Below are 231,401 nucleotides of genomic sequence, written 5' to 3' on the forward strand. Positions count from 1 at the left end.
AAATGGGTATTCCCCCTCAGGTTGGGAGTCTGGTCTCCTTCCCTAGCCCATGTCTTCTCAGCCCTGTAGAAGGCAAGCAGGTGAGGATGGAAGGTGCCGTGGGGTCCACAGGGGGCTGGCCGGGTGGCAGCTGACAAAAAACAGGAAGAAGGGCTGGGGGAGTGGCTGTAATTACGGGGCATTTATTATTAATCAGATGAAATTGCTGGAAGCAGCTGGTGTAATGTGTGTAGTGATACAGACTCTGCATGCCCCCAACGCAGGCACACTCGAACGCACACTTACACACATACCACACACTGCCTGAGTCTTGTTTGTTTTCACAGTTTTCTTCTTGTGAAGGTGGGATGGTTCCATATGTGTCTGTATGTCTGTGTCTATCCTTCTGTGTCTTTTCACGTCGGCCTGTATCCTCCTCTCCCTCTGTTGTCTCCTTTTCCCACTGTCTCTGTCATTCCTTGGTCCCATGTGTCTGTCTCTGTCTTCCTCTCTTTGGGCCTGCGTATCTCTTGGTGTGTCTGTATCTGTTACCACCAGCCAGCCTGTCTCTAACACCTTGTTTTAGTTTCTGGCCATCTCTCCCTGGTTGGTGGTACCTCTGCCTCTCTGGGCAGGGTTGGATGACATGGAGTCCCTTTCTCATGGGTATGTGTTTAGGCACTTGATCATGCCTTTGGCAGACACATCTGGGACCTGTTTTGGCGGGGAGAGGAGCAGTTGAACCCTGAGAATCTTCCGGGGTCTTGTAGAAGTCGAGGGCTCTGTTAAGTAAGTGAAGTTCTAGAAGCAACTGTGACTTTCAGAATAGCCAGCTTTCTTACCAACTACCAGTCATGTGATTTTGGGCAAGGTGCTTTTGTTCTCTGAGCCTCAGTTTTCTCATCTGCAAAAACTGTGTGTTAAGTCCTCAGCATGATATCTGGCTCATCAAGGACCCTGAGCAAGTGTTAGCTGTTCCTATTATTATTGGGAAAGGCACTGTGCTGGTGGGAGAGAGATATGCAGAGGCAAACTGGTATAGCAGAAGGGATTTGGAGCTAGATTTGCACTCATATCTATGCTGTGGAATGGATCAGCTGTGTGGTCTTGGGCAAGTTAACCTCCCCGAATCTCAGTTTTTTCAGCTGTCAAATGGGAATAATAATAGAACCTACCTCACGGAGACGTCATGAAGATTAAATGAGATCATGCATATAAAGTGCCTAACAGTTCCTGACACATAACAGATGCTCAATAAATCGTAGTGGTGATGAGGAGAAAACAGTATGATGGTGGGTGTTTATGCCCTGCTGGGGGCCATGTGTCTCTGTGTGAGTATGCATGGGAGAATGTGTGTGACATGGAGGTGCTTGTGTCTGTGAACTGGTTGTGTGGGGATTTTGGATTGTCTTTGGGTGTGTATCTATGTGTGGTGTCAGGCCTCTGGCTTCTGGCCTCCTTTTGTCCCTGTGGTTCAGAACCTAAGGTCTGCAAAGGGTGCCGCAGGGAGTCTGGACCACTCCCAACTTTTTCTCTTCTAGACACTTACCTGCTGCCTGCCTCAGTCTCTCCTTCTCACAGTGGGGTTGTGAGTGTGAAATGAGCTCTGAGTTGGACTAAGGTCTCCTCTGTGGCCTCTGATTTGTGCCCTTTGCCCTTCTAGAATCCAGCCTTGTCACATCATCCCGCCCCCTTGGTTTTGGAAGTCTCAGGAAGAGTTTGGTCTGGAGGAGGAGGACGTTGATGTGCTCCGTGTGCGGCCAGCGGTGAAGAGGTATGTGCTGGGGACCCAGGGGAGGCAGGTCAGTTTCAGGGCATCTGGCAGGTGCATTGGGGCTGTAGGTCTGGGGATGTGAGTGAAGGAGGGCCTGAGATCCCTTCCTGCTCTCCCGTCCTCCTTCCTCCTGAGGCTTTTCATGACAGGCCTGTAAAGGGGAAGAGACTTACCCACAGTCACACAGGCAAGGGCAAAGCCAGATCAGAAAATTGGGTTCTGCACTGGAGCTGAATCTGGATGTGGGACTAAGTTTCGTCTCATTGTCAGGCTCCCTCTCTGCCCCCAAAGCATCTCTCTGGCTTGACAACAGGGAGCAGCTGGGCTTGGAGGAGACGGGATAGAGGGTCAGAAAGTCCAGAATCTGCTGAGGCCAGCCTCGGAGGCTGGGCCTGACTCTCCCCGCCTTTCATTCCGGCCAGGCAAGGCCCCCGGATTGGCAGCCCCCAGGGTGGGGGTGTCCATGGGATCGAGGCGCGCGGGAGCGGAACGGAAGGGCCTATTGTCCGAAACCCGCCAGAGGCCCACAAAGGCCGGCCGGGCTTTTCATCTCAGCTCCCAAACAGACTGGCCATTTTCCTGGCCTGGGAGTTGGGGGTGGGGGGGGCTGACCCTTCAGAACTAGGAATGGGGTGTCGTTGAGGGTGCGGGGTGGGGGGGGGTATCCAGGCTGACAACGTGGCCATAAAAGGGACAAAATGGAGCTGGGGTTCTGAAGAGGAGGAAGGGAGGCTCCAGAAGGCTGGAGAGAGTTAAGCTTCTGTCTCACTGTTCCCAGAAGACCTAGGGACTTGGAGTGGGGTATCTGACAGAAGTTCAGATTTACCCAATAATAGGGGGCACACCTGGAAGGAGTGTGATGGCCGGTTGGGAAAGTGAGCTGCTCAGCTGTGAGGGCCGTAATCCTCCCCCCCGATTGGGGACATCTTAGGGAGCTGGAACTGGGATCGGAGAAGAGAAGGCTAGTGGTCAGGCAAGAGAATGGGCTCCCTGCAGCAGGAGGGACTGAGGCCGGACAGCAGGAAGGACTTTCTGCCAATGAACAGTAGCTCAGATGCCCTGACCCTGTCCCTGGGGAGCCCAGAGGATCACAGAGAGCAGGGGAGCTGGAGAATACCCCTGGGGGCTAGGGCTGAGGCAGCTTCTGTGGGGGCAGACGAGGAGGCCGAGAGGGAGGACTTGGCAGTTCTGTCCACCCTCCCGCAGCAGCACCTCCAGCACCACTTTAAAGACAGCTTTTTAATTTAACAAAGTGGATGAAAGACTGTTTTTGGAAAAAGAAGATATCTGCTGTCTCCCAGGCTAGCACTCAGCCCTTGCAGAGAACCTGTCTCTGGGTTTCTTCTTGCTGTCGGTGACTCCTTTCCTCTCTCTCTGTCTGTCTCTTTTGTTTGTTAGTTTGTTTGTTTCTGCTCTTCAGCCCCCCAGCTTCCCCTCGGCCTCCCCATCACCCCACCCCATCCCCCCCGGCCCCATTCACCCTCCGTGGGAGTGTCATCCTCAGCCTCTTATTTCCGTGTCTCAGTATCTCCTTCTGTCTCTCCGCTCTCAGTCTCTCTCTTCCGGGGCTTGTCTCTCTCTCCTGATTCGTCTCTGTCTCCCAGCCTGTCTCAATCTCTGTCTCCCTTCCCCCCGCTCCTTTCTCCCCCAACCCCTGCTCTAAATGGGTCTATTTAAAACACCCGACGCTGCCAAGTCAGAAAAGCGTCTCCTGATAAAGCGCATTAGGCGGAGGGAGGGAGGAGGAGGGAGGAGGGAAGAGGGAGCGGCGGGCAGATGGATTGATCCAAGCCGGTAACCCCATTAATCAGGCATTGTGGATCCCCCTCCCTCCCCCAGCTTCAGCCCCTTCAGAGCTAAAAGCCGCTTAAATATTTATCACCCCTCCCCCATGGGGTTGAGGGGAGGGGTGTGTGGCCCTCGGTGTGAGTGTCCCCAGCCACCTGGTCTCCCCCCATGCGCGTGTACACATGAGTGCATGTGCTCGTGCGTGCACACCTGAGAGGCCCAGGGCCCAACTGTCGTCTTGCCCTCCCACCGCTTGAGTGGCCTGCTCCCCTGAGCAGCCTCTGGGGACCTTGGGGTTCTGGCCTGGCTCCTGCCCCTCCTGAAGAGTTGGGCATGCAGAGTAGAGACCCTGGGCCCCGTTGGGGGTCCTCATGCCCCACAAAGTGCAGGACTGGGAGGCGTTGCACTGTCATTCTCAGGAGGCAGGAAGGGGGAGCTTCGGTTCAATGTCCAGATTCCCCCAAACTCCCAGTGCAAGAAGTCACCTGGGGAGTAGAGTTGGGGACTCCACGTTTCTAGAGTGCACGAAGGTCCCTTGGAAGGCTGGTGGAGGTTCCCCCTTTCTCCTCACAGGGCAGAAATACGACCTGGGGGTGGGATGGGGGCTTCCCATTACCCTCAGACATGCGGGAGGGCAACCTGGGCCGGGAGGGGGTCCCCATCACCCCCAGAGAATAGAAAGGTGTCCGCTCTCTGGGGGTGATGTGGGTTGGAGCCCCCATGGCAGCAGAGGTCAGCCCTGAATGAGACGGGCAGGGGTTTGTCCCAGTTGGCCCGAGACAACTTGGCCCTGGGCGGGGGAAGGGAGGCCGCGGCCGGCCCTGGGCGTGAGGAGGGGCCCCTGCCCGGAGCCGGGAGGGTCCCTTCCCTCCCCTCCCCCAGCAACGAGTGCCACATCTCCTCCTGACTCAGACAATTAGATTCAAAGGATGACCTCACTGCCTGCCGTCCCTCACTCGCTCCCTCCGCTAGCTCGGCTCGCTCGCTCGCCGCGCGCTCCTTCCTCCCCTCCTCCCGGCCCGCTCGCCCGCCCGCCGGGACTCTCGGGGGTGGGGTGGGGGGGACACGCCTGCTCCCCGGGCCGCCCGAGCCCCAGCCCCGAACCCCGGGGGCCCGATGACCGCGGGCGGCCGGGCGCACCCACGGAGCGCCGGAGGCACCGACTGGGCGCCTGCACGGGGACCCAGGTCAGTGGCCGCGCAGCCGCAGGGCCGGAGAACTTGTCACCCCCGCTCCCGCGGCAGAGACGCCCCCGCCCGCGCCGCCCGCCAGCCCGCCTCGCCGCTTCCCGCTCCTTTCTCGGCCCCCGCCCCCCGCGGCTGCTCGGCCCTCCCTCTGCCAAGCTGTCTCTCTTCTCTTCTCTTTCTCCCCCCCCCCAGCCCCCCTCCTCTGCAGCCGGTGGGAGGGACTGGGACTTCCTGAGGTCCCAGGGATGGGGCCGGGGCCCAGTGGCTGCAACTGGACCAGGCCTCTGAGCGAGGAGGGGGCTCTGGCTGTGTGCGTTGGCCTGGGGGAGGGGACCAGCACCTGGGTGGGAAGGGGGCTACTGAGAGAGAGGCCCAGGGTGTGGGGGACATCTAGACAGAGGGCATGAGCTCCTGATAGCTTTCTTTTCTCCCATCCTGTGGGCCTCTCGCCTGGCTTCATTTGTCCCCACCTCCTAGCTAACTTCAGTCCCCGCGGCCTGGCTTCATTTGGCCCCCACAGCCTATGTTCTTTTGGGCCCTGTCGCCTAGTTTCCGCAGACCTTGCTGCCTGATTTCTTTTGTCCCCACGGCCTGCTTTTCCTAAGTCCCCATCATCTGGCTTTATGGGGTCGCCCTGCCTGGTTTCCTTAGGTTCTGCTGCCCGGTGTTTGCTCCCCTGCCTGGCTTCCATGGAGCCCTCTCAGGCTCACTTTAGGATGGGGCATCAGGGCTCAAGCTACACCTGGAGTGGCAAGTGGTGAGGATGTCAACAGCACTGCCAATTGTTCTGCAGTTGGGGCCCTGCCAGCACAGCCTGGATTCCTTTCTGCCTGGACAGCGACACAGCGTCCTCTCTTGTGATGGGAGGTGGGGCTGCAGGGTCCAAGGACACTTTAGGATTCTTGTCCTCAGTGGTTTGTCAGAGGAGCACTGGCTTGGCCAGTGCTGTCCCCATCTCTCTTTGGGGTCTGACAGTGATGACAGGGCTTTGGTAGGGGCTGGGGCTTGAGGTCGCGGCCTCATCTCCTTCCCCTTGCCTCCCTTCCTGCAGCCAGGCCTGACATTCAGGTGCCCTATAGACAGTTGTGGGCACAGAGAGGTTTTGAAGAGGCCTGGGGTCACTCAGCAGGTGGCTAGGCTGAGAGCTGCTGCTTCTCCTCATCCTGGAGAAGAGGGGGTGAGGAGGTGAGGCAGGAGGGCCCTGGGGGCAGGGTGGTTTCTGGGGTTTGCTGGCTCCTGCTGCCACCAGTGCCACCATCTCTTCACCCGGGGGCTCCCTCACCCCTCTGCTCTGGCCAGGATCTCCCCTCATTCCCAAATACTGGCAAAAGCAGGGTTAGGAGAGGAAGGAGCCGAGTAGGGAATAGTCCGTTTCCTTGATTTTCAGGAACTTTCCCTTCCTGCTTTAGGCCACCCTGAGCTTTATCCTGTCTTCCCCCAGGCACAGGCCAGGCGACCCAAGGTCCCAGCATGGAGTGTGTATCTATTTCCCACTGCTGAGTGTAGGGGTGTGAGGGCTGAGGGTGCCGGGGCGGGGGGGCGGGGCTCTGCGTTTCTGGAGGTGCTCTGTTATCTGTGTGGAAGGGTGAGTGTTCTGAGTGTGTGCTGGTATCCATATGTGAGACCAGGACTGTTTTGATTGAGTGCGTGTGAGAGAGTCTGTTGTGTGTGACTGTGACTGTGATTCGTGTGCGCGCGCATACCAGCGTGTGTGAGGCTGTGGCAGCGGGTGTCCACGTGGGAGGCCGTGATGAGTGGCTGTGATGGGAGACTCCAAGTGCCTGTGTCAGCGAGAGGCTGCCTGGGTGTGTCTGTGAAGCTCTGGCTGTGTGTGGTGGAGGTGGGGGACTTTGGGAAGCTCTGCCAGTGGTAGTGAGAGCCCGAGCGTGCGTCCCATCTTGGGGTGAAGTGAGCACTGGGTGTCATGTACCCCTGAATCGCTGGTGTGTGTGTGTGAGCATGTGTGCGCGCATACTCATGCCTGTGTTTACCCATCAGGAACAGATTGCTCTGGCTTCCCCACTGTGCGGAGGGGAGGAAGGGGGAGGAAGGATGGCTTGCTTTTGCCCAGCAGACCAGAAGCTTCCTCAGAAGTAGTGTGTGCAGTGTGCGTGCATGTTGGGGGGCAGGGAGAACAGCACACGTGAAGACCGTTGACGTTTCTGTTCCCCTGCTCACCTCTGGCTCTGTCGGAAAGACCATCTTCGGTTTTTTTCCTTACACATCAATGCTTCACATGCACTGCCCACCCCCAGCCCCCGTGTGTGTGTGTGTGTTCGTGTGCGCACGTGTGCACGCACGCGCACGTACACACAAGCTTGCAAGCATCGACCTCTGTGTATATATTCGAGGGTGTGTCTGCACCATAGCAGTGATGGGGCCAGGGGTGGGGTGTAGTGGGAGATGCTGAGGCAAATAGATCTTTGTCCCAGCCCCCAAGTCTGGAAAGCCATTCTGTCCATCCTTCTGTCTCCATGGAGGGCTCTGCAGCCTCCTTCCTGCCCCTGCCTCATCTGCTGCGAGCCCGCTCCCCTGTTGGCGGAGGGAGGTCTCAGTCAACCCTGTTGCTCTGCCCATCCCCCGCCTTTCGTGGAGTTCTTCCAGCTGTCTAACCTCCTGCTGCAGCGTCTGTCCCTCCAAGAAGGCCAGCCCCCAAGCCCCCACTCCCCCTAGACTTAACCCGACTGGTGTGTGGGCCTTTTCTGGATAGAGGGATCCTCCTGATTCTTCTAGAAGCCAGAAGGGATTCTGGACTGGGGTTAGGGGATGAGGGATTTGGCTCTTGTACCTCAGGTGCTGTGAAGCTATCCAGAGCCCATGTGCCCAAAGGGAGGATATGAACTTATCTGCCCCTTCCTGCTTCCCATTTGAGAGGCAGGGGGCTGGATCAGATGACTTTAGAGGGAGAAAGCCCAGACCTTTTGCACCGAGAGTGCTGCTTAAGTCCAGGCCTGCATATGTGAGCATATACAAGCCAGTGCCCAGGTCACCAGGCAGCATGCAGGGCCCCGAGTGGGGCTCCACATGTGCGCACGGCTGGTGGGATTCAGACTCCCATCTCCCCAGGACACCTCCCAGCTGCCCAGCCAGGCCTGTCACGGGAGGCCCGCAACACGCCCGCACACACGTGCAGCAGGGCACGCACGTGCTGATCTCAGGGTCCCCACGGTGCAAGAGGCTGGGGGGTGGGGGGTTTGAGCGCTCAGAGTCCGGGCTGCTGCCAAAATCCATCGGAATCTTGTCCGCCCCCCCCCGCCAGGCCCCCATCTCCGGCTGTGGAGGTCACAACAGCAGGTGCGGATACCCCCCTCCCCAACTCACTCACATTGCCGCCTCCTTTTCCACAGCCTCAGCCAGAGGCTGGAGCTGGGGGACCGCTCCCCCTGCCTCCCTCCTGGCCCCCCTCCCACTGGTGCTCAGCTTCTCCTGCCCCCTTCTGCGGGGGAGGAGGGGGCATATGTTTGGGTGGGGTCCTTTCCCCTGAGCATGGGGGCTTGCTCCCGGAGCGGGTGGGGATGGGTAGCCCAGGAGGAGATACGGCTTGAGTCCTAAACCCAGGCATGGCTTCTGGGTCCTGTGCCACTTAGGGTGGGGGCACTGAGAGCTGAGAGCAGGGCCAGGTCTGGATTCAGAGAGAAAGGAGGAAGAGACAGGGGGAGACACCGCGGGGAGCAGGAGGCTGCCCCATGGCCAGCCGGCCCCAGCCCAGGAGCTGGCCCCTGACCCAGGCCCGCCCCCTCCCCCATGGGGGGCCTGCTGGGCCAGCTGCCAGGGGCCAGGCCTCCCTCCTTGGCCTCCGCCCCACCCCCGGCCTCTGGACCGCTCAGGCCTCTGCCCCCCCCGCCACCGCCCACGCTGTCCAGGCTGCCTAGGCCTGGTGGGATCTGGGGGCCTCCTGGCCTCAGCCCCTCCTCCCCATCCTGGAGCTTCCCGCCCGCCTAGACTGTCTCTCCCAGCCGCCCCCTCAGCCAGCACTGTTCCTCCCTGTCCACCATGTCCTTGTCCCTGCCTTTGCCCCTGCCCTGTCTCTCACTTTCCCTCTCTGTCTCCAAGTGTAGGTGTCTCTCTTCCCCCACCCTAATTCCTCTGCAGGTCTGAGGCCCCTAGAGTTTCCTAGGCCTTTGAATCAGCGGGTCGTCCTGCCCTGGGTTCTTGCCTCATTCCCAGGATGCATCTTCTAGGGCTGTGGTAGGGAGACAAGAAGGGGATGAGGCCCCAACACAGAGTGCCTTTTCCCTTACCCCGGTGGATCCTGGAGTCTGGGGTTGCCAAGGGAGACTGGAAGCTATGGAGATGTCACCTTGGCCCCTGCTGTGGGCCAGATGCCCTCCCTCAGAAGGATGCTTCTGACCTCACCTCAGCCCCAGGCCGAGGGGGGTGGGGTCCAGGCCAGTGACCTCCGCTGGATCTCAGTTTCTCGGAGGTACCACGTGGGGCCTCCCCGTTCATTCATTGTCCAGGCCAGATTGAACCTACCTGACCCTCAACACACCCACACCAACCAGCACCCTGAAGCCCGAAGCTCAGAACACGCTATTGCACATCGACACACACGCGGTCGGAGCTGGGCCCCAGGCAGTGGTGCCCAGAACCCCCAGTCCCATCCTGGATGTGGCAGGGGTTCCCCAGGGTTGGGTTGAATAACTTAAACTGCCTTGTTTCTACAAGGGTGAATAGAGGCTTTCCCAGACTCACACTTCCCTTTCTTAGGTTTTGCCTTCAGCTGGGCAGGGGCTGAGGGTTGAAGTGCAGGGCACCTGAGCTCCTGCTGGGGCTGGCACGAGGGGTCTCAGGCCCTGGATCCTAAGCAAGAAACTGGGTAGTTGAGGTCCTTGATCTGGAACACATCACTGTGTCAGTGTCCCTGCTGGCGACTGTCAGCCTCTGTGGTGTCAGCATTACTGAGGGCTGGTGTTACTCTGCGTGACTGTCCATCTTACTGACTCTGCCAGCATCCCTGTGTGACTGTGGATGTCACTGTCATTGTTAGCCTATGTGACTGTCAGTCTCATTGCATCTTTGATTCTGAGGTTACTGTCATTGTGACTGTGTCAGTGTTAACAGGTGTCATTGCCTTGTTTGTTGATGTCATTGTGTGTGACTGTCACTCACTGCATCATTGTCACTGTGGTGACTGTCAATATCCCTGTATGTCATTGTCAACAGTGCAACTGTGTCATTTTCACTGGGTGTTGTTATCAGTGTGTAATGTCTTTGTGTCATGGTGGAACGGTGACAGTAAGTTGGGGGCCCAGGGTTGTCTCTTGATGTGTCACCTGTGTGTGTGTGTATGTGTGTGGCAACACTGTGGGGTTCTGTGTCAGGAGAGGTGCTGGGCTTCTGCTTACAAGGGGTTTGGGCTGCTGGGCACTTGCTAGTGGGGTGCCCTCTGTTCCCTCCTCATTTCTGGGTCTGGGGCTGGCGGCCAGGCTGGGCCTCTGGAAGGGTCTGCAGGGAGCCTGGGCCAGTTTGCATAGCCCTCATCTGGGGCTTTATGGGATTTATGCTCCAGCTCTATCCCAGAGCCATGGGGTGTGGACCTGGAAAATTCCTGGGAAAGATGCTCTTTGCCCTGAGATGGGTGGCCTGAGGTGAGCTAGGGTAGGGCAGAGCTGTAGCTTGGATGCCTCTGGCCTCAGCTTCCCTGCCTGGGAATGGGTCCAGCGGGGACTCGGAGGGAAGAGGGAAGTGAAATTGGCCTGGGGCCCCCTGGACCTGCAGGTGGGGTGGGATGGGGGTTTTGTCCACCCTTATGCCATGGGGGCTGGGCTCCTGGATTCATAGGCAGAAGCCCTCCAGCCCCCAGGAAGCCCTGCTCTTGTCTCAGATCAGCCAGCGCTGCTGCACTGACGGCATCCTCTCCTCACACTGCAGGAGGTGGGTGGGCTTGGAGAGATGCTCTTGGTGGGCACAGAGACCCTGTTGGGGTCTCTGTCACTCTCTCTGGGTCTCTCTCCCTCTGTCCTTGAATCTCTGCCCATCTCCTATGTTCCCTGTCTCTCTTCCTGTGACTCTTCTTCCATTTCTCCCTGTCTTGTTCTTTTCTTGTCCCTCAGGGTCTCCGCTCACTGCTTTCCCTCTCTCCTTGCCTCTCTGTTCCCCCCTCCCTGGGTCTCTCCCTTTTCTGGGTGTCCCCAACCGTGCAGCATCTGTCGTGGTACCCCATCCCCCCTCTCTGCAACGCTTGCTCTCAGCAGCGCCCGTCTCCCATGGCTGCAGCCCCGTTGGCCCAGGGCCCGGCCCTTACAGTAACTCATCGGGCTGATGGAGGCGACTTTGATGAAGAAGCCTCCCCTCCCCCTGTGGGGACCCGGGTGTGTGTGTGTGTGTGTGCGCGTGCGTGTGTGTGTTGTATGCCTTACACTCGTGCCAGGCCATCTCCTCACCCGCACAGCCCTCCCAGCTGGGACCAGGAAGGAGCAGGGAGCACAGGACCGCCCTGTCCCTCTACTCCCGTTCTGTGATGTAACCTCTGTCCACTCTGCCGGCCCGCCTGCCTGGTTCCTCTCCCGTGTGGTGGGCAGTGGGCTGGCTCTGAGGAGACGGCATGGGTGGACGGCAGAGAGGGCTGGGGAGGGTCTGAGGGCGCCCTGCAGGGGTTGAGCTGGGGAACCACATAGGCCTCCAGCCTCCTATCTCCCTTTCTCCAGCCCCAGCTCTGAGTTTAGCACTGGTTCATCCTGGGTTCGGTTGCTCTGAGTTTAGCACTGGTTCATCCTGGGTTCGTTTGCTCTGAGTTTAGCACTGGTTCATCCTGGGTTCGTTTGCTCTGAGTTTAGCACTGGTTCATCCTGCGTTCCTTTCTTCGCCCCACCACTTGCTGACTGTGACTTTGGCCATTGTCTTACCCTCCTAGGCCCGAGGAGTAGCTAAAGATGGGGGAGTGGCAGAGGGTCAGGAGCCAGGCCCGGTGGTAGCAAAGGCCTCAGGGGTCACAGATGTGGGAGGGGGAGCTGAGGCCAGTTGGGGCCTAGAGAGTTGAGCTGTGCCAGGGAGGGGCAGCCGGAGCTCCTGTGGCTGTAGCTGGAGGATCACCAGGTGCAGAGGGGAGGGCTCACCTTGTGAGGGGTGAGTGTAGCAGTGGGTAGGCAGGAGCCCTTCCCATAAAGGAGGCCCCGGAAGTCAGATTCTCTCCGGCTCCCCCACCCGCCGCTCCAGGCTGACAGCCACACTTGTCTCCCCTGCTGTAGCTCTTTCTGCAGTGTCTCTGGCTGTTTCTCTGGCAGTGTGTCCGGCTGTGCGTCTGCATGTCCCTGGCAGTGTCTTGAGTGGTATGGATACTTCCTGACTGAGCATCTGGCTGTGTCTCTGGCTCTCTCGCTGGCAGTTTTCCTGGGTGTATGCCTGTTTGTGTCTATCAGTTCCTCTGGTATTTCTCTGCCTGTGTGTCAGGCAGTTTCTCTGGCATGGTTTCTGACAGTGTCTCTGGCTCTCCGGCTATGTTGCTGATGGTTTCTCTGCCTGGGCTGCTTACTCTTCCTCTGATATGTCTGCCTGCGTCTGGCTGAGTCTTTCACAGGGTTTCTTGCGGGTCCTTTGGTTGTGTGTTGGCTGTTCTCTGGCCGTGTTTCTGGCCGGTTATCTGGTTTATCTACCTGTTTCCCTGGCTTTGTCTGATCGTGCCCGGCACAGTCTCTCCAGTCTGTGTGTGGGCTCTTTTCCTGGGGCTCTGTCTCTTGTTTTGGGCAGTGTCTCTGGCTAGTGTCTTTGCTGTGTGTCTGGCTGTACCTCTGGTAGTGGCCGTGGTTGAGTGTCTGGCAGTGTCCCTCTCTGGATCTCTGCTTCTGTCTTGTTGACAGTCCCCCTCTCTCCTCAGACTGGGGCGGGAGAGTCAGGTTGGGAACCTTTCCTGCAGGAAATAGTTATTTCCCTGCCCTCAGGTGTGGGCATGTGCTGGGGTGGAGGGGGGTGAGGGCAGCTGGACCCATCCCAGGAAGCAGGACAGCAGGTAAGGGGGCCACTGGATCCATCCTGGCTTCTAGGAACATGTCCTGAGTGTGCTTTGTGTACCCACGTGGGAGTGTGTAGACACTGATGCATATCTGCTGGGCTGGGGCTCCCAGGCGGGCTGGGGCTCCCAGGCTCCTGGGCTGAAGGACGGGCTGTGGTCCCTGACAGGGAAAATCCCTCATCCTTCTCATGATCATTAGTGTCCACTAAAGCAAAAGCCACATCTGACCTGGTCGCAATGTACCACTGCCCTGGTACCCTGCTGCTCTGAACTTCCCAGAGCCCAGTGGGGCAGGGCTCACTGGGGGATCGGGGTGGGTAGGGGGAACATGGCAGGGGCAGATCCGAGGGGCTCTCTCCCCAGGAGCCTGGCAGGGGGCCTTTTATTCGAGGCAATTTGGAGAAGTATAGACCTCCAATCAAGTTAGAACATCACCCTTTCAGTTTGTGATGTTTATAGCTAATTAGCTAACCTTACCAGTGAGTTATTTTTTTCCTAGAAAAATGGCCCTAGCATTACCAGTGATCTGTAACCCATCCTGCCTCTAGCGGCTGTAATGAACAACAACATCGTAGGTTGCCTTCTACCATCTTAGCAGACCTCTGCCTACAGATGCCAGTAATGTTTTCTGTTGCTTGAAGAGGATCCTGAGCCCCATTAAGAAGGGCATTTGGGGTCAAGGTGCCCTGGCCCTAGGGCTGGGATTTCCCAGTCTTGCCTGAGAGGAGTGGGGGCTCCCCAGGAGGCTCCTGCCGGGGCTGATGCTGCCCCTTTCCCCGCTGCCCACTCTTTCCCAACAGATGGCTGCTCCTGTCCCATGGGCCTGCTGTGCCGTGCTTGCTGCTGCCGCTGCCGTGGTCTACGCCCAGAGACACAGTCCACAGGGTGAGTGCTGGGCGGGGGAGCTCCCTGCTGACCCCCTCTGGGAACTGAGCGTGAACCCTCCCCGGCATAGCTGTACTCAACCCACCCAAGAGCCACCTACTGCCATAGGCTGGCATCGTCACATATGAACATGAGTCATATAACACTGATATACGGGGTGACCCACTGATGTCATCCCATAAACACAGTCCCCCAGTCACTCCTGGGTGGTCTCATGCTGATGGTATCTCTGGCTTGAGATGATCCGTCCCTCTGCCCACTAGCACTGATACAGGGTACAGGCAGGTGGGATGGGAGTTGGGGGCAGCTAGGGGCAGGGCCCTGTCCAGTATCTGGTGAAATGGGGTTCCCTCGGATTTATGGGAGTGCAGTGGGAGGCACTGGGACAGTGGGTAAGAATATTTCCCCTTATCCCAGAAGGAATACAGGGACAGAGATGGTAGACTGAGAACAAGGTGTGGGGATGGTCAGGGTGACAAGTGGGAGAGGGTGGGCACATCAAGGAAGGGGCCCGGTCAGTGAGCTGGGGTGGCTGGAGGGGGCAGGGATTGCTCAGGCTGCGCCACTGGCAGCCTCCTGCATTTCCCGCACCACCTGTCCAGTGAGTGCTGAGTCCTCACAGTCCACAGGGCAAGGAGCTGCACCCCTGCTGGGAAACTTTACCACTAGCCCTTCTGCATGTGAGGCAGCATCTCAGGCAACCACATCAGTACAAGGTCTGACCTCGAAACTCCTTGAACGAGGGAGGCTCCAAGTGTAGGGAGCTCCCCGCTTGGTTGTGTCCTGCCCCCCACCTCAGTTGGCTCAGGTAGAGGCAGAGAAGGTGGGGGCACCTCTGGGGCCCAGGCGCAGAGCAGACCCTAATGGCTGAGCTCCATGACCCTCAAGGCTGTGGGTTCAAGGAGGGCAGTAGGTCGAGGCTCCTGTGGCCTCTTCCTCGTGAGCCCAGCACTGAGGCCCAGAGAGAGCCTGGCCTGCCCCAGGGCTGCTCCACAGTGGGCAGGGACTGAAGGGACCACCAGGCCAGCGCATCGACCCCCACCTGCAGTCGGCCCGCCTGGGGGTCCTGTGCTGACCAGACCAGCCTAGGCCCGCCAGCGGTCTTCCCCGTTGGCCTCGCCCCTGCCCTGTGTGTGGGCATAGGCTGCACCTCTGAGAGTGTGAGACTGTCCTTGTGTGTTAGACTGTGTTCTTGTGTGAGTGAGACTGTGTCCCTGTTTGGGTGTGTTTCTCTGTGTAGTTATATCCTTGTGGGCTGTGCCCTGTGTGTGACATAGTTGATGTGTGACCGTGGCCTTTGTGGGGTTGTGTCCTTGTGGTTTAGACTGTACCCCATGTATGATAGTTTGTTAGTTTCTCTTGTGTTTCTGTCTCGTCGTGTGTTCGTGTCCCTGTTAAACTGTCTCCCTGTGTGTGAGACCATGTCCCCATGTGTAACTGTGCCTCTGGGTGACAGTGCCCTTCCTGTGCATGCATGTGACCTTTTATCAGGTGTTACTGTCCCTGAAGTGGGACAGTGTCCCTGCGTAGCTGTGACCTTGTGGATGGTTGTCCTGTGTGTGCTTTTTCTTCTTTGTGGTGACTGTCTTCATCCTATGTGTGTGGTGACGTGAAGTTGCTTAGGACGCCTGGGGGGACTGTTTCCAGCATGTGGTCCCCATGTGAGCCCATGTGCACAGGTGTGAGGGAGCTGTCAGCTCTATCCCTGTGTGTCCTCGATGTCCATGACCTCATCCTGTCTCTGTCTCTTATCCTGGCTTCTAACAACCTTTTCACAGCTGATTCCTTTGGAGCATTTGTCACCGCATCAGGGCCAAGAAGCCCATCCTCCCCCTGCTGCTTGATTTAATTTCTGAAATGGACAGCACATCAGTAGGGGCACCCACGGGGTGGGAGGAAAGCTGTCCAGAGACAAAGGATTAAATCACTGCCATCTTTGGAGCTGTTGCATGGCTGTGTGTATTGCTATTGCTGTGTTAATTGTAGCAGTTGTGACACTGTGTGATTGTCATGTCACATTACCCCCTCTGCCTCTGCGTTGTGGCCTGTAGTTGTCACCTGTCATTGTATTGTCATTTTTTCATTCCTGCCCTGCCCTTACATGGTTGGTTTGTCACTGTTAGGTTGTGTTTCCATTTCCTTTGTGAGGCAGACAGGGTTCCCCACGTGTTACCCCACTGCCATTACATTCGTTGTGCTGTTGGGTTGGTTTCCTCATCTTGCGGCTGTACCTGCCCCCCAGTATTAAAGGGCCATACCGGGGCCGTGTTAGTTCTGAGCTGCTGTTGGTCAGTGTCCATGTGTTGCTGCTGGAACCGTGACGGCCACGCCCCCTCCACGACGGTCAGTTTTCAGCCTCCTCCTCAGGCCGCTGGATGCAGAGTCTCTGCTGGGGTGGGTGGGGGGGCGTGCAGAGAGAGGGGCTTGGCATGTTTCCTGGAAGCTCCAGGTTTTTGGAAGGGAGGCTGGAGGGGGGGTTTCGTGGCTAGGGCTGGTGGACTGGGGGCGCTCTATGGCTTGAGCCGTGGACACTGGGCCTCTGGTCAGAGGGAGGCCCCCAGTCAGTCTCTGGTCCAGCCTCACAGCTGTGGCCTCCAAGGCCCCCCGGCCACCACCCTTCCGCCTGTTCATCCTCTGTTCGGCTGGTCCCAGGCCCCACAGACGAGTGGTCAGGGCTGGCTGGGTTTCCTGCTTCCCTCTCCTTTGATGGGGACAGAGAGGCTCAGAGAGGGGCGAGACAGAGACAGGCAGCGGGGGAGAGAGCTGGAGATACAGAGAAATCCCCGGCACAGGGAGAGTGACCAAGGCCGCAAACAGGGACAGATGTTTCAGCACAGAGAAAAGCAGAACTGGGAAGGGGTCTATAAAGGAGGGAAGGGGGCGGCTGGTGGCATGGGGCGGGGGGTGGGGGGTGGGGATCCCTACCCCCTGCAGCCCTAGTGGTGTTAACAAGTCTAATTAAGAGGCCACTGGCCCAACTTAATTGGCTCGTGAAGAGGAATTGCCTCTGAAACTCCCCGGGCTCGGCGGGGTGGCTCTCTGGAGGGGAGCCGTGAAGGAGTGTTAACAGGGATCCCGCGGCCGCCCCACCCCCCGCCCCCTCCCCCCTCGCCCTGCCCCTCCCACCCTCACTCCACAGATCTGGCCGGGACCAGGGAAGCATCTGTCCTCCCAGGCTGGGGGGGGCAGGATGAGGAGGGTAGATTCACATCTCCCGGCGCCCGCTTCTCTGGGGCTGTCTGTAGAATCGGTGCCTCTGTCCCACTCGCCTCCCCACCTAGCGCCGCCTCTGGACAGGTGCTCCCTCCCGCCCTTCCACTCCAGTCTCCTGGGCTCCGTCCATCACGCCTGGGTTGCCGAGGCCAGGGCTGGGGTTTGCTTTTGGCTCTGACAGGCCCCTCCTGGGGGCAAGAGAGGAATGGTCAGAGAGCTCCCTCAGTCCCAGCACTCCCCGACCCACACCCCAAGCAGTTTCTGCCTCACGATGATGTTGACAGCTGCCAGGGGTTCCCTAGGGCTCCTGGCCTGGACCCTGCCCGTTCTCCCTTCTCCTGCTGCCGCCCCAGCCCTGTATGGTTGGGAGCGGGGGGCTTGTCAGGGGCTCAGAGTCAGGGAGAGGGAGAGAGGCAGGACAGGAAGACAAGGATGGGGAAGATGAAGAGATGGGAAGAGACAGAGGGAGGAGTTCGGGAGAGGGGCCCCTCAGCCCCAGCTTGCCTGGGTAGCAGATGTCAGTGACTGGGGCTGGGCCTGTTGGTGGCAAGAGGTTGGGGTCATGGGGGTCAGGAAAACTTTTAAAAGGACCTGGGGACTGGAGGTGAACTGGGTCTTCTCTCTCAGCACGCTACACAAACTCTCTACAGATACACATACACACACAGTCCCCAGACGTGCACACGCACGTACGAATTTGGAGGCACTCACATGCCTGTACCCTTGTACGGCCGCACAGGAATTTTGCATACCCCTCATCTCCCCAGGACACTCACACCGTGAGACTCAGAGCCTCTCGGCCTGGACTCCTCACTTGCGCACATTCACGGGCTCTCATCCGTGCACGTTTGCCTGGGGGTGCTGGGCGGGGCTGTGACCTGTGACTTTTGCCTTGTGCCCTCCCCGGCCCCCACAGAGACACCCCACGTGCAGTACGAACGCCTGGGCTCAGACGTGACTCTGCCGTGTGGGACGGCGAACTGGGATGCATCTGTGACGTGGCGGGTGAATGGGACAGACCTGGCCCCTGACCTGCTCAACGGCTCTCAGCTCGTGCTCCATGGCCTGGAACTGGGCCACAGCGGCCTCTACGCCTGCTTCCACCGCGACTCCTGGCACCTGCGCCACCAAGTCCTCCTAAATGTGGGCTGTAAGTGTTACTCCCAGCACCCCTCATTTGACCTCCCACTTCACTCAAGGGCGTTGTCCATGAGGCCCAGACCCTTGGCCTGGTTCAAAGCCCCTTCCTGGTGGTAGTGGTGGAGGCCCTGACCCTTGCCCTCTGATCCTGTTTGAGCCTGCTCTTCTGACCTCTGAGCCCAGTCTCACTCCGTTTGCAGACCCCTGGCATTTTGCACTTGTATCCACCCCCACTGGAGATCTTTGAGATCCTGAAATCCTGTTCCCTATGACAAGATGGGCACAGGAGGGCTGGCAGGCATGGCCCACCTGGGGCTTGGTGGGGAAGGATCCTAGAGTCACAGCTCCGAGCTGGAGTGGCCTCACTCCACTGTGTCCTCTCACAGGTTCTGGCCCTGAGGGCCTTAGGGAAGAAAATGGGGTATACGGTTATGCAGGTAGAGGTGTGGCACTCTGGGAAGCTCCAGGGAAGAAGGAAGGCTTCCTGGAGTGTGAAGCACACGGAGGCTTGGAGGATTTGGAGGATACACTGAAAAAGTTCTTTCTGGCAGAGAGCTGAGTGCGACCATAGGTTTCAGAGGCTGGGAGGGCATGAAAAGGCCACTTGGGTTGGTATAAATGGCAGAAGGGAGCTGAAGGACGGGACGGGGTAGATCATGATCCTAGAAGCTGGGGAGTGACATGATCAGAGTCATGTTGTTTAAAGGTCCCTCTCTCTGTGCTGAGGGGAGGCAGGTGGATGGGCAAAGGCAGGGGCAGGAAGGAGGCTGTTGCTGGGATGCAGGAGAGATGAGGGGGACCTAGGACCGGGGCATAGAGTTGGGGAAGTTGAGAGGGGGTGATTGGACCTCCAGGAGCTGGTGATGGATTGGAGGTAGGGAGGACAGGAGAATAGAGAGGGGGAAGAGTCAAGACGGCTGGTGGTACCAATCGCTGCAACAGAGACAAGGTTGAAGGGTCAGCTGGAGGAGAAGATGGCATGTTCTGTTTACACGGTGTCTCAGTTTGGGTTTCCCTAGAATCAGGTGAGAATTTGCATACAGGTGGTCTGTTTGGCAGGTGACAGAAACATCATAAGGGAATGGGAAAGTGATAGAAAAGGTAGTTAAGCTAGCCAGTAAAGGGGGAGTTATCTAGCCACTGCTTCTGGGCAACTGGCGCTTAACCCGCCGGGGGAGCCCTGGGAGCCAAGGCAGAATGTGTGCCTCAGAGTTCTCCTGCCTAAGGAGTGCGGGGGCTCAGATGCTTATACACTAAGGGGTCGGGGTGGGGCTGCTTTAATTCCCAAGCACTTTTGCCCTGATGCCCTGACAGGCAATGCAGGTTTCGGTGGCCAAAGGAAGCTCTGAGGCAAATAACTGCAGAAGCGGTCAATGGGTACAGGTGAGGGATCTGCGGCACCACCATCTGCTATAGACTTGTTGGGTTGTGGTCCCCGGGGGACAGCCGGGAGTTGATGGCTGGTAGCCAGTGAATCTGAGGGTCTGGGACTCGGGGAGAGGCCTGTGCTGGAGATGGGAATTTGGGGGGTTGTCAGCATTAACTCCTTGGGAGGTGGTGAGATGGCCAAGGGTGAGATTGTGGGATGAGGAGAGAAGAGGACCCAGAACCCAGCCCTGAAGACCATCACCATAAAAGGGGTTGATGGAAAAAGCGAGCCACAAAAAGAGATGAAAGATCAGAAGGATCCGGCAGGAAGGTAGAAGAAAGAGCAGGTGAGTGTGATTCAGAAGAGGCGTTTGGAGAATCGGGATGGTGAGGTTATCAGTGTTGCTGATGGTCATCTGGGCAGGCCTCTGGAGCTCAGCCAGAGGCACCAACTGACAGAATAAATACTCTGAAAATAGTTTCTTCTTGAGCCAAGGATTCAAGCTTCTCTGGCCTCATCCTACTTGGGTGATGCACCCCACTGTCTGAAGATGGTTTCTTTACTCCTGGGAGCTACTGAGGGGAGGAGATGCTTGAGGGACCTGGGAGCAGGCCCTTTCCCCACTATCAGGAGACTGGTGTGGACAACCGTGGGAAATGTTAGGCTGAAGTGTTGCTCGGGGTCTGCCACAACACTGACCCATCAGTGGGGCTAGAGGAGAGGTACAGGTATGTTTTGGTAGGGATGTTCCTTTCCCCACGGAAAAGCTTTTTTATGTGTTCAAACTGGAGAGATGGCAGTCATCACGAAACGCCTTAGTTGCAAACCGAGGGTGGAGTGACCCCTGTCGGCCAGCTTGAGATATGCAGGATCAGCCCACCAGCGTCCTCCTTGGCCCACCACAGGGTGCATTAGAAGTGGACCACGCAGCCTAACCCTGGGCCCTTACACGGGGAAAAAGGCCATATATTGAGTGGCATGCAAGGAGTATGAGGCCAACTTGGTACAACTCACCCATACCCTTGTCTTCTCAGTTCGAGTCCCAGAATTCCTCAGGATGGACAAGGCTGGCTGTGATGGCTGGGCCTTGGTGGCTCTGGGCCCTCATTCCTGATGACTCGGTTTTCTTTGAGAGGTCACTGGAAGGGGATTGGGTCTAGATGTAATGCCTGCAGCCATACCCACAGCTGCCCTTTGTGACCAGAGCCCAGACCTGTTTTTTTATAAGTTTTTTTTGGTTTTTTAATTAATTAATTACTTTATTTATTTATTTTTGGCTGTGTTGGGTCTTCGCAGCAAGCAGGGGCCACTCTTCATCGCGGTGCGCGGGCCTCTCACTATTGCAGCCTCTCTTAGTTGCGGAGCACAGGCTCCAGATGCACAGGCTCAGTAGTTGAGGCTCATGGGCCTCACTGCTCCGCGGCATGTGGGATCTTCCCAGACCAGGGCTCGAACCTGTGTCCTCTGCATCGGCAGGCAGATTCTTAACCACTGCGCCATCAGGGAAGCCCCAGACCTTTTATATATAGTGCTGACCACTCCCCAGGCCCTGCCTGTCAGAGGAGAGCTGGCCATGAGTTGGCTGTAGCATTAGTTACAGATACTTATCTCTCATTGCCTTGTTTCCTTCTAAAGAGTTGGTCAGAGGAACAGGGGACATTAATCATGATTGTTTCAGTCACTTTATATTAGTAACAAGAGACTGGGTTTGGCAACACTCAATATCAAATTATCCTTCTCGCCAGTGCTCAGAGAACAGGACAGAGCTACCCCTGGTTTGTGGGCCATTCAAACTAAAAATTATTCAATATTTATCCTAAACATACAAGATTTTCATGTCTCTATTTCCAAGGGAACCTGATCATAAAAATATTCCGTTGAAAGTCCCCTTAACCAGGCTGATCCCTGAACTGCTTCCTCCTGACCCACCTTCCTGCCCTCAGGCAGATGGTCACAGCCAGCAAGGAGGCCCCTACCCGGGGTGATGAAAGGACCCCCACATTAGGAAACAGGATCACAAGGTTCCTTTCAGTAGCATCCTTTTGTTTCCTTAGACACTGCTAATTCCATGTCATTCTGATTTTAAGCTGAAATAAATCAGAGATTAAGTGACTAATTTTAAATAGACAGTTCTTTGTCCAGTTTTAAAATATTTGTATTTGATGGGTCAGGACAGGAACTCCCGAACCCCTGGTTCAGCCTCGCTTCCTCCTCAGCTCTGTTTGGTGGGGAAGGAGAGAGCAGCCTGTGGTTGAAGAAGAAATTGGGGAGGAAAGATGGGTAGAAGGCGGGCATTTAGGAGTCCAGAAGTTGGGGTGCCTCGAGGGGTGTCACGAGATAAGGTTAGGACAGGCCGTGGGCCTTGAATGCCAGGCAGGAGGAGGAGTGTGGGTGCGGCCCGGGCGGGGCTGGAGCTGGAAGGGTCACCCCGCCCCGCCTGGCCTGACCTGGCCTGGCCAGGGGTGTGGGCAGCCTGCCCCTCCTCCTCTCTGAGCCGGCGGGCAGGCCTCGTGCATGCCGGGGGCTCCAGCCCAGGCGGGCTGGCGAGATGAGAGGAAAAACATGCGGTTTGGTGGGCTGGACATGGAAAAACAAGCCAGTTAGGAAAACAAACAAATCCTGGGCCAGCGGGGGTACACGCACGCATGCACACGCACACACAGCCCCGCGTGGGACTCAGGGACGCCCTGCCACAGGCTGATGCTGTCACTTGAACATCTCAGGAGCCCCCATGGGGGCAACTCAGGAAGTCTGGGCATCCAGGAGCATGCCTGTATGTGAAATCATGACACATATGCGTATGGGCTTTTGCTCACACACAGCCTCTAACCTGCTCTCACACGGTGTTCAGCTCATACGTGTGAACACACTTGGAATTCTGGGCACCTTCCCACACCCACAGTTCGCAAAATGCATTCACACTTATGTTCCGTCTCATACGCAGTGTCTCAGGTTTGTAGTCCCGCTGTCACTTTTTCACACACAACAGCGCATTTACACGCATTTGCATGGAGGACCTCAGCCACACAGCCTCACACGTGTAGACAATCCCCAAGTCACACAGCCTCACCCCGAGCCCCACACAAATGCAGTCACCAGGCCACGCACAGCCAATCGCAGTGACACTGCTGCCGAGTCCCAGTCACACACAGGAAGCCTCTCGGAGTTACGCACACAGCCTCACAATGGCAGTCTCTTACAAACAGCTTCTCCCCTGACTTGCAGCGCGCTCCCAGCAGGCCTCCTCATTGCATACTGTCCCACAGCCTCACACTTGGTCTCTCTCAGCACCCCCACCTCCGCCCACCCGGCCCCTCAGCTGGGCTCCAGCTGCAGCAAGTCACTCCTTTTCTTCCTTTTCTTTGTTTTTCTTTCCTCCTTTTCCCTCTGAGAAACCTGGTCCCTGTCAGGAAACCCAAGCCCTTCCCTACTCAGGGCCCAGGGCCAGGCAGGAGTAGCCAGATGACAGACAAAGCCCTGCCTGCCCTCCCCACCGCCCCCCATGACCTGCCCAGTCAGAGAGGAGAACTGGTTTGCGGGGGGATGTCTGAGGGGAGACTGGTCCGAGGGGAGAGGACGGTCAAAGGGAAATGGAGGAAACCGGCCAATGAGGAGGCTGGGCGGGGGCGGGGGCCTGCGAGTCCAGTGCCATGGCCCGCTCTGCCCTCCAAAGAGTCCCAGGTGGCAGGGAGCTGACTCTGCAGGCTTCAGTCCCCGCCCCGCCCCCCGCCCAGTGCCCTTCTCCTTTGAAGCTGGGGGTAAGGGAGGGTGGTGGTAGGAGGGGGCAGTGGAGGCTTCTCAGCCAACCTCGGAATGTCCTTTCCTCCTGGGGTGGCTGCCAACTCCGGCCTGGCCCACAGGCCCCCACGAGGCGCTTCCTGTGTCCTTGGCCACCCCCCACCTCCACGCCTCTGTGTCCCTGGGCAGATAGGCACGGCGTACGTGAGGCGTGCAGGATGAACACGGAAGAGACACAAGATGGACGTGGGGCCAGGAAGGCTTCCCGGGGGAGGCAGGCAGCAGCGGGCAGAAAGCAGGCTGCCCCTCGTGCAGGCTCAGCTGGCCTCCAGCTCTCCCCTGCAGGCCAGGGGCTGGAGCCACCTCTGCCCACAGCGTAGCCCACGCCACCTGCCACATACAAGCTCCCCTCATGCCTCTCTGACCCCTTCATCTCTCCTGCTGCAAAGCCAGACCGGGCCCTGGGGGTTCGGCCCCAATACATACATACTTCACGTATACTGGACATGTACATGCAGTCACACACAGTCATCCACAATCCCGTGCACACTGTGGATGGAAGCCCACGGCTCCCCAAGTATCGCCACGGCCACTCAGCAAGTGTGGACATGCACTCCCCCTCACCATCCCTGGCTTATTGAGCCGCCCCCCTCCCATTTCCTGTCCACCTGTCAGGCAGAGGGCGGGGTGGGGGGGCACAGGAGGGAGGTGTCAGTGTCCCTGGAGCCGTGGACGGACATGCCTTGCCTGGGTCAGATCACAGAAGCTGCCTCCTTCCAGGAACCTGAGCCGGCTGTCCTCATGCCTTACCGAATGCCCGAGGGTGGGACAGCTGGGCTAAGTGCTCACGGCAGCAAAAAGAGTGGTTAGACAGCAGAGAGGACTTCCCAACTATGTGTGTGTGGTCGTGTTGGTGGGTATCCCCGTCCTGAAGTTTAGTACCAGCTCTGGCTTGCTGTGTGGCCACAGGTAGGTCCCCATCCCTCTCTGGCCCTCCGCGTTCCCCAGAGTAAAGGCAGCTGCTGACCATATAAAGGGCTTCTTTTTTCTTTTTATAAATAAATTTATTTAGTTATTTATATTTGGCTGCGTTGGGTCTTCGTTGCTGCACTCGGGCTTTCTCTAGTTGCGGCGAGTGGGGGCTACTCTTCGTTGCGGCACGCGGGCTTCTCACTGCAGTGGCTTCTCTTGTTGCGGAGCACCAGCTCTAGGGTCATGGGCTTCAGTATTTGTGGCACACGGGCTCAGTAGTTGTGGCTCTCAGGCTCTAGAGCGCAGGCTCAGTAGTTGTGGCGCATGGGCTTAGTTGCTCCACGGCATGTGGGATCTTCCCGGACCAGGGCTCAAACCCATGTCCCCTGCATTGACAGGTGGATTCTTAACCACTGCGCCACCAAGGAAGTTTCCTAAAGGGCTTCCTTAGGGGTCTGTGATGGAGAAGCTGGGGGCTGGGGCTGGGGTGAGGTACACACCAAGGGAACAGCAGCTTCCTCTCTGCGCACACATGCAGTCACACATAGACATGTGCTCTGAGAGCCGTACACATAGACATTCCTACATACGTACCCACATTCCATCACACGTCACTCATTCATGTCACACACAGACACATAGGTGACATGTGTGCATATGAACAGCCGCCCAGTGCTGTCGTTCATGTGGAGCCACCAGGCCTGTCCTCGTGTTTCTCATTCTCTCCCGAGGGGAAGCCTGGGATGTCTCTTCTCCAGGGAGTGCACCCTGATCACCCCACCAACCAGAGGACCCGGTCAAGAACCCCCCTTGGCCTCTGTTGCACAGTCTTCCTCTGGAAATGGACGCAGTGTGGCAGGAGATTTGGGGCTGGGGCCGATTCCCCCAGACATCACCTCCGTCCTGTGATCGATGAGCTGAGGCCTGCAGCCCCCTGCTCCCCACGTTCCCGCCTCCATTGAGCAGGTGGGGGGGCTGTCTCTCCATACAGCCCTTGCTTTCCTTTAATTAAACATCTGGCTCTCTGTGGCCTGGGAAGCCTCAGACCCTCGCTGACAGCACCCTCCCCCCGCCACCTCTGGCATTGCTGATGGGTTGAAGGGGGAGAGCTGGGGTTCTGGGGCCCACCTGTCCCCACGCTAACGCAGGGGACTGGGGGCTCCAAGAATGTCCTGACCGTGCTGTCCTCACCCCCAGTGCCGCCGCGGGAGCCCGTACTCAGCTGCCGCTCCAACACTTATCCCAAGGGCTTCTACTGCAGCTGGCATCTGCCCACTCCCACCTACATCCCCAACACCTTCAATGTGACTGTGCTGTGAGTAGATGCACCTTTGACCTGGTTCCAACCCTGACCTCTGACCTCTCCCCCGGCCCCCCATCATGCCCCCCAGACCCTAGCCCAGCCTTGGGCTTGACCTTCCCCCAGCCTCTGCCCTACCCGACCTTGATGTTGGTAACGGTGCCTGGGCTTCATCCCTCCCCAGGCATGGCTCCAAGATTATGGTCTGTGAGAAGGACCCGGCCCTCAAGAACCGCTGCCACATCCGCTACATGCACCTGTTCTCCACCGTCAAGTACAAGGTCTCGATAAGTGTCAGCAACGCTCTGGGCCACAACGCCACAGCTATCACCTTCGATGAGTTCACCATTGGTGCGTGGGGAGGGGGCGGGTCTCTGCTGCATACTCCAGTGGGAGTAAGTGGATGTTTGCCAATGTGTATATGAGCGTTGGTGGGGGTGTCCACATTGTGTGCCCAGGTATATGTGGAACGTATAATGTGTACACATATTGCGTGGCATGCATATACCTGTGAACATCTGAGTGGATGTCCTTCACCTGCTGGGGCCGAGAGAGCTCTCCAGCGGCTCTTCCCATCCTCTCTCTGGCTCCCAGAGCATGCAGGAGGGGGAGGGGGGCAGGCTGGGCCAGACCCTTGCGCAGCTGCAGCCTCCACCCCCCCACACACACGCTAATGGCTTCCTTACGGCCTGTGATGAATGAGGTGTCAGAACAGGAGACAGGACTGGGACAGATATCGCCCTCCCCCAACCCCCATCCCAGCCAGACCCTCTACCCGCCCCTGCCCCATCCCAGCCAGACCCTCTGCCCGCCCCTGCCCCATCCCGGCCAGACCCTCTGCCCACCCCTGCCCCATCCCAGCCAGACCCTGTGCCTCCGCCTGCCCCCCACCCCCAGCATGGCTGGATCCCCAGCCAGTCTCTCGCTATGTGAGCTGGGCTCTTAGATGCTCTCATCAGATTCTCAGCCCACTTCCAACCCAGATCTGCAACACCTGTGGACTGTCTTTTAACTTTGACCCACAAAGCAGCTTCAAACCCAGCCTCTTCCAAGCGAGGCCATGTCTCAGTTTGGAACTGGAAAAGTTGAGGTGAAAAGCCAGGCTTGGGGAAGTATATGATGCTGGTACAGGCTGGGGTGACCCAGGTGATGATGAGGGTAGTGGTAGGGCATGACATAGGCTTAGTAATTGGGATGCTGGTCATCATGAGGACGGGGTTGATGATGGGATGAAATTTATGATGTTGATATCATGAGCTGGTGACAGTGGCTCTAGTGACCGGCATTGGTGATGACAGGGACGTGAAAGGTGGAAGCAATGAGATGGTTGTTAACGGTGGTTGCCAAAATTGACACCAGAGAAGAGCGATGATTATTGATGTGCATTGGTTGACATGGCGGCTGGGGTTGACGAAATGGGGTTGTTCCAAGAGATCAGTGTGGTACTGAAGCTGTGTTTCCTCAACAGTGAAGCCTGACCCTCCAGAAAATGTGGTAGCCCGGCCAGTGCCCAGCAACCCTCGCCGGCTAGAGGTGACATGGCAGACCCCCTCGACCTGGCCTGACCCCGAGTCCTTTCCTCTCAAGTTCTTTCTGCGCTATCGACCCCTCATCCTGGACCAGTGGCAGCATGTGAGTGCCCTGCCCAGATCCCGAGAGCCTGAGTCAGAGCCACACGGCGTGGGAGGCCCCTGTATCCCTGCTGCTAGCTGTTCCAGTGTGAAGCCTGAGGGCAGTCAGAGAGGCTTTCCGGGGGGAAGAAGGGACCAGGTGGGCCTGGAAGGATGGATGGAGCTGAGGGAGATGACCTGATCTAAGGTCCTTAGGGGTTCCTGGTGACCCCCATTAGGGCAACAGGAATGCATCTATCGTTGTGGCTCCGCATGGTAGTGGAGAGAAATGCTGGGAGGCAGATGGCAGGCAGTGTTTCCCTTTTCTTACCTCCGGCTTCAGCCCTGATCAGACATCTCCCTTTTACACTCTGGGCCAGGCTCTGAGCCTGTGCTGGACCCAAGGGGCAAGATAGTCTCTGTCTTCAAGGACTCACAGATGGGCTCAAGGGGTCAGAATCAGGCAATAGAGTCAAGCTCAATCCAGGGTATGAGCTCAGGCCGTGATTAGTGTCATGGCTCCAAAGTCAAGTCCACCTTAGAGGTCAGCTTAAAGTTATGGGTCAGAAGGTGGTCTGGACTGGGAATGAAGCAGTGGAAGGGGGGCAGTATGGGGTCAGGCTGTGGTCTGGGATGTTGATCAAGCTACGAGAGTGAGCTCTGGGGAGCAGCCAGGGGTTTGGGGCAGACTTGAGTTTCTCTCTCCTTGAGGGCCCTGGGCCCATAGGGCTGTGGGTGCTACGTGGCCTATGAGGTGTGTGGGCTAGGTCTGGGGCTGGGAAGGTGCGCCCTGGGGCAACCCAGGCTGGCACCCAGGGTCAACCTGTGCCCCCACCGCATCCACCTGGTTCCAACCTCATCTCCTGCGCCTCTCCCAGCTGGCCTTTAAAACGCGTAATTCGATTCCAGGGCGCCTGTTCTGGTTGCAGGCCTGGCTCCCACAAAGGCTGCTTACATGCTCATATGTTCCCTGACAGAGTCCGGAGTCCCTCCCGCCTGGCCAGCTGCCCGCGACTAATGCATTGCTAATAACCAGGGTCTAGTTTCACAAGCCCCCCTCTCCTGCTAACTAGCTACAGGCAGCAGCCCCGCGCGTCGCAGTGCACACGCCTTGCAGTGGACCTGGCACACTGCCTACCACACACACACGGGAACATGCACGCACACACGTGGCCCCCAGCAGGAACCGTGCTCCCTACGTGCGTGCAACTAACATGCCAAGGCCACCCACTGGCCTGCACCGTGGGCAGAGCTGACCCCAACGCTGACGCGGGCAGAGCAAAATATGTGGGCTCTGTAGCAAGAACATGCATGGCCTGTGGCACATGTTATCCCTGCTCCATGTCACATTGGTATTGTGGTTGGCTAGATTTATGGCTCTTTTGAACTTGAGTTTTGCTCTGAACAGAATGGACTCTCCCCAATCCTTAAGCTTGGAGAGAGGCAGGTGTATGATTGGGAGGGGGAGTGGAGGGGAGAGCAAAGAAAAACATCACTTGGATTTTCAGGAGGATGTGAGAGATACAGGTCAGGAATTACACAAGAATTGGGCACTGTGAGGTCTGGCAGGGGCTGTCTCAGCATGGACGAGGGGGAGGCGAGTACTGGGACCCAGCATGGGTTCCCTACATCTTCTGCTCTGGGCCTAACTCAGCAGGAAGGCTGGGAGGGCATGTTTGATGTCTGCTGCCACAGACTGGATGGAGGACTCCTAGGTAAGGCGGATGCCAGCAACTAGGGAATTCCTGACAGTTGTGGAGCCATTCTCTTAAGGGGGTGGCTTAAGGGATCAGTGACAACCTAACAAGAAGGCCCCAGGCCTAGGAGATGTGGCTTCCAGGAGGGCACTGCGCTTCTAGGCCACATTCCTAGAGGTATGGTTGGTTGCCCACCAATGAGGTGGTAATTTGATCTGCTCCCCATGGCCCTCTCCCTTCGGGGAAAGACAGATGTGGAGATCCGGGGGACAGAATCGAAGGAGGAGGCCCGAGGGTCAAATCCTGGGAAGAGGGAGAAGGAGCCGAATGAGCTAGGGCTCCTTAGCCAGAAGGGGTCTTTGCAGAGCTAAAGGGGACTGGGGGACCAGAGGTGGAACTGGGCCCCAGCTCCAAGAGAGGAGGGTCCCTGGGGCCCGCCGATCTTCCAGGGCTGGGAGTAGGACTTACTGAGCCCAGATCTGAGCCCAAAATGGCTCTCATACTGACTCTGGCCTTTACCAGTACCTCCTATCTCAGGCTCACAAACCCTGGAGGAACTGGGAGGCTTTCCCACCCCACTTGGACCCAGCTGCCCACACATGAATCCACATACACACACGCACATGGGCTCACAGACTGTCAGGTCAGGTAGCCCAGACCCTGGTCTTCTTGGGGGAAGAGTGTAACAGGGGCCAAAAATGCCCTGAAGCCACATGTGGCCCAGAGCGGGCCCCCTCCTCCGCCCCTGCCGGCTGCCCCTGTTTACGAGGCGCCTTAATGAGGCAGCGGGTGCCGCTGAGATGAACCAGAGCCCAGCCTGGGCCTGGGAGGGGCTCCGGACAGGCAGGCCAGCCTGGAGGGTTGGGGGAGACCCTCAGGATGGGGCCGGCCAGGGCAGGGGTGGGGTGGCCACGCCTCCAGGAGGAAATGGAGCAGCTGTCCTGCTGTCCTGCCGCCCCAGGAGCTGCCCCCCACCCCTTTTCCACCTCAGGCAGGGCGATGACCGTAAGTGAGGCCACCCTGAGGGGGAGACCCAGCTGGGGCCAGGCTGGTGGGTGGGCCAGGCTGGTGGGTGCGCCAGGCATCTGGGAGCCCAGGCTCTGAGCTGGAACCCATGATAACGACAGAGCTGGCTGAAGTCTCTCTGGTGCTCACCATGTGCCTGGGTCCTCATTACAACCCTGTGAGAGAGCTCATTAACGCCATTTTACAGATGAGGACCGCAAGGCATGTGGAAGTTAGGTGACTTAGTCACCTAGTTAGTAGGGGATGGAGCTAAAATCTGGACTCGGGCAGCCTAGCTCCATGCCTGCGTTTGTAACCTTCCCTTTAAACAGCTCCTTGATGGAGTTGGAGAGGGCGGCACATTACACCTCTCTCACCCCATTCCTCTTGTCGCCTCCAGCTGGAACTGAGGTCGGGAGTGGGCTGGGGCTAGTGAGAGAGCTGGGGTGACAGCAGAGTGAAGACAATGAGCAAAGTCCTCCTTACTCTCCCCTCGGGGCATTTCTCATCTCCTTAAAGATCTCCTCCCTCGGGACTGTCTTTGCTCCCTGTGGGGGCGTGGGATGGGGGTGGTGTCTCCTCCCAGAGAAGTCTTCACTCTCCCAGGGGTATTCTCAGTGTCCTCCCCCCAGGGAAGTCCTCATTCCCTCCAGGGGTGTTTTCACTCCTCTCTCCCCACAAGTGTTCTCACTTCTTCCGGGGGTGCCTCAGTCTCGTGACCCCCAGGGTCCGCTGTCCCTATACACCCCCACCCCGTGGTTTGGCTGCAGGTGGAGCTGTCGGATGGCACAGCGCACACCATCACGGATGCCTACGCTGGAAAGGAGTACATCATCCAGGTGGCGGCCAAGGACAATGAGATTGGGACGTGGAGTGACTGGAGTGTGGCCGCCCACGCCACACCCTGGACTGAGGAGCCGCGACACCTCACCACCGAGGCCCAGGCCCCCGGTGAGCCCGCCCCCTGGGCTCCCTCCTGCTCCTCCTGGGACTTGGAGCATCTGCCCCAGGGGTCTCCACAGTCTGTGTGGCTGCCACACTCCAGTCGGTCTGTCCAGCCCCTGCTGTTCCTTGTCCTTGCTGTCTGCACATTCTCGGTAGGGACCTCTGGGTGCCTTGGGGAAGCAAAGACCTGCCTGATGGGTGAGGCAGGGGCTGTCTGACAGGAGAGGCAGCCCTGGTCTGACACAAGAAGCAGGAGCAGTGTGCCCGTGGACCCCAGATGGAGGTGGGACTCCAGCCCCGGCCCGGCCCAGCCCGGCCCTGAGTCTCCCCCATGTTCCCCAGAGACCACGGCCAGCACCACCAGCTCCCTGGCACCCCCGCCCACCACGAAGATCTGTGACCCCGGGGAGCTGGGCAGCGGCGGAGGACCCTCAGTGCCCTTCTTCATCAGTGTCCTTGTCACCCTGGCCCTGGCTGCCGCTGCCGCCGCTGCCGGCAGTCTCCTGATCTGGTAAGTGGAGTGAGGCTGGGTGGTGGAGGGGAGCCCGAGGGGACCCCGACCCCACCCTCTTCCCTCAAAGCCTCCTGCCCTGTCCCCCCAGAGCCCGGCATCCCGTGAGGACATGCCAGCGCACCTGCAGAGGAGCAGGAGGCCGGAGCTGAGCCCGAAGACCCCGGTTTCTATTTTGCACACGGGCAGGAGGACCTTCGGCATTCTCTTGAGACACAATTTGTAGAGACCCCGGCAGGCCCGGGCCTGCCGCCCCCCCAGCCCCGCCACACCACGCCGGCCCCCCTCCCCGCTCAGGGCAGGGGGCCATGCAGCTAACCCACCCACCAAAGAGCACCCACACCTCCGTCCTAAGCCCTGGGGCTGGGCCCTCCAACGCCAGCGACTCCCAGGAGCCCTTGGGGGCCTGAGGGGAGCCCCTCACATCACAGTCTCGCCTCCTGTCCCAGCGTCCTGTCTGTTCCAGGGTCTCTGTTGCCACCATCAGATTATAAGCTCCTGATGCTGGGGGTGCCCGGCCATCCCCTTCCCCCGGCACCCACACTTTTCAGTGCCCCGCCTCCGCCCCTGTTTTGTACGACCCTCCCCTTTTCCTGCTCCTGCCCCGCAGTATTTAATGCCCTGTCAGTCCCCTGTAGTCTGACTCAGTGGTAACTTGCTGTATTTGAATTTTTTACAGATGTATATACGGGGGTGGGGGGTTCTCATTAAACGTCACCATTTCATGAGTCCTTGGACCGGACCCGCTTTGGGAGGGTAGCCCTTGTCCAAGGACCTCTCCCCTTCCAGGCCTGGAGGAGGGAAGCAGTTAGAGTTGGAGAGAGACAGCCCTCCCCAGACAGGTGGGGAGAGGCAGTTCAGCTCTCAGGCAGGTGTGTCCGGGGACGGGGCTTCCCGCCTCTTTGGAGGGTAGAGCTCCCTGGAGGCCATGGGCAGAGTTTTGGGGAACGAGGGGCCCCAGTGAGGCAGGTCCCACGCGCGGCGGTGGGGGGAGGCATCCAGTCAACCCCGGAGGCTACTGAATCCTGGCAGGGCCAAGGTCTGTCAGGGGTCATCTCCGGAGCTGCCTTCCACGGGTGCCCAGGCCTGGCTTTACCCACGGGGCAGAGGTGCAAGAAGGGAAGGAGGCCGGGCTTCATCCTCCGGGCGGAGGGGTTGTCACCCCTGCCATTCAGGAGACACAGGCCGGGGTTCTAGCAGGTCAGGCCTGGAGCTCAGCCAGGGCTGAGAGTGCAGAGCGCAGAGTGGCCAGGGCAGGCAGGGAGGTTGCCCGAAGGAGGCCACTTGGCACGTGACCAGGCATTGGCCGCGTGCTTCAGGACGGGAAGCACGGAGTACGAGGTTTACCCCAGGTTTAGATTGCAGTGAGGACTCAGTGTGAGTGGGAGGGGAGCGGGCTTCGGCTTTACAGGGTACTCAGTCTCTGGGCCAGCGCCACAGCCTCTGCCCACACCCTTCCGGTCCCTAAACCGGGACTCCAGGATCCCTTTGATTTCCCCTCAGAGGAGAGGCCTCTGGCTGCCTCAGGTCCAGCCCCCCTTGTTGGAGCCGCCTCCCTGCAGCTCCTTGGCTGAGAATGCCCGGGGCTGGGGCCAAGTTGGCAGGCACCCCCGGCCTGGGGGTGGGGGCAAAGGGTTAGGCCACAGCCCCAACCTGGGAGCCAGGCTTGGCCACGCTCCAGGCAGCTGGAGCAAAAAGAGAAGTGGAGTCGAAGCCAGAACACACTGGTCCACGCACAACCAAGCCCCCGCCGCCCAAGCAGGCACCGAGCAGCGCACCACCACTGAGCTGCTGCCCCCACGTCACACGTGCACTCCGGTTCAAACCCTCCTCCTCAGACCAGGGTCAGGAAATGGGCATTCCTTTGCTGGTCTCGCTGCCAGCCTGGGATGATGCCCTGGGAGGAGGGGTTCACAGTTCCAGGAGTACTGATGAGTCAGGCCTGGACAGGACTCCGGGCGGGTGAGGGGCTGAGAGCGAAGGTGGCTGGCTCTCCTCCAGGCCGGGCACTAAAGGACGAGAGGGGTGTTCCAGGCGGGAGATGCCATGGAAAGCAAAGGCCGGTGTCAGGGTAGAGAGGCCTGTGGCGTTTCGAGCCAAATAGCCTAGCCCCAGCTGTGGGAGCACACTGCTCATCCACAGAAAGAGGCTCCCAGGATGGACATCCTGAGAAGTGGCTGTGGACCTGTCTCTGTGTCCTGGACCCCCAGTTCTGTCTGTCTGGTCTCTGAGGTGTGGCTCGGGCCTGAAACCTGCACTCCAGGTCCAGCAGGGGTGGAGGGATAGTGGGTCCCCAACTCTCACGAAGGACATTGTATTCCCGGGGTGGGTCTGAACCTCCCCGTCCTTGCGGTAGGACGGCTGAATTAGGGAGTCTCTGGCCTGTGCTGCCTTCCTGCCTTGAGAGCCCTGGTCAGCCCTGACCCACCCGCTGCCCACCCAGGGCTTGGGCATCAGCAATCTGGCCTCCATTAGCAACATGGGAAAGCAATTACGTGGGGCCTGGGGAGGAGATGGAGGGGAGGGGGACTGCTGGAGCCTCAGAGGCCGATGGAGAGGAGGACTGGGCCATCTCCCTGCCCCCAACCCCAAGGGAGAGACCCAGCCCCATCCTGAGCCCTGAGGCTGGAGGGGCAGTGTCATTGCCTCCGAGCAGACTGGACCTGAGCCCGGAGGTGGTCATTCCTCCTTGGGGGTCCTGGCCCTCGAGCTCACAGAGGCTCCTCGCCTTGGAGGGTCTTGGCTGCCGTCTGCTGCTGCCTCTGCCTGCTGTCCCTTCCACATCCGTTGTAGCTCATCGTGGTTCTGGGGAGCTGGGGACAGCTATAGGCATCAGTTCTTGGAACTAAATCAGAACCTGGAGAATTAAGACACTGCTGTTGGGGGTTGGGGGCACTGCAGGGGGAGACTTGGATCCCAGGCCCAAGGTGCACAGCAGCCCAGCCTTTCAGCTCCCTACAGTTCTCCTTGCTCCTTCAAGGGGCACTGGGGATGGGAACCCTCCTCTGTGCCCCATTCCTATAACACTAACTTGTCTCTGCCCCATCCTCTTCTCTCTGAACCCATTCCTGTCTCTGTCTCCGTCCCATGCCTATCTCTGAACATGTCTTTGTCCCGGTCCCTGTCCTTGTGTTTCTCTCTGTATGTCCCTCTCCCATCTCTCTCTCTGTATGTCCCCTGTCTCTGCCGCCCTCTTTGTCTCTCTAGCCGTCTCTTTCTCTGTCGCCATCCCTGTCTTTGCCTCTGTCCCTCCTTCCTATCTCTCAGTCTTCTCTTTTTCTGCCTTCCTCCCTCGGTCTCTCTGGGTCTGTCTCCATCTCAGAGTCTCTCTATCTCTCTCTGTGTGTGTGTATCTCCATCGCCAGCTCTGTGTCTCTGTTCCTCTTCCCTGAGTCTGGCAGTCCTTCCCTCTCTTTGCCTCCCTCTGTGTGTTCCTGCCCTGGTCCAGACCCCAGCCTCTGACTGCTGTGCCTCTCTGGCCTGAGCCGGGGGCTGTCCTGGCTTCTGCTGCCCCCTCTCGGCCGCCTGCCTGCCCTTCGGTCTCCCGGGCAGGCAGCTGTCAGCACATGCATCCCACATCTGCCTCCCAGCAGCCAGCCAGGAGAGGGAAGGTGGTCGGGAGACAGCAGGCAGGAATACCTCCGTGCAGCCTCTGGCTTTGAGAACTCCCCAGAGCCGGTGAGCTCACTTAACTCCCTAGGCTGGGACTCTGAGAAAGTTCATTGTCACATGGTGAGAACGGAATGCTTGGCTCCAAACCCAGCCCCGTGTCCTGCACCTGTGTGTCTCTATGTCTCGGGGCCCACATGTTCACTGTGCCCACAGGCCGGAGCTACTGGATGTGGACAGGTAGAGAAAGGACCTTCAGGTGGTAGCACCTGCCTGCGGATGTAAGGCTAAAGACCTGGGGGCAAGAAGGACTGGAGTGTAGTCCTCACACCCCTCTCCTCTCCTCTGCAGAAGAGGGTGGAGGGGAAGGAGGTCTGAGGAGAGGAGTCGGATGGAGCCAGTCTGAGGAGAGAGGCTGGAAGGGGCTTTATCTGACAGAGCCACTCTGATGGGGAAGACTAATCTGAAGTTGAGCGGGTCTGAGAGGGCCTGCGTGACATGGTTAGTCTGAGGGGAGACTGGTGTGGGACACCCTGCTGAAGAGATCGTGTTTGGAAGGGCCAGCCTGAGGGGATAGGCTGATCCAGAGAGCATCTGAAGGGTCCAGTCTCAGGAGAAGCTACTCTGGAGGCACACAGGTCCCAGAATAGGCTCACCAACTCGTCCTAGTTTACCTGGGACTTGCCCAGTTTTAGCACCAAATACCCCTCAGCCCCAGGAAACTGAGAGTTGGTCAGCCTATTTGAGAAGGCCTTGCCTAACAGCGCTGGCCTGATAGGAGAGGCCTACCTGGGAGCAAGTGGATCCAAGAGGGCTTGTCGGACGGCACCGGGCTGAGGGGAGAGGTTGTTAAGGCTAGAAGCTTCTTTGCACAGGAACCAGGCCCTGGAGGGGGTGGACCGTTTGGGTCCTTCCAGAAGGTCAGTGGCTTGGGGAGTGGCCACCAGGGGGCAGGGCAAGCTCTCAGGAGAATCAGAGCCAAGGGGCCCAGAGGGAGCCAGACAGTGCGGGGCTGTGTGCAAAGTGTGCTGGCAATAGCGTGTGTCGCTGCGCCATCACGGGCAAGTTTGTGTGATGGTGCACGGCCGTGCAGTTATGCTTTTGTGTGACTGGGTGAGCAGGGGCATGTCTGTGATGTGTCAGTGTGTGCCCAGTGCGGCTGGGCGGAGGCCTTGCCTGTGGCTGTGGTGGAGAGAGCAGGAGCCTCCTGGGACACCAGGACAGGGAGGCCATGGCAGTGACGCAGTCAGAGAAGTTCCCCTGGCAGGGGCTGAGATAGGGAGGAGAGGTAGGACCAGGCTTCCCCTACCTGTGCCCGCCCCTGCCCACCAGAATATCCCTGAGAGTCCAGACACTAAGGGCTTTGGTCACACACAGGGGCAGCCCCCAGGCCAGTCTGCACGCCTAGGCCCTGCCTGCCCTCCTCTCCAGCTTCTCTCCTCCTGCCCCCTTCAGCTGGCACTCCTTCAGCTGGATACCTCACCCTCACCCCACCCTACCCCGATCCCCGATCATTGTTTCTAGCTCTCCTATCACCATGCCTTGGTTCATGCTGTTCCCTGCCCGATGCGCTCCTGTGAAGCGTTTGAGGTCCCTCTGATGCTGCCCGCATGAGACACTCCCTGCTCATTCCCGCTTTACCGTGGGCTGGGCACCCACTGTGTGCTGAGGCCTAGTCCGGCGGGCCCCTGTCTCACCTCTGAGACCTGAAAGTGATGGGGGCAGTGCTGCTAGGATCTTGCCCAGAGGAGGGCTCTGAGGGGGGAGGTATGGACAGAGCAAGTCTGGGAATCTCTGAGACAGGACGGCAAAGTGACGCCACAGTCACAGAATCACTCCACTCCATCCTACCCCCCACCAACAAACTAAACAAAAGCCCAAACAAACCAAAACAAAAATGCTGTTACGAGCTCAAGTCCAACCAAACAAGGAAATTCTTTTCTTTTTAATGTATTTATTTCATTCATTTATTTTTGACTGAGTTAAGTCTTCGTTGCTGCACGCAAGCCTTCTCTAGTTGCAGCGAGCGGGGGCCACTCTTCGCTGCGGCATGCGGGCCCCTCACTGCGGTGGCTTCTCCCACCGTGGAACACGGGCTCTAGGCGCGCGGGCTTCAGTAATTGTGGTGCGCGGGCTCAGTAGTTGTGGCGTACGGGCTTAGTTTCTCCACGGCATGTGGGATCTTCCCGGACCAGGATTCGAACCTGTGTTGCCTGCATTGGCAGCGGACTCCCAACCACTGCGCCACCAGGGAAGCCTGGAAATTCCTTTTATAAACCTTAAAATGTGATAGCCAAGGAAAATAACAGAAGATTCTGGTGCAGTGAGTGAGTGGTGTGTCTCCTAACCCCGTGCCCAAAAGTAGCATTGAGAAAAGGCAAGTCAACAGAACACCAAGAATTCTCACTAATATACTGTAATCTGAGAGATGTGGACTGTCGCGTGAGTAGGTAGCCTTAGGAAAAATCTGGGGGAAAAAACCCTTTGTAAATTGAAGCCCCTATGTTCCTCCACGAGACCTCTGGAGAGGCAGGAAGAGCTGCCTTGGCTCGGCATCTTCCAGGGTGCTGGGCTGAGGTTAGGGCGGCAAGCCAAAGCCCACAGGATGGGATGTGCCCCACCCGCCAGCTGGAGCAGCATGTCTAACAGGGCCTCAGAGGAGAGGCAGCGCTCAGGCCCCATCAAGGTCAGCAGGCAGCCCCAGCCAAGCCACCCTCGAGAGGCTGCAGAAATGGGGCGGATGGGTGTGGAAGCAACAGTCAACTTTTAAACGGTAGCTCCCAGGGGAAGATAAACTGGTCCAGACAAGATGGGAAGGGGCTCAACTCCAGAGCAAGGAGAGGTCTGCTAAATGTGAGCCATGGCAGATGTAAGAGGAAAGGAAAGGGCATGGCCTCTAGGCACTGAGACCACAGACGCCACAGTAGGTGGGAAGGAAGGAAAGGAGGAAGGGAGGGAGGGAGGGAAGGAAAGGAACAAGGAAGACAGAATGAAAAAATAGATAAAGAGCCCAATCTAGAAGAAAACACAACCAAAGGAATAAAAGCAGATTCCTGGCAAGTTCTTCAGAGGCCTTAATAATAGCATGAAATCAATAGAACAAGAACTCAAAGACAAGATGATAAAATAACAGAATGAGATGAAAAGGGAGATCACGGAACTAAGGGAAAATAATAAAGGACCAAAACAATACCATTACAGATGTAATAAATAAACCAGGAACAGCAAAACACAATGAATACGACTGGACACCAAAGTAATGTGTAGGAAAGGCTTGAGATATCGAGTAAATGTGATAGGAAAAGGTAAAGATATTAAAGCAATTAGAGTGACGTTAATAGATAGGACAAAGACAAGCTACCATAAGCATAACTGTTAGCAGCCCTAAAGTTGAGGTTCCAAAAATGGAACAGAAAAAGTTATTAAGGTATGAAACACAGGAAAGCTTTCCCTGAAATGAAGGAAGAACTGAATATTCAGATTGGAAGTGCACACCATATGCTAGAAGAATTGATACGGAATAGCACTGACATTAAGACACACTGATTTAGTAACCAAACTTAGAGGATAAAATAAGAATACTTTAGGAATCTAGGCAGAAAAGGCAAGTCATCTCAGGGGGAAAATTCAGTCTGATCTCAGATTTCTCCAAGATAACATTCATCAAACGAAGATAATGAATCAAAATCTACAAAGTCCTGAGGGTAAAAAAGTATCACCCCAAAACATAACCAACCAAGGGGTTGATCTCAATCATGAATTTGGGGATGCAGAACTCATAAGCCCTTCTGGAAAAACGACTCAATGACAAAATCCAATCAGCCAAGAGATGAATCAAAATAAGGGGCTGAGAAAGGGAAATTCATGGTAAAAGGACTTAATTCCATTTAGATTAAGATTCAACTGTGGGGGCTTCCCTGGTGGCGCAGTGGTTGAGAGTCCGCCTGCCGATGCAGGGGATACGGGTTCGTGCCCCGGTCTGGGAAGATCCCACATGCCGCGGAGCGGCTGGGCCCGTGAGCCATGGCCGCTGAGCCTGCGTGTCCGGAGCCTGTGCTCCGCAACGGGAGAGGCCACAACAGTGAGAGGCCCGCGTACCGCAAAAAAAAAAAAAAAAAAAAGATTCAACTGTGGGAATTTTAGTTGCAGAACAGAATGTAAATATTATAAATCCTGATAAAGTAGAAACAACACTGGCAACATAATCTGGAATGGAGGAGAGGAGGGCGAAGGAGGGCAGAAGTACGAATCACATTTTCCTTCACAGTTCAGAGCAACTAATACGCGTATAAAACTGAAACATAATTGTAAAAAATCCTACTCCAATCTCTTGACTGCAATCGTTTTTCTTGAGAGGGGTCTTTTAAGAATGAATATTTTTTTGAGGTGAAGGAATATTTAGCTGAAGTTCAGCTATTCCTTCATTTTCACTTTAGTTTCTTTCCCCTCTATTAAATTCAAGTAACAGTACACTTTGTACTTTGGTTAAGAAAATAGCTTCTGTAGTATGTCTCATTCATTTTTCTATCTGTCTGGCTCTATTTCTACCTCTCTCTCTCAGTCTCTCAATGCTTTATGCACACAAATGTTAATACTGACCATTTCTGGGTGGTGAGATTTTTGAGTGACTTTTTGCATTTTTCTCTGTATTCTTTTATATGGCTTATAAATCATTTAAAAATAATAAGTATGTAACTTGTTTCAGTTTTAAAAGACTATCATCTATCTATCTATCAATCTATCTATCTCTTTTGGTTTAAAATAAATCACCTAATCTCGAGCCTCAGATTCCTCTTCAATCTGCGGATAACAAGATTTACATTAGAGGATGGTTTGAAAATTGTGAGATAATATACCCCCCCCCACCCCATGGTAGGCTGAATAATGGCCCCCAAATAAAGCCACATCCTAATTCCCCAAACCTGGGAATGTTAATTTACATGGTAAAAGGATTTTACAACTGTGATTAAGTTAAGGCTCTTAAAATGGGAAGATTATCCTGGATTATCAGGTGCTGTGGATGTAATCACAACCATCCTAATAGAAACGGAGTCAGAAGTCTTCGGAGTCAGAGGGGAAGGTGATGGAATGATGGAAGCAGAGGCTGGAAGATGTAGGAAGGGTCCGCAAACCAAAGAACACGTGCAGCCACTAGAAGCTGAAAGGGCGAGGAAATTGATTATCCTCTCAGAGCCTCCAAAAGGAGCCAAGTCTGCCCACACCTTGACGTTAGCCCAGTGAAACTGATTTCAGACCTCTGACCTTCAGACTGTAAGAGAATAATCTGTGTTGTTTGAAGCCACTAAATGTACGATAATTTATTAAACAGCAATAGAAAACTAATATCAGACATTCCTATATTCTGTTCCTTTAGCCCAAGTTGACCTCCCCACCCATCTCTTTCATCCCCCCAACTCCTACCTGTTCAATATTCAAGTTTCCCTGACATTGCCTACCTTCCACTGCTGCCCAGAGTGCGTGTCCCCCATCACAGCACTTGCCACTCTCTGTTACAGCTGCTCACGGATAGGCCTCTCTCCCTCACAGCTCATGCCTGCGAGGACAGGGCTGGGGACCAGGCTCTCTGCCTACCAAGCCCAGCAGAGAACCCAGCTCAGTAACTATTAAATGAACAGATGGGTAAATGAGGGCTAGGTGAGTAGTTGGTACCATACAAATAATCATGACACTTGTTCCTTGGTGTCAGGATCTCTTCCTTCCCTCTTTCTACCTGGCTGTCTCCCACCAGCCTCTCCTCCACATAACACACACTCTTCCAATCTCTAGAAAACTGATCTGGGTCTTTATCTCTGACTTCTTTCCTCGGTCATTGGTCCAAAACACATTTGCTAACAACTGTTGAGTCTGCTGGTAGGTTTACCTTTGGGCGGGCATGTCTGTGTGTGTGTGTGTGTGTATTATGGAGACCTGTGAACCTCTTTAAGTGTGTTTTCCTGGATATGTAATATGTGTGTAGTGAGTGTTAGACACATGTGTCCCATATGGATGTGTTTTCATGTACATGCCCGTGTCTGTGGCTAAGCTTGTTGTTTCTGTATACATGTCTCTGCTTGTATGCTGTGTGTCTCTGATTATGGGTTATGTGTCTGTGTGTTAGTGTGTGTCTGTACAAGCAGGAAAAGATACCTTTTGATTGCTGCCCCCTAGAGATCTGACCGCCTGAGGCAGGTGTTGGTGTGCCGGCTTAGCTCGCTGAGTTGCTGCCTGTCTTCTCTTTCCTGTCTCAGGCAGAAGGCTGGGCCTTTTTTTCTCCCTGTCTCCTGGGGTGAGGATCTCAGACCCAAGGCTGAGCCAGCCACAGACATCTTCCTGACTCTGCCTTCTGAAGGCCTAAGCTTCTTGAGGGGATTTTGCTAAGGAGAGAGGAGAGGGGGCAAAGCCATCCAGAGAGTCCCTCCAGATGAAGAGGGGGTCTGCGTTTGCATGGGCAGATGGGACCCATAAACACTCCCTACAGATGCCCTAGGAGAGGGGTCAGGGTGGGCTTGGGAAGGGAGGCTCCTGGACATTGAGCTCCAGCCTGGGAATCTCAGCAGAGACCATGTGAATCACACCATCAGATACCCAGGACCTCTGCACAGTTAGAGAGGATGGGGTGAGGAGGGGCCCCCAAAATGACCTTCCTACTGCTCCAGGGGCTGGGACCTTGGAGAGGAGTTACATTTAGTTTGGTTTGGTTTGGTTTTACCACTTTAACCATTTTAGTGTATAGTTCTGTGCTATGAAGTATATTTGCATTGTTGTGCAACCATATATTTAGTTTATAAAATATAGTTATATATTTGGCTTATATATTTATGTAAATGTATATAATTTATATATAAATATATATTTCGTGTATATAATTATTTAGTTTCTACAATAGAGAAACATCACCAGTTTTGCACACCTGAGCACACCCACCTCTGGGCTCAGTGTCACCAGAAGGAACACATACCAGTTGTGGGGAGGACTGTGGAGAGGGAGGGGACATGGCCCCAGGGGGAAGGGCAGGAATGTGAGGCCCCTCCTTCGGGAGCTGGGGTAGCAGAGGAGGTGGGGCTGGGCAGGCTGGGCTTTGAAAGCCAGGCTGAGGTTCAGGGGCTTCTGCTGAGAGTCAGGGGGCCCTGGCGGCTGGGGAGACCTGGCCAGGTTTGTGTTTGGGAAAGATTGCTCTGGGGGCCGTGCAGAGGAGAGGAAGGAGGAAGAGAATGTGGAACCCATGGTGATGAGAGCAGCAGCAGGCCTGAGTGAGGCGCTTTGAGTGAATGACGTGTGAGGCCTGAGAGCAGGTCGAAGGACTAGGGCTGGGGCAGTGACTACTGAGCTTTTTCTGGCTTTTTTTTTCATTCTTAAAAAAATTGAAGTATAGGGCTTCCCTGGTGGCGCAGTGGTTGAGAGTCCGCCTGCCGATGCAGGGGACACGGGTTCGTGCCCCGGTCCGGGAAGATCCCACATGCCGCGGAGCGGCTGGGCCCGTGAGCCATGGCCGCTGAGCCTGTGCGTCCGGAGCCTGCGCTCCGCAACGGGAGAGGCCACAACACTGAGAGGCCCGCGTACAGCAAAAAGAGGAAAAAAAAAAAAAAATTGAAGTATAGTTGCTGTACAATATTATATGTTATAGGCATACAATATAGTGATTCACAATTTTTTTTTTTTTTTTTTTTTGCGGCACGCGGGCCTCTCACTGTTGCGGCCTCTCGCGTTGCGGAGCACAGGCTCCAGGTGCCCAGACTCAGCGGCCATGGCTCACGGGCCCAGGAGCTCCGCGGCATGTGGGATCTTCCCGGATTGGGGCACGAACCCGTGTCCCCTGCATCGGCAGGCGGACTCTCAACCACTGCGCCGTCAGGGAAGCCCAATTTTTAAAGGTTATGCTCCGTTTATAATTTTTATAAAATATTGGCTATATTCTATGTGTTGTACAGTATATCCTTGTAGCTTATTTTATACCTAATAGTTTGTACCTCTTACTCCCCTACCTCTCTGTTGTCCCTCCCCACTTCCCTTTCCCCACTGGTAACCACAAGTTTGGAGAACTGTGCTTTGAAGAGCACACAGTCTTCCCTCTCCCTTCCCTCTCCACCCCACGTCTTGATGAATGTGGGGGTGGAGAGGGAAGGGAGAGGGAAGAGTCACTTGCAACCCCTGTTGATTTGGAAGATGGTAGGACTGTTTATTGAACTGGTGAGCACAGAAGGAGTACAGACTCTGGGGAAGTTGATAATAACCATGGCTCAGACATTCAATCACTTGCCTGCGGTTACATAGCACGTAAGGGGTAGCCGAGGTCAGATGTAATCATGTCAAGTGTAAGGCACGAAACCATCTGGCCAATTGTTACAAGAATGCGCTCTGGGGTCAGACAAACCCGGGCTCCTTTTGACCTGGGACAAGGTGATTAATCTCTCTAAGGCTCAGTTTCCTTAAGTGGAAAATGGGAAAACAGCACCTACCTCATAGGGTTGTAAGGATTTTATGAGATGATGTGTACAAAGAACTTAGCACAGTGCCTACTATGTTGTAAACACTCCATAAATCTTAGCTCTTAATACTGTAACAACAACAGCAGCAGGGGAGGGGAGGGTAAGGGAGAGGAGGGGAGGGGACGGGAGGGGAGGGGAGGGGACGGGAGGGGAGGGGAGGGGACGGGAGGGGAGGGGAGGGGAGGGGGTGCAGAGAGCACAGCCCACCAAGGAGGCTGAGGAGGGGCCAGAGAGGTGAGGCAGCCAAGCAGCATGCCGGAGCTGGGGGCAATGCAGCAAATTCGGATTTTAATCCAGGCTATCACTGCTGCTGTGGAGCCTTAGAAAAGCCCCCTGATTGCCTTGAGCCCCGGTTCCCTCATCTGCTGCATGGACCTTGTCTGTATGAAGGTGAGGGATATCTGTGATGCATGTACAGCTCTGGGTGCTTCATAAACAATAGTTGTCATTTTAGGAGGAGGAATAAACGTTCCCAGAGAGAGTGGCTTCGTGGAAGACAAGGAAAGGTAGGGTTTCAAGAAGGGCCTCACTGCTCAACAGCCTCACTGCTGCCAAGAAGTCAACAAAGATAAAGGCAGAAAAGTATTCATTGGCTGTGACAAGGAGATGAAAGTGACCTTGGTGAGCCAGCTTCAGGGATGCTGAGAGCAGAAGTTGGGGACAGCGGCTGAGGAGTGATGGGAGGCGGGGAAGTGGAGCTGAGAAAGCAGGTGACTGCTTGGCAGGGATGAGGAGGAAGGAGTAAGTGGGGAGGGGGCAGCGACAGGCACGGTTCTGAGATGGGAACCACAGCACATGGCAAGTTTGCCTGTCCCAGAGTGTAACTGCTTTGTGTCTACCCTGCCCCCACATGCTGGCTCCAGCCCTGGGCCCCTTTGTTCTCTACACAAGGCCTCTCTGTCTGGGCACAGACCATGGTATGATCCCAGGGCCTTGGGTGCTCCCTGGGCCCCAACCTGGGTCACCCAATGCTGAGGCCAGGCACCTCCTCTCTCTGCCCTACTTTCCAGTGTGGCCTAGGAAAAGCTGAAGTGGTTCACACCTTCTTCCAGGGCCTTAGCTTCCATCCCTCTCCTTGCATGCCTGGATCTGTACAGCCCAGGGGGGATGGGGAGTAATGATAAAAATAGCTATCAATTATATCCTTTCTCCTGGTTCCTTCTCACCAGTATTTAAACATGCCTGTGTAAGAAACACATAAGAAATTTTTAGAAAAAAAAGAAAACTTCCTCTAATTCTACATCCTTCTGTATCTATTCTCCTTCCACCTAACTTTTCCAGTCAATCATCTATACTGCATCCACTTCTTACTCATGAAACCACTAAAATCTGGCATCCACCACAAACCCCATCTCTACTGTCCACTGCAACTATTCTTGCCAAGATAATCAACAACCTCCTTGTTCTTAAATCCAATGGTCCCTTTCTATAAACTACTGGACCTTCTTTGACATTTTGGATTGCTGACCTTTCCCTCCTTCTTGAACCTCTGTCCTTTCTTGGCTTCCTTAAAACTATGTTCCCTCCCAGTTTTCCTTCTCTCTGAGAGCTTCTTCCTTATTTACGCTGAATATTTATCTTTTCCCCTGCACCCATGAACGTTAGTATGGTATCCTCTTTTACGTTTTGTTTCCCTTCTGGTGGGAACTCATATGGTTATCAGGGGAGTCACCATCCTATGACCCCACCGCCCACCCCCTCCACAGGTCGCTGGTGCAGGGAATGGCATCTGACCAAAGCCAGGCTGATGAGAGCCAGTCCCTAGAAATTTTGGAGCTGGAACTGAGAAGAATAAGCCTGAACTGGAACTGAAAGAGATGAGCCAACATTTTGTTAGGTACCTGGATTTAAGCTATAAAATTGAGAACTGTCAGAAGCTGGGTTTGTTATTATTATTATGTGGACTGAGAAAGCATAAGAAGCTTGTCAGGAGAGAAAAAAGGAGAGAGAGAAGGCAGGGTGGGGACAAAAAGCAGGGCTTGTTCAATTCCTCCGGCTTTTCCAATGTTCCTCCATCCTGATTTCTGGGACCTCTCAGTTTCCTAATCAGGGCATCAACATCAGTGAACGGCCAATAACTCAGCGTCTACGGTTCAGCAAGGTGCATAATGATCTAGCTCCTAGCAGTCTGAGGTCAAGAATGAAACACATTTTGTTATCCAAGTTAAATAAGTTAACACTTACTCTGTTGTCCACTAACTGCTTGCAGACCACCATTTTGGATCTACCCTTCCAGGCGCATGTGATGGTGCCTCTCATCGTAAAATGAGTTGAATGGAATGCAGGTGAGGCAAAGGCATCATTCAAGGGCAGGTTGAAGAAGAAAGGTTTCCAGTCCCGTTACTCCAGCCTAAGTTGCCCCATGAAGCCAGAAGCCATAGTCAGAGAGATTGAAAGAGCCTCCAGATGTAGTGCTAAAAAAGGGAAACTGCTCCAAGAGCTTGCACAGACCTTGCATCTTCTTGGCAAACCTGAAGATTCAGAGAGCATGGTCCTACAAAATTCTAGTATTGATTATGGAAGTGGAAGTCTGTGTATTCACGGACGTTTTCAACTTTTAAATAGTTTTTCTATATGGGAAAATTCCCATTTTAAAACCTGGCCTCCTCAGTACAGAAGTCAGAACTAAAATTCCCAGCACCCCTTGCAGCTTGTCTATAGGCATGCTACTTCCCCTACGTGAGATTTTGATTGGAAGTGAGCAATGTGAGCAAGGGAAATATCACCAAAGTTCACCAATATTTCTGGCTCTCCTCTCCTTCTAAGCACCAGGAGGATTGCACTTGTGGCCACGAGATTTGTTTTGATCAATGCCATGTGAGCAGAAGCCAGTACACATTTTCCCTCACTCTCTTGGGCCACAGCCAACTCTGAAGGTTCATATCAAGAAGGTGGCATCATTGTAAGATGGTGGAGCTTCCAAAAGTTTAGATCCTTGAGTGACCACAGTGAGCAAGACTCTTCCTCCTCCCTTCACCCATGCTGGAACTGTAGCTGAGTAAGAAATACATCTTTGCTATTTTAAGCCAGTAAGATCTGGGGGTTGTTTGTAACTACTGCGTTACCTAACGAATTCTGACTGATGAAGAAAGGAAGCAGGTTGGACATAGGACTTCATTTTCATATAGCGCAAGTATCTAGCTTTTGGGAATGGTAGTCGTAACAGCATTGGTTTCCTAGTGGTTGCAAAACTAAGTTCTTACCACAGAAGCGCCATAGAGCTTAGTATTTGGAGTGGTAATGACTGTGATTTCCTCATCAGGTTGTATGGTGTGGTTTGGGTGTTGTTCCTAGAAACTTATCCTCAAGTCCATTTCCCTAGCCCTCCTAACAATTCTGAGCTAAGTAATATCTTTTAACAAATCCCTTTTATGCTTCAACTATCCAGTGGATTCTATTATTTGTGATAAAGAACTCTGACTGATAAAATTACTATATTTAGTAAATCACATGTTCCATCAATTATAAGAGGCAAGTTATTTGAATTACTAAATGAATAATATGAATTACTAAAAAAAAGAGGCTTAAAAACGATTACATGCCATTAATTGCAAGACATATTCTGATTTCAGAGTTGTTTAAAGTAGAAAAAAATGTGCCTTAGGATCAATGAAATATAGTATTAGCCAAAGGAATTCTCCCCACCCCCCCCACAGATGAAACTGACAGATGGATGATTTTAAAAGAATAGTTGTAAAAGAATTGTATCATCTGGGAGGAAAAATAAAACCGTACCCAATCCTCATAAATGCAGAGATCTGTGATTGCTCAATTCCAGGAAAATCCCTAAGGCACCACCAGAAAGTGTGGTGCTAATCAGTAGAGTACCCCACAGAGAAATCCTCCACAATGGTGCTCTCAGAGCACTGGGTAAGAAATCTTGTCTTTGTGGGCAAAACCTGGGGCAGCCAGATTGGCTGATGGAGGAACTCTGTAGCCAAAGAAGTGAGTCAACACACAGCTGCCAAGAGATTTCCTAGTCCCATGATTTTCATTGTTATTCATGGCCAAAATATCATAAACAATGTTCTGGATAGTGACCACTACACAATGCTTTCTTTTTACTCCATTTTATTCTCTATTTCTTCCATCTCTAAATATCAGGAGGTTTTTGGGGGGCGTGGGGAGGAGTGGTTTAAAGGTAGTTCAAAGGCAGTTCAAACAAAGGTAATGGGATTATTAGAAGCCATGTTCACACCCTATAGAGACCTGACTAGAACATGAAGGGACATTACCCAGGGAACCTATATACGAATAATATTGGTCCTATGATATAACCTCCAGAAGCAGTAGCTGGATGTGTCATTGAGCTGCCCTCCACTGAAAAGGAAGTGAATTTATTGGCATATGTACAGTGAGATGGTTGGATTATATAGGTGAGGACATTTTTGGAATCATACATATAGGGAAAAAATGTGTTTGTGTTGGGCAAAGGATGGACTATAGTGAACAACTGCCATTCTGCTTTTTCAGAATCTCTCTTCTCCTCCTCCACTCACCCCAGTGTCCATGCAGTTATGATGTGGGTCATATTAGGCAATTTGATCCTCATCGATCCCTTGGCCCCAGTTGATTGGTCCAGAGTTAAGCATCTTACTAAGCTGAGCCAATCAGAGTACTTCCTGAGAAATCTGCAAACTGCAGCCAAGAAAACAAAGCCAGTGTCTTGTTGGATGCCTAGACATTATGATTTTAAGCTATGGGATTGTCTGAAGTCTTATTTTTCACCACGTGGACCAGAAGAGCATTGGAAGCCAGAATGGGGGTGGGGATGACAATGCTGGGGCAGGGCAGGGGACGGAAATGAAGGAGACAGGCAGAAAGTAAGAGAGATAAATGGAGAGAGAACCTAATGGCTTTTGTGTCTATTAGTTCCAGTTGTTCTTGAGGCATCCTTGTCTTTAGGTTTCAGGTATCTGATTATAAATATGTCTTTTTGTTTAAACCAGTTCCTATTCTTCTTGGGTGAGTTCTTTCACTTTTCTGGTTTGACTACTACTGTTTTGCTGAAACTCACACAATGTTATCTTCAGCCTGGACCTCTCTCCTGAACCTCAGACCTGTTTATCCAGCTGTCTATGGAACATCTCAACTTGGATGTCCAACTCGTACCTCAAATTCAACATATCCAAAAGAGAATTCATCACCTCCCCACCCCAACCCTCTGCTGAAACTTACCCCTTCTCCTGTGTTCTCTATCTTAGTAAATAGCATCACGGTATCCCTATCACCAAGCTGGGAGTTATCCCAGACTTTTTCCTCCCTCTTACCCCCCATATCCTATAGGTCTAGGTCTCTAAGTCCTGCCAGTTGTAACTCTCCAATATTCTCAATGCTTTCCTGTTCTCTCCACTCCTATTCCCCTACCTCATTTCCATGCCCTGTCATTACTCCTTGCCTTTACTCTCAAATGCCTTCAATCCCTCCTTCTGCCCAGCAGCCCAAATCATCCTTCTAATTTCTGGATATGATCACATTTACTCCTCTGTTCAACATTTCTTCAGTGGCTCCCCACTGTCTTCAGGATAAAATCTGAACTCCAGCAGCTGGGTCACAAATTCACTCATATTACACTCAGATGTGCAATATTATTAGTCTTCTCTCTTTCCTAGAACTGATTTGATCTTGTTCACAATGCCCCCACCCTGCTGGGTAACAGGGGCAGGGGAAACTAAAATTAATCCACTCTGGTAAGCTCAGGCAGGTCTAAAAATTTATTTTAGTCAGTCTCTAAGAAATTCAGTAGGTTTGGATGACTCAGTCTTTCAGGTTATTTTACCCTTCCCTTTCTTGTTTTCAAGATAGCACTTGGTTTTATAGGGATCTCATTGGGGGAAGGGGCTCCTTACCCATGTGGTCCTTGGAGTTGTGTCACTTGGTATTTGCTGAGCTATGGTTGGTCTGGTATAAATAGTGAATTACAATCCTGAGAGGTAGCTGTTACTAAAACCATTTTACAGATGAAGAAGCTGAGGCTAAAAGAGGTTGAGTAACTTGCCCAAGATCACAAAGTTAGTTAAGTGGCAGAACCAGTAATCAACACCACCCTGATTCTGGTTGGCACTTGGATCTGCATCTAGAATTCCAGAGATAAGTTAACATCCGATTTGGGAGCACTGAGAGACTTCATGGTATAGCTTTAGAGCTGCGCTTATCCATGGGAGAATATGTCCAGTGGAATGAGAAAAGGGTCCATTCAGAACACTTAGGAATCACTTGCATATGAAGTAGGGTAGGAAGCCCTACCTGATAGCTCCTGCCCAAGCTGATCTTTCTCTTAGGAGAGCTTCTAGGATGGAGAGTCATGCCTGGTCCTATTCCAGCCAGGGCTGAGCCATCCCTCGGAATACCCCATTCCTCTCTGTCCTAGGCTCCCCCATAGCAGGGTAAAGTACAAAGCCCTGACCAGTACTGGGTGGGAACTCAATAAATGTGTCAAAACAACTTATGTTGGCAGAGCTGCTCACACCTCCTGGGGCCAGGGAATGTGGAACCAACTACAGACCCTCTGAAGTGGGGATGCAGAGTCCACACCCAGGTGGGAGTGGACGTGCGGGAGTATAGGGGACTTCCAAGACCAGGAGGTTCGGTCTCCTCCCAGATGTTGTATCCCAGTGCCTCCCTCCAGTTGATGGGGACAGAGACCTCTCGCAGATATGGAAGGGTGGTCTCCTGGTAGAGGGGTAGGGCGGCTCTGGCCTTTCTCAGATGTTGGGTGAGCAGATCTTCCGGGGGTTGAAAGTGCAAGAAATCCCCGCAAGTAGGTGGGCCCCGCCCCCTTCCCCCCCGTGGAGGGATCCACACTGAGTAGCCCCTTCAGCCCTCTTCCCGCCCCCGCCCCCGCTTGCACAAGGGGCGGGCCAGTCTTCACCCCGGCGCACAACCAATGGCAAGGGAGCCTGGCACGGCCAGCCAATTAAATGGCGGCAGCGGCGAGGGATGGCTCCTCCTCCGACAGGCCGCCGGCCGCTGGCCTCCGAGAAGGCGGGGCTCCTTCCCTGTTTTTGCTGCCGGCCGAGCCTGGCCGAGCCCAGCCGGGAGACCAGTCGAGCCCAGCCGAACGTAGCCGAACGCAGCCGAGCCCAGCCGAACCCCGCGCCCAGACGGCCGCCGCCGCCCGAGCGCCGCCGTGCGAGCAGGCGAGCGGCCTCGGCCGCGGAGGAGGCGCCGCCCCAGTGGGAGGAGGTCCCCGCTCGCCGCAGACCGCCCGCGGCAGAGGCCGCCCCGGTCGCGCCGCGGCGGGAGCGGCCGGCGGAGGCTGCGCTGCCGAGGGGGAGGGTCGGGGGGAGGGGACGTCACCCCTGCCCGCCTCCCGCTGCTCCCCGCCCGCAGGCTCCCGAGCAGCAGTCGGCGCCCTGCATCCCGCTGCCCCGGACCCTCCCGCGGGCGCGCACCGGGCTCAACTCAGGTAAGAGGGGCCCTCCCACCACGGGCATGGGGGGCGTTGAAAACCAGAGACGGAGATGAAGAGACGTAGACACACACGGAGACACAGAGACACAGCCGGGGAGAAAGAGAGACAGACACAAAGACACACACAAGAGACGCACAGAACTACAGAGACAGACCGCACGGAGAGGGGATAGAGACACGTCCACGGGGACAGACGGACACACAGCGGGGAAGAAAGAGAGACGGAGACACAAGAGACCCATACACACAGAGACAGGGAGAAAGAGACACACAGAGACTGATACAGAGATACACAAAGAAATAGACTGGGAGAGAAACGAGACACAAGAGAGACCCTTATAGACTCAGAGATGGGGACACAGAGAGAGACAGATATAAAGAGAGCTACAGAGAGACAGACAGGTACACACGGAGGTGGGTATACAGAGGCAGAGGCACAGATCCAGGCAAGGGAACCAAGGGACAGAGTAAGGGCCAGAGACACAGACACATGCACCTGACCTGGAGAGACAGTCTCACAGAGAGGTGCACCTAGGTACACTGTCTTAGATAACACAGACCCACACATGCCTGCCAGGCCTCCACAAAGTTCCCTCTGTGTGAGCTGGTGCCTCTGGAGGTCTCCTGGGCTGGCTGGCTGGAGTCCTGAGTCGGGGGAGGTGCCCAGGCCACACCGAAGCTGGTTACACTGCCCATCCTTCAAGGCCTTGGGCTTCCTCAATCCCACCCACTCACACAGTTCTTCTGAGGGCTGGATGTTCAGTGGGCAGGGCCAGGCCATATCCACTGGTCAAAAGGAGAATGAGTTATAGGCTGCCTAGTGCAGCTTCCCCACAGTAGCCACACCCCCATCCAGGTGCCCAGAGCCAGCTGTTGGCTCTGTGGGGTAATGAGGCCTGCCGGGAGGCCAGAGGCGTGGGAGCGGGCTGTCTTCCCTACGCCTCTCCTCCTAGGCCTAACCCCACCCCTTCCTCCTCACCACCCTTTGCCTTTGCTCTGTACCCCCCACAGGCTCAGAACTGCAGGCGGACGTCTTCACTGTCCGGGAATCATTGAGTGTGTGGACAGGACAGCCTCCTTGGAACGCCGGCTATACCGGAGTCCCGCCTCGGCATGGGCCTTGCCATTGAGGCAGCTTCTCAGTCTGTGCTTGTCTGAGGGTGCGGCCCGTCATGGGGGCAGCCATCTCCCAGGGGGCCCTCATCGCCATCATCTGCAACGGCCTCGTAGGCTTCTTGCTGCTGCTGCTCTGGGTCATTCTCTGCTGGGCCTGCCACTCCCGCTCTGCCAACATCGACTCCCTCTCCGAATCCAGTCCCAACTCCAGCCCTGGCCCTTGTCCCGAGAAGGCGCCCCCACCCCAGCAGCTCAGCCATGAAGGCAGCTACCTGCTGCAGCCCTGAAGGCCCCTGGCCTAGCCCGGAGTCTGGGACTTAAGTCCACCCCACTTGGAACCTGGAATTGGGATCCCAGGGTCCAGCCAGCCTGGGGTCCAGAACTCAAGAGTCCAGCCTGTCTGGAGCTGGACCCAGCAGCCCAGAGTCTGGTCGGCCTGGCTCCAAGAGGGGCTCTGCTGGCCCTTGGTAGACAGGCCTGGGGTGGGGGATTCATGAGTTGGTGCTAGGGCCAGGGCCATCTGGACTCTGCTTCATCCCAGCGGTCGGGGCTGGGTCCACCGCCCCCTAGGCCAAGCACCTCCAGGCCCTCGAGGTTGGGGAAGCAATCCATGGCAATAATGGGAGGGTGTCCAAGCTGGGCCCCTTCTCTGGTCCTCCTACTGTTTGCTGGATAATAAATGGAACTATGGCTCTACCCTGAGATTTTCTCCTCTTCCTGGGGGCCTTGCTGTAGCAAAATGAAAGGTTGTGGGTGGGCTTCCAGACACAAGTTTATTTGCGCAAAGTAGGAGGAGGTAATGGTGGTTGAGGGCCAAGTCCTGGGGTGAGGTGCTGGGACCAGGACTGGAGCAGGGTGCTAAGGGCAGGTGCTGGGGCCTGATCAGGGGTGCGGTCACACACATACTGGGTACTAAGGCTGGGCTGGGGTACCAGGGTCAGGTGCTACAAGTACGGGGTTCAAGACATCGGCCAGGCCCTAGGTCCAGGCCCTTAGGTCTTGGGTTTTACTTCCCTCGCCAGGTTCAGCAGTTTGTCCAGTTTTGCGATCTCCACAGCTGGACCCTTCTGCACTTCCTGGCCCTTGTTTTCCTGGGGAGAAGGGAAGTACACATGGGGGAGGAATGGTGAGGGATGGGCCACCTCTCTCTACTTCCCAGCACCACCTCCTGAGCCCAGCTTAGGCAGCTGTGCCATGCCTCTCTCCTGCCCAGTTAGATTCCGGACCCCTGCTTGCCACCCCCAACCCCCCCCAGGATCCTTCCCCATCCCAGGTTGGGTGGCAGGGGCCCAGCTGAGGCCTGCAGGAGACATCCAGCTGTTTCTGAACCTCAGATCAACATAGGATCCTTATGCTGGGAGGAGTGGGGGAAGCCAGGAAGAGCTGTAGCCCAGGGCCTCTACCTGTTGGGAGCACCCTTCCCACAGGAAGGTCCCTGGCTGAGTCCTAACACGGAGGTAAGAGGTGTGTGTTTGTGGAGGGAAAAGAGTGTGGACAAAGCCACAGGTGCCCTCACCTAGTACTGTTACCTAGCACTTTCAGGTCACGTTGGGAGTGGGGTACCGTTTGGGGCCAGGCCCGCTGTGTCAGACATACCCAGGGTGGGGGCAGGTGTCAGGAGACCCAGGAGGGCTGATGGGATATCCTGTGTGATTCCAGATGTCCTTGGCTGGGACTGTCCCTCAGAAGAGCGGGTCCTGAATTTGTGACCCCTCACCCCTGCCTACAGGGCACTCTAATCCTTTAGCTGGTAAGCTGGGCCCTGAGAAAAAGAGAGCTGGGACACTGGGGTATGTGTCACTCAGGCCCTGAGAGCTCCCTGGCAGACCAGCACCAGTGCCATCCTCCCTTCTGTCCAGGCGGTGGGGTGTGGGCTAGGCTGGGGCAGCTGCCATTTCCTGCCTTCCCTTTGTGCCTGGGCCCCTGCCCTCTCAGCCACCTGTGCCCACTGCTCACTGGCACCTGCCCCAGCCTTGCCTGCTGAGGGCCCAGCATGGATCTGGCCCGGACTGTGAGGTGGGAGGAGAATGCAGGGCCAGCAGGCCCCTTCCTGGCCCCATCTTGGCTGCTGACACCCTGTGGAACTCAGATTTCCTCCTGGCGTGACCCCTGAGCCTGTTCCCAAATCTGTCTCCCCCTCCCCGTGCGGCCCAGTGCCTTGGCCACTCCCCGACTCACCTCTACATTCCTGAGGCAGAGGACAAAGATGTCTTTTTCTCTCTCACCCCCCCTCCCTCCCAGATTAACCTCGTGTTCTCTTCTTGCCCTCACCTCATCTCCTGGGAGTCAGGAGATCTGGCTTTTAGTTCCAGCTTTGTCATTAACTCCCTATATGACTTTGGGCAAGTTCTGCCCAAACTATTTCTACCTATACAGTAGTTGGGGAAAGCAGGCCTTGACCTTTGACAAGTTGGGCTCTGACACCAATCCTGGGAAGCTCCTTGGGCTGGGAAGTCGGGCCTCTGTGGCCAAGCCCTTTTGGGAAGATCAGGGAGACTGCAGCCTGCAGAGAGGGGCGGTAGGGATGCCCAGAGGACTTCCTTTGGCCCGAATCACTTGGCTGCTGATAGCGTCAGGTGGTGATTTCACAGGAACTGCCAATCCACCCAAGAACTAGCCCCCAGCTGTCACCTGCTCAGGTCCTCTGATTCCCAGGTACCCGTGTCCTCAGGTCCTCAGGTCCTCAGAGATACAGATGCTGAGCCTTGCTCTGAGAGGAGTTGGGACTGTGGGAGATCCTTGCATCCCTGGGTCAAAGTGGGCGGGGCAGGCCCCCACCCAGATCTACTGCCTTCGAGGTGTGAGGGTCATACCCCAGCCCCAAGGGGTCACCACCACCCCTCCCACGGGGCTGTCCAGCTCTCCTAGCTCAAGCCTGGGTTTCTCTCCTCACTAAATTAAGAGCAGATTTTATCTGTTCCACAAATTGTACTGCCTTCTTCCCCCTCCTTGAGGCCAGCTAGCTGGGCTTAGCAAAGAGTTTTAGACCACACCCAACCCCCGCCCCCCATCCCATCCCATCCCACCCCCAGCCCACCACAGCCTCTGGGCCACAGCTGCAGGCACTCAGCAGCCTTCTGAGTATTTTTAGCCAAGTCCACCCCCTCCCCCAGCTGGCTACAATTACAGGCCCGGCCAAACTCCCAGCCCTTGCCTCCCTGGCCCTGGTGGGGAATAGGCCAGGCTGGCACGAGAGGGTTAGTGCCGTGGGCAGGTGTCAGCCGTTGAAAGAGACAGGCCGCTGCCCTTGCCTCAAACTGCAAGTAAATGCCTCAAACTGCAACCAGGGGGTACAGTCATCAGGGCAACATGGCCCAGCTCCGGCCCAGCCCTGATCCTGGCCCAGAACCTGGCAGGAAGCAAATTCTGTTTTCTCTCCTAGCACCCAAATGGACAGGACTGGGCTCTAGGTTTTTGGACGCTGGATTTTTAAGTTGGACCTTTGGACTCTGGGTTCTAAGGCCTGGGTTCTTAAGTCTGAATTGGGACTCTGAGAGCTAGACTTTGAGGTCATGGCTCTGGGCTCGGTGGCCTGTATTCAGGGCCCCTGGGCTCTGGGCAGGGTCTCCGGATCATTAGAGATTCCAGAAAGGAACCAGAGCTCAAAAGGAGGACTGCCTAGCTGCTGACCTAGTTACCCTCCTCATGACTCATTTCCTACTTCCCGTGTGGACCCGGAGCTCCCAGTTCAGAAGCCCTGTGCAAGCCCAGCCAATGAAGCAGAAACTAAGCCTCAAGCCCCTGCCTGCATGACACCAAACAAACCAATGACGCCCGTGTGCTTCCCCCAGGCTTCGGGTCCTCGTAGTCACCTGCTTACCTGATGTCTCCACCTGGGGGCCCCACAGGTAACTCAGATTCAGCATGTCAGAACTGATCTGTCTCCTGCTTCTCCTGTGTTCCTCACTTGGGCAATGACACCACCCTTACCCTGGGTCTCCAAAGCCAGAAACCTGGGGGCCACCCCCGGCTCCTCCCCTTTCTCTCAACCCCCTGCCATCCTGGAGACTTTCTCTCACGGCAGCCCGAACTCCCCAAAACCGTACCTTCGGCATCTTGCGCAAATTGGGTGAGAGCTTGAGGCAGGTGACGTGCCCACGTTCATCGCCCACGATGATGATGGGGTGGATGGGGTTGAACTGCACGTGGGTGAGCTTGTTCTTTTGGGCCACCACAGGCTGGTTGCATATGGCTTCGTACTTGTTGACGGACAAGTCAAACACGTGGGTCTGGGAAGAGGTGGGTGTCAGCACACTCGGGGAAATGAGACCCCTGTCACCCACCTCAGAGTAACTGCCCCTGAACTTTCTGGGGAAAGTCGACAGAAGCCTAGGCAGTGTGAGAGGCAATTTGTGTCTCTGTTTTTCCTGTGGTTGAGGGAATGGGGATAAAACGTTTAGGAAAAAATTTAAGTCTATGCAGAATTAACACTAAGAGCAGCTGCCATTTATGGAGCACTTACTATGTACTAGACTCTGAGCAAGCATGTTACATGGTTGCATCATCGAATTATAATCCTCACAGCCACTCTATAAGGTAGGTTCTGTTATTATCCCCATTTTATAAATGAAGAGAAAGAGGCTCTTAAGGCTAACTTGCCAGTAAGTGGCAGAGCCAGGTTTTCTACCAACTAATATATGTCAGGTGTTCAGACAGTGCATGTCATAAAGGTGCTCAACAGGGACTTCCCTGGCGGCACAGTGGATAAGACTCTGCGCTCCCGATGCAGGGGGCCCAGGTTCTATCCCTGGTCAGGGAACTAGATCCCTCATGCATGCCGCAACGAAGAGTTCGCATGCCACAACTAAGGAGCTGGCGAGCCGCAACTAAGGAGCCCACCTGCTGCAACTAAGACCGGGTGCAACCAAATAAATAAAAATAAAATAAAATAAAATGAAACTGTTTAAAAAAAAAAACGGTGCTCAATAAATGTTTGATCTTATTTTTACCGCATCCTAAGTCCGAACCATTAGCAACTCTTGCCTAGACGACTGTGGCAGCATCCTAACCGGTCTTCCTGCTTCAGCTCTTGCCCTTCTATCATCCATCCTTCATGCAGCAGCCAGACTTACCTTTAAAAAGTCTAAAATCCTCCAATGGTCTCCCTGGGCACTCTACATAAAATCTAGAGTCCTTACTCTAGATTCTGCACTGTCTGTTCTCATCTCAGGCTCTCACCCCTTCGCCTACTAGACCCCAGCCACCCTACCTGCCTGTTTCTTAAACCCTTCCAGCTAATTCTCCCTTCAGGGCATTTGCACGAGCTGTTCCTCTGTCTGGAATGCACCCCTGCATCTTCACCTGGCTGGCTCCTTCTTGTGACTCAGCTCTCAGCTTGAATGTCACCTCTTTAAAGAAGATTTCCCTGACCACTCTATCTAAGAGACCACCAAGTCCTTTCCTTTTACATCACTCTCTCTCGTTTTAAAGATATAACAGTTGTGTGAAGATATAACTCACATACTATAAAATTTACCCATTAAAGTATACAATTCCTCTTTTTTAGTATATTCACAGTTATGTAACCATCACCACAACCAATTTTAGGACATTTTCATCACCCCCAAAAGAACCCTCATACCTATTACCAGTCATTCCCCATTTTCTCCCAACTCCTCTAGCCCTAGGTAACCACACATCAACTTTGTCCCTATAGATTTGCCTATTCTAGACCTATATAAATGGAATCATACAATGTTTGGTCTTTTGTGACTGGCTTCTTAAACTAAGCATTTTTCAAGGTTCATTCATGATATAGCATGCATCAATACTTCATTCCTTGTTATTACTGAATAATACTCCTTGTGGATATAGCACCTATTGTTTACCCATTCATCAGCTGACAGACATTTGGGTTGTTTCTACTTTTTGGCTGTTATGAATAATGTTGCTACAAACATTGGCGTCCATACATCATCCTCTTTTAATCTCTGCCTAGCACTTAACACTATTGGGGGTTTTGTTGTTGTTCCTTTTGTCTCTGTCCCTTCACTGGAACGTAAGTTCTGTGACAGCAGGAACCTGAATCACCAGGCCCTGGCCCACAGCTGGGAACCACAGTTGACCCTTGGTTACTCATTTGTTCAGCAAATAGATGACTGACTCGAGGGTGATGCCTTGATCACTATATTCTTTTCTGGTAGGTGCTTCTCAGTTTATATCAAAGTCCAAAAGGAAAATGTACTGCATAAGAATTTTCTCACAAACCGTTTCTGAGCTTTCACCAGCTCTCATCATTGCATAGACCCCCTTCCACCGCCCCTTCTCAGACTCAGCTTGCACACTCCCAGGGATGGGGACCTTGCTGCCTTTTAGACACTATTTCAGTCACAGATCAACTCTGGCTCAGAAGTTTTTCCCTACATCAAGTTGGCACCTGCCACCCTGTAGCTCCCTCCCCAGGGCCCTCAGAGAGGATAACTGCTCCTCACGGCACCTTAACCCCCAGAGTGCTCTCTCCTTCAAGGTGAACAGACCCACTCTCTCCTCCAGGTCCCATGGGATGAATGATCCCTCTTTTGACAGGGGCCTGGGTGGCCTGGCCCTTGAGGATACACAGTCCTTATGTTCTGCCTTCCCCCACCTGACCTGGGCATGGCGTGGGCTCTCCAGGAGGGAGACCTTGAGACAGCTCATCCTACCTTCAGTAGGGGGTCAGCTGGGTCAGGAAGGGGGCACTCACCCTCCCATTGGTGGTGACTGCTGCAAACACGGTGGAAGAGTATGGGGCCCAGGCCACGTCGCCCACGGCTGAATTTAGGTCATAGATGAACATCGGGGTGCTGCAGTGGGGAGGGGTGGAAAGCTCAGGGCACAGAGGGCTTACGGTGCCAGAGCCCCGCCGGCCCCAGCCCAGGGTGGCGCCTGAGGGAGGCGCCTGAGGGAGGGCAGGCCCCTCACTTGATGGTGTGGTCCCAGATCTTCACAGTCCAGTCGGAGCTGCAGGACATGAAGACCTTGGTGTGGTAGGGGTTCCAGGACACAGTATCCACTGCCATGCTGTGGGCGTCATAGGTGCTGAGGAACTGGCTGGAGTAGGATTTGGAGCACTGCGGTGAGGGTAGGGAAGCGGGGTTCAGGAGTGGGAGAGGTCAGCAGCCACCACTTCCCTGGGGGCCCTGGAGGGTCAGGCACTGAGATTCCTCTTCTGTCCTCACCCCACATCACTGTCACAGCTGAGCTGGGGCCAAGCTCTCGGCTGCATTTCTCACCCTCAAAGCAACCAGAGAGAAAGGAGGGGCTTAAGGGGCTGGGCAGGGGAGTCTTCCTGGAGGGTGAGGGAAGTCTGCCCAGAGGATTCCAGGCCTGGCAGAAAAGGCCTTCCCTCCCTGAACCCAGGCAGAGCAGGTGTAAGGGGCCCTGGGGGAGGTGTGGTGTCTCGCCTGTGTCCAGACCAAGGCCTGCAGACGGGCAGACAGAGCGCTGGATCCACCTGCAGGGACAGAAGCCTTGCAGCAGTGATAAACATCCCACCTTGCCCCAGTGAGAGCAGGTACGGAGCCTGGAGCAAGTCCCAATCTCACGATTTCTCATTCGGTTTCTTGCCCTGACCAGCAGGCCCCTCACACCCTCCCTCCAGGAGACTGAGCGGCCAACTAGCCTCTTCCTCTCTCCCGCACGGCCACTGGGGGGGTGGGTGGGGGGGAGGGGACCTCTTCTGCATTCAGACCAGCTCTGCCTGGGCCTCAGGGGCTCCCGGGAGGCGGCCTGTAATTAACATTCTGAGTCTCTGAGCCTAAGAAAAGATTGCGGCAGAGCTATTTCTGGGTGGATGAAGGTTCAGAACGATGTTCACCTACTAACACTGAGACTTGGCAGAAACTGGCCCTGAAGTTCCATCCCGCTGCCGGCTGGGATGAACCCGGTATTCAGAGATAAATTTTCTTGTTACCTGGCCTTGGAAGCTCAGCTCAAGTTCAGATCTCCTCCAGGAAGTCTCCCCAGAATGTTCCAAGCCCCCCAACCTCCACTCTCAGCTCTACCTCCTCCACTCCCAGGAAGGGAGAAGGACCCAGAGGGAAGGAAGCTGGGCTGGGCCAAAGTCACCCCCTAGATTCTCCATCCCCTTTCCTGCACTCGGCCACTCTTCCCACCACCCAAGCAGGTCAAGAAATGTGTTCTCTTCCCACAAGAAGCCTTCCAGAACTGATGAGCCCTAAGATCTGTCCGAATAGGGTCTGTTGAGAACGATAAGCTCCCAGGTCTACGAGTCCCTGTAAGGAGCTGGCATTGAGGGCAGTGCTGCCTCACCTTGTAGATTTTCCCCTCTTCCGTGCCCACTAGGAACAGGTAGTCGATCTCTTTGTGGAAGTCAAAGGCAGTGCCACAGCCTTGGGAGAAGAGGGAACAGCTTTAGGCCAGTTCTGGGAGGGAGGCCCCCAGCACCTCCTCTACCCAGGATGGCCTGAGCCCTGGTGCTTGTGAGGGAGGGCTGGGGCCAGCCAGGCAAACAGAAACCGGGCCTCTGGCCTGCAGCTTGTCCCGGGCAGTTGGGACTCTGCAAACGGGCCAGGGCTTCTGCAGACAGGAATGGGGCCTGGATAAACAAGGCAGGGATTGAGTCAAACAGGGTCAGGGTCAGGGTAAACAGGGACAGGGTCTGCAAACAGGGATATGGTCTGTGCAAACAGGGTTATAGTCTGCATAAACAGGGGAGGAATTGAGTAAACAGGGAGAGGATCTGGGTAAACAGGGACTTGATCTGCATAAACAAGGATGGATCTGCATAACAGCACCCAATCTGCATAAACGGGGGGCGGTCTGCAAAGGGCCGAGGGCTGGGTGCACTGGGCCAGGCTTTCTCATCACCTCCGGTCAGGCACAAGTGGAGGCACGGTGCGGCAGAAAGAGGGAGGACCAGACACCTCATGGGCTGGGGTGACGTGGCCAGGCGTGGATGTGAGGGGCTGGGGCTCTTACCCACTGTGTGTATCTGCAAGCCCTCGACATCCTCGGTCGTGCTGTCCTCCACCTTCAGCTTGATGACATCTGTGTGAACCAGCTCGCTCTGCAGTCACACAGGGAGGGGGAAGCACATGGGTGGGGCTGGACCGGCAAGGTTGGGGGTCCCTCTGTCATTCATCTCCCCCCACTCCCTATCTCCACCCCTGCATGGCCCTTTCTGGGAAACAGGCACCTTCACGAGCGTCCAAGACACGATCCTGCCATCAGATGATACAGAGAAGAAGTTAAGGTTGTGGTCCATGTCATCCTTCTGCCACTTGACCTGAAACATCCCAAACTGTGAGCTCTAGGGTGTTGGGTTAGGGCCCCTCAAGAACCCATCTGAGGTCCAGAAGCCACTTCTGGGAGCCCATATCCCAGAGTCCCCTGATTTCCCCACCCTCCCTCCTTCCACTCATTCCTCTCTCCCTGAGCATCCTGAGGCAACAGGCCAGACGGGGCACTGCCCAGTGTCCGGGCTCAGCACTGGAGGTGCCCGGTTCCTCCCTGGGTTGAGTTTTAGGAGCCGTTGTAAGAAGGCAGTGGCTCTGGGTTTGACCTCCTTACAGGGCCTGGGAAGGACAGAGCCCATCAACCAGCTTCCTCATTTACAAAACAGGAACCATAATAGCATGGGCTTGTTGTAAGGAATAAATGAAACAATGAATGTGAAGCCCTTAGGTCAGAACATTGCAAATATGAAGTGTTCAATAAATATTATTAGCTAATATCCTCAGTATTACCATCATGCTAGGAATCAGGGTGGCAAGGCTCTTGGGGGGCTTTTTCCTACTTCCTTGGGCGGTGGGGAGGAACAGCCTCCCTCCACCACCCTCCCCATCCAGGCTTGGCCTTTCTCTAGGCGGCTCTCTTCTGTTCCCAACTTCACTTCACCACTAGCCCCTGCTTCCAGAATCTTGCTCCCAGATCTCAGATGTGAGCTGCATTTCTCCATCTGCAAATTGGTGTTAATAATCCTGACCCACCCATCTTCTCTGGGCTGGAAGCAAACATATGCGAAAGTGTTTGGGAGACAGAGCTGTTGTCTTATGAAGATGACACGCTTGAGGCTCAAGTTTCTGTTGCCAGATGTGGAGGCCTGGCCAAGCCATGTCCGGGAGAGCTGGGGCAGGGCTGGGTGCCCAGATCTTCCCACCCTCCAGTTCCCTCCAGGCCTCCTGTGCTGGGGCCACTGTCCCTTCTCCCTGTCACAAGGAGAGGCCCAGTGAGGGAGGACAGGAACCCAGGGCTGCTGCCTGTAACCACAGTTGTCACCTGGCCCTTCAGGGGTGTGTGTAGCGGGGAGGGGATTGCTCTTCCAGGGCCACGCCCCAGGCCTGGCTGGTCAGAGCTGCAGGAGGGCAGACCCAGTCCTGCCTGGATCTGTCTGGGCAGGCTGCTCTTTTGTGCTTTCACTGGGGGGCCTAGAACACCACAGAGCTTGTGAGGCACAAGTCAGAGCAGCCCTGATGCTGAGACCGCTTCCTCTTCTGTGTTAAGGGAGTCCCTTTAAAGGGGGGAGGGGACAGGGGGTGTCAAAGGCCAGGCTGTAAGAGGCGCGAGGGAGCTGCCAAGGGAAGTGTTTAATGAGCGGCCCCCAGCGTGCACGGAAATTGTATTTCACACCCCACTTAGCAGCCTGATGCCCAGTTGGGGGGTGGTGTGTGTGTATATGCAAATGAGCCATGTACGTGTGTGTGTGTGTGCGCGCATGTGTGTGCAAGTCACACACGTGCTCCTGGGGTCGAGGTGGGAGGGTAGGAATAAAGAGGGCCGAGGCGGGGGCAGGTGGAAGTGGGGTTAAGAAGAACGCATGAATGCCCAGGAAGCAGGTGGTAGGGAGGAGACGGAGGCCTGTTTCACCGACTCCTTCTCTTTTGCCTTATCTGATTAGGGCAGGCATGTTTGACCCCAGGGGTCTGCTCATATCCTTCCTGCCCCCTTCCCTTCCCCGGTGTAGCACAGAATACACACACACACACACACACACACACACACACACACACACCCTGCAGAGTGTTGTGGCTGAGCCTTCACAGCGGGGCCTGAACAGGGCTGCACTACCCAGATGGGCTCCCCTGGGAGGAAGCCTGTGCCATGGAACAGGAAACCAGCCTCCTTCAGACAAACAGTTCTCTCCCTGGCTCCAAAACCTTCCATGGCTCCCCGCTGCCAACAGAACAAAGTCCTTCTGCCCCCAGCCTGGCATTTGAGATCTAAAACAACCTATCTCGTTCCTCCCAAGACACAGTCCCGTTGAGAAGGACTTAGACTCTGATGTCTCTGACACCTCATTCGTCAGCCTGGCTCTTCTTCAAGCTCCAGGATATACAGCCAACTGCCTGTAGGACATCTCCTCCTCTGGTTCCTTATATTAACTTCTGGCCAGAAATCCATGGATTTCCTACTGGGTCCCCCAAGCCGGAGTCCCAGGCACCGTCACCAATTTTTCCTTTTCCCCATATCCAATCAGTCGTTTCCTGTTCTTGATTTTACTGCCTCGACAGCTCTCAACCCTACCTCCTCATTTTTATCTCCACTGCCCCTGTTGTAGCTCAGGCTTCAAGATCTCTCATGCTGTGGCCAGAGGACATCTCCAAGACACTACCTGACTGTGGGACTTCTCTGCCCCAAACCCTCTGATGGTTGGGCAGTGATTTTCAAACTCTGCTGGGACAAACTCTTAGGAGCCTTGTGAAAGTAGCTCAGGGGATGCGGGGAGTGATAACAGGGGACCCTCAAGCAATCAGGACCCTGACCCTACCAGAGCAGCCCCACTCTCGTCTTATTAATACATCGGGCTTCTGTACTGACACTTCATTTGAGACCATTAACATGCAAAGTCCAAGCTTCCTACTTGCTAGAGAAGCACACTCACGACTGAGCTCCCGTACGTTTCTCAGGAGTCCCTGACACTGAGCTCCGTGCAGTGTGTTGTTGCCCAGCAGGCCCCTCTGCTTGATGCCCGTGTCTTTCTGGTGCACGCGTGACCCCTTTGTACCCTTCTTCATCTAACGAATACTTCCTCATTCTTCACGATTCAGCTTAGGTGTTGCTTCCTTTAGGAAGACCTCCCTGGCCCTCTGGCCCCTGGTCCCCATCCCAGACAATCTGGACAAACCTCAGCGCCCTCATGAGCCCTCCTTAGCACACTCCGTATCCTGCTCAGCTGTGGCTGCCGTATCCAGACACCAAGCCCTGAGCATCCTCAGCTCCCAGAGGAGAGAACAGGCAGGAGCTGATGAATGAGTGGATGAATGAGGAAGCAGGGAGGGAAGGAGAGCGGAAGAAGAGAACAGGAAGTCATTAAAGGAGTGAGAGGCAGGCCCCTCCCATGTCGCAAGCTCTGATTCCGGCCAAGAACTCTGAGTCTTCGGTTTTGCAAAGGCAGCAGCCCTGTTTTCCTGACAGGATGGTGGGAGAACAGAAGGCTACCCCGTCCAGTGTCCCTGGCACCCGCCCAGTGAAGGGGAAACTGTGTCTCCTGCACACGCTACTTCTCTCTCCAACCTGCGATTTGATTCAGAGAACAGAGCAGAGTGGGAGTAGGGTAGCTGGCCTCGGCCCCTTGTCCTCTCCTGGGCTTGAGGAGGATAGTCAGGCCACCCGGAGATGCTCCGTGCTTGGCCCTGGGCTGTCTGCCCATGCTGGGAAAGCCGGGCCGGGGCTGGTGCTTGTTCAGTTTGATCAAAGCGAGCCTTTTCTTCTCGCCCTGGGCTTTAAAGTCTCTGCAGACACCCTCCCCGTGTCTGGAGACTTCCGCGGGCCTGGACCCAATGAATGGGGAGGTGGGCTTTTCAGAGGAGAGAACTCCTGAGGCTGCAAGTCTGGCTCCTGCTTTGGTCGAGAACTGTGGGGAGGGTGTTTAGGGGGAGGGGGTGCCCCAGCTCTGGGTAAAGGATGAGGCTGAGAGGCCACAATATCCCCTGTGCCTGGACAGCCTTCCCTCTGCTCAGGCCTGTCTGGGAGCTGAGAGCCAGTGCCTGGGGTAGGTGTCCACATGACTCAGAAAGCTCAGGGCCAGACAGGCAGGGGTGCAGAGCCCGCCTGCAGACCCTGTCAGGGCAAGGAGGAGAGGAAGGTGAGAAGACAGATCTCAGCACTGCCTGAGGAGCCCAGAGGCCTTGGGCAACTTGAGGCAGAAATCTACGCTTAGATTCTCCCAGGCCTGCCCATGGGGTGAGGGTACACAGCCTCAGAAGGAGGGGGACCTTTGGAACACAGTGAGGAAGGGCCTGCAAAGCCAGAGCTAGGAGACTCTGAGAATGAAACTGTGAAATCCACTCCCAGCGCAATAAAATGGGAGACGCAGAGTCAGGGTGAAATCTAGCCCCAGTGACTAGGTAATGGTCCCATTCTCTGCCTGTCTGGAGAAGATGGTTGTTACACAGAAGCCTCAGGGACAGACGTCACCTACCAGGCCTTACAGCCCCACCAAGAAGGCAGAGAACGGGCAGTGCCTACCCCTATCTGGTAGTTCCCCAAATCTAGCCCAGATGGCAGAAGAGAGCCGCTGTGGGGAGCTGAGGAAGATCATAGACCCTGGAGCCCTTGACACACTCAGCAGAGGCCCATCAGGCCCTGGGGGCTTCCCACCACGGGCTCTGAGTCACTGACCACTACACCTAAGAGATCCGAGATCCTTAGCAGACAGATGGGCCCTGCTTGATGGGAGCTCTGAGGCAGCGGACCGCAGCTCTTACCACAAACCCTCTTGCCTCCTGATGCCTCCCCTCTGCCCTTCTCTGCCCCTTCTCACACCCAGCTCCTTGGCCTCTAAGCTGGTAGCTGTCATCCCCGTGCCCTTGCCTGTGGCCCTCTCCTCCCCAAGGCCCCTCGTCCGGTGGCTCCCAGGCCCACACGCTACTCAGTCCCACCCACTTCTCCCGCCCTGGTCCAAGGCTGACCTGCCACACGGGGTCTGTGTGCTTGGACTTGGCTGAGCTGCGAAAGGGGGACTGGGAGGAGGGCTTCTTGAGGTTGTAAATGGCCACGTTGCCGTCGTAGTGGCCCACCACCACTAGGTAGGGGTGGTCCACGTGCACGTCCAGACACAGGATGCCGCTCTCGCTGCTGAAGATGTATTCGGGGAAGCTGGGGTTCTTCAAGCTATAGAACAGCAGCATGCCCCGGCCCTGCTTCATGAAGTCATCTGCCGCAGGGAAGAAAGTGGCGGTGATTGGACAGTCCCTGCTGGGGAAGCCCCGGCCCCTCCCTTACAGGGTGGACAAGCCCTGCCCTGTTCTGCCTCTGACAGAGAACGTGGGAGACCTCTTGGGGCTTCATCTTCTCTGTCCATGAGACAGAATCATGCGACTTGACCCACCCCCTTCTCAGGGTTCACGAGAGGATCCAACAGATAAGGTGACCGGGCATATCTGAGGGACGGACAGTCATTCTCCTTAGTCTCCCTGGGGTACAGGAAAGGGGGGGCTGCAGGCTCAAAGAGTTGTTAAGTGAAGAATGTGGGTGCACTTGGGAAGGAGCAGTATCCTCAGAGAGGGTTCAGATGCCCAGCCCATCGCCTGCCCTTAGGTGCTGGGATAACGGCCATGTACCCCTCATCCCCAGCCAAGGACAGGGGTTCAGTCTGGACTAACACGGAATTGCCTGTAGGAGTCCCACACTAGCCACCTGTGGGCATCTTCCCAGACCCTCTGGTCCCACAGTCCCCAGCTGCAGCCTGAGCCCTAGCTCTAAGCATGCTCCCAGATTCGAAAGGTCCCAGGCCAGCCAGTCAGGCTTCCATAGGCCACCGTGCTATCCCTCTGGCCTGGGCACAGCCTTCGGTGATCAACAGTGGACCGCTCAGCAGACGCCCTCCTCCCGGCCCGCCCCATGGCAAGGGAACGCCTCCCACACTCCTTCATTCTCTGCACGCTTGGCGCCCATCCTGATAACGCCGTCACTGAATGGAATACAGTCCCAGCCCTCCATTCCCGCTCTCCCGCCACCAGCCCAGGACCCTTCCCAAGCTCAGAAGAGCCAGAGCTGGAGAGGTGGAAGTCTAGAGCAGCCCCCTGTCTTGGAGGCCCTATGCTAAGGCAGCCTTTTAGCTCCGCCGGCCCCCCAGGGCTATCTCCTCTGCCCCTGGCCACTGCAGGCCTGGGCTCTCCTCCCAGACTGGCCAGTCCTGAAGTGAGGAGCCCATGGGCGGGAAGAATAGGGAAGCAGCCCCAACTTGGTGAGTTTTGCTGAGTCATTCTCTCTGTCTTGTGTCTAAGGCTGCCCCTTTCTTGAGGGAGCAGGTGACTGGGCTGGGCTCAGGGACAGTCTGGGCTGGGCTCCCTGGGCTCTGGGCATGAGCCCAGCTATGACCAAGTCGCAGGTATCCTCACCCTGGGCACTCTGCAAGCACAACGGATGCTTCCTGGGAGCCAGGGTTAGGGAGCAGGGAGCAGCCAGGAGCCAGGCTGGCCTTAGGTGGGCAGAGCTGGAAGCTGAGGCCAGCAGGCCTGTCCACCGGCGCAGCTGTCTGTGGGGGAGCCCACCTTCCCTTGCCGTGGCTAACTGCCACCAGCTCTGGGACTCCTGTCAGGAACCCCTCCCCTGATCAATTGCACTGGAGTCTTCCTGTGCAAGGAGGGGGCTGCCCCTGGAGCGGAAGGTACAAGGGTCCAGCTTGAGCCACGGGGAGGGCACGCAGTGGTTCAGGAAGGAAAATGCTTCTGCTCTGGGGAAAGTGAGGAAAGCCAGGTTGGGTCACCCTGTGCCCGGCACCATCTCAAAGACTGGCCTTGAGGTGGGGGATGGGAGCTGGCAGTACCTCACCCCGTAGGGCTCCAGGCTGGGCCCCAAGGGCTGACTCTTGAATTCAGGGAGAGATCTGCAGTTGGCTGAGGGGAGTGTCTTTCCCACCCAGACCACGAAGGGCTTGAACCAGGCAGTGTGACAGTCACTTGCCGTTCTTTTAATTCATGACCCAAATCCTGAGCACCTGATCTGGGCTTCCCCCTGGGCTGAGCCTGGCAGGGACAGACACACCCCACTGGAGACGTGGGCTTGCCCTCAGTGGCCCCTAGTGTGGTGACAGGGAGCCAGACCCCGCGGCTGAATGGGTAAGCCCTCGCTGGGTAATCAAAGTATTAAATGCCAGGCCAGAGGTGAGCTATAGATGCCCTTGATGTCCAATCTGGCCTTGATGTCGGGCAAGACTGACAGAGTGGGAGTGGGCGGGCCAGAGGGCGAATGAAAGGCCGGGTGGCTGGGTGAGTGATGCTCAGGCTGAGGACTCAGATGCTCTCCTTATGGAGAGCATCACACTTGCTCTCACTGTGCCATGGTATCTGGCCCCTTGAGGGACAGCAGTGATGACTCACTTTCTCTAGACACGTTTCCAGCACCCCATGCCTCTGCACATGCACAGAGCCTTCATGACCAGTGGAACCAGGAAAGGAGGGTTGGAAACCCTAGGTCGGCTTAGTAACTCTGCAGTGAGGACATCTCTGACCCACTCACAGAACCACTGGGACTAGACACTGAACTATGGCCCCCGGATTTTATAGGTGGGTAAACTGAGGCCAGAGGGGAGAATGATGTCCCCTAGTGCATTAGACCCATTGCTTGGTGTTTGCCACACCCAATAGCCCATTTATCGCTGCAGTTACTCTGCTCAGGGTAGTGGCACTAATCTGATCTTTACATGGAGGTGGAGAAAGGAGGAAAAGGGGACACCAGACCTGTTGGGGTGGTGGGGTGACTGGCACAGCCAGTCCTTCCAGAATCTGGACTAGAGAATGAGTAAGGGCCAGGGCAGTCAGGCGTGACGAGAGGAAACTTCTGGCAGAGAGAAGTGTGGATTCCACGAGGCAGGGACACAGAGAGCAACCAGCCACACAAAGGCCTGAGGTCCTGCCTGCGTTCCCAGGTCACATGCATCCTGACAGTAAGTCTCCCGTTCTTAACCTGGCCCTAGGGGTCTCTGCTAGTTGCAACCAAACAAGCCCTCCCGACATAAAGATCACAGCTTCTCGGGACTTCCCTGGTGGCTCAGTGGTTAAGAATCTGCCTGCCAATGCAGGGGACACGGGTTCGATCCCTGGTCCGGGAAGATCCCACATGCCGGGGAGCAACTGAGCCCGTGCGCCACAACTACTGAACTACTGAGCCCACGTGCTGCAACTACTGAAGCCCATGCACCTGGAGGCTGTGCTCTGCAACAAGAGAGGCCACCGCAATGAGAAGCCCACGCACCGCAATGAAGACCCAATGCAGCCAAAAAAAAGGATCACAGCTTCTAATCATGGCTAGACCATGTGTTTCCTGAATTCCAGTTCAGGGCTTTGTCTGCCAAACCTCACCAGGAAAGCAGAGAAAAATTCTCATTCAGCTGGGGCTTCCTCTCCACTCTGTCTTATTCTCTCTTTTTTTTTTTGTGGTACGCGGGCCTCTCACTGTTGTGGCCTCTCCCATTGCGGAGCACAGGCTCCGGACGCGCAGGCTCAGCGGCCATGGCTCACGGGCCCAGCCGCTCTGCGGCATGTGGGATCTTCCCGGACCGGGGCACGAACCCGTGTCCCCTGCATCGGCAGGCGGACTCTCAACCACTGTGCCACCAGGGAAGCCCCCACTCTGTCTTATTCTATGATCTTCTCATGCCCATCTCCAGCCCCCTATGAGACCTCACTGTTCCACTCTCTAAGTGTGTCCAATGTGACATCACTTCCCTAACCTGCAGCAGTGCCAGCATAATAGCATCATCTTGTCTTCTAAAAGTCCTAAAATGACATCACTACTGAGATCACCAGTGGTCTCCATGTGATATCGTTGCTCAGGCTACCAGCAGTCCTAGTGACATCATCGCCCAGCCTGCCATCATTCCCAATACGATGCCGCCAGCCAGGTCACCAGCAGTCCCAGTAAGACATTGGCATCAAGGTCACCTACAGCGCGTCAGTTCCCAGTGAGAGGTAGAATCCCATCAGGCTCAAGACTCACAGAGCCTTGGACCCTGGGCCCTGGGGTACTTTGTCTTGAATCCCACAGACTACCTGGCTCCCCACAGTAGGACCGGAGGGCCCAGTGACACAGATGGCAGCCCCCAATCCCACACTCCATTACATAAAGAGGCAGGAGCCCTGAAGTCTGGGGCCAGTGAAGGAATTCCAGGTTATTCTAGGCCATAGCATTTCAGTGAGTGTGTGTGGCTGGGTGAAAGGGAAAGAGGAATAGAGGAAGGGAAAGGGAGAGAAAGACAGAGGGAGGGCGGAGGGGAGGTGGGGAGAAGAAACCGCGTGGTGTGTGACTCCAAGACAGGGGGAGAGGCCGCTGGCCTGGTCTTAGCTCCACTTTGCACTTTTGCCCTTCTCCAGGAAGCCTTCTAGACCGTCCAGCCTCTCCTCTGTGAGTGCCCACACTACCGCCAGGAACTCCTCTACCTGTACCACATTATTACAGGTGGTTGTGAGCAGGCCTTTTCCTTAGCCTGCCACCAAAGGATGGAGTGAGGGAGCATGCCCTGGCATGGCCCAGCAGGCTTACTCTCTCCAGTGAGAGAGTTGCCTCCTGCTAACCCTGCTCTGCTGGATAATCTCTAAGGCCTCCCTGACTCTGACCCTCAATGATCCACGAGATTTGGGGGAGGAGAATCAACTCCCTAATAGAGCCTGATCTGGCAGTTCTCAGAAAGCCATGGTCTCAGGGGACGGGTGGCTTAATTCCACCATAGACCAAAGCCCTCACTGCCCTCAGTTCCCTCTCCCAGGGCCCTAGCAGAGTAGTGCCCAGTGAGGAGCATGGATGGATGCCTTCTTGGACTGGCAATCACCAGTGTGGGCCTCCGCCCCACAGCTCTACCCCTGCCCTACAAGGAAGAGCTCTAGATCACTCTGGAGAGTTCTGGATGTCAGGAGAAGCCTGGGCTTCTGCTCAGGATTCAGGGAGGGCAAGGCAGACCGAGGGCATGTTGGGGCATCTGGCTAAAGCCAGGTCAGTGGTCAGAGGGAAGTAGATGCCAAGCTGCAGAGACAAGGATACCAAGCCAGTGTCGGTCAGCAGGCCTCCTCCTCTCTTCCTGTGGCTCCCAAACGAATCCAGCCCAGGGCTGACTCTAAGGCAGCAGCTGTTTAATGACTCCCTTATTAAGGCATGAAAAAGGCACTCGGAGGGGGCTGTGGTAGGCAGAATAATGCCCCACAAATGTCCATGTCCTAATCTCCGGAGCCCATAAATATGTTATTTTGCACAGCAAAAGGGATTTTATAGATGTGATTAAATTAAAGACCTTGAGATGGGGAGATTATCCTGGATTATCCGGGTGGACCCAGTGTAATCACAGGGGTCCTTATAAGGGAAGGAAAGAGGCAGGAGAGTCAGAGAAGGAGGTGTGACAACAGAAGCAGGTATCGCAATGATGCAATTGCTAGCTGGAAGGAGGCCACAAGTCACGGAATATGGGCAGCCTCGAAACTGGGAAAGTCAGGGAAGTGGATGGTCCCCTAGAGCCTCCAAAAGGAATGAAGTCCTGCTGACACCTGATTTTTGCTCAGCAAAACCCAGTTTAGATGTCTGACCTCCAGAACTGTAAGATAATAAATTTGTGTTGTTTTAAGCCATCGTGTTCACGGTAATTTGTTACTTCAACGATAGGAAACTAATACAGTAGGCTTTCAGGGGAGGTTGACCCAAACTCTACTTTTAGGAATCAGAGGGAGAGGCCACTCAGGATGGCTGTTCTCTTGCTCTCTGCGCATCCCCTGATCAACCAGTCCCTGCTTCACCTACACCTTACTCACATGACCATCTAATTCTCTTAATCATAGGACTTAATCAGTAACTACCTACGTGCTTGCCCCCTGCCCTAGCTGCTGGTTTCCCTGGCGACTGATGAGCCAACCTGATGCCAATTCCCCTATAAATGGTAGCCTCCTTCTCCCCCAGCAGCAAGGATTGTGGCTATGTCCTGTGTGCAGTCTGCCATACATGGTGTGGGTGTTGCTCCAGGACCTTTTGCTTCTGACTTGTAAGATTCCCTATCCAATAAGCTGCGGGTGTCTCTGTCACTTTCTCTGGGCTCCTTCTTTGGTCTCACAGCTGGGCGGTTACCAGGCTTGCAGGCCTGTGGGGTGCAGCCCAACAGCCCCGCAGATGGTACCTTTTTCTGGGGTGGTTTGGAAGCAATCCCTCTAGAAGTTGGGGGGATGGAGGCAATGATCCCCAGCTCTTCTGATGACAACAATGAAACCCTCCCTCAGTTTCCCACACCCCAGCCCTGCTATCTTGGACTCCAGGAACAGATATGCCCCTTGGGTTAGGATTTTCAGTCTCCAAAGGCAGGGGACTGGCCCAAGGCTGCCCCCAAGAAAGTACATCAGTGCTAGAGTGCTCCAAACCTCCAGTGTGGCCCACAGACCGTGGTGCCAGGCTTCCAGGTAGCCTTCCAGGTAGCTGGGCTTTTCCAAGAGCTCTCACCTGATTAGAAGCCATATTTAAACAGTGTGGGAAATAAGAGCACAGCCTTGGAGGCAGAATACATCAAGCGGGACATTTAATTTGATTTAGGGAAAATGAGGCAAACCTTTGAGAACCTAAATAACTAACCAGTAATTAAACTAACAATGGGAATGCCCTTGCACTACAACCCGGTGAGCACAGTGGCCTTTATGGACTGTATTTACAAAGAGACCTGACAACATAATTAGTCCTGTAAATTTTACACAGCCTGCAGCTGAGGAGTGATGGATTTTGTGTGTGGAGGATGATCGGGGAGAAATGAGGTGGATGAATTTCCATTTTCAGTAAATGAAATTAACACTGCTTAATTAGTGAAGCTGACAAATAAATGATCAGGAAAGATTTAAATCCCTACAAGGGCATCCCTGGCCTGGGCAGGCTGACGGACCGGCCAGGAGGTGGTGGGGCAGAGTGGGAATGGGTTTAGCGCTGGGACTCAGGGCCTGACTCTGGCCCCTTTTGAGGGTGCTGTCCCTCAGAGGCTGGGCTGAGGGACAGCTGGCTCTTCTGCCTTTCTAAGATGTGTCCTGCTGGGAGGCTTCCTCCCCGTCTCCTGTGTGATAGCCAGTCAGGACCACAGAGTGTCTAGGATCTGTTCCACCATCCCTGCCCAGCAGATCACGAGGAGTCCCCATCTCCCTGCTGTGAACTGCCTAATGGGCTGGAAAGCACCCCTTCAGTGCAGCAGGCTGATATAATTGCACCCCAGCTTTGCCCCGTGGGCCAACTCTTCCTAGACTACCTCCTTTGCCTTCCAGTGTTCCTCCATCTGCTTTCACCTGCTGACAGCCTTTCTTCACTCTGCTGAGACATGGAGCCTGGTCCTAGAGGGCACCCCAGTCTCTGCCCTATACGCAGCCTGACATGTCCACCATCTGGTACCCAGCAGCCACGAGGGGAGGCGGGTGTGATCGCTTCTGTGCTGTTGCAGGTAATTGCCCGGGCTCTTTTCCTCACCTGCTTGCTCCTGGCCTGGCTCCAGACGACCAGCCTTGGCCCCAGTCCTTCCTAGGGTGCATGCCTACCCCTGCGCAAGTCTTATTTGGCTGGGTCAGAGAATCAACATCTGGGAATTCCAGGCAAAAGGAGCCCTGGGCTGAGCTCATCAGGGTCAAACCCAACAACAAACCCAAATTCTCACTTTAGAGTCTGGCCACAGGAGGCCGAGTCTGATAATGGGAGGTTGGCTGCTGGGAATTCCCAAAGACAGTGTGACGGATGCTGGTGAGCCAGCTGCCCCTCACAATGACCCCGTCCAGTAACTAGGGTGCCTTTTGCCTGCCTCAGCTTTGCCCCTCTTTCTTCCAGGGAGGCACCTGGGCACTTGAAAGCATGGGACTCCCAGGAGCGACCCCAGGAGTGAATGCAGGGGCCCCTCTGCATTCCAGCCCAGCCTGGCTCTGCTCAGGCCTCTGCAGATTGATGCTGACACGTACAAGGCTCTGGAGAATAGATGCCCGTTGGAAAACTGCTCAACAGCTCCCATACCAGTGACAGCAAATACCACCGCCGCCGCCACTGCCGGGCCCAGCTCTCTAAGAGAAGAGGTAGGGGCCTTGTCTGATACCCCTCTGTCCCTATAGCCCCCGCTCTCTGCTCAGGGCCCCGGAGGGTCCTGTAGGAAAGATAGGAGACAGAATGCCAGACAAGTCAGCAATGGTTGTCCTTTATGTGCGAGTGGTTCCTACAGCTCATGGGGCACGTTTGCTGCTTTTCTTCCACGCATGTCTCATGACGGCCCTGGGACAAAGGGCCGGCAGGTGTCAGCCTCTCCAGGTCACCAGTGAAAACACCAAGGCTGAGAGCAGCTTCTGGCCCCAGGTCACACCACTGGGAAGTGACCCTCCAGCCAGAAGGTCTGCAGCTGATAGCAGTGCCATCCAGGCACGTGGATGTGGCCAACAAAGAACAAAGAGACCCTTCCTGGGTGTGTGCCTGCCCAGAGGAGGCCTCTGGGCCTGTTGGGCTTGGGGCCATCGATTCCTGTGGGGTGGGCTACTCTTCTCCACCGCTCCTGGCTAGGGCTGCCCCCATGGACAACCTCTATATGACCCCAACCAGCTGACGCCCCTCCTGGCCCTCGGCAAGAGGAGGATAGGGCTAGAGCTGAAGCAGTTTCTCCTCCCACCTGCTGGGGAGCACCCCACATCCCTACCTCAGTCCTGGGCAGAGAGCCTGGGCTGATCAGCCTCAGAGAGAGGTCCACACCCACTCCTGGGAGGGCCTGCTCAGCCCCCTGCCCTGTTCCCGGCCCAGTAGCTGCAGCAGAGGGGGAGGAATGTGCTAGTTCCCTGCCAGAGGGGGTGGGCGCTTCCCTCTTGGCAGTAGCCCATCCTCAGGAGTGGGGACACAAAGCGGGCATTTAGGGCATCCTCAAAGGCGGCCCAGACCATGAGACTGGGCGCAGCTCCAAGGGCTTCTCCCTGAGAGGAATGACAAACACCCACTCCTCCTGGCCCTCCCCTCCCTCCCGACACCGGTCAAAGAATGGGCTGGGCGGACAGGCGGTCTGAGGGGCAGAGACCAGGAGCTTGTATGCCTGCCAGCCAGCAGCGGCTTGGAGAATGGGAAGGTTTTTCTGTTCGCAGAAGCTAATCCTACATGTTGTTCGCCTAGGGAGCTGCGGCTAACACGAAGTATGGGGCCCTCTCCCGTTAGGAAGAGGGAACGCCCAGGCCAGTGCAGAGGCAGGGGCTTCTGCAGGGACCAGGGAACACGAAGGGAAAGCAAAGTGCCACACGGTTTCCACAGCACTGCCTCCTGCTGTGGGGTGATGGAAACTGGCGGGGACGGGAGCATCCCGGAAGGCGGTGGTCTCCCAGGGTTCGGGGCCAGTGATGAACATCAAGCGCTTGCCCTCCTTCCCCACCCTGCCTGCTCCAGGGCCTGCTCAGGAAACTCTCCTCCTTCAGGCCTCACCACCAAACCCCTCCCCAGGTCTCGTCCAGTCTACCTTCTCATCCTTCTCAAATCTACTTCTCCATCTCCACTCCACGCTGGTGGTTCAGATCCTGCCATCTCTCCCTGGGATGCCTCCCCAGTCTCCTAGCTGGTCTCCAGCCTCCAGTCTCACGCCTGCAAATCCCCGCTGCAGTGGTTGTGTCCCAGCCCTTCTCAAATTCCTTCAGTATTTTCCCCTCCGGAGAAGGTCCAAGCTTCCTGGAATGGCTTACCAAGCCCTTTGGGGGCTAACCCCGGCCCCCTCTACAGCTTCATTTCCTCCCATATCTCTCATGCCTCCAGACCTTTGCATATGCTTCTCCCTCTGCCAGAAGCCCTCTCCCCCTTTCTTTACCATAATAACTCCTTCGAGGCTCGTTTTGGCCTATTCCTTCATCCAGCACTAATTGCCAGTATGACAGTGGGTCTTCTCCATTAGACTGTGAGCACCCTGAGGGTGCTAGACTTGGTCATCTTTGTATCTTTCACACCTGGCAAAGAGCCCTGCACTGAGTAGGTACTTCGTGTTTGCTGGTTGAGTGAGAAAATGAACAAATAGCCAGATTACTTACAGGAGCCATGTCCCACCGCAAACAGATCATTGTACTTCGGATTCCTGCAAAAGAAATAAGAACCCCTTGGCCCAGGAAATGGACATGGCTCTCCCATGTACAGTGGTGCCTTAACTACACTGTAGACATCTACTGTTGAGCTTAGAGACCTGGGACGATCCCATAAGAATCCCAGTCTCACTTTTTTCCGTAATGCTACGCGTCACCTTCAAAGTGATTAAGCGCGGTAGAAGCGCCCTGCTCAGGGCTTGGCACGCAAGCAGGCGCTCAGGGATTCCAGGTTTTCTGCAATGTCTGTACTCACCAGCAGAGGGCGGTGACGGCCAGGCGCTTGGCTTTGTCACTTTGGAACTTCCAGAGAGGCAGCAGCGTACCCTCCTGGTCCCGGTATTCGTCAGCAGGATCCTCGTAGTATTTAAAATCTTAAACACACACAGGCTGAGTCAGCCCTGGGGCTGCCACTTTCTGTCTGGACCTCCTTGGCCAAAACAATTAACCTCTTTGTATTTCAGAGTGGGAATAGTAATAGTACCTATCTCAAAGGACTGTTGGGAGGATTAATTGCTAATATATGTGAAGTACTTAGAAAAATACCTGGCACAGAGTAAGCTCTCTACAATGCTGTTGTTACTGTCATTGTTGTTTTTGGAGGTAAATTACATTAAAGTGGCTATGTCCTCAAGGATAATAATTCCAGGTCTGTCCATCTTCATATCCACTGCCAAGCCCCGCTGGAGCGAAGCTGCCTGGCTCCCTCATGGGTCCTTGAAGCTCAAGTTCATCTCCTGCCCTAAATTGTCTCTACCTCCCGTTTCCTCTAACTTAGGTAGAAGCCCCCTCCATCCTTCTACTTGTCTAAATCAGAAATCTTGGTAAACCTTGACTGATCTTTTTCCATCATTTCTCATGTTTTCCTTCTGATTATCTTTTCAGTCCATTCACTTCTCTCCAAACCCATAGCCACTTCCTAGGTTCAGGCCCCAAAAGCCATCACCCAGACTCTTACGCCACCCTCCTAGCTGGTCTCTCTACCTCCGGACACTCCTCCAGTCCACATTCTGCAGAATAAACCACCTCCCCTACTGCCCTGAAAACCCCTCGATGGCTCCCCTTGCACAGGGGCTCCCTGGTCAAACCGAGGCTCCTGGCCACTACTTCCATGTCATTTCCAGCCAACTGTTCACCTACCCTCTGTATCAAACAGTGTCTAAAATGTCCTGCTCCTCCTGAAAACTCCCACTCACTCTAGATCCAGATCAAGCTCCCCCTGCTCTGTGAAGCCTTCGCTTGCTTGCTGAGCAGAGTTCTCCTCCTCCTCCGTCCCAGCCCTGCCTCTCGTCTGCTGAAACGTGTGTCATACAGCGTTGCCTCTCTTTATCCTTTTGCCTGTCTCCCCCCGGCAGACGGCTCCTGGGGAGCAGGAAGCACATTATTTTCACCTCTGGACCCGCAGTGCCTAGCACAGGGCCAGCCACAGAGCAGCCACCTGATGACTGTTCAAAGAAGGCAACAAAATAGATCAACAGAAGGGAAATGGTTCTCGGTCTTCTTTCCAACCCATTAGAAAATGATCCTCTTATCCAATGTGGTCAAGGACATCCCCAGGCACGGCCCCAGCCTCTCTCACAAGGCCCCACACTTCGAGGTTTGTGGACTACATTCAGCCCTCAAAAATGGCTCAGACAAAAAAAAAGAGTGGTCAGAGGCATGAGCCTTGATCACATCAGAGATCCCTGAGCTCAGACTATCTTTGAAAAGACTTCGTTTCAGACAGGAGATTAATTGGTAACACTTCTCTGTTTTCGCTTCTTCCCAAAGGGAAAAGTGTATGCAATTTTAAAAAATCAAGGTTCAATACATTTTTATGTGACTGTGTTCTTATAAATGAAAAAGGTTCACCAAGGCCAATTTCTCCATGGGTATTAATCATGTTTGCAGCTCTTTGGTGGGCTGATTGCAGAGTCTGGGTTTCAGGAAGCCAAGCTGTGTGAGTGACAAATTCATTCACAGCTGCCGTGTACTTTGACAGCTTTGAAAAGCACTCAAGGTCGTTTTCCAGCCTGAATGATAACAAGGGGGTTTGTTTAGGCTGCTGGTCTTGGCAGCCCTGGGTTCTCTGTCCCATGGGTGAGCAATGAGCATCAAGTCACCAAGAAGAGCCCTGGGCTGTCAGCAGAGGAGACCAGCCAGCAGTGGGGAGCTGCCAGCTCTGGGGAGGCAGCTGCTCCAAATAAATGCACAACCTCTTAGGGAAATACAAGCCACTTGGGAATGTGCTGTTCATGCCATGGGAAGGATTCCGTTTCCCTGGCTCTGTCAAAGACACCAGAATTTCCCAGGCCCCCAGGATTTAAGCGTTTGTGAATCAATCTCTTTCTTCACCTCGTCACTAATTAATCACTCACATAGACCTATTGAGTGTTTATTTGAAATGCCTCTTCCAGCTCAGTGGCTCTGTGGCCTCGTGCTAAAGTGCTCAGGCTATGGATCCAGGGGGCCCGTGTTCGAGTCCTGATTGTGCCGTTCACACCTCACACTAGCTGTGTTTTCGAACAAGTGGTGACATTTCAGCCTGAATGTCTCATCTATAAAATGGAGATAATAGTGGTTTTCACCTGACAGTGTGGCTGTCAGGATGAAATAGAATAATACATGTAAATTGCACAGTACAACGCCTGGTACATAGGCCATTCCCAGGGAAGGCTGGTGCTTGCTGTTCACTGTTGTAACTGCACCGCCTGGTACACAGGCCATTCCCAGGGAAGGCTGGTGCTTGCTGTTCACTGTTGTAACTGCACCGCCTGGTACACAGGCCATTCCCAGGGAAGGCTGGTGCTTGCTGCTCACTGTTGTAACTGCACCTTTTTCTCCAACCCTGATGACGCATTCTGGGTAAGGTGCAGTGAGGTCCACTCTACCCACACTGGAACCTCACCCTCGCCTCTGCCGCTGTATTCTGCCCAGTGGTACCCTCCTCCAGCCCTGCTCTCCTCGGGCTGTGTCCCTGCCTGGACAGTATCTTTGAACTCTCTGCAGAGAAAGCTCAGATTCCCTGCGCGACATTCGAGGCCCTTCCTTAAGTGGCCCCGACCACTTCTGCAGCCTGAACTCTCACCACTTTCCAACAGAGCCCCCGTCGGGGTCACTGAGCCTGCTGCCCCTTGTTCCCAGAGTCCTTTCCAGTTCACGTTCACCGCTGAGTCACTGCTCGTGCTGTCTCCTGCCCAGCACATCTGCCCTCTGCTAATCTCCCACTCAAGCTCTGCTTATCCCTTGGCATCCAGCTCAGCCCTCCCTGAAGCCTTCCTTGACTGCTGTCACTCCTCACTTCTCCTCCTCCATTCTTGAGGATCCCCAGAGCAGTTTCTGTCTGCATTCTAGCACTTCTATGGTCCCTAAGCTGGACAGAGTAGAGAACAGAATTAGGTGGCTTAAGACCTAGGTTTGGGTCCTCTCTGCCTTTCACTAGTCAGGTGGCCTTGGCCTTAGCTTTGTCGTGTGTGAAGAAGGGATAAAAATCTCTGCTCTGCCGCCTCCCAGGATTGTTAGAAAGATGCTGTTAAATCACTAATGTGCAGATTTTTTGCTGCACCATTGTCAGATCTCATCACCACACCCATTTCTTTCTTACGCCATTGTTCCTGTTTGACCTGTGTTAAGTCTTATCTCCCTAGTGACATCCAGAGAAGGGATTACTTTTTCTCCCCTTGCACCTGTAGGACCTAGCATGGGACACTCAAATACTCGTTTTGTATGAGGGATTTTTAATACAGGTAATAATAGTAGTTGCCAGCACTTTCAATCTAACCTTGAGCAACATCATCATATGTGTTCTGGTTGACCATCCGCTCCATGATTTTAGCAGCTCGGGTCAGTTTGGTGATGTCATCACTCTGTGGAGATACAGGAGCCACAGGTCCTAAGTCAGCATCTGGAAGGTCATGCCCTGAGCCACAGCCCTGACTTACAATTGGTTCAGCAATGCCTCTTTGACACCACCCACCCCAGATAGCTCTGTAAAGGTATCTCTTTGTGCTTCAAGGCCCAGTTCTCCCCAACATCCTCTTCTGGGAACGCCCAGCTCACAAGTGGCACAAGGCGTCTGCACTGCTATACTTGGCCCCTGAGCAGAGCCTGCCTCCTGCTCTTTCATCCTGAGCTTATTCTGGGGAAGGCGTATCTCTGAGCACAAGACAGGGCACTGAAGAGAGCCCAGGAGGGGTATTGGAGGGGACAGCAGACAGGGTAGGTAGGAGACTTCTTTGGTGGGGACAGAAGTTTCACCAGCCTGAGCAACAAGGGCTCCTGTTAAAGTTCTCAGAGATCTTCTGGTCCAACTTATTTAGTCAAGAGTTGAGGAGGACACGGAGGCCCAGGGAGAGGAAAGAGACCTGTGTTTACACAGGGAGAACAAGGCAGAACTGACTCCTAACCCAGGGCCCTGTCCACGGCCCAGGCCAAAGAGAAAGCATGAAGTTTCATGTCAGGGGGAAATGACTCATCCTGAACAAAAAAACCAAGATCATCATTATGTGAAATTCCATAACGTAAACCATTTAACAGGTTAAAAGAGGAGCAAAGACTTTGGAGCTGGCAAGAAGGGCCTAAAGAGTTTAGGGCAGGTGGCAGGAATGAACCAGTGGCGTGGACAGCCCTCCAGAGGGGCTCCAGAGGGCCAGGCCCATGGCTCTCAAACATGAGATTTCCCAGGACTGACAGTGTCAGGCAGTGGTTAAGAGAACGGGTTCTGGGACCACACAGACCTGCATCCCATCCCATCCCATCCCACAGATTAGGAGCCGAGTGGCAACTTTAGGTAAATTACATCTCTGTGTTTTAGAGTACTCTGATACAGTGGGGATGGATAATGCCACCTGCGTCATGGGGTCTTTGTAGGATTAAGTGTAATAAGCACCATGGTGTTAGTAACCCAGTGTCCGGTGGTAATGGTGATGGTGGTGTCAGAAGAAACATGCGGCCCAGTGTGGTGGGGGATTACTTACAAAGTCACACATGGGGGACTGCCTTTGAGACTCTCTCATCAGTTTTCAAACCGACTCCAAGCTTATTTCAGAAAACCGACCAAGGACATTCACTGGAGTCTTATAATCACAACTCTCAGAGTTCACCTGGTCCCAGCCACTACCCCCTATTCCCTGACCCAAAGCAGGAATCCTTCCCCCTCAGCAGCTTTCTGGCAAATATCTCTCCCCAAGTCAGGCAGTATCTTGTACGGTCAGACAGCCTGTTAGCTGAAACCTACTTCCCTGAGTCTTATACCCATGGTCCTAACTCTGTCCTCCAGCTATAGAGACTTGTGTGCCAGATGCTAGGTCCTCTGATGTAGGAGGACAGCACCTCATTCCTCGAGTCAGCACTCCTTCAGGCGAACCCTCCCAGCTCCATCAGCCATGCATGGCATATTAACAGCCACCACCTGTCAACCAGTATCAAGCAAGTACTATTTTAGGGGCTGTGCATATATTATCTTGGGTTCTCACGACAGTCTTGCAAATCAGGTATCATTAGGCTGTCTACAGATGAGGGAACAGGTTTTAGAAAAATCCAGCTCCATGGCAAAGCCAGGATGTACACTCAAATCTGTGGACTCTAGGGCCTGTGCTCTCAGCCCCACACAGACAGCCAGTTTCTACCCAGCCTGACCACCCTTTCCTGGTCCTGGGAGACTCAGGGATCCACATGTGCTCTGAGGAGAGAGTATGGTTCTGGAAACTATGCTACTTGAGCAGACACAGCTCTTTGTTGGTTCTGACTGAACTTGTGGCCTCTGAGCCCTTTCCCCCTTTGCTGTCTTAATCTCACAGATAAGACAAACTTACATTCAGTTCTGTGCATTTACCCAAACCATTAGTGAGACAGAAACCTGAGATCTACCACTGCAGACCTTCCGACAGAGTATCATGAAGTTATTCTGCTTTCTCTCCTCCCACACACTTGAGTTTTATACCAACCTAATCAGATCTGGGTCTCTGAGAAAGGGGTATCACTCTGTTCATGTGCTGGGCCTCAGCAAAGGGGAAGGCAACTGCCACCCCCAATCTGCTCTACAGATAGCCTGGCCCAGTACTTGGGATTCCCAGTTACAGGTCAATTCCCTTGGGGGGTGGTTGAATAGAATACTGAAGTATTAACTGGCTATGTTATACCCCCAGTGTCCTGTTCCACTGTATTTCTTGCTTCAGAGGGCTGGAATCTGCCTGCATCACAGCCTTTCATGTTAGCCAAGCTGGAAGAACCCAGTGTGGTCCTGCCTCCCTAGACACCAACTCTGGTAGGGCTGAGACCCAAGGACAGTTTTCAGTCTCAGTCACAGGGATCTTACTTCTGGTCTGTGGGTCCTGGTGACTGCAGTTAAGATTTCTTTAACCAAGGCCCCAGAGCCCATAGCCAAACCCCTGATGGACCTTCAAGCGAAACTGGACCCAGGCCAACAGTCCCTCTGAAGCCCCTAACCTCTAGGGAACGGTGCAGGGAAAGTTAAGGGTCTGGACAGGGCAACCTGCAGGGCCGGGACTTATCTTTCACCTCAGGGTTCCAGTACTCAGCACGGTCATGACCACCAAGTGCTTGCTCTGTGATTAAATGAAACTGAATTGGGCAGTTCCTATTAAGCCAGGGCTGGGAACCCTCAAACCTCGCCTAAAATGTGACTTTTCACGGGCATGGAATTGAGTGGAAGTGGGCATACTTCAGACAAAGGAAGAGTATGATCTGGCTTCTATTCTGGAGTGGAGCAGAACCACTTCCCTGAGAGCTGTCTGGGAGCTCTCCGAGGTGCTGAACTTGACCCTGGCTTCTTGTGGACATTGTCCTTCCCTCCCCATTGCACATCAAACTCATCCTGATCTCCATAATGGGACTCTGGCTCCTGACCCATCTCTCTCTCTATTGAAGGGACAAATGTGGCCCCTCAGTATCTCCCTGTGGTGACCCTCCCTGCAGTGACCTATCACTGTTAACTTCCATGATGATCTCCAAACCTATGCTGGCTACACCCACAGTGAGCTCCCAACCATGACCTCTATTATGACTCTTGCATAGCTCTTCATGGCAAATCCAACACAGGGTTGCCATACCCATTGGGTTGGACTCTATGATAAGCTGTGATCAGCTCTGACTTGGCTCCTGGACCTGAAGAATTGAGTGCAAGTAAACCCAAAGACTGAAGGTCCAAGAGAAAATCACCCTCCCAAACCCCATGAACTTTTGGCCAGGGAGGTGGTGCCTTATCCTCACATGCCACCCTGCCCTGGGAAGACTCCCAAGCTCTTCCAGGGTGCACATCAAGGCTTTTAATAACATTCATGTCTTCTGTTGCCCCCTAGCCCAACAATCCTGAATTCCTGCTAGCCTCCAGACCTATATAAAATTGGGGTGATCTGTGGAATGCCAGAGGCAGTTATAGCTCTCCTCACACCTTCCCACAAGGAAAGAACTGTTCATAAGTATCATTAGCATCCTGCCTTAAGCGTCTGTGAAGTCCTCACAGACAGCCAGGCTTCTGTCTACCCAGGAGCCAAGGTACCACTCAGTCATTCTCTGTGACTGAGCCATAGGAGGCCTCATCAAACCTGGGACTCCATAGATGTCAGCTTCCTCATCGCCATCTTCCCCATTTTTTTAGCCACTGGGGTCTCGGTCTTCTCCTTCTCTGTATTCTTTTCCTGCTTCCCAAGCTCTTCCATGTAGGCATCATAGATCTTCCACTAGGCAAGGGAGAGATGAGAAGGATCATCTTAGGGCAAAATCTCCACCCAGCCAGCTCCTCTTCAGCCTTTAGGGCTTGAAGAGTCGATCTTCAACCCATCACAGGTCTTCATAGTATCCTCTACTTGGCCCACCTTAATTATGTATTCAGTGTCTGTCTTCCCTGCTAACTCTCAGCTCTAGGACAGGAATGAAGGGGCTCTCAGAGCACCCCGGGGCTGGGCTTTCCACCGTGCAACCCAGGGGCTCAGTTGTCAGCTGGAGATCAGTATCGTTCCAGCCTACCACCTCTACTAGGGCAGAACAAATGGGCAAAGATCAGCTAGCTCACAGTTTTCTTAGTGATTTATGAGACTCTGAACTAGGAAATTTAAAAAATGACTCCCCCTGTAGGGATGGGATAAACATATTGGCTCAGGCTGGCTGTCTACAGCCCTGATCAAAACTTCTCAGCATAAAAAGATAACCAAAAGTAAGGGAACCCCTGCTAACTGGCTCTGACAGTAAGAGAAGCCCAAGGATAGTAGCAGAGGAAGCAGCATGGATCTGGGGCTGGGCAAATGCCCCAGGCCGCACTGTGTGCTCCCCAGATCTGAGCAGCCACTGCTCCCTGGAGGTCAGATAGGCACACCTTACATTTAATAATTCACCCATGGGCCAGTTCTCCACACTGCACTGTACTTCGGTGTTCATTCAGAGCCCTCCAACAACCCTGTGAGGCTGCTTGTCATCCTCATTTGACAGACAAAGAGATTAAGGCATTAAGGGTGACATGATTTGCCTAGGATCTTGCAGTGTGAGCAGCGGAGTTGGGTGCTGAGCTCAGGTCACCTGGCACCATATCCTGCCCAAATCAGCATGGCTATCCAGAAGGATTTGAGGTGGAAGGAGCGTCTGCAGGAACACTGAAGGCTGCTGGATGGGCAGGGTCAGAGTGCTAACACTTCAGAGTCAGCCGTGAGGTGCCACAGGCTGTAGAGAATCCGGGGGAACGAATGTTCTCCCCAGTTTGCAGGAACTTCCAGAAGCCATACCTGTTTCCCCCTTGGACAGTCTTGCCCTGGGCTGATATAGAGCTCTCTGGGTGGAGACCTACTGTCTCATGTGCCTGGAGTTCAGAGACTAGACAAGGAGCAGGGAGGTGGGTGGATGAGGAGGGCAGATTTCCAGAGGGATCTCTGACCACGCCAGTCTCCCTTGTTGCCAAGGGAGATAGACAAGGATACAGAGGGGGAGGGAGTGATGGCTTTTAGATTGGCCCAGGGTCTCACCTGATTGGCTGTGGCTGAAAAGTTTGTCCTGGGAGAAGGCTCCGTCTGGCATTCTCGGTCCTAGAGAACAGTGACAACAAGTGACCCACAGAAAGCCCTCAACTCCTTCTCACTTAGCCCAATGGTATATCCTCAGGAGAAGCATTTTTGTTGGAGCTGAGGAAGGGGTGGGACACAGCACTGGGGAATTAAAGAATGGCCTGGGCAAAGGACAAAATGACATGGTGAAAGCCTAAAATTTCCATCCAGGGCTCCTTCAGAAGAAGCCTAAGCTAGAAAGTAGGGGCAGTGAAGCCTGATTGTGCCAGTTTCCACCAGGAAGAACTCCAAGAGGGGGATGAACAGATCTGCAAGAACTCAGCCCTTGGCCAGCCTCCAATGCCGGACCAGAGGTCAACCCCTGGCAGGCCATTGAGCTAATATTCCTCACCTCAAGAAGGTTTCCCCCTAATACTTGGGTCTCTGACTCCACCAGGGGAATGCACCCCCTCCCCATTGTGTATCACCCAGATTACTGAACGTCAGCTTGGGGACTACAGAGGGTGGTTAGGAGCCGCCGAAACCCCACCCTGTAGATTTCTGCCCTCTCTTCAGGTTGATTTGTGGAGAACACTGCCTTACATATGTGAGTCTCTCACCTGAAACCCTGAGAGATTCTTTCAGCCTGATACTCAGGGTCCTCCACACTTATGAGCCAGGGAACTACCAGCTCGTCTATCACGGAGACCATCAACTTCAGTCAGACTGGCTCCTAATCTTGACTCCCTGGCACATTCTGGCCTCCCCTTCCTTCCCCAAATCCTGACCTTCACTTCAAGGCCCAATTCAAGTTTCAGGCTCTCAGTAGAGCGATCCAGCCTCCTTGTTACTCCCTCTGAACTCCTGCCTGGATGACTTACTGGGACCTGAACACATGCTCCCAGCTCCCCTGGAAGAGCGAAACTCTTCCATCCGCCCTGTCACCTGCCAGGCTGAGGGCTGCTGGTGCTGGGTCAGGCCTGCTCCCTCCCCGCTATGCACAGCATGGAGCTTCGAGGGGAAGGGGCTCGGGGGCGGGGAGGGGCGTTGCTCTACCCGGAGGGGGTTGTTGCAGGTCTGTGAGGCCCTCTCACTGAAGTTTAACTTGTTGGTGAGCTTTAGTTCCTTGGGCTGCTTAGGAGTCATTGATTCTTCTTTGGCCATTTTCTCAGGTGCCTGGAAAGAAAGACCCACAGGACTAGGACTCAGCTGTGAGAAGAAGGTGGTGCAGGATAGGGAGTGGGGAGAAGTCGTGTCCTGGGATAGGATGGAAGTGGGAGAGAGTGATTATGCCAGAGGTGTTGGCACCTGAGGTCTCTTGACTTCTCACCTTCAGCCCCCAGCCCCGGTGAGTCACCCCTGAAGCCTCCAGCCATAGCTGGAGCGGGGAGGGGTGGGATGGAGAGCAATATTATACTGAACCTCAGCGGCAGGCACATCTGTTTGACTCCCAGCTTCAGCTTCCTTGGGCTCTTCTTCTTCAAGGATTTCTGTTTCTGAAGTCACCACCTTGGCGGACTCCTGAGAACCTTGGTAGGATATCGGTGTTGAGCTCAAAGTCCAGCCCACTCCCCCATCCCCTGGGGGGTAAGGCCTTCTTCATTTCTGCCTTTCAGAGCTCGCCTTCCCCAGGGTTCTCCTTGGCCTGAGCCTCATGGGTTAGCTCCCAGACATACCCAGGACAGCCAGCTGTTAGACTTTATGTAAGAAAAGGCTCTGCAAAGTTCTGGCTTAGCCATCTCCTCCCTAGAGTGACCAGAGAAAGGGGACCACGCTCTAGGCTGCAGCCCCAGGCTGGCCCAGAGGCTCACCTGCTGCTAACTCATCGAGGTAGTGCTGTCGCCGTCCTTCATCCGAGTCTTTGGGGATCAGGTTTCCGACTTGGCTGAAGTGAACTGCCAGTTGGTCCACAGGGTCAATTAGCTTATATGTGCCTTCCTAAGAAGAAAGGGGCTGAGTCAGACCAGGGGTCCCTTAAAGGGCTGGAATCAGAACACAGTTTGCCTTTGTTCTGAAGGCCTAAGATAGTCCATCTATTAATAGAATTATAACTTACTAAATCCTCAATTAACCTGAAGTTTTCATTGCATTGCCAGTTTAAAGAAGAGAAAGCAAATGAAATAAAGTTTTTTTAAGTTCTCATGAACACTTTTTTTGCTTTTCTTTTCTTAAAAAAATTTTTTTTTATACAGCAGGTTCTTATTGTTATCTGTTTTATACATATTAGTGTATATATGTCAATCCCAATCTCCCAATTCATCTCACCACCACCACCACCACCCCCACTTTCCCTCCTTGGTGTCCATATGCGTGTTCTCTACATCTGTGTGTCTATTTCTGCCTTGCAAACTGGTTCATCTGCACCACTTTTCTAGATTCCACATATATGCGTTAATACACGATATTTGTTTTTCTCTTTCTGACTTACTTCACTTTGTATGACAGTCTCTAGGTCCATCCATGTCTCTACAAATGACCCAATTTCGTTCCTTTTTATGGCTGAGTAATATTCCATTGTATATATGTACCACATCTTTATCCATTCGTCTGTCGATGGGCATTTAGGTTGTTTCCATGACCTGGCTATTGTAAATAGTGCTGCAGTGGACATTGGGGTGCATGTGTCTTTTTTTTTTTTTTTTTTTTTTCACATTGTAATTGTTTATTCGTCTAGCTCTCCTCCAGACCCCAGGCCATTGTCTTAATCACCACCCTGAGCACGTGGGTGTTCCATAAAATTCTTAGAGCGCAGAAGCGAATGAAAAGTTATGTGCAGCCAGAGGGTGGATTTTCCTTTGACTTCTGCTTAAGGAAAAATCCTTTTTACGATCATCCCATCATCAATCTAAACCGAGACAGGCAAAGAGCAACTGTGCAGATGAAAAGTGCCGGCTACAGTCCGCAGATCTGGCTCGGCGTACGTTTCCGAGTATCTACTAGGCGGCAAACGTCGGGCTGGTCGCCAGGGCGCAGAAAAGAAGCTCGAGAGCACAGTCTTAGCTTCATTTCCACTCCAGAGCTTCACGTTTCCCAGCTTGGTCTGTCTTCATGTTAAGTTGTTTTGAAACACACACGAAAGACGCCCGACGCTCTCTTCCGTTATTTTTCCCTTTTCAACGTCTGGTGCCCAACCCCCGCCATCAAAGAATCCCAGCGCTGGAAGGAGGCCCGCCTCGGGGCCCGGGGCCTCAGGTCTGCACGAGGAACGGGAGCGGCGGCGCGCGGGGGTTGCATCCGGACCGGCCTGAAGCCCCACCCGACCTGCACCTCGTCTCCTGGGAATAGAGTGCATCGGTGGCCCCGCCCCTACCTGCGCGCGACACTGCAGTGAGCAACAGCCTCCCTCCGGAGCGTGACAGCTAGACATGGCCCGGACGAGGGGTACCCGCGCCCTCCAACCTTCTCACGGCTTTGCTTCTGGCGCTCCGCCTGGGTTGACGCGGCAAGCGCATGTGTCTTTTTGAACTATGGTTTTTTCTGGGTATATGCCCAGTAGTGGGATTCCTGGGTCATATGGTAATTCTATTTTTAGTTTTTTAAGGAACCTCTATACGGTTCTCCATAGTGGCTGTATCAATTTACATTCCCACCAACAGTGCAAAAGGGTTCCTTTTTCTCCACACCCTCTCCAGCATTTGTCGTTTGTAGATTTTCTGATGATGCCCATTCTAACTGGTGTGAGGTGATACCTCATTGTAGTTTTGACTTGCATTTCTCTAATAATTAGTGATGTTGAGCAGCTTTTCATGTGCCTCTTGGCCATCTGTCTTCTTTGGAGAGAAGTCTATTTAGGTCTTCTGCCCATTTTTATTTATTTATTTATTTATTTATTTATTTATTTTTTGCGGTACGTGGGCCTCTCACTGCTATGGCCTCCCCCGTCACGGAGCACAGGCTCTGGACGCGCAGGCCCAGCGGCCATGGCTCACGGGCCCAGCTGCTCCGCGGCATGTGGATCTTCCCAGACTGGGGCACGAACCCGTGTCCCCTGCATCGGCAGGTGGACTCTCAACCACTTCGCCACCAGGGAAGCCCTGAGGATTGTCTTTTTGTCTTGTTTATAGTTTCCTTTGCTGTGCAAAAGCTTTTAAGTTTCACTAGGTCCCATTTGTTTATTTTATTTTTTAATTAATTTATTTTATTTATTTTATTTTTGGTTCTGTTGGGTCTTTGTTGCTGCACGTGGGCTTGTCTCTGGTTGTGGTGAGGGGGAAGCTACTCTTCGTTGCGGTGTGCAGGCTTCTTATTGCAGTGGCTTCTCTTGTTGCAGAGCACAGGCTCTAGGTATGTGGGCTTCAGTAGTTGTGGTACACGGGCTCAGTAGTTGTGGCTCGCAGGCTTTAGAGTGCAGGCTCAGCAGTTGTGGTGCACAGGCTTAGTTGCTCCGCGGCATGTGGGATCTTCCCAGACCAGGGCTCAAACCCGTGTCCCCTGCATTGGCAGGAGGATTCTTAACCACTGCGCCACGAGGGAAGCCCCCATTTGTTTACTTTTGTTTTTATTTCCATTATTCTTTTAAAATTTTATTGAAGTATAGTTGATTTACAATATTATATGTTACAGGTGTACAATATAGTGATTCACAATTTTTAAAGGTTATATTCCAATTATAGTTGTTATAAAATATTGGTTATATTCCCTGTATTGTACAATATATCCTTGTAGCTTATTTTATACCTAATAATTTGTACCTCTTAATCCCCTACCCTTATATTTCCCCTCTCCCCTTCCCTCTCCCCACTGGTAATGACCAGTTTGTTTTCTATATTTGTGAATCTGCTTCTTTTTTGTTATATTCACTAGTTTGTTGTGTTTTTTAGATTCCACATTAAGTGATATCATACAGTATTTGTCTTTCTCTGTTTGACTTATTTCACTTAGGATAATACCCTCCAAGTCCATCCATGTTGTTGCAAATGGCAAAATTTCATTTTTATGGCTGAGTAGTTTTCCATGGTATATATATACCACATCTTTATCCATTCATCTGTTGATGGACACATAGTTTGCTTTCATATCTTGGCAATTGTAAACAGTGCTGCTATGAACATTGGGGTGCATATATCTTTTTGAATTAGTGTTTCTGTTTTTTTCAGATATATACTTAGGAGTGGAATTGCTGGGTCATATGGTAGTTGTATTTTAGTTTTTTGAGAAACCTCCATACTGTTTTCCACAGTGTCTGCACCAATTTACATTCCCACCAACAGTGTACGAGGGTCCCCTTTTCTCCACATCCTCACCAACATTTGTTATTTGTGGTCTTTTGATGATAGCCATTCTGACAGGTGTGAGGTGATATCTCATTGTGGTTTTGATTTGCATTTCCTGATAATTAGTGATGTTGAGCATCTTTTCATGTGCCTGTTGGCCATCTGCATGTCTTCTTTGGAAAAATGTCGTCAGGTCTTCTGCCCATTTTTTAACAGGGTTGTTTGTTTTTTTAATGTTGAGTTGTATGAGCTGTTTATATATTTTGGATATTAACCCCCTTATTGGTCATATTATTTGCAAATATTTTCTCCCATTCAGTGGGTTGTCTTTTCATTTTCTCAATGGTTTCCTTTGCTGTGCAAAAGCTTTTAAGTTTAATTAGATCCCATTTGTTTATTTTTGCTTTTATTTCCTTTGTTTTAAGAAACAGAAAAAATATATATATTGCTACAATTTATGTAAAAGAGGGTTCTGCCTATGTTTTCCTCTGGGAGTTTTATGGTTTCCAGTCTTACATTTAGGTCTTTAATCCATTTTGAGTTTCCTTTTATATATGGTGTTAGAGAATGTTTTAATTTCATTATTAGTTTATATGTAGCTGTCAAAGACATATTTTAAAATACATTCTTCCAACTCTGAGCAGCTCTGAATTTACCTATCACTGGCTCCTACATCCATGCCAAGGGATCCTGTCTAACCAGACCTCAGAGAGGTCACAAACAGTCATCAAACACACCTGGCCTGGCTTTTTCTCCACTCTATTAATGGATGCCAAGGCTGGATAGATCCTCCGAGACACCAAGTCCCCAGTCCCCCTGTTCCATACAAGAGGATCACAGAAATCTAGAAAAGATTTGGGTTTGGCACTTGTCAAGTCACTCAAGGCACTTGCCCAGGCAACTGGGTTCATTCCTTCTTCAACAAATAATTTTTGAATAGACACAGTGTGTCAAGTATATTCTATGTTCCAGAGATACAAAGCTTAGCAAAAGCAGATATGATCCCTGCTTTCAGACAGCCTATAGTTTTATTCCTCTAGGCTGCCCCCTCACTGATCAGCATCCTAGTCCTAAAGTTGACTTTGAGACCAGGGGTCACTTCCTTTTTCAAAAAAGTTCTTTCCAACCCTTTTCAAGTCATAGAGAAAATTATTACATTTGTATGGCACACTGGGGTAAACTCACCAGAGAGGAAACCAACCCATGGGTTGGTACCAGACACAGCTATCCCTGGAGGACTGCAAGAATCACTATTTCTGCACATAGACTGGGATGTTCTGCCTCAAAAAGTCACCACAAAGCTCTTCTTCTCTCAGTAGCTCAGATGGATGGGAAGACGGGACAGTGCAGTGGTTAAGAGCGTGACCTATGGATGTGGGCAGGATTGGATTCAAATTTTGATTCTGCTCCCTATTATCTGCATGATCTTGGGCTTAACCACTCTAAGCCTTAATTTCTTCATCTGTAAAATGAGGATAATAATTAATTTGCAGGATAGTTGAGTATTGAAAATAATGAAAGCAATCTATTAACACAGAGTCTGACACATGATAAGTGCTCAATAAAAATAGTAGCTATTATTATGACGACGATGGAGGGTCCCACGGGAATAAATTATCCATATAGTTGTCATTTGAGATTTCACTGTCATCCCGTCCCCAGTGGTGACTAGGACCTTCCTCTTCAGTTTAGGGGTGGAATTCAGATCCCACTGTTTCTGTGCAAGGAGGAGAGGCATGCCTAGATCCGATCCATCTGCCTCTTCAGGCCAGCACTTTAAGGGAAAGTAATAGCTTTGGAGACCTAAAGCTCTTGGATCTCAGTGAAGGACCAATGAGATGGAGGTCAGCTCTGTGGGAGGATGCCAGGCAGGCCTGGGAGGCTGTTAGAAGGTTTCATGAGGTGAGCCTACCTGGGAGCCTATGGCTACCCAGCTGACAGTTGACTCACAGGAATCTCTTCTAATAACTGAGCTTCTCAGGGGGCAAGAGAGGTGCACTGACACCAATCCTCTGCCTGTAGTATGCCTCCCATGGCTGGCACACTGAGTCCTAAAGAGACTCTCTTTCAGAGGTCAGGAGAACAGGAGCCCATAGGGTGTATCACACTCCAGCATAAGCTTAGGGGGGCGAGGCAACTTCTCTCTGCCCATCCCATCCCCCGCCCCTTTACAGGCTGTCCAAGGGATGCCATTAGCACAACTCAGGAGTGGAACCTCTCAAGAAATACACTGGATTTGTCCTAACCTCTTTGTGGAGGGGGCTGACTACTCAGTCTTGAACAAGAAGCAGTGTGTTAAAAAAACAGTTCACAAGGGAATTCCCTGGCAGTCTAGTAGTTAGGACTCAGTGCTTTCACTGCCAGGGCCTGGGTTCAATCCCTGGTCAGGGAACTAAGATACCACAAGCCATGCAGCATGGCCAAAAATACTTGTACATGAATGTTCATAGAAGCATTGTTCATAATAGCCAAGGTGCAGAAACAATGTAAATGTCCATCAATTGATGAATGGATAAATAAAACATGGTAGTCATAAAACTGAATATTATTTGGCAATAAAAAGAAATGAAGTACTGATACATATTACAACATGAATGAACCTTGAAAACAGTATGCTAAAGGAAGGAAGCCAGTCACAAAAGGTGACATATTGTTTGATTCTCTTTTGTTTTTTTAATGATTGTTCCTACATATTTTTAAATTAATTAATTAATTAATTAATTAATATTTTTTTTTGTGGTATGCGGGCCTCTCACTGTTGTGGCCTCTCCCGTTGCGGAGCACAGGCTCCGGATGCGCAGGCTCAGCGGCCATGGCTCATGGGCCCAGCCGCTCCGTGGCATATGGGATCCTCCCGGACCGGGGCACGAACCCGTATCCCCTGCATCGGCAGGCGGACTCTCAACCACTGCGCCACCAGGGAGGCCCCTTAAATTAATTTATTAATTAATTTATTTTTGGCTGTGTTGGGTCTTCGTTTCTGTGTGAGGGCTTTCTCTAGTTGCGGCAAGCGGGGGCCACTCTTCATTGCGGTGCGCAGGCCTTTCGCTGTTGCGGCCTCTTCTTGTTGCGGGGCACAGGCTCCAGATGCGCAGGCTCAGTAGTTGTGGCTCACGGGCCTAGTTGCTCCGCGGCATGTGGGATCGTCCCAGACCAGGGCTCGAACCCGTGTCCCCTGCATTGGCAGGTAGATTCTCAACCACTGCGCCACCAGGGAAGCCCTGATTCTCTTTTTATGAAATGTCCAGAACAGGCAAATCTGTAGAGCTGGAAAATGGATTAGTGGTTGCCTAAGGCTGGAAGGAATGGAGGACTGGGGAGTGACAGCTAAGAGGTATGGGGTTTCTTTTGGGGGAAATGAAAATGTTCTAAAATCGATTGTGGTGATAGTTGCATAACCTGTGAATATACTAAAAGCCATTGAATTATACACTTTAAAATGGATGATTGACTGGATAAGACACAATGATCTTTTAATATATTTTTCTAATACTAGAGAATATCTGCTAATGCAGCAAATATCATAAAATTCTTAAACACTAATAATTAAAAACTAAATACCATCTTTTAAAAAAATAAATGGGTGATTTTATCTCAATATGTAAATTTTATCTCAATAAAACTGTTTTTAAAAAAGAGAAAGAAACTGCTAATAGTAGTTGTCCCCAAGGAAAGGGACAGGAGAGGGAGGTTTAATTTCCATTGTATTTTCATTGCTCTTTTGACTCTTAAAATTAGTACCATGGGTTTCTAGATTTCTATTATATATTCAAAACTCTGTATGTGTGTGTGTGTATGTATAGATATGTATATGTATATATATATGTATACTTCTTTTTTAAAGAAGCAGTGTAATGTTGCTTTAGAGTCAATCAAACTAGTTCAAATTTTGCTTTGAATCCTGGCTGTGTGACTTTTGTAATTTGTTTTATCTAATTTATCTTTGGTTTCTATAAAATAAAGATAAAAATAGTTCCTATATCAAAGAAACCTGAGGATTAAATGAGATATCCTATGTAAAAGTTCTAATATAGGACCTGACACTGGCACACTGGCTTCTGGAGACCCAACAGTTGATGTTAGTGACAAACACACTGTATACACTGGAAAAGTATTTTTCCTACCAAATTATTCACTTCAGGATTCCTGAAAAGAGTGGCTCTTCAGGGCACTTTAGCGAGAATGAAGGGAGATTCATAAAGAAACTTCAAAAATCTCTGGAAAACTCCATGTAAAATCTCAGGGTTCCAGCCAAAGACCTCAGTTTAAAGGTGATCTCTATGACAGCTGAGAGGCTTTTGCAACACAGCAAGTCACCAAGGCAAGAAGCACCTAGAGGCCCCTGCCCCAGAGAGGATGACTTACTTTGAAGCTGTACCTGACGATGTTCTGGGGTGCATGTGGGTTGTTGGCTGTCAGAATCCGGGTGAACTCCTCCTTTAGCTCCTAAGGGAGAGAAATACCAACAGGGTCAAATGTAGAGGGCCCCCACCCCCTCTGATGATTCCCCGGGGTGTCAGCAGACATCTCACAACCTAAGTTCTGGGCAGAATACATCTCTGAGGCTGGAGGAGGTGGAAGGAGCGAGGGTAGGATGTTGCTTACTTACTGCATCAGTCAAATCCAGCTGGTCAGGGGGTCTAACTGTGGCTTTGGACTGGGCCCATTCATCTGTCCCTTCCCCTCCTTTGGTCCCTGAATCTTCATCCTGGACAAAAACCTCATGTGAGAATCCAGAGTGCCTGACCTGCTTAGACAAGCAAGCAGTGCTGCAGAAAGCCCTTTCATTCACAGATCCTCCCAGAAGCCAAGCTCTGTCCCAATACATAGAACACGAAACATGCGTCAGACCACTCACGGAAGAGCCCGAAGGAACTGCTCAGGCCAGAGTTCTCATTGCCTGGAAGATCATGGCCACCTCAGCCCTGTGGCCCTGGACTTAGCTGGAATATTGTGGTGGGTCTTTGGCCCCAGTAGTGGGACCAGAAACGCTGGTTCCTCCTTACTGCTTCCCATACAGCCTGGATGCTAATAGCCAGGACCAACTGTGAAATGACACCCAGCTGTTCTTTAAGCTACTTCAACTCTAATTCACATTTTACCTTCCAACTTGCCACCTTAAGGTTAATCTTACAGCAATACTCCCAGTACTTGGTAACTTTAAGCCTCATAGTCCCATCAAAACCTTGGAGCAAAAAAATCTAGAACTAGTTTTCCCCTACCCCAATAGACAGTTAAATACCTTGCCAAAGTGACCCATGACATAATAAAAAATATTCACCCTCACTGGCAATCAAAGATATGCAAAATAAAACAATGCAATTTTTTCACTATAAAACTGGTGAAGGGTGGTGACCACCTCCTCACGAGAACATGCAGAGGATCTCCTTCATCCCTCTCTAGAAGAGAAGAGGAAACACAAAAAGAAGCACCTGGTGCAGAGCCCAAATTCCTACTTCATGGATGTGAAATGCCCAGGATGCTATAAAATCACCCACCATCTTTAGCCAACATGCACCCACAGTAGTTTTGTGTATTGGCTGCTCTACTGTCCTCTGCCAGCCTGCAGGAGAAAAAGCAAGGCTTACAGAAGGATGCACCTTCAGACAGAAGCAGCACTAAAAGCACCCTGAATCAAAATGAATGGGAAACCATCCCAATCAATACATTTTGGATACAACAAACAAACAAAGCAAAACAAAACAAAAACTGGTGAAAACTAAATCCAAAACAAACAAACAAAACCAATATTCAGCGTTGGCAAGGTTGTGGGAAAATGGACATCCATAAATTAGTACAACCTTTCTAAAGAGCAATTTGGAAATATTTATCAAAAGCCTAACAAGTATTTATACTTTTTGACCCAAATTTCTATGTATAGGAATTTATAGTAAGAAATAACAGAGGATATGCCTAAAGATTTAAATGCATGAATGTTTGTTGGAGGATTGATCATAATTGTGGTAAAGAGGAAATATTTAAATGTCCAACAGTGGGGCATGGTTGAACAAAATTATGGAATGGCCTTAATGAGCACATGGTAAAATATTATGCAGTAATTTTAAATGATGCTATGAAAGTATATTTATTGGCAATGGAAAGTACTCTAAATATATTATGTAAAAAACAGATTGTAAAATAACATACAGTTTGATTCTATTTAAAAATAAAGGGGCTTCCTTGGTGGCGCAGTGGTTCAGAATCCACCTGCTAATGCACAGGACACGGGTTTGAGCCCTGGTCCGGGAAGATCCCACATGCCGCGGAGCAACTAAGCCTGTGCGTCACAGCTACTGAGCCTGCGCTCTAGATCTTGTGAGCCACAACTACTGAAGCCCGTGCACCTAGAGCCCATGCTCTGCAACAAGAGAAGCCACCGTAATGAGAAGCCCACGCACTGCAATGAAGACCTAACGCAGCCAAAAATAAATAAATAAATATATTTACTAAAAAAAAAAAAAAAGTAGAATCCGCCGGCCAATGCAGGGGACATGGGTTCGAGCCCTGGTCTGGGAATATCCCACATGCCACGAAGCAGCTAAGCCTGTGCACCACAACTACTGAGCCTGCGCTCTAGAGCCCCTGAGCCAAAACTACTGAGCCCACATGCCACAACTACTGAAGTCCACACACTGCAATGAAGAGTAGCCCGCGCTCGCAGCAACTAGAGAAAGCCCGCGCGGAGCAACAAAGACCCAATGCAGCCATAAATAAATAAATAAATATATTAAAAAAATAAAAATAAATACATGTAATTTTTATATATGCATAGAAATATCTGGGAGGATATAGCATCCTACGTTAACTAAGAGGTTTCCCGGGGTGATAGGCTTAAGGGTGATATTAGTGTTCTTTTTGCTTTTCTTTAAAAATATATAGCTAATATTTCAACAGAAGAAATGCTATTAGCTTCTCGCTGAGAAACTGTGTGGTCTCAGCACTTACTCTCTTCCTGGCTCCTCTGCCCACGTTGACGCCCTGAAAAAAGAACAGAAACAGAAGGTAAGTCATAAGTGAATCTCCATGGGAATGTCAAAAACAGTATTACGGGGGGCTTCTGCCCAGGGACCTCAAAGACAAGGGACATTGAACTTCCCCAAGTCTCACAAACAGTGAGACTTGGTAACAGGTGCCCAGCCAAGGAAGTTCTATATCTGAGGCAACCTGATTCCAGCATCAGTGGGACTGACCCAGGAAGAGCAACCAGGTGACTTAGCGCCTGGCATTTCTTATTTGCAACTAGTTCAACAAACATTTTTTAAAACTATATACTAAGTGCTCAGCTCCATACTAGGCATTAAGAGGATTTTGAAGGCAGGTTATATCCATAAACATTTGTTTATGATGAAGGTTTGGGTACTTTGTTTTGTACGCTGCTGTCTCAGAATATAGTAGGTGTTCAAAATACTTATTGAATACATGAATGAATGTCATCAAACCCATTAGTAATCATGACCCTGGGAAAAATATTTTTCCTTAGCCTGTTTCCTCATCAATAAAATGCATAAGATTGGATATGATGACCTTCCAATTCTAACATGCTAAAATTTTATGTTCTCAAGAGCAGCATGCTTGATTCATCTTGATAAACATTTCTTGAGCATCTACTTATGGTCGGGGAATAACCTAAGCAGTGGGACAAAGATGACGAGAGATGAGGTCCCTACCCACGTTTGCTCAGGGTCCGTGGAGGACCGATGAGTGTGATCAGTGCTCCTTATTTACTCACTCAGCATATGTTCTTTTGAAAGTCTGCTCTGTGCCAGCAGTAGAGACGTGTGACCAGGGTGCTATAGGAATGCACAGAGGCACCTACCCAGCCTGGGTGCACAAGAAAGTTTCCCCAAGGTGGCTATTTCTTAGCTCAGTATCAAAAGAAAAGTATGGGTCGTCCAAGTGGAGAAAATGTTTTTCAGAAAGGCTTTTCAGATGAAGAAAGCAGCATGTACAATTGCAAGAGCAGAACAATAACAGAGATAGTAAAATGTTCCCCCAAACAAACAAACCAAAACCCTGCAGTATATGCACTGAACAAACAGTTGTTTCAGATGATGGAGCAAGAGGGAGATCAGTGGAGGCTGGAGATGTGAGGGAGGGGCTCTTGGAAGAAGGAGGTCTAGAGCCCTGAAGGAGGGGTCAAGCTAGCAGAGAAGCCAAAGAGCACATGTTGGTGGCAGCATGGCACACTGGGCAGAGACCTCGGCTCCCAGCTCTTGCTGACCACCTGTGTGATCTTGGGGAGGTCTCTGGGCCTTGGTTTCCAAAATGCAAAGTGAGTGAGTTAGATGGAAAGGGCCTCACAACTCTTCCGTGGCAGGGTCTGTGGGAGAGGCTTTGATGGTGGAGGGGAAAAGGATTCCAGGGGGAGAGAAGGGCATGTCTCAGCTTGGGCAGGGATTGTTGCTGGTAGGGCAGGCGGCAGGATTCAGATTTCTGCCAGGTTGCCAAGGTTTCCAGAGATGAGAACCCTTCTCTGAGGCTAAGCCACATGAGCCAGAAAGCTGCCTTCCTTTGAAGAGCCTCTGATCCCTAAGGTAAAGAGATGGAAGCGTCGTAACATCCAACAGCTTTCTGGCCCACAGCAGAGTACTGGAGGGCCAACCCCAGCCCAAGCTGCCAGCCTTAAGTAGGAAACGAGATCCAGTTACCATTGCCCCCCGTAAATATGTCTGTAAAACATTTATCTGGCAATAAAAGAACTGACAGGGCAATTTGAGTGTAATTGTTTTTGGCAGTTGGAAATATTTCAATTAACATACTATAAAAGCCACACTACAATAAATGAAAAACAGGCCAGTGAAATCAGCTACAGTCCTGACTTCCCAACCATGGCAAAGGAGATTGAATGTCAGGTTGCCACTTTGGGCCCTTGGTCTTCCAGAAGGAGAAGTCTGAGACAGACAAGGCTGAATTCCTGAAAAGCTTTTGATGGTTCTTCCCCGAAGCTGTCAAACCGCAGAAGAAGAAAGCCCAAAGTCCCTCCTCTGGCCCTCAGAACTCTGTCATCCGGCTCCACATCTCCATTCCAGCCTGCTCCCTCGCCACTCTGAGATGCAGCCCAGCAAGGCTACTCACATTTCCTGAGCTTGGCCTCTGCTTTCCCACCTCTGCTTTTACCTTTCCTCTTGCCAAGGATGCCACCTTCCCCTTCTCTCTCCCTGCTCCCACTATCTCTGCCTAACCAAACCCTACCCAACTAGCCTCCTAGTCCATTATCTAACCCTGACCTTTCTCCTACTTCCCTCTATTCTTCCTGTCTTCACTCTGAGCAAGGCTCTGCCCCACCTCCCGTCACCACCATAAGCATTGGCTGTTGTGAGATGAAGGATGAAATGTAACTTCAAATAGACACTCTGTTGTCTCTGGGTTTTGGTGTACAAAAGGGGATAGTATTATGAAAAGAAACATAATACTGCGGTGCACATCAGAGGCAGCTGGGAGACTCCAGCAAGGGAGGTCCCCCATTCTAATACACTGACCACATGAAGATCCTCTACTCTTGGATAGGTCATTCCACTTATTCTATTAAGTCAAGGAAGGAGTCTATGGAGGAGTGGTGCAGGAAGAGAAAATGCCCCGGCGAGACCATCACGGCAGTCAAAGTAAACCTGGTGATCAATGGGATAACAGATGTCCCAGCCTGAACTCCTTCATAGTAGAGCATTTTTCTATTCTCATTGTTACAGATTTTGGTGTGAGCATCCTGGGGGCAGGCACTGGTAATGACTCAGCTGCCTAGAGTTCTCTTACAGGACCTGACATTGCTGAGGGCTCCCTCACTCCTTCTAGAAACTTCTTCTCCACCTCCATTTCCATGTCACCAGCCCCTCCAATAGTTCTTTCTCAATATCCTTGACCCTTCCAAGAATGTGTGCTTCACCCCCTAGTCTTCTATTTCTACACACTCCCCTTGGGTGCTCTCATCCCCACACATAGATTCATTTTCCACTTTGTGATGAAGCTCAAAATCTATTTCTGTAGCTTAGATTTTCTAGAACCTCATGTTCAAATTGGTGACAGAGTACTCAAACTCAGTATCTTAAAAACCAAGCACATTATGTTCTTTTTCCACCCCAAACTTGCATCTCCTCCAGTATTTCCTATCTCACTCAAGTGTACCACCATTCCGGCACCCAGGTTGGAAACTGGGAGCCATCAGATACCTGCCTTTTATTCACCCTCTTACTAGCGTTATTTCAAAGTCTAACAATTCTGTCACTTTAACTCTTTATAACTATCCTCTCCATTCATACCCCCTTAACTCATGCCCTTACTCCCTCTTGCCAAACTATATTTGATTTCCCTAACTCCAGTTTCTCTCCACTCTGATAATTATATCTGTCACCATTTTCAGCTATTGAGCACTTACTCTGGGCCAGTCATTTACTAAGATCATGTACATGGTCTCACTTAATCTTCACAACCACCTTATGGGGACGGAGCTATCATTCTTCCTATTTTACAGATGAGGACCCTGAGGCATAGTGAGATCAAGCAACTGACCCAAAGGTGACCAGAATTTGAACCAAACTCTTAATTACTATAAGTGATCTTCCTAAAACATAAACTTGATCACTCTCCTGCTTTAAAGCCTCTAAAGGGCTCCCCATCACCCAAGAGTTGAATCCCAAAATCCCTAACACAGCATCCACGTCATCTCCAATGCTTTTCCTGCCACAGCCATGGAAGGGCGCTTTGAAAATGAAAATTCTGGTCAATGTAACAGATGATCATTTTTGCCACTGACTGGGCATTTATCTGCACTTAGACTTGTTTTGGTATATGACTTACTGCACAGTATAAGCAACCCATTTGTCCCTTAACATATTTTAGGGGTAAGTAAGGAGATTGAAAATTATTAAGCTGCTCCCTAACATAAAGATATAACATTTAAAAAACAAATATGTGGGCTTCCCTGGTGGCACAGTGGTTGAGAGTCCTCCTGCTGATGCAGGGGACATGGGTTCGTGCCCCGGTCCGGGAAGATCCCACATGCCGCGGAGCGGCTGGGCCCGTGAGCCATGGCCACTGAGCCTGCGCGTCCGGAGACTGTGCTCCACAGCGGGAGAGGTCACAACAGTGAGAGGCCCGCGTACCGCAAAAAAAAAAAAAAAATAATAATAATAATAAATAAATAAATAAATAAATAAATAAATATAAAAAACAAATATGTGATCAGATGTACCCATGGGGCCCAAATATGGGCTTTGAAGTCAACCATACCTGGGTTTGAGTCCCTTCTCTGCCATCTGCTAGGTCTATGACTCTAGGCAATTACTTGTCTTCTCTGAACCTCAGTATCCTTATCTTTTCTTTAAATTTTATTTATTTATTTATTTATGGCTGCATTGGGTCTTCCTTGCTGCGTGCGGGCTTTCTCTAGCTGTGGTGAGCAGGGGGCTACTCTTTGTTGCGGTGCGCAGGTGCTAGGCGTGCGGGCTTCAGTAGTTGCAGCATGAGGGCTCTGTAGTTGTGGATCACGGGCTGTAGAGCGCAGTCTCAGTAATTGTGGAGCACAGGCTTAGTTGCTCCGCGGCATGTGGGATCTTCGCGGGCTCGAACCCCTGTCCCCTGCATTGGCAGGCGGATTCTTAACCACTGTGCCAACAGGGAAGCCAGTATCCTTATCTTTTAAATGGGCATCATAAAAATACCCTCTGAAGACAGTCACAGGCCTGTTATGAGGACTAAATGAGTCAACACACATAAAATGCATAGTGTGGTGCCTGGCCAGAGTCTGTGCCCAATAAATGATAGTTTGTAGCATTATTATTCCCATTTATAGACCCTGCTCTGCCATCAGCCACAGGGGATCTGTGTGGCCCTTTGCTTACTAGGAAGCACTTGCCCTAGGGATGACTAAAAGGCTTCAACAGCTCACATGTCCACCCAAGAGTTCAATGCTGAAACTTGTTTGTTCCTGGAAAGAACAGATCTTCGAAGTGTGCAAACCCACAGACACTGCATCCTCCTTCCTGGGGCCCAGGAGACTCCCGTTTACCATTTCAGTTGTCTTGGTCCTTATTTTAAAACTCACTAACAGGTTTCCATTAAGCTAAATTGAAACTAAATACCTCACCAGCTTGCAGTTTCCGTTTCTAAAAGGGTAAAAGCTCTTAGTCCCAAAGGAACAGTAATTCACCAAGAAATCTTCCTCCAGCTACATCAACTGCCCTTCAAATCCTTGAGCCTAGTGCAGTGTCTCAAGCACACAGAAGGTGCTCAATAAGTATAGTTGAAAGAGATCTCAAAATTTTGAAACACTAGATGAAGGTAACAGGCACTATCATACACTGCTGTGGGTATGCCAACGGACACAAAATTTTTATAGTGTTATTTGGCAATACCTTCCAAAATTTCAAATGCAGATACCCTTCAACTCAGCAACTCTGCTTTCTTGCATTTTTCCTATAGAAATACTAATACATATGCATAAGATATATGTACAAAATTGCTCACGGAACCATCTTTGTGATATTTTTACAATGGGAAAAAACCTAAATATTCATTGATAGGGGCCTAGTTAAATAAATTATGGTATAGCCATTCAATGGGATATTATGCATATTTTTAAAAGAATGAGGTAAATTTTTATGTATTATTATGGAAAGCTCTCCAAGCTTTTTTATTGTTAAATAAAAAAGCAAGTTACATAAACAGATGACCCATCTGCTTACTTTAAGAATGTGTGTGTATGTGTATTTGGATATACATACAAAATTTCTGGAAGAATATATAGATTCTGTTGACAGTAATTGGGTTCAGGGAATGTGACTGGGAAATTGTGGGGAAGGGAACCAGTACTGTTCACCTTATACTCATTCTCATGGTTTTAATATTTTAAAAGTGAATGTTCATTACTTTTTTTTTTTTTTTGGCTGCGTTGGGTCTTTGTTGCTGTGCGTGGGCTTTCTCTAGTTTAAAAGTGAATGTGCATTACTTTTATAATTTAAAATGCTAATTAAGAATTTAAAAAATTAATACAGTTAAAGAGGGTTTTTTTTTTTTTTTCCTATTAATGCAGTGTTAGCACAGTGCTCAGAATGCTGACAAAGGAACATGAGACCAAGCTCATGGCTCCTTGGAAGCCCAAGAGGGAAGAAGCCAACGCTATGGGACTCTTCCCAGAAAAGGCTACAGAAGGCAAGGCGGGGTAGGGTTTAAAATCTGAAGCTCTAGAGTTAGCCTTGGCTGGATTCCTGACTCTGCCATGAACTACATGTGTGACCTTGAGCAAGGTATTTAGTCCCTAATCCTCATTCTCTCATTTGTAAGGTAGAGAAAAATATTAGTGCCCACCTCAGATTTGCTGTGAGGATAAAATAAAACAATGCATGATGAGAACCTTACTCAGAGCCCAGCACTCAGTAAGCACTAAAGTAACAGTGGCAGTGTTATTATTTTACTATTCTATCATGGTCTGCTGTACATGGCAATTGAGTCTCATTCTGAGGGCATTTATTGAATAGCTGAAAAGAGTGTTGTCCGGGTCCCATGAATCCTTATCAGAAAGGAAGCTATAAATCTCAGGGTGTCACAACAGAGGGATGAAAATAAAAATACCTTCCCTTAGAACTTCCCTGGTTGTCCAGTGGTAGAGAATCCACCTTACAAGGCAGGGGATGCGGGTTTGATTCCTGGTCAGGGAACTAAGATCCCACATGCTGCGGGGCAACTAAGCCCATGCGCCACAACTACTGAGCTCATGCACCTCAACTAGAGAGCCTGCGTGCCGCAAACTACGTGCCCTGGAGCCTGCACACCACAACTAGAGAAGAGAAAACCCACAGACCACAACTAGAGAGAAGCCTGTGAGCCGCAGCGAAAGATCCCGCATGCCTCAACGAAGATCCCGCATGCCGCAACTAAGACCCAACGCAGCCAAAAATAAATAAATAAATATTTTAAAAAAATACCTTCCCTTCATACAGCACCTTTCAGTTTACTAAACACTTTGGAGTGCATCATCTAATTTGGCCCTTATTCTAATCTTCTGTGGGTGGATGTTGAGTTTCGTCAACTTCTTTTCTGAATCTATTATGATTTGTCATATGGCTTTTCTCCTTTTTTTCTGTTAATGTGAAGAAATATATTGATTGGGTATTTACTGTTGAGCTAACTTTGTCTTACTGGGATAAACCTCACTTGGTCAGATATATTATTCTTTTCATATATTGCTGGAACAGATATGCTAATATTTTGTCAGATTGTTTTGCATTTATGTTCATGAGGGGTATTGGCCTATCCTTCTCTTTTCTTGAAATAGCTTTGATTTTGATATCAGAGTTACACCAACATCATCAAGTAAGTTGGGACTCGTTCCCTTCTCCTCTATTTTCTCTAAGACTTTGTGTAAGACTGGTGTTATTTATTCCTTACATATTTGATAGAATTCATCAGTGAAACCATTTGGCCTGGAGTTTCTTTGTGGGAAGGTTTTAAATTATGAATATTTCTTTAAGTAAGTATGGTCTTTATATTTTCCATTTCTTTTTGTGTCAATTAAGGCAAACTGTGTTTTTCAATAAATTTGTCCATTCAAGTTGTTGAATTTATTGCCATAAAGTTGTTGATAATATTCCTTTACTATCCTTTTTAATATCTGTACAATCTGTAGTGATATCTCACTTTTCATTCCTGATATTGGCTGTTGTGTTTTCTTTTTCTCTTGATGAGCCTTGCTAAGTTTTCTCAATTTTATCAATCCTTTCAAAGAACCAACTTCTGACTTTGTTAATTTTCTCTATTGTTTTTCCTCATTGTTTCTATGAAACAATGAGATAAATGAATAAATTAATAAAATAAATAGAAGTGATGAATAGATTTTACTTCTATTATTCTGGATTTAATTTGCTCATCTTTTTCTGTTTTCTTAAGATAGAAACTTAGAACACTGATTTTAAATCTTTTCTGAAATCGGCATTTAAAACTATACATTTTCAGGCTTCTCTGGTGGTGCAGTGGTTGAGAGTCCGCCTGCCGATGCAGGAGACACGGGTTCGTGCCCCGGTCCGGGAAGATCCCACATGCTGCGGAGCGGCTGGGCCTGTGAGCCATGGCCACTGAGCCTGGGCGTCCGGAGCCTGTGCTCCGCAACGGGAGAGGCTACAGCAGTGAGAGGCCTGCGTACCGCAGAAAAAAAAAAAACTATACATTTTCATTAAGTACAACTTCAGCATGACCCCCCAATTTGTGATGTTATATTTTCATTACCATCCAATTAAAAACGTTTTCTAGTTTCCCTTGCACTTTTTTTTTTACATTTAGAAGGGCATTCTTTAATACCTATTTGGGGATTTAAAGGATACTGCTATTTATTTTTAATTTAATTCCATTTTGGTCAAACTATTCTTAGTTTGCTGAGATTCTTTCTGACATGGATGAATGTTGAATTTGAATTGAATGAAAATCTGTAAGATATTAATCTTTTGAAATGTATTGAGACTTATTGTACATCCCAGTGTATGGTCTATTTTTTGAACATTGTGCAGTTCTTGGGTTCTATATTAATTAGGTCAAGTTGGTTAACAGATCTACATCTTTCAATTACTGAGAGAAGAGTGTTAAATCTCCAACTGTCATTGTATATTTTTCTATGTCTCCCTTTAGCTCTGTCAGTTTCTTTTTTTTTTTTTTTTTTTGCGGTATGCAGGCCTCTCACTGTTGTGGCCTCTCCCGTTGCGGAGCACAGGCTCCGGACGCGCAGGCTCAGCGGCCATGGCTCACGGGCCCAGCCACTCCGCGGCATGTGGGATCTTCCTGGAGCGGGGCACGAACCCATGTCCCCTGCATCGGCAGGCAGACTCTCAACCACTGCGCCACCAGGGAAGCCCGCTCTGTCAGTTTTTGATTTACGTATCTTAAAGTGCTATTAATAGGTACATACTCTTTTGTGATTTTATATCACCTCTTGAATCGACACTTTATCATTATGAAATGTCCCTATTTGTCTTTGGAAATACTCCTGGTCTTGAAGCCTACTTAGTTCTGATAATACTACAGCCATGCAGCTTTCTTATGCTTGCTATTTACATGGTGTGTTTTTCCACTCCTTTATTTTCAAATTTTCTATGTCTTTACATTTAAACTATATTTCTTATAAGCAGCATATAGTTAGGTCTTGCTTTTTTTCCCCCCTAGCTTGATAAACTCTGCCTTTTAATTGAAAGTGTTGGTGTGGTTGTCTTTACCATATTGCCCTTTGTTTCCTATTTTTCACCTGCTTTTACCTCTGTTCATCTTCTGTCTTCTTTTGGGTTAATTGAGTGTTTTAGTATTTCATTTTATTTTCTCCATTGGCTTTTTAGCTGTGCCTTTTTGTATTAATTTCTAGTGGTTGCTCTAAGGTTTATAATCTGCATCCTAAACCTGTTATAGTCTAATAAGAATAAATAAGATACCACTTCATATTTCACAATGTAATAACCTTATCACATCTTAATTCTATTTACCACCACAACTTCTTCTTTGCCCTGTTGTTGTCACATATTTTATTTCTATATATATTACAAGCTTCACCTTACAATGGTGTTATTTTTGCACAGACCTACTAGAGAATGGACTTGAGGATATGGGGAGGGGGAAGGGTAAGCTGTGACAAAGCGAGAGAGTGGCATGGACATATATACACTACCAAACGTATAATAGATAGCTAGTGGGAAGCAGCCTCATAGCACAGGGAGATCAGCTCGGTGCTTTGTGACCACCTAGAGGGGTGGGATAGGGAGGGTGGGAGGGAGGGAGACGCAAGAGGGAAGAGATATGGGAACATATGTATATGTATAACTGATTCACTTTGTTATAAAGTAGAAACTAACACACCATTGTAAAGCAATTATATTCCAATAAAGATGTAAAAAAAAACAGTCATATGTCTTTTAAGAAAATTAATAGAAGCAAAAAAAATCTAGTATTTTATCTTTAGTCACATATTTACTATTACCAGTGCTTTTTGGTCCTTCCCATAGATAGAGCTTCCATCAGGTATCATTTTTCTTCAGCCTAAAGAATGTTGGTCTGTACTACTTGTAGTGAAGTTCTGCTGATGACAAATTCTGTCTGCTTTAGTTTATCTGAAAATGTATTTATTTAACTCTTCTTTTTGAGGGATATTTTTGTTGGATATAGAATTCTGGCTTGACAGTAGTTTTCTTTCAGTGCATAAACTATGACATTCCATTATCTTCTGACTTCTCTTGTTTACAATGGGAAGTCAGCCACTATCATATTATCCCACTCTATGAATTGTGTCATTTTTTCTCTGGTTACTTTCAGGATTTAATTTTTATCCTTGGCTTTCAGTATTTTGACTGTGAGGGGACTACATGTGGTTTTCTTTGTATTTATACTGCTTGGGGCTCACTGAGCTTTTGATAATACTATATGTTTTCCAACAAATTTAAGAAATTTTTGACCATTATTTCTTCAACTATTTTTCCCCCTCCTCTTTTTCCTTCTGGAATTCCAACTACTTACAAGTTACAGATACATATATGACATATTACCACAGGTCACTAAGGCTCTTTTTTTGTTTGTTTGTTTTTGTATTATTTTTTGATTTTTTGGTTGCATTGGGTCTTTGTTGCTGCACGCAGGCTTTCTCCAGTTGCGGCGAGCGGGGGCTACTCTTTGTTGTGGTGTGTGGGCTACTCTTCTCATTGTGGTGACTTCTCTTGTTGCAGAGCACAGGCTCTAGGTATGTGGGCTTCAGTAGTTGTGGCACACAGGCTCAGTAGTTGCAGCATGCAGGCCCTAGAGTGCTCGGGCTTCAGTAGTTGTGGCACGTGGGCTCTAGGGCGCCCGCAGGCTCAGTAGTTGTGGCGCAGGGGCTTAGTTGCTCTGAGGCATGTGGGATCTTCCTGGAGCAGGGATCAAACCCATGTCCCCTGAATTGGCAGGCAGATTCTTAACCACTGCACCACCAGGGAAGTCCCTCTTTTTTTTTTAAATTTTATTTATTTATTTTTATACAACAGGTTCTTATTGGTTATCTATTTTATACATATTAGTGTATACATGTCAATCCCAATCTCTCAGTTCATCACCCCCCACCCCACCACCCCGCTTTCCCCCCTTGGTGTCCATATGTTTGTTCTCTATATCTGTGTCTTTTTTGTTTTTTAATCTTGTTTTTCTCTGTTCTTCAGATTGGATAATTTCAATGGATCCATCTTCACTTTCACTATTAGGCCCAGCCAATAAATTTTTCATTTCTGATATTTATTTTTCTACTGTTTCCATTTTTGGGGCTTAGATTCTCCACCCTTTTTTTTTTTAAATTTTATTTATTTATTTTTGGCTGTGTTGGGTCTTGGTTGCTGCTCACAGGCTTTCTCTAGTTGTGGCGAGCAGAGGCTACTCTTTGTTGTGGTGCGTGGGCTTCTCATTGCGGTGGCTTCTCTTGTCGTGGAGTGTGGGCTCTAGGCACGCGGTCTTCAGTAGTGGTGGCGCGCGGGCTTAGTAGTTGTGGCTCACGGGCTCTGGAGCACAGGCACAGTAGTTGTGGCGCACGGGCTTAGTTGCTCCGTGGCACGTAGGATCTTCCCAGACCAGGGCTCAAACCCATGTCTCCTGCATTGGCAGGCAGAGTCTTAACCACTGTGCCACCAGGGAAGCCCTCCCCATCCTTTAAGTCAATATTTTCTTTTAGTCCATAAATATATTTTCAACAACAACTGCCTTAAAGTCATTGCCTGCTAATTCCAACACTGGGTTATCTCGCTGGTATCACTGTGCTCTCATTTGGATCTCTCTCCCTGAGCCATGATTAAGAAATTGACCCAAGGCAGAAAGCAAGGATAAACATGTGACTCATGTTGGGTGTTTTCCTTCCCTTAGGAATGGGGGAATGCCTAAACCAGTTGCCTCATATATTGTGTCCAGGATTACAGTTGTTCATAGTGGGATGGCAAGTCCAGCATGAACTGCTCCATCATGGCCAGACTATGTCTCCTATATCAAGGTCTTTAAAAGTTATACATAAAGTATGATACATTTAAAAATTCATTGCAGAAATGTGCTATTAAAAAACAAAAACAAAAAACTTTTGTAAAGGACAGAACCTTTTGTAATGTAAATATCTGCCCTGAATGGAGGCAATGGATTGGAAAAAATCTGAGGCCCTTTCTGCACAATGTATGAGAAAGATTTATCAGAAGCAATGTAGAAGTTTTTTGGAATAAAGGAGGTTATACCTTGCATGGGAGGAGCCAAGGAAAAACAATACCTCCTTCTAAGGGAAATTGCCCTGCTCACAGCTTTGGCTGCTTGGAGAGTCATAGGATCTTATCCCTCCCTGATACAGCCTAGCATGAACAGGTAAGCTGGGGACAATCAGATTTCTTCTCCAAGGGTTTGAATTGGGACTACAGCGAGAACTGGTGGGTGGATGGAGACATTGATGGAGATCCTTGTGAGATAGAAGAGGCCAGAGTGGCCATGATGAGCTGAAAACACATTAAGTTATGAGGAAGCTGAAACCATAGAAAAGTTGGCTGCTTGGGAAATGAAAATAGGGAATGAAATATAGTTGCTAAGAAAATTACAGAGGCCATAAGAGATATAGAGAAAGTAATTAGTACCTATATCTGTTTCAGAACCAATAGTTTTCCAATTCTAATTCTAGGTATTTGTAATACCTACCCACAATCCCCCAGATACACACCTTCCCCTTCACCCTTTCCACCTTTTACTTGAGGTAACTTGAGTGAGCCTCTATTCTTTGCAACTTACAGAGCTTAGCTAAAACATATGTGCCTTAGTTTGCCAGGCTCATAAAAGGCAGGAGAGGTAGGATGGGCTCAGGCATTCCAGACAGAGGGAACAAAATCATTAACAAAGAGCCAGAGGCCTGGAACCAAGTGTCTGTCCAGGGATTAGCAGATTTGTTTTATCCATTTATATTCCAATTTGTTCCAAAGCAAGATTTTGAGGCTGAATGTATGACACATGGAAAAAATAAGTTAATGAGAAAATGGATGTGAGGTTAGAATAGAAATAGGAAATAAGCTTAACATCAGGAGTATGGATGTTAACAGAATTTGGTGCTTTGGCTAGAACAAAGGAGGCATGAGCTGCTTCTTCTGCAGGTCCAGAAGGAAAAGTTAGGGTTCAGAGTATTACAGTACATACGTTTCCCTCAGTCACTTATTTACTCATCAACTAATTCATTCATTTGTTAATCATCTACTAGGTACCAGATGCTAGAATGACAACTAAAGAAGAATAAGGATTGAGTTAGTCCCACTCCAAGGTTCTCCCATCTAGGAAGTGAGATAAATGGAAGACATAAACACACCATACAAACCAGAATACAGCGACTCTATGAATAGGACAAAGTGTTGTGAGATACAAAGAAGCAAAACTAAAGTTTGATCAACAGCCATGTCCTTTGCACGTTTCTTCCATACAACTCTGTCTCAGCGACTGGGAAGATTGAACACTCCATAACAATTCCTAACTGGCAGAAAACAATTTCATATGGCTTGTTCACAGCTGGAGCCAGAGAACCAAAATTACTCTTCAGCATCAGCTTGCAGGTTGCAAAGCCCAGGGATAAGCACAAGACACCTTTGCCATTATTATTCAAGTACCTGGCATATACTGAGTACTAACAATGTGCTAGGCTCCATGGTAAACGGGGGAGGAGACCAAGTTCTGGCCTCAAATGCTCACAGCTGTTTTGTAATCTGATAATTGTGCATGACAAACCTCAGACCATAACTCTCAAAATAGCATGACTGTAGTCATAACAAAATGGAACAGCCATTGGCAAAATCTGTTTTCTAGTTATCACTTCCAGAAGGAATTCTGTAACACTACTAGGGGAAGAGCAGAGAAAACTCTCTCAACTTCCTGTCACTAAGCCTCTAAATTATCATCATCTGCATCCATCCCTTCCTCCTTTCTCCTTTTCTGTTACAAAGTGTTTCACCTCTTGTCCACAGCTGATCCTCTCCCACCTCCTCAGACACTTGGCTCTAGTCTTCATTTATCTCCTTCATCTTCAACTTCCCTCTATCTATGCCAGGCAAATGCCTCCCCTCAGCATTTAACATATTCAAGTCTTAATTTCATCTCAAAAAAAGAAAATCCTTGTCTACGTGGTCTTTACTACCTTCTTAGCTCAATTTAGTCTGGCTTTTATCTCTAAAATTGTTCTTTCCAAGGTCCCGCAATGACTTACTAATTATTAAATTTAATGGTTGTATCTAGTTCTTACCTTCATTAGCAGATGCAATATGACTGACCATGTAACCTATAAACACTAGAAACTCCCTATAAACACCCTCCTCCCCAGAAGGACATTATTCTTCCTTGTAGTCTTCTAACCTCTCTGGGGTCAGTCCTTCTTATCCTACGTGTTGGACTTTTGTCCGAACTTTAAATCATGTTGTTCCTCCTAGAAATCTTCCCTGATTCCCCCAGAATCAGTGTTAGGATCTCCTCCCACATGCTTCCATTGCACCCAATGCTACTTCCTCAACCACATCCCATCATTCATTCAACCATCGTTCACTGAGGGCTTTGAACGTGATGGCCGCTGTGTTAGGAGCTGAGAATACAGATGTGAGCAAAAACATCCACAGGCCCTGCTCTCAAGGTGCTCACAATCTAATGGGAGAGACATACAATCATCCAATAATTACACAAACAAGGGAATAATTACACCCTGGGATGCATGCTGTGGAAGAAAGGATCAAGGGCAATGAGACTATGAATAGAGAAACTTAACTCTCTTTTCAGTAACAGGGCAGGGGGCATTAAGGCGGTTGTGAGCACTGACGCTGGGGCTGGAATCTTAAGAGTGAGTACATGTGTGAGGGAGGGAGGGCACGAAGAGTGTTCCAGAAAGAAGGGACAACACATAGAACAGACGTACAGCAATAATTGGAAGAGTGTTAACAAGTTAAGGCTTAGAGACCCAAGCAGGCCTCAGCCCATACAGGCTCCTGAAGGGTTATCTAAAAATTTGGTCCCTCTCTGCAGAGCAGTAGGAAGTCACTGAAGGGTTCTGAGGGAGGGATGACATAATCAGATTGACAGCTTGAAGAAATCACTGGGTACAGTGTAGAGAATGGATTGGAAGGGACACGAGTGGGCGAGGGGAATACTGGGTACAAGGCTTTTACAGCCTTCCAGGTGAGAGATGATGGTAGGCAGGGCTAGCAGGGCGGCAGTGAATAGGAAAAAAGTGGTCTGATTTGAGAGATTTAGGAAGTAAAGGGGCACAGGATCATATCTAGGGCTTAAAGAAGGTAAGAGGATGAGGAAGGAAGAATGTGAGGGAGTGAGGATGACACGGAGGAGAAGGGTCACAAGAGCAGGGATCTTACTTTGCACAAAGCATCAACTTCCCTTAGATTCTGCTCACCTCCTCCTGTCCTTTCTTCTGTGGATCCCAGGACCAGTCATCAGACTCAAAATCTCTGGATCATCTAAGACTCTCTTCTGGCCTTGCACTGACTCCTGCCCACTTACCCCTACCCTACTCACACCTCATCAAGATCAATATTTCTAAAAGTATTGTCCCAGAAGGGCTTCTGAAGAGATCACAAAATGATCCAAAAATGCAAGCCTTTTCTTTGGCTCCTACAGGCAACTGAAGCAAAATGCCAGACTTTGATTTTTTTTTTAATGGTAACTGAGTTTTAAAGGAGTACTAAAACTTGTTAGTCATAAACTAAAATTAGCCTTTAACTGGAGTTCACAGAAGACTCTAATTCAGTCGTCTACTAAGAAGTCTGCCTGCCAGGCAATGTTTGGCAATGATGCAAATCTCCTCTTGCATATACACATGCAGCCAGTTGGAATTCTTGAAATTTTCAAGAAGCACACTTTTTTATTGGGATATTAGCAGTGATGTTTTGAGCTGGTCATGGTTTATGCTGCCTGACATTCATGAATTTTAATTACAAATTATGATTCTTGGAGCTTCATCATGATCAATCTAATATGCCATGATTATTTGATTAACCCTCTGGAGTAGAGGGATACATGTCTCTAACCTTATTTCCTGCCATTTTCCTCCTCCCTTCCTTGCTGATCCAGAACATGTGTAAGCAAGCTCTCATCTCAGGAACTTTATACTTGCTATGTCCTCTGTCAGGAATTCCTCCCCCCCAGATATCACATAGCTAATTCCTTCATTTCCTTCAGATCTTTCTCAAATGTCACCTCCATGAGGCCTCCCCTGACCGCTATGTTTAAATCATAATCTTCTGGTTCCCTGAACTTCCTAGTCCATTTCCCTGCTTTATTTTTCTTTTTGACACCTATCACCACCTTATAAACTATATATTTTACTTATTTGTTTATTGACAATTTATCTCCAACTAAAAGATAAGCTCCATGAGAGCAGGGATTTGTGTTTGTTTTGTTGCTATATCACCAATACCTAGCACAGTACCTGGCATATAGTAGACGCTCAATAAATAATTGTCAAATGAGAATATTTATATCATCAGAATTTTTGTCCTCTTAATTTCCAACACCCAGATCTTAAGGCATGGGTACATGTGGTTCAAGTGTGAACCATTCATAGCCCTGCTACCAAAGCAGATATAAACATAAACCCAGAAAAGTATGCTTCTACAGTGACGTTTCCTTGTTATCACTCCCCACCAATCTTCTCATCCCAGGCTCAACCCTTTCTATCCTTCAAACTCACTCAGATCAAAATTTCCAAAGAACAATTGGAAGCATTCAGAATTCATATTCAACTCATTTTCAGAATTTAATATATTCCAGGCATTGTGCTAGGTTCAGGGGAATCAACAATGAATGAGACAGACCATCCTTGCCATCAGAGTTTATAGTCTAGTGAGGATACCACCTTATCCTGCCTCTGAAAAGGTGACTTAATCTCTTATAGGAGAATATGATGGGCAAACTGAGATGTGATGTATGAACAGGAGATGGAGAGATTTGGGGCAGGGTGGCATGGAGCAGGTGGCAGCAGACTGAAAAGACTGTACCAGGCAGGCAGCGGAAACAGCAATTTCAAAGGCCTAGAGGAGAAAGACAGTGTGGATGTCACTTTCCAGGAAGTGAGGGCAGTTCAGGGTGTGCGGGGACTGTGGAATCGTCACAGAGCAACGATGCGATATGAAGTAGGGTAGGTAGCAAAGGCTAGACCTGGCAAGGCCTTGTAGGCCATACTAAGCAAGTTGGACTTTTGGGACTTTATTCTGAGAGCAAGAGGGAGCCAGTAAAAGGTTTGATCAGCGATACAAACAATGGAGTTTAAACGCTTCTCTGCCCCCTAACAAACCCAATCCTGACCTTCCCTCTCTACTGCGGGCATCCAAGTCATAGCTGCCCACTCCCTGAAGCTTTTATGCTGCTCCAACCTGCATGTCTCTCTCCCTCTCAGCCCCAGGGATCCTATCCTCCCTTATCTTTATATGCCTGTGTTCTGTCTCCCCAATTGAGTTCCCAGACGACAGGTACTTCTCAAGGCTCTCAAGGCAGTCCCACACCCAGCTCACCACTGACACAGACTGGGCCTCAATGAGACAAGAGGGTGATGAATACAACCCAGCACAACCCAGCTTGTGCTCACACTACACACACCGATATTTACCCCGTTCTAAAACAACCCTTCCCTCCAAGGGGCAGTGCTGATGTGTGCAAGGCCAGTGGACCTGGGTTTCTGTCTCCTGTCTGCTGTCACCTCTCTCTGTTCTCAGTTTACCTAGCCTCTAATGTCTCCCCTAATGGGCTGGAGAAACTGATTCCCAAGCTTGTTCAAACTGCTAGAAAAATCTAATCTGGAGTGACAGAAAGCAGATCAGTGGTTACCTGGGGTTGGGAGGTTGGGGAGAATGGACTAGAACGAGGTGCAAGGAAACTTTTGGGGGTAGAGGAAGCGTCCTACATCTTGATTGTGGTGGTATATAGGTTCGTCAAAACCTGTCAACATGTACAACTAAAATGGTCCATTTCATTGTATGTAAACCAGACCTCAGTAATGCTGAATTTAAAACAAACTGCATGTAAATTAAAAGTCGGTAGCCCCAAGCCCAGTACATGAGCTTCAAAACACAGTTCAACCCCGACATAAAACTAGGGCAAGGCCATACGGGAATAGCAGCTTCGCCATGGTTGCAGAGATCTAAGAATGATGGGTGCACCTGCTATGGAAGGCCAGGTGAAAGAAGCAAAGGAGCCAAGGCTAGTAATACGGAGGAGGCCAGACCCAAATATGTAAAGTCACAAACAGCATGCATACAGATTTGGTCTCCAAACCTCAAAATACCTAGGCCTGAGATAGTGCTTATTTAAGAATAAGTAAGTAGAAGCCCTGCCTCACAAAGCAAGAAACTGCATATTAGTCCCAAGATGATAATTCATAAACGGTTTGGAAAAACTGATTCTTGAAGGACTGAGTGGCTTCACCACAGAGAGCTCCTCGAGAAGCTGGGCCTTACCTCTCCTTCCAGGGTGAAGCTGGGTGGGTTAAGAGGGGTGACTCTTGGGTTTCCTGTGAGAAGAGATGACATCTGTCCAGGTGGCAACGAGGACAGTTTGGAGGGGCCAGTTTGGAGTGAGGCGTGTGTGAAAGGGGATGGGAAAGGGGTCTCTGCCCTCTTCTTCTTTGCCTGAACTCTCTCTCCTCACAAGTCTCACAACACAGAAGATCTGAACCATACTCCCACACACAATCTGTTCTGCGTCTCCGGTACAGTTCTCCTGTACTCTCCTGTGAGTTCCCAAAGGCCAGTGTCTCCACCTAGCCCAGCACTGAGCACCAGCAAAGGGCAGGAGAAATTATTTATTTGCAACAAGACTGTGAGGACGATGAGGAACATATTGGTAGGAGTGGGGATGGGGGTTTAAGGAGGATGGGCCCGTCAGGCTGGGTCTGTGGAGTGAGGGAATGGAACGGTGAGAGGAGGACAGGTGAAAGAGTGGTAGGAAACAATGGGTCGGGGGCAGTGTGGGAGAGGAGGCTAGGATTAGTGGGAGAGAGCAGGACAGGGTCAGAGGTCACTAGGAACACAGGCCAGGAATCACAGGGGAACAGAAGTCAACAGGGAAAGGAAGGGGAAGGGTCAGCAGCAGAGGTATGATCAGTGGTCATTGGCAGCGAAGGTCAGAGGTCGTCGGAATAGAGCAGGTCGAGGTGTGTGTTACCTGCCTACGAGGCGGTGGTTTGTGGGGCATCTTCGAAGAAGCAGGAAGCACCTCAACACTTGGAGCGCCTACAAAACGCTCCCCCGCCTGAGGACAAGAAGTTTGTCCGTCCCCTCAATCATGCACAGGAAATCCGGATTCTCTTTCACTTCAATTCCCAGTCTCAGGGGCTCTTTGGGGACAACCCGACGTTGTGGGTCCCAGCGCCCTCGCAGAATAGAAACGGCTCCTCCCTGACGCCGTTAACCAGCAACTGACATGCAGCCAAGGCGCAGGCGCCTCTGATGCCCCCTCCCTGCTCGAGGGGAAGGCGGGGCTGGGCGCTCGGGGAACCACCAGCTCCACTAAGCCCCGCCCCCTAAGGCCAAACGACCGGCTGCCGCGCCTTTCGGAACTCCCGCATGTGGGAGGGGCTAGTGAGCCCAGACACCGCCTCCTCATGAATAATGCAGGATCAGGCGGTGTCCCGGACCCGGAAGTGGAGTTGCAGAGTCACGGCAGTGGCTGAGCTGCTGACAGGAGGCGGCGGCGGAGGTGGAGGCGAGGCAAGACCTGCGGCTCTGCAGGGCCACGGTCGCTGTAGCGCTAGGCAAGCTGACGGAGCCACGCCGGCCTCAGCCCACCTGCAAACCTCCCGCCTCGTGCCCACCCTCCATCTGCCCGACTGGTCCGGGGCGGCCTAGTCTGCACCACCGACCCGGCTCCTGGGGCCGCCGCCCCGCGCGGTCCCGTCGGCGTCTCTGGCCGCGCCCGACCCCCGGCCGCCTAGCCCACCGGCACCATGATGGAGGAGATCGACAGGTTCCAGGTGCCCACCGCGCACTCGGAGATGCAGCCGCTGGTGAGGGGGCGGGCGGCGGGCAGGCCAGGGCCGGGAGGGGACGCTGCCTGAGGGGGAGGGAGGGAGTCAAGCCTTGGGGACTGTGCGGAGGGGGCGCCTCGGATGGAGTAGAGAGCCGTGAAAACGCATCGCCGGGGGAGGGGGACTTGCAGGACTAGAAAACCGTGGGAGGATACGTGGGATGACAGCAAAGGGGCCTGTAAGGGCGGAGAGCACTGTCAGCGGAGGCAGGCCAACGGAGTTACGGGGAGCGCCGTCGGATGGAACCGAGCGGGGGCACAATGGTGCACACCGTTAGTGGAGGGAGGCCCATAGCGGGGAAAGGAAGGGAACTGTCTTGGGGCACCGACGGTGGCAGGCCCAGGGGACTGGGATGAGAGGTAGGGAGGCGTTTAGACCTAGAGGCCTGTGATGCTCAAAGCGGGGGAGGGGGCCAGGAGCAGGCTGTCTGAGGGATGGGAATAGGTTTGTAGAGGAGGAGGGGCCTCCTCTACAGTTCACTGGCTTTGGATGGGAACGCAGGGCCTGGGCAGAGGATGAGTGGGGACAGGGGATCCATGCAGGACCCGGGAATTCCGTTCTTCTCCGGAAGAGAGTGCAGTCAATCTAGGCTGGGGGTGCTGGAGCCGGGAAGGAAAGAGCTCGGTGGCGAGATGGAGAATCCGGAGCGCACATGAGAGAGCTGGGGAACCGGCAGGAGAGGGGGCGGGGCCGCACTGGAGCCGCCTGTGCCCACCGGTTCGGAAGAGCCCCCGGCATCCTAGGCCTATGTGCTTGGAGTCCTTGCTGGGCGCCGATCCTGCCGCCTGTCCGCGGTCCCGGAGTCAGGGAAGAATGATGTCATCGCTGCCGGCGCGGAGGGGATGGAAGGGGGAGGGCGATGCACGGAGGCCGGCCTAGGGGAGACCATACCCATTGGCCACCGTCCCGGGGCGTCTACCTGACTGGCTTGTACATCCGCCGGGCGAGAGACGCCGAGGCCTAGCGGCGGCGTCTTTCCAACTGGGAGAAGGAAAGGGAGAAGGGAGGGAGTGCCCGGCTCTGTTCGCTTTGCTTTTCCTTCTCCTTTCCCCCTTGGAGCCCAGGTGGGAGCTGGAAGGAGGCAAGGCAGGCCAGGAACCTGAAGGTGTGGATGCCCTATTCTATGAGCTCAGCTAGAGCTGAGCAGAGCTCTCCAGGTCTTGAAGCTCTGGGGCTCCCTAACCCTCTTCCCTCTGTGTTAGGCGGAGGTGAGGGACAGGTTCTGCCCTTGGGACCCCCGCCCCTGGCTGACAGATGTGCCTTGTGGCTTTCTGAGCAAGTAATCTATCCATTACAGCAGCCAAGACAGACCTTGGCAGGGACCCATGACCAACTCTAAGCCACACCTTTTGGGGGATGGTAGAGAGAATCATTAGAGGCCACCTAGCCAGAGATAAGTGTCTTTTTTCCCCTTTTGTGTCTACTTAGTTCTAGAAGCCCAAACAGAGAAGCTCTACAGAAGTGTAATATTAAACTGGGGAGAGAGATGCTGCTGGACTTTTTTCCTAGCCTGATGCCATCATTGGGTTATTTGAGGGCCAGAAAATCCTGGTTGAGAAGTCTGTCCCATGAACTTGAAGAACTCTGGGCTGGGCTAAGAGAACGCTGCTTTCTGAATTATCTTTCCAGCCGATCTGGCTTGTCAAACTAGATTGCCCTTCCAGTTGTATGTATCTAATCAAGAATCAAAAGGGAGGGCAGATGAAGGAGAAGTTCCAAGTGAATGAGAAGAAAGCAATGAGTTGGTTGTTGCCTTGCATCTGGGGTTCCTAAGGAGGGAGGCAATAGCTGTCCATGGAGAGGGGAGAAGGAAGGGGTCACCAGGTTCTCTCAGTTGTCCCTGATGCCTCTGTTTTTGCCTGAAGTTTTCAATGATGGTTTGAGCGAGTAGTGTCCTCAGAAGACTGCTGGGCTGCTTCTGATCTGTGTGGCTCTGAAGTAGAAGTGCTTACAGCTAGGAGGCACTTATCAGAAAAGCTGTGACCACCTTCACACCCTTTTCTTGAAGGCTAAAAGAGCCATTCTCTGCAAGAGGATACTTTGTTGAGGTTGAATGAGAGCCTTATGGAAGTGGCAATACAGTCATCCACCATTTGGGGGTCATAGCCATTGCCCTGCAGATCTCTGCCTCTCCACCACTGTTCCCAGGTCAAACTCTAGAGGATCACCAGAACTCCTTAAATGCTCTTTGTATTGTTGAGACCAGCAGAATCTTGTGTGGAGATTTTGGGGCATAAGGAATCAAGTTGGCATACTGCAGAAGAGAAGGGCAAAGTGGCCCTTTAGGGGTGTTTGGGTAGACCTTAAAAACCAGGGTCTCAGACTCAGCTGTGACCTATTTCGTTTTTTGCCATTATTTATTAAGACCTCTAGGAAATCTCTCTTCTCTGGACTCAGTTTCCCAGTTATGAAATGAAGACAAACTATTTCTTTAAAGTTTAAACAATAGGGCTTCCCTGGTGGTGCAGTGGTTGAGAGTCCACCTGCCGATGCAGGGCACACGGGTTCGTGCCCCGGTCTGGGAAGATCCCACATGCCGTGGAGCGGCTGGGCCCATGAGCCATAGCCGCTGAGCCTGTGCATCCGGAGCCTGTGCTCCGCAACAGGAGAGGCCACAACAGTGAGAGGCCCGCGTACCGCACAAAAAGAAACAAAAACAAAAAACAAAGTTTAAACAATAGCGCCTCACTCTTCCAAAGAATATCATAGTGACTTGATATAATCGATTCAGCAAATTCATTCACCAAATATTTATTGAGCACCAGCTCTGTTCCAGGTACTGTACTAGGTATTGGGGACACAGTGGTTAGCAACATAGACACAGACATAGCCCTGCCTCCTGGAGCTCTCAGTTCAGCAGAAGTTATTGTTCTTGCTCACCCCTTCAGTGTGAGTCCCTCTGAGGGCAGAGGCGGGGCTGTCTCCTTGAGCCCTAAGGGAAACAAGGCAATGCTTGTGTCGGTATCATTGCCCCTTTCTGGACCAAGCTGTACCGATAGTGGCCTGTCACATGGGCTTGATCATCAAATAACGCTCTCCCATCCATAGTGGTTGGAAGAATCCAGAGGCCATTCCTTACTTGGAGAGATGAATTCTAGGTGGAAAACATCTTTTTAAAAATTTACTTGAAAGAGAAACTTGCACTTGAAAAGGAGGCCTAGGGGGAGTGGCAGGAGCTAGGAGAGAAGGCGCAGCCAGCAGATCTGGGTGTTTCCAAGATGCTAATTTAAGCATTAGCTCTCAGCTAGTGGGAGGAAGAGGAAGAGATCCCTGCTCTGTTGTTGCTGCTGCTGTTGCCACAGCTGCACGGAGCCTCCTGTCTGGGGTGGGAGTTTGCCTGAGGGGAGTTGCCTCCCTACTTTCCTCATCACACCAATTATTTAATTGGCCTGGCTGCATCGCAGCAGCTGAACCAGGCCTGGGCCTATCCCTGAGAGCTCCCCAAGGTCTCTTTCTGTCTCCTTATGAAAGGAATGAGAGCTCCTCTGGGAGACCTAGTCCCTGGGTTCCACTCCTCCTGTGTCTATCTCCCACAATCCTGAGTGTTTCTGAGCACAGATTTTCGCAAAGACAGGGATAGGCGCACCTTGTATGTCAGTTCTATGGCCAAGCCACACACCTTACTGATCTAGGGAAGCTCCCAGCTGTCCAAGGCTCTCTGTTGAGCAATTGTGTTGAATTTGGGCTATTGTTTGTATGAGCAGCAGGGATAGGCTCTCTGGCCCTACTGTCTGTCTGCTGGGCTGGTTGGTACAGCCTCACAGTCTATGTCTTCTCTTTGGCTGTAATGGAGAGGAAGAGATTTGGTGGAGGGTGGGGGGGGGAAGAAGTGCATATGGCACCAGACAGGGTCTCTGTGCTCTTGAGAGAAATACTAGTCTGGCCTCACTGAAACCCAGGTTATCTGTTAACTCAGTTGTATAGTTCACGAGCATATGCTCAGTTCCAGGTACTTTACAGATAAAGATAAGTGAGTTCTCTCCAGGGGGTGGCTAGGAGAAAGATGGGCTCAAATGGCTACAGGAAGGTTTTAGATACATGTTAGGAAAGAGTGGTGATCACTGTAGGGCATTCCTAGGACACCTTGCTTGGGAGATGAGGAAAGCTGAGGTTCTGACCCTTTGACCACGTGAGCTTGGAAAGGAATTTCAGACTCCTCCTGACTCCTTGCACTCAGGGATGGGGATGGTCAGGACATTAATTTAGTGAGCGGGTCATAGCGGCTCCTGAAAGTGGCAGAGGGAACATTGTAAAGCTAGCAAGAAGCCACTATGGAAAATTGACCTACATCTATTCTGTGGTCTGGGAGCCTTAAGTCATCTCCTTGTAGTAAAATGACTCTTCAGTTTAAGGGTGGATTCTCCTAATGGTCCATGTAACTCATGACCCAGTAGCATTTCTCAGGTTCTAGGAAGAGGCACACCCTTCTCTCTCTTCCTATATCGCAAAGTGAGGATCAGGTTTGCTCAGGCCTCCAGCTCCTCCCTTATTGCTCATCTCCTCAGTCAACAAACACTAAGAACCTACTTTCTGCTAACTGTTGTGCTGAGCTCGATACCACAGCCTCTTGCTCCAGGGATGGATATACACAGTCAAGACAGGGTGATGGACACTGTAAGAAGTAAGAACCAGGCCCAGCAGTGCCAAAGGAAAACAGTAAGGCCTTTCATCAAGTAGTCAGGGAAGGCTTCACACAGGAGACATTGCTGAACTGGCTCTTAGAAGAGGACTAGAAACTTGGCAGACCAATAAGAGGAGGTGAGGACAAGAGTTCCAGGCAAAGGGCATAGAGGCAGAATCGAAAGGGTGCATTTGAATGAATAAAGCGTTATAGTTAAGGAAATAACATGATCAAATTTGAGTTTAGGACTGTCATTCCAGGAGTGGTTGAGAGATTGAAAAAGGTGAGATTGGAGGTTGGAAAACTAATATGAAGGTGGGTATAATAATAATCTAGGCAAGAGATGACAAAGGCCTACACTAAAGCAGAAAGAGAGAGGGGACATAGGTACAGAGACTAACAAAGTGGAATAGGCAGGATGTGGTACCTGTTTGGAGGTGGGGTGGAGAGGTAGGGAGTCCAGAATGACTCCCAGGTTTCTGGCGTGTATATCTGGATGGCAAGAGGTACCATCACCACCCCAGGAAATGTGAGGGGGTCTGTATACCTCTTGGCTTCAGGGACTGCTTATATGGGAGAAGGCTGCTGTTTTCCTTTGCTCTGCTTCTGAAGCCGCAACCTTGGGGTTATTGAAAAACCAAATAGCAGAGTGACACTAGCCCCACAGCCTCAAAAGGATGCTAAGTGTGCTCATCTGCCAGTGAATACTTTTCCTCTGTAACCTGCTTTGATGAATGCAAGTGAATTGGTGGCAGTGAGGAGCCATGGTAAGTTGTCCCGCCCCCCCACCGCCCTGCAGCACTTTGATAAAGGAAAAATAAAATCCTTTGTTGGCTGAGAGAGTGTTTCTGTTGCAGTTTCTGGCCTTGCTTTTACCATCATTCTGGTCAAACCTATGGTTTTCTGGCTGATTGGTTGAGCTGGGCCCTTTCACTGATTTCTTCTAGAATGGGTATATGAGTTACTGCTTCACTTGCAAGAGTCAGAATGGAAAAGGACATGTACCTCCCTTCTCTGAGACCAGCCTGGAAAGCTGCACTTGGTGTAGAAACAGCACCCAGGGTGCTATCTTCCAGGCAAGGTGTGCCAAGGGAGCAGACTTCTGGGTTGAGATTGCTCAGGGGTGACCTGGCTTCTCAGACGCCCCAAGTGTAGCCTCTGCAGGGAGGCACATGGTACCAGGAGGCTACCTGACTCCATGTCTGCTGGGAGTCAAGCTGAGTCATTTCCAACCCCCAACTGCCTGCTGCCCTTGACTGACTATAGCTCAGAGTGAACAGAGATGGAAAACAGAGCCTTTCTCACTTGAACCTGATGGGCTTCAGTGACCCTTCACCCTCCTTGTGAGGGCAGATGGGGCCTTGTGTCTGGAAAGGGGTCATGGGAGACTCAGCTTCCTGGCTTAGCCGCTTCATGCTTTCCAGCAGACCCTGGGAGAACTGGTGCAGGGAACCCCAGAGGAGGCAGGAAGCGGAGAATCAGGCTCAGAGCAGCTACCCAGAGGTGCTGGTTGAAGGAAACAAGAGGCGTGGCTCAGCAGGCTCGCAAGTCATTGTTTCCTTAGGAGACTCTGGTGGGAATCTGGCCATCTGGGTGGAGAAAGGAAGGCAGGAAGGGGGGGCAGAGCTGGAGCCAGCTGTGGATCTGGCTCCGCTCTGGAGTTCAGAAATTGGCACATGACCCATCAGCCTCGCTGTGGGGCAGCCGAGTGAACTCCTGGGCTCTAGGGAGTGGGGAGGTTGTCTAGGAAGAAGGCCCAGAGGGTCTGGGCTGGAGAACGGGTAGATGGGGGCTAGTAGGAGATCCCTCTAGATTTTACATTCTTAGGAGCCAGTTCAAGCAAATATGTACTTGAATTTGTTGTTGTTGTTCAGAGATGTCAAACTGAGGATCAGATGGTTGTGTTTCTTGAGGGTGAATTTTAAGTTTCTGTGATGATGATGATGTATGTGAGTGTGTACACAAGTAAGAGAGGACTAATGGCCATAAAGAATGTTCTCTGAATGACCATTCTAGCCCTGGGAAGTATTAAGTATGACAAGAAGCCACACCCAGGCAGAAATGAGCCCAGCCACTGTGGTTCCTGTCCTGGTTTTGCCTGTTTTCATCACCAGGCTCTTGGCTGTCATAACCAAAGTCCACCCCATCTATCTATTTATAACAATACCTGAAGGGGTACTTTAACTAAGTTTTAGCGAATTAACTGCACCCAAACTATGGAGTGAGAACCATATATATTTTACTATGTAGCTAACTTAAACATGTACAAGTTATAAATGATTTATAGTTCCCATATTAATTCCCAATTTTATCCTTATAGAGGAATTAGTGAAGCTCTCAGTCAAGCATGGCTCAGACCAGCATTTCCTATAGTATATTCTTAGGAATATTGGTCCTTTGAGATACTCTATGGGGGGAAAAAGTACCTATAGACAAATTCCTTTGGGAAACCCTATAACTCCATTCTATCACAATGTTTACTAGCATTTTAATGACTCTGAGAAGCCCTGCAATAAAGAAATTTTCCAGCTTTGTTTAATCCAGTGTTTCTCAAACTTACAGAACTATGGAACCTTTTTTCATGTTACATCTATTAACGTCTTACAGAACCATTGTGTTTCATGGAATACTCTTTGGGAAACCCTGACTTAGAAATTAGTCTCTCTTCTGATCGGGTCTAGATTTCTATTCTTCCCAGCTCTTTTGAGACTATTTTATAAGTCACGCCATTTTGCCCTATGCTAGTTTCTAATGGGATGTTGCTGCTTTGTGTCAGGGTCTGAACTTGTTGCCATCAGTAGGAAGTTCTTAGTGAACTTTGGCAGATGCAGAAGCAAATATTTTTGCTTCTGACCAAATGAGTCAGGTGCTTCGTTTTTCTCAAGACAATGCTGAGGGGGGTTTACTTCCCAAGCCCCTCTACTAAACACTGCTTTGGTGAAATCAGCATTTTCACCATTAACTTTTCTTTTTTTTTTTTTTGACAGCTTCATTGAGATGTAATTCATATCCTGTACACCTTACCCATTTTGTATTTTACTTTTAATCCTGGTGTGGCTGCTTCATGCCTCAGTTCTATTCACCCCTTATGCCAATGCCCATTGATCAGTAATGGCTGCCTGGAGCATGTGTTAAGGTAGATCCTGAGGCTGAGTCCTGGTTCAACGAGAAACAGTGACATGGTTATGTTTCCATGTCTGCCATAGTCTTCAGTGGGGGGGAACATCAGTTCTAGGCTTCTGCTTGCCATCCTTGAAGCCCTGAATCATCATAGTTATCCTAGGCAAAGAACACAGGAAAAGAAGTCTCTTGGAGATGTAAGCCAGCTTAGCAGTCTGTTTCACTGAGGTTTGGAGTCTTAGGATATGGTTCTTTAAGAAATGAATGGAGAAAACTGAACTTTCCTCCCCTGATTTTCAGTGTGGGTTTTTGAAGTATTGACTTGATATAAAGTAAATAATCCTTTGAAAACAGGCCATGTAAGAGGGAAGAACCTTGACTCTGCTGAGCAGATAAGAGGGGAAAAGAGGCAGATTCAGAAAGAGATCTCATAAATATCTCATAAGGCATTGGCCATGCTTAAGATGAAACTATAAGCCCTTGGCTAAAGGAGCAAGAAGAAGGAGTAGGCTATAAGAGGAGATCCTTAAGCCAGCAGTTCCTGGCGAGGAAAAGGCCCTACCGTGGGCTATACAGCCTTAGCACTCTTTTTCCCACGCTAAACGCTTTGCTTTTTCCTTCCACCATTTTCCTGGAGTCTGGTTTCCAAATCCCTAGTCATCCTGGCTGCTCTAGTGGGTACTTTTGAGTTTCTCACCCCTGGAAGTAGACACAGCCCTCTCCATGTGATCTGACCAGTACAGATTACGGTGGGGCTGCCACTATCCAAAATATTGATATTGTACATACATTATCGTCAGTCGAAGTTTCATGATCATATTTAGTAGCTGTACATATTGTTATATTGAACTCAGGACACATATGAAATAAGATAGCCCTTTGCCTTAGCAATAGAATCAAAGCAAGAACCTGGAGTGACATCTTGGTCTAGGCTGGCTGCTAATACAGGTAAGAGTCCACTGGGGCTAGAGAGGTGATGGTTTCATATTTAGTGGAAACTCTACCACATGTGTGTAATGTGACTCTTATTCTCAGAGGTGTAGCTGGCTGAATTCAGCAATGTGGAATTTAAATAGGAATCAGGCTAAGGCTGTGTGAGTGGGTAGACTATGGCAGACCTTCAAAGAGAGCTAGTGCTTATGTGGACAGATGCTTAATGGAAGTCTACTATGTGACACAGACACCAGACAAGCTAATGTGCTATTAGGCTACGTTAGTAGAAATTTGGAGTTCAGGTCCTAGGAGGTGATAGTCCTGCTCTGCCCTGGTCAGTGCCATCTAAAGTCCTGCATTTTGTGCTGATGTCATTATTCGAAAGATGGAGGGACTAGAATGATGAAAGAGTCAAAACCATGTCCTGTGAGAATAGTTGGAAGAACTGAGGCTATTCAGCCTGCAAAAACAAAACAAAACAAAATAAAAACAACAGCAGTCTTAGAAAAAGCATTTTAAGGTTTTCGAATGCCTAAAGGACCGGAGTTAAGAAAGGAAAGATGGTTAGACTTCATGTTATCTGTGGCTTCACAGGGAGGAACCAGGGCAGTTAGGTGGGAGTGTGGACGTGCTTCTACCTTTGGACTCCATTGCCTCTCGTTTCCTGTGGTAGCAGTTCCTAAACTGGGCCAAAGGCCAGGCACCTAGAAGACACATTGCTCTTTGCAAAATGCCACAGTCTTTGTAAAGCAGGAGCTAGGAACAACATTCTAGCAATAAACATGGCTCTGTTAAGTATGTGCAATATAAACATGCCCTAAAAAATTCATTGTGGGGGCTTCCCTGGTGGCACAGTGGTTGAGAGTCCGCCTGCCGATGCAGGGGACACGGGTTCATGCCCTGGTCCGGGAAAATCCCACATGCCGCGGAGCGGCTGGGCCCGTGAGCCATGGCCACTGAGCCTGCGCGTCCGGAGCCTGTGCTCCGCAACGGGAGAGGCCACAACAGTGAGAGGCCCGCGTACTGCAAAAAAAAAAATTCATTGTGGAACTTAGTATGAGCAACACTTTCCTAGTTTTCTGTTAGTATGTGTTTGCTAATCTTTCCTATTTTTCAAGGCCAATCACAAAAATGCCCCATTCTTCATGCATCCTTTCTTTTCCTTCACTAAGGTGTGAACTCTCCATTCTACCTGTCCTGTGGCCTTAATACATTGTCTCTGTGTGAAGTTTATGGATGCAGTTGTCTTATCCTTATCTTAAATTTCTTTCTAAGGTAGATGCAAAGATGTTTCCAAAGCACCTGAACTCCACCTTGTGCAATAGATTGGGAAAATAATTTTTGCCTATTTTACAGATATGCAAGCAGAATTCCACAGAGATAAATAGGCTTGGCCATTGCCCAGCTGGAGGTTGGCATGGCCTAGACTAGAACCCAGGTATCCTGATTCCCAAGCCCATGATATTTCCCTCACCATCTGGGACTTAATTTCAGTTCTTCTGCATCAACTTAAATTTCTCCACTGGCTTTTGAGGCATCTACACTAGGTTTTTGCCCTTCCAGGTGGCCATACGTTCTACCATTCATGCCAACTTTCTTCCTGGTAGGTCCAGCCAGGCCCTTCACCTCTCCTCACCTATTGGCATCTTGAGGCCTCCTCTTAAATATTCTCTCCCCTCTTCTTCTCTGCCTATTCCACTCCTACACATTCTTCAAAGGTCCATATAAACACCCCTTCTCCAGGAAGCCTTCTCTGACTAGTCTAGTGAGTTCTCAACCAAGCCCCAAAGCCTCTATAACCTGTGGCATATAACTTGATACATATGATATCCGGATTTGGAGTGTCCACGTTGATGTGTTGTGTTGTAAGTCTCATCACCCCAACTCCTCTTTTAACTCCTTGGCAGATAGCTTCTGCTCCCAAAGCTCACAGTCTGACAAAGAAGAAACTTGCTCTCATGAAACAGAACTACAGAAGACTACAGCTGCATCCTTTAAAAATGAGAAAAAGAGTGGGGAGGAGGCGATTCTAAAGAGGGGAGCAGGAGAGACCCAGAGGGGGATGACTAGGCGGGAGTTCGTTAGCAGAGTAGAAGGTACATGTGGGGAATTGTGGGAGAGTCAGGGGGATACATGGATTGGGGCACTCATTTATTACTCAAAAAATATCTTTTGAGCATCTGATATATGCAAGACACTATACCAGACACAAGGAATAATATGATAAATAAAGCAAACATGGTCCCTGCCTTTATGAACTGGCAATCCAGTGGGAAAGAAAGATACTAAACAAATAAAGCACACAAACAAAATTACAATGACAAACTATGACAAGTGACAGAAAAGACATGAGAGAGAACAATAAAGCCTCGCATCTTAGATTGGGGATGTCAGGCAGGGCTCCTATGAGAAAGTGATGTTTGAGCTCAGACCACAGGATGAGAAAGGGCTTGAGTGCCCTGACAAGGAGGGACTTGCTCCTTGCTCCCAGAAGTGGGGTGGGGGCTCCCAGCTGAGTTTGCAGTCTGAGTCCCTTACAAACTGGCCTTTCTCCATCCTCTCCCTTTGCACCATAAGGTCAGCTTTCAGGAGAGAAAGACACAGGAGAGCATGGGAGAGCCAATCCAGCTGCTCTCCTGTTGGTAATAGCACAGCTGATGATTGTGCTGCCCACTTTGTTGTGAGGCTGGAAAAGCTGTTAATAGAGTTGTGATGTGTAATATTTAGTGAGCAAAAAACTTAGCTCTGCTGATGAAGAACTCCTACCTGGATCTTCCACCACTGGATGACTTGCACACATCCTCCTGGAGATGAAAATATATATATATCTGGAGCTTAGAGGGAGGCAAGAGTGCCACCCTGGATGTCCTGTTCTTTGTGTGGCAGACATGGGGTTCACGTTCTCCTTACCACAAAAACCAAATGCTACAAGCTATTCTGTCCAGGAGCAGGCCTACTTCTGGTGGGAAAGCCAGCAGTCACATTGGCATGTAAATTGCAGCAGCTGGTGAGAGGGGCCTCCATTGGGCCTCCTGCAAATCCCAGAGGGGTTCCCTGAGGGTTTCAGCTTCCAGAAAGTCCTCTTTGCTCTCAGCGGGCCTGCTGCTTCCAGCCCTGGCTCAGAGGAGATCATAAGCTTAGAGAAAGGCCAAGTGGGGATAATGACGTAGGGAGGCGGTGGTGGCTAGTAAGTAGTTTGGGGAAGAGGAGGGAAAATTACATGGAGTCAAGGAGGGAGACCAAATTGAGGGATGGTAGAAAACATTGGCACCAAATGGAACCAGTCAGCCCCCAGGGTTTGCTCATCTATCAGCCTCCTTATCAACTTCCTGATGGAACTTCATGTTTCAGATCCTTCGTTCGCCAGGGGCTGAGCTACAGCAGCCAGGTAGTCTTAGGGAATCCCCATGAGGGGAATTGGTCTGAGTATCCTTGAGAGGGGTGCAGAGATCAGGGAGAGCTAGTGAAGGACATGGGCCCCAGGGCAGGAGCTATGCACAGCCTTGGTAGGAAGTTGGCTGGGTACATTCTAGCTCTAGCCCTTTTGTTATGACCTTTGGCCAGGTTCCTAATCTTTCAGACTATTTATTTTATTTATTTATTTTATAAATAAAGAAGATCATGCACATGAAAATGAACTGCAAATTACTGTATCATTTCTGATCTAAAAGTTGATGGTGATTAAGGGGTTGGTGATTTCCGTTTTTTGCATGTGCTTCCCAAGGGAGCTCTTACAGGAGAGGGTGAGAAGATGGTTTATTCTACTTATCACCAAATGAGAAGAGTCCTTGGCCTCCTTGACAGGGCCCTGATCAGGCCGGGCTAGAGATGGAATTGCTCTGTGCTCCCACTGATTCCCAGAGGGGGTTCCATTGAGTGGGCCTGGGCTGGAGGAGGCCCTCTCCATCCCAGCCATGGCTATTGCAGAGTCCTGTTGGTGGAGTAGACCTTCCTGGAGAACCCCAATACTGAGGCTAGTGGAGGATGTCCTGCTGCTGTTTCCACTCTCAAAGGCCAACTCTCAGGGCTCAAGAAATATTTGAAAAAGTCCACGTTGCAACTACTCTTCCCACAGGTCTGTGGGCTAGAGAAGGAGGCAGTTTCCTGTCTGCAGACCTTCAAAATTTTAAAACATTTTGTCATGGAAAATTTCAAACACATATAAAGTAGAGAAAAAAGTAAAATGAACCACTCAAATAACTATCAACCTAGGGCTAATCTTATTTCACCTGTACCCACCCACTGGATTACTCTGAATAATTATTTCATCTGTAGTCCTCTATCTCCTGTATTTCTGCAAAGTGGTAATTAAATCTCAAGGTCTGATCAGATTTTTTTTTTTTTTTTTTTGCGGTACGCGGGCCTCTCACTGTTGTGGCCTCTCCCGTTGTGGAGCACAGGCTCCGGACTACCAGGCTCAGCGGCCATGGCTCATGGGCCCAGCCGCTCCGCGGCATGTGGGATCCTCCTGGACCAGGGCATGAACCCGTGTCCCCTGCATCAGCAGGCAGACTCTCAACCACTGCGCCACCAGGGAAGCCCCTGATCAGATTTTGATTCAACATTTTTGTGAAGGATCCTTCTAAGGTGGTGCCTTGTATTTCCTACTGCATCATGTCAGGAGGCACAGGACTCATGGTTGTCCTACTTTTTGTGTTGTTCAGATTGATTAGTTGTGTAGTTAGCCTGATCCCTCCATCAGCCTTTCACATAATGCTTTTAGCAGCCACTGATGGCTATCGCCTCAGTCCATTCTTTTTTTCTAAATTTATTTTCATTGAAGTATAGTTAATTTATAACGTTTTAATTTCTGCTGTACAGCAAAATGATTCAGATATATATATATACTTTTTCAAATTCTTTTCCATTATGGTTTACTACACGATATTGAATATAGTTCCCTGTGCTATACAGTAGGACCTTGTTGTTTATCCATTCTATATAAAATAGTTTGCATCTGCTAATCCCAAACTCCTAATCCATCCCTCCCCCACCCCTCCTCCCCTTTGGCAACCACAAGTCTGTTCTCTGTCTGTGACTCAGTCCATTATTTCATCAGGAATTTCCTTTACATTTGGACAACAGAGAACCCCTGTCAATTCTCTGCCTTTGTCCCCAGAGATATTACAGATATCCCTAGCCCTTTCTTTTTTTAGGTCCACTTTTTCTACCACTGCCCTTACCCTATTCCATCATTTCCTTCCTTATCAACCCAAGATGGCCCTAGGATGTCTTTAGACCACATGTACCCAACCCGCTTCACAGTGGACCTGGGTTCTGAGGGGTGGGTCCTTACTTGGAGTGTGTTCTCACTGAGGCAGCACTGTGTTTCCTTATGAAGCTTCTAGGTCTGAGCTCTGTGAATCCTGTGAGTGCCACACTTGGCCATGCTGGAGAGTAGAGGCAGTTCCAGTCTCTTCCTCCCCTGGGAGATTGTTCAGCAGGAACTGGGTTGATTTTACCTTCCCAGGGATTTCTGAGCAGCCTTCTTCTATGCTGAGGAGAGTCTTTCTCACTTGTTTCCTGAGCTTCCTGCCCCAGCCTGGGCCCTGGCAGGCACCCAAGCCTGGTTTCCTGTTTAGCCCGACTGTGGACTGGGAGAGGCGGGAGGAGGGGTTGGATGGGCAGCTCCAGCACTCTTAGGCCCTTTCTCTTTCCAACCAAGTTCAAAAACTTCTGAGGGCTAGAACACGACCACCACCTTCTGGGACTTCTAGCATTCCTGTGCTGCCCAGTATCTTCACTCCCAGTGTCTCTCCTCACACAGGAGAGACTGGAAAGACTTTGCACTTCTAAGTGTGTATATGCCCCAAGCAAACAGTGCAAGCCCCACGGGTACTGTGAGCCAGCTAACCAGAAAGGCACACAGAACTTGAGAGCTGCTTCCTGCCAACCTGAACCCTGCCCCCAGGAGTGCTGCACCACCACCACCCAGCCTAATAGGTATTAGTCCCTTAGTCATTATGTCCAATGCAAAGGAGCATCTGATAGTGCAGGGAAGCTGAGAATTGGAGGCTGGCTACACAGCAGCCAGAAAACATTAGCTTTGTAGTGACAGCCCGTTTACCCAGTATAGAATTTCTGATGAGTCTCACAGCCCTGGTTGCCCCATTCACATTCTTCCTGTCTAGTTCTTCCTTGGGCAGTGAGGATCTAGAGGGACTCATTCTGTCTTGGGAAGAGACCTGCTGCAGAGTACTTTTTTGCTCCTTTCTCCTGGATGGCTGCAGCAGGAATTGTGTAAAGCCCTATCCTTTTCATTCCCATGAAAGGAAATATCAGAGGAAAGCATTGCCAAGTAGCAAGGATGTCCAATACAGCACGTTACATCTTAACAGCTTCCCCCTTGTTCTTACTATGAAGACTCAAATCTTTAACATGGCCTACAAGGCCTTGTGTGGTCTGGCTCCTGCCTTCCTCTCCAGATGATCTCATACCCCATGACCGCACCCAACCTCACTGGCTTTTCCTCCCTTTCTCTGATGTTCTAGACTCCCTTCTGATTTGGAACCTTTGCTCATGTTGTTCCTTCTGCCTGAAATGCCTTTCCTGCACCTTCTACCTTTTTTTGTGTGTGTGTGGTACACGGGTCTCTCACTGCTGTGGCCTCTCCCATTGTGGAGGACAGGCTCCGGATGCGCAGGCTCAGCGGCCATGGCTCACGGGCCCAGCCACTCCGCGGCCTGTGGGATCTTCCCGGACCGGGGCATGAACCCATGTCCCCTGCATCAGCAGGCGGACTCTCAACCACTGTGCCACCAGGGAAGCTCTACCTTTTTTTTGGTTACTCTTACACATCCTTCAGATCTTAGCTCAGCTATAATTTCATCACAGAGGGCTTCTCTTGACCTCTAGACTTGTTCAATGGCCTTCTCCTTTTTTCACTTTTTACATTTATAATTTTACATATGTTTGTATGATTATTCTGTTCACATGTGTCCTTATGAAGACCAAGTTTCATGAAGGCAGAGATCATATCTATTTTTATTTCCCTTTATGTTTCGTGTGCCTCACAAGTTTCCTAACATATAGTAAACATTCACTAGATATCTTTTGAATGAAAGGCTGAATGAACAAATGAATGAATAAATAAATGGAGTCAATCTTCTCCTCTCTTTTATTTGGTAACACCATGTCATATCTGACTATCATATTCAATCATATACACCCTAAAGACCCGTGTCCTGCTTTTTATGAGTACTGTGTGTCTGCCACCAGACAGACATTTAATTTCATCCGTTCAACAGTATGAAGAAGGTATACCCTTAATCTTCGGAGAAGGCAAGTGAGACCCAAAGTCACACAGTTAATTCGTGGCAAAGCCCTGTTTCAAGCCCAGGTGTGTGGAGTCAAGCCCATGCTCTTAAACATAACACTACACTGCCCCCTTTTGGCAGTTTGGAGAGTTGTCACTGAGCAACCTCTGTCACTGGGACCTGGTTAATTTCAACCCTAAACCCATACTTTTGGAACTTAAAACCCCAAGAAGCCATAATCCAGTTCCAACCCTCCTGCTTTTGGGCCAGACTGTGGAAGGACATAGGGATGGGAATTTAAGCTGGACTCCCCAGTGTCCCAGGGTACAGGTGTCTTAAGGTCTGTCTCCTATCTGTTTTCCATGCGCTCTTTGTAGCCTCCAGGGCTTAATGCAGTGTCCTGTTTTGGAGAGCTGAAGGGCCAGCTGTTGAAATGGCCTGATCGGCAGCGTTCTGGGAAGTAAAGCATGGCCTGATTAAGATCCTAGGAAAGGTCATTGAAAGGCAGAGAGCTTGTCTCTTTGTGATTTAGCCACTAAAGATAGAGCTCTGGAAATTGGCTTCAAAGATTTCCTGGGAAATTCAGACTCAGTAAGGGGGCAATACCTCTTGCTGCTGATTAGAAAATCTCAAGTTAGTTAGTATCCCAAGCTCCCTTTTGTGGCCGAGGAAATTGGGACTGATGAATACTTTAGACTAGATGGAAACCAAGTAAATGAGGAGAGAACAACATAAAACAAAAAAGAGCTACCATTTGCTATAGGTGTCAGGCATTCTGCAAAGTGTTTTATATAGGGCTGGCCAAAAAGTTCATTTGGGTTTTTCCATAACATCTTACTTATGAAAAACCCAAATGAACCAACCCAATACATACATTGTTTCATTTAATTCTAACACTGGCCTGGAAAGTAAAGGGATATTAAGAAAGGTAACTTGCCAAAGCTCATACAGCCAGCTGGCCTTACAACCATATAATCCAGGTCTTCTGACTTCAAAACCTGAGTATCCCCTATACCGCTTTGGTGAAAATGTACATTATCACAGCCTCTCTGGAAAGAAAACTGGCAACATAATGTGTGCATGCCCACTGACCCCCTCAGCAGTTCTACTTCTAGGAATGTATTAAACTGAAGAAATAGACAAGTGTATAAAGACTCCCCCCTTCCAAGATATTATAATAGTTATAAATATATAAAATATATAATATTATAACATTATAGTAGTTATAATAGCTGCAACATTATAATAGTGAGGGGGAAAAAGAAAAGAAAGCAAACAACATAAATCTCCATCAGTGGGGACTGATTAAATAAATCATGGTACGTCTACCCCACAGCATACATGCAAGCCAGCCTTGTAAAAGAGGAAGTAAGATCTAACATGGATTGGCATGAAAAGATGTTCAAGATATATATTTTTATTTTTGTAAAATGCATATAACATGAAAGTTAACATTTTCACATACATTTGGAATATGGATGATCTGATTCATCTATGTTTAAATTTATAAATACAATTATACATTTTAAAAGTCTAAAAATATACAATAAACTGGTAACAGTTCTGACTTAACAGGAGAACTTTCACATTCTTCTATGTATTTGAATTTGTTATAACAAACCAATGTTATTTTTTCTCTAATCATTTTTTCCCCATCTTAGGAAACAATTGGTGAAAAATCATTTTCTTTCTGCTGTATCATGCCTACCCAGGAGACTAGCTCTTGCCTCATAATTCCCACATTCTCCAATCAGGTATGCATACCAACAAATTGGTGAGATAAATTGGCTATGGAAATGCTGCCAGATACCTATATGCCTCTTGTCTGGCCAATCTTGTCCCTGCTGGGCACCTCCAGCTTTCACTGGCCATACTTGACTCATTTCTTTTCACTTCCTTCTCAAGTTCTGCAGAACCCTGAGGATTTTGGGAGGCTGGCCATTTCTTTGGGAAGAGAAAGCCATCCACATTGATCAGATACATTCCTGTCTCTTATCTCCTGTTTAGATATGTGCAGTCTCACCTTCACCATAAAAGAGAAGCATGGGGACAAAATTACTCTCACATCCCCCAAGATAAAGACATGATCACTGATGTGTCAACCTTCTGAGTGGTTCTCTTTGGCTTCTGGCCTTCCTCCCATTAGCGTTGCAGCTCATTGTGTTGTGGTTTTCAGTATGGCCTTTTTAATGTGGTAAAGTAGGAAAGGGGTCAGGAAACTTGGGATGAAGCCCTTGCTAGGGGACTTAAGGGAAGCTGCTCAGCGTTACATGGTATCAGCTTTTTTTTCTATCAAATTGGGATAAATAATAGACACTGGATTTTTAGGGCAGTGAAAATATTATGTGTGATACCATAGTGATGGGTACATGTCATTTTACATTTGTTCAAACCCATAGAATGTACAACACCAAGAGTGAAACATAATGTAAACTATGGATTTTGGGTGATTATGATATGTCAGTATAGGTTCATCAATTGTAACAAATGTACAGACATACCTCAGAGATATTGTGGGTTTGGTTCCAGACCACTGCAATAAAGCAAATGTTGCAATAAAGTGAGTTACACAGTTTTTTTTTTATTTCCAGTGCATATAAAAGTTATGTTTACACTACACTGTAGTCTGTTAAGTGTGCAATAGCATTAAGTCTAAAAAAAACAATGTGCATACTTTAATTAAAAATACTTTATTGCTAAAAAATGCTAACTACCATCTGAGCCTTCAGCAAGTCATAAGATTTTTGCTGGTGGAGGATTTGCTTTGATGTTGGTGGCTACTGACTGATCCGGGTGGTGGCTACTGAAGGTTGGGGTGGCTGTGGAAGTTTCTTAAAATAAGACAACAAAGAATTTGCTGCATTGATGGACTCTTCCTTTCATGAAAACTTTCTCCAAAGCATGCAATGCTGTTTGATAATATTTTACCCACAGTAGAACTTCTTTCAAGATTGGAGTTAATCTTTTCAAGTCCTGCCACTGCTTTATCAACTAAGTTTATGTAACATTCTAAGTTCTTTATTATCATGTCAACAATCTTCACAGCATCTTCACCCGGAGTACATTTCATCTCAAGAAACCACTTTCTTTGCTCATCCATAAGCACCTCCTCATCCATTAAAGCTTTATCATGAGATTGCAGCAATTCCGTCATATCTTCAAGTCCCACTTCTAATTCTAGTTCTCTTGTTATTTCCTTCACATCTGCAGTTACTTTCTCCACTGAAGTCTTGAACCCCTCAAAATCATCCATGAGGGTTGGAATCAGCTTCTTCCAAACTCCTGTTAATATTGATATTTTTACCTCTTCCCATGAATCAAATGCTCTTAATGGCATCTAGAATGGTTAATCCTTTCTAGAAGATTTCAACTGACTTTGTCCAGATTCATCAGAGGAATCACTCTCTATGGCAACTATAGCCTCACAAAATGTATTTCTTAAATAATAAGACTTGGGGGCTTCCCTGGTGGCGCAGTGGTTGAGGGTCCACCTGCCGATGCAGGGGGCGCGGGTTCGTGCCCCGGTCCGGGAGGATCCCACATGCCGCGGAGCTGCTGGGCCCGTGAGCCATGGCTGCTGGGCCTGCGCGTCCGGAGCCTGTGCTCCGCAGCGGGAGAGGCCACAGCGGTGAGAGGCCCGCATACCGCAAAAAAATAATAATAATAATAAGACTTGAAAGTCAAAATTACTCCTTGATCCATGAACTGTAGAATGGATGTTGTGTTAGCAGGCATGAAAACAACATTAATTTCATTGTAATACATCTCCATCAGAGAGCTCTTGGGTGATCAGGTACAATGTCAATGAGCAGTACTTTTCTTCTTCTTTTTTTTTTTTTTTGCCACACAGTGCGGCTTGTGGGATTTTAGTTCCCTGACCAAGGATTGAACCCGGGCTGTTGGCAGTGAGAGCACAGAGCCCAAACCACTGGACCACCAGGGAATTCCTGAGCAGTAATATTCTGAAAGGAACCTTTTTTCCTAAGTAGTAGGTCTCAACAGTGGGCTGAAAATATTCAGTAAGCCATGTTGTAAACAGATGTGCTGTCATCCAGGTTTTGTTGTTCCATTTATAGAGCACAGGCAGAGTAGATTTAGCATAATTCTTAAGGGCCCTTGGATTTTCAGAATGGTAAATGAGCACTGGCTTCAACTTAAAGTGACCAGCTGCATTAGCCCCTAACAGGAGAGTCAGCCTGTCCTATGAAGTTTTGAAGCCCAACATTGACTTCTCCTCTTTAGCTATGAAAGTCCTAGATGGCATCTTCTTCCAATATGACTGTTACATCTACATTGAAAATCTGTTGTTTAGTCTAGCCATCTTCATTAATTATCTTAGCTAGATCTTCTGGATGATTTACTGCAGCTTCTACATCAGCAGTTGCTGCTTCACCTTGCACTTTTATGTTCTGGAGATGGCTTCTTCCCTTAAACCTTATGAACCAGCCTCTGCTAGCTTCAAACATTTCTTCTGCAGCTTCTTCACCTCTCTCAGCCTTCACAGAATTGAAAAGAGTTAGGGCCTTGCTCTGGACTAGGCTTTGGCTTAAGGGAATGTTGTGGTTGGTTTAATCTTCTATCCACACCACTAAAGCTTTCTTCATATCATCAATAAGGCTGTTTCACTTTCCTATCATTCTTGTGTTCACTGGAGTAGCACTTTTAATTTCCTTCAAGAACTTTTTCTTTGCATTCACAACTTGCCTAACTGTTTGGGGCAAGGGGCCTAGTTTTCAGCCTATCTTGGCTTTTGACAACCTTCCTCACTAAGCTTAATCTTTTCCAGTCTTTCAGTTAAAGTGAGAGACATCCGATTCTTCCTTCCACTTGAACACTTAGAGGTCATTGTAGGGTTATTAATTGGCCTAATTTCAATATTATTGTAACTCAGGGAATAGGGAGGCCTGAGGAAAGGGAAAGAGATGGGAATGGCCAGTTGGTGGAGCAGTCAGAGTACATACTACATTTATTAAGTTCATGATCTTATATGGGTATAGTTTGTGGTGCCCCAAAACAATTACATTAATAACGTTAAAGATCACTAATCACAGATCACCATAATAAATATAATGATAATGAAAATGTATGAAGTACTGTGAGAATTGCCAAAATGTGATACAGAGACATGAAGTGAACAAATGCTGTTGGAAAAATGGTGCCAATAGACGGGCTTGATGCAAGGTTGCCACAAACTTTCAATTAGTAAAAAATGCAATATCTGCGAAGCACAATGAAAGTGGTAAGCCTGTATCATGCTAGTGGGGATGTTGATAAAGGGGGAGACTGCATATGTGGGAGCAGGGGGTGTATGGGAAATCTCTGTACCTTCCCTTCAATTTTGCTGTGAACCTGAAATTGCTCTTAAAAAATATTAATAATAATAACAATATAAAGATGCTGTTTTCTATCTCTTAGGATTGTCAGAGACTAAATGAGATAATATTTAGGGAAAAGCTTTGAAAGCATAAGTGCAACACAAACATAAAGTTCTGTATTTTTCTGAATTTAACCTTTTCTGATTTGCATTATAAACCCTTAAGGCAAGAAGCATGTCTCTAAATCTGTTTGCTATGATGTAGCAACTTAATAGGGAGATAGGAGAGATACTGAACAATCTGGAAAGGTCACTTCATTCTTAAACAACCTGAGGAAGGGGGAGGGCAGAGGAGAGTAGAGACTCATTTTCTGTCTTAACTGCTTCTGTATTGTTTTAGTTTTCCGCATTGAACATGTATTACTTTTGTAAGTTATAGAAACCAATATAGTTTTTTTAATGGCTTAAAGTGATACACTAGTTAGGACTAGAGACAGAAATTGGAAGGCATCTGCATATAGGGCTGACAGCTGGAGCAAAGAGAACAAAGGATTTAGAAAGATGAGCAATTGGAGAAGCAATTGGAGAAGCAGCCAGATTGGCAAAACGTTGTTACAACTATTGAATGCCAGGTCAAGGAGTTTTTAAGTGATGGGAGCCATTGAAGGCTCTTGAACCAGGGAATACTGTAATCAGAGCAGTGTTTAATTCCCAGAAGAGTAATTTAAGAGCAATGCACAGGGTAAGTTGGAGGAAGGAGAGACACATTGGGGTAATGAGTGGGTCACCACTGCAGTGGGCCTGGAATAAGACGATAAGGACCTGAAGCAGGATGTTGGCTGAGAGAAGGCTTAAAAAAAAAAAAAAAAGATAAATGTTAGATATTTTGAAGAAAGTGCTACCATAGGTTCATGATTAGCTTGCCAGAAAGATAAAGGGAAAAGAAGTGGGTCAAAATGACCCCATAGGCAGGTCAAAAAGAGACAGGAGCCAACTTGAAAGAGCTCCCAGTGGTCAAAGCTGGAACAATTTGAGTAACAAAATAAATAACAATTACATTGGATTATAACCACCCACAGGGACATAAAGGTATATTAATCCATACTGATAAAAATAAATGATTGAATAAATAAATAAACTGGGGAGAAGGGACAAATCTTCCTTGCAGAAGAATTCCAATTTTTTTTCTTTTCTTTTCTTTTTTCTTGCCGTACGCGGGCCTCTCACTGTTGTGGCCTCTCCCATTGTGGAGCACAGGTTCCGGGTGCGCAGGCCCAGCGGCCATGGCTGACTGGCCTAGCCGCTCTGCAGCATGTGGGATCCTCCCGGACCGGGGCACGAACCCGCATCCCCTGCATCGGCAGGCGGACTCTCAACCACTGCACCACCAGGGAAGCCCCAAGAATTCTAATTTTTATGTATAGAAAAGCTTATAAAAATTTAAAGTTTACATTTATTTATAGAAAGCATGAGGGAAATTTTAAAATTACCATTAGAACATCATAGTAATAATTGTTGCTAGCAGAATCCACTGATTGCTAAAAACTAGGGGATGAAACTTTAAGGAAAAACAAGATATTTGCATAGCCTATCAGAATCTCTCCCAAAATATGTATTATTTACTGTGGTAGTTTTAACATATGTCCACAAATTCTTTGATCCTCCCCCCTCTAGGAAGTGGAACTTAATTCCCCTCCCCTTGAGTGTGGCCTGGACTTAGTGACTAGCTTACAACTAATAGAATATGGTCAGAATAAAAGAAAAATTGTAACTTTATAGTGGAGACATCTGGCAAACACCACCCTAAGTGATTAGTTAACATCACTAGCAATAAGTCATGTTCCCTCTGATATGTTGTGATGAGGACACATCACCCATGTGGTATTCTTCCCAGAAACCCATAACCTCAGTCTAATCATGAGAAAACAGCAGACAAATCCAAATTGAGGGAACATTCTAGAAAATACCTGACCAGTATGCCTCAAAAGTCAAGGTCCTGAAAGTCAAGAAATGACTGAGAAACTCAGGTGACCATGGAGACATGTCGATGAAATGCAATATGGATCCTGGTACAGAAAAAGGGATATCAACGGAAAAACTGGAGAAATTGCATAGAGTCTGTAGTTTAGTGAATAGTATTGATTTGATCAATGTACCGTGGTTCTGTAAGATGCTAACATTAGGAGAAGCTGGGTCAAGGGCATACAAGGACTCTCTGCACTTCTTCATAACTCTTCTATAAATATAAAATTATTTCAAAATAAAAAAAATTTTTAATGACCCCTTATTTTTTGAGTTTAGTTTACTGGGAAAGTGGTTGTGTCATTAACAAAATAAGGGTAGTTAAAAGGAAGAACTAGGCTGTGGGGAGGAGTGTGACATCAGAAGTAGTAGGCAGTTGGAAGTGTGGGCCTGGAGCTTAGGAGAGCAGTCAGAGATAGAGATAGAGATTTGAGAGTAGAACCCAGAGAGATATTACTTGAAATAATAAGTTTATGTTACTATTATATTTCCACATGCCAGGAGAGACCATGTAGAAAGAGAGCCAGTGGCCTTACTGAGAAGAACATCTATGTCCGGAGCATGAGAGGAGGAACCGTTGGAAGGGTGGTCAAAACAGGGATAGAATGTTTTCATAAAAGCCAAGAGAAAACAGAATTTCTAGAAAGATCTGGTCAGCACTGCCCAATGATACTGAAAGGTGGTGGAAGATCACCTGAGAAAAGACCACTGGGTTTTAACTAGGAAGTCAGTGTCAGAAGAGCAGGCATGGAGAGGTGGGGCGGTGGGGTGGGATAGATATAGGAATCAAACGGCTGGGACCCCGACAGTGAGGGAGCAGGCTCAGCCAGGCAGATGGACTTGTGTGGGTGACAAGAGGAAGAAGCCCCTGGAGGAGAGTGGGATACTCCAGGGCGGAGAGGCAGAAAGTGCTGGCCAGAGCAAGTGGGCCAGAGGGCTGGGGCCCAGAGCTCAAGGAGAGGAGAGGACCTTGGCCAGAAGGAAGCCCCTGCCATCTCCTGGCTGCAGAACTCAGGGTAAAAGCTAGAAGCCCTGGATCAAGGACTGCTTTTTTTTTTACCTTTCTGAGCTTAGACGGCCATTCTCTTTCCCAAGACCCAGCTTATCCCCCGGGGGGCCTAGAAAGTTAGGCCAGACAAGAAATGAAGTAAACTGAGCTTATTCATCTTCTCTTCAGCTTTTATCTAAGATGGAGAATAATCTGTGTTTTTTAATTAGGCATTAAATAGTATTACAGAATGATTTCTCTGAGGGTGTATGACTGCTTACCATGTGTTAGGGCCTGTGGTAAGCACTTTATATACATTATCCCATTTAATCCTCCCAACAACCCTGTGAGATGGGTAGTATTATTTTCCCCATGTTAAAGATGAAAAACAGGCCCAGAGATGTTAGAAATTTTATCAAGACCACACAGATAAGTAAATTGCAGAGGAAGAACTTATCCATGATTTTAACCACTGCACTATACTGCTCTTATCAAGACTCACGTGTGTGTGCACATGTACATACACACACACACATACACACACACACACAAGAATCCAGGCTGTATGCCAGGAGGTTAACACAGGATATAGCTCTGGATGGTAGGATTGAGGGTGATGACTTTTTTCTTCTTCTTTTCTGCTTATCTGGACTTTTTACAATGACCATGAATTCCTCTTGAATTCAGAAAAAGAAAGAAATACTTTATTTTATTTATTTAAGTTAAGGTGCTCTTTGCCAAATTTCTGTAATGTCCATGATGGGAACAAAGCAGGTGCATTCTGCACAAGTGCAGACAAAGAAGACTCTACCTTTTCTGCAGCATACAGGCTCTGCAGTGATAGTACAGAGAATCTGGCATTTGTGTATGTGTGTGCACATGTGAACTGAGTGTGTGCGGCAGCTGCTGAGGTAAAGGGAGGAGCTGCTGAGCTGTCTGAGGATGTGTCACATGGAGAACTCTCTCCCTTCCCTATGGTCACCTTGTCCCTGAACCAGCCTCGTTTAGTCCTGAGCTTCTACAGGAAGTGGGAGATAGTTTTTCACACACACCGATATCCTCAAACTCACCTCTTGTTAAAAAGCTGGCCAGGGAGTCAGGCTGCTGGCGTGAAGCCCAGGCTGCAGACATAGAGGGTGATTAGAGTCATTCTGGAACTACTTCAGGCCGTGTGGGCCATGGGTCCAAGCAGGCAGCTGGTATCAGGGATGAGCAGAGAAGAGCCAGCGACATTTAAGTTCTGCATTAATTGGCAGGCAGGGCTCTTGTCCAAAGCCACCAAGGTCTTCAGGTGGAGGCAGTTCAGGACCCTGGATAGCTCCTAAAGGAGCCCAGTCCCGGGCTTCCCTGGTGGCACAGTGGTTAAGAATCTGCCTGCCAATGCAGGGAACATGGGTTTGAGCCCTGGTCCTGGAACATCCCACATGCCGTGGAGCAACTAAGCCCGTGCACTGCAACACAACTACTGAGCCTGCTCTCTAGAGCCCGTGAGCCACAACTACTGAGCCTGTGCGCCACAACTACTGAAGCCTGTGCACTTAGAGCCCATGCTCTGCAACGAGGGAAGCCACCGCAGTTAGAAGCCCGCGCACCACAATGAAGAGTAGCCCCTGCTTGCCGCAAAAATAAATAAATAAATAAACAAATAAATAAATAAAGGAGCCCAGTCCCTGCCAGGTCTGCAAAGGGTAGGTGCCTGAGTCCTTAAGGCCCTTGCCCATCTGATTTTGAATAGCTTTCCTGCACACAACTCTAACTTTGAAAGGGGCCTGGCCTCTTTTTCTAAGATCAGCCCTATGGATCCGGGGACTCCCCTCCAACCCCTGCCCCACCCCACACCCATACACATCTAGCGTGACTGAGCTCTCTGTTGAGGTCAGCATCACTGTGAAAGTGAAATAAGCCTTCAAGACCACCATGTCATCTCCTGAGCTGTCCCTGGTCAGGATCTGCCATCCTGTTACCTCAGGGCTGTAGGACTCTGAGTGAGTGGGGATAGGGGGTGGTAAGAGTCTAGTGGAACAAGAAGTGTTAAAAGAGCCTTTGTCTCTAATACCCCTGTACTCCCCTCTTCAATCTGAGAGTGGGGGGTATGAGGCAGGGGAAACTGAGGGGAAGCATTGAGCAGGTTTCAAGGCCTGAAGCCGGAACCTTACACGAGCTGTCACTGTACCTTCAGCCTGGCAGTGGGAGTACACTGAATTTAAAGACACCTTTTTTTAGGGGAAGGGCATTGACATAAAGTTGGGGGGGCAGGTGTAGCAAGTAGAAGCAGAAATGAGACAGCCTGTCGCCCCAAGCCTAGACATGCACATGGCCTCTAGGTAGAGGAGAGTTAAATTCGCACTATAGCGGGGTTCCCTTCCTCATTCCCCAAATCATTTAGAGGAGGGGTGTGTGTGAGGAGTCTAGAAGGGCAGAGGAATCGTAATCATCTACTAGGGTCTGGATTTTCTAGTTGAAATTCCTCCTCTACCTCCAGGCCTCGTCCATGGCTAAATGAATCAGAGCCAGCAAATGAGGTTACTGTGCACTTTGATTGCCTGGGCTAGTGATTGAGGAGGGAAGGTAAGTCTGCCTGCACTGAGCCTGAGTGAAAACACTCAGGACCCGATCCCTTCCAACAGCCTTGCTCTGGGCCTTGTGCAAGGATCTCCTCCATTGCTTTCTCCACCTCTCATAGGCTCCTGGGTCCCTGATTGAAGGCAGTGTCTGAGCCCAAAGGCCATTACGTGCCTTATCCTCAGAGAACTTTCTGGTCAAAGAAGCAGGTGCTATAGCAATAGTGAAACCACCAGAGAACAGCTGCAGGCTCCCTCTCTTAGCACTAGCCAGTCATAATGGGACAGGGAAAGGCAGGGAGGAGAAAAGACCATTCAGTGTTCCCTGAGGCCTGAGTGGACCTGGCAGAGTTTGGGCTAGGACTAGGGCTGCCCCTGCCTCACCTGAAGAGGTGTAGCTGTCTAGTACTCCTGGAGATGGGAGCATTAACAATGTAGTAACTAGTTTATAGATGAAAAGATGCTCAGAGGATCTGGATCCAGACCATCCCTCTTGGCCCTGAAAATAGTGTATTCCAGCTTCCAGGAGAGGCCCTTACTATGGTATTAAGCGCAAGCTTTTGACACACAAGGAAGCCTGGAGAAGAAATGAGAACAGATGAGGTCTCTGCTAGATCCCAAGAGAGTTGTTTGCGTTGGTTTTTGTTCAAGTAGAACAGGCCTAACCTCAGCCAGAGCTTGCTTTTGGCTGTTCTCTCAAGGTCAAAGGCGCCCCCATGTTTGCCTTCCTTACAGCGGATGCTCTGTAGTCATTGTTTTACTTAGGAGCAGTAATTATGTGACCACAAACCTTACTAAATTGAATACAATCCTGAGCATTTAGAAGAAGAAACAGTTCAGGACTCAGGGGAGGGAGCAGCCGGCTGGAAAGAAGGGCCCATGAATTCTAATCCCAGGGCTGCCATCTGGCATTGACCTGGGACAACTCATTTACTCTCTGGCCTGGAGGCTCTTTCTAGAATCTCAGGGCCCAAATAAAAACAGACCTGGGAGCTCAGAGAGTGAAACGACCTGTCTAGACTCTCAGTGCAATTCACAGGCAAAACTGGAAGCCCCAGGCCCTACTCTTCAGCTAGAGGTTGTGTGTACTGTTTGGGGAGATTTCTTGTGTTTTTTTGTTTCTTTTTGCCATCTCCTTGCCCTTATGTCTGAACTCCCAAGAGCTCCCCTGCCTTGGGTGGTTCACTGCCTGGTAAACATGGCTGCAAGCCCCAGGTTGTCAGAAAGCACTCTGAACAGACAGAGGATCAGAGCAGCCCAACCCCTATCTCCCTCCAAAGGGTTTTCTGATGGTTTGGATTCCAAGCGGGCTGCCCACGCCTGACAATAAGAGTTGGGCCTTACTCATATAGTGATGGGAGTGTTTATCTGCAAGCAAAATCTGAGCCTGACCCTTGAGTCACAAAGAAAGCTGTGTCTGCTCAGCTAGCAGTGATCAGTCCCCATGAGAAGGTGACTTGGAGTTGAAATGTTTGAGGGGAAGGACTATGAGAGTATGTTGTAGAGGGACCTAACGTAGCCTGGTGTTCGTGGGAAGCTGCTTTTTTTTTTTTTTTTTTTTTTTTTGCGGTACGCGTGCCTCTCACTGTTGTGGCCTCTCCAGCTGCGGAGCACAGGCTCTGGATGCGCAGGCTCAGTGGCCATGGCTCACGGGCCCAGCCGCTCTGCGGCACGTGGGATCTTCCCGGACCGGGGCACGAACCCGTGTCCCCTGCATCGGCAGGCAGACTCTCAACCACTGCGCCACCAGGGAAGCCCAGAAAGCTACTTTTAAGGGGTGATGTGTCAGCTCAGCCATGAAGGACAAGATCTAACCAGAAGAGGAGCAGGAGGTGGGGGAGGATCTTGGTGCTCCATTAGGAGCAAAGAAGACCAGTGAGGCAAAGTATAGTAAGCCAGGGGAAGAGGTGAGGTTGGGGAAACGGAAGGAAAGGCAAGTGACTGATTCTTTGCCTTCATCCTGGTCTGAGGAACTTCTTTCAAAAAAAAAAAAGGGGCTAGTTGAGACCCACTCAAACTCCCATGGCATGCCCCCAGAGGAGGCTGGTGCCTGTTCCATCTCCCTAGCTCAGGGGACTCTCACAGAAATGCTCGGGAGAGGCACTTCTAGCCCCAGCCTGGGGTTCACACAAATGGAGTGGTCCTCACAGCTCAGAGGAAGTAGGAGAGAGGAAGCAAGAAAGACTAGGCACTTACTTTCCCTACAAAATCTCTCTGTATGTTTCTCCATTGCTTTGAACTATTTATTAATACATGACAGAAGCCATTTCCCTATTTAGATGGTTCTGCTGGGAATTCCACACCATCGCCCCCCTTCCTGAGGTAGATAAAAAAAAAAGTCAGCTTTCAAGATTTTATACTTGGATTTCAGAAACTAAATTACATTACTGTGTCCGGTGAGACGGCGCCATTGCCTGTTCCTATCTGCGTGCTCCAGGCACTGCGAGGCCGATAACATCAGTGTGTCGAAGCGGCTGGATCCAGACAATTTGCAGCTGGCTGGAGCTGGGCCAGAGAGGGGTGGGTGGCAAAATTCTCTCAGAATCCAAAGCAGCCCTGTGTTGACTGTAGACCGGGATCCAGGATTCTCGGGTTCTCTCCATAGACCGTCAGTTCTCCTATCTATAGAGAGAGGACTTGTCTTAGTCCCACCTACATGTAACAGGGAGTTGATAATTACTCTCTTAAACATTGCAGTAGGATAAAATCACCAAGGATCCAATGCTTAGGTTTTCATTGGAGTGAAAGATAGAAGAGAGTAGGGGAAAGAGTAGAAGTTATAATATGAACAAGGCAGATTCCTACTGCCTATGAAATTAGGTGTCCATATAGAAGCCAAAATACTCCTGGAAATGGTTATTCTGCGCTTCTTAGAAGCCCAGATGTGAGGCCTTGTAACTAACTTTCTGACTGCTACAAGGTTGTGGAGTGAAGAAAGAGCATTATTCCCCTGCCAGGGGACATAGGAACTTTTTGGAGTTTCCTTTCTAATTGGAACCAAGATTTAACTCTACAGAACAAGCATCCCTTTCATAGCAAAAAATTTCCAGCTTGTTGGGTTGTTTCAAATGCATCAAATGGCATAAAACATCCATTCAACTCTGGCAGCATTCATAGACGTATTTTTGTAAATAGCCAAACACAATTCATCTTCTTCTTTTTTTAAAAAAAATAAATTTATTTTATTTTTTATTTTTGGCTGCGTTGGGTCTTTGTTGCAGCACGTGGGCTTTCTCTAGTTGCAGTGAGCCAGGGCTACTCTTCTTTGCGGTGCGCGGGCTTCTCATTGCGGTGGCTTCTCTTGTTGCGGAGCACGGGCTCTAGGCGCCCGGGCTTCAGTATTTGTGGCACGCGGGCTCAGTTGTTGCGGCTTGTGGGCTCTAGAGTGCAGGCTCAGTAGTTGTGGCACACAGGCTTAGTTGCTCCGCAGCATGTGGGATCTTCCCAGAGCAGGGCTTGAATCCATGTCCCCTGCGTTGGCAGGTGGATTCTTAGCCACTGCGCCACCAGGGAGGTTCCGAAACCAAGGGTCTTTGCTGCTTTTTTCCATCTTCTGGGAGGGATGACCCAAGGTAGTCAGGACTGTGGTGCAGCCAGAACTTGGGGCAACTGCACACCCCTCTGCTTGCTGTTATTTTGAGGTTGGCCAGACCCTAGTCAGAATCCCTTGCCTTCAGCCCACTCTTGCCCATACTTCCTAAGAAATAGCAGACCTGCCTTGATCTCTGGACCATGGCTGGACTTCTCTATTGAAGGGTTTCTCTCTGTGGGGAGTCTCAAGCCTGCCAAGGATCAAACCCATAATTGTTGAGAACAAAATTGTTTTTGCTGAAATGTCAGCAAACCAGAGAACGAACAGTATGTCTTGAGTTCTCTTTCTCAATGTCTTTGAACAACTGGCCCCTCTCTGCTGGCTCTTTCCCTCAGCCTCAACCATCCTCCAGTTTCACATTTTCCTTCTCAAAGCCTTGTCCTTCCCTGACGTCCATGACATCAGTTTCTCCTTGGTCCCCTGCCTCTCTGACCGTAGCTGTCAGTCTTCTTCTGCCCCCCACTTCAATTTTGGTGTTGGCCCAATTCTTTTCTCCAACCCTTCATATTTATAGACATGCATACACACACCCCTGCACAAAACAAAATCATTAAACTTACTCTTATTTCTGCTTCTCTGTCATTTGGTGGCATCACAATTCACCCAGGCACCTGAGTCAGGAAGAAACCTGGGAGTTATCCTTGCCTATGTCTTTCCCTCAAACCCAGATCCAATCAGCCACTGAGCCGTGGCAGTTTGACCTCGACATGTTTTTCTTCTCCATCCCCTTTTCTCCAACCCCACTGACACTGCCTTTTTCCAGCTTTTATCACCTCTTGCAATGCCTCTTATCTAGTGCCCTGCCTCTAGTTTAATCATTACTTCTCATTCTCCCCACACTGCTCCCAGAGTGATCTGTCTCTATAAATCTGACGATGGGCTTAAAATCCTTCAATGCCTCCCCATTATTTCCAGTTAAAGTCCAAAGCCCTGAACATGACTTACAAAGCCCTTCATGATTTTAAGCCTTCCTCCCGTTCTAGTCTCATCACCTGCCACTTCACCCTCTACCGTTTAACATCCCAGCAGAATTGAGCTATTCCTTTTGACGTATAGTCATGCGTGTCTTCTTCCCCACTACTTTCTTTTCTTTTTTGTTCTCTATTCCTTTCTTCATCTGGTTCACTTCTACCTCACCCTTCATGCTTTAGCTTTCTTTGAAGAAGTCTTCCCTAATTCCTAAGGGTGGGATAGATGCTTTTATCTTGTGTATCTAAAATACTCAACACAAACCTCTGTTCTAGCCCTTGGTGTATTATTAAAATTATCTGCTTATTCATTTACCTTACTGGCCTATGAGCTCTTCATGGGCAAAGGACACTTATCTTTGTATCAGCAGCACCCAGCACAGTGCCTAGAATATAATATAATAGAAAATGTGGGACCAGAACTGAATTAGTGGCTGAGACCTTTTTATTTCGTTTTCTTGTACTGCCCTCTGCTTTTCTCTCGTGGGCTCAGCATTCACAGTTCCCAGTGCTTTTTCTTGCTTGCTGCTTCCTGCCAGTCTCTCTCTCTCTCCATCTTGAGTTATTGACTGCTTCAGTGGCTCTAATATTTTCTCCCTATGGAGAACTCATTGAGCAGGAGGCTGGTGATGAGAAAGCATGCATGCCATTTTCTAAAGAGGGGCTCCAAGTATCGGCTGAGCACTGGAGACATGATTAGACTAGTATCAGCCTTCAAAGTGCCTGCTTTACGAGACCACATTCCCATGACTATGGAAGTTCTAGTGTGTTGTTAATCTCATGACTTTATCTGATGTCTCTGAGGAGGGGCTGGGATATTTTTAAATGGGCAAATTAGATTCAAATCCTAGTGCTACCACCTTCAGAGTGTGACTTTGAACGTATTGCTTTATACAACCTGGTTCTTCATTTTTAAAACAGGAATGATATTTACCTTACTTGGTCTTTTAGGAGGATTAAATGAGATAACATACATAAAGCATCTAGCACCATAGCTATACATATAGCAGGTGTCCAAGAGATCTTAAACAATTTGATAAATTCCAGAAGAACCACACCTGGGCTAAGTTGTTCTGAAGAGCTCCCTGCCTGGGCCCAGCCAGAGCTCTTAGCAGAGCTGCCTCCCCAACATGAGCTTTGGGCAGTCTCCCTAATCTCCTCCCCCACCAAGCCATCATGCTGTCTTCACACTAAGAATGTAACCAGATTAAGGCTGGGGCAGAGAGCTCTTTGAGGAGCTGCCTGCGCATGGTGTAGGTGTAGAAGGGCTGGCCTAGAGCCTTGCTATTCAAAGTGTGGTCCCTGTACTAAGAACACTGGTATCACCGGGGAGCTTTTGTGAAAGTGTATACTCAGGCTCCACTCCAGACCTACTGAATCAGCATCTGCATTTAAACAACATCCCCAGGTGGCTTGTGTACACATTAATGTTTAAGAAGTACTACCCTAAATTTTATTCCCTGTTATCAGCGTACATAAAATTTTGGAAGCTACTGTCATTAAAGTAATGTGCACTAAAACTGAAAAAAAAAAAAAGGTACTATCCTAGAGGTACACAGATAGGCTCAGCAGGTATGGAAGGATGTAAGCTGTACAGGTGTGTCAGAACTGTCTAGAAGAGATGAAGCCTGCTCGGGTGTCTTCAGAGCAAAAGAGGTGTTCCTCAGAGGTGTGGGCTCAGAGCTACAGGGGGTCTTTGAGTAGGTATTGGTTATTTGTCATTTCAGGGTGCCTTCCTGTGGATGCCTCAGGAATGAGGTTGTACCCTTGAGTTATCCATTCAGTGTCACTGCACCAGCCAGGGAGTGACAGGTGGGAAGGGAAAGACTCTGTCCCACCTTGAGCCTGGGTAGCCCTCCAGCAGGGACCCCAAGACCATCTAACTTTGCAGATGAGTATTGTTTCCCTGGAAAGATGCATAACCAGCAACTGGCTGGCTTCACAGCTGAAAACTTGCCTTGAGCTTGTGCTAGTCTAGAATCTCCCCTTCCCCCTACTCTTCCACCACCAACTGGCCACTCGAAGAACTGACTTCTCTAGGGAAACTCAGATAGGGTTCATGAGCCTTTATGGCTCTTCTTGCCTTCTCTGACCTCCCCCACTTCTGAGCTGAGCCCTGAGCTGCCAGGAGCCCTTAGCATTGACCTCCCTGCTGCACAAAGCAGGCCTGGTGAGAGTGACTGCTTGAGGCAGTGAGGGTTTGTTTCACCAGAGCTACCATATCTTTCTTTTAGGACTCTGAATCCCTGTTTGCCTTCCCAGTAAAAACACTTCCCAGCCACCCACTTAGATCTTCTCGACCCTTCCCTGTGGGAGAGTTGTCTGTGCATCTCAGTGGTAAAGGAAAAGCCCCTGATATACTCAACCCACTACATTTCTGTACTTGACCCACCGAAATGGGGTGGGCTGAGTGCCCTGTGGCAGAGTAGGGGTTGTACTAGCAGCAGCATTAAAAAGTAGTAAGGGCCTTCCCTGGTGGCGCAGTGATTGAGAGTCCGCCTGCCGATGCAGGGGACACGGGTTCGTACCCCGGTCCGGGAAGATCCCACATGCCGCGGAGCAGCTGGGCCCGTGAGCCATGGCTGCTGAGCCTGCACGTACTGAGCCTGTGCTCCGCAACGGGAGAGGCCACAACAGTGAGAGGCCCGCGTACCGCAAAAAAAAAAAAAAAAAAAAAGTAGTAAGAATACAGACTTCCCTGGTGGTGCAGTGGATAAGACTCCACGCTCCCAATGCAGGGGGCCTGGGTTCAATCCCTGGTCAGGGAACTAGATCCTACATGCATGCCGCAACTAAGGGTTCGCATGCCACAACTAAGGAGCCCACGTGCTGCAACTAAGGAGCTGGTGAGCCGCAACTAAGGAGCCCACCGGCCACAACTAAGACCTGGTGCAACCAAATAAATAAATAAATATTTTTTAAAAAGAAGATTAAAAAAAAGTAGTAAGAATAGAGTCCTAGTCCCAGGGCTAAGCCTCACCAGTCATTGCTCTAAACCCTCTTGCCAAAGTACCCATTGACCCAATAGCTGAGCCTCTGCTTTGATCAAGCTCCTTCCCAGGCCTGACCCTCTTTGTCAGGGAGGATAACAAACCTCCACTGCCATCACTCTCTCCTCTGTGCTCCCACCACCCTTCATGTATTCCTACCTCCCATGCTCCTCTCTCTGCATAACATAGGCTAATTTGTGTGTCTGTCAACTCCCCACCTTTCAACTAAAGTCCTCTTGGCAAGAACCAGGTCTTGGTGTTTTTCCCTCCCCAAAATGCATCGGCCCTGCCTGCCCCTTGTTGGTCTTCAGTGAACATCAAGTTTTTTTTTTTTTTTTTAACAAATTGCAAGCTCTCCAATGCTTAATTATTGGGATGACAAAAAGGAAAGAACAGGAGACTTCTCTGGCCAGAGAGCTGAGTTTTAGAACTGCAAGTTGTCTGTGTGAGCAGAAAGTGGTGCTTGCCAAGCACAATGGAGGTTAGAGAGTTAGAAGAGGATGAAAAGGAGAGGAAAGGCAGGGGCAGGAAATGCCACAGAGAGCAGCTATTTGATACCAGCCCTCAAGTCCATTGTCCATCGCAGTTGAGTAGCTCTTTACTCTTCCAAGGCCAGAGGAAAGGCATCAGAGATGGAAGCTCTGGGAAGGCATCCCATAGACTTTCAGACTACTACTTTGCTTTCTTGGGAAATCAAGGAGTGCAAAAGTTTCAAGAACCAGTGCCGTCCTGGTTCACTCAGTCTCTTGAGTAATTGAAGCTTATCAAAAATCCTCAAGTGAGATTTGGAGCCAAGATCCAGATGAGATCCACAAGTATTCTGGGCCGAGACCAAATGTCAATGTTTGTTGACATTTCTCTTGCTTCAGCTTCCTACCATGTGCTGACTGGATGAAGGACCAGTCTCAAGAACTCTCCAACCAAATGCCCTGTATCAGTTCCCTGGCAGCATCTCTCCTCAGTGTTCTGTGCCTCCTTCCTTACATTGGGGAACTAGAATCCACATCCTGGAAAGAAACTGAAGGATCCTCTGGACCACATTCCTTAAAGCTTTAGTATCCCTGAACATCTGGTCCCCCTTTTTTCCCCCTCCTTTGTACCCTGCCAGAACCCCAGATTCCCTTGCCTCGCCCCACTCCCTTGATTTTATTTTTTAATAAATTTATTTATTTATTTATTTATTTATTTGGCTGCCTTGGGTCTTTGTTGCTGCATGCGGGCTTTCTCTAGTTGCGGCGAGCAGGGGCTACTCTTTGTTGTGGTGTGCAGGTCTCTCATTGCGGTGGCTTCTCTTGTTGCGGAGCACGGGCTCTAGAGCGTGGGCTTCAGTAGTTATGGCTTGCGGGCTCAGTAGTTGTGGCTCACGGGCTTAGTTGCTCCACGGCATGTGGGATCTTCCCGGACCAGGGCTCGAATCCATGTCCCCTGCATTGGCAGGCGGATTCTTAACCACTGCGCCACCAGGGAAGCCCTCCCTTGATTTTAGAATCATTTCTATGAAAGGTCTCGTCTCCAAAGTCTGTGTTGGCCGAAACTGAATTAAAAAAGAGAAGGGACTGCTTCCTCTCCACTGCCCACCCTCATCCCATCTTCTCCTTCTGCCTCAAGCCCTGCCAGTCAATCTTTTTTTTTTCCATTGTGGTAAAATATACATAATATAAAATTTACCATTTTAGCCATTGTTGATCTACTTTTTAAAGATCTTTACACCTTCCCCCCCTTTCTTCATTAGGTGAGATGGTCTTTCCCTAAAGAGGTTGAAATGGGAGCAGGTGAGGGGGAAGCAGGATTTGGGGCTCAAAAACCTTTCAGATCACAAGACTGTATAGGCCAAAACCTGTGTCTCTAGCTGCTCCAAGGAAAGACAGGCGCCTCCTCAACATCTGGCTCAGAGGATGAGCTTGAGGATAAGGATGAAGGTCAGAGACTAGGCCAAGTCAAGCCTCCCAGAGGAACCAAGGTTTCTCAATTTCTGGCCCTGGCTCCTATCTCCTGGGTCACGAGGGTTGTCCCCTGGGCCTTTATGCAGAGGCTTCCCCCATGCCATAGCTGCTACAGTGAGTGTCCCTGAGTTGAGGCACTTGTCCTGTCTCCCAAACAAAGGCTTTTTGGTCATAGGGTTTCCAGGTGAGTAGAAATGGGAATGAATAGTAGAACATCAATCTAGGATAAGCAGTCCGAACCATGAAGAAGGCAAAGCAGGATTCTAAATCTTTTTAAAAACTCACTGGTCCCTTGTCTCCCCATTTAAAAAATGAATACAGTTCTTTGCCATCCCAGTACTAGCTTCGTATCTTTCCCCATCCTTTTCTCTCCCTGTTTCTGAGTAACTATTTTTGAAAACTCAATAAATGGGTAAGAGAGTAGGAACTGCCACTCTCTCTGGAATAACTCCAGAGCCATTTTGGTTAATTGTCTCACCCCAAGTCTGAAAGCAAGGGAGACTTACTCTGTGAGGTTTGCCTCCTGGCTCTGTAATTTCAGTCACAGTTCCTACAGTTGATGTGCTGGCTCAGGCCAGGGACCAGCTGAAGCATGGTGGCCAGCTACTAACTAGGCAGTACTGGTGCTCCACTTAGAGCCTTTCCCAAGCTGCAGTGTAATAGTCTTCTCTCCTTTTGTTAATTGGTGGCCTCAAGTCAGGAGATTTTGTCTGGCAGATGATGCCCAGAGGAAATTCTATTCTTTGAAGGAAGATTTCCCAGAGGGAACCAGGTAAATAAGGACTGGAGCAGAGCTCTCTTGGAAGATGATAGATAGATGTGATGACCTGAAATGCCTTGGTACACAGCAAAAAATAAAATACTAAAAGGCCTGCTATAGCTCTTGGTCATGACTGGAGGCATTGTAAATTGGAACAATCCTTTGGGAAAGCAGTTTGGCAATATGTATCAAGAATCTTAAAAGCGCTCATGCTTTTTTACTTAGTAATTCTACTTTATTTAAGAAATCATCCTAAATGCAAATATATATGGATTTCAGTGTAGCATTATTTATAATAGTGGAAAAGTACAAACCACATGAATGTCCAAAATAAGTGAATGGTTAAAAAGTTATTGTACAGGGCTTCCCTGGTGGCGCAGTGGTTGAGAGTCCGCCTGCCGATGTAGGGGACACGGGTTCGTGCCCTGGTCTGAGAAAATCCCACATGCCGCGGAGCGGCTGGGCCCGTGAGCCGTGGCCGCTGAGCCTGCGCGTCCGGAGCCTGTGCTCCGCAATGGGAGAGGCCACAACAGTGAGAGGCCTGCGTACCGCGAAAAAAAAAAAGTTATTGTACATCCCCTCTATGGATATTATGCAGTCATTAAGCTGATGGTTAAGAAAGCTATGTAAAACTATGGAGAGTTGATTATGTCCTAATACTAATTTTTTTTAAATACAGAATATAAGATACAGTGTGTTGGGCCTCCCTGGTGGCGCAGTGGTTGAGAGTCCGCCTGCCGATGCAGGGGATACGGGTTCGTGCCCCGGTCTGGGAGGATCCCATATGCCGCGGAGCGGCTGGGCCCGTGAGCCATGGCTGCTGAGCCTGCGCATCCGGAGCCTGTGCTCCGCAACGGGAGAGGCCACAACAGTGAGAGGCCCGCGTACCACAAAAAAAAAAAAAAAAAAAAAAAAAAAAAAAAGATACAGTGTGTTTTTCTTTAAATGTTGTTCTATGCCTATTTATTAGTTGGTACTTACTGGTTATAGTAACAAAATCCAACTCAAGCTAGTATAAGCTAAAAAGGCAACTAGACAGTAAGGACACTAGATTTCCTCATAGTATCTAAGGACAGGCATGAGGTCAAACCTTAGAAGGGTAGGGCAAGTTCTAGAATCAGAACCTGAAACCTAGGGAAGACTTTCTCTGTCTCTTGTGTTTGCTTCTTTCTGAACATCAGCTTTATTCTTGTCTCCCCACCCAATGGCCTTCTCTCCTACCTAATCTACAGTCTTGAGCTTTACATCTCCTCATCGTCCCACTTCCCAATTCTGGGGGAGACTCTGATTGGCTCCGCCTGGTCTAAGCAAGGGCAAGACCGCACAGAACCAACATGGTACCTAGAAGCCCACCCCCCTGACCATGAGGACAAGAGAAACACCAGCTCCCAGAGAGGGAAACCCCCTAGTGTTGCTACTGTAGTATACACAAAAGACTCAAATACACTAGAACATTAACGAAGATTACCTCAAAGTGGTAAAACTCAAGGTGATTTTTTTTAAATTTTGGCATGTATTACTTTATAATAGAAAAATCTATTAAACTCACCATGGCTAAAGCTGTTACTAGCCATGGGGTTCTGCATTTTGGTTCTCCCAATGACAGCCACCACAAAGATACTAAAGCTTGGTGGTGCTTGTTTTTGGTAATGAATTCCATCGTAGGAGCTGTTTAAGGAAACAGAAAATCTTCAGTTACACACAGGACTCACTTGAGTTCTTGAACTCTAACCCAGCCATAAGAATCCTTTCCACTTCTTTCTGCGGAACTTTGCTTTATCCCATAGTGCTGTGCAGAAGTGTGGTGTGTGTGGAGAAAGGGTGCTTTCCTTCTCTACTACCAGCACCAAGTCCAGAGCTGAAAAGGAATGGACACTCAGTGTGTTGACCTTGTTTGAATTGAGTCTTCTTTTAGAGAAAAGCCTTGCAGATTGAGGGGATTTGGACTCTGGTAAGAGAGGCCTCCCTGAGCTTGACAGGATCCTCTGCCCCCTCTCCCAGATTCAGGCTTCACAGACTTCCCCAGCTCTTCTGTTCGTCTTCCCCTCTTTGTAAGAGCTACGAACAGTATTTGGAAAGACTCCCTCCCTTATGTTTCCCTGATTCTCCTTCAGATATTCCCCAAAAGACCTTATGCCTGAGAGAGGTCTTTGTCCTTCCCTATAAGTGGGGCCCCTAAGGGCCCACTTATGTGTCCTAAAAGGACTGAAGTCCTGGCCAATTGCCTGGCCATTCAGGCAGCTCCTGGAGAAATCTTGGTGAAGGGGGAGATAGGGAATAAAAGTGGGAGCTGCCCAACAACTGGACTCAGGAAATGGGACTCAGGACTTCAGATCGTACCACAGAGCAGGAACTGTCATTGGCCAAATAATTCTCTTTGTGTTTTTTTCCACATCTTTATTGCAGTATAAATGCTTTACAATGTTGTGTTAGTTTCTGCTGTACAACAAAGTGAATCAGCTATACGTATACATATGTCCCCATATGCCCTCCCTCTTGAGCCTCCCTCCCACCCTCCATATCCCACCCCTCTAGGTCGTCACAAAGCACTGAGCTGATCTCCCTGTGCTATGCAGCAGCTTCCCACTAGCCATCCATTTCACATTTGGTAATGTATATATGTCAATGCTACTCTCTCACTTCATCCCAGCTTCCCCTTCCCCCCACCCCATGTCCCCAAGTCCATTCTCTACGTCTGTGTTTTTATTCCTGCCCTTCCACTAGGTTCATCAGTACCACTTTTTAAAATTCCATATATATGCGTTAGCATACGATATTTGTTTTTCTCTTTCTGACTTACTTTACTCTGTATGACAGATTCTAGGTCCATCCACCTCACTACAAATAACTCAATTTCGTTCCATTTTATGGCTGAGTAATATTCCATTGTATATATGTGCCACATCTTCTTTATCCATTCATCTGTTGATGGATATTTAGGTTGCTTCCATGTCCTGGCAATTGTAAATAGTGCTGCAATGAACATTGTGGTACATGTATCTTTTTGAATTATGGTTTTCTCGGGGTATATGATGTGCCCAGTAGTGGGATTTCTGGGTCATATGGTAGTTCTATTTTTAGTTTTTTAAGGAACCTCCATACTGTTCTCCATAGTGGCTATATCAATTTACATTCCCACCAACAGTGCAAGAGAGTTCCCTTTTCTCCACACCCTCTCCAGTATTTATTGTTTGTAGATTTTTTGATGATGGCCATTCTGACCAGTGTGAGGTTGGCCAATTAATTCTCATGTTGAGATGTGGAGTCAGAGAGAGATGAATGCATTAGAGGCTGAATGAACAGCCATCTGCAGGGAAGTAGAGAGGTCTAACCAATGCCTAGACTGCTACTGAATATTCTTGGACTGGAGGTTAGCTTTCTGCCAAGCCATGGACATTGGATACAAAGGCATAGTGTTGCCTTTTTGGGATCTCCCTCTAAAATACTGATGTCTAAACATGCTTATTACCACCCATTGCCAAGAGATGTTTTGGGGAAGTGGCATAACCCTGCAGGGGACCACAGCCCCAGGTGGCTTCTGAGCTGAACAAATTGTGACAGAAACAGAGTTGGTCTTTGATACCCTATCTTGCATCATCTACTGGTCAGAGAGTGGCCTGATCTCCAGATCTTTCCCTGTTTTCCCATTTCCTTGTCAGCACTACCTTTCTTCCTGGCCCTGTTCCTGCTCCAATTCTGTCCTGCTTCCTGCTTTCGCCCAGGGGAACTGAACAAGGTACAGACATGACTCTATTCCAGAGGTAGCCTTTCAGTATTTCATAACTCAGAACTGCCTCCACCAACTCCCTCCTAAACCTAGAGGAAAATTCATGTGTGTTAGGGGAAGAAAGGTTAGGTAATGTTGGTGCAAGCACTTTCCCTCTTCATACCTCATTCTAAATCCATTTCAATTTTCATCTTCCGGAAAATTTGTGCTTGAAGGTGAGGACAGAGGTTACCTTTCCTGTGGGAAAGTGAAAATTGAATCATGTCGTTGGAATCATCTGTGCTCAGTCCACAAGACAAAGGCAGAATTGTTCAGCACCACGGAGAGTGCCTTTCATCCTGAAGATGAGATCAAGGGTGGGTGAAAGATGACGATTGTGTAGCTGGGACCCCCACCAGTCTGATCTCCTTCCACTCCTGGCTAGCCACCAAGTGTCCCTCTTTTCCTCAATCCCTTAGCATTCACCCCCTTCTTTACTTAGCTAGGCTTTTAGGAATGAACTCCCTTAACTTTCCGCCCACCTTTCTGCCTCCATGTTATCTGCATCCCCCACCCATCTTCACCTCCCTTCCATTTCAGCAAGGAGCCTTCCTCCTCTGGTCTGATTCTGGTTCCATCTTCTCTTGACTCCTCAAAGACCATGCTCCATCAAACATCTCCTTGTTGACCCACCTTCCTTCCCTTCAGTCTAGGACAGTGGTCAGGTGTTCCCTAGCTCCAAAGAATCCTTCAGCTCCAAAGCTCTCTCTGACAGTCATTCACTCTCATTCCTTCTCTTCTCAGTTTAGCTCCTTGAAAAAGTAGCCTGTGTTCACTGTCTCTACTTCCTCATCTCCTATTCCCTCCTAAATCCCCTGTAATCTGGGCTCTGTTCTTACCATTCAACCAAAACTCTGTTTGCTGAGGCCACCTGTGACTTCCTTATTTCTAACTATTGTCTTTATCTTATGGACTCATGTGTTTATTTGACCCTGTTGATTTCTTCCACCTTGAAACCACTTGAAGGTCTCCCTAGATCTTTTTCTACATCTCGTGTTTCTGCTCCTACTCAGTCTTCTTCTTCCACTCATTCCCTAAGACTGGATGCTCCTCAGGACTCCATTCTTGGCTCCTGTCTCTTTTCACTGTGCTCGTTCTCTCTGAGAAGACTTATTCTCCTCTGTGGGCTTCCATCACCACCAGTCCACATCTCTTTCCTGAGATCCCAAACCTCAGTTCCTACTGACTAATGATGCCATCTAAGTGTCCAAAAGACACTTCAAGGCTCAACATGTCCCATACTGAGCTCATCTGATTTTCCCTGAGTGTAGTTCTGCCTTCTCCTGCATCGTCTGTTTTAGTAATTAGCGCCCCTTTCCCAATTACTCCAGACAGAAAACTAGGAATGTCTGGACTCCTTCTTCTACATCTTATCTCTAAAGTCTGCCACTCTACCCTCTTTAACATCCTCCTTTCTGGCCTTTTATCTTCTGCTTCTGCTTAGTTCAGGTCCCTGTCATCTCCTGCTGGCACTGTTGCAGTAGTTTTCTGACCTTCAGTCTCATTCCCTTCCTCTCCATCTTCTATATGGCTATGAGAGGGTCCTTCTCCACCTCAAATCTGATCATGTTACTCCCCCACTCAAGGCTTCACTGGCTTCCCCATCATATTCTGAGTAAAGAACAAAATCAAAACCCATCCTCTCCTGCAGTCTGAGCCCTCCTGGCCCCACAACTTTATTTCCTGCCACTTTTCATCATGCCTTCTAGATTTCAACTATAGCAAAATACTGTTCCTTGAATATGCAATGCTAGTTTCAGGCTTCTGAGCCTTTGCAGATGTTCCCTGAACATCCTTCCTCCTTCCTCTTAAGCTAACTGGTGAACTGCTGTTTTGAGATCTTTTCAAGTGTCTTCCTCTGTGAAGTTTTCTCTGACTACTTTGTCCCTTTCCCTCTACTTTTATGGCCCTTGTTACATTTACTGATAATTACTGGGAGTTCCTCAAGGATGGGCCTATTTCTGTTTATCTTTATGAGCCCCAGGCCTACCACTGTTAAATAAGTGAGAGAAATGCAGCATAATGAAGTGAGGCAAGAGAGGAGACAGAATGCCCCCTGATCAGGCCCCTCCTCACCCTGTGGAGGGAGCATCTATTCCACAGACACCTTCGCACATAAGCCAGGCCCCAACACATGTGGTGCCAGGGGTGCTGCTGTGGATCAGTCACTGCCAGGGCATATTGTTCATGATTGTGTGGGTCCCATGGAGCCTGTACTAATAAAAACTTTATAGCTAGCACAAATGTAGTGCTCAGTATGTAGTATACTAACTACTATTCTAAATGCTTACATATTAAGCACTAGATTACATAGTATCAATTTATCCTCACAGAAACTTTTGACATAGGTATTAGTATTAGTCCCACTCTACAGATGAGGAAACTAAATCCCAGATCACACAGCTAGTAAACGGAGGAGGCAGGATTTTCTTTTTTAAAGATGGATTTTTTTTTTAATTTTAGAGGATTTTTAAGTTTTTAAAAACATTTATCTAGGCTGCGCTGAGTCTTAGTTGTGGCATGCGGGATCTTTGTTGCGGCATGAGAGATCTTTAGTTGCAGCATGCGGACTTCTTAGTTGCAGCATGTGGAATCTTAGTTGCAGCATGCGGACTCTTAGTTGCAGCATGCGGACTCTTAGTTGCAGCATGCATTGCAGGATCTAGTTCCCTGACCAGGGATCGAACCCGGGCCCCCTGCATTGGGAGCGCAGAGTCTTATCCACTGGACCACCAGGGAAGTCCCCAGGATTTTTTAAAAGAATAGTCTAAATTGGTCTCCCTGTATTGTTTCCTCTGTTTTTATGTAAATTTAATAAGTTCTATAGTAAAGCATTTTTAAAAGATTTGACTAAATCAATGTGTTTTAAATCCCTCCCCCACCCTTTTTTAAAAAGCAATAAAACCCTTTCTTCAACCAAAATCTTGCAGAAAGGCTGATATGTAAATGAAATCAAAACGGATCTATTCTGGTTGAAGGCAAGCCGGATCCCCTCCTATTACTTTCCTCTCTCACTCAGCCCTGCCCAAGACACAGGGTTCAGGAAAGACAGCTGAATGAAAAGCACTGGACCAGACTAACTCTTAAAGATTCTTCTGGCACTTTTTCCTTCCTCTAGTTATACTGGCTTTGCATTGGCCATTAGCCTATATATTCTGTCCCAGAAACAGTGAGATTGAGCTATTAATCATCTCTGTAGTCTTTGGAGAATTTGTATGCAGGGTTGTAGAAACAGGTTGCTGTTAGAGATGCATTTCAATGTCTGTCTCTGCTGAGTGTTTATTAATAATCTTGCTAATCGCCACTCTAGTTCCTGGATCTAGCTAACTCCTGTCAGGTGTCCTTGGGGGGCATTTTAAATTCTCCCTGATTTCTTGGAGCCAGATGCTTCCTTCTGCCTGGATTCCTCTCTGATACTTATACTCATAAATATTTCACATTTAATCTCCCTGGTTACATTTCCATGTGATGGTCATGGTGCATTGGCTGCATGTCTCAGGAAAGACATCCAGGAAGCCCATAGTAAAGGCTTGAGTTTGCAGGCACAGTGCCAGAGATCTTTGTTCCTGCCACTCAGATGGCCTTCTATCATGGACAATGACGGGGAGATGCTGAATGATGAGTTTGCATGGGACCTCTCAGCCTAGGGCTTTGCACCCTGGCTCTTGACCCAAAGGGACTGGCAGTTTCACTCAAGGATCAAATGCCACTAGGACCTGCCCAGTGGCCGCAGGGACCACACATGGGCCCCTGTGACCAGAGTTGCTCAACAGCTTCCCAGCCCCCCATCCTTCCTGCACCACCGCCCTCCGGTGTTGCCACCTAGTACCTCCAGCCTGAGAGAGGAAACTCTGATGAATTCATCTGCACTGAGGAGGGAAAGTTAGCCCCAAATGCCTGAGAGCCTGGGTTCTTAAAGTTAGCTGTTGGAGGAGGCAGGGATGATGGTCAAAGAGGCAAGATGAGCCAAGGGGCATAGTGTCCTGGAAGCCAGGGGAGGAAACCATTTCCAAATGGATGTGGTATGTGTGACATGTGACAAATGCTACAGAAAAAGTAGAGGACATTGGAAATCTACCACTGCTTCCCTGGTAGGGCTCCACAGGCACGTTTATGGGTTTTACCCTTTGAGAAGCCGGCCCTCGGGCTGCTTTGGGAGTGAACCTTCCCTGCAGCCTAGAGCTCAGCCGTCAGGTCTCCACGTTCCCTACAGGCAGCACTTGCGAGGCTGTTTTGGCCACAGAGAGGCATGTAAGGGCCACTAGAGGCCTCCTGCTCCAGGGCTGCAGGGGACAGATGCTGCCAGTAATCAGTCTCCCAAGAAGGAGCTGAGCCAGGGAGGCAGAGGATGAGGGACTTGGAAAGACTGTGGCATGGGAAGTTGCCTGGGATGCAGGCTCTGCAGCTCCCCGCCCCACCTCACACCTGATCTACCTTCCTGTCCCATCCCCCTCAAGGACAGCTAAGGATGGAAATCGAAGCAGAGGACACAGGCCCAGGTTCTGCCCTCGGGAACTCACAAACCACTATGGCAACACAGCCCACCCTGGGCCTTGCACTCTGGATGGCCTAAGGAAACATAGACAAGGCCAGGATTTCCCTCCCAAACATTCTAGACTTTTCCCTTTTCCCTTAGTGACAAGCGTGTTTTCATCCCCACTGCTTCATTCTAAAGGGAACAGAAATCACCCTAATGGCTATATACCCTTCCCTTGATGGGTCACCAGAAGCCACTCAGATCCCTGGGCCTGGAGCATTCTGCCTGCCTATCTGTCTGCGCTCCCTGTCCCCAGAGGCAGAGCAGGCACAGCCCTGGATCCTCTCTGCAATCCTTAGACCTTAGGCATACCACTCTGTGACCCTAGGCAGATGGTTAGGGTGGCAGCACCTGTATCAATGGTTGGTCATCAGTTTCTCAGGGAGAATGTGAATGGCTCCAGCCCCTTCCATCTGACTGAGGCAGGGTGGGCCAAGGCCCTGGATCTTGTAGCAGAGATTTGGGGTGTTTGGGAGGGAATAGTGAGTCTAGAGTAGGACTCTGGGCAGCACGGCGCCCATCGCAATGGGAAGAAGTCAGTAAGGAGGGCAGTGAGGAAGATCGAAACAGTTGCAGACCCTGGACGATGCACAGGATGCATGCTTTCCTACCTTCCTTGTCATCTGTAGCGTCAAGCCCTGTGTGGGCAACACAGGACTAACTGGCCACCGGCTGATTTGTCATTATTTGTCTTCTCACCTACCATTCCCAGCCAACCATTTAGGTTCTCGCAGGAGACACTCTTTAGGACTCATCTGTGAAATGGAGAAGTCCTCATTAGAACTGCTGTGGCTGCAGCCTTGAAGTCTAGCCTGGCTTGGACAGTCAGTTCTCTGGATCCTGTGAAGGGATCATCCAGTGTTAGGGGAAACAGAGGGAGAAGGCCTGTCTCAGGGAGCACCTACCCTGACCTAATGCAGACTTAAACTCACAGGAATCTAGAAAGACCTTTCCAAACAAGTACATAGGAAGGGCCCTGAGGAGCAGGGCCACGAGCATGGGAGGTTGGAGAAGGTGGTCCTTTGGGTTGAAGGAATTGAGGTAGGCTTCCTGGGGGAGGTGGATCACACAGGACTTAAAAGATAGGCACTCAGGTGGGTGTAAGCAGGGCTGAGATCCTTGGCTCTTCCACCCAGCTCAGTGTCTTCCTCCCATGGTAGATGGGTCTGTCCCTCCCTCCCTGAATACCCTGCCTGCTGCCAGGGAAAAATACCTCCAGAGGACAGGTGACAGCAGCCCCCTGTGTTCACTTCCTAACAGCTCCCTATCTCTGCTTTCTCCCCCAGGACCCAGCCGCCGCCTCCATCTCAGACGGAGACTGTGACGCCCGGGAGGGTGAGTCAGTAGCCATGAATTACAAACCATCCCCGCTCCAAGTGAAGCTGGGTGAGTGTGTCTGGGGGGTGAGGGAAATGTGGGGAGTGGACAGACAAGGTGCTCTGGGCTGGGTCTACAATGAGGTACCACAAATAAACCAACTCGGGCTAGCTGATTCCAAGACTCCAGCCACCAAGTCATTGGCACTGCCAGGCACCTTATCTCCTGCAAGGCCAAGAGGGAAATTACAGTTCTCTACAGGAGCCCAGAGCTCTAGAGGCATCTCTGAGGCCAAGAAGGCTCCAGGTATTCCAGGGGATAGCTGCAGGGGTAAAAGCATGGAACCCCAGAGAGTGGGTTGGAAGTCCCATCAAACACTGGACCAGGCTAAGAGGAAGCTGCCTTAGAGGTGGGGTGTCAGTTGTTGTGTCTGAGGGGTAGAAAGGAATGAGGCTCCCAAAGCCTAGAAGCTGAGCCCCTCTCCCCATTCCTGTGTCAGCCTATCTGGAGATCTCAGGATCTCGTCGGCTCCTGTTTGGGGGAGCTTTCCCATAGTTTCTTAATAAACCCAAATCTCTCCCCCACTCTCCAGGGTCACCTTTCCCTTGGGGGTTTATCTCACGTCCACTCCAAAGACAGTTTATGCTACAGCCTGCTCCTTTGAAGTCACATGTCTCCCAACCATTGCCCAGAGCTCCTGCAGCTGCTGTTGTCACTTCACCCTACACCGAACACTGCGTCTCTCCCTTCAGGGACCAGTTTCACTCACCCAAGGCTGCCATGCATAACAGGCTTGTAATTAAAAATTTGCCTTCGGGAATTCCCTAGCAGTCCAGTGTTTAGGACTCCGTGCTTCCACTGCCGAGGGCCTGGGTTTGATCCCTGGTCAGGGAACTAAGATCCCGCAAGCCACAAGGTGTGGCCAAAAATAAATAAAAATAAAAATAAAAAATAAAAATTTGTTTTCACGAAGAGAAGTTATAACATACTGCATCCAGGAAAGAGTTAACAATTAAATACAGGCCGTCACTATCCTTCAAAACTTCTCTGCCGGGCTTCCCTGGTGGCACAGTTGTTGAGAGTCCGCTTGCCGATGCAGGGGACACGGGTTCGTGTCCCGGTCCGGGAAGATCCCACATGCCGCGGAGCGGCTGGCTGAGCCATGGCCACTGAGCCTGCGCGTCCGGAGCCTGTGCTCCGCAACGGGAGAGGTCACAACAGTGAGAAGCCCGCGTATCACACACACACAAAACATACAAGTATTTTAACAAGTATAACTTCTCCTTTACTCTCCCCCGTCATATTCTCCTCCCCAGAGATCATCATTCCAAGTGTTTTTTAGTTTTTTCATTTTATTTTTTATTTTAACACAAGTGGTATCATACTGTACATATTTTCTGAAACTATTTTTGTTTTTGTTTTTGTTTTTGTTTTCCACTTAATGTCTTAGAACCCCTTCCAATATCAGTATATAGAGAATGACTTCATTCTTTCAAATAGTTGCATAGTAGTCTGTAGTTTGGTTTTCCCAGTTTATTGTTAGCATTTTTTGTTTCAAACAATTCCGACATGCTTTTAAAATAACACTTAAAAATAAAATAAAATAAAATGAAATAAATAAAATGACACTCTTTTGTCCTGCCCATTACATTACCACCAAAGCTCCTCTAGAAAATTCACAACCTCGTCCCAGTTGCCCTGAGGAAAATCCCCACCAGGAACTTTAAGGCAAATTGCACCCCCTAGAGGCTTGGGGTGGTAATGGCAGGTGCTGCCTGCTGGAAAAGAGGTGGAGGCAGGTTTGAGGGAGTCAGGTGAGCAGTGGCAAAGAAAGAGGGTTAGAGACTGGGAGATGAGAGACACGGAGACATGGAGATCGAGGAAATTCCAGAGTCACAGTAGCTGGAAATGCCCATCCCATCCTTCCTTTCTGGAGCTTGTGGTTATTTTATGAGAGCTTTCCCCTGGCAGTCCTTTTTCCTACATCGGGGCTGAAATGACGAGGAGGAGTGGGTAGCCAGGCCTCCTCTAGGGCCCAGGCAGCAACTGGCTACTGGTAACAGGGCCACACATGAGGCAATGGGTCACCTGGTTGCCAGCCCCATGAATCTGGTAGGCTGTGGAGCCTCAGAGAATTCAGAGGCTGACAGATGTGTCAGAAGTAGTCTAGGCAGAGGGGCTCCGCCAGCCTCCTGCCCCTTACCCTGCCAGCCCCATGCTGCCCCTCCCACTCTACAACCTTCAGTGGCTTCTTTTCCTTCTGCATTAATCCCTAACTCGTCTGTTTGGCATTCAAGGCCTTCATGCTCTGAGTCTGTAATCAGAGGGAGCCCCTAGCCCCTTAGCACAGGACCTGAGACATGACTGGTGACACAGATGTTTGCTGAATAAATAAATGACTGAATAAATGTATCCTACTTTTCTAAACTGACCTCCCTCCATCTTCACCCCTCCATCCCATCCACATCCACACTTATTACACTCAACTTCTAAGTGCATTTTTCTGTACACTCTCCCTCCTTACTAGAATGCCCTCCTCTCTCCATCTCAAGGTGTCACCTGCAGGAAGCCCTGCCATCCTTCTGCTCTATGTCTCCTGCTCCAACCTTTCTCTGGAATCAAGCACACACTAGCTGTCCCACTTGGGAGTACAGCTCCTGGAAGACAGGGGTCAGCCTCCTCATGTTGCCCCCTTACTATCTGCCTCAGGTTGTTCAGAGCCAAGTACTGTCTCTCCCGAGCAGCAGGGCCTGGAGTTGGATTCCTGCCTCAGTTCTTAGAGAAGCAAGGGGTTTCACCATGGAGGCCCAGCCCAGGCTGCCCCGAACAGTAAGGCAGGGTGCCCCTGGGGGCAGGACACAGCTTCCTTCCCGTGTTCCCCTGCAGAGAAGCAGCGGGAGCTGGCCCGGAAGGGCTCCCTGAAGAATGGCAGCATGGGGAGCCCCGTCAACCAGCAACCCAAGAAGAACAATGTCATGGCCCGGACAAGGTAGAGCCCCCCACCCCAACCCCTCTCCACCCCACCAGGGCCCTGCCAGCCAGCACCTATCTCTGCTGGTTCTGAGCCTCCCGTCTTCCCTCCCTCCTCAGGCCCAGCTCCTCTCTGAGAGGAGAGGGTCTCCCAGGATCCAAGGTGGCGAGGGTGGCGTAGGGGTGAGGGAGGTGGTCGGCACAGCCTAACCCAGTTCCTTGCCAGGCTTGTGTGCTTCAGTTGCCAATCCAGTCCCCACAATTCTCCACCCAGGCTGGTCGTCCCCAATAAAGGCTACTCCTCGCTTGACCAGAGCCCAGACGAGAAGCCACTGGTAGCCCTTGACACGGACAGGTGTGTACAGAGACATTGGGGCAGCCGGGCAAGCCACAGCAGCCTGTGCAAACACACAAGTGGGCTGTATAGGACATACTTGCTATATTGTCAGAATTGGGGTGTTCCTCAGCCAGGAGCTCTCCAAGTGTGAACCCCCCCAAGGAATGGAACTTTTTACCTGGAGGTGGGGGAGAGCAGAGAGAGGAAAAGGCAACTATGCAATCTGCTGCTGTCCTGGGACAGCTGGTCCAATGGCTGCCCCTAAAATGGGCCCTGATGCCTTGCATGGCACCCTGGCCCCTCTGAGGAAGGCGCCCTACTGCTGGGAACATACCTGGCTAGATCTGGACTTTGGGAAAACCCAACAAACCAGGGTAATTTGAGCCTAGAATAAAAAGGAGGGAGGGCTCTGGGGGATTTAGGAGGCTAAGGGGGGCAATTAATTTAGAAGGGTGGAGCTAGGGAACCTGTCTTGAAACTGCATTCGCACAGCAAGCACCATTTTTATTGAGACCGTGCTGTTTATTTGGAAGTGTCGGGGAGGGGTGAGGTATTGACTGATGGCGGTGGGGGGAGGTAGAGAGAGTTTTCTATTTAATATATGGGAGTCACTTCCTCTCTGTTTTCTTTCCCCTGCGGCCAGTGATGACGACTTTGACATGTCCAGATATTCCTCCTCTGGCTACTCCTCTGCTGAGGTGAGGCCCCATCCCTTCCTGTCCTAAACACACGTAAGCAGGCCCACCTCCAAGAGAAGGGGTGGGGCCAACGCCAAATCACACCCTGAGAGGAGCAGTGGGCAAAGCTAGGCGGAGCCCATGCAGGGGGTGGCCTGGGATAAGATCTGGCCGGAAAGAAAGGTGAGGCCTTGGACTCCGCCTCTAGTGCCAGGAGCCCAGGGTTAGGGACGGGGCTTGGACCTGGGTTGGAACAGGGCCCTTACCTAGACGACACCTTACGGGAGTGGGCCTGAAATGAGGGCATGGCCTGAATAGAGGCAGGACCTAAGGTGGGAAGTTGCCCTTAGAATGGGGTGCGGTGTGTAGCGGGGCGGGGCCCCAGGAGGACGTGCTTGTAAGGGAGGCCAGAACTGAGGCTGGGGCCGAGGAGGTGCAAAGCCTGGGGTTTCGGAGAGACCTGGGATGCGACGGGCTGGGCGCCGATGGCCTGGGCATGTGGCCCCAGCCCTGAGTGGTGCCTCCAGATGGCCCCGAGCCTGACCTCCCTCCCCTTTGCCTACAGCAGATTAACCAAGATTTGAACATCCAGCTGCTGAAGGACGGCTACCGGTTAGACGAGATCCCCGACGATGAGGACCTGGACCTCATCCCCCCGAAGTCCGTGAACCCCACCTGCATGTGCTGCCAGGCCACGTCCTCCACCGCCTGTCACATTCAGTAGCTGGTGGGGCCGCTGCGGCCGGCCGGGGTGGGGCCGCCGGGGACCAGGTTGGACCAGGCAGGGGCCAACCCCTCCCCAGCTCGTCCACCTGCCCCCGGCCCCCGCGCCCCCTACAGCCGCCAACCTCGTAACAGTCATTGCTTCCTCCTATGGTAGGACGTGTACCTCTGTGTGTTCATGGAGCCGGAGAAACCAAAACCGGGTCTCTCTCCACCCCCGGGAGTGCTGAGGAGGGGAGGGGGCGGTTTGTTCAGTTACTTGGGGGACCTCGCCCAGCATCCTGCCCCCTCCCCAAAGCTGCAGCCCAGTAGAGGAAAGGGGTGACTGGACTGCAGGGAGGCCAACAGTAATGAGTGGGGGAGGGATCACAAAGCCAGGGGTTTGGACCCACCCATGTGAAGCCATGAATCCCCCAGCACCAGCCAAGGAAAGGGTCTGGGAAGGAGAAAGGCCCAGGGCAGTAGAGGCAGGGCCCAGCCCTTTAGAGCCGCCTCCACATGCCCCCCTGCTGGCCCATGTACCATCTGCGTTTCTCCCCTCATCTCTAGATGGGAAGCCTGACAAAGGTGCCCAGTGGGATACTGTCCCCCACCCCTTGGGGATCACTGCCTTCTTTCTCCTCTTTGCCTCATTCACCCGCTTCCTTCCTCTCTGGATTGTGTGGAGGGTGAGGTGGGCCTTACAGACAGCCAGAGTTTAGGGTGGTATGATCTGCCCTCACCTGCCTCATCCCCCCACCCAACACACACACACACACACACACACACTTACACTTCTGTTCTGTTCATTGGTCTCTGTCCCGGGCTGGAAGCAGGAGTTAAGGCTGGCCTTGAATGCCCCATTCCGGTCTCACTCTAGCCCAAGATCCCAGAGGCTGCTTCCCAGGAAGAATCTTCAAGGAAGCAAGCCTAAGAGAATACAGTGGCTGCATGTGTATGGCAGGGACAGCTTGGCAGAACGTGTGTGTGCCTGGGGCTGTGAGGGCGTGTGTCTACATCTCTGCATTGGGCCTGTGTCTCCAGATGTCTGTGGCGTCCGCGGTGGGGAAGTGACTGTGTGACCTGTTAACAGTGTGAGAGGCTGCTCAGCAGTGCAGTCAGAAGGCTGGGTTCTGGTCCTAGCTCCAGCACTCTCCCCGTTATCTCCAACAAGCCATTTATATTCTCTGGCTTTCAGTTCCCTCCACTGTACAATGAGCAGCATCTGAAATTAAGGTTCTTCCAAACCTGAAGGAATTTCTTCATAGGAATTTCTGTGGAGGTGGATAAGGAGGTCTCTGTGTTGTCTTTTGAGTACATCTGGTGGCTTCCTGAGTTGCACGTCAGTGTGGAAAAGAGAGGGGGAAGTTCCTGTGGGAGCTGTGTATGCCTGAGTACAATAGTATCTTTTGGGAAATGTGTGAGTGTGTGTCTGTGTGTGTCTGTGGCTGTGCACGTGTATGTGGATTTCTATGGTGTGTGTAGCTGTGTGGGGTGTCTGAGAGTCAGAATATATGTACTGCTGCTTCTGCTGCTGTCACTCGGTGGTGGCAGGGGTGGTGGTGGTGGCTAGAAAAGCTGAGGATGAAAATCAAGAGGGAGAAGGTGACCAAGGCCCTCCCCTGGGCCTGGGCAGTATAGATCTGCCCCGTGCGAAGGAAAGCAAAAGCACAGATAGCCCACGCCTGGTCAGGTCTATGCCACACAAACCCCGTATCCCAGGGCCACTCCTCCATGCTGACCTCCCCCACATGCTGGCCAATCCACTCTAATATATACCACTCACATGCTGCCAGCGTGCACAGGACACACCCACAGCCCAGTTCCTGGCTGCCAGTCCTGGGAGGTGGGAGTTGGAAGGGGGCGAGGGCAGTGAGAAGAGAGAGTAAGGCTGCTGCCTTGGGAGGGGTAGCACCTCTCCCTGCACCACACCCAGGGGCTGCCAGCTCCTGAGTGCTGAGGTGCAGCTCTCCACCCTCAACTCCTCCAACCCACGCCTAACTCCTCCAGTGCAGGGACCCTGGTTAGATGATGAGAAAATGCCAAAGGGAGGCAAGGACGGAGAAGGCACCTGCAGGACTCACACGGCCCGTACTGGCCCCCACCTGAGCCTGTTTCTCCCCCCACCCCGCCCCGGTCAGCATACCCACCCCCCGTCATCTGGGCCCCAAAACCAAGCTTCCTACTACTACTACCGCCACCACCCCGGCCTCCTTGACTCACCCTTCGAGAACATGGGTACCTCCTCTTTTCCAGGCAGGGCCCCCGCCAAGGCTCACTTAGACTGCTGCCTTTGCTGCTGACATGCTGTGTGACTCTGGCCCACTGCTTAACCTCTCTGGCCCTGAGGAATAAGGGAAAGGCTCCCTCCCCACAAGATATACCTAATTCCCTGGCAGGCAAGGGCCTCTAGCCGAGGCAGTGTAGCAAGTGTAGTGGAGAGAAGTACGAAGCTGGCAGCCAGCACTTTCTGGGTCTAGGGAAAGTGCATGGTTCCCTCCTTCCCTGTGTGGGAGGTTGGAGGGGAGGAATCGAGGCCTTAGTTTGCCCCCTGCCACCCTTGCCCCTTGTAGATACTGCCTTAACACTCCCTCTACCCTCAGCTCTGGCTGCCACCCAGCCAGGTTTCTCCGTGCTCACTAATTTATTTCCAGGAAGGTGTGTGGAAGACATGAGCCGTGTATAAAATTTTTTTTAACATTTCCATCGCAGTATTGACCATCATCCTTGGTTGTGTATCGTGTAACACAAATAATGATATTAAAAGCATCAAACAAGCCAGCCTCAGCTCCCTACCTGGGGTGCGGGCAAGGGGCAGATGGGCCGGGAAGGGCAGAGGACCGATCCGCTGAACGCGCATTTCACCCTACCTCCACCTGTGGGTTCCCAGGCTAGGCCTGCCACTGACCAGCTGCAACGGCCCTGGATGACTCACTTGACCCCTCAGAATCTCTGTTTCTCTTCGTCACAGTGAGAAGCTTCGCCTAGAAGATCTCCAGGGACCTTGTGAACTCTTGGAAATTGGGCTCTTTTGAGAGACTTGAGGCAGGAAGAGACTGGGGTAGGGAGGAAGTCAGACCTCTTCACCTCTCCGGGGATGGGGCTGAGCCAGGTGATATCATAATGGGCAGTGCCCATCCTAGAGAGGGAATCAGGGTGGGGGAGGAGCAAGAAGGCTGTGAGGGAGGGAAGCTGAGAGATCCTCCACAGGAGGGGGGGTCGCAGCAGCTGGGGCACCTGCCGAGCTGTCTGGAAAAGGGCGGGGGGTGGTCACTGATGTCTTGCAGGAGCCCCTGGTAGGTAGAGCCCACCACGGCATCCCCTAGACCCCACTATGTTCCTCTTTTCCCGTAAGACCAAGACCCCCATCAGCACCTACAGGGACTCCTACAGGGCTCCTACCTCCATCAAGGAGGTCTATAAGGACCCACCTCTGTGGGCCTGGGAAGCCAACAGGTTTGTGACTCCGGTAAGTGGCGAGCTGGGGCGGGGGTTGGGGGGCGGGCAGTTCAGAGTGTATGGCTGTGGGTGTCTGGATCACTGACAGTGTGTGGTTGTCATTATGTGTTTGTAATTCTTTGTAGCTTTGTGTGTGTGTGTGTGATTCATTTGCTTAGCCATGGAATTTGTCACGATATATATAAAGTAATACGAGATCCTGCCCTCATGGTGCCCTCCTACTCCACCAGGGTAGGAGATGGGGAGAGATAGATGATAATCAAGAAATGAATAAGAGTTTTGTCAATTGTCCTAAATTCTGTAAAGGACATAAACGGGGTACTGGAAATGGAAAGTAACCAGGGAGAGCTACTTAAATAGAAGTAATGAAAGAGGGCTCTCTCTTTCAAGGTGACATGAGCTGAGACTGGAAAGGTGAGTGAGAAATAGCCATGTGAAGAACTGAAAGGATAGGATTCCAGGCAGAGTGATCAGAAAGTGCAAAGGCCCTGAGGCTGCCTGTGGGCTCTACCTACAGGCATGTTTTTATGCATGCTTATTACAGTCTCCTGTGTCTGTACTTGAGGACAGGTGGCCAAGTGGGGTTGTGCGGCTTTCACAAAATGGAGAGAAGATCTGTAAGTCTAATTGTGACTCTGCCCAAGGGAGTTTATCTGTGTGTACCACCTAACAAAACTTTGCTGAGTACTTACATGTGTCAGGGACAATGTGGTTACAGTGAAGGGCCAAGCCATGCCTTTGAGGATCTCTTGGCAAAAAGTGAACAAAGTAGGACTGCCCAGTGTGGAACATGCACCAGCAGAGGCTTGTGCTGGTATAACAGCCAGAAAGCCACTCCCGGGACTTGAAGGGCAGGTCTGCTAAGAGATCCAGAAGAAGGACGCTGTGAGCAGAAGAGGAATGTGAGAAAGGGCAGCCCAGGGGCAGGGACCCACCAGGAACTGAGAACTGGAGCATAGGGAGAGGCCAGCCCTATGGTAAGAGAGAAGCCTGCAGACCATGAAGGGCTTCAGGTTGTGTTGAGAAATGTGGTCATAATGGTCCAGACTTTTGAGCCTGGGAGTGTCATGGCTTGGATTGTGAGTGACACACTCTGGCCACTGTGGCAGGAGATTGAAGGGGCTGGAGTTGAGGGCAGGAAGCCCAGTGAGGTGGTGAAGGATGAGGGAAGAGGATATAGGTGGGAGATAAGGAGAGACTGTAGCAGTGAAAAATAGGAGAGTATTTTTGAATAGGAGACTATTGTTGATACTCTCAATAGTACTCTCCTACTGTTGAATAGGAGAGTCTTTTAAAAATAATTTTTATAATTACAAAATAAATATATGCTCAATCAGAAAGTGGGGATCACTCAGAGAAGCACAAAGAAAACAGCCTATAATTCTCACTACCCAAAATAACTACCATTAATTTATTATTATATGGCCTTTCAGGAAGCAAATATTTTTTTATGAAGGTGGTGTCATGTTATATACTAATATTTTGAATCTTGCTTTTTTCACAAAACCATATATCAAGTACATTTCCTGTGTCAAAAATATTCTATAATGTAATTTTAATGACTATAGTATTTTATTTTATGAATGTACCAAAATATGGTTGAGGAAATTTAGATTATTTATAAAATTTTGCTAGTATAATTATTCTTGTACATTCTTTGTATATATCAACTATTCCCTTAGGATAAATTCATAGATAGAAATTGTTGAGGGAAAGGATATGTGAATCTAAAAAACTTTGCATATACACTTCAAATTGCTGTGATAAGGGTTATAATAATCTACATGCCCACCAGCAAAATATGAAAGTGTCTGCCTGCTTTTCCAAACTCAATAGGAGGGAATTTTTAGGAAGCAGATAACACACCTTGGTCACCATCTAGATATAAAGAAGAGGGGAGAGATAAAGAGGACTTCTGGGTTTTGGACTCTGGAAAACTGGAGGAAGGGCAGTGCTACCAACTGAGATTTGGAATTGCAGATTAGAGAGAGATTAGGAGTTCGTCTGGGGACAAAAATATTCAAGGGCTTCCAGGAAAAGATGTCTGCTGTGTAGCTGGATATACTTATCTGAAGCAAAAGAAAGAGGTTTGGGCTACAGACATGAATTCTGAAATCAACATATAGGTGGTAGCTGAAGTCATAGAGATTGCCAAAAAAAGAGTAAGAAAGTGGCCAAGGATAGGGCTTTGGAGAATATCAATATTTCAGGAGTAGGTAAAGGAAGAAGAGCCATAAAAGGAGACAGCGATAGGATGAAAATCGTAGAGAAACCAACAAAGACAGCATTATTAGACAAAGCTCGGTGTCAAATGCTGTCAGCACAGAAAGGAATCTCTTGGATGTAGTAACACTTAGCCGCCTGGCTAAACAGCTTCAGCGACTGGTGAGGAATGAAAATCAGATAGCAGTGGGATTAATAATGAAGGAAAAGCTTCTGCTTCTGGCAGTATGGTGGTCTAGAAACTCTGCAGGGCCCTCCTGCTTCCAAACAACTAGGTCCTGCATAAAAATTAATTTTCATTTTGTTTTGGACTGTCAGTGGAGATGAGTAGTAAGTATGCTAAGACAGAATTGCCCTGAGGACAAACGCCACTATCAGTACTACAAGCAGGAGTTTAAGCCTTAAGCTAGCTGAAAGATGGAGCAACTGAACCTGTAAATTCCAAACTGAACCAGAAAGTCCAGTGATCTCTGGCTCCCTTCCTCCCCAACAAACACACACACACACACACACACACACACACACACACACAATGAATGTATATCTTCTATGGTGGAAAATATCCTCAATGTAGGTTTCCAGGTATCCTTAGAGTATGGTCAATCAAATCTGAGCTCACAATAAAAGACATAAGGAAACAAACCACCATATGACAGACTCAACAGAAACAACAAACAGCAGACTTAAACCTCCAAGGATGTCAGATATTGGAAATAATAGTTAAAGAACACAAAATAATTATGAATTTTTCTGAGCAAAATGTGAACTCATCAAAATGATGCAACAAGAGATTATATTTTGAAAAGAATGGACAGATTTTTTAAAGAAATGAAATTTTAGAAATAAAAGATATATGTGTTAAAACCAAAACTCAATGGATGGATTAAGGAGCAAATTAGACACAGCTTAAGAACATCAGTGAAATGAAAAACAGAGCAAGGGGACTTCCCTGGTGGTCCAGTGGTTAAGACTCCACGCTTTCAATGCAGGGGGCACGGGTTCCATCCCTGGCTGGGGAACTAAGATCCCACAAGCTGTGCAGTGTGGGGGAAAAAAAAAAAAAAAAAAGAGCAAAAGAAATTTCCCAGAATGCAGCACAGAGAGACAAAGAGCTACAGAAAATATGGAAGAAACATTAAGCAATATGAAAGAAAGAGAAGATCCCACACAACTACTCGGGGTTCCAGAAGGAAAGAGCAGAAAGGAGAGTAGTCATTATCTGAAGAGACAAAGGCTCTTGATTTTCAACAACTAACAAGAGAAATGAATCCATGAATTCTTAGATAACACGTGAAACTCCACAACACCAGCTTAAGAGATGACCTTAAAAACATGCAGAGAGAAATTATTTTCAATGTGTCCTCCTTTCAAGAACAAAAGAAAGATAAAGACACTTACAGACAAACAAAAACTAAAATATTTACTACAATAAGACTTATAATAGGGGGCTTCCCTGGTGGCACAGTGGTTAAGAACCTGCCTGCCAATGCAGGGGACACAGGTTCGAGCCCTGGTCCGGGAAGATCCCACACGCTGCTGAGCGGCTAAGCCCGTGCACCGCAACTACTGAGCCTGCACTCTACAGCCCGCGAGCCACGACTACGGAGCCCACGTGCTGCAACTGCTGAAGCCCTCGCGCCTAGAACCCGTGCTCCGCAACAAGAGAAGCCACCGCAATGAGAAGCCCATGCACCGCAACGAACAGCAGCCCCCGCTCGCCTCAGCTAGAGAAAGCCCACGCACAGCAACGAAGACGCAACACAGCCAAAAATAACAATAAATAAATTTTTTTAAAAAGACTTATAATAAAGGAACTTCTAAAGGATACACTTTGGGGAGAAGGAAATGACAACAAAAGGAAGGTCTGAGATGCAAGAAGGAATAGTGAGCTAAGAAACTGGTAAACGAGATAAATTTAAACATTGTCCATAGAAAATAATTATAATAGTTTTTAAATTTAAAGAAAGAACCAAAATATTGGAAAACAATATCATGTAAATTGTATATTGGAAAACAATATCATGTAAGGTACAAGGATAGGAAAGGAATTTTTACAAAAACTGTCATTATTCACAGATGATACAGTTGTGTTTATAGAATCTACAAATTATTAGAATAAGAGAATTTAGAAAGTTGGATGAATTTAAGATAAAAAGCATATTTAGGAAGCATAATCTTAAAATATATATATATCATTTTAGCAACAAAGAGTGAGAGTAAGTAGAAATAAATCTAACAATGTGTGCAAAACTGAATGGATAATATTATAAAACTTTGAATACCTTAAAAAAATACTTAAATGAAGAGGCATAACATGCTCATGAATAGGAAGAGTCACTAACATAAAGATTCCATGCAATTCTGATTAAAATCTCAACAGGAGTTTTTGAAGAATTTGACAAGCTGTCTCTAAAATTTATAGAGAAGAGCGAAGGCCCAAGAACTAGCTAAAACACACCTGAAGAAGAAGGGGACTTGCCCAGTCAGATATTAATATTTATTACCAAGCTATAGAAATCCATAAAGCATAATATTACTGTAGGGGTACACAAATTGATTAATGGAATAAAACCAGAAATGGAGCCACACATATATGGAAACGATATACAACAGAGATGACTGAAAGTAAAGCTATGGGAAAAGATGTATCAGGCTTGGGGTGGCATTACCAATCTGTGGGATAAGATAGATTACTCAATGAGACAACTGGTTATCCATGTGGATAAAAATTAAATTGATCCCCTAATTCACACCAAACCCCCAAACAAATTCCTGACAGATTAAGGCATAAGTATGGAAAGTAGAACTATAATTTTAGAAAAAATTATGACATTATCTCCATTATCTTAGATTATGGATGGATTTCCTAAGTCACAAAAGCACTACATAAGAGATGAATAAATTCAACTATGTTAAAATTAGGAACTTATGTTCATCAAAAGACACCAAAAAGAAAATGAAGTTACAAGCCACCAACTGAGAGACGATAACTGCAACATGTAACTGACAAAGGAATATGTAGAATATATAAAGAACTATAATTCTCTGGGTTAAAATGAACACGTTTTGACTCCTTCCTAAAACCCCTTGAAAACTACAATAAATGCATATTTAAGACATAAATATGCAAGAATAGTGAGAAGGAAGGACAATGACAACAAAATTTCAGAAGCTGGAAAGTGTGATAGATAAGTAGTAACTGACACAGCAGATCTGAGAAAGCTGAATCCAAAGCCAGCAGTGGGAAACACAAGACATAATTCAACTTAAAACTGCAGAATTTTTAAAAGGCTCAGAAATTGGTAATACTAGGTTTCTTTGGAACAGAAGATGGGACAGGGCCAAGGCTGAAACGATAATGATTTGAAAGCTAAGAAGCAATTAAACCCCCTCTTCTATTCCATGCCGTAGGGTGACTGCTCGCCCATCTCTGCAAAAGTCAGAAGGCCTATTTTTTTGGCAAGGATCTCAGGACTGGAGATTCCAGGCCCGGCTAAGTTCAGGGTACCGTACTGAAAACAGATGAACATCCGTATGCTGAATGCTAAACCCCCAGCAGCCCTCTTTTCCACTAGGTTCTCAGAACAATGGCAGCTAGGTCACTACTCTCAAGCCAAAGACTGAAAGAGTATCTTCCGAGGGATCTGATCAGCCCAAGAGAAAAGACCTACAGATACTGACAGAGTTTGCAACAAATAGTCTAGCCAGAGCATCCTACAATGATGCCCACCCACAGCTCAAAGCCTCCAATGAGCCTTTTTAGTCTCCTACTCATAAACATGAGCAGACAATCAAAGATTACAGACATCTGAGGAAAGCCTCGAATGGAAACACTGAAGAGTCTGTGAGTTCTTCTAAATGATTGTGTGTGTGTGTGTGTGTGTGTGTGTGTCTGAGTGTGTATGTACATCTATGAGTGTATCTGGGCGCACAGATCTATGTGTATGTCTGGACGTGCATGTGTTTGTGTGTATGTAAAACTCAGGGGAGTGCTAAGTCTTGGGGCCCCTCCACCCATATGGAGTATGACTGTGTAGGATCTGCCCACAGAACAGAACCTCAGCTGGGCACGGAGGATCCAAGAAGCCCCTCAGCTGAGGGGTTTTCAGGGGAGTAGGAGCACTAGAAGCAGCAAGGTCTCATCCCAGGCCAAGAGAAGCCTCTGCTCTTCAGATCATAAAGATGAAATGCGGTGCAAAGGTGTCATCCCAGCACCTTGCTGCCCACTATGATGAGAAAGTCCTTTCTGGTGTCTGACTTTGCTGGGCGTCCCACCGCTGTAACCCAGCTGTCTTTTCATCCCAGCTGCCTACAGAGACGTGGGCCCACAACTAACTTGGCAATGTGCCTTTAGCTGAGGACAAGGGGGCCCTTGATCTGGGCTTCTACAGATCCAGCCAAACAAGGGGTGTTGGGATAAGATGAGGTGAACCCCAAGAAGCAGAGGGGCCCAGAGCCTGAACAAAGATCAGGAAAAAAATCAGGACAGGATGAGGACCAGCACAACGTAAATGTCAGGGTCAAGGGTAATATTGGTGTCAAGATGAGAGCCACAGCAGAATTAGGGTCAGAGAATTAGATTTTAAAGTAGGTGCCCCTCTGGCCCCATCCTTCATCTCCTTCAAGGTGCCAGATTCACAGAGAGCCCTTCCTGTCCAAAACACCTGCCTAAGGTAGCCAGCTCCCAGGGCAGCCAGCCTTTCCTGAGGTTGTTCCACGGGCCTGTTGCTCTGTTGGGGAAGACCCAGGCCATGCTCCCAGGCAGCACACAGTCTGGAAGAAAGAGGACAGGAACACCCAGCTCTGCCCTTATAGGTCCCAGTCAAGGAAAGGACAGAAATGAGAAGAACATCAGAAAACCACTCTGACTGAGGGAAAATGTTGGGTTCCAAGTCCGAGCCTTGGATGGAAGAAAAGGAGAAAAGGGTGATTCAAGCAAAAGAACTATGCAGAGGGAACCAAGGCTGGCCTGGGGATCCCTCTGGCATAGGGAGAGGGTTGGGAGACCCACCTGGGCTGACCTAAATAGGGGCTAAATCTAGGTCCAGCTGGATACCAAGGCTGGGGTCTCCATGCACCTAGCCATCTCCTCCCCTCTCTCCTTGCCAGGGCCTGACTCAGACTGTGAAGCACCACGTGGATCCTGAAGCCCTGCAGAAGATGGTCAAGTGTGCTGTGCAGGACTACAGCTATAAGAGTTCCATACCAAGCCACCCCTACTTGCCTGAGAAATACTGGCTCTCTCAAGAGGAAGGTAGGCCTCACGCATCACCCAACTGTGACCCCATTCAATGACCCCAACAAAGACCCTACACCTGAACCCAACTTGACTTCTGACCTCCACCCTGATCCTATACAAACCTTATCCCCATCCTCGACCAGGGCTTCTTCTCTAATTACCCCCATTCCAGCTTGATTCCCAACCACCTGGCCTGACCTTGATCCTGACCCCTGACCCTGGAGGAGGAGATCCAGGCTCTGCCTTTTGGGAGCTCCCAGTCTATGCCAAAGAGTTGGAAGAGGCCTGGGCCTTATCCCTAGAGAGAGGGAGGGAGCATTAACCTCCTCCAAACAAATTCCTCCATGTGTATTCCGGTGCTATCTTCTCCCATCTTCTTAGTGACCCTGTTCCATCAGGTTCCCTTCTCTCCTGCATCCCTCTGCCCCACCACATCTCTCTCCCCTCAACCTGGAAGCCTTTTCTAATTTCCTCCTGTCTAAAAATTCTCTCTCGCTCCTCATCTTCACAGCCAAGATTCTTGGAAATAGAGTCTATGTCTCTACTTCCTCACTCCTTATGCCTTATGAGAAATTATCTTTCTCATTTGGTTAGGTGTTTATTATGTCTTCCTGTACATTCCAAAAGAACAGAGAGTCTTGTTTTACTTAGAGCTGTGCCCTCTCCACCTGGAATAGCAGCAGGCTTCATAAGTATTTGTTGAATGAATTGATGATTAATCTTCAATTGAAATTGGGAGTCTGCATCTCCTACACTCATGTTTAATGTTTATTAAAACTGATCTTGTATGGTTCTAATTACCTCATCCATGGGACTCTTCAGTCTTTTCCTCATGAGACCTACCCTATGTATTTCACTCTGACCACTCTCTACTCTGTGAAACTACTTCCTTCCTCAGCTTCTCTGATGCCTCAAATTCCTGGGTCTCTTGTCTAATCATTCTGGAAACATGGGGTTCCTCGGAATGCTGATCGGAGCCCTCCTCTCTCCTTATTCCTCTCCTGAGACCGTTTAATCTAACCCACATCTTTAATTACTGACAACTCTAAGTCTTTATTTCTAGTCTTGTCCTCTTACCAGGATTCCACTTTCCTTTATCTGATTATGATCAAATTTACCTGAATGGCCCCAAACACTTCAAACTCAGTATGTCCAACCCACCAACCTAGAACTCCAAGTCCCAACACACTGTCCCACACATACACGCACCTGCTCTTACGCTAGGGCTCCTAGAACTCCTTTCCTAATCTCTCACATGTATTCTTTAACATTGTTAGCGTGGTGGATCAGGGAGGAACTTACAGGACACTTAGGTGACTGGATGGGTGGGGCTTCGGAGGGTTTTAAGTAGAGAACTGTCTTGGTCAGATTTTCATTTATCATAAGTGCCACAGCTTCTATGTAGAGATCGGATTGTAGGATTTCAGAATGAGGCAGGAAGACCAGTAAGCTAATAACAATAATAAAAACAATAATAATGTGATGATGATGATGATGGTAGTTTTCTCTGTGCCAGGCATTGTTCTAAATGTTTTACATATAATAACTTATTTAAATCTCACAACGACCCTATGGGGTAGATAGCATTATTACCCCCATTTTAAAATTAAGGAAACAGAGACAAGGTGAAATTAATTAACTAGATCAAGGTCACACACAGTTAATATCTGGCAGAGCTGAAATTTGAACCACAGGAGTCGGTCTACAGAGTCCATCCTATTAACCATGACGTTCTTGTCTCCTGGTTTAGGCACTGCAGAGATACAGGAGTGATATCATGGGGGACTGGAAGAAAGAATAGAGTCAAGTGATTTTAAGGAGGCAGAATAAGCAAACTTTGAGCCTGGATGTGGAAGATGAGAGGGAGGATTTGGGAGGAGGCCTGTTTCCAGGGCTTCCAGGTTGGCTGATTCAGAGAGGGTGGTGCCAGGATGAAATGTGATCAGCTCAAAGGACCCAGGCTCCACTCAGAAGCTTGTCTTAGGTGGGATATAGGCTGCATGTCAGTGCCTAAATAAGACAAGTATGGGGCCAGGCTGGGCTTTTCTGGCCTACGGGAGATGAGTGAGAGCCCAGCTTTGTGCTGGGGATCAGAGGAAAAGCATCTAAGGGGTCCCAGATCCTGGAGCAGAATAAGGAGTAATACTGTCTTATGTCTCCACCCCTATGATCAAGCAGACAAACGCAACCCAAACCACCTGTGCGGTAACCGGTATAATACACGGAGGATGGGACCTTACAACTGTACGGGCTGGAACAAATGTGCCACATACCTTCCTCGGCTGCCTAAGGTATCTACTGTGCCCAACAAAGATGCCTGGGGCCTGGGACCACCCCCCACTCCCCATGTGCCTCCCAAACCACAGTGTCTGATATTTCACCATTAGTTTCTCATCCCTTTCCCACCAACAATGCTCCAAGGCCTTTTCCCATTTGTGAGACTAGGGTTTATAAAAGAGTCCAGCCACGGCCCCAGGCATGAAGAAAGAGGGAAGATGTAAGGATACCAGGCAAGAGTAGGGGCTCTTAACTGTAGGTTGATGGCCGACCTCAGGTTGACTGAACCCTTCTGAATCAGAACTTCCTCAAGAATCAGAATCAGAATTTTTCATAAGTTCCCCAAGTGATTCTGATGGGCAGGCAACACTGCAATATTGAAAAATCCCTATTAGAGAGACACAAAGACACAGCTACACAGAGTCGGCTAGACAAAAAAGGGTAAAATCAGAGGCAAACGGTGGGACAGGGATGTCAGAGGTGCAGGTCCAGACCTGGTCCACCTACAGCTCCACTTCCCCCACCCCCACCACCTGGGAGGCGGAGTAAACCGCGTTGCCCAGCGACAACCCCAAACACTCAGAACGTGGCAGAGTAGGGGAGCTTCTGGAGGGCGGGGGAAGGCGCGGCCTGGGACTAGTCTGCGTGTTCTGGGAGAACCCCCAAAGGAGGAACTCTTCCGGGTCAGAGCTTGAGGCAGCGTGTGTGCCACTTCCAGGAGACCGGGATGGAGACAGTAGTTCGAGGAATGCCCTTGGTGTACCCTCCTAAGCCGGAGCGACTCAACGCCTACGGTAACAGATGGTGGGACAGTGGAGGGAAATGGGTAGGCCAGAAGGACGGAGGGATGGAGACCCGAGGTACGGGGCGGAGGCCGAGGGCCCTGGAGAGGCTGTAACCTTGTCTCTATCTGTTTGTGTCTCCATCTCTTCCTGTCTCTGACCCTGTCTCTTCCCATTCCTGTGACTGTGTCTGGGTCTCCCGGGCTCGGGGCCCGCGGGCGCAGAGCGCGAGGTAGTGGTGAACATGCTGAACTCGCTGTCACGGAACCAGCCGCTGCCAGAGATCACGCCCCGCTGCGGGTGTGTGGACCCGCTGCCGGGCCGCCTGCCCTTCCAGGGTTATGAAAGCGCTTGCTCGGGCCGCCACTACTGTCTGCGCGGCATGGACCACTGCGTCGCCGGGCCACCCCGCACCGAACGTCGCCTGCGACTTTTGCGCACAGAGCAGCCGACTGCAAGGTTCGCCGGGCCGCGCGCGCAGTAGCCGGGCCCCGCCCCCAAACAAGCCCCGCCCCCAAACAAAGCCCCGCCCCCAGAGTCCTCCCTACCCCAGCTGCGGACGCTCCATCCCTAACCACTTCTAGCTCTGACCTGCCTCTGTGCCAGACCCCACCCCGCCTCCAGCCCGCGCGGTCCGCTTACTGGCGCCTCCCTGTCCCGCCCTGGGGCCTCACGGCCTGAACGTACGGCTGAGGTGGGAGAACCTGCACGGAGATACCCGAGTTCCTGATCCTGTCCCTCCTGAACTGGGCTCAAGGTCAACCTGGCTCCTATACGTCTTCTGGAGGCTCTGCCCGAGGGTTTCTTTGAGGAACAAACTCCGCACACCAGTTTGCTCCCCCTTCCCACACCCGCCGGCCCCGCCCCCTACCTGGTCACCCGGCCCTGGAGACGCAGGTTCTAGCTTGCGGCGTGCCATGTGTCCTCAGAACAGTTTCCCCTATTCCTGGGCCTCAGGTCACCGTTGGTAATGGGCAGGGTCATCGCTGGGTTCTAAGAAGGCAAGGAAGTGGTGACCGCATTACCAGAAGGGCCCTGGCCTCCTCGGAGCCCCGCACCACCTCTGGAGGTAGACAGCCTCGCGTGTTATTGTGGAGGAAACTGAAGCTCGAGCGCTCAGCAGAAGCCCAGACTGCAACGCGGTCTTTTCCCTGCACTTGGCGTTAGACAAGGCTGGCTGAGCCTGGGAGAACTCCAATGTCCGCGTCTGTCTAGAGAGCTGTGAAAGGGGGAGGGAGATCCTGAACCCTGTCCCTAACCCCGTGGTGATACCCCGTCCCTCCCCAGGCTGAGAGAGACTGATTCATTGTGCAAAACTGGGTCTTATCCCTCACAAGGGCGTGGAGGAGCAAGAAAGTGCCTAAGCCTCAGAAACGTCGCCTCGTCGATAAGCTGGAGTAATTGCTGTCCCATGTTGAGGATCCGGGGGCTCCCAGGTCCTCAATGACTGTACCCCAACCTTCCCCAGAGTACAGCGTTCTCCGCCGCCCAGCCTGGGCGGCAGAAACGAGGCCTTAGAGGGAGAGGGACTTTAGGTGTCTTCCCAGAGGCGACGTTTCAAGGTCTTGAAGGGACAGGAGGCCGGAAGGGAGGATCTCCGAGCAGTAGGACTGACACCTGAAGTGCGGCTCAGAGTCTTGGTCTGGGTTGGGGCGTAGAGGGAAGTCAAAAGGCCCGACCCATTCCTGCCCACCGCTTCCTTCTCTAGGAGTGTATCGCCCTGCGAGCACCGGACGGGAATGCAATGTGTTGTTATAACTCCCCCGCCGTCATACTACCCTTGTCCGAACCTTAGGTAAATCTGGCGCGCACACATGCAAATGTGCACCCACACAGAAGCTGTAACCTTGGCATGGCGGGGGACCCAGGGACTAGTTGGGATAACTGACCGCTGCGATGCACCGACTGGAAGATGACACCAGGGGGCGATGGTGCCATGGGGAAGTCAAAGCTGGCAACTAAATGAGAGGGCTTGGAGATGGCATTGAGGGTTTACAGGTTGGCAGTGGGGCTTAGAGTCAAGAGATCAGGGCGTTAGGTTCAGGGCTTGAATTAAAGTGTAAAAAGTCAGTGTTAGGGAGCGGGTATTGGGAGTCAAAAATTTAACAGTAGAACCTGAGGTCAAGAGGTCAGTGTTGGAGCCTAGGGCCATTATTCGGGACGAAATGTTGGGATAAGATTAGCACTGAGAATTGGAGTCAGACATATGAGGGTCCAAAAGGGCCAACCCATCTCTCCCCACAGATGGGAAACAAGTCACTTCAAGAAGACCGGTGGCCCCCAGAGAAACAACTATGTCTTCCACCCTGAGTTTGTGTCCGAGACCTATCCTGACTACCACTGCCGGTAGAGCCCGGGCTGCCCGGGCCAAGGGGGCTGAACAATAAATAAATTCTTCATCCTAAAGGCTGCCTCTCATGTCCTTACCCAGCAGGATCTGGCAATGAGGAGCCAGTCACTCAGGCCTCTGCCAAGCCCCCTCAACTGAGATACAGTTTCTCAAAGTCATCTTGCCCTGAGCCCTCCCCACTCCATCATCTCAGTACTTCCCTTGGGTGGCCCTGAGTGCCCTCCTGACGCATGGCAGTAGCCCTATGAGGGGCATGACCTCCTCCTTTCCATCCCAGGGCCCAAACTAATGGGCCCACCTAGCCACGCAGGAGGGCCCATCTACCTCCCATCCTAGGAGGGCCCCACAGCTGCCATTTCCCCAATATCCCCCAAACCTAGATGTCCCTTCACCCCCATATCTCAGTGGACCCAGAATCGCCCATCCTGCAGTCAGAGCCATGTCCCTATACTCAAAGCTCTTGATCTCTGTTCCCAGAGTCTCCATCACAGCGACTCCAAAGTCCATGTTCAGATACCCTTGCTGCCCTCCCCCACCCAAGTCCAAGAGGTCCAAAACAATTTTGGAGGGTTTCATGATCAAGAAATTTCAAATTACAAAACAAGCCCTGCATCATCAGAAAATCTACAAACAACAAATACTGGAGAGGGTGTGGAGAAAAGGGAACCCTTTTGCACTGTTGGTGGGAATGTAAATTGATACAGCCACTATGGAGAACAGTATGGAGGTTCCTTTAAAAACAAAAAATAGAACTACCATATGATCCAGCAATCCCACTACTGGGCATATACCCAGAGAAAACCATAATTCAAAAAGACACATGCACCCCAATATTCATTGCAGCATTATTTACAACAGCAGGTCATGGAATCAACCTAAATGCCCATCGACAGATGAGTGGATAAAGAAGTTGTGGTACATATATACAATGGAATATTACTCAGCCATAAAAAGGAACGAAATTGAGTCATTTTTTGAGACGTGGATGGATCTAGAGACTGTCATACAACAGAGTGAAGTAAGTCAGAAAGAGAAAAACAAATATTGTATATTAACGCATGTATGTGGAACCTAGAAAAATGGTACAGATGAACCGGTTTGCAGGGCAGAAGTTGAGACACAGATGTAGAGAACAAACGTATGGACACCAAGGGGGGAAAGCCGTGGTGGGGGGGGCGTAGGTGGGGATGGTGGTGTGATGAATTGGGCAATTGGGATTGACATGTATACACTGATGTGTATAAAATTGATGACTAATAAGAACCTGCTGTATAAAAAAATAAATAAAATTAAATTAAAAAACAAACAAACAAAATAAAACAAAGCCCTGGGGGACTTCCCTGGTGGCGCAGTGGTTAAGAATCCGCCTGCCAATGCAGGGGACATGAGTTCAATCTCTGGTCCAGGAAGATCCCACATGCCACAGAGCAACTAAGCCCGTGCGCCACAACTACTGAGCCTGTGCTCTAGAGCCCGTGAGCCACAACTACTGAAGCCCACGTGCCTAGAGCCTGTGCTCCGCAACAAGAGAAGCCACTGCAATGAGAAGCCCGCACACTGCAACGAAGAGTAGCCCCCACTCGCTGCAACTAGAGAAAGTCCACGTGCTGCAACGAAGACCCAACGCAGAAAGAAAAAAAAAAAGCCCTGTTTCTCTGTCCCTCAGGGAGCAAGCGGTGGGGTGTTCTGGAGCCTCTAGGATCTTCAGTATTTTTGCACCCCATTCCTCCTGGGTGCAGCTGTATAGCGGGGCACGCCCACCTCCTCGCAGCAGGGGCACTTCTAAGGGCTGCCACCAAGGGGAGTGGGTGGGGGAAGACTGCAAAATACGGAGCAGAATCCGGTCTTCTCAGTCCCTGATCTCAGGCACTGCCGGTCTGGTCCGGTGGGAGCTGACAGCTTGGGCCTCCCGGCTGATGGAACTAGGCTCCACTCCGTGGGGGCCTTGATTGGATCCGACCTGCACTGAGCCGCTGAGATCCTCCCAGAATTCCGCTACCCTTTTTCCATATGGAAAAAGAGCTAATGAGAGCGTTATACCGAGACGGCCTCAACCTCCCCAAATCTGGAGGAAAAGGAATCCCAAGGGCCAGCTCTGTCCCTTTACCCTGCGGCTCGCTCCTTCTCATACACATCCCAAATTTAGCCGGCAGGTGCGAGAACCCTAACCTTCGACAGCTGCACCTCCCTCCAGAACTACAGTTCCCAGCAGACCTGGGGCAGAGCCCCGCCCGCGTGCGGGTAAGCGATGGTCCAGAGGGGGCGGGCCTGCAGGCGGGGGGCGGAACCGGGAGGCACCGGGCTGGCGGCGGGCCCGAGCTGCCAGGAGCTGGGCACAGAACAGAAGAGGAAGGTGGGGGCTAAGGGGCGTGAACTCAAGTGCGCGTGACAATGTGGGAGGATGGTCGGGCGCCAGGGGCGGAGCTGGACTCCGAGACTCTAGACGAGACCGAATGACTGGGGCGTGGCCGAGCAGCCAAGGGGCGGGGCTCGAGGACGGCCTCAGCTGTTCCCAGCTAGGCAGCGCCCCGCGCCGCACCGTGGCAGCTCAACTTCTGCTAACTTGGAGGGGATCTGCGGGAGCCTCCATTCACCCCCACTTCTGGGGTCACTTCCGTGAGTGCGCCCTGCGGGAAGACCTTGGGGGGTTGCTGAGGGAAAATATTTCCTGAACTTTCTCTCCGACAGATGAATAGGTGGGGCGAGCTTGGACACCTGGGCCCCTTCTTCGGCCGCGGTTCCCAGCGGGCGACCGCCCTCTTGACCTCAGTCTGTCCTTTCGGACATTATAGCTGCAGCGCTGGGAGTGGGTGTAGAGTATTCCAGGCTGTAGGCTCAGTCACTCTATACCCCCGGATCCGCTCGCTGGGCAGGACGGGGAGAGGGCCCGGATAGAGTTGCCTTTGGCATTTCCACCCCCCACCCTACCCCTGGGAATTGTGTTGGACAAAGGACCCAACGTGGAATGGCCTCCTTTCAGTTGGGCTAGGCCCGACCCTCCCCCTTAGACATGGCTAGGGGCTGGAAGCCAAGACTGAGGATGACTGTCAAGTGTGGAGAGGCTTGGCTAGGGCAAACCCTACCTGCCAGCATTAGCCTGTGGCTGGCCAGATGGCGGAGGCGGCAGATTACAGGGGTCTCTGGCACCACCGTTAACACCAGAATCACAGTTCCTCCCCCACAGCCCCTGTACCAGGTGCCATTAAAATCACCACTTCCCATCCCCAAGAAGCCTTCCTGGGGCAAGTAGCAGCACCAGCCCTTGGGAATACAGGTCTCACCATGCCCACAACCTCCTGATGGAAGCCTGTCCCACCCTCTTGGCCACAAAGCTCCTTTTCTCTCCTGCATTCAGATAGCCAGTCAGACCATTAGCTCCCTGTCAGGGTTAAGCTGGGATTTTGGATTCAGGCAACCCTGCTACCTGAGTGACTTCAAACAAGTTCCTTTTTCTGTTTGGGCCACTGTTTCCTCATCTATAAAATGGGCACTGCAGCTGTGCCTCCTATTCAGCGTTATTGTTAGGGTTGGATGCCATGGTGGCATTAGGGAGACCAGCAGAGGGCCTCTGGGTTTTTGTCCTCATCAAAGAACCTCAGAACCCTAGAAAGTAAAAATTCTCAAGACCTAAGTGTTTGAAAAGGCTTTTGAGGTCACCTTGGTGGACTGGCCATGCCTCCAGGGGTCATGAGATAGGCTGACTTAATATGAAAGTTTTGAGGATGAGCAGTCTCTGTCCTACTCAGATACGGACCCTTTCTCCCTATTCCCTTAGTGCCCAGAATGGGGCCTTGGTTGTCTCGAATGAATTGAATATAAATGTACAGCTGGTCTGGCCTGGGCCACCTAAGGCCTTTGCGTCCTGCTTAGCTTAAGGGCATCAGCTAAAGGCTATGCCTGCATTTTCCAGGAAGGCTTTTCCAGCCTATACCTACAGGAAGGGAAGTCCATAGTAGGTTGGGGGAATTTTGAAGGCTAAGTTGTATGGGATGAGAGGAAGGGAATAAGAGGCTGTTCTAGACCAGCTGGAACTGACCCGTTTAGGGAGTTGGGGGAGGGAGCTCAGAGAATAAGGCCCTGAGATAGAACCTCACTGGGGTGGTGGTGGGGCATTATGGGGAGCTGTATGTTGACATCTGGGATAAAAATTCCAATCTGCACCTGGCACCTGGCATTCTTGATAATCTCTTCATGGGAGAGGTGGGGGAAGTGAGAACGCTGAGCAATTCTGGTGTCTCCTTGGAAATTGCTGGGGACTGGCATCTGGGAGGAGTCTAATTACTGTTTGCCAATCTCCCTCTCTCCTTCCCTCCAGCTGGAGCAGGTGGGCAGCCAGCAGGCTGGCAGTGTATGTCTGTGTATGCACGTGGCTGGTGCTATTTCTTTGCTGGACTCTGCCCTGAGGGCTGAGACAGGAAGGGTCAGTAGCCTTGAACAGCAGGTTTGGACACACACCTCCTCCCAAGTCTGTGTTTCTGTGTAGTCATACCTGAATCTTTAGCATGCAGTATATAAGAGTGGATTGTGTAGTAGGGGGTGTCTGATTGCCAGAGAGCTGGTAGGTGGGGGAAAGAAGTTGGCCCAAGATGGCTGGGTGAAATTTCCTAAAGCAGGTGGCCTGAGGATTGAGGTTAGGAAAGAACTGAGCTTGGTAGTCATAGGATAGGCTTGGCTGAAAATGGAATCAGAAGGACAGGTGAGAGCATGTATGCCTTGAACTTCAATTTGCAAAGCTCACACTTCTGAACTTCATCATGGGGGTCATGAGCAGCTCCCAAAACTAGGGAGAGATGTAATCTGATAAGTGTTTTAGAAAGATCACTATAGCTGCTGTGAGCAGAAGGCATTGGAGGAAAACAAGTTGAAAGCAGGGAGGCTTATCGGGGAAGTGTTGCAACGATACAGGGGAGAAATGACAGTGCTCTAACTAGGGTAGGGGCAAACAGGACAGTGGGTGAGTGCTAGAGACAAAGCCAGAAGGTAGCTGGCCCACAGGTGTGGTGCTGGTAGCAGAGCAGGAAGGTGGGCAGGGAAATGGACTTGGTGATCCTGATGGCTGAGAGCAGAGTAGAGTTTGAGAGCAAAGAGAGGGAGATGGGAGAAGACACCAAGCCCCCATGCCAGGCTCCTGACCCCAGTCCTAAAGTCCAAACCCAACCTCGCCCCCCCTCCAAACCAGGCCCTTGGACTGAGTCTGGCTTTGAGTATCTTCTCTAATCTCCAGATTTAATATGGCTTCTGACTCAAGATTAAATTCCATGCCTGAACTGTTCCCCTTCCTCTCTCCTCTCCCGCTCCCCACACAGGGAAGCCAGCCTCCTGCTGTGTCAAAGGTCTTAAGGAGCTGGCTTGCTTATCCCGCCTCTCCCACCATGGCCACATCTCTGGGAAACCAGGCCCTCTCCAGATTCCTCTCCTTCTCTTCAGCCTGAACTGCCCCCATGTGTGATCCAGGGAGGCCTGATTAATTCTGTGATCCTGGACAGCTCCCTGACCCTGTCTGGGTTTGTTCCTCCACCAGGAAAATGGTGATGCATACCATCTGCCCCTCCCCTTCAGAGTCCTGACTAATTTTGGCAAGCAGTGGGGCCCATGAGAAAGGGTAGGTAAAATGCAGACAGAACGACCTGGTAAGAGTAAAGCCCTTTCGTCCCAGTATACACTTTCCCAAAATATACACTTCTTTCTTGTGGCAGCAAATGTAAAAACTATGGAATGAGAAAGCTCAGTTCCACCTCTTTCTTCCCCTTCCTGACTCAGGCAGGCCAAGTTCAGATGGGCTTTGTCGGGTGGCCCCACTGCCTGCTCCTTCCTTAACTGGGGGCTGATGCCCGAGAATCCTCAGGAAAAGAGCCAGGCCTACCCCCGCCGCCGCCGACCTGGGAGCCACACAGGTCGTAAGAGCCCCGAGGCTGTCGCAGCTGCAACCATGTACACCTTCTTGCCTGACAACTTCTCGCCTACCAAGCCCAAGCCGTCCAAAGAGCTGAAGCCGCTGCTGGGCTCCGCAGTGCTGGGGCTGCTGCTGGTGTTGGCCGCGGTGGTGGCCTGGTGCTACTACAGCGCCTCTCTACGCAAGGCGGAACGCCTGCGGGCCGAGCTGCTGGACCTCAACCGCGGTGGCTTCTCCATTCGCAACCAGAAGGGCGAGCAGGTCTTCCGCCTGGCTTTCCGCTCGGGCGCATTGGACCTCGATTCCTGCAGCCGCGACGGCGCCCGGCTTGGCTGCTCTCGCACAGCGGATGGGCGCCCACTGCACTTCTTCATCCAGACTGTGCGGCCGAAGGACACGGTCATGTGCTACCGCGTGCGCTGGGAGGAGGCAGCGCCGGGGCGCGCGGTGGAGCACGCCATGTTCCTGGGCGACGCGGGGGCGCACTGGTACGGCGGCGCGGAGATGAAGACCCAGCACTGGCCCATCCGCCTGGACGGCCAGCAGGAGCCTCAGCCCTTCGTCACCAGCGATGTCTACTCCTCCGACGCCGCATTTGGAGGCATCCTCGAGCGCTACTGGCTGTCGTCGCGCGCAGCTGCCATCAAGGTCAACGACTCAGTGCCCTTCCACCTGGGCTGGAACAGCACGGAACGCTCTCTGCGGCTGCAGGCACGCTACCACGACACGCCCTACAAGCCGCCCGCCGGCCGCGCTGCTGCGCCCGAGCTCAGCTACCGCGTGTGCGTCGGCTCCGATGTCACTTCCATCCACAAGTACATGGTGCGGCGCTATTTCAACAAGCCATCGAGGGTGCCAGCGCCTGAGGCCTTCCGGGACCCCATATGGTCCACGTGGGTGCTGTACGGGCGCTCGGTGGACCAGGACAAGGTGCAGCGTTTCGCTCAGCAGATCCGCCAGCACCGCTTCAACAGCAGCCATCTGGAAATCGACGACATGTACACGCCTGCCTATGGCGACTTCGACTTCGATGAGACCAAGTTTCCCAACGCCAGCGGCATGTTCCGCCGCCTGCGCGACGCTGGCTTTCGCGTCACGCTCTGGGTGCACCCGTTTGTCAACTACAACTCATCGTGTTTTGGCGAAGGCGTGGAGCGCGAGCTGTTTGTGCGTGAACCCACGGGCCGGCTCCCTGCTCTCGTGCGCTGGTGGAATGGCATCGGCGCCGTGCTCGACTTCACGCGCCCGGAGGCCCGCGACTGGTTTCAGGGGCATCTGCGACGACTGCGTTCGCGCTACGCCGTGGCCTCCTTCAAGTTCGACGCTGGAGAGGTGAGCTATTTGCCGCGGGATTTCAGCACCTACAGGCCGCTGTCCGACCCCAACATATGGAGCCGGCGCTACACAGAGATGGCGCTGCCCTTCTTCTCACTGGCCGAGGTCCGTGTGGGCTACCAGTCACAGAACATCTCGTGCTTCTTCCGCCTGGTGGACCGCGACTCGGTGTGGGGCTACGATCTGGGGCTGCGCTCGCTCATCCCCGCCGTGCTCACTGTCAGCATGCTGGGCTACCCGTTCATCCTGCCCGATATGGTGGGTGGCAACGCGGTGTCTGAGCGCACAGTGAGCGGCGGCGATGTGCCCGAGCGTGAGCTCTACGTGCGCTGGCTGGAAGTGGCCGCCTTCATGCCAGCTATGCAGTTCTCCGTTCCACCCTGGCGGTACGACGCCGAAGTGGTGGCCATCGCGCACAAGTTCACTGCACTGAGGGCCTCACTCGTGGCGCCGCTGTTGCTTGAGCTGGCTGGTGAGGTCACTGACACGGGAGACCCCATCGTGCGCCCCCTCTGGTGGATCGCGCCGGGCGACGAGACGGCGCACCGCATCGACTCACAGTTCCTTATCGGAGACACGCTGCTTGTGGCGCCGGTACTGGAGCCAGGCAAGCAGGAGCGGGACGTCTACCTGCCCGCAGGCAAGTGGCGCAGCTATAAGGGTGAGCTTTTCGACAAGACGCCAGTGCTGCTCACGGATTACCCCGTTGACCTGGACGAGGTCGCCTACTTCATCTGGGCATCCTGACCCAGCCCAGGACCCAGAAACCCCACAGCCCTAACCCTAGTCTTCATGTAGGCCTCTAACCTTGCATCACAGCCACACCGGGTATCCCCAGGAAGTCCCCATCTCTGTACCACCCACTAAGTGGGTACTGAAGTAAATGTGCTGGAGCCAGCTCCTGTAGGGCCAGGGGAGAAGATGCTAAAGCAACCTCCCACTCCAGTGCACAATCCTAACAGCCCTCTTTCTCTCCATACACACTCCAGTCTACAGAAACCTCTTCCCTGGGCTGGGGGCAAGAGAGCACAGAGGAAAAAGGTCAGCTCTCTTCCTGTTAAACACGGTTGGGTTTTAAAAGCACAGAGAGAAACCTCACCCTCCATCCTGGCCTGAGTGGCCATCTTTGTCCTTCTGAGGTGGTGACTTGATCCTCTTTAAGGTCCCAAAATAGCCCCCAGCCACACTTAGAAAGGGCACATTTTCAGTGTTGGAAGCCAGGTCCTGAGTCCCCAGCACTGGCCTGACCTGTGGCTGACCTGGTCCCACCCCAGCTGGCGAAAAGAGACAGAGGTACCTGGCCAACTGACAAGGAGGCAGGAGGTCCCCTCCCAAAGGACAGGTGGACTAGGCTCAGCACAGAGCCATCATCATCGTCCCTCATTTGTGAAGAGCTCCTAACACCGCACTTATGCATCTGTGTACACACATGGTTCAGCCCTGGGCCAGGGCCACTGCCTGATGGGCAAAGACTTGCAAAGCCATGCAGGCCAGACTTGATGCCTTAACTCAAGAACGTGTGTGTGTGTGTGTGTGTGTGTGTGTGTGTGTGTGTGTGTGAGAGAGAGAGAGAGAGAGAGAGAGAGAGAGAGAGGGAGAGAGAGAGAGAGGGAGAGAGAGAGAGGGAGAGAGAGGGAGAGAGAGAGAGGGAGAGAGAGAGAGGGAGAGAGAGAGAGAGGGAGAGAGATAGAGGGAGAGAGAGAGAGAGGGAGAGAGAGAGAGGGAGAGAGAGAGGGAGAGAGAGAGAGGGAGAGAGAGAGAGAGGGAGAGGGAGAGGGAGAGAGAGGCATCATATGTCCCTGGTGCAGTACCTCCGAGGCTGCATAAGCCTGGAGGGAGAGGGCAGGGAGCAAATTTGAGGTTTTGATTGTTGACTTGGTCCCTTCCTAGGTGATGTCTCTGGGACTCTAGTAGGAAATAAACAGTCCTTTCCAGATTCCTCAGCTGCCTCACTCCCTGCACACGTGAGGTGTGGCTTAAAAGGGAGTGATGTTAGGGACTTCCCTGGCAGTCCAGTGGTTAGGACTCTGTGCTTCCATTGCAGGGGGCACAGGTTCGATCCCTGGTCTGGGAACGCCACAAGTGGGGGGTGCAGCCAGAAATAGAAAAAAAAAAGGGGGGGAGGGAGCGATGTTCTTATTCTGGTAGTGGTGTGCTTTAGCACAAAAACTACTGCACACATCGACTCCTACAAATACACATACAGGGTAAGGTCTTTCATTTTAGCCATTTTCCCTTTCTAAGAAAGGCAACCTCAGCCAGAGTGAGTTTCTCCTGACTTTGCAGCTGAGTCTGGGGAAGGAGTGGCTTGCCAGATGAGGGAGGTGGGAAACAGGGCAGGGCTCAGCTTCCCTTAATGGCTTGGACAGCAGAATCAGTCCCTCACCCCCTAGCGAATGCATCTCTTTGCCCACCCCTCCACCCCCTCTATTTTCTCAGTGTGAAGAATGCTATGCTAATGAAAGTTTAGGAGCACTCACCCATGATTCTACCACTCATCTGCAAGCTGTAAGCTGCTTAACCTCACTGAGCCTCAGTTTCTTCGGATGTAAAATGGTGATAATAACACTACCTCCCAGGTTGTTAAGGGAATTATAAGCACAGGTTTATATAAGGTGCCTAGCACAAGTAGGTGCTCAATAAAAGCTAATATAATGGGGTTTTTTTTTTTCTTGTTTAAAAATAACATGGATTTTTCCAGGCCCCAGCTCTCAGCCCAGCTGGCTTCCTCTGGGCCTGCATGTGACACCCTCTTCCCAAACCTCTGCACATAGCACCCAGTTGAACTCTGAGTTTGTGACCCGAGGGACACTGTGATCCAGGAGAGAGGCAAGGGAAGAGACATCTGAAGTGGAATGTCAGGAGCCAGGAATCGCCAGGAGATGGGGAGTAAATGGAATTAGCTTCCCTCGCCTTTTTGTCAAGAGCATTTACTGATCAGTATTCAGTGATGAGCCTCCCTGGGCCCTGGTGCACAGCCATGGGCTGTGTGTGGAGTGACTGTAGAAGGCACCCAGGCTGGGTCCTGGAAACTTCCCTAAATGGCTGGAGAGCATGACTCACACTTGAATGGCCCTCCACTTGCTATGCAGGCTGAAGCCAGTTGACCTAACCTCTTGAGGCTTGGTTTCTTCATCTTTAAAATAGAATTTCTAGGACTCACTGAGATGTGTCTGTAAAATACTTATGCAAAAATTGGCAAAGAGTGTTAAATAAATGGTAACTCCCATCAACTCTTAATTCTAAACAAGGAACAAAGGAAAACTCTGCCTAAAACTGATACTGTACCCTATTGGGTAGCCTCTAGCCACATGTCACTTCCTAAATTTAATTTTAAAATTAATTAAAATTAAACATCATTAAGAATCCAGTTCTTCAGGCACACTAGCCACATTTCAAGTGTTCAAAAGCCATGTGTGACTAGTGGCTCACATGTTGGACAGTGCAGATTATAGAACACTTCCATAGTTGCATAAAGTTCTATACCCCAGGACCAAGTAGTGTGTGCTGTCTGAGATGGCATAGGGGCTGAGGTTGGGTAAAGTAATCTGGAAGGCTTAAGTCATCAGGCATGGAGGAGGAGTACCCTTTAGAAGGGCATTGATGGAATTCCCTGGGGGTCCAGTGGTTAGGACTCCGCACTTCCACTGCAGGGGGCCCGGGTTCGATCCCTGGTCGCTGGGGAACTAAGATCCCACTTGCCATGTGGTGTGGCCAATTAAAAAAAAAAAAAAAGATCTGAAGTGAAGTCAAATAAAATGTTAAGAATTTTAGAAGGGCATTGAGGGCAGGCAGCTTAGATGGGGGAGGGGACACACCATGCCCTCTGAGCACTCACTGTGTGCTGGGACAGGGCCAAAGGGAAGAGTACTCTTGACTGGCCAAATCCCAGCAAACTAGCCCTTGGCTATCTGGTTTCTAATCTGGCCTCTGCCATTGACCTTCTTAATAACAAAAGCACAGATGAACAAGCTAAAACAGTGAGAGAGGAGGGCACTGGCCTAAGTCACACAGAAGATTAGTACCCAAGACTGGACTGGAACCTGGTGGTCTGTATCTAGAAGCCTAGAATCTCCTGCCCAGTCTTCACCCATCTTTCAACAGCCTGGGCCAGCCCCGGCCTATACATATCCAAGGCTGGGGAGCCACTGAAATATGTGTCTCTGAAGCTGCCACCCAATGGGCCTGATTCTAGGCCAACAAGTGTTTCCCCTTCCCCTACCGACGACAAAAAAGAGAGGTTCAAGAAGTTGGGCAGCAGTGGCTGGAATGGTAGGAACCATGAGAAAGAGCTGGTCTTGGGATGGGGAAGGGGAGGGAAGTGGACTAGAAGCTACCTCTACCCCTGTTTGCTAGGATGGCAGAAACTCTGCCCTCTTAGGGCCTCGTCCAACACCCCCCATCTCTGCCAGCACCTCTTGTACCTTCCAAATTTATCTCTCTCTCTCTGTACATCTGGGTGGGGAGGGAGGGCTGCCCCTCCTCCATGGAGCTTCCAGTAGCTTTGTCGTGGCCAGAGTTCCCCATTGGTCTTTTCTGTACCCCTGGGCTGGGGGTGGGGCTGAGGAGGCTGGTATGCAGGAACAGGGAGCTTCCTTCTCCAGAGGTAATGGGGAGGGACTGAGTGGCCACTGCAGGAAATCTGGGACTGGGGCCTAACACCCCCTTTCTGTGACCGTGTGTACCCTAAGAGTCTGCCTCTGTTTCCCTTTTAGCACTCTATGAATCAGCTAAACCCTGGCCAAGCCCTCTCTCTAAGACCAAGATGTGAATTTTCTGGGAGGATCTTTGCTCTTGTTCCCCCAGATATGGGCAAAGTATCCCTCACCCTGGTTGGCTACAGAGCAAGTAAGTCTTCTTTTGTTGGTTCCCCTCACCAAGACTTCTGGTCCCCTCACTCCTCAAGTCCAAAGCCAGTGTTGACCTCTCATCCCCTGGCCACTACCCCATGTCAGATCTTATCAGTTCTAGCCTGGACCATTGCAGTGGACTCCTAAATCTTTCTGTTCTTGAACCCTTCAATTCAATCCACATAGCAGCCAAGGAAATCTTTCTGAAATTCAATCAGGTCATTTAGGAAAAAAATTCAAGCTCTGATGTTCAAGACCTCTAAGATCTAAATCCTTCTCTCCCCTCCCCTAATGGATGAGGGGTGTCAAAAGGTACAAATTTTCAGTTATAAAATGAATAAGTCAGGGGGGTGTGATGTACAGCATGGTGGCTATAGTTAATAATACTGTAGTGCATATTTCAAAGGTAGAGTGGATCTTGAACGGTCTCATTACAAGAAAATAATTTTTTAATAACTGTGTATGGTGATGGCTGTTAACGAGACTTACTGTGGTGATCATTTAGCAATATATACAAATATCGAATAGGGGAGATCTAAATCCACTTCTGCTTCTGTTTTGCTCACACACACATACTTATGAGCATATTTTGAAAAGCATTTGAAGAAGTACTACCTTCTGTTCTGGGAACAGCTGCACGGCCCATCCCTACAAGGGGAGCCCTGCCCAGACCCAGCCTTGAAGAAAACTGCAGGGGCAACTGGGTGATTTCCTTTCCTGCCATTGTCCGACTCAGTGGGACTTCTGCTGACACCGTCCCCTCTCTGGTACACACCCCAGCTCCCAAGGAGCAACATGGCTTTTATCTTCAGGCTGGCCATTTACTTTATCATGCCCAAGGATCTTTCCAGCAGCTTGAGGAGAGGAGAGAATTTTGTTTCAATGTACTTTACCATTTTAATGGACTATAGGGGAAAAGAGAGACTGAATTTATTTTTTAATTGAGGGGTCAGTGACATAACATTATATTAGTTTCAGGTATACAACATAAATGATTCGATATTTGTATATATTGCTAAATGATCACCACAGTTAAGTCCAGTTAACAGCCGTCACCATACACAGTTACAAAACAAATTTTTTCTTGTAATGAGACCATTCAAGATCCACTCTCCTACCTTTGAAATATGTACTACATATTATTAACTATAGCCACCATGCTGTACATCACACCCCCATGACTTATTCATTTTATAACTGAGAATTTGTACCTTTTGACACCCCTCACCCATTAGGGGAGGGGAGAATTCTTGGCCTTATGAGACAAGCCCTAAGTCTGGCTGGGGTGGGGTCAGGGGAGTGGGGAAAACCTGAAGAGGAAGAGGCTCTGTCCCTGGGGGCTCCCAGTCTGAAGAACAGGAAGAGGCTGTGCCTCTATACTCAGTATCCTAGTGCTGTTTTTTCCCTCCATAGCCCCCTTTCCTCTCCTCAGGGGGTCTTGCTGAGCACTTCCTGTTACACAATGGGGAGCTGGAGGCGGGGTAGGAGGGGAAAGGAAGTGAAGGGGGAGGGTTAGGAAGAAGGCTGAGAGCAAGCGTCACTGGAAACCTGTAGCACAACCTCCAGGGGGCAGCGGCAGGGCTGGAACGGCCCTCCTCTAGAAGGTAAGGGACCGGTTGGGCCACCGGCTGGACTGATGGAGAAGTCAGCCTCTGCTCCTCAAACGTGGGGTCCCACCTGGGGTCCCACACCAGCACGAGCATTTCCATTTAAATTCTACCATTAAAACCACCCTTATACTTTCATTCCTTTGGGTCTTCAATTCAGCAAACAGCTGCTTACTGCGGGGGTGTAAGGTATTGCTTTTGGGTGTCAAGAGGGCATTTTGGTTTTCCAGAGCCTCTATCAAATGCCCCCAGGAGCTTCCCTGGTGGTGCAGTGGTTAAGAATCCGCCTGCCAATGCAGGGAACACGGGTTCGAGCCCTGGTCCGGGAAGATCCCACATGCCGCGGAGCAACAAAGCCCGTGTGCCACAACTACTGAGCCTGCGCTCTAGAGCCCGCGAGCTACAACTGCTGAGCCCACGCACCACAGCTACTGAAGTCCACGCGCCTAGAGCCCGTGCTCCGCAACAAGAGAAGCCCCCGTTCGCCGCAACTAGAGAAAGCCGCGTGCAGCAACAAAGACCCAGTGCAACCAAAAAAAAAAAAAAAAAATGCCCCCAGGAGTGGGCAACTTAAGACCACCCTTGTGGGGATTAGTTCATTAGATGTTTCTTCACCCTGGGGTGGTGCAGGTGGTAGTGGGGAAAACATGTGGAATTCCAAGAGAAGCCTTTTTGGGTGTAGGTGGGGACAGGATGGTGTTTATAAGGTGAGTGGTTATTAGGGGAAGCTTCCAGGAGGAGATGCTCTGGAGCTTGGAGGGCCTCAGATTGAAGGGGAAATTGCGGTCTTAGCCCTACAGCCCTTGAACAAGCCCAGGTGGCTGAAAGCAAAGTGGTGATGACAACAAAGCCTACTAACTGCTACATCCCAATCTCGGTTCCACTCTCTCCCTCCCTCATCCACCGCCCATAACATGCCCCAGTCCCACCTTTCTGTCAATTCATCCTACAAAGTGAACACCTGAACGCAGTTTATGGGCTCCCACCACACACCCCACCTTCTCCAAAGTACCTGTGTTTTAATGGAAAACTTTGTACATAAGTCCCAGAAGAATGACTCCAAAGCTGTACAAGATATTCTAAGGCAGAGTCTTCCCTCTGGCACCTCATCCTCAAAGGACCTCACATATAGGCAACTGCCAGGGCCATCTACCTTCTTAAGCCTCAATATCCTCAGCTAAAAAAGTGAGCAGCAGAATCAGGTCATTTTCCAGGTCCCTTCCAACTCTGATGTATGAGGTCTTAACATTTTGAGAATCCACAGACTCCCGTGCTGAGTGCACAGGGCCAGCCAGCCCTTGTTAGTCTGTGGTTTGGCACCACTGCCCAGCAGGCACTTATTAAATCAGTGGGATGTGGTTCCTGCTGGCCTGGAAGGAGAGCACTAAGCTCCAAAAACTTCCCGTAGCAGGCCTCCTTCGGGGAGTGCCCCTCCGAGGGGTGAGGAACAAAACCATTCAGGTCCCTGGCAGTGCTCCAAAATCCTGTTCGCTAGTACTCCTGCCCTGTCTGCACAGAGAACCAGTGACTGAAAACATCTGGAGGCCTGATTGAAGACCTGGGTGACTTCTCTCTCCTTCCTCTGGGGGTGGCTGTTCTTGACCCTGGTAATCCAGGTTGACCTTTGCCAATGCCCCTTCCCATCCAAGCTTCTGCACTTCATTGGGCAACAACCCTCTAATGAGATCCACATGAATCCAGCTGCTAACAGCTCCTGGAAGGGCTGTAGGATCTAACACCTGCCCTGCATTCCTTGAGCCCTAGTAGCAAGGGGAAAGAGGGCTGAGACCCAGCTCTTGCGGCTCTGGATCTTACAGTTGAATTGTGGAAAACGGGAGCAGGTTGGAAGAGAGAAATGCCAATGATGAGGGCTTGCTAAAGGCGGGGAAGGCAGCCGCAGGCGAGGAATGCACGGAGTAGTGACAGGGCTGCTGGGTGGCCCAGCTGAGCCCCCAGGTTCAGGCCTTGCCCCTTGCCAGTGGCCTCAGTCATGCTGACAACCATGCTGACCCTGGGAGTCAGGACTGGGCTGGGAGGTTGGAGTGTATGTGTCACTGACCTGGTGGCCCAGGGTTGCCTGTCCTTCCTTTCCCTGTTGTGACTGGGGATTTGTTCCAATGTTCCTTGGGTCTCGAATTATCTTAGGAAATATTTACTGAGAACCTATAACATACGTGCCTGGTGCCGGGGAAAGATACATTAGCGAGTACAGTCGTCCTTCGTCACCCGCGGAGGATTGGTTTGAGGACCCACTGAGGATACCAAATTCCCAGGATGTTTGAGTCCCACCGTCGGCCCTCGATATCCGCGGATATGGTGGGCCGATTGTATAGCAGATGCCATTCCTGCGCTCCAGTCCCACTCGCTTGTATATCCTGTCCGCTACAAGTCACTACGTCTCAGGTACACCGGTGGGGTGGGGTAAGGGTGCTTGGAGGTCCAGAGGCAGGAGAGCCACCCGGTAGCATTGGGTCTCTCTGATTCTGACTCCATCCCTCAGCTTCTCTAGGGTACAGTGCTTGGACACAGGATTCCCTCCAGCTAAGGTCAGAGCTCTGATTCACTCTAGCTTTTCTCCCCACCCAAGGCAAGAGCCCATGAAATAAATACAGCAGGTTAGAAGGAGAGATAAGCTGCTTGACGTTTATTCATAACGTATAAGGATGCACTCACTGGGCTTGGCCTTTTTTTTTTTTTTAACTCCTTTCCCTTCCTTTTCCACCCAGCTGAGATTTTTTGCTTGCTCTTCTCTGAGGGTCTTCAGCTGATTTTACCAGCCTGTCTGCAATCTGCTATAATGAGCCAAAGACCAGCATAGGCTTCCCTGGAAGCAAAGGTAGTTCACCTCAGAAGCCCTCAAGGATCCTACGGAGGCAAAAGACCCTGATCTGGTCAGTTCAGACCACCATGGAGCAGAGAAACTGGTGTCCTTCCTGGAGCACCGCCTTCATCTCCTTGAACTGAGCCAACTGGCAGGCCTCATGCAGCCCCAGCCAGCGATAGGCCTGGTGCTCGTGGGAGAGACGGACCTCCACGTCGTAGTCCTTTACCTCTGCCAGCCAGTATATGACGGTTTTAGGCTTCTTCCTGGCCACATAATTGAGCTCCCTTCTGAAGCCCTCAATGATGGTCAGCTGGCCTGCTTCTATGCCTGCTTCCTCCTGAGTCTCCCGAAGGGCTGTTTCCAAGTCACTTTCTCCTGGTTCCACATGGCCTGGTTAGGAGAAAAGAAGAGGAGGTGGATATAATCTTCAACAAAGCTGGATTTTCCAGGTCAGATGATTTAAAGCTGGGGTCTCTGGCGACTTTTCTAGGTGTTGCTAAGCTTTGGCAATATCCTCACATGCCTAGGGATGGGGTACAGGGCAGGCAGTGTCTGGCTCTGTGGTGTCTGGGCAATCCCTCTTCCCCACCCCATCTTCTCTACAGGGAGTGAAACAAACCATATATTTGGCAAGTCTGGTCTAGAATACTGCCCTTCGATGGTGAGAGAGACAGCCTCCCTCAGACCTCTATTTTTCTTTGGAGTTCTCTTCATCCCATATTCTCAGGGAGACCCTTCCCTGGGACATCTTAACGTGATTTTCCCAAGGAGGGGCAGTCCTTTCTTGCCAGGTGGGAGCTGGCTGAAGAGGGAGCACTTCACCTACAATGCACAGCGAAGACTTAACACTGTCTGCAGTTGGTCTCTGAAGTCCCAGGGCCAACAGTCTGTCTCCAAACCCTGCACCGAGGCACCGGCAGCTGTTTCCAAGTAGCTATCAAGGCTCTTCCAAATTGTTTTCATCTTTCTAACTGAGCAAGGCCAGATTCTAGTTTCACAGGGAAAGTCCTGATGGGAACTTAGACTAAGGACAAGCTGAGAGCCAGTTCTAAGAAAATTTGTTGGCAAGGCCCAAACCCAATAAGACAACTGCCAAGAAACTGTTGTAAGAGAACTTGAAGCTCTGCAGACTGGGAGCAGCCCTCAGCTTTGCCTCGAGCCCTCCCTGCAAATTCTCAGCTTGCTCAGGGGGTGCCAAGAAGGCCTGGGAGTGGTCTGGCAGCCTCGGTCAACACATGGCTCCAGCAAGTTGCTGGGGGCCTCCTGGTTCAGGAGCTCACAGAGAGCAGGAATTCTTAGCTGTTCTCTTCTTAGTTCAAAGACAGGGCTACATCCTAGCCTCCTCCTTCCCAGGGGTCCTCAGAGCAGTGCCCTGAGTCAGCTGCTGCTGCACAGCTCCCACAGAAAGCAGCCAGGAGCTTGGACTTAAAAGCCCATTTTCGTTCACGGCTGCTAGGGAATTTTCTCTGTATAGCACCTCGTATAGCCACAGACACAAAGACAGGTAGGTAATGCACCAGGGGAGGAAGGTGGGAGTGATGCTGGTGGTGAGACAGGTGACGCTGATCCAGGATGCCCGACCTTCCCTCAGAAATGTGTGGGAGTCTCTGAGCACACCCTGCCTAGTGGCATCTATTTAGCACTCTGCCCATCGGTGTTAACAGGGTAACTTCTCCCCCAGGCCCAAGCAGGGAAAATTCAGAGAGGTCCTTTGAAATCTTTCAGTGAGAGGGACCGTGCAGTGTGACTCAGGTGATCAGGAGGCAAGTGTGAATATTCCTATTCATAATATCTGTGACACTTCAGTCTCTTTTTTTTCACCTTGTTTCTCCTCAGTGAAACTTGAATGGGCAAATTTTATTTCATATTCCCACTTCCTTGTTTTCCTCCAACCCTGGAGTCTTGTTCACCCCTCCGTGACCCCGCTTGCTCCCTTCTGTCTGGGGGCTGTTCACTATGAGCTCCTGACCTGTAACCCAGTAATAACTTGACCCCAAGGTCCCCAATTCCCAGCCCAGTGCCTCTTCCCCTACCCACCACAGAGGCTCTGGTGACTGATGCAAGAAAACCAGGTGTTATGACTTCCCTGGCAGTCCAGTGGTTAAGACACCGTGCTTTCACTGCAGGGGGCACAGGTTCAATCCCTGGTCGGGAACTAAGATCCCACATGCTGCATGGCACGGAGAAGAGGAAAAAAAAAAAAAAGGAAAGAAAACCAGGTCTTGCTTCTGCCCTGGAATTCAGCCACAGAGTTCTATTTCCAGTTCTTCTCTGGGCTGGCATGGAGACTTTGTATGTAGAAAGGATCAAGAGCTCTTGCCCACCCCACCCCCTCCTGCTACACAATCACTGGGAAGCAAGCCTAGCAGGGTGCCTGGGAGGGTGGATTTCTGAACAGTGCTTGGCATTTCCCCAAAGCCCGCCCCTCTGGCCTCGCACCTTTGGGAGGAGTCCAGTGATGAATGCCATCTGATGCCTGCAGCAGTAGAAACTCAATTGCAGTGTTGTCCATCTTGGGAATGAGACATCTTCGGAAGATGATCAAGCCACATGCTCTCAGGGCCATGGTCTATCTGAAGGTGTAACAAAAAAGATGTTCGAAGTTACACAGAACAGGAAGATCCATACTGACGGGCAGTACTCTGGTGCTGCGGAGTAGCACAGACCAGCTAACAGTGACCTCATCACCTCTAGACAAAGGCAGCATGCTGAGAACCAATGGGGGGAAACCAGGAGTCAGAGACAGGCCTTTGTGTGTAACTGCAGGACCTTGGTCCCTACCTGTTAGTGTAGCTCTATCCCAACTCCTCTAGGTCTCCCAGCTAAAACAGGGCTGGCATGTGTATGTAGAGACAGGAGATCCTCAGAAGCAACCCCACTGAAACTGGAGAGATGCGGGGAATGGGAGAGATGCAGTACAATATTATCATCAAATTTACAATCCCATTTCCCTCAGCCTCCAACCTGAGTCTCTAGAGCAAAGAGACCCCAACAATGTGGTTTGTGATGGCTCAGAGGGGTCACTTAGAAAGGGTAGCTTAGTGTACTAAAAATTTATTATCGATTTTTTTTCAATCTTTTATCCATTTTGGAATGTTATACATTCACATGGTTCAAAACTCAAAATATAAAGGGGAACACATGGTAGAAAGTCTCTTTCCTACCCCATCAGAGGTGAACTGGCAGAGTAGTCCAGAGTGTGAACCTGGAGCCTGGGTTCAAGTTTTGGCTCTGCCACTTATTCACTGTGTGATTAGCTCCTAAGCCTGTTTCCACAGCTGTAAGACAGGATAGTAATAGCTCTACTGTAAAGAGCTGCTATGAGGATTACATGACTTAACTTTTGTAAAGTGCTTTAGAACAGTGCTTGGAATGTAATCTCAATAGATTTCATTATGCACAGAAAAATGTCTGAAGGATACACATCATTAATACTGTTTTCTGGGGGGATGAGATTATGGGGAGACTTCCATTTCCTGCTCCATATATGTCTGTATTATTTGGAAATTTACAGAGAACATTGATTATTTTTATAATCAGAAATACAGTGAAGACAGACTTTTTTAGTCTTTTCCATTTAGCCTTTTTTCCATTTCAGAAAAAAATGTCAACAACAACAAAAGACAGGAAGGGAGCAGGAATATCTGCAGAAGTGAAAAAAATTTCATCATCTGAAGGAGGACATGTAATCAAAGTAACAAAAAATATGGAAGATCCTTTATGTGAAGCCCTGCAAAAGAAAAACTTGTACCATTTGTTCACTCGACAAATATTTATTGAGTACCTACTATGTACCAAGTACTGTGCTTGGCCTTTGCCCTCATAAGAATATAGAATATAGTTTATATTCTAGTGGAAGAGGCAGACTTTAATCAAATAGTTAAGCAAATTTAAAAATAATTGCCAATAAGGTATGTGTTCCAAAGGGGAAATGTGTGATTGGTAACTTAACCCGACTGAGGAATCAAGGAATGCTTCCTGGAAGAAGGCATGTTTGAGCAGAGAAGTAAAGGATAAGTAGAAGGTAAGCTGTCAAAGGGAAAGAGGAGAGAAGATGTGTTCCAGGTAGAGGGAACAGCATGGGCAAAGGTTCCGAGGTGAGACAGCAGAACTGAAAGAAAACCAGGTGTCTCAAATGCAGCGGAGGCCTGAGAGAGTGGCCCAGGCAGGGAGAGGCCCGAGTCGGAGGGTCTCATCTCCAAGATTCCAGGGCCAAAGAAGGAGCTGGTGCTCACAGGTGGCAGAGCTGATGCTGAAAGGGTGGCTGGAGTAGATGCTGATGGTCTCCATGGCCCCCTTGTTGGTGCTCAATCAAGATGAGCTTGCATTTTGTCAAAGGCATAAAAATCAGACCCAAATCACAACCCGTTCCAGGGCAATTCTCAGGGCTACCAACAGATGGTAATGTTACTCTAGAAAACAGTGGTTCCTTACTCAAAAAACCAAGCACACCCAACACTGTGACCTTTCCAAACCTTTCTACACCTGTAATGAGAGTTTTTAAGCATTGGAAATAATCTCAAAATGGGTTTTTGAAATGGTCTGTGCTCTCATTTACTGTTGGTGGGAGATTAAATTAGCATATCCCCTTAGGAGGACAATTTGGTAATAATTATCAAAACATAAAATGCACATTCCCTTAGACCCAGGAATTCCAATTCTAGGCATACTGACATATAGAAATACCTGTTTAAGATGTACACACACACACACACAAAGAAAAAAAGGGCAGAAACAAATATCCATCAATATGGGAATGGTTAGATAAGTACAGTATTTCATCTATATGATGGGAGATTATGAGGCCTTTAAAAAATGAGGTGGAGTCAAATGTGCTGCTTGTAAAAAGATTTTCAGTGGAAAAAGAATGGCTCATAACAGTATGTAAAGTATGGTTCTTTTTGAGTTTAAAATTCATACGTAAACTGGTATCAGGCTTTTACTAAATATGGTGTTCTGTTTCCCTGGTCTCCCCATTTAGGCTGAGAACATTCCTTATTCTGGAAGCCGGAAGGAACCCTGTCACCAAAGAACTGGTGAAGCAAGATTTCAAATGACTGGTTCCAGGTTTAGGCAGAAACAGGTACCTGATCCCATGCTTTCCTATCAAAATGCTCAGAAAGTATTAGCAAGTTATAGGTGTAGGGCACCTTGCCCCTGCTTCGAGTGGAGTCCCATGCAATGGATGTTGGAACCCCTCAATAAGCTTAGGGATCCCAGACTAGTGGGCACAGTGCCCTCCCTCCACACCACTGCTATTACCAATACAGCATGAGGAAACAAAGATGCTGCATGGGGATGACCAAGAAAGACAGGCCTGGGGTGGCCATGTGGAACTACTGGGGAGAGGGGTGCAGGCCAATATTTTCCTATGGGGAGGAGGCTTAGGTTACTGACAGGGGTGCACCCAGCAAAAATGTATCTCAGTAGATACCAGTATTCAGTGGTGACCACATCTAAGAAGCAGACTGACCAACGGTTCATCTTGATGCAACAAGAAGAGCTAGGATCAGAGAGATGCTCACTTTCTCTCTATGCTCTGCACCTACAGAGAGGACAGAAAGGCAGAACTCCTATTTGCCCTTCAATTGCTTGGCTTGAGCCAGTTGTCCTCTAGAATTTCTCTTTCCTTCCCCATCCATTTAACCACCTCCTCATCCTTTCAGCAACAACTCAGATGTCACCTCTCCTGTGAAGCCTTCTGGCTTCTAATCATTCCATCTTCTGGGCCTTTAACGTGGCTTGAATAATCTTCTACTGTAGGGTTTGATAAGAGAAACAGAACACTATGAACAACAGTAAAGTAAGAATTTAGTATAGGGATTAGACCTTGTCCAATTAGGAAGTTGATGGAGAAATCCACACAACTCTGTCACTTCTGCATCTGGTGTTAGGTCTGAAGTCTCTGTAAGTCGGGGAGGCCAGCAGTTGGGAAGAAAAGCTGGCTGTGAAGTGGAGGAGAGGAAGAACTGGAACCTGTGAGAACAAATCGACTTCTGTTCACTGTCTCCAAGCTCACTGACTCCGGTGAGTTGCAGGAGAAGCAAGGGCCCTTTGCCACAGAGCTGAACGTACATCTAGCCTAGGACTCTCAGAGCAGCTGAAGGAGGAGATTCAGCAGGAGTCGGAGGGCTGCAGGCCTGGGTGCTGTCCTGCACAACCAAGGTGAGCCAGCAGGTCAGGGTCAAAAGGTATGCACTGCCACCATGCCCGGTGTCCTTCACAGTGTACTGGCTGCTACTTCACTTCAGTTTTCCAAATATTGCACAAAATTTTCTTGAGGTCAACCCCAACTGGAACCATACAGGAAGGGAATCCTGGGAAACTCGGTTCCAGCTCAGCTAAGTGGACACAGTATAAAGCCACCACAAGCACGCATGCCTAGTATGGTAAATCTCTGTCTGTACCTCTGGCAGGGAAGAGCCAGACTATGAGCTGTCTCCTGGGACCCAGCACAGCAGCTCTCAACAGATGTTCATTGACTCAACAGAACTGTCTCCCCACCTCCCACTCAAACAAATGTTCAGGGTACGTTCTGGGACTTTGGGAAATAGCCCAGTGTTTTCCTGAGGAGTGCCATTTACATAAAAGTCAATGGAGCTATTGTTGGAGGCTTTCTGTTTTTCTGGAGACCACGGAGCTGAAACTGTCCTGGGGTTTGAAAGTAGCCAGATTTCTCTCTCTCTCCCTCATACACACACACACACACACACACACACACACACACACGTTCTGGCACGCACAAACTCTGAGTGGATTCAAACCTCAGGGGGTTAAAGAACACAGCGTCTAATATGCAAAGATGCCTGCAGCCAGGATTGCGGAGGTGAGAACTCCAGGCTGACAGCAGGCAATTCACACTTCAGAAAAGTGGCAAAGTGCCTTAGGTGGTTAAAAAAACCTGAACAAAAAAACCCTCAATGTCATCAGAAGGTTCCAGAAGCTAACGAAAAATACTCTTGGCTTTCTCTATAGATACAATTCCCTCACAGCCTAGGAGGTTCAGGACTTAGGTGCCAAAAAATAATTCACAGATAAATGGCTAAACTGATGTGCTGTGTTCCAATATTTTCATCAAATTAATCAGAGTGCTACTGCAAGCATAGTTCAACCCCCAAAGCCCTCATAAATGTACCTTTACATACAGAAAGAGCTCTCCAAATCCTACTCCCCGACTTGTTCCTCCCAGTGTAAAATCCCTCTAGCAGAAACAGTATTTCATCCCACCATGTTATCAATTAAGCATCTACCCTGTGCAAGGTTCTTCACGTGTATCTTTTCTAATGCTCAAGACAACTCTTCACAATAAGCATTATTATCTCCAGTTTACGATGAGGAAACAGATTCAGAAAGTTTAAAATACTTCCCCAAAGGCATAGCTGGTCTGTGAATGCTGAGATTTGAATTCAAGTAAGTCTAACTCCAAAATCTGTATTTTTTCCCCTTTATACTGCTTTGCTTACCGTGAAAGAGCAGGGCTTAGGGCACAAGTGGCCCTGAGAGAGGACACGAAAATGATTTATAAAATCATTTCCAGTTCCAAAATTCCCACACTTTGATCTATATTCATATGGAGGATTTTAAAGATGTCTAACTGGACTCCTTTCCACAGAAGAGGTTTTAGTTGGAGGGTGGTATAGATGAAGGTCTTGGTACCCAAAGACAACCCTGGAGGGGTAAAGTGTAGTCTGAGGCCCCTAAACTTTGTGTCTCTGATAAAGGTTTCTATGCCTCTTCTGCTTTTTTTCTGGGAAGCAGGAACCTATAACCACACGTTCAAAACCATACCGAGTAGCCTGAGGGTTCCCAAGCACCCAGTACTGGGGACACACTGGATGCTAGCCTTGGGCAAGCACACAAATTCCTAACTTAGGGCACTGGTGTCCCAAAAATTTGCCCAGGCCACTCCACTGCGAGGAGGAAGGCCAACTCTGCCTGCCCACAAGCAACTTTGTGACTCCTCATCTTTCCCTCACTTCCCTCATCACAATGGTCTTTTCTCCAATTCTCCAAGTCCCTTCTTCCCTTTCAAAGGAGTGGACAGAAATGAGGCTCCTATCTTTGAATAAAGCTCTCTCTTGTAACAACAGCAAAAAGATAAAACTAAAAAGAAAGAAAGAAAAAAGCTCCCAACTACCATAAATTGAATAAGTTGACAAAGAAAATGTTCCCTCAACTGCACCTTTCCCTGGACATCTGCCACTCTCTTTTCTCACAGAGACCAAGCTGCTGAGTCATCTTGCTATCTTTGCTATTTGGCTGAGGGAGGAAACAGGAGATTTCACCTGTAATGACATGAATATTGGCTTCCAGGATGAAACCAAGTCAGACAAGGTTGGGACAAAAATCATTTCTAGTGAAGGAGATCTGTTCAATGGCCTATTAGTGCCATCTGCTGTACAATTCTGGAAAGCAAACACGGGGAATTCTAATACTAGAGCCTGAAAGGATTCATTCGCTCATCTAATGTCTGTTGAGTGTGTCCCATGTGACAGGCAGTGTTAACAGGATTGAAGAGTAGATAGGAAGCTGAATACTACTGAAAGTGGAAGATGTTTAAACAGGTAAGTTACCAAATGTGTTTTTTGCACCACAAGGGTACGTGTAAGATGTAAATGTAGCAAAGAAGGGGTGATATCTTTAGGTCAAGGGGTACGCCATAAGGATTTTGAGGGATGACTAGGAGTTTACCAAGCGGAATAAAGGTGGCAAGGGGCACTCCAGGCCAAGGGAGGAGTGTGAGCAAAGACCCTCAAGAACAAGACGACATTCCATTGATAAAACTTAGTTTCTATCCCGTAGGCAATGAGGAGCCTTGGACTGGTTTTGGACATGGCTGTAATATGGTTAGGTTGACATTTTACAGAGACATTCTGACAGCAACGAAAGCGGAGAAAGAATTAGAAGGTAAGGAGGCCGACCAGTTACAAGCCTGTTGCAAACAGTCCAGATGACAAATGATATAGAGTCAAATTAAGGCAGAGGCAGTGAGAAAGGAGAGGAAGGGATGAATTTGAGAGGTCTCAGAGAAAATCAACACTATTTGATGTTTCATTGTCCAAGGGAGAGGGCAAGGGAGAGGTATTTGGTTTGAGTGACTAGGTAGAAGTAGGAGTAGAATGTACGCAAATGATTCCTGTTTGGGACAAGTTGAATTTGAAGTGCTATAGACTACCCACAAAGTAAATGGACACGTGTCTAGAGTTCAGTGATCACCTCGTCCCATCTCTTCATTTCCCAAGGCTGAAATTTCCTGTTAGAGAAAGATTTTGCTTCCACTGTAGGTATCTCTGCAGCCCACCTCCCTCCATTTGGGTAAAGCTGCTTGTACATCTGGTATTCCAAGTATTTTCATCCTCTTTCAGTCAGAAACAGCACGGCACAACACAGAAAAGCATGGCTGGCTTCACAGTGAGACTTAGCTCCCTAATTTAACAGTGTCTTACTTTGAGCAAAATACTTAACTATTCTAGGCCTCATTTTCCTCATCTTACAAACAAGGAAACAACAACCTACTATTCACGGTTGCTGCAGAGTTTAAAATAAATAATGTATATGTAGGGTCTGACATAGACGTACTGAATATACGAGTCACGTTTACCCCTGTTATCATACAAGATTATCAGAAAGCTTCTCTATGTTATGTTTTAAGGGCATGCTCTTAGCTTTTATTGACAGTTGAATCAAGAAATGGCTTTTCACATTTTCTGCAAAACTACCGGTGATCACGCCATGTATATCCCTGATGGGGCCCCACAAGATAAATTCCTCTTGATTTAGCTACTAGGAAGAAATTCCACTCTTTTGAAGAATGTATTGCTTCCTGAATTATTAGTTATTTAACTGACAAGTTTTAAACTAAATTGGGTACTCAGTTACAGTACATCTGCTGGCTCCATTGGCTAGTATATTTGCTTGTTTCTATTATGAAGATAACAGCTATCATTTTTGGAAGAGTTACTACTTGTCAGGCATTGTGCCAAGTGCTTTACCTTTGTTATTTCACTTAATCTTCACAACAACCCCACGAGAAAAAGGAAATTACAGCTCAGACATGTGTCTGGGTAGTGACTCAAAAGCAGATTTGCCTGTCTCCCAACATCACTGCTCTCAGCCTCGACTCTACATTAGCTACATTTGCCTATTTGATTGCATTCAGTTTATTTTAATTTGTCATTCATATATTTTTCCCTTAGGAGATATAATAAATACATAAGGTCCAAACCAAGCCACAACAAGGAAAAAGGAAGTTATTTTTTTAGGTAGTGGGACTCTCGTGTGACTTTCTTTACTTCTGCTATAATTGCCACGATATTATCCATTCAATAAATGAAGCTATTAGAAAATATAAAACCTCTTTTGGAAAGTAGGCAGGGCTTAAAAGGTAACAACAATGTTAAAACTGAGGCCCAAGGAGGGGAAGGAATGGACCTCGGGTCGCTGGGCCCTACACCGGAACTCTGGGCTTCCGACGACCCACCCGATCACCACTTGCATGAGGGCAAGCAAGGCTCGCGGGGCCACTGATCCCTTCTCCCTACGCATACAGGAAAACTGAGGTCCTGCGAGCGTCTGGGGCCTGGCCTAACCACGGCCCACTGCCAGCTTGGAGGAGGGAACGTCCACCTCTGACCCTACAGCGACGGGAGGTAAGTCAGCTGCAAACTCCCATATCGCCGAGCCTCAGTTCCGCCGCGGAGAACTAAAGCCAGTGGACCCACCCTAAGATCACTCACCTTCAGAAGTGGAAGCAGGCAGGAGGCGGGCCTTAAACGGAGACCTGGGGTACGTCGACCAATCCGGAGAGCTCCATTGCGCTTTGGGCGACCAACAGCTCCGGGCATTAGGATTCTGGACCCGCCTCAAAGGTGAGGTTCTCTCACTTAGAACATCGCGAGATCTTAACTTAAGTGGAGTAATTGGTTGAAAGACCAAAAGACGGGAATTGAGAGTTACGCCCACCGTTTCATTAGTTCCCTGATTGGTCTTCTGTAAGAGAAGGCGGCTCACGTCCACGAGTTCCCTGGATGCCCATTGGTGAACGGTGCTGGACTGCCAGCGCGCTGGCGTCGGCGCGGGCGTTCGAACCGGCGCTTGGCGGCGTTACCATGGGGATGCGGCCTGGCGGCAGGCTCAAGCTAGTGAGCTGACAGCACGCCTCGGTCGCCCGCCTTGGGGCTCTTTGCTGTCAGCGTTTTCTCCTGTCTTCAGACAGGGTTGATCGAGGAGCCTCCGAGGTGAGAAATGGCGGGGGAGAACCGGGGCGGGGTGGGCTGCTCGGGAGCCTTGCTGCCTGCCCCGCGGGAGACGGTGCGCAGGGCGCCCGCCAAGTGCGTGAGGAGGCGGGCAGTTGGGACGGAACCGGGAGTTGACCTCTTCCGATGGTCCGAACGTTCACCCACTCTCCTACCCTCTCCCTCACTTCTCCCGTGAAACCTTTTCTGAGTCTCGAAATCCTCTTTACCCCTTTGAACCTATAGCCCTGACTGGAACCTCTCTTAGAGAGCTTCTGTTCCTCCTTGGGTACTTCCGTGAACCCCATTCTCTTCCCTTCTCCCATATAATTGTGAGGTCTTTGAGGCAAGGCAAGCATCTTTCACAATGTTTTACACATAGTAGATTTTTCAGGAAATATTTGTTGAGTTGAATTTAATTCACCACAAATAAATTGGATTCCCCTCTATGCCCTGCCCCTTTTTCCCTCCCATACAGAGATTATTTTTTATCTTTATGGGGGAAGGGGGAGGGCATCCTGATCTCATATGCAAAAGGACCTGAAAGTTTACGGTTGGGCTTTCCACTCTTCGTGAAAGGGAAAACTTTTGGATTGCTTACTACAACTCTTCTCGCATTGTGGCTTTTAGTCTTGGTCTCTCAGTGTTTTTATTAGACTCCCGATTAGTCTTTGCTTAAAACAAACCATTCTGTTGTTGCTGTATGCCAAAAGACTTGATCTCAGTTTCTTAGTGACCCACAGCTGTTGTCACATTTTAAGTGTTTTCTGTTTTGTATTTCTGTTCTGCTGTAGTCTCTCTACTTCGGCACATACAACAGCTGCTCCGGTAGCCTATCCATTTATCAGGTGTCGGTGATAGAACTGCATTACCAAGACTGTTGTTTCGTTGTTAACTCCTAAGGCTATATATTCCCAATATGCTTTGTTGATTCTTATATCAAATCATAGCTCAATGATGACTTTAATAAGAGGATTGAAAAAAGTCAGGTATAGCAGCTCTGTTCTTATTACCTTCTTATAAAAGTTAGAACATAACCTTATAGCTAAACTGTAGACCTGTGGCATGTAATGGAACCCTGACTGGGGATTCAGGGTTTGGTCTTGGCTCTGTCTCTCTCACTGTGGCTGGCTTTGCAGGTCATTTAGCCCTTTTAGATTTCACGTTTTCCATGTGGAAAATCAAATGTTTGAATTAGATTAGAAGTCATGTGGCTCTATTATCAATTTAGTCAAGCCGTTGATGCCAGGTAGACATCATGCACTCAGCCTTTCAAAGACCATATAGCTGGAAGTAATAGCTACCATTATTGAGCATCTACCCTGTGCAAAGCACTGTATCATATCAAGGGCTTTACATAAATATTACATTTTTCTTAGCATAGTACATTAATCTACTGCCCACATAACATTTCATTAAAAACTGTTGGTTTATGTTGTTAATGAAAATCTTTAGCTATTCATAGTATGTCCTTGGGGCAAACTAGGGCATGATTCTCTCATCTTCCAGTTTAGGAGGAACAGCAGTTTCTTTCACTGGGCTGCAGTTTTGTTTGTAAAGTGAGGGGCTGATTGAACTACTCTTCTCAGATCCCTTCAGTTTAATTGATGAATTAATCCAGTTTCCTGTGCTGGCTCAGCAAACCTATTCATAATTTGTTCAGAGTAGGTCCTCAACAAATTTTGTTAAATGAGTAATAGAGTTCTACTTCTTGTACTTTGAGTGTTGTGGTCATTGTATACTTTCCGAGGTATTGTCTCAAGGATTTTGATGTTCATATCCTATTAAACAAGAAGACTTTTCCATAGGCATAAACTAATAGGTACCATTCGTACTGGAAAAATTCAGTTTTCCACAAGTATGTCTTTTTCCTGTGTAGGGAAAAACCAAATATGTGGGGTCCCCACAATTCTCTGTGACACCATCTGGGTGTCCTACCGTTTAACTCAATGTAACAGTTTACCTGGAGATAGTGTCAGATCCCAGAGGTTAAGGGCTTAGTCCCACAAGACTGCTCCCATACCACTTAAAATGCCAATCAAAAGTAGTTAGGTCCCCAGATACCCACAACTTCTCTCAGATTTGGCTACAAATTGGAAGTTCCCACGTCCCCCTCCTCAGGTTTGATTAATTTGCTACAGCAGCTCCCAGAACTCAGAGAAACATATTTATCACCATCAGAAGTTATCTTGCTTATTTGATTATTGATTATCTCCTTCCATTAGAATAATAGCACCTTGAGGGCAGTGACCTTATCTGTTTTGTTCCTCAATGTCTAGAAAGGGCCCAGCTCATAAAAGTCCCTCAAGCTATTTCTTGAATGACTGGATGAAATGTTTTTGTTGTAACTGTGACCATAGCTGTGTCCATAGCAACTCGTTTGAGTGATAGAAACTTCCTTCATTTTTTTGCTCAGGGGCAGTGAGTCAGGGCACCACCAACTCTGCTTTAGTTTTCTTGAGTAATCAAACTACCCTGATACAAAAGTTTCTATCACCTATGACTGCAAATGGTATCAAATGCTTTTGTATAGTTCTAAAAATAGTGTAGGGATATTTATTCATTAACTAATTATTGAATGTTTATTATTCCCAGACATTGTTTTAGATTCCAGGGATAAAAAGATCAATAAGACACATTACTTAACCACAAGATCATATTCTAATGGAGGAAATAGACATACTCATAGATAATTATTACAGAATGTAACTGCAATGATAGAGATATGCAAAAGGTATGATATGAACATAGAAGGGAAATCCATCCACATCTGGGGAGACCAGAAAAGAACTCATTTGTGTTTTAATCAATGGATAAGAGGTAGACAGGTAAAGTGAGGTTTGATGAGAGTTGGAGGAGACCATTTAAGAGCACAGTGTGAATAAATGCACAGAGATAACAGTCTAAGAAACTGACTAAACTGAAGAGTAGGTGGGAGAGAGAGGAATGGGCTAGACCGTAGAAGGCTTTGTAGGACATGCTAAGGAGCTTGGACTTTGTCCTTTAGATAGGTGACAGGATGCCACTGAAAGGTTTTAAATAAGGGAGCAGCATGGTCATAACTGTGCTTTCAAAACAATGACCTGGTTCTGTAGTGTGGAGGATGGTTTGGAGGGGGCAAACTGGAGGCAGGGAGAGCGGTTAAGAGACATATAATGATCTAGGTGAACCACCATCTGAGGCTGAACCACCAGGGCTGTGGTAGTAGGAATAAGGATAGCAAAGAGGAAATCTGACAGATATTTAGGAGATTAAATTGACTGGACCTGTTGATCAGATTTGGGATTAAAGGAGAAGGAGGAGTCTAAGGATGCTTCCCAGATTAGCTCTGAGTGACTGGATAGATGGTATTTTGTCACTTACCCTACCCCAACCCTCACTTCCCCAAGGAACAAAGAGATGGAGGAACAGATTTTGTGGGGAGTTAATGAGTTTGGTTATTGACAAGTAGTTCAGATGCTCAATCATGGGGACATTTTGATAGTGATACCTGCATGTTTTTGCTGCAAGACATCCGTAAGATTTTTAGTTTTATTGTGAGGTGAACTAAAGTTACACTGGAATTCTGAAAGTACTCAGTTAATAACATTGCACAATATCCAGGCCAAAAAGACTAGTTGAGATTTCACAAGCAATGAGGAGCAGTACTGTGTCTATTATAGTCTTTTAAGTTACCTGCTTATGCTGAGATTTGATTGGTTAAAACTAGTGGTATAGAATTATGTAGCCAACAAATAGATATCTAATCACTTTCAAAAACAAATTCATATAGTTGTTTTTAATAAATTATCTATGCCTTTGTTTCTTCATTTGTATAAAGTGAGGTGATGACAACGTCCATCTCTCACAAAAAGTCTTGGAAGATTAATCAGGTAGCATAATTAATTATGTATTAATAATTTAGATCCCAGTGAATGGAATTGTTTTAATCGTTCTTTGCTTTCTCAGCATCACTCCTTTAGAAATAATTTCTGGTGCCATTGTGGCAACGGTTCCCAAGAGGATGTAACCCTGAGTAAAAGCATCTCTGTCATCTTAATAATTTATAAAAACTGATTGTAATCGTTATTTTTCCAATTAAACATGTGAGATATATTTTGTTGAAAGTATTTTATAACTGCAAAATGGCAAAAACTCTGAAAATGACAACTTCTACAATTGGATTAGACCAAGATTTAAAAAATAAAACACTGAGTTTAAACCCAATATTGGTTACCACCTGTTTCTGGGAATTCTTTCAAAATTAAACCTCTATATTTAGAGAGGTAATACTTGAACTGTTTTAAGATAACTGGGTTCAACAATTTAGTTATGCTTATTTTTAGGTGATTGCTCCCATGTTTTGCACCAGCCTTAGAAATTTTTAAATGTCATAGTGGGGCTCTTGAAAGGAATTGCAGTAATTGCAAAGCATTAGCTACTTAACCATAAACAAAGGTGAAGCTTGTTTTTCAGTTACAAAAAGAAACAATCTTTCAAAAACTACTTTTGGGTATAACTCACATGATTTGTATCCCCAAGTTCGCATCCAGCCTGAAGAATTACATTAGGTATGCTATATTCTCATTCTTCGCAGCTGTTGTTTTAAGCAGCTGTCTAGTATCCCTTGTCTTCTTTTAAGACCAGTGGTCTATAGATAGAATAATCCCTAGAGTTTGAAATAACTTAATTCCCTTGTTGGAGGAAAAAGTGTATACTGTATTATCCACCTTTTAATCTCCCACTGATAGTATTGCATTTCTTGTGTTCTTAATTAGGGGTCTTATGCCTAATGTGGGGTACACAAACATCTTAATGCAAATTCATTGAGAATGTTGGGTTTGTATTGTATCTGTTATTAATGGTGCAGTGGGTTCGGTGACTTTTTTAAAAAGTGATCATTATTAGTGGTTGCCTAGGGCTGGATGGGTTGGGGGTTTAGTATGTAAATGTATTAGAAGCCATTGAATTCACTTTAAATGGGTGAATTCTATGGTATGTGAACTATATCTCAATAAAGTTGTTATATATATATTTATTATTATTATTATTTATTAATTTATTTATTTTGCGGTACGTGGGCCTCTCACTGTTGTGCCCTTTCGCGTTGCAGAGCACAGGCTCCGGATGCGCAGGCTCAGCGGCCATGGCTCACGGGCCTAGCCGCTCCGCGGCATGTGGGATCTTCCCGAACCGGGGCACGAACCCGTGTCCGCTGCATCCGCAGGCGGACTCTCAACCACTGCGCCACCAGGGAAGCCCTATTTATTTATTTTTGGCTGTGTTGGGTCTTCGTTTCTGTGCGAGGGCTTTCTATAGTTGCGGCAAGTGGGGGCCACTCTTCATCCGGTGCGCGGGCCTCTCACTATCGCGGCCTCTCTTGTTGCGGAGCACGGGCTCCAGACGCACAGGCTCAGTAGTTGTGGCTCACGGGCCTAGTTGCTCCGCGGCATGTGGGATCTTCCTAGACCAGGGCTCGAACCCTTGTCCCCTGCATTGGCAGGCAGATTCTCAGCCACTGCGCCACCAGGGAAGCCCTATTTTTTTTTAAAGTGGTCATTGTCACAGTTTAGGGGAACTCAGTTGAAGAAATATTTCTTGGCAATCAGAAGCTATTTTAGTCCTTGTATTTCATACTACCTCTGTATTAATGAGAGCGTATATAATATGTTCTAATGCCTGCTGACCTTCCCGTGTAGTTCCTTACTTTCAGGAACAGTATATACATTTAAAACATGTATAATTGAGCAAGTAGAAAGTGGAAAATAGTAAGGTGTTCGAAAAGGCCACTGAGGTTTAGCGTATCAAAGCTGTGTAACCTTAGGCAAGTCACTTAATCATTCAGAGCCTTAGTTACCACATAAAATGAAGGTGTTGGATCAGATCCTAGTTCTCAAATTCTGATGCCCACAGGGCTAACCAATTAAAGTAAATAAATAAAGTTGGTGGGTGTAAAGGAACTGGGAGCAGGGGACCTTGGCGTATGGATAGTATGTGTTCCTCTAAAGAGAGCAGCCATAACTCAATTTTGATCCATTGCTGCTTTATCTTATTGTAGGCCCAATGTAACTGTATTTTTAATTTTCAAGAAAAGCAGAAACTGGATATTTTTAATTGTTCCTGCTTTTTAAATATTGCAACTAATTTAAAAAAATTTTAAACACTATGCAAGCCAAACTACAAGTTATGAAGGAATCCTTCATGGGCCTAATATAGACTAGATCAGCTATAGACTAGACGATCTCTATTGACCCAGCTAGCTGTAGGATTCTTTTTTTTTTTCCCCCTTTATCTTACCTAAATATTATGTGGTACATTCCAAAGGGTATGTGTGAAACATATATGTAAGTTATAAAGCACAATACAAAATGAATAAATACCTAAGACCTAGCAGATAACATCCCTGTATTCTCTTCCTGTTCACCATTTTCTTGCTCTTCCATCAGAGATAACCATTATCCTTCATTTTGTATTTAGATGCCTAAATAATACACTGGATTTGCTTGCTTTTGAGCCTTATGCAAAGGAACGTAGTTTTCTGGGATTTGTTTTTTTCCTCATGATGTTTCTGAGATTGATAAATTGTTTAGTGTGGTTTGTCCTTTTATCACTATTGTATAATATTCCATTGTATGAATATACCCAAATTTATCTGTTCTTCAGCCAATGGACATTCAGGTTATTTTGTTTTTGGCTCTTGTGAACAGTGCTGCTGTGAACTTTTTTGTATGTGCCTCCTGAAGCACACATGCAGAAGTTTTTCTGAGGTATATACCTAGGAGTTGAGTTGCTTGGTTGTATACTGTATGAACACTCAACTTGGTAAGATAATGCCAAACTGTTTTTCAGTGTTTCTGATTTAGCCCCATGATCCTTTACTCTGAGAGTTCTCCATAACTCTCTGCCTTCTCTAATTTATTGTATTCTCTCCTTCCACACCTTTTTCCCCTTAGTGAAGATAACCTGCCTCACTGCCCCTTATTTTCTTTCTAGACAACCATATGTTCTCTGCCATTAAGAACTTTTCCTCTAACATAATAGAATCATATTTAGAAATAAATATTACACTTTTACAGTTAGATTATAAATAACTTGTTAAAAGTGCCTTTTAAATGCTTTTCCATGCAGGAATATTTGTTTTAAAATTTAATGGTCATTTAAAGAACTTTGTAAGTTTTATTTGTCAGGTTTGATCTAAGATTAATTACATTTAAGTTCTGTTTACTGTGTGTTTTTTTTAATTACCTCACAAATGATCAGGTTATTTCTGGCATTTGTGAACTTTTAGTTGTTTCCAGGGTTGCTCAGCATAAATAATTTGAAATTTTATTGTTGAACGGAGAGGATTTTTTTAAACTTGGGAACATGAATTATTTCTGAAATAACTTTGAATATTTTTCTTTTAAAAAGGCTGTGACACACAGATGCTTTCAACTTTTGTTTTTTCTACTATAAATGTTACCCAAAGCCACATTTTACTTTCCTCTTCATTGTATTCTTTGTAACAAAAATAAATACACCTTTAAAGAGGAATTATTTAATTAACCATTATAAAAATAACAAAGATTATTTGATACTATGAAATCCATGTACAAACAAGTCAGACTTTTTTTCTTTTTTTAAACAGGCTGGTTTATTTTATTTAAAATAAGTAAGGGTAGAGTTCCTAAGATTCTTAATAGAATGAAATTGGCTTTGGTTTATGCATTATTAGACATACTTAATTACTTCTTGAAAACTATTGCTATCACACCCACCTAGAACATGTTTGGTATGCCCTTCTAATTTATTCAACTGAAGCTCTTGAAATTTTCATTCTGTGCTAGAAGAGTGTAAAAAATAACTCAGCCTGTGCATTCTTAATAGCTCTTGACCACAGCTCAAATTTCCCCAGAAAACTTCAATACATTTTCTCAATTTCTTCCATGGTTAATTTTGTTTTTGATAATTATAGAAGTGAACGTTTTAGGAAAAGCGCTTTTCTCTGTTAGATGCTAGTGTAACATCTAAAATTTAATGGTACAATGTTTCTTTTGGGAGTGATAAAAATGTTCTAAAATTGGATTGTGGTGATGGTTGCGCAACCTTGTGAATATACTAAAAACTATTGAATTGTACACTTTAAATGGGTGAGTTTTATGGTATGTGAATTATATCTCAGTAAAGTTATTAAAGTTTAATGATGTCGTTGAGGTATTTATTGACCCTTTTTTTCCTTTTCCTCTTTGATAATTGAAGTTTTGGGAATGTCACATAAATTTGAGAAACTAAAACTAGCTTGGATGCTTTAGAACTTGGGCCATTTTCCCCCAGTTTTTCTGATTGGCAAGGAATATATAGACCTTAGATTTAAGTTTTCTACTTTTATAGTGATCAAAAACCTCTATTAGAGATATTGAATCTTGACAATTATACAAGCGGCAGTAGATTATGCTGTTTTCTTCAAATTTGTTTCACTACTTGTTTTTCTCAGTTAAATTAGACTGATTTAAGAAATTTTTTCCTTTATTAGCAAATGTCGTTTAGGTCAGTGAAAAAAGAGCTATGGTAAATAGTATGATCATTTTAACTTTTTTCCAAAGGCCTAAGAAAGGAAAATCACAAAATTTTCAGTCACTAAATGTTAAATAGATTTAAACTAACGATGACACTATATGATTTTATTTTACAACAAATTGTAGAAAATACAACTCATCTATAGTGACAGAAAGCGAGGCAAAGATTACCTGGGACCAAGGGTGGAGGAGAGGATTGATTGCCAAGGGGCCTTAGGAACTTTTCTGATGGGACTGTCTTGATTGTATTTTGATTAATGTGGTGGTTACATGGGTATATATTTGTCAAAACTTATGGAACTGTACACTTAAAATGGGTCTAGTTTGTTATACATAAATTATACCTCAGTAAAGTTGATTAAAAGAAAATCAATTGAAATGACCACACATACACATGACTTATATTTGTATCAAGTGTTGGTCTTTTGATATGTAGCATCATCTAGTGTTTCCACATTATATATAGTAACCAGGCACTTATGTCAACTATTTATGCCAATGAAGGAGAGAAAAGTATTTGTACAATTGTCATCGATGAAACAGTATTACATTAGTAGAAGCCTACACATAGCATTACTATTAATTAATTAGTATATTTTGCAAGTATAGTACATCTACTTCAGTATATCTAATTTCTTACCTTTCGATTCTGTTATGTATTCAGCTTTTCATCAATCGAATAATAGAAACCATCTTTTAATAGTGTTAAAAGTTTTTAATATGTTTTATCTATTTGTTTCTAATAAGTCAACACTTCCTACATGCCAGGCACAGTGATCCAGTGCTGAATAAGAGCATAGCTCCATCCTTATGGAGTACTTTACAATTTTCAAATTACTTTTACATAAATAATTTTTTTTTTTTTTTTTTTTTTTGTGGTACGCGAGCCTCTCACTGTTGTGGCCTCTCCCGTTGCGGAGCACAGGCTCCGGACGCACAGGCTCAGCGGCCGTGGCTCACGGGCCCAGCCGCTCCGCGGCATGTGGGATCTTCCCGGACCGGGGCACAAACCCGTGTCCCCTGCATCGGCAGGCGGACTCTCAACCACTGCGCCACCAGGGAAGCCCTAGTCTTACATAAATAATTTTATCACATCCTTTGAGAGAGGGAAATAAAACTCAGAGAAACTAAGTGACTTTGTCCAAGGTTACACAGCTAAATGACTGAGAGTTATCTGATTCCAAATTCAGGTTCAGGCAGTTTAGGTGGGTAGAGTTACAAAGTTTATGTAGATGAACGGAAAATTTGAGGGGACATGTTAAATAGTTGGATCTTATCCATATCCTGGAATGTGAATAAACTTCCTTAATTGTGTATAAAGTTGCATGTATTCCCCTTCCAGTTTATCTTCTCTGCCACCAGGATAAGAAAGTTTGAATTTCTGCCAACTGGATTTCTTCCAAGACTCTATTTCTGATTGTTACCCCAACAGCTGAGACCTAGCAGTCTCTGGGTTTGTCACAAAGGAGCACTCTGCATACTAGTGGCATTGAACGTGAGTGGGCCCTACATGTAAAAACCTGCCCATCTGGCCTTCATTGGATTTTGCTGATTTGCAGGGCATTTTCCAGGTGGTGGCAGCTGTGAAAGATTCCATGCTGCAGCACAGATCTGCAGGAGACAGCCACTCTGTTGAGCAGGGTAGATAGAGGGCCTGTTAGGGGGGCTGGCAAGGAGCTGTCTTTGCAGCTACTTTTTAAGGAGGCAGCATGGAATAGTGCAAAGAACATGGGACTAGCCATGAGAAGACCTAAGTCTGAATCTTAGAACTGTCACTTGAGAGCTGTGTTACCTTGGGCAGGCAACTCACTGATTCATTCCAGTCTTTCTCCTCCTAAGTAAAATGAGGGCATGATATGTGCATTATGGATGAATCTCATAATCATTATGCTAAGTGAAAGAACCCAGATACAAAAAAGAATATATTGTATAATTCCATTTATATAAACTTTTAGAAAAGCAAACTTATATATAATGGCAGAAACATCATACAGATCAGTGGTTGCCTAGGGCCAGGGGCAGAGGGAAGGATGGAATGCAAAGAGGCGTGAGGAATCTTTTGAGGATGATGGAAATATTCTGTATTTTAATTACGGTGGTGGTTTCACAGGTGTGTTCAACTGTCAAAACGCATGGATTTGTACCCTATTGTGCACACACACCCAAAAGGGGATCTTGAAGCTATTTCAGGGCTTAATAAGAAAGAATTGAGGGAATTCCCTGGCGGTCCAGTGGTTAGGACTTAGCGCTTCCCCTGAAGGGGACATGGGTTCCATCCCTGGTCAGGGAACTAAGATCCCGCATGCTGTGTGGCACGGCCAAAAAAAGAAAGAAAGAAAGAAAAAATTGAAATAGATTTGGATTATTTACCATTTGTACAGGAGGGGAGAGAAGCAGCATGGATTGGTATTTGTGTTGTGTATTTGTAGGCTGCATATTTACCCTTTCTGCTCTAGGTTACCCAGTAAAGTTATAGCTAATATAATAGGAATTCTCCAACACTAAACAAAATCAACAATCATCCATCTTGACCTCTAACTCTTCCTTTACCCCTTTGTCATTTTTATCTGAATTTTTATGAACTAGTAATAGTAGGGGACATTTGAAATCAGACAGATTTCTTAAAATACTTGAAATACTTAATTTACTAAAAATTTTTATCTATATTCCATTGTCCAGTCATTCCGCTTCTTAGTGGTTATTATATCGTATCACTTCTATGTTGAGGAACTCTACTGACATCCTTATAGTCACAGTGCAACAAAGATGTCAATGGTAAATGCTTAACTCCAGTATGTAAGGAGGGCTGCAAGAAATAAAATGGAAATGACTTGCCCTCCCCAGCCCCCCAAATTCTCATCCTGTATTCTATTAGTGATTGTAAATGCCTCAATGTCCTGCTTAATAAAGCCTCCCAGAAGCCACAACTAATTGTTTGGGGTTGACACTGAAGTCAGAACTTGATCTAGAAATACTATTCAGTAACTCAAATATGAAGTGAGTAGTGACTTTCCTGGATTAGCTACTTGTAGCTGTATAGCGTTATTCCTGATCTTCAAAGGGAAGAAAAGGGCTGGTGTGGTTGTGCTTATTCTATCCCCTCTTTCCCTAATGCCCAGGCCCTCTCTGCTTAAGACTTGCCAGGAATACATAACCTTTAGCTGGATGTGGGACAAAGGGCAGCTACTTCTAAAACAGAGATATGTGTTTCTTGGAAGAAAGCTGATTTTAGGTTTTGGCCAGGAAATATACAAGATGAAGCTCTCAAAGACTAAGGCAATTGATAGAAACACATGAAATATATAAAAGCCATGAGTTAATAATGAATTTGAACCTGCCTCGCCCCCTCAAAAAAAGGCAAAAGCAAAACCCCAAAAGAATTCATTGGACACCATCCAAAATAACTAGGGCACTACTACTACTTAACTCTGAAAATTAGAAATTAAAAGAAAGAATACTTTTATGCCCACCTTCATGTGCAAACTCTACTTTGGATAATCAAATAGCCCTAGTTGTTGACAGAAAGTTTTTCTTTATAGGAAAATTCCACAAAGAATGATAGATTCAGAAAATCAACATTTTGCAACCCCAGTGAAATAACTGAGGCAGGTAGCGATCAACAGAGGATGAAACCATTGGATTGATTGGTTGATGAGAGAACTTTACAATGAAGGAAATCAGTCTGCAATTTGCAGACATTTGTATGTATTTGTATGTATTCTGATGTGATGTATTATGAAGCACATGATAACATCTATGAAGTATTTTTGCCCCAAATGTGGAACTTGATTCTAAGATAGGGTTGCCAGATTAAGCCAACACAAAACAGGACACTTAACCACTGCGCCACCAGGGAAGCCCCAACAGGGTTTTAAAAATAGAATTCTGGTATAACCAGACTAAATAAAATAGTAAAGTACTTAAGCATAGCGCTTGGCATAAAATAAAACTTAGTAAATTTTAGTTTCATCAGATCATCAAGGTAGTATGACCATCAGCTGAAATAATGGGATTGGCTTTGTTATATAAAATGTTTTTTTTAACAGTGTATTTACTTATTGTTTTGTATTTATTTTTGGCTGTGTTGGGTCTTTGTTGCCCTGCGCGGGCTTTCTCTAGTTGTGGCGAGCTTGCGGTTTGAGGGCTTCTCATTGCGGTGGCTTCTCCTGTTGTGGAGCACGGGCTCTAGGCATGCTGGCCTCACTAGTTGCAGCACGTGGGCTCAGTAGTTGTGGCACATGGGCTCTAGGACACACGGGCTTTGTTGCTTCACAGCATGTGGGATCTTCCCGGACCAGGGATCGAACCCATGTCCCCTGCATTGGCAGGCGGATTCTTAACTACTGCACCACAAGGGAAATCCCTATATAAAATGCTTCTTTGACCTATATGAAGTATTCAGGGTGATATTGGTAAAGACATTGTATATATTAGGCTCTTCTTGCTTGTAAGGACCCTGAGATTGTGTCCATTACCTTGGGTGATGGGTCTTGTAGAGAGTTAGGAAATGGTTCCATAACCACATAAGCAGGCTTAATGGAGTCTTCTTTTTTGTTTTTGTTTTTTTTTTGGATGTGGACCATTTTTAAAGTCTTTATTGAATTTGTTACAATATTGCTTCTGTTTTATGTTTTGGTTTTTTGGCCATGAGGCATGTGGGATCTTAGCTCCCCTAGCAGGGATGAAACCCACACCCTCTGCATTGGAAGGTGAAGTCTTAACCACTGGACTGCACGGAAGTCCCTTAATGGAGTCTTTTAATCATTTAGTTGCCTTAGGTAAAAAGTAGAAGTGGTAGAACCTTCTGTCCTGTATCCTATCTAAGCAGATTCTGTTCATTTGACAAATATTTGTTGCTAGCACAGTGCTAGGCTGGGTGGGATTGTATTCCTTTTCTCTTTAAGAATTCTCACTATAGTATAAGGCAGAGCCACCTTATCGTCTCTGGAACAAGGCTGGCAATAAATTAAAAAATAAAAAATACAAGTCTGTAATAAATACACCGTAAGTTTTACAATTAAAACACTATAGCTGGAAGAGAGAAATCACATCTCCCTGGGATAATTCATCTATTCAGCAAACATTTTAATAGTGTGGATTGTTTTTAATGGCTATAACAAACAGGTATGAAAATGCTTAAATTAAATAGAAAAGTAGATTTCAGTATAGTTATGAGTACAGTGTTAAATACAGTGTAAAAATAGTGCACTTAAAAAAAAGGCTGGGAGGTGGGGAGGGGAAGTGGACGAAATAGGTGAAAGGGACTGAGAGATACAGACCTCTGGTTATATAATAAAATAGTCATGGGGATATAGTATACAGCGCAAGGAATATGGTCAATAATATTGTAATAACTTTGAGGATAGATGGTTACTGGACTTATCATGGTAATCATTTCATAACTTATGCAAATGTCAAATCATTATGTCATACACTTGAAACTAATATAATATTGTACATCAACCATATATTTTTTTAAAAGGCTAGAGGGAAAAACACCAAAATAGTAACAAGTAGTTGTATCAGATCAATTTGGGGAGATTGGGAAGAAGGGAAGTAGATTAAAAAAAATATATATATGTATATATATATATATATATATTTTTTTTTTTTTTTTTTTTTTTGCCGTACGCGGCCCTCTCACTGTTTTGGCCTCTCCCGTTGCGGAGCACAGGCTCCGGACGCTCAGGCTCAGTGGCCATGGCTCACCGGCCCAGCCACTCCGCGGCATGTGGGATCTTCCCAGACCGGGGCACGAACCCACGTCCCTTGCATCTGCAGGCGGACTCTCAACCACTGCGCCACCGGGGAAGCCCAAAAATATATTTTTTAAAATCAATAATATAGTGACATAGTTTCACAATTTACAAAACAGCTCTTCTAGGTCCTGCTCTGGGTGATGGAGACAGCAGTGAAATAGAAATAACAATAGGAAAGGTAATAATAACTACCACATTTATTGGCATACAGTAGTCTCCTTCCCATGCTTACCCTCCACCAACTAGTCCCCCCACACCAGTATTATTACTTTCTTGTGCATCCTGTCAAAGATATTTTATGCCTGATAAGCGAATATATGGATCTATTATAGATCAATTATCTCTTTCTCTTTAACAAATGATACCTTTACTATACAAACTGTTTTGTACCTTGTTTTAGTTGCTTAATATATTGTAGAGCTTTCTTTCTCTTCAGTAATATTTTGAGAGTTTATTCTTTGTAGTTGCTACATAGTATTACATTTAATGGTGTACCATAATTTATTTAAACAGTCTCTATTCCATTTCTTTGCTGTTATATAAAGTGCAGCAGTGAGTAATTTTGTACGTATGTCATTTTGTACTTGTACGTAGGATCTATAGGATATGTTCCTAGAAGTGGAATTGCTGGGTCAGTGTATTTGCATTTGTAATTTTGATAGACATATCAATGCAGTACAATCATAATCACCTGGGGAAACCTTTTCAGTGTTCTTATGTCTGCTCCCCCTCAAGATCTGGGAGGGTTTTTTTGTTTTGTTTTCTTATGGATCTGGGATGGGCTCAGGTATCTATATTTTTCAAAGTTCCTGGAGTGATTCTGATGATTATCCCAGAAGAAGAGAGGGGTTGGACCTTTGTGAAATGAAATATGGTACAAAGAAGCATATCTAATTTTAAAAAATTTTTATTGGAGTATAGTTGATTTACAATGTTGTGTTAGTTTCTACTGTACAGCAGAGTGAATCAGTTATACATACACATATATCCACTCTTTTTTAGATTCTTTTCCCATATAGGTCATTACAGAGTATTGAGTAGAGTTCCCTGTGCTATACAGTAGGTCCTTATTAGTTATCTATTTTATATATAGGAAGCATATCCAATTTTAAAACAAAAGAACATAGGCTAACTATAGGGCTCAGAAAGGTACTATGCTGCCAATTTATGTAGAAGCATGCTGTTGGCTGCTTTAATCTGCATGTCCAGATTACTGCTATCTCCGGTATCTTCCCCTCCCATGATATTATGGGATATCCAAGCATCACAGTATAAATATGTTGGTCTTGAAGGTACTGATTAAGGGATGCAATAGAAGCCATGATTATCAGAGTTGGATTGGGAAATGTTGGGTATGTCACTGAGGGAATGAGTATGTGAAATACAGGATCTTGTACAGCCTGTGGAAATTGAGAAGTCTGCATAGCACTTAACCTCTTCCCCTGGGTTAGGCTGAGCCAAGTAGGGAATATAACTTTTTAGAAATAACTTAAAGCACACCAAAACATTGAAGGCTTATTCTTTTCTAGGTTCTGGGTAATAGTAATACAGAAATAACAATCTCAGTAGTGATAGCTACCAACACTTATTGGATACTACGTACATACTGGGCATTATTGCTGATTAATACTTGCATTATTACAAGTATTTTCTCATTGAATCCTAACCCTAGAAACTGTGGGGACTATTGTATTTCCATTTTACAGTTGAGAAAAGTGAGTTTCAGAGATGTTAAATAAGTAACTTACTGAAGGTCACACATTTATCTATTTTATAGGATTGTTTAGAGGTTAACAAAGTGCTTAGAACAGTGCTTGGTACATTACATAATAAATGCTCAGTACATACCAGCTGCTATTATTGTTATTACTGAAGCACAGAGTAAATACCAGTTATCCCTTGCTAGGGCATGCCTCACAAAATAAAAATGTAAATAGCGTTTTTCCAAGGAAAGAAGGGTATTCCAGGTAGAAGACACTGTAGTAAAGGGATTGATTGGTGGCCTGGTTTAACTACTGCGTAGGGTGCTTGGTGGTAAAATGGTAGAAGAGACTGAGATAAGAAAGAAGGCTTCACGGGGGTGAAGGGAAGCTATTGAGCTCTCTTGAAAGAATGGACATGGCTCATTTTAGTAGGCAGAGGGAGTTGGGAACATTTCAGGCAAAGATACAGCATTTAAAAAGGCATAGAAGCTGTCAGTGTTGCAGTTACCTACTGCTGTGTAGTAAACTACCCCAAAACTTAGTGGCTTAAAAGAATTACTGTTTTATTTGCTCACAGTTCTGGTCTCACCTGGGACCATCATATGGCTGCAGTCATCTGGTGGCACCACTGGGGCTAAATAGTCTCAGATGGCTTCTCTAATATGTCTGGCTTTGAATACGGCTGTTGGCTGGGTTTCTTCACATGATAGCAGAAGAGTCCCTAGAGAACAGGAGAAGCTGCAAGGGCTCTTGAGGACTAGGCATGGAAGTCACATAGTGTCACTTCTACCACATTCTGTTGGCCAAAACACGTCACAAAGCCAGCCTAGAGGCTTCCCTGGTGGCGCAGTGGTTGGGAATCTGCCTGCCAATGCAGGGGACACGGGTTCGAGCCCTGGTCTGGGAAGATCCCACATGCCGCAGAGCAACTGGGACCGTGAGCCACAATTGCTAAGCCTGTGCGTCTGGAGCCTGTGCGCCGCAACAAGAGAGGCCACGATAGTAAGAGGCCCGCGCACCGCGATGAAGAGTGGCCCCTGCTTGCCACAACTAGAGAAAGCCCTTGCACAGAAACGAAGACCCAACACAGCCATAAATAAATTTTAAAAAGTTTTTTTAAAAAGCCAGCCTAGATGCAACAGGAGAAATAAATTCCATCTCTTTTTTTTTTTTTTTGCGGTACGCAGGCCTCTCACTGTTGTGGCCTCTCCTGTTGCGGAGCACAGACTCCGGACTCACAGGCTCAGCGGCCATGGCTCACGGGCCCAGCCGCTCTGCGGCATGTGGGATCTTCCCAGACCGGGGCACGAACCCGTATCCCCTGCATCGGCAGGCGGACTCTCAGCCGCTGCGCCACCAGGGAAGCCCAATTCCATCTCTTGATGGAAGGACCTGCAAAGAATTTGTGACTTTTTTTTTTAATCTACCACAAATGGAAAAGGGCAGGATGAGTTTAGAATGTGTTACTTATTAGCCCCTTTGGCCTTTTCTTTAGCCTAAGTAGCATTTCCTCCAACATTTATTACACAGGCTCCTTTTTAAAAAAAAATTATTTGGTTGCATGGAGTCTTAGTTGCAGCAGGCGGGCTCCTTAGTTGTGGCTTGTGGGCTCCTTAGTTGCAGCACATGGACCCCTTAGTTGTGGCATGTTAACTCTTCGTTGCAGCAGGCATGTGGGATCTAGTTCCTTGACCAGGGATCAAACCCGGGCCCCTTGCCTTGGGAGTGCAGAGTCTTACCCACTGTGCCACCAGGGTAGTCCCAACACAAGGTCCTTTAATCATCACTTTTACCTGGCCCTGACCTCTTTCTCTGTGTCTCCTAGAGTGAAGATAAAATATAAATTACAATGAAAAACAAAAAAGCTTTACCAAGAACTAACTAACTAATAGGGCTTCCCTGGTGGCGCAGTGGTTGAGAGTCCGCCTGCCGATGCAGGGGACACGGGTTCGTGCCCCGGTCCGGGAGGATCCCACATGCCGCGCAGCCGCTGGGCCCGTGAGCCATGGCCGCTGAGCCTGCACATCCGGAGACTGTGCTCTGCAACGGGAGAGGCCACAACAGTGAGAGGCCCGCGTACCGCAAAAAGAAAAAAAATGAACTAACTAAGAGAATTTTGAAAACTCTGAATTATTATTATTTTTTTTAATAAATAAATTTATTTAATTTTGACTGCATTGGGTCTTCATTGCTGCGCGCGGGCTTCCTTTAGCCGCAGCTAGCAGGGGCTACTCTTCGTTGCGGTGCAGGGGCTTCTCATTGCGGTAGCTTCTCTTGTTGCAGAGCACTGGCTCTAGGCGCGCAGGCTTCTGTAGTTGTGGCGGATGGGCTTAGTTGCTCCACGGCATGTGGGATCTTCCTGGACCAGGGCTCAAACCCGTTTGCCCTGCATTGGCAGGCAGATTCTCAACCACTGCGCCACCAGGGAAGCCCCCCAAAACTCTGAATTATTTAAAATAAATTGTAAAGAGAAAATGTAGTTTACTTACTTTTGAATATTCTCTTGAACTTGAACTTGATTAACAGTGATTAACTGTTTGTTAACAGTGATTAACAGTGATTAACTCCTCAGGGAGTTCTCCAGGATTTTAATAATAGACCAGGATTATGTGTTATTACCACATCATTTGTTAGTATTTAATTAAATAGCTTGGTGTTAAATTTTTTAAGCATTTTACTGTATAACCATTTAAAATCTTGACCATAGTGTTAATTTCCTAGGTAAATTCTTTTTCTTAATTAATTAGTTAATTTGGTTGCACTGGGTCTTAGTTTTGGCAGGTGGGCTCCTTAGTTGTGGCATGCGAAACTTCTAGTTGCGGCATGCATGTGGGATCTAGTTCCCTGACCAGGGATCAAACCCAGGTCCCCTGCATTGGGAGCACAGTTTTAACCACTGTGCCACCAGGGAAGTCCCCCTAGGTGAATTCTTTTATTTATGTTCTGTATAGGTAGACATCTACAACCAACTACCTTTTAGAATAATCTGAAATCCTGAATTAGTAGGTTCTAAAGTAATGATGTTTTTACCTCTTTATTCAACTAACTTCTGCCAATACTCAGCAAACACAAATGTGATTTCCTCTGAGTTATATTCATTTATGATCCTCTGTGGTCCACTATTTAATTCTGCTTT

General features: G+C 49.3%; 6 protein-coding genes and 1 pseudogene across 12 annotated transcripts; 5 read left to right on the top strand and 2 right to left on the bottom strand.

Annotated features, from left to right (window-relative positions):
- Nucleotides 1–4,657: 4,657 nt before the first annotated feature.
- CNTFR (ciliary neurotrophic factor receptor) lies at nucleotides 4,658–31,474 on the top strand (the record flags this gene model as incomplete). Its single annotated transcript, XM_079706700.1, has 10 exons — nucleotides 4,658–4,728; nucleotides 5,380–5,485; nucleotides 13,480–13,564; nucleotides 17,694–17,927; nucleotides 25,194–25,311; nucleotides 25,481–25,647; nucleotides 26,765–26,928; nucleotides 30,379–30,559; nucleotides 30,896–31,064; nucleotides 31,303–31,474. Exons 3-10 carry the CDS (start codon nucleotides 13,480–13,482, stop codon nucleotides 31,472–31,474), a joined length of 1,290 nt encoding a protein of 429 aa, XP_079562826.1. The 5' UTR covers nucleotides 4,658–4,728; nucleotides 5,380–5,485.
- Nucleotides 31,475–50,496: 19,022 nt separating this feature from the next.
- ENHO (energy homeostasis associated) lies at nucleotides 50,497–52,384 on the top strand. Its single transcript, XM_079706268.1, has 2 exons — nucleotides 50,497–50,567; nucleotides 51,584–52,384. The coding sequence occupies exon 2, from the start codon at nucleotides 51,745–51,747 to the stop codon at nucleotides 51,973–51,975; it is 231 nt and encodes a 76-aa protein (XP_079562394.1). The 5' UTR covers nucleotides 50,497–50,567; nucleotides 51,584–51,744; the 3' UTR covers nucleotides 51,976–52,384.
- A 296-nt stretch (nucleotides 52,385–52,680) lies between these two features.
- DNAI1 (dynein axonemal intermediate chain 1) lies at nucleotides 52,681–115,990 on the bottom strand (the record flags this gene model as incomplete). Its single annotated transcript, XM_079707047.1, has 20 exons — nucleotides 52,681–52,779; nucleotides 55,735–55,917; nucleotides 58,371–58,470; nucleotides 58,589–58,737; nucleotides 59,939–60,018; nucleotides 60,608–60,695; nucleotides 60,825–60,914; nucleotides 65,539–65,783; nucleotides 75,595–75,638; nucleotides 75,899–76,016; nucleotides 79,403–79,487; nucleotides 83,187–83,321; nucleotides 84,594–84,653; nucleotides 85,668–85,787; nucleotides 86,034–86,140; nucleotides 86,423–86,549; nucleotides 94,190–94,270; nucleotides 94,434–94,532; nucleotides 96,770–96,802; nucleotides 115,961–115,990. 20 exons carry the CDS (start codon nucleotides 115,988–115,990, stop codon nucleotides 52,681–52,683), a joined length of 2,073 nt encoding a protein of 690 aa, XP_079563173.1.
- Nucleotides 95,284–95,446, top strand: LOC307055184 (small ribosomal subunit protein eS27-like; annotated as a pseudogene). The gene has a single exon. The product of its transcript is annotated as a small ribosomal subunit protein eS27-like (transcript).
- Nucleotides 115,991–116,741: 751 nt separating the features above from the next.
- Nucleotides 116,742–168,218, top strand: FAM219A (family with sequence similarity 219 member A; the record flags this gene model as incomplete). Of its 4 annotated transcripts, none has more annotated exons than XM_079707048.1 (6): nucleotides 116,742–116,801; nucleotides 163,480–163,579; nucleotides 166,397–166,499; nucleotides 166,755–166,835; nucleotides 167,461–167,515; nucleotides 168,060–168,218. In XM_079707048.1, the coding sequence occupies 6 exons, from the start codon at nucleotides 116,742–116,744 to the stop codon at nucleotides 168,216–168,218; spliced, it is 558 nt and encodes a 185-aa protein (XP_079563174.1). The 4 variants fall into 4 exon arrangements, with proteins under 4 accessions (XP_079563174.1, XP_079563175.1, XP_079563176.1 ...); XM_079707049.1 differs by having other exon boundaries at nucleotides 168,063–168,218; XM_079707050.1 differs by having other exon boundaries at nucleotides 163,480–163,528.
- Nucleotides 168,219–171,530: 3,312 nt separating this feature from the next.
- Nucleotides 171,531–192,501, top strand: MYORG (myogenesis regulating glycosidase; the record flags this gene model as incomplete). Of its 3 annotated transcripts, none has more annotated exons than XM_079705729.1 (7): nucleotides 171,531–171,665; nucleotides 178,988–179,132; nucleotides 181,293–181,408; nucleotides 182,113–182,188; nucleotides 182,401–182,635; nucleotides 183,885–183,971; nucleotides 190,287–192,501. In XM_079705729.1, the coding sequence occupies 7 exons, from the start codon at nucleotides 171,531–171,533 to the stop codon at nucleotides 192,499–192,501; spliced, it is 3,009 nt and encodes a 1,002-aa protein (XP_079561855.1). The 3 variants fall into 3 exon arrangements, with proteins under 3 accessions (XP_079561855.1, XP_079561856.1, XP_079561857.1); XM_079705730.1 differs by lacking the exon at nucleotides 190,287–192,501 and adding an exon at nucleotides 184,421–184,545; XM_079705731.1 differs by lacking the exon at nucleotides 190,287–192,501 and having other exon boundaries at nucleotides 182,401–182,630; nucleotides 183,885–184,067.
- An 8,333-nt stretch (nucleotides 192,502–200,834) lies between these two features.
- NUDT2 (nudix hydrolase 2) lies at nucleotides 200,835–211,869 on the bottom strand. Its single transcript, XM_079705850.1, has 3 exons — nucleotides 211,772–211,869; nucleotides 203,475–203,608; nucleotides 200,835–201,425 (listed from the first exon to the last, which is right to left on the bottom strand). Exons 2-3 carry the CDS (start codon nucleotides 203,599–203,601, stop codon nucleotides 201,109–201,111), a joined length of 444 nt encoding a protein of 147 aa, XP_079561976.1. The 5' UTR covers nucleotides 203,602–203,608; nucleotides 211,772–211,869; the 3' UTR covers nucleotides 200,835–201,108.
- Between the last annotated feature and the right edge of the window lie 19,532 nt (nucleotides 211,870–231,401).

The sequence above is a fragment of the Hyperoodon ampullatus genome (genome assembly GCF_949752795.1).
Source record: "Hyperoodon ampullatus genome assembly, chromosome: 6".
Lineage (NCBI taxonomy): Eukaryota > Metazoa > Chordata > Mammalia > Artiodactyla > Ziphiidae > Hyperoodon > Hyperoodon ampullatus.

Excerpts from the sequence above, each read along its gene's own strand:
- ENHO (XM_079706268.1), top strand. The coding sequence starts at position 51,745 with ATGGGGGCAGCCATCTCCCAGGGGGCCCTCATCGCCATCATCTGCAAC.
- NUDT2 (XM_079705850.1), bottom strand. The coding sequence starts at position 203,601 with ATGGCCCTGAGAGCATGTGGCTTGATCATCTTCCGAAGATGTCTCATT. Across the intron at positions 201,426-203,474 it reads TCACTGGACTCCTCCCAAAG|GCCATGTGGAACCAGGAGAA; the intron begins GTGCGAGGCCAG and ends TCTCCTAACCAG.